This window comes from Odontesthes bonariensis, chromosome 7, assembly GCF_027942865.1.
Source record: "Odontesthes bonariensis isolate fOdoBon6 chromosome 7, fOdoBon6.hap1, whole genome shotgun sequence".
In the NCBI taxonomy this organism is placed as follows: domain Eukaryota; kingdom Metazoa; phylum Chordata; class Actinopteri; order Atheriniformes; family Atherinopsidae; genus Odontesthes; species Odontesthes bonariensis.
Genome location: NC_134512.1, coordinates 2,602,121 through 2,853,321, shown reverse-complemented (window position 1 = coordinate 2,853,321; position 251,201 = coordinate 2,602,121). Strand labels below are relative to the sequence as shown.

At 43.7% G+C, this 251,201-nt stretch overlaps 6 protein-coding genes across 9 annotated transcripts; all 6 read right to left on the bottom strand.

Annotated features, from left to right (window-relative positions):
* Positions 1–21,583: 21,583 nt before the first annotated feature.
* On the bottom strand, positions 21,584–35,708 carry LOC142383634 (troponin I, fast skeletal muscle-like). Of its 2 annotated transcripts, XM_075469253.1 has the most exons (8): positions 35,643–35,692; positions 35,137–35,194; positions 27,864–27,899; positions 26,682–26,718; positions 24,512–24,640; positions 24,166–24,255; positions 22,903–23,079; positions 21,584–22,598 (listed from the first exon to the last, which is right to left on the bottom strand). In XM_075469253.1, exons 3-8 carry the CDS (start codon positions 27,872–27,874, stop codon positions 22,518–22,520), a joined length of 525 nt encoding a protein of 174 aa, XP_075325368.1. In that variant the 5' UTR covers positions 27,875–27,899; positions 35,137–35,194; positions 35,643–35,692; the 3' UTR covers positions 21,584–22,517. The 2 variants fall into 2 exon arrangements, with proteins under 2 accessions (XP_075325368.1, XP_075325367.1); XM_075469252.1 differs by lacking the exon at positions 35,137–35,194 and having other exon boundaries at positions 35,643–35,708.
* An 11,503-nt stretch (positions 35,709–47,211) lies between these two features.
* Positions 47,212–58,624, bottom strand: LOC142383635 (troponin I, fast skeletal muscle-like). Its single transcript, XM_075469254.1, has 6 exons — positions 58,532–58,624; positions 58,348–58,384; positions 58,101–58,229; positions 51,197–51,286; positions 48,487–48,663; positions 47,212–48,306 (listed from the first exon to the last, which is right to left on the bottom strand). Exons 1-6 carry the CDS (start codon positions 58,537–58,539, stop codon positions 48,211–48,213), a joined length of 537 nt encoding a protein of 178 aa, XP_075325369.1. The 5' UTR covers positions 58,540–58,624; the 3' UTR covers positions 47,212–48,210.
* A 2,981-nt stretch (positions 58,625–61,605) lies between these two features.
* LOC142383633 (uncharacterized) lies at positions 61,606–72,296 on the bottom strand. Of its 2 annotated transcripts, XM_075469251.1 has the most exons (5): positions 72,219–72,296; positions 69,982–70,079; positions 69,805–69,885; positions 69,324–69,508; positions 61,606–65,919 (listed from the first exon to the last, which is right to left on the bottom strand). In XM_075469251.1, the coding sequence occupies exons 2-5, from the start codon at positions 70,067–70,069 to the stop codon at positions 65,032–65,034; spliced, it is 1,242 nt and encodes a 413-aa protein (XP_075325366.1). In that variant the 5' UTR covers positions 70,070–70,079; positions 72,219–72,296; the 3' UTR covers positions 61,606–65,031. The 2 variants fall into 2 exon arrangements, with proteins under 2 accessions (XP_075325366.1, XP_075325365.1); XM_075469250.1 differs by lacking the exon at positions 72,219–72,296 and having other exon boundaries at positions 69,982–70,657.
* Positions 72,297–89,009: 16,713 nt separating this feature from the next.
* On the bottom strand, positions 89,010–145,860 carry syt8 (synaptotagmin VIII). Of its 2 annotated transcripts, XM_075469247.1 has the most exons (10): positions 143,669–145,860; positions 141,783–141,861; positions 140,141–140,363; positions 137,708–137,874; positions 135,739–135,834; positions 135,332–135,499; positions 134,653–134,820; positions 133,352–133,469; positions 91,803–91,936; positions 89,010–90,145 (listed from the first exon to the last, which is right to left on the bottom strand). In XM_075469247.1, exons 3-10 carry the CDS (start codon positions 140,271–140,273, stop codon positions 89,879–89,881), a joined length of 1,251 nt encoding a protein of 416 aa, XP_075325362.1. In that variant the 5' UTR covers positions 140,274–140,363; positions 141,783–141,861; positions 143,669–145,860; the 3' UTR covers positions 89,010–89,878. The 2 variants fall into 2 exon arrangements, with proteins under 2 accessions (XP_075325362.1, XP_075325363.1); XM_075469248.1 differs by lacking the exon at positions 140,141–140,363.
* Positions 145,861–145,964: 104 nt separating this feature from the next.
* Positions 145,965–168,895, bottom strand: dld (deltaD). Its single transcript, XM_075469246.1, has 14 exons — positions 168,789–168,895; positions 167,647–167,722; positions 165,946–166,025; positions 165,736–165,804; positions 165,462–165,531; positions 162,542–162,642; positions 162,299–162,442; positions 162,064–162,165; positions 161,537–161,727; positions 161,257–161,427; positions 159,308–159,497; positions 158,345–158,482; positions 157,761–157,850; positions 145,965–146,729 (listed from the first exon to the last, which is right to left on the bottom strand). Exons 1-14 carry the CDS (start codon positions 168,825–168,827, stop codon positions 146,664–146,666), a joined length of 1,527 nt encoding a protein of 508 aa, XP_075325361.1. The 5' UTR covers positions 168,828–168,895; the 3' UTR covers positions 145,965–146,663.
* Positions 168,896–183,673: 14,778 nt separating this feature from the next.
* Positions 183,674–208,519, bottom strand: ska1 (spindle and kinetochore associated complex subunit 1). The gene is made up of 7 exons (XM_075469262.1): positions 208,463–208,519; positions 198,673–198,758; positions 197,566–197,681; positions 195,405–195,499; positions 193,742–193,879; positions 190,470–190,639; positions 183,674–183,954 (listed from the first exon to the last, which is right to left on the bottom strand). Exons 2-7 carry the CDS (start codon positions 198,752–198,754, stop codon positions 183,806–183,808), a joined length of 750 nt encoding a protein of 249 aa, XP_075325377.1. The 5' UTR covers positions 198,755–198,758; positions 208,463–208,519; the 3' UTR covers positions 183,674–183,805.
* Between the last annotated feature and the right edge of the window lie 42,682 nt (positions 208,520–251,201).

Below are 251,201 nucleotides of genomic sequence, written 5' to 3'. Positions count from 1 at the left end.
ATTTTATATTTTTATATTGTTATATTTTATATGTTTGTTTTTTACTTGACATCATTGTAAATGAGGGTCAGGCCCTCAATGATTTTTCGAGTTTAAATAAATAAATCAAATCAAATCAAATAAATCAATGTTGCAAAATGTAGTCCTATACAGCGCAGCACTGAAAATCGCGCGGCAGAAGTAGTGATTGTGGTAGACTGCAGAGATTGTTCGTGGCGTGGAATATACAACCAAAATGAAAAGGCACAAACCCATTTTTGAATATTTCAAAGCAAAAGAAGTAAAAAGCACAGCATCATCTGATGGGACAGCTGTGCCCCAACCTTCAACTGTGGACCAACCAAGCAACAGAAGCCCCTTTCACACTGAGGAATAACCCGCGTTTAATTCGCGAATTTAGCGTGTCCGCTGTTTCTTTCACACTGACAACCCGGGCTGCCGTGTCAACTCGACTCGCCTTTCGACCCGCGTCGGACCCTAGTCTTTTTGCCGAGCCGAGTTTGGTGTGAAAGCAATTGACGCGGGTCGGACGTGGGTGTAGCGTGACGTGAGGAGTTTAAAAGACAGAATGGACAGCTGATTCAGAACAACAGCGACAGGTGAGGACAACTTTCACTCTGTTTTACATCAAGTTCCACGGGTCACCTAACACGCCAAGCTTTCACATTGCTCCACGCGGGTCGAAGTGGCAATTTGGACCCGCTAAGGTAGCGGGTCTCAGTGTGAAAGGGGCTAGTGACGAATGTTCTTCAACTACTACGCTAACCGAACCAAACCTCGCTGAGGCTAGCCATCGGCACTATTCAAGTGAGTGCTGCACGGATCTTACAACGCCTCATCAACCAAGCAATCCCGATGTGCTAAAAAGAACCAGGAGGGTGCAAGGGACAGGTTCTTCACAACGATAGGCGCTTCGACCAGCGTGATTTTGGAGTAGTGGTGGACATTGAGAGGCAGGCAGGCCTTTGGGAAGTTTTAAGGGTAAGTCAATGGTTTTATTAGCACCGCCGTGTGCACTCTTCCGTCCATCATCTTCCGCTTGTCCGGGGGTCGGGTCGCGGGGGCAGCAGCTTGAGCAGAGAAACCCAAATGTCCCTGTCCCTCTTCTTTGTTCAATGTTTTTATACTGCATTGTACTGATACAAGCGAGTTTAAGTTGAGTTAACATCTTACTGAGGTGCTTTTGTTGTGTACTGAGCATTTTATTCTGCACAGTTATGTGCTGGCATGTTGTGGGCAAAAGTCATGACCATTGATTCATCTATGTAGGCTATAGCCTTCTCTGCTGTGTTGACTGTTTTGGCAATTTGCGCACTTCTGTGCTGGCATATTTTGGACTTGGGTTATTGTGTTGTTGGCTGTTTGGACATTTAAAGTAAAATCACCCTGGCAACGTGATGTGCATCCGCATTCTCTCTCTCTCTCTCTCTCACACGCGCGTGCGCCCAGCTCTGATAAAACAGCAAGCATATTCCCATACATTCCTCTGACCAAGCACTACAGAACGTGCACTTCTCTGTGTTCAGTGTTTCTCATAGTGTTTTAGGACTGGTACAAGCAAGCAGCTTCAGTTGCGTTACCACCGACCACCGATGTACCTTTCTTGTGCATTTTATTCTGCGCTGTTCTGTGCTGGCTGACATGACTGATGGCATTACGTGTGTGTCCGTGTATACTGTGCATAGCCTCGGCTATGCATCATGTCCGACCTAAAATTTTGGTGACCCCCTCTTGCGATTGTGGCCCCCCCTTGTTCAAACACGTTCCGCGGTCTATGTAATTTGCCATGGTGGCTATGAAGTCTCCGTGTGCAGCGTTAGCATTTTAGTATTAGGTTAGCCAAGGAAAAGTTAAGCTAGTTATTTGCTTGTTTTTTTTTTAGCAACTCCTGAAAATAACATTCTGTATATGCTCAGTGTCAAATGTAGTTGATGGAAAGGTGGTAGTGAGATAGCCTGGCGACGCCATCCTACGTACTTCCGCCCAAAGATTTTGGCTCCGCACATAGTCTGGCCAAATCCCCCTACCTCGGTTCGCTCAGTGTTTTGCCAATCAGCAAACAGTTGCGAGTGGTGACGCAGAACTCACGCGCGGAGTCCATTGTAGTCCATATGATTGTAGTTCAACCGCAGCGGAAATAAACATGGCGACGGAAGAACGCTAGAAGCTATCCATGAAGTTGTCTCAACCCTGGAGAGCATTACACAATTAAAACAAGAGCAAGAGGAATGCCTCGTCAATTTTGTTAGTGGCAAGGATGTCGAAGCTCTCCTTCCAACTGGCTTTGGGAAAAGTTTGATTTATCAAATGGTACCGGTATAATGAAAGCGGATGTGGGAAGCGTGATTCGCGAGCTAGAGCCTCGCGAGAGTAAGCATGAACCTAAAATCTTACGATTCTGGTATGTTAAATTAATAATCAATATAATAATCAATTAATAATCAGTCTCATATCTCGCTACTTTCGTGAAAGTTCTCGTTTGGTTGGACAGACATTACGTAAAGAAAGCATACGACACAATCTGTGATTATAACATATATATATAGATATATGAACTATTTACTAAAATGATATGACCGAGGACATGAACCTTAAACAAACAGTAGATGCATTGAAAATGGGTGATTATATAAAACACTTAGTGAATGGAAAATAAAATATGGGGAATGGGGAGATACTGGATGTATTCAAATAGTTTGGGTTGGCTGACTATTTGATGCTAAATACTGACATTTTGGATTAATTTATCATTCTGTGAAAGCCTCGAGACATCCATCAAACCCACTTTAAGGTGGAAAACGGGTCGGTCTTACGGTACTGAAGTTCTGTGGAGTCAGCTCGGAACAAGGCAAGTGGGGGCCACGCGGGGTCCGAGGGGATTTCTCTCGGTTCCGCTCTCTGGGCCTTCCTTGTTGTGGTGGCTGGCTCTAGCGGACTTCTCAGCAGCTGCCTGGATGGTCGCTTATCTTCACCGGGAAACGGGAACGCTGGTGCCAAAGACTTCACTGTGCATGATTAAACTCGTCCGAGCGTCAGAGTTGGTCCGTTGCTTCTCTGATGAAGTGAACTTAAGTTCACAGAAGATTAATAAAAGGTTGCTTGAGTTGGCTTTCTTGGTAGGAAAACTTCATTCTGTTCTTATCTTTGTTCGGGTCTTTCTTTCTCGTCTCCGGGGTCTCACTGGGTTCTGGAGGGCTTCCTCCGGTCGTCCTCTGCATCGCTCATCCTCTCGTCTTTCCGCTCTCTCCTGAGATTATGGGAAACTCCCAAACTCTGGTGAGCTCTTCTTTTCTTCTCAAGTCATCTCCAAATCTCTCTGAGCAACTGTGATCTGCGTCCTGTTCTCTGCTCTGCTCTTTGTCTGCTCAAATCTGAGTCTGGTTTCGCGGGTTCCGTGGTATGACTCTCAGAGGCGGGGCATGACGTAAGCTTACACTACTCTTTCAGCCAATGATATGCCTGAACTGTGGTGAATGTCTGCCTGGGTGTCTGTGTAAGGCGATCAGCATTTATATGGGGATTTCTGGATGAGACAAAGAAACTCTTATTTCTCCATTACTCCGTCTCATAGAACATTTGTCTCGGTGATTCTGAAAAAACCACATCTTGTTAAGATATGCAGGTTAAAGATATAACATAGACTTGCAATATAAAGACATCAAAATAACACACAACGTAATTGATGATTATGACTTTCAAAATTCAGATGAATATCTATGAAATCGTGACATATGAATAGTGAACCACACAATGTTAATTTTCTGTGTTAACAATGGGGATACCAAACAAATACCAAATAGATACCGAAGGGACATCGTTAGAAGTTAATTGTTGCATATATCTTGTCCATTTTACTGAGTCCTCTGGGGTTTAAATGTTCAGCTAATCAACACTGCAGACCACTAGGGGGCAATGTGGTTCCATCAGGCAGGTTGGGCATTTTCAACCAAGATCAGTTCTTTGTCAATATTTAAGCCAGAATCGTACAAATTGTCTCTATATGCGTCTTGTGATCAAGCTGGAAACCTGAAAGAAATTGTATACGGTTATCAAACACATTTAATATAGTTTTAAGATTCGACTAAAAGTGAGTCTTAGTGAAGTCTTCTCAGTTCGTGTGTAGCCATCTGGTCTCTTTCTCTGGTGGGAGAGGGTGTTAAAATGTCAACCGCGATTCATGGTGAAGATAAGATGGTAAGTCTCCAACATTTCCAACAGAAAGGTTCTTTGTTCATTCGAGTTTATCCCAATTTATGGAGAGCGTCTGTTGCGAGTTCGACTCCCCAAAAACTCTCAAAAGGGTAGAAGGTTAACGTAAATTGGGCAGTTTCTGTCTCTTTTTCCTTTGTGGAAGGAAAATGAAGATCTGGTTTATATCCACATACGTAAACATCCCCCACAGGAATGTTGGTATCGTCAGAGACTGAAGGCCTCTTAATCCACACGGCACTGTGACTGCTACAAATGCATCTCCTGTTTGTTTTAAAGGTTCATGTTTTGGTCATATCATTTTAATAAATAGTTCATATATCTATATATATGTTATAATCACAGATTGTGTCGTATGCTTTCTTTACGTAATGTCTGTCCAACCAAACGAGAACTTCACGAAAGTAGCGAGATATGAGACTGATTATTAATTGATTATTAATTGATTATTAACTGATTATTAATTTAACATACCAGGATCGTAAGATTTTAACAGTTTTCCTATCTGACTGTAACGTAAAGTTAAGATAACGGTAGGTGGTGCCCTTAATTCGAGGTTTAAGATAAATCCTTATATTTGATACATATATAATTGCCCGAGAACGCTACATATTTTTGGTGCGCCGTGTGAGGCGTTTTACGGTAGACTGACTTACGTGAAGGAAAGCATAAACATGATATTGGCTGGTTCATTATCTGTGTGTGAGCAATGCAAGCAGTGGCTGTGTATGTTGTTATAAAACTTAGAATGACTTAAAAGCACTTTATCAGAGTAATCGTGGACGCATGATAACTCTCCAAATCCGTGGGTGCGCAATATTAATTGCACACCGCAGAAGCAGCGCCAGCCCCGCTGTCGCTGTCTCCTCCCAGAATAAAGATTGCATGCACAGCGCAAGAACGCTGAATTTAAAGGCCTGGCCGTAGTTGCGAGTTTCCAACACGGTTGATTTGATTTTTTTATGAGTATCACAAATTCTGCCGTGAGTCCCGGCGAATTTAGTCAACTCAGAGCCTCCTCAAACACAGGAGTTTTGATCCGCTGTAATCTTGCAGCCGGACCTATAAAAAAAAAAAAAAAAAAGCATCAAGGTGCTATATTGAAACCCCATGAAGTGGGGGAGCGAGTTTAAACGTTGTTTAACGGAGCGTTGTGACGCTTAAAATAAAGTAATACAGATTACTTATTGAAAGTTAAAGCTGCTGAGCTTAACTGAATGAGTCAGAGCCGTCGCACCTGAAAAAAAATAAAATAAATAAAATACACACGGTCACAAAACGTGATCGCATGAATGACTTGAACAGTCAATTGTTTTTGTATTATTAAATAAACGACCGGAACGCCGTGTCTGTTGAACCCAGTTGAAAGAAAAAACTGAGGGTGTGTTTATTTTTAAAATGCTTACAAGCCCTAACTAAAATAATAAACGGCAGTAGTGGACAGACCAATTTTGCTGCAGAAAAATTGAGTTGGTGACTCTATTTGTTGTTATTATCAAAGTTGGTGACTTTTAGAAGAATTCTGAACTGAGACCGCCGTGTCTCAAGCATTGTGAGTTTGGCAAAGCTGTGTTTAAAAGTTTGTGAGCAAACTGCAACATCGCTTGTGCGCTGTCTGTGAGAGAAGTTAACCCTCTCATTCCCCAGGGAAAATGAGGCGAATTCACTGAATCCTTGAAGGACTATTGGTGGGCGGTGCTAGAAATCGTCACCAGTGACGTCACTCCTCACTCCCTTCTCTCAAACCCGCCCACTTGGAGCTTTTGACATGTGAGCCGCTTCGGATCACAGCAGTAAATAGGATCACAAAGAAAGCTGATCATTTTGCTTGGTACTAACGAATACCAGCTATATTTGAATATTCTTTAATGCATTTTAATCAATTGTTTGACATAAACAACAATCCTTATTCCCAACTACCTTCACATTAACCCAACTATTTTTCCTTGTTCCAAACTCAAACTTATTTTCAGAAAGAACCCTTTCTGAGACAAGTGAAAAACCAAGATGATGGACTTAACAAAAAAGTTGATACTGGGTTATGCTTTAAAGAAAAGATGCATTAAAACACCTGAAACAGAGCCAATCAGTTTAAAGCCATCGGCAGAGAAAAAAGCTAAAAAGCCCAAAGAAGAATCTCTGACCAAAATGTTAAGTAGTCTAGCTGTGGTGTTCGTTAAACATGCACACCAAGTGATGGAACAAGCCGCTGACAAACTTAAAACTCGGTCACAGAAAAAGCCACAGTTTCAGGAGGAAACCAAATTCCTCCAACACCAACTTAAAGCCACTGAGAGGGCATCCAGCCAAGCTAATGCCCAAGTAACAGAGTTAACAACACAGGTTGAGAACTCAAACCAACAAATTATTCAACTCAATGAAAACAACAAAAAGCTTGAACAGCTACTTCAAAACTGCCAACAAGAGTTGATTTCAACCCAAGTCCAACTGAAGAAGGTGGACCAAGCACAAAAACAGTCCCAGCAATCTCTACACGTGGTTCTGCAGAAAATGCAGGATTTAACAGTCAAAGTGCCAACTGATGACAAGCATCTTAATGTTGAGCAGGAACAAATGCAGCTGTTGAAAGAACAGCTAAGCAAAGTTAAGGATGAGCAAAACGCCGCTCATCCACAGCAGGAACACCTATCAGATAAACCAGAAGGTGTTGAGATAGACCTACGTCAGTCTTTGGAGACGGGACATGAACAGGAAACACATGGCTTCCCCCAGGAAGACAGAGGGAACCCTTTTCCTGAAGTGAAAACAGCCTACAAGAGCTCAATTATTTCACCCCCGTCTTCAACCACAACAAATTCTTTCAGATCTGAAAAGATCGTTTATGATCCAGGTAAACCGGATCAATCATTTCCCACTCTAAAACCCCAAGTTCCACAAGCTCCTTCTGACGAAGAGCTTGACAAAATTGCTCACCATGTGCCCAGATTTGAACCGACTCTTGGGACGCCACATGACACCCGAGCATATTTGGACGACATTGATTTCTTTCTGCGAAGGTTTCCAAACGCATCAGTTAACAACAAATTCTACTTGATTAAGTTTACATCTAGCCGCGAAGTCAGTAGATTCATTGAACGTCAACCCGATTACATCCGGAACGACTATACACTCCTCTGCCAAACACTCGAACGCGAGTTTTCAGACGAGCTGACCCCATCTGGCTTAACCGCTGCCATGATGGTTAAACAGGGATGGAATGAGCTGCCTCAGCAGTATTATTACCGCCTCCTCAAAGCTTATTTTGGTTTCAGCAACAAGGTAGGAATGGAAGAAGACATGAGTTTCAAAACTCTTTTCCTTCAAAACCTCCATCCGACTACCAGCTACCACTTAGGAGTTATAGCTAACCCTCACACTGCTACCATTCAGCAGCTACGTGAATGGGCCAGTCTAGGTTTCCAAAAACATAGACAAGCTAAACAGCCAGAACCCATCACCACACAGACCCAGAACCCTGGTTCTTGGTCCCCGGAGTTAGAAGTGAGACAAAGTGGCAGACCTCCAGCCGAGGTCCCCCACTGGCCACATTCTCAACGGCCTAAGAAAGGCTCCAAACACAACTGTTCCAAACCCTCATGGCCCAGCCATGAACCAACTCACCGCCACAGTGAAAACCACAGTGTTCATTCAAACCCGCAAAAAGACATGTCTTTTCAAAATCGACATGACCAGCAGTCTGCTCGAAACCGCAACTGCAATTATAGACTTCGGTCTCGCTATAAACCATCACACACTGCATGGTCACAACCATCACCAGATCAGAAAACAACTGAGATGAGCAGAGTCATCGACAAGGACCACATCAAATCTCAGCAATGGTCTAGTGAAATAAGTGCCATCAGTCAAGATGATATCGATAGCCTGAAAAGTCTGCTGCTAAAAGAAAAGAAAAAGTTCAGAACCCTGTAATGGCCAACTGTGCTAACAGAGACTTAGAAATGCTAGCCTGTTCCTGGAGGTAGGACCATACACTCCAACAAACATTCTAGTAACCCCGAATAACAAACCTTTAACCATAGCTAATTCTTAAAGGAAGCAAAGAAGCTTACCCTCAAAATATCACTTACCTAATCACGATAAAACTACTCCGTAGTATCATGATGCCTCAAGATTGAATCCAGGACACCTCAGTGTTCAAAACTTCAATGTTCAAGTCTATCATTATCTGGTGACACACTCAACTTACCTTATTTCACCCATGTGACATCTACAAATGGGGGAAACTGGTCTATAACTGAATTAAAAGCCAAATTAGCAGTGAAATACTGACAACAGCTTTCACCATGGATCCTTTTAGTTAGAATAGCACTCGTTACTGCTGTACAGTGAAGCCCTGTCCAGGACCGCCGCCGCGACAAATATGTTACACATTACTGATCGTATAAAGTCCTGCGAATATGCTCACACTCAGGTAGTAAACGTGCTCATTCCCTAACTATTAAGAAATACCACATCCTAGATCATGACTCTAACAATGAGTAAAATTCTCCCCTAACATTGATTTTTTTTTCCAAAAGAAATCTGCATGCTTTTACTAGGATTTTCCATTTGAAATTATATAGGCTTAGAAACCTTTACTTATGAACATTATCTTTAGCTATTAGACATTTACTACGTAGGTTAAGTAAGCTTAACCAAATTACGTTTATAGCCATTGTAGTTTTATAGCCATTGTTGTGTCAGAATTGTACTAGGCTGTCTCGAGACACCCACCATAACCCTCTTGAGAGTCCTAGCAACCACCAGGCTCGGACACACTGGACTTCTTCACCTGCGATTCGGATCAGCCACGAGTTCAGATCCGATTCGAATGGGGGAATGTAGCAGTCACAGTGCCGTGTGGATTAAGAGTTTTTCAAACTTTGACAAAACCAACATTCCTGTGGGGGATGTTTACGTATGTGGATAAAAAACAGATCTCCATTTTCTTTCCACAAAGGAAAAAGAGACAGAAACTGCCTAATTTACGTTAACCTTCTACCCTTTTGAGAGTTTTTGGGGAGTCGAACTCGCAACAGACGCTCTCCATAAATTGGGATAAATTCGAATGAACAAAGAACCTTTCTGTTGGAGATGTTGGAGACTTACTATCTTATCTTCACCATAAATCGCGGTTGACATTTTAACACCCTTTTTCCACCAGAGAAAGAGACCAGATGGCTACACACGAACTGAGAAGACTTCACTAAGACTCACTTTTAGTCGAACCTTAAAACTATATTAAATGTGTTTGATAACCGTATACAATTTCTTTCAGGTTTCCAGCTTGATCACAAGACGCATATAGAGACAATTTGTACGATTCTGGCTTAAATATTGACAAAGAACTGATTTTGGTGGAAAATGCCCAACCTGCCTGATGGAACCACATTGCCCCCTAGTGGTCTGCAGTGTTGATTAGTTGAACATTTAAATCCCAGAGGACTCAGTAAAATGGACAAGATATATGCAACAATTAACTTCTAACGATGTCCCTTCGGTATCTATTTGGTATTTGTTTGGTATCCCCATTGTTAACACAGAAAATTAACATTGTGTGGTTCACTATTCATATGTCACGATTTCATAGATATTCATCTGAATTTTGAAAGTCATAATCATCAATTACGTTGTGTTATTTTGATGTTTTTATATTGCAAGTCTATGTTATATCTTTAATCTGCATATCTTAACAAGATGTGGTGTTTTCAGAATCACCGAGACAAATGTTCTATGAGACAGAGTAATGGAGAAATAAGAGTTTCTTTGTCTCATCCAGAAATCCCCACATAAAACAGATCACCTTACACAGACACCCAGGCAGACATTCACCACAGTTCAGGCATATCATTGGCTGAAAGAGTAGTGTAAGCTTACGTCACGCCCCGCCTCCGAGAATCAAAACCCGGAGCCCGCGAAAAACACAGGCGTCTGTGCTTCTGGCTTCTTGCTTCTAGTTTTTGTTCCAGAAGAGTTTCAACCCAGAGTTTCAGAAGGAGATTTGAGCAGAGAACAGTTGCTCAGAGAGAGATTTGGAGATGGTTTGAGCAGAAGAGAAGAGCTCACCAGAGTTTGGGAGTTTTCCCATAATCTCAGGAGAGAGGACGTGAGGATGAGCAATGCAGAGGACGACCGGAGGAAGCCCTCCAGAACCCAGTGAGACCCCGGAGACGAGAAAGACCCGAACAAAGATAAGAACAGAATGAAGTTTTCCTACCAAGAAAGCCAACTCCAAGCAACCTTTTATTAATCTTCTGTGAACTTAAGTTCACTTCATCAGAGAAGCAACGGACCAACTTTGACACTCAGAAGATTCGATCATCTAACCACAGCCCTCGGCACCATCGTTCCCGTTTCCCGGTGAAAAGAAGCAACTGAGAAGTCCGCTAAAGTCAGCCACCACAACCAGGAAGGCCCAGAGAGCAGAAGAGAAATCCCCTCGGACCCCGCGTGGCCGCTGCCGTGTTCCGAGCTGACTAAGCAGAACTTCAGCACAGTAAGACCGACCCGTTTTCACCTTAAAGTGGGTTTGATGGATGTCTCGAGGCTTTCACAGAATGATACATTAATCCGAAATGTCAGTATTTAGCGTCAAATAGTAAGCCAACCCAAACTATTTGAATACATCCAGTATCTCCCCATATTTTATTTTCCATTCACTAAGTGTTTTATATAATCACCCATATTCAATGCATCTCCTGTTTGTTTTAAAGGTTCATGTTTTGGTCATATCATTTTAATAAATAGTTCATATATCTATATATATGTTATAATCACAGATTGTGTCGTATACTTTCTTTACGTAATGTCTGTCCAACCAAACGAGAACTTCACGAAAGTAGCGAGATATGAGACTGATTATTAATTGATTATTAACTGATTATTAATTTAACATACCAGGATCGTAAGATTTTAACAGTTTTCCTACCTGACTGTAACGTAAAGTTAAGATAACGGTAGGTGGTGCCCTTAATTCGAGGTTTAAGATAAATCCTTATATTTGATACATATATAATTGCCCGAGAACGCTACACAGCCCAGAGGCCCACGATCACTCTGGATGAACTGCAGAGATCTACAGCTGAGGTGGGAGAGTCTGTCCATAGGACAACAATCAGTCGTACACTGCACAAATCTGGCCTTTATGGAAGAGTGGCAGGAAGAAAGTAATTTCTCAAAGATATGCATAAAAAGTCAGGTTTAAAGTTTGCCACAAGCCACCTGGGAGACGCACCGAACATGTGGAAGAAGGTGCTCTGGTCAGATGAAACCAAAATCGAACTGTTTGGCCACAATGCAAAACGATATGTTTGGCGTAAAAGCAACACAGCTCATAACCCTGAACACATCATCCCCACTGTCAAACATGGTGGTGGCAGCATCATGGTTTGGGCCTGCTTTTCGTCAGCAGGGACAGGGAAGATGGTCAAAATTGATGGGAAGATGGATGGGGCCAAATACAGGACCATTCTGGAAGAAAACCTGTTGGAGTCTGCAAGAGACCTGAGACTGGGACGGAGATTTATCTTCCAACAAGACAATGATCCAAAACATAAAGCCAAATCTACAATGGAAGGGTTCACAAATAAACGTATCCAGGTGTTGGAATGGCCAAGTCAAAGTCCAGACCTGAATCCATTCGAGAATCTGTGGAAAGAGCTGAAGACTGCTGTTCACAAACGCTCTCCATCCAACCTCACTGAGCTCCAGCTGTACAGCAGGAAGAATGGGCAAGAATTTCAGTCTCTGATGTGCAAAACTGATAGAGACATACCCCAAGCCACTTGCAGCTGTAATTGCAGCAAAAGGCGGCGCTACAAAGTATTAACGCAAGGGGGCCGAATAATATTACACGCCCTACTTTTCAGTTTTTTATTTGTTAAAAAAGTTTGACACATCCAATAAATTTCCTTTCACTTCACGATTGTGTCCCACTGTAAAAACTGCACAGGGGTGTGATGTAAAATGTCAATAAAATTTGCAGCCACTTCAGAAGTAATATACCGCTTCCTCACGGTTCTCTCCAGGGCCTCCTGTTGGATAAAACTGGTGATATTAAAAAAACACACAGTAGTGGTCTGACACAGCCAGGTCAACAACAGAGGACAGAGCCGTGGACAGGCCATAGGTTATGACCAAATCCAGGGTGTGTCCTCTGTTGTGAGAAGGTTTTGTGATGTGTTGTTTAAAATCCAACATTTAAACATTTAAATTAGCCATGTTAAGAGTTGAAGATAAGTTCTGTTGTGGGATTATTTTTCTCAGAGGTACTGAGTGTATGGGGCGGAGACCTCTGGAACTAGTGTATGGATGTGACTGGAGGTGTTTGTAATATCTTCTGGTGATGTGAACTGGTATAAGGTGTACTGTAGATGAGGGTTTGGCTTGAGGAGATTGGAGTTTGACTGAGTTGTGGCTGTGTACCGTCAATCTGTAAATGGTTTATTAGAGTGAAGAGTCAGTTTAATGTTCATGGATAAAAGATGAGATTTCTGTTTGATTTGGATGTAAGCCGTTGTGTTTGAAAAGGTATGGTCTATTGTAAAAGGTTGTAAAATTGTCAACATGGAATATTGTTTGAGTTGCAGTATCCTTTGAGCCAGATGTGAAGCTGTTGCAAGCGGCTGAATTTGAAGTCCCCAAACCGAGGGGAGGGAAGTGGGCCGGAGACTATGCATTGTTTCTTAAATTGTTTAATGTTGTGGATTTGGTTGATAAAGTCTTGCTCAAGGGTCTCTGATTGCTGCAGCTTGAGGTCGTTTATGCCTGTGTGAACTACTATTGTGGAAACAGAAGATTTGTGCTGTGAAAGCTCATGGGGGGAGTTGGTGATGTCATTGACGAACGCACCTGGGTAACAGAATGTGCGGCACCTGGTTACCTGGAAATGCCTGACCATGGATGTTTCTACGATGACCGCAGAAATACACACGTGGTCCGAGCCCCCACGAGACCATGCTCCCAGTCCAAACAGCGATGAGTCTCGGTTAGTGGTGCAACGGATCATCATTGATCCGTGATCCGTTCGGATTAATTATTTCGGTTCGGCACACACATGATCCGCGGATTGATTAATGAAAAAAAAAAATTGTGCGCATGTTCAGTCTTCACACAGCTGTTACCATTCATGCTAGTTCCAGGGACAGAGCTACTTTCCACGCTCTGGGTAAAAGTTTGCAACAGTTCTCTCTTCAATAAGCAAACAGTCCTATGGCTCGTTTGTAATTTATTGTCCTCAGCGTACAACATGTAGAACAGTGGGCATGGAAAATAAAAGTAGGCTAGACTTCGGTGACTACTGTAACGATAACTGCTGCCTTTAGTGCTACGTCTGTTTCCATATACTCGCGCTGCCACACAAACCTGTCGCCTAGGTTACCACACAGACATAACACATAGCTGACATAGCGATAGCTAACATAAAGAAAACCCCTAACCTGTGTGAAAGAATTTATATACTTATGTTACAGGTAATCTTATATACCCATGTTGCAGGCAATCTTATATTCATGTAATGTGTGCTGTACCAGACACTGAACTTTTGAACTGCCAGACACTGAACTTTAATTGCACTTTTTCTCTGCTTTGCAAAAACATGATATTAATAGTATAATCTACCCTGCAACTGGCAACCTGCGAACATCTGTGTCCTTATCTGTAAGTTTCAGGATGCGCTAAGCCTTACTGTGAGAAGGTCCTGTTGATTTACGTTAAGCTACGTCATGTACCTCACAAGATCGCGCCTCGCGCGCCAGACAGGAAATAACTCCTTTCTGTGTAACTTGTTTGTACCACTGTATAAAAGCTTGTGTGACGCGCCGCAACGGCAGAGCTCTCCATGTTCTGTATGAGCATGTATTTCGAATAAATCAACTACCAGGGCACATAACGGACTTTGTTCATTTATTTGACTTAAGAAAGATTTTATTCCTCCACACCTGCAACACAGCGTGGTCATGGCGAGCGGAGGAATGCCCCACGTCATTTAAATCCCCTGTTTGGGAGCATTTTGGCTTCCCTGTCAAATTTAATGAAGAAGGAAAGAGGTTGGTGGATGAGGTGTGTAGGCACTGTGGCACAAGAAAGCCACACAACAGTGGAAACACATCGAGCATGGCCACGCATTTGCAGCGACATCACCCCGGTGTTTCACTGACAGGAGTGAAACCGAAAGCGGCTCAACAACCGCTCATCACCGCGGCATTTAAGCAGCCCCTTCCTTCACAATCCGACCGGGCTAAAGCGATCACAAACGCTATCGGTGTGTTTTTATGTTGCACTTTAAGTTGTTTTTCTTTGATTATGTTGAAAAGAAGATGTTAATTGTGCACTTTAAGTTGATTTTATATATTTCAATTTAATAATTTAAAAGTGTGAATAAACAAAAAGACAAAACATGTTTATTTGTCTTGTCTATTTTTATTTTTATTTTTTTTTTTTGCTGATCCGAAAAATGATCCGATCTGTGACTCTGATCCGAGGAACGATCCGAACCGTGAGATTCTTGATCCGTTGCACCCCTAGTCTTGGTGTGTCCACTCACCGCATCTCTGAGGAGCTGCCGACACTTTGCTGAGGATGACAGTGAGCGTCGAGCCTGTCTCTTAGCATGAGGGCGCCCAGCGACCGGCCCTGGTTCTGCTCCCGACAGCTACATAGCTGGGTGGTGGAGCGACCAGGACCCCATCCAACGTGAGCGTCAAAAGAGCCTCGAAGCAGTTGGAGAGGACGAAGTCATCGTGGTTCCACGGTTTCTTCCTGCGGCAGACCACTTCAGACCAAAGTGCGTGTCTTGGTGTTGAGCTCGAGGAAGGCCGGGGTGAGGTGTCAGGGTCCCAAAGAACTGTGTCCTGTAGAGCTGTTTTCAATGAGGCGATATGCATGGACTGCTGATGGGCCAGGTCCAGAAGTGAGTTCAACATTTCATTCTTGGATTTCAGTTCATTGGAAAGTTTACGGATGTCTTCCTTGAGGTTAGTAATATCCTTGTTGGTGCATGTATGCACCAAGTTGTCATCGGTAGACGCCAGGACAGCCGTGTCTTCAAAGTAACAGGGTCCCAAGGACCGCAGGACATAGCAGCTCTTCCACCAAACAAATTTGCTTGGAGTTTTGCAAGGCGCAGACACACAATTAGTCTGGAGATTTGATTGACTGGTATTTGAAGAAGTTTAACTATTGTCAACTTTCCACCATAAACTATGCAAGCAAAGCAAAGCGACAGACCCAGAATTCAATGACGTCACAAGCTCTTAATGACCGAGCTCCATCATATCTTAGAGATCTCATTGTTAGATATTTTTCTCAAAGTAGAATGGGAGGCAGAGCCTTCAGTTATCAGGCCCCTCTCTGTGGAACCAGCTGCCAGTTTGAGTTCAGGAAGCAGACACCCTCTCTACCTTTAAGATTAGGCTTAAAACTTTTCTTTTTGATAAAGCTTTCCATTAGGGATGGCTCAGGTGAGCCTGAAACATCCCATAGTTAAGCTGCTATAGACCTGAATTGGCTCTGTATGTATGAATTGGACTCATTTTGAATTGGATTTGATTGGATTATGATTACAATTAATTGAACTCCAATTGGCTTGAATTGGACTATATTATTTAAGTGCCTTGAGATGACATTTGTTGTAATTTGGCACTATATAAATAAAATTGAATGGAATTGAATTGTACAACATGTAGCATGAATAAGCTGAACGCTTGTACTTTTCAAAGTATGATAATTTGTTTTTGCTTCAGAGGTGTCTTCAAGAAAATGTGTTTTGGTTGCAAGGGCAGATTGACCCTTGTCAGCTTTTTCAGACCCAATAATCTTGAATCAGTGGATATAGTTTCTTTTATCTAGCCAGTATACAGCCCAGCCACACCTGCGATAAGGTTTGGATTTGTTCACTACACTTCAGGCATGACAATATTACGAGCAAGGCCCACTATGACACTTTGCATGGAGACTGAAGCTAAAAGTCTCGCATTAAAAAGGCACAAAATAGAACCACATGTGGGGGCTGAAAGTGGTGTTTTAAATGTCTGTATTGTGATGGCATTAGCTGTGGCGGTTCATCATATTGCACACTTTGATGTTTAGGATCTGATACTGGCTAAAACACGTATGGTTGGAACTCATGTCTTGTTATGCTTTAAAAGTTAGTTAAACTCTTAGTGTTTTCCTGTCAATGTGTTGTAGCTTCCTAGCCAGCAACTGGAGTAGTGCACATTCACGAGTCACCATTATCTACTTCTCTGCACTCTCTTTCTCAGAAGGAGGCTTCCACCAAGAGATTCCTTTCCCTCGTTCTAAGATAATTAGAAACTATTTGGAGTTATGAAGTGGAAAAAGCTAATGTAGAGGCACCCAAGATTAAGAATGAAATAACTGGAAATGATCGCTCAATGTCCACTTTGAAATCAGAAATAATAAAAATATGTTTGTGTGTATGCGTCTGAAAAGTATCTTTCTTTGCATTAAGACACCATTTGTGTAAAGACTGTAATTATTATTAACCAATTATATTCAAATAAATTATTTTTATGTTTTTAATCCAAGTTTTTAAGGTAACAAAGCTAATGGCTGGTTGTGGTTTACAAGAAGCAAAGAATTCATAAACACTTCAGAAATACTAATAAACTGATATATATACCACAGCTGTAGTGATCCAAGATATCCTTGGTTACAAGATGAACAACACAGGGAATAGTAAACAGTATCCCCATGCAGAAGAAGGATAGAGGCCAACATCAAGGAAACAGAGAGAGGTTAGCCAGCTATCAGAGCAGTGGAAAGGCGCAATGAAGTAAGGAGTTCAGAGAAATACAAATTGTCCAAGTCTGAGATGCTGAAAACTGCCTAATAAAGACTCATAGCTCTGGTTGCCCAACTGAAAAGGTACACCAGAAAATTGGAAACCAGGAAAATTAAACAGATTACCTATCCAAAGTGTACTCTGAGTGGCCTGGTAATGAGATAAAAATAGACCCACCGAGGCTGAAAATGAACAGTGCTATAAGAGTTTATTGGAGAAAGAAACATCATATAACAGCAAAGCTCCATGGCTAGTGGATCTGAGAACTGACCACATTAATTTCCCAGAAAAAGAACCAGTGATTATCACTGTGGCAGACTTCCAATAAAGTGTCTCAAGTATGAAGAGATGGACTGCACCAGGCCCTAATGTAATACTATTATACTGGCTATGGAGACCAACTGACTAACTATGTTGATGACTAGCAGCACAAATGTACCAGCTGCTAATGAATGGGACCCACCAAGTCATAACCTGCCTCTGTACGACATGTAAGCTTCTGTTAGGGATCATCGATGATAAAAGGAATAGGTTCCTGGCTCAATGAATGAGCAGGGCATATTGAGGAATTGGGACTAACACCAGAGGAGCTAAACATCAGGTACTGACAAAACTGTCATTTGAGACTGTAAGATCAGACATGTTAATCTGTGCACCGCTGAACTGACTACAAAAAGCCTATGACTCAATGCTGCACATACTGAGACACTTCATCAAGAAGAGCCTTCGTGAATAACACAGTGGAACTCTGGAAGACGCACTGTTCCTGCTGCTATTCTGCATCAGCTAGATCATCACAAAGAGTGGTTTTGGATACTGGTTATGAAGTGGAGCAATCAACAGACACTGCACATGGATGACATCAAATGCTATGCCAAGACTGAGCGAGATATTGATTCAATGATCCGCCTTACCAGGATATACAGCAAGGTCATTGGAATGTTATTATGACTAGGTAAATGTGGTCCAATCTAAGAGAAGCAAGATGATCAACAACCAGAAGACACCATAGCAGATGTTCAGAACAGCTACAAATACCTTGAGGACCTGCGAAAAAATGGTAACCATGAAGAGGCCACAAGGAAGTCAGCCACAACCAAGTAGACAGGTCCTAGAAGTCCAAGCCATCAACGCATATGCCCTTGCCCTATTAGATATCCCACCGACATATTAACCTGGTGAATATCAAATCTATTATCAGGACAAGAAAACTCTTCAACCCAAATCTAGCACCCTGAGACTATACACTGTCAGAGCCACTATCCAGGAAGAAACAACAAAGATCCAGGAATACATCTGAAAGATGCCAATCAGAGATTAACTGCTTGGTGAATGTCTAAAGCATCTGAAACCCAGGGAAGGGGAAGGACGAAGAGGAAGAACAATCATGGAAGGATAAGCCTCAGCATGTCATGTACCACTGACATTTTGAATAAGTGGCTGATATCAAGCAGTTCTGTCAGTGGCGAGAAAAGGATGATTTTGAAATCAAATCAAATCAAATCAAATCAAATTTATTTGTATAGCACATTTCATGTACAAACAGTTCAAAGTGCTTTACATAAAATAAAAGCATTGCAGCAGGGAGTGCAAGAAGCATTAAAAATACATAAAATAATATAAAGAGAAACAAATAAAATCATTTAAATGAATTTAAAATCAGGCAACAGTCTAGATAAGTTAAAAGATATTTCATGCATAGACACATGAGAAAAGAAATGTTTTTAACCTGGATTTAAAAATGTCTACATTTGGTGAAAGTTTAATCTCCACTGGCAGTTTGTTCCACTTGTTTGCAGCAGAACAGCTAAATGCTGCTTCTCCATGTTTAGTCTGGACTCTGGACTGGACCAGCTGACCTGAGTCCTTGGATCTAAGAGCTCTGCTGGCTTTATATTCTCTGAACATATCACAGATGTATTTTGGGCCTAAACCATTCTGGGATTTGTAAACCATCAGCAGGCTTTTAAAATCTATTCTGTGACTGACTGGAAGCCAGAGTAAAGATTTTAAAGCTGCTGTGATGTGTTCAGATCTCTTAGTCCGGGTTTAAACTCCAGCAGCAGCGTTCTGGATGAGCTGCAGATGTTTAATGCTCTTTTTGGGAAGTCCAGTTAAAAGAGCGTTACAGTGATGGAGTCTGCTGGAGATGAATGCATGGATGAGTTTCTCCTGGTCTTTTTGGGAGAGGAAACCTTTAATTCTGTTGATGTTTCTGAGATGGTAAAAAGCTGCCTTGGTGACAGCTTTGATGTGGCTGCTGAAAGTCAGATCTGAGTCTATCAACACTCCGAGGTTACCAACTTGGTCAGTGATTGTAAGGTCCCGAGTCTCAAGATATGTACCAACGCTGACCCTCTTCTCTTTGCTACCAAACAGAATGATCTCAGTTTTGTCTTCATTTAATTGTAGAAAATTCTCTCTCATCCAGGTGTTTACTTCCTCCAGACACTGACACAGAACGTCAGCTGGGCTGCAGTCGTCCGGTGACAGAGACACATAAAGTTGTGTATCGTCTGCATAACTGTGATAATTAACTGCATAACTGTGATAATTAATGTTAGTGCATGGAAGCACTAATCATGGCAGCAAAAGAACAGGTGGTGAGCACAAGAGCAATAGAGGTTGGGATCTACCACACCAAACAGGACCCAAGATATAATGGCCCTCATTTATCAAACTTGCGTAAGACGAAAAACGTGCGTAGGTCGTGTGTACGTTCTTTTCTGCGCAAAGGTTGGCATTTATCAAATCCATCGTGAGCGCAGGAAAGATGAAATCGCCACGACAGGTCTGAAGCCGTGTACGCACTTTTCCATTTTGACTTGCGGTGACTGCAATAGCATACATAAACAGCAGCGTCACTAGTGCGTGCCTCATGAGTCGCAACAAATCCCTTGGTTAAAATTACAGACTTATCACTTCAAAGAAGGCCCATGTTTTATTTGACTTCAACATAAATATAAACATAAACGCAAATTAAATAAATTAAACAAGTACAACTCCGTAATTGGAAGAGTGATGGCTCATTATTCAACCGCGCACCCTCACACCGAACGCATACGCGCACGCACACGCGCACGCGCACGCGTGCCACTGTGGAGAGGTTAGGGCTCCTAAAGGGCAGGTGGATCTGTCTCTCGGCTGCGGGGGGAACCCTTCTATATACGCCCGAAAAGGTATGCAATATTATTATTGCATGCGGGGTTCTCCATACATTGCCCAAAAAAATGGAGTGCCATTTCCAGATGTACATCCAGAGGACCCCGTACCCAGAGATCCCTACCACCAGCCTGCACAGCCAAGAGCGCTCAGGAGGAGAGAGGACCTTATTCAGCGATTCTGACTTTTGGTAAGCATTCTGTTATTCAAGGAAAAAAGACGTAGCTCCGATCAGGCCAGCCACCTGTTATGGTAAATTCGATGTCTGCTAACCTTTTGTCTCTTAAAAGACACCTTGTTGTAGACCCAATGTCTGCAGACCATGTGTCTGTTGATTAACACATTGACAATAATCATTCAAATGACCATTGTCTCCGGATTCTGCATCTCCCCAAAGTGCGAGACTTTCCCCCAGGGGGTGTGGCAAGGAGACAGTTGAAAGAATACACACCTGAAAGAATCAAACCCTTCCCCTTTTCTGTATAAATGCATCGTATTTCCTTTGTTCTGGGTCTCTTCTCACCACGAACGCTGACTGGTGAGGATTGACCTCTTTTGCAGAAGAAAATAAACACGTGGCCGGCCGGCACAAACATTGAAAGTCTATATTTCACTTCTCATCAGATGTAATAGGAAGGTAAGCAAAATCTTAATAGGGAGTTAAGACAATAATTCCATAACACACCCTCTCCTCCAAGGCACTCAAATCCAAACCTGGATCGGAGCCCCCCCCCCTGTTTGTGACATGCTGCGTCGGAGAGCTGCGACCTTCTTTGGTGGCAAATTTCATATCGGAACACTTCTTCCTGATCTTATTGGAGAGAAAGTAAAACATCGTTCAATTTTAGATTTCATTTAATCTGGAGTTTATCACATTTTATTGACCATCACAGTAGGGGAAAATACATAACTCGTCCGGTCTGCGATTTACATCGCCAACGCTGTTGACAGCGTTTCTTTGCCGCCTTTCGTCTATCCATGTCGCAAATTCTAGAGGTGCGGCCTCTCAACCCCTTTTGTAGAAGGCGTGATTAGGATAATTACGATGGATTTCAGCTGCCGGATTTATCAACAGCCGCTCGGTCTTACGATGGGATTGGTGTGGTACGCATGTTCTGTAAATCTCACTTGAGCCTCTGCGTACGACGAGTTCTCCGCTCATGTCAACGATGCTTTCTACGACGGCTTGATAAATGAGGGCCAATGTGACTGAATGCAGGTGACTGCTACTATTAAGAAGAAAGAAATGTCTTAAACAAACACAAGAAAACTGAACGAGAAAACTGCCTAATTATGAATTTGTTATATACTGTGACCTCCCCATTTGGGGTCACACAGCAGCAGTTTGATTCACATCCTGGCACTTTGTACTGATACAACTGTAAAGATTAGATCTGCAATCTTCTGCTGTAAGCTCAAATAAGATTTATTTGTTAACTTTCAATTGAGAAGAGGAATACATTTGGCAAACCACGGCAAATGACATTCGTCATTAAAAATAATTCTTCAAAATTTTTAAGATTTGTTTTTCAAAGATCATAATAAAGCAGCAATTAACTACTATAGCGATTACAGCTCCAGCAAACTAATCACAGTATTTTCAGTCATTTCATGCACAGGTACAACTGGTTACAGTGCAGTACGCAATTCTCATAGCGGACATTCTTGAGTGGCACTTTTATCAGCAATGGGAGTATACTAAGTGTACTTTTAAAAAAAATTTGGAAAAACCTTCCCATTACAAGTGAATGGAGAGGACTGTTCAGACTTTTGACGGTAGATTATAGGTACATCAGTATTTTGATACAGAAGTATATTTAAGCCTATGAAGAGGAAAGGTACAATTAATGCTAACTGACACATATAGTACAAATACATCACAATACATGCAAAAGCAGAGGGCAGCTCAGATTTAACTGAAGAGTTTCCTCCAAAGTGAGATATCAAAGCCCCAACCCGGCGCCATCCACTTAAGTGGATATAACGTTTTTTTCTAAAGTTGAATGTAAATGTCTGAGTACATCAACATCTGCTCTGTATAAAAGTATTTGTGATCTTATTTAGGAGGTAAAAGTCATCTATCACTTACTGTACCGCAGCCAAAGCTTCCAAAGTCCCTAATCTCTTAACACAATTAACTAGAGTTTATCTTCAGTTCCCATTATGATCTAGAATCTACACATTTACACTGTTCATCACAACTTCCATTGCTATCATGTCTTCTCTGTAAAATAAAACTAAAAGGAGATTCACCATTTTGGAGTTAAACTCTTCAGTTACAAAGACACTAAGCCTGATTTTGGCCCTCAAAATCAATCTTAAGGCAAACACTGTCAGCTCACATTTAACTGTCAAACATCTTCTTTCTATCAGACTTGTCTTCAATGTTCTTACGCCAGTCACCCACATCACGCAGCTGCTTGTCCTGCAAACATAAAAACAAAATGTCCCATAGTCCTTTGGCTGATATGAGAAATGAATGTGATATGGAGCAAAATACATCTAAACTAATGTTTTGTCTCATAGTTTTCTTGCTTTTCCAAAGGGGTAAATGCTTCCATATTGAAATTGTTGATGCAACACACAAGTCACATCAGGCTTGAAATGTAAAAGCAGATACTGTATCTGTTGCATCAGATCATAAGAAGTTAAGGGAAATTTGTCTTTGTAATATTTGTGTTCATAATGGATTTCCAATTGAAAAACGGATCGAGCAAGTAGCCCCTCACCTCCTCTTTGACCTCCTTCTTGACTTGCTTCAGGTTGGCTCTTAGGTCCATGTTGACCGTGTGTTTGGAGCCCAGCAGAGCCTTCAGCATGGCGTCAGCAGACATACGCACTTTCTTCAGTCTGGGTCTCTTGAATTTCCCTCTCAGATCCACAATCTTGATGTTAAGATCCTTAACCTGTAGAGTAATTTTTGGACAGAATCATGACAAAAATTTACTGAAATCAAATTATCAGTCATTAAAAGCATTTGATTTGATGCAGATATGACTGCAAAGTTTATTTAAAAAGATTTAAAAAGATTTTCAGCTTGTACTCTTGTATTTTAATATACATGTCAAGTCTTTCTTTTAAATTATGGAGAGTAGTTTTGGTAACAATGTCTTGTAATGTAAAGTATTGATACCATTAAACAATACGAGAATCAATACCAGTAAGAATAAAACCCTAAACTAGACACATGTGTAGAAAGCCCCCATAAGCCCCCGGATAACAACAACACGGCAGCTCTGAGCTAACAGTGCAATAGTACGCGTTCATTCATCCATTGGTCTTAAAGTATTGGTGAAATAAAGACAGATAATAACTTCTTTAGAGGCTGTACTGTCTCTGCCCTGTTCTCTCCCGTTATATGGATATACGCGGATCTCCAGTGATCTAAATATCGTCCAAAGGACGCCGACTTTCACTGAACTGTTATCGGCGAGTAGATGAACATATTTTATGCCAGAAATAAGGTCCATGTTTAAAAAAACCTAACTTCCCCTTTAAAGATGCTCACCATTAGCCTCAGTCAGATATGGTAGAAAAGTTTTTAGGCATGATATACTGTATGTATATAGTGGTAAAGTTTATAGAAGCCAAATCCAAGCAAAGTAAACCGACAGTAGATGAGTTTCTGTCCAATTGTATGATAAATTTTATTCAATAGTTCTTTTCCTGAAGATGAGCTAAAATGTAAATAAATGCATGTCTTCCTTCACTAATATGTCATTATTTAAAGCTGATTCAACAAGATAAGATAAAGAGAATGCTAAATCTGTGAATGTATTAACCTGACTGAAAGACTAGTGAGAGAAGAAAAATAGATTTTTAAACAGCTAATATTACAAAATCCTTATTTCTGGTTTCTTGGTGTGTCAAACCAGCTGTTTTCGTTTGGAAACTTTAAAAAAAATGGGCATAAAACCCATTAAACACAAGAAGTAAGATTACGAGTGGTGTTATTCTGCCATGACCAGAGCCAGGAGAGGGACATGTCTCACCTCATTCAGCACCATGTTGAGTTTAAACTCTGTGCAGTATCTCTCCTCCTCACTTATGCCGATCTGCTCATGAAGTTTCTTGCAAAGTTCCTGAAGACAAACAACTTTATAAACCTTTTTTTGGACATTTTCAACTTTAAACATACAAAATATAGAAAAAACAGCAGAGGCAAATGTGCAAATTTCTCCACGAAGAACTCTGTGAGAGCCCAACACAGCTTGTGAAGACAAATGCAGAAACAGAAATGGGCAGTTGGCTATGTTTTCTATCTTTGAAGCTTCTCTCTTTTTCTCTTTTTTTTTAATGCTGCGTTTGTGTTGTCAAATCTGTGCTACTCATTCTCACCATGAGCTCGTCCCTGGAGTACGGTATATCCAAAGAAGGACATTTCTCAGCCAAGAACTTCTCCCGCTCATCAACCTTTACTACAGCTTCGGCTTCCAACAAAGTATTTGCCACCACAAGCATGCAACTCTGAAGACAGATAAAAGGAAAAAATAGCAGAAACACAACAACAGAAGTGCAGACTAGATTTTTAAAAGTCTCAATGTGCATTTCAAGTAGAACAGTACAGCACAGAAACAAAGAAGTAACCATAGCATCATGAATGCATAAAAGTTGAAAATAAAAGAAAGGGTTCAAGTATATGCTTCTTTATGCAAAAATGTGGATTTTTGTTCAATCCATCTATTATAACAGAATGGCTCACCAGATGTATCCTGAGCATACTGTATCTGTGAAATTCATTGTTAAATAGACTGAAATGCGAATATAAAACTGTTCCTTACGCTTTCCCTTTAAACAAAAATATATGGACCTAACCGAGCCAAGGAAGGAACACCAGATAATTAATCTGACATGTCTTGTGTTATGGCTGTAAACAAGACTGTTCATCTGAAAAAAGGCACAAAAAGGTGCCTTGAAAAGCTTAAGATAAATCCAAAAAAAATTCATTGCACAAAAACACAAATGTGATACTTCTTACGCTAAAGAACTATTTCATTTGGAGATTGATTCATGAGTTGTCAGCAGCAGTTTACATTACAGCTTCGTAATAAGATGCTAATAAGGGGGTGATAGTCTGATAGTGAAGATGTGATGATTAGATAATGATCATGTGGTTATCAAAGTAATAACTAATCAATAATAGCCTATCAATAACACTAGGAACACAGAGGTAGTAGCAGTCAAAAATCAAAGGCTATACTGTAATCAGGGCCCTTAAAGGAATAGCGGGGAAACCCATTTATAAATTAAAAACAAGGCAAGACAATTTGGTAATAGTACTAATAATTTAGTAATAACATGAAAACTTCCCAATGTTAAATTGGTAATCAGTTCAATGTTTTAATTTACATGGTCACATGAAAGTGCTTAATAACCTTATTATTATTATGTAATATAGTATGCTTTCAATTTTTAAATAATAACAATCAGCCAACCTGCTGGGAAATGAGCTGCATTTAGTAATTACCACATTATAGTACTGAAATTCATCCAAAATGGCCAAAAATGATTTTCTTGTAAGTTATTGGTGTATGAATTTGGTATTTTCTACTTCATCCTGTTACATAGAAACACCTATGGTAATTTATGTGGAAAAATCATGGATCAGGACTGCAAACTGACCAATTACCTATTTCCATTTAATTCCATGGCAATATTACATTAAATCCTGTGTTATAATGATTTCCTGGAAACATGTTTGGAAGTTTCCATGTAATAACCATGAAACAGGGCTACAAATTGACCACATAAAAGTGTCCATTTCATTCCATGCTAATAATACACTCGACAAACTTTCAGAGTAGTTGGTATGTAAATAGTTGGTATGTAGTTGTATGTAATTACCATGAATTGAGGCTGAAAGCTGAACAAATACCTCTACCCATATTCTTTCATGGCATTATTATATTAGAACAAACGTCCTACGTTCATACCTAGGATTACTTTTGGGACTTTATATGTTATAACAATGCATCAAGGCTGCAAAGTGATTAAGTCCATGTTTCTTTTGTACTGCAATGGTAATATTACATTAAGCCAACCTTGGAGGCATAATAATTCATTCAGAAACATGCTTTTATTTAACTTTTCAAGTGGATTTCCTTAACCTTAAAAATAATGAAACTGAAAATGACTCAAGATAAATGAATAAATAAAGATGAACTGAACTTAACATGCTACAGGCTGGTAGGGTGTACAGACAACAACAAGACAAAAACATAATTGTGATAAAGAAACTTTGGATCAGTGCTCTTTTCTTAAGCGGAGCTTGACCAAATGTGAAACAATTATGTCCAGAGCTGGATTTTTGCCCCATATTAATGATAAACTTGGTTGAACATCTGTTACACTCGATTAATATGAATAAACCAAATCAAGAATTGAAGGTATTTTACAGAAACCAGCCAGCAGCTATCAGATTATGTCAGGTATTAGGAAGATTGTGTAAAAGAATGTAGCAGAGTATATATTTGTGTCCTATGGATTGTATGGGCATAAAAAGTCTCACCTTCAGAGTGTGCTTACGCCTTGCAGAGAGTCTTTTCCTGCAGAGAGAGGCACAGAATTATAAACAAGACTTGAGGAATTCACAAAGTTGGGCCATTATGTTTCATTTCATTTAGAACTGTGTTAGTGTCCCTTCGCATGAAAATAAACCACATGGTGCACCCCATTGTGTTCATCTGTGTGTAAGTGAATATGTATTTATATTAGGGCTGGGCAACGATTAAAATGTTTAATCTAATTAATCACATGATTTCCCTGATTAATCGCAATTAATCGCATTTGTACGCAAAATCCAAAAATGAATTCAAAAGTAGTGTATAGCTTTTAGCATTTAGCTTTATTTTAAATGTGCTGCCATATGAATGAAAGTGCCATAACATTTGTTGTGCAAACACACTTTTAACATCAGCATCTTTCTGTAGTTTTTATGTAGAAGCCTCGCTCCACTGTCTGTTTCCTTGAATGACTTGCTGCTATCAGTTGTGTGTTTTGCCTTTAAGTGATATTTTAGACTGGAACTACTACGCTGAGAAGACAATTCAACTTGGCAGTGTTTACAGATGACTTTGGTTCTGTCGACTCCGCCGTCTGGAAGAACTTTAACATGAAAATGGCCGAGTAAAAGTTCCGTACCCTTCTCCATGTTTGGTGGATCCGCCGATTACTTTCTTTTCCTGTTCCGCAGCAGACAGCAGCAGACTTTTACAATAATAGAATAAACAATAAAACAGGTGTGGTTTGTGGCATAGTGGGTTGAGCAGGCGCCCCATTTACAATAGGCTACAGTCCTCGCTGCAGCTGGCCCTGGTTCGAGTCCCGCATCAGACGGTCCTGTGCTGTGTGTCGTTCCCCCTCTCTCTGCCCTCTGCTTCCTGTCTATCTGAACTTTCCTATCCATAAAGGCACAAAAGCCATCAAAAATATATATTTTTTTAAAATTTAAAATAAATAAATAAAATGCGCGATAAAATATTTATCGGAGTTAAATAATTAATGTGTTAACGCGATAATAACTAGTTAACTTGCCCAGCCCTAATTTATATATACTAACTGTATATATAGCGTCTGAGGTGGGTCTCAATGAAACTCATTGTAAAGAGCTTTGTATCCACATTATTAAAATATTTGCAGATTAAGACTTTTGCTGGACAATCAATCCCAACATAGTTAATATTATACTCACTCATCGGCCATGTTAGCAGCAGGATCTTGATGTTATCTGTTCAAAAAACAAGACTGGATTAAAAACTAAACCTTTTTTATTTCATAATATGTGTTTCTGAAGCACTTAATACAAATTTCAAGCTTAATCTTAGACAATTGATACACTTGTACAAAAATTAGATCTCACAAGTTGTAACTGACACATAAAACAGTTACTCCTTTTTTTTTTTAGTATCCAGGTGGGTATTGCATCCAATATGTTTTGATAGTATTTGATCATTTGATGATTGATGATTTAACACTTGGACCCCACATGTGACCTCAGTCTGAGCAGAGATATTGAATTCCATGCTTTTCTGCTGACAACGGCATTAAAATATCTTGAAATCTTTGTGATTGTATTTGTGATGTTGTCTGACCACAGCTGTCTACCATCCTGGCCTTAAAATACTCATCCTAGCATGCAGCAATACACAAGCAGATCATGCACTTTATATTTGAAATCACATCTCCTCCCTTTATTCTCTCCTGATGTAGAGACTCCTGTGTCTCATATGTCATGCTTGGGTCTTGTTATTTCGATTTTAAGGGTGCCGTATCTGATCCTCTCTGACTGCACTTTTTGTCTGATTTTTTGACGTTCTCTCCACATTCCAAAAGCTATCAAGAAATTTGCATTTTTAAAAAAGGGAAAAATTAGATGAAAGTAACAGTCATCAAACAGTGCAGAACAGCTTCAAGTGAAAGCCAGCACCCCCCCAAAGAGCAGACTGGTGACAGGATAGGGCTGATGATGAAGATGATGACAGTGCTTTTTTTGGTTGCTTGATTTGAGGCAATATCTGTCCAGGTAGCTAACAGCTAGGAAATTATGAGACACATATGAGAAGGATTCCTGTTTGTTATGTATTAGCCTTAAGAACAATAAGACAGATTTTTTTCAAGGTTTGAGAAAAAAAAAAAAAAGATCACGAGAAACTAAATATGATTACGATTCCATGTCATTGGCATGTCTTATTTTATTTTGGCTTTGGGTGCAGACAGAAAAAGATTGTCACGTACTTTTAAACATAATTTGTATTTAAACGGCCTACAAAGTTCTTTTTGTTGCCCACTGTATACATGCTCAGGAACAAATTCCTGGACCATCTTTTTTCCCAGTCTGCTTCCCAGTGCCATGTCACTTACTTTACTCACTGCTGTATATAAAACATATCCAAGTTGAAACATTATTAAACATGTTCGTTGCTAGATTTATGAAAAACTTTTAGATGTTCAAAACTACGACACCTACATGTCCAAAATCTAGAAAAAGCTAATTTTCCATTTCATTCAAATACAAATACATTCATATTGACATTAATGATGTCCACTTACAGGTCTCAATTTAGACTTCCCACTTTTCACTATACAGAACAGGCTACATTGAAAACTAGTCACTATATTAGTGTAATCTGAACTTTGAAGTGCTGACATGTTAGCCTTAATTTGCTCATAGTATATTTGTTAGCATGTTACAAAAATGGCCGTATGAAAAATACCAAAAAGGGGAAAAAAGCCTCCATTTATGCTATCATATTGCTGCAATCCTCCTAGATAATAGGTCTCCAAGAAGTGAAAATTCAAATTCAATTCAATTCAAATTCAAAAATACTTTATTTATCCCAGAGGGAAATTAAATGTTGATGTAGCTCAATTAAATCAAGGAGTTATTATAGATGCTGATGGCTGTGGGCAGGAAAGATTTCCTGTAGCGGTCCGTTTTGCATCCAAACTGAAGAAGCCTTTGACTGAAGAGACTCTGTTTTCTGATAACAGTCTCATGGAGAGGATGTTCAGGGTTGTCCATAATTCTCTTGATTTTATGCAAAATCCTTCTTTGCATTATTGTCTCCAGAGGTTCCACAGTCGTCCCCAGAACAGAACCAGCCTTCTTTATCAGGTTGTTGAGTCTTTTTAGGTCCCTGGTTCTGATGCTGCTGCCCCAACAGATGACGCCAGAGGAAATGACGCTCTCAACAACAGACTTGTAGAAGATCTGCAACATCTTGTTGCAAACCTTGAAGGACCTTAGCTTCCTCAAGAAGTACAGTCTGCTCTGTCCTTTCTTGTAGATGGCTTCACTGTTGTGTCTCCAGTCCAGTCTGTTGTCCACATGAACACCAAGGTATTTATATTCCTCAACCACCTCCACTTCTTCTCCCATGATGGAAACAGGGTTTGATCTGACCTTGTTTCTCCTGAAATCTACAATCATCTCCTTTGTTTTGTTAACATTCAAGATGAGATGATTGTTCCCACACCATGCCACAAAGCGGTCCACCAGCTCTCTGTACTCAGCTTCTTGTCCATCTCTGATACACCCGACAACTGCAGAGTCATCTGAATATTTCTGTAGATGACAGGAGTCTGACTTGTACTGGAAGTCTGAAGTGTACAGAGTGAAAAGGAATGGTGAGAGTACAGTCCCCTGTGGTGCTCCTGTGCTGCTGATCACCTGGTTAGACACACAATTCTTCAGTCTGACAAACTGTGGTCTGTTTGTCAGGTAGTCATTAATCCAGGTGATTGTTGAGGCCTCCACCTAATTGGGTTGATGACAAACTAGTGGAAGCAGAAGAATCCATGACTGAGGTGGAGGTGGAGATGTTACAGGAAAGCTGTGGGTCAGAGGAGGGTGGGATGTCTCTTTGGCTGGGAACAGGAGGGGAGGATGGTGAGCTTGTTCCTGAACTGAACCTGTTGAAGAATGGGTTCAGCTCATTTGCTCTGTCCAGACTTCCATCCATCCGATCCTCCCTCTGCTTGAGGCCTGTGATCTTCTTCATTCCTGACCACACATCTCTGATATTGTTCCTCTGCAGTTTACTCTCAAGCTTCTTTCTATACACCTCCTTGCTCTCTCTGATCTTGACTTTGAGCTGCTTCTGTATACTCCTCAGTAACTCCCTGTCTCGCTCCCTAAAGGCTCTTTTTTTCCTGTTCAATAGTTCCTTTAGCTCACTGGTGATCCAGGGTTTGTTATTAGGGAAGCATCTCACTGTTCTGGTGGGGATGGTGTTGTCCACACAGAAGTTTATATAGTCAGTCACACACTCAGTCATGGCATTAATGTCCTCTCCATGTGGCTTACAAAGAGAAATCCAATCGGTTGCATCAAAACAACCCTGTAAGGCTTCTTCAGCTTCATGTGACCACTTTCTAACAGTCCTTTTTGTGACAGGTAGTCTCTGGACAAGGGGTTTATATGCTGAACAGAGAAAAACAAGGTTGTGATCTGATTTTCCCAGGGGAGGTCTTGATTTGGAAATGTATGAATCCTTGACATTTGTGTAAAACAAATCCAATGTCTTGTTTTCTCTGGTAGAGCAGCTGACAAACTGTTGAAAAGTTGGCAGTGTAGCAGAGAGTGAGGCATGATTAAAATCACCAGATATTGCCACAAAAGAATTGGGGTGTTGAGTCTGTATCTTAGCAACAACGGAACTGATGACATCACATGCAGTGTCGGCAACAGCTGAGGGTGGAATGTAAACAGCCACCAAAACAACACTGGTGAACTCTCTTGGCAAATAATATGGACGAAAACTTACTGCCAATAGTTCAATGTCAGGACTGCAGAGACGATTCTTCACAGTAACATGTCCTGGGTGACACCATCTGTTGTTGACAAGCACTGCCAATCCACCCCCTTTCCTTTTCCTGCTACTCTTTAAATCTCGATCTGCTCGTACAGTCAGGAAGCCCGGCAGAGAGACGCTGGAGTCGGGGATATGATCCTGTAGCCATGTCTCAGTAAAACACATAATGCTACATTCCCGATATTCTTGCTGAGTCCTTGTCAAGGCTAAAAGTTCATCCAACTTGTTAGCTAACGATCTTACATTTCCCATGATGCAGGATGGCAGAGATGGTTTGAACTTCTTCTTTTTTTCTCTCCTCTTTGCTCCTGCTCTGCATCCACGACGCCTTCTTTTCAATTCCAGTGGGATTTCTGGCTTCAGTTGTCGAATTATTTCTGCTTTTCCAATGTTATTCAGCTGCTCCCTGTTGTAAACCACCTTGTTGCTATGGTTATGCATCATGACAAAAGAGTAAAATATACAAAAGTATTGGGAAAAATTAATCCAGCTGCACAGCATCCAAGGCAGGAAGGAACAGTTGTCCAAAAAATGCAATTTCTTCCAAGAAATAACAGGAATGAAATTTAGAAAAAAAGAAAAATCTGAATGTGAGGTACAGAGCTACTCCAACGTGCTGCCACCCTCAGCAGCGCATTCTAGAACTAGAAATGGCCACCTTGATGACATCAACTGGTTTATGAGCTGCACTTTTGAAGCCAAATTTAACAATGCTGTTGCCATGTTGATCTTTTTGGAGCAAGAAGCTTGGGATCTTAATCTTAAAGAAGTCCAAGTTACTTTAACGATGGTTGGCATAAACCAGTAGCTGCACTTCCTCTTAAAATTTCAAATAACATGAGGGTACAAGGGTCCTATCAGTCCAATAAACTTCAGCTCAAAGGAAGGACTGTCACAAAATCGGATGTGTACTACAAAGTGTCACATGACTGAGCAAGAATGTGCACAACTGATTTACATCAGGGAGGCGGTGCTTTCGAATGTGGGAAAAGGTAAGAGGATCAATCAGGAAAACATACCATTTGTATTCCGTGTGTATAGAATTTTGACCTGTCATGTCCACTATTACAGATTTATTTCCAAATTTATTCAAATCTCATAATCTCATAATCTTGTAAGGTATCATATGGGCCAATGGTAACATTAAGGAGGTGTGCAGCTCTGCAGCAGAGATCGGAGTGTCAGTTTTTAAGATGGGCTTTATGGACGAGTGTCAACTGCTTAAAGAAAAGATAAAAGGAGACTCTAAACAGACAGAGGAAGTTATTCAGATCAAATGAGACTAAAACTAAACTTTATGACCATCAAGGAAAAGCATAGTGGTGGCAGGATCATGATTTGTGGATGTTCTTCATCTACAGTGTCTGGGAAAGTCATATCAAAGCTGTGCCCTTAGTCTCATTGAGAACCAGTGGTGATGTATGAAGTAAAGATTGCTGTAGACCATCAGAACCTGTCAAGCTGTGAGGAGCACAAAGAAAAGGGAAAAAAATCCCAGGGGCTAGATGTGCCAAGTTTAACAAACATGCCGCAAGAGACTGACTGCTGCAATTGCTACAAAGGGGAAAACAATGATCTTGGGGGAAGGGGTTAATACTTATGCACTCATGAGTTTTTTTCCTCCTCTTTCCTTTACAATTAAAATGTATTCTTAATTCAAAGTTGTAGACATGTTGTGTTGAATGATATAAAGCCCCACAAAAATCCTATTTAATTCAAGTAAGTAGGGTAAAAATTAAAATAGGAAAACTGCCGGAGGGCTGAATACATTTTTAAGGCACTGTAGACAGCCCTTAGAGTGGTAGCCTGGAGATACGTCCAGAGGTCCTTGGAGGTTGGATAGTTGCTGTCTGGGCTGCTTGCAACATTTAGAAAGAGCAATGGTGTTGTGGATTAAGATTCTATTCCTGGATCCACAGCTGTTCCAAACGTCGTTATTATGGTGAAAAAAAACGACAGCCAGATCATCTTAAAGGCATGTCACGGGGAGGCCGTGGCTCAGTGGTTAGAGTCGGTCGGCCAATAACCAGAAGGTTGGCAGGTACGATTCCCACTCTCACCACTCAAAAAAAGATTGGTGGAACTGACAGCTGGAGGGGTGGCAGTCCACCTCCTTCTCACGGCTGAGGTGCCCTTGAGCAAGGCACCATACCCCCCATGCTCCCTGGGCGCTGTGAATGGCTGCCCACCGCTCCAGGTTGGCATCTGTCTCTGAGTGTGTGACCCTGTGCATGTGTGTCAACAGGTGCCAACCTGGATGGGTTAAAAGCGGAGGACAGATTTCGTGTGTATGCATGACCAATAAATCTGATATATGTAAAAACACATACGCACATTGTTTGTCTTATCCAAAGAACATGACGAAGAAGGTGTTTAACCTGCTTATGTCCAATTATACTCTGTCGAGTGTAAGTAAAACCTCTGTGAGATAAAGGTTCATATAAATAAGAAAAGTTTCCAGAAATCAGCGCGCTGTCTGACGGAGGCCCTGCGAGGGCTCTGTCACGCCGAGTCCAGCGCTGCTATACTTCACATGTGACCACGAATAAATACTTTGCTTAACTTGAGATTTCTCCGGCTTGTTCTTGGGCTTCCAATGAAAGAATCGGGCTAACAATTTGTGTTGAACCAGTGCAGGCATCCTTAAATACAGCTGGCCCAAAAACAAATGGTAAGGCAAAGGAAAGTGACAGGTGAGAGGGAGCGGATATCTGTAGGGCCAACCGTGTGGTTTAAACGCTCAAAACAAGGAGGACACAGCAGCATGAATCCCTGGAGATGGATTAAGAACAGCGAGGTTTAAATGTGGGCCCCTGATTTTTGTCTTCTGTGTTGGTGTTTTTTAAGGGTATGCTCTTCTCTGAGGGGAGGATGGAAGGATTTACAGTAACCCAACACCACAGAATGTCCGTCAGACAGCTAAGACATTAGAACATGTCACAAAAATAACTTGTCACTAGGCTGACCTCATAAGCGCACAATGTTCATCTGCTTCACACTGAATAGAAAAAAGACAACAGTGTACAAGAAGCACTTCAATCCTTGCAAAAAGGTATTTTGCAGCTCACGATCTTAAATTTTCACTGAGCAAAAGAAGAGTCAAAGATGAAAACTAAATCATCTCAAAATAACCTGTGTTGGATTAATCTCTCTTTTTTTTTTAAGTCCAAATTAGGTTTCAATGTAACTTTAACATCCAAATTACACATCAGGTGGAAGAGAATTGATGTGACACCTGCGTACTGAATACTGATGCCAAACAAGTCTTTTGTTCTAAGAAACTTGATAAAGTAAAGCTTCAGTTTTGATTGAAACATTTAAAAGTAAACAAACAATAAACAATGATAAGACAAAGATAAATCTATTGAAAACACTCTTCTATTGTGGAAGTGAATTAAATCAAACCTTCCCTGTCACCTAAATATTAGAATGCTTGAGGAAAAGCCGGCATGCTTTAAACAGTGATGTAAAATGAACACTAGAGACTGGACGAGTATCTGCAGCCGATTAGACCAGATTTTTCCTGTGAACATCCCCCAGCTCAGTGCTGACAGGAGGGTAAACACTGATGGATTCATTTTCAGGTTCATGCCTTGTAGTGGTGTTGCCTTTCAGCATGCCTCATCATCAGACTGTACATCACCAGTTTACCTGAGCAGCAGACTGAGGATAGGTCAAGCCTCAAAACTATTCCTTTGACGTTTAGAATCTGTTGTGAACATAAAAGTAAATCAAATCAAAACCAAATATTTCCCATCTGGTGTAAAATTTACCACACAAAAAGCATAACCAAATAATATACCTTTTACTTTGTGTGTGAATTGCAAAAATTCTACATCGTTATCAGTTACTTCCTATAATAACTCCCGAAAGACATCCAGCCTCCTGCTTTACTGTCGCCGTACACTTAAGCTCACTGACAATGGGATAAATCACTTGGTAAAATAACAGCAGCTGCCAGTCACAGTCTACATAGTCAGAAACATAAAAGATTCTGCAGACACACCATTATCTGAGCAAATGTGTCTTCCTAACAGCTGCATGCTGACTAAATAAAATCATTTACAAGCTGTCATACAAACGTTTAGGAGATAACATGCTTTGTCACAAGTGAACAGTCTAAAGTCAAGTAAAAAAGTCAAAGAAAAGAGTCTTACTTTAACCAGGCAGAGTCTCAGACACAGACCGAGTCCCAGTCAGACAAAGTGTTAAGAAGGTATATATTGCAATCACAGATAGCCCTCTAAATCCTCCACTTTCTTTTTATGGAAATGGATTACTGAACAAACCAATGAGCTGGCAAGGTCAGGAAATACAGTACAGTGTCATCTGTCCCCTTCATCGGCTCGCCTTATTATAAATAACCCGCCCTTTAAGATTGTTATCCATAATAACTCGTCATTATGTTTCTTTCAAACAAAATCAGGGAAAAGACTAAAGCACAAAGTACATTTTTAATGCACATCTTTCACATGAGTGTAATGTAATGATGGAAGTCACATTTGATACGAAACAGGAAAACACTTAAATCAAAGCGTGGATGGTTGTGTTTCATTTGTCTCTGTGTGGTCCTGTGATGGACTGGCAACAAGTCCAGGGTGCACCCCGCCTCTTGCCCAATGACAGCTGGGATGGCCCCCAGCCCCCTGCAACCCTGAGTTGGAATAAGAGGGAATAGAAAAGGGATGGATGGCTGCTTAATTTCAATTATATAGAGAAAGATTTTCACTTTAAAGCCTATACAAAAAAAAAATTTAGACTTTTGCTTAGAAACGTTCGAATTTCAGCATTTTTGTTTTTGCTACTCTTCACCTTTAAGGGTACCAATGTTCTCCAACAAACTGTGAGAATTATGAATGCTTACATAATGTAATAGAGGGTCAGGCTTTTCATAAACCCAGCTGTTCACATGTTTGATAATGTTTAAAACTGGTTAATTGTTTTCAGTCCAACGTGTTAAGCTTTTAAAAAACAGCTGTTATATTCACTGAAATGGCGCAGGAATTTCTTTAAGGACATCCCAACCTTTATACCAACACTGTAACGAATTGCTGTATATTTACGGTGGATTTACAACAGTATCCGACTGTATTTTACAATAATTGTAAAATACTGTTGAATATTCATCCCTCACATGTAAATTAACAGTTAAATCAGTCATTTAACAATACCAGTAGAAAACTGTAATTTAACAGCATAAAACAGTATTTGTAATGAATTGATGTCCAAATCCAAAATACGTTATTAGACTGTTAAATAAATTATGGTAGATGCGCTGTAAAATGACTAAAACACAGTTATCCTACCGTCATGTACTGTAATCCAAAAAACAGTATTATACTGTTTGATAAATAACAGTAGTTGCACTGTAAAATAACTACAACATCTACCATTATTCTACGGTCATATACTGTAATCCAAAAAGCGGTAATATACTGTTTGTTTTTGCAATAAGAGTCAATAACTATTAAAACACATTTTCGAAACTAGAATGAACTTTTTCAGGTTCACCTCACCAGAACTCTTGAATAGAATACAAAATGTATAGAACAAATAGAAATACAAGAAACAGAACACAAATAGAGGCCAAAGCATAGATAACATATCAACAAGCCCTCCAACTCATACGACAACATAGGTCGTTTGTACATGCCCTCGAATACGCCCCTTGGGAGCGTTTCCTACATCAGCGCCCCAACCGATGACGTTGCGGTTTTACTCGATGACGTTGCGGTTTTACTCGATGACGTTGCGGTTTTACTCGCGCCATCGATTTTCCCTGTTCGTCGGAGTAATAAAGGTAAGTAAAGTAAATAGTGTTTAATAAACATTTGAGAACAGTAGAACATGTTGTCAGAGTGTTTTAATGTTGTTTCACCGTCTAGTATAGTATCTAGAATTACTACTGGGGATAATGTTTACGTTATAAGAGCTAAAGTTAACTTAGCTAGCCAACCTTGAAAAACCTAAGGCCCATGCTAAGATTTTATTTGTGGACTTTTCCTCTGCTTTTAATACCATGCTACCAAAGACTCTTTTAGACATACTTGCCAATGATTTTAATCTCAACACCGGTCTTATTCACTGGATAAAGGACTTCCTAACTGGCAGAGCTCAGCGAGTCAGAGTTGGGTCTCTCCTCTCTGACTCTATTACCACATCTATGGGCTCCCCACAAGGTTGTGTTTTATCTCCCCTGCTATTTATTTTATATACAAATGCATGCACTAGCACCTTCCCCAATAGGCATTTTATTAAATATGCAGATGATACAGCTCTAGTAAGCCTCCTTGAGGATGGAGAAAGTGATCACGGCCCAATTTTAGATTTCTTTTTAGACTAGGGTAAGTGGTCAAATCTGATTTTAAACACAAAAAAGACGAAAGTAATGTCTATTGATTTTAGAAAGTCACAATCACCCTCTGCCACAGTCGTCATGGGAGAGACCATTCAGGCTGTCCCTACCTACAAATATCTCGGTGTTGTGCTTGACAGTAAGCTGAAATGGGACTCATGGACTGACCTACTGCACACCAAGACACAGCAGAGAATGTATTTTTTAAAGAAACTGCTTGCTTTTAATGTAGACAACCGGATGCTTCATATGTTTTATAGTGCTTTTATTGAAAGTGTTTTAACATTTTGTATTATTTGTTGGTTTGGCAATGCCACTGAGGCACAAAAAAAAGTGGTCAGGAGGACAGTCACTACGGCTAGCAAACTACTTGGTGTCACTCTGCCAAGTATGGAGAGTATTTATAGGGAGAGGCTTGTTAAAAAGGCTGACAACATCATCGCTCAATATAAGCATCCACTGTCCTCCTCTTTTAAACTCCTGCCCTCTGGACGTCGTTTTTGTCTCCCCCTCCTGTCCAAAAACAGGTCAAAGTTCTCTTTTATTCCCCAAGCGATAAAGGCACTAAATGAGGTCAGTAGTTTATCCAGCCACCCAATGTAGTGTGTACTAGTAGCTGTTTTGTGTTCTATGTTCAATGTTTGTGTGTTTTTTTTTTTCTTTGATATGCCTGATCGTGTCTCATGTCTGGTGCCAGCGAGTGTAATGCAAGTACAATTGCCCCACGGGGACAAATAAAGCTCTAACTAACTAACTAACTAAAAGTTATGTTACCATTATAAGAGCTAATGTAACTTAGCTCGCCAAAAGTTATTTTTATAACAGCTATGTAAGTGTTACTTTTAGAAGACGAAAATTAATATATGGTGACGGGTCACGTGAGACACCGGAGTGTCGATATTTACTCAACCACTAGAGGTCGCTTAACTATTTCACGTTATTAAAGACACTTCTGGTCCATATAAAAAAGAAAAATGAGGAGATAAACATTAACATCTTTACAAATGTACAAAAAGGCTAAAACGCCAGAGGTTCCACATATTAGAGTAAAACCTGACTGAGCTCCGTGCACGGTTGATCAGTGATAAGATGAAGTTGTTTGTAGAGTCCGCTACTCTACACATACAGTACATCTGTACATAAGATTCTGTAATACAGCATCACAAGTGGAGATGCCAACACCAGCAAACATTTGATTTGTACTGGTCTAAGGAGCATCCTCATTCCATCATTGTATACCACTTTGAGTTTCTGCATACTGCTTTGTCTGTAGCACCTTCACACATGATGGTATACAAAGGGGTATATGCTTTAAATAGTGCAACCTTTACTGAGACAGAACACTTTCTGAACTTGCGCATAAGCATATTAGCTTGTGCATACATTAGGACATAACACTGAACAAAGTACACACTTTCAGAACAATACCAGATAGAGAGATATCAGGAAATGCTAGTTTATGATCCTCCCTGCTTCTTATTCATGTTACTCTTCTTCGCATTGTAATTAATGTCATACGCTCAGCCACATTGTGAGCAGACCCTCAATAACTGTTGAAGACCAGCACTATAAGGACTAAAAATAACTAAATCATCTGCATACATCAGGTGGTAAATTATGGTCCAACCAGCGACACGACCTGCCCCATAATCATTTAGTTGCTTTAATAATTCATCCACATACACATCAAAAAGAAAAGGAGACAAAATGATTACCCATTGCTTATTTTAAAAGGGACAGACGCACAGTTCCTCCATCTCATGTGCATTAACTGGTGAGCAGACCAAAAGGTCAAAATTCTAACTATAGATTTGGTAAACCCCTCTGTTATATAACTTATAAAATAACCTTTCATAATTTACACAATGAAAAGCTTTAGAAGCATCAATAAAACACATACAAATTGTGGAATTGTGGCTATTTGTCAGGATCTGGGTTTTTAGTGATGTTTTTTGTACTTAGTTATTGGTTCTATTTTTGTTCAGTGCTCTTAGTGTTTTCTGTATTTAGATCAGTATTTGTTTCACCTTAGTTCTGTTTCTCAGTATTCAGTTATGTTTTATTACTCCTTGTGTATTCTTTGTAATAGTTAGATTCATTTTCAAGTTAGTGTGCTCTCCCTCGCCCCCTGTGTTTTGCCATCTCTCTCTCTCTCCTCAGTCCATCTCCTGCCCTCTGCTCTCTTCACTCACCTGCAACCTGTTTATAATTAGCCACAAGTTCCTGCTTCAGTAATCACCTCCCCAGTATATGGCTGTGTTCGAAACCGCATACTACATACTTGCAAACTGCATACTTCCATTCTGCATACTGCATACTCATCGATCAGACAGTATGCAGAGCGTTTACCCACAATGCATTTCGCTCCTGCCCGAGCCGAAATCAGCCGGCCTGAAGCTGATTTCTCTTAAGCTCTAAACTCTGTAAACTTTAGCAACATTTGAAACATTTTCAGGCGAGAAAGTAGTCGTTTAGATCCCCAACGTGTTGAAAATCTGACAAAATACCGGCTATTTACAATTTTGTTCTGACAAACTCGGCGCTACTAAAGCTAGCCGCAGTGAGTAACGCACTTCCGGTTATTTTCACAAAATAAAATACCCGTTGCCTTTTATCATAGGGAAAGCCATTACGATACAATTGGTGCTTTTGTTTTGAAAACAGGAAGTGAACCTACCCTCGTTGTAGCTAGCTCGAAATTGCTGTTTTGACCGGAAATGACAATCTGTCACGTCACGTTACGTTGCATCTTGGGTAGTTTGAGTATGAGTAGTAACCTCATGATGCACACTCAACATTTCGTCAAATCTAGTATGCATCCGGGAACTTTTCGCTTACTCAAACTCGTATACTAACTCAAAAAATTAGTATGAGTAGTAGGAGTAGTAGGAGAAGTAGGAGAAGTATGCGGTTTCGAACACAGCCTATGTCTTTCTGGTTTCACCACACCTTGCCGGATCCTCGTCCTATTCCTCGTCTGATTTCCTCATCTTATTCCTCATCTGATTTCCCTCTCTTGTCATACTCGTCTCCTGTCTCCCTTCCCATGAACACCTCTTGCCAGTTTTGAGTCTCCTTACTCTGTTTTGGTTTTTGTTCCTGTGCTCCCTGTATTCCTGGATCTTTGGTATCATCATTTACTTTTAATAAATCATCAAAATCCAGAGATGGGGACTCGAGTCACTGTGACTTGGACTCAAGTCGACTCGAGTCGCTGTTTTGATGACTTGTGACTTGACTTGACAAAAAAGAAAAGACTTGAGACTCGACTCGGACTTGGAAGTTAAAGACTCGGCACTTGACTTGAGACACGATGACTTGAATGACTTGAGTGTTATTCAGTTCATGTTTTCAGTTTGAATATAAAATTAATAATTAGCTAATATTATCCTGTTAGCCTAGTCAGTAGTTAGCTAACGTTAGCTTGATATGATACGGGGTGGACAGGTTGGACACATTGGCCAATGATGTTTACTGACAGTTACTTGTATCTTTGTCTTTTCACTTTATTAAGATCAGATTCTCCAGGTAAAACTGCAATAATAAGGTGACTTGACTTTGACTTGACTTGACCTGTTACAGGACTTGACTTGACTTGACTTGCCCAAGAAAAAATTACTTGGGACTTACTTGAGACTTGAAAGCTAAGACTTGAGACTTACTTGAGACTTGCACATGTGTGACTTGATCCCATCTCTGTCAAAATCAACTCTCCTCATCTACGTTGTCTGCATTTGGGTCCAACTCCTTTATCACATCATGGCAATATACAAATCTAAAATCTAATTTAAGGCAAAAATACACATATCTGTGCCATGTTTAGATTTAAAGCCAAACTGGTTGTCAGAGGTCAAGAGAAAATGTTCCATTTTATTCAGTATCGTCCTCTCCAAGACCTTGGATAAAATACTGGCTAAAGCTATGGCCTATAATTATCCCTGCTATTTATTTTACCAGCTTTATCTTTTATAACAGGCACTAACATAACAGATAGAACTGAGTCCGGCAAATTGCCATGGACTAAAAATCCAGTAAAACACAAGGAAGGTAAAGGGCAGAGTTTTCTGCTTGGAAATCTTAAATGTTCTCATCCATACCACATGCCTTCAGACTCATAACTGCATCATTCATTTCTTGAATAGAAACTCTCATATCTTCATCATTATCAATACTGCACTAGAAATAAGGAACTTTTAACATAGTTAAATAGTTCACAGTAATGTTTCTGCCACAACTGAATAATTTCTTCTGCACCACTCTCACCTTCGGTATTTGCGAGAAATTGTTTGAGGCTAATAAGACAAATTCATCCTGCAACAAGGTTCTCATTTTGACAACAATAAAGTTCAGGAACTCATCCTCCACTATCACTTTTCCGTTAGCACTTTTGTAAATAAAGGTTTCAGATTTTATTTGAGATTTTATTTGCGCACTGGTAGCACCTTCAGCACGCACCGCCACAGCCCCCGCCATCCCTTTCTATATATATGTATATTGGCTGGATTTATCAGTCTGCCAGAATCTGTGCCCCCTGTCATGATTGCACTTGGCTGTGGTGTTTTGGTTTTGTTCTGAGTTCCAGGCGGGGCTGAGCAGGTATCCAGGAAGTCCGGGGCGGAGTCTGCACTGCTCCTGCCAGCACACGTGCTGCTCTTCTTAGCTCATTTCAAGCTGGCTTCTTAAGGATCTGCAGGAGCTCCAGTCTTCGCCAGATTGTCTCAGTCTCTGTGTTAATGAAGGCAAGGCAAGGCATCTTTATTTATATAGCGCATTTCATACCACAGGCAACTCAATGTGCTTTACATAAAGACAAGGCATTTAAAAGCATAAAGCAGCATAAAAACAAGCAATTTAAAGGGGAACTCCGGTATATTTGAAGCGCAATCCCATTGCTAGAGGTTGTCAAATACTGATAGTAGGTCACAGACAGGTGCAAATCGGCGCTCCCTGTGCGGCGATTGCGCTGTTTGCGCAGCCTGTCATGCGAGGCTAATACGTGGTGGCCAATGGGCAATAATAAACCTTCCACGTAAAACAACAACTTGCACACTGCAGAAACGTCACACCACTTTATAAACCATCCGACAATAAAGTCACAAGCCTTACCATCAAAACCATATGCATGGTTCTCACATTACTGGCATGGGGACGTTACAAAACAACTTTATAAACAGCATGTCACTTACCGGTTGTCGGTAGGCGCGCGCATGTGAAAGCCCAAAAGAGTCAATGGACGATACTCCCCTATACAAAGCAATTATCTTCTCTAGAAAAAAACTGCGTTCAAGTATTTAAAACATTACAACAATATTGTTGTAATATATTGTTGTAATGTTTTAAATACTCAGGTCTGAGTCTATCAGCACGCCGAGGTTCCGGACTTGGTCTTTAGTTTCTAGAGACAGTGACTCAAGATGTTTACTGACAGCAAACCTGTCCGACCAGTGTCCCTCAGTGGTCAAACAAAGCTTTCTTTGTCTAACTGTGCCTCTACCTGTGATCCCAGTGCAACCTTGCTTCTCCTGAGATCTTTGGATGTCTCCACTGACTCCATCTCTGTGTCTGGATTGACAACCCTGCATTCCATACAGCCTCCTCACTTTGTACCTGCCTGCTCGCCCCGCTGCAGCCTGCATCACTCCCTTACCCCTCCTGCGTTGGATCCCTCCTGGAAACATAGTAATCCCTCACTGAGCGATATCTCTAATTGAATTGGATTCTCTGTGGACCTACCTTGCACCATTACTACTAATAAACCAGTTTCTCTTTCCATATTCCCCTGTATCAGTCTGCTTGTGGGTCCCACCTTGAGTGTATCGGCTATTTCATATCTGTGACACCCCCATCTTTAACAAACTAAGATTAAACTTTTCAGCATGTTCTAAAGTATTTATGAAATTAAACATCAGATGGCAGGACCTAAGGCAGGCTTTATAGACAGGGGACACAGATTCTAGCAGACTGATAAATCTTGCCCTTTCACATTCTGTATCCCCCTGCAACTTGAAAAAGGAAAGATGAAACTTCCCCACATTTACTGGAACATTTAATGGAATTTTGTCTGACACTTGCAAAATACATCATGTTTTTTTTTTTTTGCAAACTGTATGACCAGAAAAATCTGTCATAACTGTTATTCCTGAGTAACCTTTATGAAGAAGGACCACACCTGTCCATAATCACAAGAGGGATGAAGCATGATCTGACATACCTGTCAGATATGTCACTTCATAAAACACTTCATGTTTGAACACACTGTCCTATAGAAACGGGATACTTTTCCTGACAAATGGAAAATACAGCTGGTAACGTCAGAAACGTCTACTACAGTAATGGAAGATCGTAGATGAAACGTGATGTTAAAAAACATGCTGTGCATCATAGGGAGGGAGATGAATTGTGTCAGACCGTTTAAGGAGGTGGAGTTTGTATCAGAGCTAGCACACGTTTGTCGTTTGCAATGAAAACGTGGAGTAAAGGTATGAAATACTGTTTTTACAGTTCTGTCTTCTTGAATATTTGATATCAAGCGTCCTCGATGAGCAAACCAAAGTGCCATTATGTTGACAGGACAGCAGTGGTTTCTGAATTTCTTCCAACTGATGCTGGACCCTGCTTCTGAACAGTATTTGACTTGATGAAACTAGATCAAATCATTTATAAATCTCAAAGGGAAATTATAATGTCATATAATGATAATATAAGCAGTGGTCCTAAATTGATTCTACAAGTGAGTGTAAGCATGCATGTTTGTATGCCTTGATTGTTTCTGTGTTGGCCCAGGTAAAGACTGGCGAACTGGGTGGACCCTGACTCCCTACCCACATCTTGCCTGATGGCAGCAGGGATAGGCTTCTAGCTGCAATACAACTTGTGCAGCATTAATCTTGAACAATCAGCTATAGAGCAGTCCCCAGCACAGAGCCAGCCGTCCTTATCAGTTTATTTAGTTTCTTTGAGTCTCAAGTTCAACGTAGTCAGACCTAGCAGTGCAGGTCTAGCACTCCACATCCCAAAGATTTTTTACTTACAGCCCACAATTGAATGTAATGCACATCAAGGGGTTTATAAGTGGGATTGAGAAGGTACTCTACATATACCTGCATATAACCTGCACAAAAACAATGACTAGACTTACAGAAAGCTGAGGATCACCACCAAAGCTGACCTCTGTGATGACCATTTTAAGAAGAAGAATGCTGTATATACCCAAGCGTGCTTTCACATACACACTAGTCTGACCTCTGAATTCAACCTCTTTGTAGGTCATAAACACACACTGGGAGGAATGAGCAACTACGCACGCAGTAGAGCTTCATACTTGTTCATAACTAACTGTAATGTAGCTGCACACAGATATTCAACAGTCTTATCTTCAACCAAAAGTTTTTTTTAAATGTAATTCAAATGATCATATCATACTAATCCCATATTTGATAGGTAACTGACCTAAGGAACCAAACCCATCCAAATTGTGGGCATAAATTGTCTGAAATGGTGAGAGGGAACAAGATTTCTCTAACACCACCAACATATTATGAGCTGTCTGCTGATTAAGTGCAGCAGATGGGTCAAGGGTGGTGAGCAGCTACAGCCACACAAAGGGTGGAGAGAGATGGGGGGGCAAATTCAAATAGTCACAATTCAATACATTAAATGAGACAAGGGGTTCACATGTATGCCTTTTTAAGGCATGAGTGGATTATTTTCATATACATATAGATTTTTTCATTATTCTACTCTTAATACCATTGCAAAAATGACAGAGAAACTGCAGGACAGACTCTAGAGCCAAGCTCAGTTTTGATATCATCAAAGTACACTGAAAATTCCAAATGCAGGATGATTGTACTTACATCCTCCCATCCTTGGGACTATGTACTTCCAAGCAGAACTTGTCTAGTTCATATTACCAAGTAGACAAATTGTACAAGGTTTACTTATAATTGTAAACTCCTATGTTTTAATAAAGATATTTGGGATTTTTTATGGATTTGGACTTGTTTTGAAGTAAGCTTATAACCTCTTAAGTCACATCATGATAACAATAGTTACTCAGTTACATCCATAGTTAAGTCAAGCTACAATTAGAGTTTTACCTGGCCATTAATTCAAACCACTGTGCTTGTTCCAGTAAAAATGTGCAGGAGGGTAATTGAGTCATTGACTGAAGTATGTTGGATGCTGCGCTACTGTGGACTGTGAGAAAATGCTCTGCTGCTTCTACCTTTGTGGGAGATCATAGTACATGTAAGTACAGCTGAATTCACAGACATCATCTTCAAGTTACTTGAATATTGATTTTATCAAATGATGATGCAGTTATAAAATCTGGATGTTATTAAAGCTGAGTGACAGTCTGGACATGCTCAAAGGACCACAATGACTAAAGTCTTGATGGGCTGATTTTCAGTCCCATTTTCTGATGCGTTTAGCCGTCTGACAAAAAAAAGCAGAAAAATGCATGAATAAAACAGCTTTATTAAGAATTCGGCTGTATTCATTTCAAATAGATGTAAAAAGATGGAACTTTGGAGAACACAAGGACCACCTTGACCCATTTGAGTTAAAGGAGAAGTTCGGTTTTTTTAACTTGGACCTTATTTCTGGCATAAAATCCCTTCATCTACTCATCGATAACAGTTTGGTGAAAGTCGGCGTCCTTTGGACGATATTTAGATCACTCGAGATCGGCGTATATCCATATAATGGGAGAGAACAGGGCAGAGACAATACAGCCTCTGAATAAGGCATTATCTGTCTTTGTTTCACCAATACTTTAAGACCAATGAATGAACGAACGCGTAGTATTGCACTGTTATCTCAGACCTGCCGTGTTGTTGTTATCCGGGGCTTGTTTACATGCCTTTTAAAAATCCAGTTTATGTGTGATTAACACAATGATTAGATTTTTTTCCTTGTGATTGTCATGTAAACATGCTCAGTCATTTAATAAAAAAGGAGACTGAGAATGAAGAGCACCGCAGCATACCGCAAATGAAGGCAGCAGCTTCAAAGGCTTAAAAATCTTTCAGAAGAAGACACAAAATGTTGACTGATAAGTCTGAATTTTAGATTTCTAGTTTTTTGTTTAGATTTACTCTGAGAACATAGAAAGACTGATCAATTTCTTGGTTTATTTTAACACCAAAACTCACAAGACATAAAAAAAAAGTTTTTCAACACTGACGGAAATGTCTTCCTTTATTAATTAATCTCTTAACTGAAGCAGGAACAGACAGTTAGATGAACTGGTGCTTAAAACGTTCACGATGAAAAAAATCATTGTGAACATCTGAGTCAAACAAAAAACATTCATATACTCCCACCTGGTGTCCTGTTTGAGACTGTGACCAGGTCATGTTTTAAGGCGAGACACGGCGGGCAAAAACAGGGATTTTTCATGCAGTGGTCAATTTTTAGATTTTGGGCCAGTCTACTCCTTCAATATGTGTTATTACAAAACATAAATTAAAATGTTTATTTCATCACATTTTGTATAATTGCGGCAGTTACGTTTCGCCCAAACGTACGTTTTTACCAAAATGAATCCCCCTATTTAAATCTTTAAATGCCGTTTTCTCAAAATCAGGTTTTTGTATTTTTCCAGTATCAATATCTCAGCCTATGGAGCACCTACTAAAACCAAACTTTCCAGTTATACACTTAACAGTATTCTGAAGATATTTACAGAAGGATTTGTTGATAAATCATTCCTGGCCTGATTTATGTGACATTATAATAAAGAAATATGGCAAAAATTGATGTTTTTTAGGTTATGGACAGTATATTTTGATTTCCTAGGAAATAAAAGCAGATATCCTGAAATCCCTCTGTAATTTTCTTTTCATTTTGTGTGTCAACAAAATGAAAAAAGAATTTTGCACCTGGCTTTATCATATGTTCAGATCTAGCTTCTGGAAATATATGCAAATGTGCGCATATTTAATGAGATAATGCCTAATTTGCGTAATTAAACATACAAATTTCTAAAACTTGTAATACATTTTTTTTCATACTTGTATAAGTAATCAACTGAGGAAGTTTCATGGTGATATCTATTATTTTAAAATATTACCCTATTCACCTGTAGTGTCTCGCCTTAATGATAAAAAGATTATGTATTTTTTTCTTAGGTTCTGCAAATATTGATGTTATATGACTGAAACAGAACTACCATGATTTTAGACAAAAAAGCAGGATTCCAATAAGTGAGAGAAAATGACTTCTTAAACAGGGTTAACGCTTCTTTGTTCAGTTTCAGCAGCTGACAAGATGGTTCAGAGGATTAATCTTTGCTTTTAGAATGACAATGTAACCAGGCCATACCCGTCTATTACAAACACATTCTAAAAATACTGTGGCCACTTTTAAGCCTCCGCCTCAAACATCTTCTTCCTTCCATCCATTCCAGATTTGTCCTCAATGTTTTTGCGCCAGTCACCAACATCACGAAGTTCCTTATCCTGAAACAGCAAGAGGTCAGAAAGTCAGAACTGGGATGGATGGTCAATTTCAGAATGAACAAAGCAAATGGAACAAACAAAAAACAAATGGACCGGCTGCATAAGGTCAACACAGAATATGAGTCATCTTCTTTTGGCCACTGTGTTTTCTACTGTATGCACAGTTGTATAGTTTCTCACCTCCTCTTTGACTTCCTTCTTGACCTGCTTCAGGTTGGCCCTCAGTTCCAGGTTGACTGTATGTTTGGAGCCCAGCAGGGCCTTCAGCATGGCGTCGGCAGACAAGCGTACTTTCTTCAGGACAGGCTTCTTGAACTTGCCCATCAGGTCTTGAACTTTGATCTTAAGGTCATCTTTCTGGAAAAGGGTAATGCACACACCATGTCTAAACATTTGATGGAAATTCTTCAGAAAATCATATTTGCAGTTAGGCCTATTGCCAGAGAAAGACGTTGCCATTTTATATTCATAGAAACCACAACATGTGTATTTTAGACTTCAGTATAGATTCTCAGTCACCCATGTCACTTCAATCTTACAGTAGAACATGAAGAAAAGGCAGCAGGACTACATCTCACCTCTCATCTGAAATGCTTTGTGAGCTTTAATTCCTCACCAGTCAGTTAGAAGTCAAGACATTTTTTGGATGAAAGGCAAGATTTACATCTTGTAAATGAGATGCTGGGGACATCTCTGTCCCCAGCAACACTCCAGCTCGTCCTGGCAGATGCCGAGGCGTTCCAAGGCCAGAAGGGATGTATAATCCCTCCAACTAGTTCTGGGTCTGCCCCAAAGCCTCCTCCCAGTAGGATGTGCCAGGAAAGCATCCAAAGGGAGACAACCAGGAAGCATTTTAAGCAGATGTCCGAACCACCTCAGCTGAGTCCTTTCGATGCGGAAGAGTAGGGGCCCTACTCCAAGTTCCCCCTGGATGCCCAAGCTCCTCATCCTATTCCTTTTATATTTGATCAACTTTTCCGTCTTTCTTTGCTTTCGTCCCAGCTGGTTTTGAATGCGATGTTGCATCAAGCTTTAAATTTGTCAATACTTTTATATGCAGGTTGGTCAGTTCGGATAAATTCACAAATGACAGATGTAAGCATTTATTGCATTTTGGAAGTTTCCTAAATCTAGAAATGAGTTTTGTTTCTTAAAAAAAATCTCCTTCCCCCAAAAATTGATGCGAAGGAAACATTGTACAGCTCTGTGATGGACTGGGAACCTGACGAGAGTGTAGCCCACCTCGCGCCAAATAGAAGCGTGGATAGTCTCTAGTCCCCTCCCCCGACCCTGAATTGGATTAAGCGTATAAAATGGATGGATGGAGAGATTATCCGTTAGTCCAGAAACAACGAGGAAACTTTGATTTGAACTGGCACAAGGAGATTTTCTGGTCAACTCTTTAGTTCAGCTATGACCCAGCAAGGAAGAAAGCTATTGTTGTGTTTGCAAGATTCAAATGTACAGCTAACAGTGAATATAACTTTGTTGTGTGCACAAGAAGTCTATCCAGCTATGTCAATGCCGCCACAGCAATATCAAATCTTTCACATCGAATGATCTCTAACTATCGGCTGCAGTCCGAAGTAGCGAGCCGACTGTCAGACAGGATGTGAGTACAATGGGGCTGTGTAGCACTCGCAGTTTGTACATCAAAGAGTTGCCATCCTGTCTTTTCCAAGGATGTGACACTGATGGGAAACATTGAGTTTTGTAAACAGACCACAGTTTGTCAGACTGAAGAATTGTGTGTCTAACCAGGTGATCAGCAGCACAGGAGCACCACAGGGGACTGTACTCTCACCATTCCTTTTCACTCTGTACACTTCAGACTTCCAGTACAAGTCAGACTCCTGTCATCTACAGAAATATTCAGATGACTCTGCAGTTGTCGGGTGTATCAGAGATGGACAAGAAGCTGAGTACAGAGAGCTGGTGGACCGCTTTGTGGCATGGTGTGGGAACAATCATCTCATCTTGAATGTTAACAAAACAAAGGAGATGATTGTAGATTTCAGGAGAAACAAGGTCAGATCAAACCCTGTTTCCATCATGGGAGAAGAAGTGGAGGTGGTTGAGGAATATAAATACCTTGGTGTTCATGTGGACAACAGACTGGACTGGAGACACAACAGTGAAGCCATCTACAAGAAAGGACAGAGCAGACTGTACTTCTTGAGGAAGCTAAGGTCCTTCAAGGTTTGCAACAAGATGTTGCAGATCTTCTACAAGTCTGTTGTTGAGAGCGTCATTTCCTCTTGCGTCATCTGTTGGGGCAGCAGCATCAGAACCAGGGACCTAAAAAGACTCAACAACCTGATAAGGAAGGCTGGTTCTGTTCTGGGGACGACTGTGGAACCTCTGGAGACAATAATGCAAAGAAGGATTTTGCATAAAATCAAGAGAATTATGGACAACCCTGAACATCCTCTCCATGAGACTGTTATCGGAAAACAGAGTCTCTTCAGTCAAAGGCTTCTTCAGTTTGGATGCAAAACGGACCGCTACAGGAAATCTTTCCTGCCCACAGCCATCAGCATCTATAATAACTCCTTGATTTAATTGAGCTACATCAACATTTAATTTCCCTCTGGGATAAATAAAGTATTTTTGAATTTGAATTTGAATTTGAATTGAATGAGACAAACCAGTTTTCATCCCCTTTTATTTCTAATGCCAAGGATGATGAGGCATCCAAAGCCACCTGAAGCAAAAGATTAAAGCTGATACCCCACGTTCATTTAGGACCATGAAGTTTCACTCAAGTTGCTGGGAAGTTGTCCATTATTAGGAAGGACCTATTGCATTCATTTAGAATCATGTTATAAATCTAAATGAAGCTATGTTAGTTTAGTTTTAGTTTTTAGTTTAGAGTGTTTGGTTGATCTACCTCCTTGATGGCTTTGTTGACTTTCATCTCCAGGTCGTACCGCTCCTCATCAGCAGCATCGATATTGTGGTGGATCTCCCTGCACAGCTCCTGGGCACAGAAACAAACATTTGTGTGTCTAACTTTTTACATCTTGTATTATGTATCTGAGCTGTGATCTGACCTGTGCATTACAGGACAAACAGCCTACTTTGACAGTTAAATTCTTATTCTTTCTTTGGATTTTGTGCTTTAGCATAGCTTGAAAAACAAGTTTTGCTATTCAGAGATCAGAACTAAGAGCTGGAGGTATTAGGGTACTTCAGCCAACTTCAACATTAAAAAACATTTGTCTAATATTCTATAGATCATCATTTTCCCAACCAAATAATAATCTGTCAATTTAGGGCTCCACAAGACCTCTGAAGGTGTCCCACTGTATCAGAATTGTCTTCTTCCATTGCTCTATGGCCCAGTTTGACTTTAGTTCCAAAAGTAAATTCTGACAGCAATGGATGAGTACCAGTTGGGCATTCTAACCAGGGTGCACCCATATGCAAAAAGCTGCAATGTGCTCTGTGTTCTCCCATCTTTGTAGGAGAGTCCGTGCAAAGATTCTCAGCTTTCATTTTCCACATGCATCAGTGTGCCTGGGTGCAAAAGGACCAATTAACCCCTTAACGCCTATTGTCGCATATATGCTACAAACCGTTTGACTCAATCAACCAGCTGAGATAGCATCTTTATTCCCCGGTTTTATGCCAGTTAGTCCATATTCACTAAATAAACATTGTTTTTTCACTGTTATATTACTGTGTTGTTGTTATCTTATTATTGACCATTATGCCTGGTGTTGCAAATAAGCAACATACCAAATTACATACCAAACATACCAAATTGACCTGGGGGGTATTCCTAGAAGCTGGCTTAGCGGAAACCCTGGCTTATTTCGCTACTTCTGGCTAAATTTAGCGAGAGTTCCGTTCCATAAAGGTGGCTTATTTGAACGCCCGCTGAGTAACCATGGTAATTTATGCTGCTGAACTAGCCTGGTCTCGGGCAGGCTAAAGTTGAAGCTTAGCTTAGCTGCAACTCAAAAAATGTCCGACCGGCTGAAACGGACTCCGGAAAGAAATGTTCACCAAGAACACTGAAAAACAAGCCCTTAACATTTTACCAAATAAGGTAGATTTGATATGAGACATTCGTGCAGTCAGACCATATCTCTTGGCTTTACGCCTGGACCAGTGGCCTTGAATCTTCTTTAAAAGTAAGGGACTATCTCTCCCCAGGCAGAGAGTTTTTCGATTTGACAACAGGCTCTCCCAGAGGATGCATTTTCTGTAACTGAGACGGACCTGATGACAGAAATAAAGATTTCTTTTGTTCGACTACGTCCGTTTCAGCAGCTTTCTTCATCACTCATTTTTTACACCGGTTTTTGAAGACGACCTCTCTCAGAATTTACTACAAAGCCAATAAAATCATTCCAAAAAACACAAAAATCATTAATTAATTCATTTAAAAGTGAAGAGTGCAGATAAAATACTTTCAGGTGTCATATGGACATCTAAATAGAACTGTTTTCAGTCTGGATTTAAACATTGTCACATTGTCCAGGCTCCTGCTGGACCCGTGGAGGCTCACTATGTAAACCAAACATTTTTCCATATCCTAAATGTTCAGGTACACTTGGGGATAATTGTCCATAGACTCTGAACTGGATTTCTCATTTTGAAAAATACCACATCAACCCCTTTGAGTAATGCTGAGCAATGTTACATTTATGCCCTGTGAAAGCTCATCATTGACTCCTATCCTCCGTGCATACAGATGATCTGTGATGGAGGTCATTTAATTTCCAACATTGAGGCTAAATGGCCGGGATCAGTTCATGATTCTAGGATCTTCCGAGCATCCTCACTGGCACAGAGGTTTGCACAAGGCGCAAGAATTTTACTGACCTGAAGGAGTGTACTTTTGAAGTAAGGTGTAGCATAGGCAGAATTTTGGTAATCTAATGAGAGGTCAGGTGTAGAGGTCATCTTAAGGAATTTAAAGTGCTCATCATACTTTATTATAAATAGCCATATAAGGCACATATTGCATCAAATTGCCAAGTCTTAACACATGTATATCCATCCAACATTTCTCTTATTCTGCAGGAGAGTTCAATGGTGTCCTGCTTGGGGACAGAGGCTATGCATGCTGGCCGTACCTCCTCACGCCATATCCTGATCCAGGAACAAGGGCGGAGAGGGCGTTCCACCATGCACATGCACATGCACATGCACATGCACATGATACAACAAGGGCACAGATAGAAATGACCTTTGGCCAAATTAAATACATGTTCATTGCTTAAACTTCTCAGGCACCATGGCTGACTTCTGACAGAGCCATCTTAAATTAATAGTATACTTCATATTTTATACATTTTGTCTTGTGGACAACTTTTCAGACTCAAGTCTTTTCTTCGTTGAGTCCCCCAAAAAGAGCATTAAACATCTGCAGCTCATCCAGAACGCTGCTGCTGGAGTTTTAACCCGGACTAAGAGATCTGAACACATCACAGCAGCTTTAAAATCTTTACACTGGCTTCCAGTCAGTCACAGAATAGATTTTAAAAGCCTGCTGATGGTTTACAAATCCCAGAACGGTTTAGGCCCAAAATACATCTGTGATATGTTCAGAGAATATAAAGCCAGCAGAGCTCTTAGATCCAAGGCCTCAGGTCAGCTGGTCCAGTCCAGAGTCCAGACTAAACATGGAGAAGCAGCATTTAGCTGTTATGCTGCAAACAAGTGGAACAAACTGCCAGTGGAGATTAAACTTTCACCAAATGTAGACATTTTTAAATCCAGGTTAAAGACATTTCTGTTCTCATGTGTCTATGCATGAAATCTGCACGCTATCTTTTAATTTATCTTGAATGTTGCTTGTTTTTAAATTAATTTAAATGATTTTATTTGTTTCTCTTTAATGCTCGCTAAATGGACAGAGATGATTTATAACTTTCCACACGTTTAGGTCATGGCACCCCACTGTGAATATAAATGTAAAAAACACTTTTCTAACACTTTGCATGAACCGTACAATAATGACAAGTTTGAGTTCAAGTTGTGTTGAATTGTTTAATTATTATTACATGTTTCTCAAGCTGTGGAGAGAAAACAGAATTAAATACAGTTCACAACACGAAATTCTCCTTTATCTGAATTTATACTAACATCCATCTCCAGTTTCATAATCTCTAGCTTGATCTTTTTTATTTTCAGTTTCTTCCATATCTCTCTTTATTGGACAAACACATTTCTTCAAAGGCTACTTACCACTCTGAAATATGTTCCTGTACTTTACCTTCACCTGCTGCCAGGTACGCTTTTGGCTGTTAAGATTGATCCTGTTGAGATGTAACAGTGAAAAATTAATATGTGGGTCACACACAGGATAATATAGTCACAAAGTATGATGATGCGTGTCGATTATTGGGTTATTAATAAACTGAGCAGGGCCAGTATATGTGTGCTGTACATCTCATACAGAGACAATTCAGCATGCTTTATGTAAACACATTATAACACAAAGAGGAGAGCATAAATACATGAGGACAGTAAAATGAATGTCAATGGTATGAAACTTTCATAACTTACGCATTTAGTCTGTCAGCAGTTGCTAGTCATGCCGTTTCTTCGCTTTATTGATCGCAGCTGTATTACCATTTCTGGTGATGACACTTTTAAAATCCTCATACAGCTCCATCAGCATTATTTGTTCAGCTGCCGAAAAAATAACAGCTCTTGTCTCGCTCTCCTTTTCACAGAGATCTCCGTTTTTCCACCATCCACTCGTCAGGGCTTCTTACGTTCCTCGTGCACTCGCACTAAGCTAGGCTATGTAAGCCTCGCTTGGATTAGCCTCACCGAGATGCAGCTGGAATGGCTTTGGGGAACGACTTGAGGCTTTAAAGCCTGATAAAGGCTGATTCTTACTCGGCGCAACCGCGCAACTGTTCTGGCTCGAGAACCATTAATGACGTCATCGAAAGCGCCAGCCCCTTCACAGTTCCTTCAGCTCATAAGCGCAGTTTGCGCCGAGTATGCGTCACATTTGCAGTTCTCTCCAGACCAGCGGGCGTCACTGTTGAGGAAACAACGTACGTGTCGTACAGATGTTTGTAGAGGCGCACCCTCTCGGTCACCGCGGTCTCTGCAGTGTTCATTTTTTTTTTTTCTTGGTCAGCTGTTTCCGGTTGAGCGCATGCGAAGTCAGAAAAAAAGTTGTGTGCGCGACCTTGCGACGCGCGAGGATTTTCTAGCTTGCGACGGGGGGCGTGGCGGAATTTTGGGTCACGTGACCGTTTGCGCCATTTGCGACCAGCTAGTAAGAGCGAGGTTGCGCCGAGTGAGAATCAGCCTTTACTCGGCGCAACCGCGCAACTGTTCTGGCTCGAGAACCATTAATGACGTCATCGAAAGCGCCAGCCCCTTCACAGTTCCTTCAGCTCATAAGCGCAGTTTGCGCCGAGTATGCGTCACATTTGCAGTTCTCTCCAGACCAGCGAGCGTCACTGTTGAGGAAACAAGCTGAAAAGCATACGAAGAAAGCATACACAATGCCACCTGTGGTGTCACGTCAGCAGAGGCTGGCACATCTGATGCGGAATGAATTTACTCTGGGTGTAGAACTGTATATGTATCTCAGAGCTAAGCGGCTGCGGCAAAAACAGAAGAGAAGGTGGAATGTTCGTCCTTTGCAACAAGACGAACTTTGTCAAACGTTGTCAAACGTTGTCCTTTGGGACAACGTTGTCCCAGTGTAACTTCATAGACGTGTCGTACAGATGTTTGTAGAGGCGCACCCTCTCGGTCACCGCGGTCTCTGCAGTGTTCATGTTTCCTTTCTCTTGGTCAGCTGTTTCTCGCGCGAAGTCAGAAAAAAAGTTGTGTGCGCGCCCTTGCGACGCGCGAGGATTTTTTAGCTTGCGACGGGGGGCGTGGCGGAATTTTGGGTCACGTGACCGTTTGCGCCATTTGCGACCAGCTAGTAAGAATGGGTCAAAGCGAGGTTGCGCCGAGTAAGAATCAGGCTTTACCGGCTATAGCATGGCTTTCTTTAGCTACTTTCTAGGAATACCCCCCCAGGATGCCTGTTGTCTCAAATTTGCAAGATACCAAAATTTCTATTTATTTTTTGTGCAAATGTGAAATTAATAATCTCAGCGTTATTTACCATCTACTTAAAGGCTAAAACACACACAAAACATTTTTTTATATACAGCTATATAAATTCAGGCGTTAATGTAGATTCTAAGCACCTCATCTCTCACCACTGCTGAACAGGCCCAGAGTGGTGGAAGGTACTGTACCACAAGCCTTCGAGCAAGAGATTGCTTGTTTGAAAACAAAGGTTTATGCTTAGAGCTAGAATATATGATCGTGGTTATACAGTTACAAAAATTTTAATAGTTTTGACTCTCACAATTTACAACCATAGATTCTGACACTGCTACATTTTTAACTTGTTGACAAACGTACTTTTTTGCCATTTTTTTGGTAAGACTGGACTCTGAATTCAGAGGTATAGGGGAGCATTCCCTAAGCATTCATATAAGCCAAAACTCACAGGGCCATACTGTCATTCAGCAGTACCACTGTGGTCAACATTAGGTTATACACTGGAAAAAAATCAAAGTCTTACCAGTATATTTGTCTCATTTCTAGTCAAAATATCTCATTACACTTAATATGAGACACAACTGCCTAACAAGTACTATTTCAGCCAGATATAGGGACTTGTTTGAAGACAATACATCTGGAATATCTACTTAAAGGTAGGGTAGGAGATCCTGGATTTTGAGTCCAGCGAAGCTGCATTTTGAAAATACACAGGTAAAAAGTCCCAACCCTTTTCTTCACTTTCTTCCCGAAGGCACGCCTCTAGAGTACATGAACGCGCACGAGCACGAAGGTGCACGAGCGCTGTTCTGACAGCAAGCATCGATTGTTGCCGTATTTAGTATTTAGTATTTAGTTTATGCTAACTATACGTTTAATAATGCTAGGTGCTAGCCAAGCTGGCTCTAGTTTAGCTTCCTGCCAAGCTTCGTTCACGGAGCAGGGTACGCGCACAGGGAGAAGGAGGGGGAAGGAGGGGGAGGGGGAGGGGGAGGGGGAGGGAGGAGGGAGGAGCAGATTGCAGTTTGATAGACGGCATCAGAATCCAATCATTGTGAACGGTCCGTTCACAATGATTGGATACTGTTTTTCCTAGATTGTACGTTCTAGAGGCCACTAAAACTTTTCATATTTGTGTCAAAACTTTTAATTAATTGGTTGCAATGAGGGTGTGAAGAGTATTTCAAGCAATATGTAAAAAAATGCTCCAGAAAAAGATCCCCTACCCTGCCTTTAAATGAAAAAGTCTTGAAAACAAATTGTTTTGAGTCACATATCACATGAAACAAGCTTTTTTGACATTTGAAGAGGTTTTTAAGCTAATTTCAAGATCACTTTTATCTCAAAAGTCCTAAATATCACATCTTATTTCAAGAAATCTTGACAAGCCGATTTCCACTAGTTCCATTGGCAGATTTTTTTTGCTTATTTCAAGCGAAAACGTCTTGTATTTGTTGTTTTTTTTACTTATTTTTGGAGGGGCATTTTTTCCAGTGTAGCTATCAGAGTTTCCCAGGATGGGAGGTGGAATATGCTCTGCTGCCCAAGTCTTAATCCAGTGAAGCTGTTTTTCACCTGTGTAAGAGCAACAGAGGTTACACCCTACAGAAAGCTCCAGGAGTTTGACTGAAGGCAGGATCGCTTCAGCATAGAGATACAAACCATCTGCTTTAATGTTGGGAAAACTGAAGTTTTCAGTTTGAAAACGTACATTCTGACATAAATGTCGGCTCTGGTTTGGGACACACCTGCAGCTCTTGCATGGTTCTCGGCATGGACAGAGGAGGGCAGCTCTCAGCCATGTACCTCTCCCTCTCTTCCTCTCGCTCTCTCTCCTCCTCCTCCAGTAAACCTTTAGCGATGGATAGCATCAAACTCTGCCAAAGAAATAGACCCATGACACCAAACTTCAGGGCACAATGAAGACATTCAGACTATTTTGGTTCTTATGTGTGTGTATGTGTATAAAACCTTGAAAAAAAAAGGATCTTTTACCTTTAGATGAAGCTTGCGACTTGAAGACATCTTTTTTCTTAAAGATTTAAGAAAACACCAATTTGTTATGATAGAATTTTAAAGTTAGGGTATATGATTCTTCCAATTACAGCAGTTTTGTTTATTTAAAATGCGTGAATAACTTGGGTTAATATAAAGAAAAATTAGACCCAGAATTACTCACTCCGACATCTTGGTTCGTTTAGCTTCAAAACCCTGGAAGAACCATGAGATGCATTTTAGAGAGACAAAAAGGTGATGATACAAAGACAAAGTGACTCATTTATAGAGGATTATATCTCAGACATTAAAAAGTCAGAGGCTGGCAGAAACCGAGGGAAATGTGACAGTGAGTGCGGGTTTGTCAGCCTACAAACAACCCGAGGATGCATCTGTCCACTCTTTTGGAAATAATACCTCCACTGAGAAGAAACACGATACTGATGTGAGTATCAACAACCTGCCTCAGGGAAAAGCCTCGGGTCTATATTAGGTTAAGATCTGTGTCCAGTCGGCCCCTCTCAACACCCTTGTCATTGCAAAGCCTGTCCTCTGCAAGATCTTTAGGAAACACCTGGTACACTCTGTTGATGGAAACATCTCAGACATGGCCAAGATATTACCCATCGTCTCTGAAAATAGAGGCAGAGCAGAATGATCCAGACAATCGCAGCAACCAAACAGAAAGTGGGGATCTAAATGGGCTTGACTGCATTTGAGAATGTTTATTCATTCAGCAAATGATGATGACCCTAACTCAGACATCACTAGTATACACTACAAACTGCCTCTTTGTTACAATGATGGAAACACAACACATACATCCAAAGGCATAACTGGATCATTTTGCTCTTGTATATAACCACATGTTTATATCTGTGTTGGGCCTGTGATGGACAGGCAGCCTTTCACGGAGTGAGAGCTTGTACATGCTGATGTTCTCTAATTTAATTAAAAAAAGTATCATCAGCATAAAAAGATCTGCGTAAACGTATGTGTAATGCATTCAGTTAACTATTAACAAAAGATCATTGCTGTAATAATAACCGTATATACACATATATGGTTATATAGCAATAAGTCTGCTCATATTATAGAGGATGCACAACAAAATAAAAATAAAGAAACAAAATAAAAAAATTCCACTTGAAGTGAAATTCAGAACTTGATAAATTACATCTCTGAGAGATGATTGATTCCAAATTAAAAATCCAAATCAGCTGAACAAAGCAAACAACCAGGACATGTGACTGTATTTATGCATGTTCTCTGTAAATATGTCACTTAATGTTACACATGTCTGAGGTAAGTGGCATCATGCTAAAAGAATGATATACATTTCTTGTTGTTTGCAGTGGTGCTGCTGCTTTCTTTTTTTTAGTTTAGTAACTCCAATATAGTTGTTTTAAGGTAAATCTGAGCACTCTTAAAGTTTACTTCATCATCTCAAACACAACTGAACTTAGCTGTTTTATTGCATTAGAACTTTATGTCATTTAGATTTCTACAAAACAAATGTTTCCTGAGAGCTGAGAAGTTTGAGCATATCTGTAGGAAACATGAGGATTGTCTCATTACATGATGCCGTCTATCAAAGCACTGGATCACACTCAGCTCTCTCTAAATCTGTGAGAACACAGCACTAAACACTGGGATCCATTAGTTTTTCAGCTCTTCAGTCCATTTACACCAACGAACTTGGTCACGTTGCATTACACACCTGCAGAGTGGACAGCTTTGCTCCCAAAGTATTGACACCCAAGTGGATATCTCCACCTCCCTCATCCTACTGCAGAGGTTTGCCAGTTAAAACATCCAGAGAAACAGATCTGTTGTCATTCAAGCTGAGGTGAAGCCTCCACCTGACAGCCAAAAACCTCATTTCCTGTTTGGAGCTGTATGCCAAATAACTTGTCTGTAAATAGCAGCAGTAGATAAGTTTAATAAACCTTACCTTTTGGCTAAAGATGAACACAAACGAATGGGACAGATTTGGGCAGCGGCTCTGTTTCTGGCGTCAGAAGTTCACATATATATTGCATTCCCAAAAGGTGAAGGAAACCCCGTCTTTCTCTTTATGGGAGTAAGTTTTCAAACTGACCAATGGGTTCATGAGCACTAGAAATTTCATATATCCCCCCCCCCCAGGCTCCTCCCTTTAAGGACATCCTCCGTCCTGATTGCTGTGCTGATTGCAGCATGCGCTTTGGAAATGCTTAATGCTCAGGCTTCTTAACGTTGTTTTGGTTCTTCAAAGCATTTTAAGTGTTTCTTATTAAGTCATTCACATTGAAACTTGTGGCACTTCTTATTATATAATAGAATACTAAAAAAGATCAGCCCTGAGCTTGAAAAAAGAAGGTGGAAGTGCAGAGAAGACTCAATAAACATGATCATAAATCAGACCGGTGCAGCTACTGGGTGGGACGGAGCTGTGGTCCGGGGCAGATTTTCAGTGAGAGGGACCAGGGAGCAGAAGTGATGAAAGTTGAGGGCACAGCAGGTGGGAGACCAGAGATTTCAAAAGGGATCATTCCAGACTAACTTAATGGATGCTCTTAAGAAGGCATTAACAGCTGGTGTCCCTGTAAGCCAGAGAAACTTTCTGATCCCAGGCTACTCAGGCTTTTCAAAGGAAGAGAAATGATGAGCAACAGCAAGATTTTAGCAAAGTTACCGGCTGATTTCATTAAGTGCTAAAGCTAACATATTACCTCAATCTGTTTTCACTTTCCATCCACACATTTTATTTCATACTGTACAATTCATTTGGCGAGTTAACAAAGTAAAGATCAAGTACATCAGCTTCTTTAATATTTCAACATTCAATGACTTAAAAACATGACATGAGAAATACACTGCTTCACATTTCTGAACATCATAATCATCAAGAACATTCTGGGCCACTGAGAAATCACCTGAGCATCAGTTTGATATGACAACATGAGGAATTTACAAGCAAAGAAGCAAAATCTGCTGACACGTCATCGACTACAGAGGCTCATCAGTCTTTCAGTCTCATCAACACCTGTGTCAATAAAACCCAGCTACTGTACACCGGTGAACAGCAAAGATATCACAGCAAAGACCACTTCACATAAATGTCTCGTGCATTCTTTTGCTTTAAATAAACCATCCAAAAATATTCAATATTTTACAATATTTCAACAGGCCAAGTCATACAAGGTGTGCAAATGTCACTATGTGGTCACGAGACAACTCCAAATGAAGGCACCGCACTCCCACCCCCACCCCCACCCCCACCCCCACCCCCACCACACCTCTCACATGAAAACTGAGCTGAGCAGTCAGGACTCAACTCTTCTGTACAGACTCTTCTGACTGAGGACTCCCATGGCTGTAAAAAAGATAAAAGACTAAATCAAACGAGAAATTCAGGAACAAAATACTCAGCGTCTTAAAGTTTTTCTGTAGGCGTAAACTGAAGTGAAACATAAAGAATGAGCTAACAGTCTGGTTAGCATGGTAGCTAACCAGACGCACATCATTACACAGCCAGCCTGCGCTGTGCATTCAAATAGGAATTCTGTTGATTTTCTGATCTAAGCATGGCTCCGGTGGACACATTTCCTGCCTTCTCTCTGTGATTAAGTTTTACAATTTCATTTTGATTGAACTCCGTGTACAGATGGAGGTCCTGCATGCAGCAGGTTAGGGGTCCAGAACTCTGTGGTACTTCCACATACAGTGGGTCATGTCCCTTTCTGTCCATTAACTGCTCTCCCATGGCTGAATAAAGGGGCGCCACTAGCACCCAAAACCCCCCCCAAAACATTCAACTTATCCCAGATTGTTCTCCAACTGCCATCCAAACAAATGCACAGAATGACCCTGATCAGAGGCACGTCCCACTCACGTGGCACCATTAGCCTCAACTCGCCGTGTTGTGGGATCCATTTCCCCCGCGTCTCCACCTGCACAAACTGCCACAGTGGGACCACCTGACGGCTAAGAAAAAGGCCCACCTTGACCTTCTTTGTAGACAGGAAACTTAGGGGGACATTTTCCATCCTCTTCCGGGATCTGAATGACATCAACTAATTTCTGTAAATTCTTTGATTCTAAAAATCAATATTTTGAAAATCAAGCGGTGCATAAAATTTTTTATTTATTTATTTTTTTTAAAAAACATACTTTGCAGTGGTGGCAAATGTGTAAAAAAACACAACTTAAACACAGCTCAGTGGCATTAATTCACTAATACTGAACTTTATACAGAGCCACAGCAGACGGGTGATACAGTGTTCCTCACACACACACACACACACGACAGATCATCCAGTCCTGGCTGAAATGCTCAAACAGAACCGGGTCCATGTGCAACAGAAGGAGATGGGATGGGATCCAGTCAGTGTTAGATCGCAACATCTGAATGCAAATAAAGATTCCAGCAGCAGCAGATTTTCAGGAAGAAAAGCCTAACTCAAACACTCCCTCACTTACATGGCTTCCCCAGCAGATTCACAACTGGCATCAGAAGAACCTTAGAATGAAAGTTTGTTCCAGACTCAACCTTCCAAGTCGAACTGTATAAAGGTGGGGAGGGATGAACCGGGTGTGACAACATGTCAGTCCATGGCACATCTCCATATCATCACTATTAACCGTCTCTTTTCTGCCAAAGACTTTCTCAGGTCGTAATGGACAGGGCAGCAAGAAGGAGCAGCATATAAATCAGTCAGCTTTTGGTTTTTTCTTATCTAAAAGATAATCAATGTGAGCGGACTGTCTCAGAAAATGAAAGATGATTGCAGAGCAGCCAGTTAGTAGAACAATGTGGTGGATTCCGCTTGCAGAGCAGTTTAACTGCAGCAGACGCAACACTGTCAGATAAATGTGTTCCATTTTATCAGACATGTGGTGTAGGGATGGGAATCGAAAACCGGTTCTTGTTGAGAACCGGTTCCCAGTGTTTCAATTCCTTGGAATCGTTTGGCGATTTTGCAAACGATTCCCCAGTGGGCGCGAATGACGTCACCACGCAGTGTTGCGTGGCGAGTCCGGTGCAGCCAGCAGCCAACAAACGCTCGAAAGTTTGGTTCCACATCCCTAAAAAAGACGACAACAGGGCAACTTGCAAAGTGAATATTTCACCAAAGGGAGGAAACACTACCAACATGCAATAACTATGAATGAATGATCAACGTCGGTGAATCTGAACCCAGCAACGTTAGCAACGTTAGCATGTCCTCGGCTAACACTGCAGGTAACTAACTAACAAACACTGCCTATCATGTTAGCGCCATTTGCCTGATTGTAAAACCTGCTGTTAGTAACGGTTAAGGTTAAATGAATGCCTTCTCAGGCATTACATTTAGATGAAATCATGAGAGACAGAGCCTGACTGGCTCAGAGCCAGAGGCTGGTGGTACTACCCCCAGTTCACGTCTACCTCCAGCTTCTCCTTTCACCAGAGCAGGGAAGAGTTAAATTACCCAGGCCAGGATAGACCAATGTGGACCTCATCGATGTTGGGTTTGTGAGGTCATGACTCGTGTTACTTCTGAACTAAACAAAGTTGATGCTAATCGACCGGTTTGTTGTCCTTTTTCTCCAGAAAAAAAACGAATCGTTCAGCAGAATCGAAAATGGAATTGGAATCGTAAAAATCTTATCAATTCCCATCCCTAATGTGGTGGGGGTGTTAGTGTTTCCAAAGTGTCCGTGCCCGCCTAAGGTCCGCACAAAGACCTTTTCACTGCAGAGGCTGTGGAACTTAGATTTGCATACATAAGAAAGTCAGCACACATTTACTGGATAATCAGAAGTCTGTGAGGATGAAGTGCAACCAGCTGCGCTTTCACACAAAGCAGTTGCATGTTTATGGAAGTGCCGGCAATAAAAGAAAATCCTTCACAGAGTGCACCTTTAAGTCTTCAAACAGCCGACGTGCTCCACATCTGCAGACCTGGCAGACATGGATAGCTTAGACAACGACAAGCGCCACAGCCGCAGATGATCAGCATAAAGAAAAAAACAAACATGGATCAACACACTTTCAGATCAAGTCATTCCCAAATGATTAGCTGTGCCCGGAACCTTCTCCCGCCTGAGACACTCCCCACCTGCAGCAGTGTTTTGTGCATGTGGAGTAACCCCTGAAGTCAAGTCTCCACTCCTGTTGTGTCCTCACTGCTTTCAGATAATAAGCGCATCACACATCTTACAGCTTTAGAATGTAAACTGGCAGGACGCGTTTACTTCACATTATGTGCTCTTTGGGATGCAGTGTTCTCCCACGTGTGAATGGAGCTAATCTAAAGACCACTTCCCACGCTGCACAAGTGTGACATCAATAATCTCCTGAGATCACCAGTGAAGGAATTCCCCTGATATAGAAAAACAACACAATGCACAGAACTGAAGCAGGACTATATCCACTGTACACCCAACACTAGAACACTGTTATAAAGAGGTTGCACACATGGCAGTTTAGTCTATTGCATTTCCTAACTGGTAAGGGTGGAGAGGGAAATTACAGCCAAATCACATTTACAGGTCTGAAAGAAAAAAAACTAATTCCTGTTTCTTACAACCACTGAACTGATAGGACCAGTCTACAAAAAGAAGTACAGCTGCCCTTGGTTGTCTTTTGGAAAAGATCCAATACCGTTGGAGGAACAAAGAGTTGGAAGCAGCAGCCGAGCACTCTGGGAGACGGAGTCAGGTCCATGCCACTTTCCGTGAGATGGCCTGTTTGAAGCACTCTGGGTCCATGTTGCCGCCCGGCCGCAGCGCTCCCTCTAAACTCACCAACACATTTTGGTGGCATTCGCGGATGTTGACCGGGTACTTGGCCCTCAGCAGCTCATAGGCAGCGATCAGCCTCATGTTCTGCTTCACCATCAGATACTGGATAATACAGGTGGGCGCCAGAGAGAAGCCGTCCCGACAGTGGACCAGAACACGCTTCCTCTTCTCGGTGGAGGCGTTGATGCACTCGTTGATGTCCTCGAAGCAGCGGTGCTTCAGTCCTGAGCCGCTGCCCAGAGCGTCCGGCACATCTCCGATGTCCACTTTGAGGCGGGACCAGCTGTGGCGGGCGCCGCGGGAGCACGTGCAGGGTATGAGGTTGAGGGAGGGGCCCGGCTCTCCCGGCACGCTGCTCATGTCGATGATACTGTCGATGTTGTTACGACAGAGCGTGCGCCCGTTGTATGCTGCGTTCAGGTTACCGACAAAGATGTAATCGGTCACCTTGGAAATGACAGGTTCGGAGTACTGGAAGTGTTCCGGTCCGCCAGGTTTGGGCTCCGGCACGTCGGGGCCCCTGGCTCCGGCCGGCCCCGTGGCAGCTCTCCTACTGTAGTTCCGCAGTTTCTTGGAGCCGGAGCGGGACGGAGGGTTGGAGTCGGACTCGGAGCTGCTGTTCCATGGAGGAGAGAAGAGGGAGAAGCGACTGGAGGATTTGCTCTTGTTGAGGATCTCCACAGGGCTGGACAGCCCGGAGCCGGAGGCTGCGGTGGAGGCCGAGGCCGAGGCGCAGAACAGAGACGCTCGCTCCAGGGAACCCGTGCTGCTGGCTGCTCCTGCACTGTGAGCCTGCTCCATCTGCAAAAACACACACACAATTCTCACTGGAGTGTTTCTGTCCAAGCCGGAGCCAATAATGAGACATGATGTCAGCTGTTAGCAGGACCAAGTGTCAGGATGCTCATCAGCATGGTCCACCGAACACAGCACAACAGAACAAAGTCTGCCACTGGTCAGCGTGACTGCTGAGAAACACTCAGCACGCCTTCTGACACAACTCTGACACTCATTGGGCAGATGTCAGGTGGTGCCATGAAACTGAAAACATCCGTTAGCTCGGGGAAAACAGTTTGACTTGCGTTTCATTTTCAAAGCTTAACTTTGAATCGATTCAACCGGCTGCGTTAGCTCGTCTATGGCTCCCCCTGCGTGCGGGACATTTTATTGCCCTTTTTAACGAGACGTTAGCAACGCTAACAGTTTCTTTAATGTGCCAGAGCAGCACATGCATCCCACATACAGTGATGGGCACGGTCACGGTGCACTTGATAGTTGTATGACACTCGACAGAATATTGAATGAGGTGGACAAAACACATCATAAAATAACATTTCAGTGCAGCCTGACAAGTGCTGTGGCTGTGCAAATCCTTCCTGCAGTGGATGGAGCAGCTGAGGAAGAAAATAAAATCTCTTTTCTAAAGGCTTCAGAGTTCATTGTCAGCGGTGTGAAGAACTCTGAACGCTTTTTAAAATGCACTTCCATTAATAAAAATAGTTATTAGCTTCATTTTAGACACTGGCTGTGTTCGAAACCGCATACTTCTCCTACTACTCATACTAACTTTAACTTTTTTAAGTTCCCGGATGTATACTAGATGCATATTAGATTTACCGAAATGTTGAGTATTCATCATGAGGTTACTTGTCATACTCAAACTACCCAAGATGCAACGTAACGTGGCCGATCGCCATTTCCTGTCAAAACGGCAGTTTCAAGCTAGCTACAATGAGGGTAGGTTCACTTCCTGTTTTCAAAACTAAAGCACCAATTGTATGGTAATGGCTTTCCCTATGATAAAAGGCAACGGGTATTTTATTTTGTGAAAATAACCGGAAGTGCGTTGCTCACTGCGGCTAGCTTTAGTAGCGCCGAATTCGTGGGAACAAAGTTGTAAATAGCCGGTATTTTGTCAGGTTTTCAACACGTTGGGGATCTAAACGACTACTTTCTCACCTAAAAATGTTTCAAATGTTGCTAAAGTTATATATTTACAGAGTTTATAGCCCGAGCCGAAATCAGCTTCAGGCCGGCCGGGCAGGAGCAAAGTGCACTGTGTGTAAACGCTCTGCATACTGTCTGATCGATCAGTATGCTGTTTGCAAGTATGTAGTAGGCGGTTTCGAACACAGCCAATATTTCTCTTTTCAGTGTGGAAATGGAATTCAACTCTATACCATCTGCGGCGTGTATTTGTAAATCTGACACTCAAACTGTCAGCAAACTACACAGAACTCACCATTCTGAGGATAGATTTGGATTTTAAACACTGCCCTGCTCAGGTAGAAATTGCTCCTAAGTTCATTCAAACGTGCAACTCACTGTGTTAGAGTGTAGCTGCCATGTCCTTCTGCAGATGGCAGCTGCTGAGAAAAGTTTAGAATTCTCCTTTTACTGTCAAGTTAGGCTGCTGATACAGAGGTAACGGTGGAGTTTGGTTGAAAGCTTCGCTGCAATGCTACACACGACGGGGAGCAGACAACGACCACAGCCCTGCGTAGAACATTCAAAATCTCAGAATTAACCACGACTTAAACTGATCAGACTCAAGGGCAAGAAATCAAATACGACTTCAGCAAACTTCAGTGGGTTTTTTTTTTTTAGATGAGAAATTCACAAGATAAGTCATTTCATATCCCTTTTTAACTGAGCTGGTTCCGTTGCAGCCAGAACCCGAGTCAGAAGCAGCTCCAGGTAAACTGGTGCTGCAGCAGCAGCAACTCTCTGCCAGTTCCAATGTTACCACCCGGGATTTATTTAAAAAAAGCCTGCTTAGCATCTAGTGGCCGTAGTCCAAGTGAGAGCTAACTGAGCTTCAACAGAGACGTGAAGTTGAAGGTGAGGGAGCATGTGAGCTCATGGTTCTTCTGCTTTTCATGTTTAACGTTTTCATCTTTTAGGTCAGCGTTTGAACGCCGTGTTCAGGTCATCCTTTAGGACTCAACTTGCATTTGCAACTACTGGAGTGTGTTTTTATTTCACCAGCTGCTCACTCACAAAAGCATTTAGAAATCCTGTTTAAGGTGCCATTAAAACGTAATGGACAGCAGTTCAGAAACACTCATCTGTGGAGATGCACTGTCACCCTGCACCGTGATCCTCTGAAGAAAGGAGGCTCACATTAAAAATCAAACCAGATGTTTTCAGTGACATAATGATGTGCTTCTGCAGTGCCAATCCAGCACCGGCATCTGGTTTGAGATGGCCGAAGAGGGCGATCGTGGTGCTTTAAGGCCTCGGTATGCTACTCCGTAGCTATCGGCCAAGCCGTCTCCGTGGTTACACAGACTGTTAATTCTTTCGAAGTTCTCCGTCGGGCTGTCGGATACGCAAGGCAGTTCACCTCCCGATCAGTAGGCGGCGCTACGCTAGACAACCCAATCTTGCGACGTCTATGGTGAAAGTGGTTGATTGATTGTTCACCTTCCGGCTCCATTCCACTCCTCACAGTGAACGATGGCGAGCGAGAGAGAAAGACTGTTGTTGGAGTTTGTTGATATTAAAATGCAAATAATTTTGACCAAATGTTGACCGGCACACAGTAAACTCTTTCAAAAATGGCGGTGTTGTTGTTCTGAGAGGAAGGAGCTAAACCGGAAAAGTGATTCCGGGAATGATGTTGTTCGCCGACCAATCACAACCCTTGTGGTCTCGGCGAGTCTCCGTCTCCTCGACGGATAGAAAGGAATGTTGGCCGACGCACGCTAGCGACGGAGAGCGACGGAGAGCGTCTCCGACGACGGAGAGCGTCTCCGACGACGGAGAGGGCTCTCCGTGGCCTTTCCCGGACGACTGTAAATCAGGCTTTACTCATAAGAAGGAGCAGTGGTGGGCAGTCCTCAGTGGTCTTCAACACTAAAGTGTGTAGGCCCGATGTTACTCATGAAAGCACACAGTGATCACCTAGTAGCAGCCGGGCTCAGGTGCTACAGTGTCTCATGATGGTTGGATCGATCCCCACCGTCTCCTGAACACATACTGATGTACATCTACAGGCTCCAACAACAATTTATCCACGAAGCACAACACTTTACATCTACTTAGGCAAACAGAGACAACGCTCACAGAACCATGACACATGTGTGACAGATAGCTTTTATTTCTGATGACTCATGCATCTTACAGAAAATATTTGGATTTTGTTCAGGTTCACTCCTGAGTCCCACTCAGGACAAAAACAGATGCGTGTGTGGTGGCAGTACCTGAGCTTTGAGGTTGTTCTTCCACTCCTGGGTCTCCAGTGCCTTGAAGCGCCCACTGCTGTCAGAGGAGACTGACACACAGAGGGGCCGGTGGGCTCTGGGAGGGAGCTGGGGGGTGAGAGCCACAGGGACTGGCCTCGCATTTGCATGCTCACTCCTACTCATCATTAGATTTGGACAGGAACCTAAAACAAACAGGACATTTACAGAAGCCCCTGTTAGTGATGGCACTCAGTGGCCATGTCTGCACATTCACAAACGGCCACTTCAAATGTGCTCATGAAGCTGTTTTTATTGGTAGAGATTGAGTCTACTTTTGCAACTTGAAAGAAATACACAAGCTGAAGCAATCCCAACAGCTAATTATAATACATTAGCTCTTTAGATGAATGAAAACAATGAAAAATATTTGAACCCATCAGATCCTGCAGCATAAGTACTTGAGGGAAAAGGCATTTGGGGCACAGAGGTCTCCACCTACCAGCACATTCTGAACGGGAGATGGACTGAATCTGCAGCGTGTTTTGGGTGTTCACTATGTGGTGAGGAGCTGTCCTTGAACCTGTGGAAGAGAGGTCACCTTGCAGTTAACGTGGCTCAGTGAGGGAGGACCACAATTAACTGTTTAAAGTAGACATTACACAGTAAAGTGTCTTACCGAGCCTCCCATTCTGTTTGCAAAGCACCTTTTGATCCAGCAGCTGGTGTGCAGTCAGCTCTTTGCTCCACTCTTGCTCAGCTTCCATGTTCCGCCTCCTGCTAACAGAGGCACGTTACGGAGGCTCAGGCGGCCCGTCATATCTGGCAGGCCGAGTAACACTTCAGCTCCATGGGACAAACATCACCTCGGCTCTTCCTTAGATGGGCTAACACAGCTTCTAGCGTCAGCAGCTAGGTTAGCCGCTAAACGCAATGTTAGCCAACCATACAGCTAGCTGAGTGTGACTCATGTTGGTAAAGTGGTGGAGGCTCCAATCGCTGGTTAGTGTTGGTGGGGGGCGCAAGGTTGAAATAAGCTAAAGTATGCACATAAGAACCCCGGGCTTACACGAGAAGTGAAGCGTTTCCTTAATAGCAATCGGCCAAAACAGCGAACGATGGTTGGAACGTAAGCGAGCTAACCACCGCTAGTTAGCGAGGGTGCTGCGGGCGACGCAGCTGACTGGGAAAAAAGCGTCAGTTAGAGCCGCGGCATGTCGTGTTGGAACACAGACGGCTAAAGACTGTGTGTCCATTCATACCGAGGTCCAGTGACGAGCTGGCTTGCTCCTAACCAGCTCCACCAGCCCAGCCGCGTCACCGCCGTGCGCGCGAGCATGACCCCCTGCAGTGACTCTACCAGTTCAAATGCAGCTCGTGTATGGAATTTTTTCTGTGCCATCAGAGTTTGAATACGAATTTCTGATATCGAATTTTTACAGCATCAAAATCAGACTCTGAATTTGAAAAACCAACAATGTAAAATAAAAATTCAGTGGAAAAAAAATCAACTTCAAAAAATTCAACTTCAAAAAATTCAGTGGAAAAAAATTCAATGGAAAAAGAACCAGACTTAACATCCAGGTAAACAGGGAGAAGGAATCGATCCCTGTCTCAATCCATCCAACGGTAGCCAATCAAGTTACGCTACATTGGACAAATCAGTCATGTCCACCAACGTGGGTGATGGTGCTTCGGTGAGTGAGTTTACTTTATTTGCCATTTGTGTGAATAAAACTGAGTAATAGATATTACTCAATATCATTGAGCTGATCTGATGAATTGAGACAGGGATCGATTGCTTCTCCCCGTTTACCCGGATATTGAGTCTGGTTCTTTTTCCACTGAATTTTTTGAAGCTTCAATTTTTTTTCCACTGAATTTTTTTTTCCACTGTTGGTTTTTCAAATTCAAAGTCTGATTTTGATGCTGTAAATATGCAATATTAGAAATTCTTATTCAAACTCTGATGGCACAGAAAAACTTCCATACATTCGTGTACCTGGTAATGCTTTGCCCCGAAGCTGGTCTTACAGGACACGTAATACTCAATAACCGCCTTTTAACACCTACATAATGGATTTTGTATGTAATTGAAACACAACATGGGTCATGTTTACGACACTCAACACGTGAAAGACAATCGAGCTCAACGTGTTTGAAAGCAGGGACAGTGCTCCATCCATCTGTGTTTGATTACAGTCCCAGGGCCTCCCTGGTGGGCGGGTTTAATCCATTTACCGATTTTTCATAAATCATAACCAGTTTTATCGACTTAACTGTAGAATACAAATACAAACACTAAGTTTTTATCGTAGAAAACAGATTTCGTATGTCTGTTCTTAATTTTAAAAACAAAGGCTGTAATATTAATCACATACCTACTTGCATATCATGCTTCCTTCATAATGTTGCAAGAAATCTTAAAATTGATCTTGTGACTAGGTGCTCTAATGGACTTTTCTTTTTTTTTTATCCTAATTTAAACTTTAAGCACTGAAAGAGTCAAGTCATAAAAAGCTTAAAATGTTTGTCCTTACACATGAAAGTGGAACCAGAAGCTCCATATTTTTGGTGGGTATTTTATTTTATTTGTGATCTGAAGAGAATGAAAACCTCATTTTCAAACTCCAGTGATATGAAATCCAGAAAGTCATTCCTGTTGAAGACAAAACACCCTCCAATGGAGTCTAATTTGTGAGGCAAAACGGAGATTTAGTCAAGTTTAACAGCCATCAACATCCAAAGAGCTGTCAAGTTAATTTACTTCAGGTTTTTTTATTTGTTCCCTGTAAAAAAAAAATGTTACTTAGGAATACATTATTGAAGACTCAAGTATGATGAAAGTAGACATACATGTTAAGAAGGTTCAAACACTTTAGGGGGGGAAAAACACAATGTAACCAATTGACTTACCGCGTGTGTGTGAAAGGAGTGCTGCTTGTAGATATTTGTCAGTGTGTCAGCAGGTTGATTGGAGCAGCAGCATCTCCGTCTGAAAACAAATGGCCCTGAGCTGATCTGGAGCCCACACTGTTTCTTCTTCTTGTGTTTAATTAGGTGGCCGGGCCTCTTTCCAGGTATCCTGGTAACCCACTGAACTGCTGATGTCACAGCTCTTCATAATGAAGTGTGAGTGTATCTAGCTGCCTTTGTCAATAAGCAGGCAGGGAAATTCACAGGACGTAAGCCTGACAACGAAGGTCTTGTCTGCCATGATGCACTTTAAGATGATCAGAAAACTCTCTCTCTTATGCTTATCATCACTCATAATCACACTTTATAACCTGGAACTATTATCATATTAACCTGTTCATTTTAATTACACACCATTGTTTTCTACAGCTCCTTGAATTAACACATTAACAACGAGGTAGCTATTTTTACTGTTTACTATTTATTCACACACACACACACACACACACACACACACACACACACACACACACACACATCGTCAATCATGAAATTAAAGGAAATACAGCATGTGTGCAGAATACATTTTCACAGTAACGGTAAATCTGAAAGGATCACCCCACAGAAGCTACATGAAGCTTTTGATAGGGGGACCAATAAAGTGGTTATAGGCTAAATATTGTCTGACAACTGAATAATATTAATCAGGGAGACAGAAAATGAATTTCTTTCTAAACAAAAAAAGAGAGAGTGATTTCAGCCTGAAAATCAGAAAAAGTTGTGATGTATGAAAAACGCTAAATGAAAAGGCGCTGTGATTCTTTCATTACCTTTGACTTTTATCACTTTGCAGACAGTATGAAACCAAGATGTTTTGTATTTTCTTAAAGCTGCGGTCGGCAACTTTTTTTTAGTCATATTAGCTTGAACTGTCATGGGATTCTGGAAGTAGAATATTAAATAGGCTGTTTAGAAAAAATAACGAAATCTGTAGCTCCCTCTGAAGCCTGTAATCATGCTTGCAAAAACCGAGCGCTCCCGGCTGTTTTTAACCAATCAAGTTAGGGTGGAGGAATCCTACCTGTCAATCACAGCTTGTGCACACGCTGCTGAGCGTGAGTCTGCCCCAGCTTGTGTGCGCTCACACTGGTGTGAACTTACATGCACAACCTCGTCCACAGAGGGGGAGGGGTTTGGGGGGCGATTCGGAGCTTGTTAGAGGTTGGGGGAGGGACCTGAAAGTTGTATCAGTTCGAATTTTCCGACTTTAGACTCGGAATTTTGAAAACCTGCCGACGGCAGCTTTAACATTGTTGTTAACATTCATTCATTTTTTAGAGGAAGGCATGCAACACATCCCATTCTGTGCAGGCCTTCAGGACGCTGGGGCAGACACCCGATACATCTGCATCCTTGTTCCGGTTCACTCTCTCCAGCTGCCTCTTCACCTGACTTCACCTGGCTGTAGATAGATAGGCAAGAGTGGAAGGTCTCATTATGTTCTGATATGGGGGGAGATGATGGCGAAGATGTGTTAAGATTCATATTCATATAAGTGTTTCCACATCAAAGCAAATGTCGCTCTCAGTTGTTTTCTTTAACAAACCACAAAGTTCTCATAGGAAAGCAGGGCTGGATGCTGCATCTATACTTTCAGTAATTGGTGCTTTTTCAAATGTGGGACTGGATAATAGTGATGGGTCATGCGCACAAGCATCGACTCTGAGAGCCGGCTCTTTGTAGTGAATCAGAAGAGCCGGCTTGCATCAAGTGAGAGCCGACTCCAAGTTTTTTTCTATTCGCTGCTTAGGTTTCACTTTCAGTGCTCAGTCCCAGCTCTGGTTACGACAGAGCTTTGTTATGACTGGCCAGCATGGCGACCAGCATGCGGAATTCACGTGAGAATTAAGGAGTTTGGTTCTGGTTTTGGTTCTGTTCTGTGGATTTGTTTGAATTTTTTTGGTTCATTTGTCCAATAAAAAAGTTTAATTGAGGACATTATTGTTAGCTTGAGTTTGGTTCTGTTCTGTGGATTTGTTTGAAGTTTATTGTTAATTTGTGAAATATCCATTCATCCATCCATCATCTTCCGCTTCTCCGGGGATCGGGTCGCGGGGGCAGCAGCTTGAGCAGAGAAACCCAGACGTCCCTGTCCCCGGCCACTTCCTCCAGCTCTTCTGGGGGGACCCCGAGGCGTTCCCAGGCCAGCCAAGAAACATAAGCCGCTTTCGGACAGACCGCTGTAAGAAAGTAGTTATCAGAACTACCCTCCTCGAATTTCGTTCTGATAACTATCCTTCCCCAGCGGAACTGTTTCAGTCTGCATTCGCACATGAGTCGGGACCTGATAGGGACTGATGCGCCGCGCGCAGCCGTCTGCTTCAGTGACGTGTTAGCCGTTAGCGCTACATTCAAACACAAAACAAAACGGTAAAAGTAAGGAGAGTAGAAAAAACACCACCAAGAAGCTAATATGGAGAGCGGGGAGGCCACTGTGTTTATGGTCTGCATGATGGTGATATTAATCATGGACAATCACATCAGGCGTCTAATATCGAGGCTGGAAAAGCTCACAGAGAGAGTCAGGAGATACTTTTTCATTTCATGAAGGAAGAAAGGAGAGCAGCGCTGCAGACAAATGAGACCAGTGTAAGTTTAACTTATTAAACACCCGCCGGTTGTGTCCGTGTATGAGTAAACATTTCAGCCGTGATAGCATGACATGGGGCGTAGCTAACGACCACCACACACCTCCTCAGATCGTTCTATAGAACCATGAAAAGACCCGACCTCGGAGAAGGAGCTAAATAGTTATAGGAACTAAGGGAGATAGCCCCGAGTTGCTGTATGTCCGAACACGGGAGAAAACGGCCCCGCGGATTAAAAGGTTATTAGAACTGCCAATGGTTCCTACAGTCCGAAAGCGGCTATAGTCTCTCCAACGTGTCCTGGGTCTTCCCCGGGGCCTCCTCCCAGTGGGACGGGCCCGGAACACCTCACCAGGGAGGCGTCCAGGAGGCATCCTAACCAGATGCCCGAGCCACCTCATCTGACTCCTCTGGATGCGGAGGAGCAGCGGTTCTACTCTGAGCCCCTCCCGGATGACCGAGCTTCTCACCCTATCTCTAAGGGAGAGCCCAGACACCCTGCGGAGGAAACTCATTTCGGCCGCTTGTATTCGCCATCTCGTTCTTTCGGTCACTACCCACAGCTCGTGACCATAGGTGAGGGTAGGAACATAGATTGACCGGTAAATCGAGAGCTTCGCCTTCTGGCTCAGCTCCTTCTTCACCACGATTGGCCGGTGCAGAGCCCGCATCACTGCAGACGCCGCACCGATCCGCCTGTCAATCTCCTGCTCCATTCGTCCCTCACTCGTGAACAAGACCCCGAGATACTTGAACTCCTCCACTTGGAGAAGGATCTCATTCCCGACCCGAAGAGGGCATTCCACCCTTTACAGGCCGAGGACCATGGTCTCAGATTTGGAGGTGCTGATTCTCATCCCAGCCGCTTCACACTCGGCTGCGAACCGCTCCAGTGAGAGCTGAAGGTCACGGCCTGACGACGGCAACAGAACCGCATTGTCCGCAAAAAGCAGAGACCCGATTCTGAGGTCGCCAAAACGGACCCCCTCAACGCCCTGGCTATGCCTAGAAATTCTGTCCATAAAAATTATGAACAGAATCGGTGATAAAGGGCAGCCCTGACGGAGTCCAACCCTCACAGGAAACATGTCCGACTTACTGCCGGCAATACGGACCAAACTGACACCGGTCATACAGAGACCGAACAGCCCATATCAAGGAGTCCGGCACTCCATACTCCCGGAGCACCCCCCACAAGAGTCCCCGAGGAACACGGTCGAATGCCTTCTCCAAGTCCACAAAACACATGTAGACCGGTTGGGCGAACTCCCATGCACCCTCCAGGATCCTGCTGAGGGTATAGAGCTGGTCCACTGTTCCACGGCCAGGACGAAAACCACACTGCACCTCCTGAATCCGAGATTCGACTATCCGGCGGATCCTCCTCTCCAGTACCCCCGAATAGACCTTACCAGGGAGGCTGAGGAGTGTGATCCCCCTATAGTTGGAACACACCCTCCGGTCCCCCTTTTTAAAGAGGGGGACCACCACCCCGATCTGCCAGTCCAGAGGCACTGCCCCCGATGTCCACGCGATGCTGCAGAGGCGTGTCAACCAAGACAGCCCTACAACTTACAGAGTCTTGAGGAACTCAGGACGGACCTCATCCACCCCCGGGGCCTTGCCAGCTTTTTGACCACCTCGGCAACCTCAGCCCCAGAAATGGGAGGCCCCACGTCCAAGCCCCAACTCTGCTTCCTCATCGGAAGGCGTGTCGGCAGGATTGAGGAGGAACTCGAAGTATTCCCCCCACCGACTCACGACGTCCCTAGTTGAGGTCAGCAGAGCCCCGCCCTCACCATACATGGTGTTGACGGTGCACCGCTTCCCCCCTCTGAGCCGCCGGATGGTGGACCAGAATCTCCTCGAGGCCGTCCGGAAGTCGTTCTCCATGGCCTCCCCAAACTCCTCCCAAGCCCGAGTTTTTGCCTCGGCAACCGCCGAGGCCGCGTTCCACTTGGCCTGTCGGTACCCATCAGCTGCTTCCAGTGTCCCACTGGCCAAAAAGGCCCGATAGGACTCCTTCTTCAGCTTGATGGCTTCCCTCACCACTGGGGTCCACCAGCGGGTTCGGGGATTGCCGCCACGACAGGCACCAACCACCTTATGGCCACAGCTCCGGTCGGCCGCCTCAACAATGGAGGCACGGAACATGGCCCATTCTGGCTCAATGTCCCCCACCTCCCCCGGGACATGGTTGAAGCTCTGTCGGAGGTGGGAGTTAAAGCTCCTTCTTACAGGGGATTCTGCCAGCCGTTCCCAACAGACCCTCACAATACGTTTGGGCCTGCCAGGTCTGACCGGCTTCCTCCCCCACCAGCGGAGCCAACTCACCACCAGGTGGTGATCAGTTGACAGCTCCGCCCCTCTCTTCACCCGAGTGTCCAGGACATACGGCCGCAAGTCCGACGATACAACCACAAAGTCGATCATCGAGCTGCGGCCTAGGGTATCCTGGTGCCAAGTGCACATATGGACACCCTTATGCCTGACCATGGTGTTCGTTATGGACAGTCCGTGACGAGCACAGAAGTCCAATAACAAAACACCACTCTGATTCAGATCGGGGGGGCCGTTCCTCCCAATCACGCCCCTCCAGGTCTCACTGTTATTGCCCACGTGAGCATTGAAGTCCCCCAGCAGGACGAGGGAGTCTCCCGGAGGAGCACTCTCCAGTGCCTCCTCCAGGGACTCCAAAAAGGGTGGAGTCCCTGGGCCTGGCTCCAGGGGGAGGCCCCGGTGACCCGCGTCCGGGCAAGGGTACACGGTGTCCAATACTTTCTATCATCATAGGGGTTTTTATGTTTTTATTTTATTTGTGCAATAAAAAAGTTTAATTGAAATAAACAAATGTAAAGAATTAGGCAATTATAAGGTCTCTCATAAAAACACTGAAAGCAAAAGGGTTTTCAACACATAAACCATGAGTTTTTTTTGTTGCAAAGTTAAGGTAAAATATAGGCTACAAAAGATCCTAAATAAAGAGCCGTTCGGGAGTCGAAAGAGCTGGCTCTTCTTTGGGAGCCGAGTCAAAAGAGCCGGCTCTCAGAAAAGAGCCAAACTTCCCATCACTACTGGATAACTACGCTTTTCACAGCAATGCTTTACAAAAACACTTGAATTACTGCCTGTTTGAGTTGGCGCAATAACATTATTGGGTTAGAGTTAGGAAAAATCCTGATTTAATTACTTAAAATTCATTGTTTTCAGAATGAGACTAACTCCTCTGGACGCCATTTTCACACATATGCAGTTGCTCTCATGGATACTAGAAACGGCATATTCTTTGAAAGCAACTGTGGGTCGTTTTGGCCTGCACGAGCAAATTTTTAGAAGAAGGGCAGTCTCAATTTAAGGAATAACTTTTATAAATAACTTGTATATATAAATTTTATACAATGTGTGACAAACTGAAATCATCATAGCCACTCCTTGGGATAGCTTGTAAATCTGAGAGAAGTCTGGCCATTTAGTCATTTTTTTTCTTTAAATCCTTTGCATATACAAATGATTGAGTTTGCATGAGTTATTAATTCAGTTGTGCTGATGAACAGAGAGCTCATGCAGTGGATTCACAGAATACCTTTCCAGAAGAAGCTTTAGAGAACCTACTTAATTTCATTAATTAGCTCTGTGTGGTGTAACTATACGAGTGAGCAACCTGTAAACGGGCACATAGCAATGTGATGAAGTAGAAAGAATCTTGTGTGATGTAAACTGCGGTTTGAGTGTGAAACATGGGGCTGCCTTTTGGAGGAAGAACATTTGAATTTCAAAGGGACCCTTAAAGCTCCTTTCGGCTGTGGCAGTCACGTCTGTAGAGCCCTCACTAACCAACCTCTTGCAAATCATCCTTTGTGCCTGTTCAGATTTGGTGATAACAAGCATCCCGGATGATTCGATCACAAGAGGACAGCACTAAATACAGGTGTGAACATACCTGCAGACATTAAAAGTAACATCATCACTATTCACATCAGTTGGATTGAGTTGAATCATAACGAATTTGATTGCTTACAGTTGGACTTGAAAGGTAAAGGGCTACGAGAGGACTTGTGAATTACTGCTGAATAAATAAAAACTGAAATGAGTTTGAATAAACTCATGTATGATCTGCTGAAGTCAATTATAACCAGTTATCGTCTGGAGGGGACATTATCAAGTAGAAGTTACATCAGCGCATTACTGGCATTTTGTTGGCTGCAATTTTTTGACACAGCAATAACAGAAGGAAAAAAAAGCTTGGCTGAAGAAGAATAGCTCAAATTGAGAGAGTAGGACATTTGTACAAGCAGCAGTGACTATAGCCGCTTTCGGACAGAGTAGTTATAAGAACGCAGTTATCAGAACTGTCCTACTCGAATTTCGTTCTGATAACTGTCCTTCCCCAGCGGAACTGTTTCAGTCTGCATTCGCACATGAGTCGGGACCTGATAGGGACTTTGCGCCGCGCGCAGCCGTCTGCGTCAGTGACGTGTTACAACAACAAAACAAAACAAAACAAATCCGGTAAAAGTAGAAATAACACCACAAAGAAGCTAATATGGAGAGCGGGGAGGCCACCGTGTTCATGGTCTGCATGATGGTGATATTAATCATGGAAAATCACATCAGGCGTCTAATATCGAGGAAACATTTCAGCCGTGACAGCATGACAAGGGGCGTAGCTACCGACCACCACACACCTTCGTCAGATGCGTTCTATAGAACCATGAAAAGACCCGACCTCGGAAAAGGAGCTGAAATGGTTATAAGAACTAAGGGAGATAGCCCCGAGTTCCTGTATGTCCGAACACGGGAGAAAACGGCCCCGCGGATTAAAAGGTTATTAGAACTGCCAAAGGTTCCTACAGTCCGAAAGCGGCTTATGAGAGAATAAACACAAATTTGAGGTAAAGGAGAAACGATTGTCACGTAGGGTAGTGTGGCGGTGAAGGAGGACCTGGATGCAGATATTCAAAATAAAACTAGATTTATTTAAAAGAAACAACAAAAAGCACCTCCCTCGTGAGCTGTCACCTTAACCGTGGTGGGGGGGTTTGCGTGCCCCAATGAGTCTGGGAGCTATGTTGCCCGGGGCTTTAAGCCCCTGGTAGGGTCACCCAAGGCAAACAGATCCTAGATGAGGGACTAGACAAAAAACAGCTCACCGGAGGGTGTGTTCCAACTATAGGGGCATCACACTCCTCAGCCTCCCTGGTAAGGTCTATTCGGGGGTACTGGAGAGGAGGATCCGCCGGATAGTCGAATCTCGGTTTCAGGAGGTGCGGTGTTGTTTTCGTCCTGGCCGTGGAACAGTGGACCAGCTCTTTACCCTCGGTAGGATCCTGGAAGGTGCATGGGAGTTCGCCCAACCAGTCTACATGTGTTTTGTGGACTTGGAGAAGGCGTTCGACCGTGTCCCTCAGAGAGTCCTGTGGGGGGTGCTCCGGGAGTATGGAGTGCCAGACTCCTTGATATGGGCTGTTAGGTCTCTGTATGACCGGTGTCAGAGTTTGGTCCGCATTGCCCGCAGTAAGTCGGACATGTTTCCTGTGAGGGTTGGACTCCGTCAGGGCTGCCATTTGTCACTGATTCTGTTCATAATTTTTATGGACAGAATTTCTAGGCGCAGCTAGGGCAATGAGGGGGTCCGTTTTGGCGACCTCAGAATCGGGTCTCTGCTCTTTGCGGACGATGTGGTACTGTTAGCGTCGCCGTGCCGTGACCTTCAGCTCTCACTGGAGCGGTTTGCAGCCGAGTGTGAAGCGGCTGGGATGAGAATCAGCACCTCCAAATCCGAGACCATGGTCTTCGGCCGGAAAAGGGTGGAATGCTCTCTCCGGGTCGGGAATGAGATCCTTCCCCAAGTGGAGGAGTTCAAGTATCTTGGGGTCTTGTTCACGAGTGAGGGACGAATGGAGCAGGAGATTGACAGACGGATCGGTGCGGCGTCTGCAGTGATGCGGGCTCTGCACCGGCCCGTCGTGGTGAAAAAGGAGCTGAGCCAGAAGGCGAAGCTCTCGATTTACCGGTCAATCTATGTTCCTATCCTCACCTGTGGTCACGAGCTGTGGGTAGTGACCGAAAGAACGAGATCACGAATACAAGCGGCTGAAATGAGTTTCCTCCGCAGGGTGTCCGGGCTCTCCCTTAGGGTGAGAAGCTCTGTCATCCGGTAGGGGCTCGGAGTAGAACCGCTGCTCCTCCGCATCGAGAGGAGTCAGATGAGGTGGCTCGGGCATCTGGTTAGGATGCCTCCTGGACGCCTCCCCGGTGAGGTGTTCCGGGCCCGTTCCACTGGGAGGAGGCCCCGGGGAAGACCCAGGACACGTTGGAGAGACTATGTCTCTCGGCTGGCCTGGGAACGCCTCGGGGTCCCCCCAGAAGAGCTGGAGGAAGTGGCCGGGGACAGGGACGTCTGGGTCTCTCTGCTAAAGCTGCTGCCCCCGCGACCCGATCCCCGGAGAAGCGGAAGATGATGGATGGATGGAACAAAAAGCGCAGCTGAGCCGAAATACAAAGACCTAAACTATGGAGGAAAAAAAAAAAAAAAAAAACTTGACCAAATAAAACCTGACTGTGACTATGAAAAGCTGAAGAAACTTGACTTGGTAATACCTGACTTAACATGGATTGCTGTGATATGGCGGTATCTTAGCATCAGGGATGGTGAGGATCTGGCAATTGGCATGAAAAAACATGGAGACTAAATACTGAGGTGGGTGATTGGTGAGTGAAGGCAGCTGAGGGGAAAAGCACAGGTGACGTGAGTGAAGCTGATGGCAGGGCAAGAGTGACTGAGGAAAAACATGGCAAAAATTAAAGACCAGAGAGAAACCTAAAACAATGACAATGATGTCACCAAAGCAGAGACTTTTTGAGTGTGAGGACAGAGTTTTCAGGGGTAATATACCTCATATCAAACCCAGTAAAACTGCAACACACAATGGGAAGTTGGAACATAATACTGATTCATGTGTTTCAAGTGTATGTGTTCATGTGTTAAGCATGAATGCACATGGGGATCTAGTCTTGTCTTTATATTTGACGTTGAAAGTTCTGGCTTTAGGTTAGATATACGGACAAATACAATATACACGTGTACAATACATAAATACATTTAGAAAAGCCATCTATCCATTATCTTACCCTTTATCTGACATCGGGTCATAGAGGCAACCTTGGGGGATCCCAAGGTGTCCCCAGGTCAGATGGGATATATAATCCCTCCAGCAAGTTCTGGATCTGTCCTAGGGCTTCCTCCCAGGTGGACGTGCCCAAAAATACTTTAAAGGTAAGCGACCAGGAGTCATCCTAACCCAATGCCCGAACCACCTCAGCTTTCGATGCAGAGGAGCAGTGGCTCTGCTCTTAGTTCCCTCAATATGGTTGAGTAGGGTGTGGAAGACCCTCATTACTACCGATGAAGCCCCAATCCGTCTGTACATTTCCCTCTTACTTACCACAATTCGTGAACAAAATCCTACTTAAGCTCCCCCGCCTGGGGCACGGACTCATCCCCGACCCAGAGAGAGCACTCCATGGTTTGGCACTCCAACAGCTGACTATCATTCCGGCCACTTCACACTGAGCTGCAAAACAATCCAGTGCGCGCTGAAGGTCGTGGCTTGCAGAAGGTGGTCCTAAACATGGTCCATTCAGATTCCCCATCCCCAAACTCCTCCGCGACATGAGAAATATTCTCCCGAACGTTTGAGTTGAAGATCTCAAAGACAAGGGCCTCCATCAGATGTTCCCAGTTCACTCTCACTGCCCATTTCGGTTCACCAGGTCTGTCTTTTTTTCCACCAACAAATCCAGCTCACCACCAGGTGAAGATCAGTTGACAGTGCTGCCCCTCTCTTCACTCAAGGATTCAAGACATACGACCGCAGGTCTAATGATATGACCACAAAGTTGATCTTCATCCTTTGGCCCAGATGGCCTGGTACCAGGTACACTTTTGGACCACCTTAAGCTCAAACATGGTGTTTGTTAATGACAATCCATGAGGAGCACAGGCATCAAAAATCAAAACACTGCTAAGGTTCAGATCAGGGAGGCTGTACCTCCCAGTCATTCCTTTTCAGGTCAAGCATTGAAATCCCCCAAAAGAACGGATGGAATCCCCAGCTGGCACTCCCTTCAGGACCCCACCCAGAGACTTCAAGAGGGCCTGGTTATCTGAGCTGCTGTTTGGTGCATACAGACAAACCAAACAGTCAGAACCTTCCCTCCTGCAACTTGCAGCCACAGCAAGGCGACCCTCTCTGTACCAGTCATCACTGTGTGATACAGAGGTCAGGTTTCTCACGTGCACCAGGCGGCTGCGAGCGGAATGAGGGCCTAACTCTAGATTTTACCTCTCTGTTTGTAGCAGCAAACATCCTCCCTGGGAAATCACTTTAGAATCCAAAAGCATTGCTCGTACCCGACATTTTATATGAAGGCTCTTTTAACATTTATCTCTTCATGATTTTTGTTTTAACTGATAAACAAAAATAGATTTTGTGGTATTTCATACTTTGATATTTAATTCATTTTGTAATCTTGGAGGAACTCTTCGTCTCTGCCCATTATTCACCACATATTTTAAAAATAACAGATTTGTGGGTTTTTATCTAAAAGTGTTGTAGGACAAACTAGTTTATTATTTAAAAAGGGAGTAAAATACATTAACTTAGGCCTTGTCATGGGCTGGTCACACTCAGGTACTCTGTGTTCCAAGTTCTTTTCTCCTTCATGTTTCTGTTCAGCATATGGGAAGCATGGACAGTCATATTTAGATCAGATGCCTGACCAAGTGCTGATTTCTGAGGCATTTTATTAACTTTAAACATTTGAAGCCAAATATCCCAGACACCATTTTCCACCTCCATACAGCTAAACTGATATCATATTTCGGCCTCAGGTGCTGACAGTGTAAAAAACAAACCAAGCCTTCAGTTCTCTCTTGGTTTGTGATTGCAGTGCTCAGGGACAGTTTAATGAAGATGATCTCTTGAGGCCTGAGGTAGCAGGAAAAGCCACTTACCAGACTCAGCTTGATTGATCTTGGTTCATGTTTTCAGCCCTCTGTCAGGGGAGAGACCGAGCTCTACTTTACTTTACTTTTGGTAATAAACTCCTACCAACACAACCGTAGTCTGCTGCTGGTGCTTCTGAGGCATCAGTAGAGGATCTGACACTTCATTCAATATAAACACAAGAAACTTGTGCTAAAGAAAATAAAAAATAAAATAAATAAAATAAAGGACCAGACTCAGTGAATAATTCCCTACACTCCGTATTATATAGATCAATGAGCAGTGCTGACCAACATATCATTGGGGTCATCAGGTGGGAACCTCCTTTCATCAGTGTTTCGTCTAGTTGGGCCCACGACACCTCCAGGAGGCTAGACAATGACCACTGGCGTCCCAGAGTCACCCCCCTAATGCCAGCCAACACTGCCCCTCACACCACAACAACCATAATCTACCTCAGCCTCTCACTAACTGCACACCAGTCACAGCGGGGTGGGGATGCAAACCCTGGTTCGGGTAGGGGAAGAAATAAAAGAGGTAAGAAAAACAGGACTGGGATTCAAACCCTGGTTCGGGTAGGGGTAATGAAAATATAGAGGGTGCCAGAGGTGGAGGAAGGACAAGACACATTAGCAGATTCAGCAGACAAACTCACCTAAACAGTCCTATAATCACTAACAATGCCAGCAAAAACAAATCCATACAACTCACTCCAAGCCAACTCACCCAAAATGGCCGCCTGGTTTCAAAAGGATCACATGTGCCAAACCCTCCACTTAAATAGCTTGAACTTCTTCTTTGCTTTTTCAAAAGTCTGTTTACCCTAAGTGCCCCCCCTGCTGGGCCCCCAGTCGCTATTGCATCTTCTAATCCAAATCCACTGGCTGGATTTTACTGCTTTATCTGAAACCTCCTTCACTATTTTTCTCACACTCTGTCCACTTACACCCAGCTCCCTCAACAATGAGACAACAGACTTTGCAACAAATCCTCTACATCCTACTTCCACTGGACAGATTCTAACCTTCCATCCTCGCTGCTCTGCTTCTGCCCCCAACTCCACATATCTAAGCTTTTTCCTTTCATATGCTTCCTCTACTAATTCCTCCCAAGGAACAGTCAGCTCTATGAAATAGACTCTCATTCTACTCCTAGACCACAAGACTATATCAGGCCTTAGGTTTGTAGAGGCTATTTCCTGGGGAACAACAAGCTTATTTCCTAAATCTACCTGCATCTCCCAATCACAAGCATCCTCCAAGCTACTGTGCCTCCTTATCGTCTTTTTAACTTTCTCCCCCTCTTGAACAAACTGAATTGCAACTCTCTGTACCTTGGACCCTCCTAAGTTTACCTGCCTTCGTTTATCTTCAATACCTGCAGCTAAACTTCTTAATACTTGGTCATGTCGCCATGTATACCGGCCTTGTGACAGACTAACCTTACAACCTGACAAAATATGCTTTAGAGTTGCAGTACCTGAACATAACGAACATAACGGGTCTCCATTTACCCAGAGTTTTAGGTTCTGGGGAGTTGGCAATACATCATATGTTGCCCCTATCAAAAATCTAATACTCCTTTCCTCCATACTCCACAGTTCTTTCCAACTAAGCTTTTTCTTTTCTACACCTTCCCAATTCACCCACCGTCCCTGCTTAGCCTGAGCCACTGCCTTTGCACCCCTTAACATTTCCTCCTGTCTACGAATCTGCTCAACAACTAGCTTTCTCTTCTCCTTGGGACCTGCTCTACTCCACACTGGTTTGCCTGGGCCAAGCCCCAAGCCTCCCCGGCCTATTTGCACATTACCCACAATCTCTGTATGTCTAAGAGTTGCTTCTACCTCCTGAGCTGCCAATCTTGGTTTCCATTTCCTCCCCTTGGTTGGGTTTGGAACCACCTTACTAACTACCACATCTTTACTCCCAGCTAACAGGAGCTCTGTCCTAACTTTAGTACATTTAAACTCCTCTACTAGACTAGATACTGGGAGCTGGAGTATGCCTTTCCCATACAGTGCCACAGTACTTAAGCATCTAGGAACACCTAGCCACTTCCTAATATAAAAGCTAACTAATCTTTCCATTTTTTCTACAACAGATAATGGAATCTCATACACAGACAGTGGCCACATCAACCTAGGAAACAATCCAAACTGCAGACACCACAGCTTCAACTTTCCTGGAAGCTCTGATTTATCTATTCTATCCAGTCCCTCAACAACATCTTCACGAAACTGCACTGCCTGCTCTCCATCATTCATGTCTGCCTGGTACCACCTGCCTAAACTCTTCACTGCCTTTTCCCTTATTATTGGAATGCTTTCTTCATCTATTACAAACTTTCTATCACTTAATTTCCCTCTACTTATTGAGATACTTCTAGACTTAGTAGGTTTGATTTTCATCCCAGCCCACTTTAGATTTTTATCAAGTCTCTCAAGTATTCTCTTCATACATGGCACTGTTGTAGTCACCAACGTCATATCATCCATGTATGCTCTAATTGGCGTAAGGCGTATGCCATCCTGACGTCTCTCTCCTCCTACAACCCACTTGGAAGCTCTAATAATTATCTCCATGGCCATTGTAAATGCTAATGGAGAAATTGTACACCCTGCCATAATGCCTATTTCTAGCCTCTGCCAACCTGTTGTGAAACCTGCTGTACTTAAGCACAGTCTAATATCCTGAAAATATGCTCTTACTAAGTTAACCACTACTACAGGCACTCTAAAATACTCAAATGCTTCCCAAATAAGGCTATGTGGCACTGAACCAAATGCATTTGCTAGATCTAGAAATATAACATGCAACTCTTTTTTCTCAATCTTGGCTGTCTGAATCTGATGCCAAATCATACTAGTGTGCTCTAAACACCCTGCGAAACCTGGTATTCCTGCCTTCTGCACAGTAGTATCTATTAAGCTATTCTTTTCTAAATAACTAGCTAATCTCTGTGCAACCAAACTAAAGAAAATCTTCCCCTCTACATTTAGGAGAGAGATCATCCGGAACTGACTCAGGTCCGAGGACTCTTTCTCCTTTGGAATAAGAACGCCTCCTGCCCTACGCCATGCTCTAGGAATAACCTGTTTCTCCCAAACTATTCTTAATTGCCTCCACAAAAACTTTAGGATATCAGGTGCACTTTTATAAACCCGGTAGGGGACTCCATTTGGCCCTGGGGCCGACGAAGCCTTTGCACGCCTGACTACCTCCTCAACCTCCTTCCACCTAGGTGGTCTAACGTCCATCTTATGAGCTATCTCTCCTAATGGTGGCATGTCAGGTGGAAGGCCTACTACTCTACGCTGCTCAAGATCTGAATATGTATTTCTTAGATACTCTTCCACCTCTAACTTTGTTGCCTTAAGCTGCCCTCCCTTTTCCTGGTTAAACAATCCTTTAACAAACTTGAACGGGTCCCTATAAAATGCCGTCCTTACATATTCTTTCTTCTTTCTCTTTTTCCTAAGACATTCAGCCCTTCTAAGTATTGCTAGCCTGCCTCTCAGTTCTTCCTGCAAAACATTAATTCCCTCTCTCTCTTCTTCTGTAGCTTTTTTCCACTGCTTTCTTAAATTTCTTCTTTCCTTAACCAATTTCTCCATCTCTTTTTGCCGTCTAGACTTACCTAAATGTACTTTTTCAACCCTCTTTCTATCTTGCACCCCAAATCTCTCTACACCGTAGGAATAAATTATATCTCCCATCTTCTCTAGCCTATCGCTTGCATTTCCTCCTAACCTACCCAATATTATTGACAAATCTTTATTGACTGCCTCCCATTCTTTGTAACTATTTGCCCTAGGCCACTTAACTCTATCTTTCTGCTCCATATTTCTCTCTCTAACTGGCCTGTTCACCTCAGTATCAGCTACATCCCTTCTTAGAACCTCCTCATCCACCTCCATAGCTGTGTTATTGATATCCTTCGGACTGTGGTTTTCTACCTGCCGCTGGACTTCATCCGACTTACTCGATTGACTTCTTAAAAAGTACTGATCGATGCGGCCACACTGCCCTTCTTTTACCACACATCTCTTTCTTCCCTGATGCATTTTAAGGCCTCTTACTGATGTTACTTTCTGCCAGCCACAAGGACAAACCTGAAGCTTACTTCCCTCTAGTCTACCACTTTTATTTACGCTCTCTTTCCTCTGAGAACTATTCTGGTCAGTTCTAGCCCTAGAGAATAGGCCCGTGCCCCTATCCTTCACTGAGTCGCGTATCCACCTCTTAGTCATGTTCGTTCCAGTGTCAGTTGCCATGTAGTCTGCCTGTGAGTCATCTTCCGCCCCTGCTCTCGCTGACTCTAGGGGTATTCTCCTTAATCTTTCTGTAGCTTATGCTGGTTGTAACAAAGCGGCTAGGCCTCGCTACTGCTACCATGGATTGCTAGCCCATGGCAGCACCTTTGGGGTCTTTGCCTCCTGTCAGCTGTCTTTCCAATCTGTCACATGGTCTTTCCCTTGTTGTCAGCTGCCCTATTCACAACAGTCACTAGCTAGGCTAGATTTGGATTCAATATAAACACAAGAAACTTGTGCTAAAGAAAATAAAAAATAAAATAGATAAGCTGGAGGGTCTCACTTTAATTTTCTCAGTTTATTTCAGTTATGTTGTCATGATGTAGAGTCGTCAGCCCTCAATCAAAGGTCATGAGTTCAATCTTCTATTTCCCCAACTAGTCAACGTATCCTCGGGAAAGATACCATTCTGATAACCAAAATACAAGTCTTTTTGAATGAAGCAGCAATCTGCCCTGACTATGGGTGTGTCATTATTGTGGTATTCCACAAAATAGAACAACCAAATGATTATATTATATATTATTTATAACTGTGGACTAATTTGGCACGTGTCAACACACAACAGAGAACTAGATTTGGTTATCTCCGAGGGCAGAAATACAGTATCTTCAAGGCTGTGTGGAGTAATGTTCCAGTCATTCTTCCATCCATTTTCTATTTTAGCTTGATCCAATTCGGGGTTGTGGGTGGGCTGGAGCCTATCGCAGCTGTCAATGTTGGGCGAAATACAGGGTTGTCGGGTGATGTTGCTCTATTCAGTCATTTTGTTTTATTTTTTGATGGAAATATCTGTGTGCACACAATTATTCAGATATCATTTATAAACAGCATATCACTGAAAATACCAATGAAACATTTATTCAGACTTTCTCTTCCACATCTTTCCTTCAATGATTTCAGTTAATGAGCTTGTAAAACTTCTCAGTTCTAAACTAACAACGGTTATGTATGCCAATGCATCCATTAAAGAGAAGGTCATTTGTGGTAAGACCAATATGGTAAGAAAGCAGTGTAGCCAAACATCAGTGGCAAAAATATAATCTCCAGGTTCAGTATGAGCTCTACAAAGAAAAACACATTTATAAGTAAGAAATGTCCTGACATTATCACAAAGTGCAATAATAATGCACACTCCATGATTGCTACTGTTGACAAATTGACAAATCCTCTTGTGGCGGTAGCCTCAGAATTTCTATCTACCAGAGCTTTCAATGACTGCTGCCTTTTTCCACTGGCAAAATCTTGAACATTAGACAAGAAATCAGTTCTCTCTATGACTGCAACAGGAAATGTTGCAGTCATAGAGAACAACAACAAAAAAACAACAACAACAAAAAATAAAAGAATCTTTTGCTTCTGTGTCACGTTAAGTTTTCACAGGCCCTTTAACATCACTCCCAGGAAGCAATACAAGCCCATCCGATACAAAAGCCTCAAACTGCAAAAATTTGTCTTTTTGTTTTTTATCTTATCACTTGGTTATTGATAGCAGATGGAAATCAATTTAACATGATTATATAAGTTAACATATGTAATAAAAGTGTTAAGAACTGAAATCTAATCTAATCTGAAAGAAAATTATAAATGTAAATCTTAATGAAAATGACAAAGTAATCATTTCTATCTCAGATAAACATCAGAATAATGATTCTGAATAATATTTCCAGTTATTGCTGCCAAAGTTGTTTATTTGAAATGTTTTTCAAACATGTGAGTGTTTTCCTTCAGTTTACTGGAGATGGGGATCTTGTTTTTCAGGGCCAGGGTGGAGTTGACCTGCTCAGCTGACAGCAGGCTGTGCCACTGAGCGACTGGCCGTCGTGGGTTGGACAGCATGTCAGCCCAGTGCCTTAACTGATTCCCTGTGGCATCACAGCCCAGGAAGACTTTTCCCATGGCATCGTTTCTGGTCATGGCATCATGGTCCCACACAGAGATGACCAGGTTCACCCTCTGAAGAAAGAGAGAGCAACAGGACCACCATTTTTTTTCTTTGGTTTAGATGTAAAAATATGAAACAAACTAAAAGGACAAGCAAAGGCTGATTTTTTTTTTTTTTTTTTTTTTAAAGCATATACAATTACTGTTGATGACTGAATGTATCTTTTTCAGCATTGTTCCATCAACTGCCACAGCAAGTTATTAGGTAAAGTTGATTTTGCTGGTTCTTTTGAATGACACCTGTATTAGGCTAGGCAAGTTCATTTGTATAGCACAATTCAACAACCAGGCAATTCAAAGTGCTTTACAGAGACATTAAAACAGTAGAAATAAAAAGCATGATTTAAATTTTAAACAAAAAAGAAAGAAATAAGATCAATAGATAAAATCAGTAGTTAAAATGTGATTAAGTTTTGAGCTTTATTCAAATGCAGCTGAAAATAGCTGCGTCTTCAACCTGGACTTAAATACACTGAGTGTTTCAGCTGATCTGAGGCTCTCTGCACTGGAAAAAATGCCCCTCCAAAAATAAGTAAAAAAACAACAAATACAAGATGTTTTTGCTTGAAATAAGCAAAAAAAAAATCTGCCAATGGAACCAGTGAAAATCGGCTTGTCAAGATTTCTTGAAATAAAATGTGATATTTAGGACTTTTGAGCTAAAAGTGATCTTGAAATTAGCTTAAAAACCTCTTCAAATGTAAAAAAAAAGCTTGTTTCATGTGAAATGTGACTCAAAACAATTGGTTTTCAAGACTTTTTCACTTAACAAGATATTCAAGATGTATTCTTTTCAAACAAGTCCCTATATCTGGCTGAAATAGAACTTGTTAGGCAGTTGCGTCTTATATTAAGTTTAATGAAATATTTGGACTAGAAATGAGACAAATATACTTGGTAAGACTTTGATTTTTTCCAGTGTGGGAGTTTGTTCCAGATATGTGGAGCATAGAAGCTGAATACAGCTTCTCTATATCTGGTTCTGATTCTGGGAACTGATAAAAGACCAGATCCAGATGAGCTGAGGGGTCTGGAAGGTTCATACTGGGTCAGGAGGTCACTGATGTATTTTGTATTTTGATGTATTAAAATAATTTGTCTTGGTTTGATCTTTTATTGTTATTAGTTGCTCAAACAAGCTTGTCCAGTCTGACCTCAGTTAGCATGATTACCACAGGTGTCATCAACCATAGCTGAAATCTTAAAGGAGAATTTTTTTTTTGTTTGTTTTTAAACCTGGACCTGATCTCTGGCATAAAATACGTTCACCGATAACAGTTTGGTGAAAGTCGGACGCTATTTAGATTTCTCGAGATCCGCGTATATCCATATATAACGGGAGGGAACAGTGTGCTGCGGTGGGCTAAGACGTGTTGTATGAGTGAGTGAATGTGGCTTGTAATGTAAAACCGCTTTGAGTGGTCAACTAGATGAGAAAAATGCTATATGAGTACAGTCTATTTGCCATTTAACCATTTCACAGAGCTCACTGTTCTACCAACAAAACTGAAAAAACTTGAAAAAAGCATATGCGGGTTGTGTTGCGGAAAATATCTTCTTGAGGTAGTAAAACTCAGAGAGATGGTCAAGATATTGATTTGATATTTTATTAAGACATTGCTATTGCATAAAACTTAAAGCAATATTTCTAATTATTTGTGACACTAACCTGTATTTGATCAAATGAAACATCAAAGGTGAAAGACTCATTGAAATAAGGATTCAGTGTCTTCTTTTTAATAGATGTCTTCCTTTTCTTCCACTTCCTCTTGTCCAGAGCCAGCTGCACCTTCACATATGGATCTACAAACACCACATGGAAGTCTTGCATTAAAGACAACACAGATACAGAAGAAGAATTACCTCAAAAAGATGAAAAATAAGACTTCAGAAAACATTGAAAATTCAAGGTTTCTTTAAAGAAACATTTCTTGGTCCACTGTTTAATGAATGTGAAGTCTGGGAATTTGTTTACTGACAGCTCTTTAAGATATTTAGTTTTTGTTTCTTTGATTGAGGCGATACATGTTATGACAAACTGCTCATTTTTATAATTTTAACTTTTCTTAATTTATTTGTCAGAAATACACAAGTTATAGGGGAAGTTGTCACAAACAAACAAAAAACAAAGACACTTTTCCAGCTGCCATGTCTGTTAGTTTTGTTAGGTTTTAAGTTCCGGCTTAGTCTTCAGTTTTTGCCATGTTTTCCTCCTGCCCTGCCTCCAGCTTCACTCACATCACCTGTGTTTCTCCCCTCAGATGCACTCCCTCACCAATCACCCCTCAGTATTTAGTCTCCAGGTTTTAGTTTTTTTCATATTCAGAGCCAGATCCTCAACGTCCCTCATGCTAAGACACCGTCACTGATGCCATGTCACAGCAATCTTTGTCCCTGTGAGGTTTGTCTCTTTGAGGTTTGTCCATGTGAGGTTTGTCTCTTTGAGGTTTGTCCGTGTGTGAGGTTTGTCCCTGTAAGGTTTGTCCCTGTAAGGTTTGTCCCCGTGAGGTTTGTCCCCGTGAGGTTTGTCCCTGTGAGGTTTGTCCGTGTGTGAGATTTGTCCCCGTGAGGTTTGTCCCTGTGAGGTTTGTCCCCGTCAGGTTTGTCCCCGTGTGAGGTTTGTCCCTGTGAGGTTTGTCCCTGTGAGGTTTGTCCGTGTGTGAGATTTGTCCCCGTGAGGTTTGTCCCTGTAAGGTTTGTCCCCGTGAGGTTTGTCCCTGTGAGGTTTGTCCGTGTGTGAGATTTGTCCCCGTGAGGTTTGTCCCTGTGAGGTTTGTCCCCGTCAGGTTTGTCCCCGTGTGAGGTTTGTCCCTGTGTGAGGTTTGTTCCTGTGAGGTTTGTCCCTGTGATTTTGTCCGTGTGTGAGGTTTGTCCCCGTGAGGTTTGTCCCCGTCAGGTTTGTCCCTGTGTGAAGTTTGTCCCCGTCAGGTTTGTCCCTGTGTGAGGTTTGTCCCTGTGAGGTTTGTCCGTGAGGTTTGTCAGTGAGGTTTGTCCGTGTGAAGTTTGTCTCTTTGAGGTTTGTCTCTGTGTGAGGTTTGTCTATGTAAGGTTTGTCTCTGTAAGGTTTGTCATGTGTGAGGTTTGTCCCTGTAAGGTTTGTCCCTGCAAGGTTTGTCCCCGTGAGGTATGTCCCTGTGAGGTTTATCCGTGTGTGAGGTTTGTCCCTGTAAGGTTTGTCCCCGTGAGGTTTGTCCCTGTGAGGTTTATCCGTGTGTGAGGTTTGTCCCCGTAAGGTTTGTCCGTGTGTGAGGTTTGTCCCCGTGAGGTTTGTCCCTGTGAGGTTTATCCGTGTGTGAGGTTTGTCCCCGTAAGGTTTGTCCGTGTGTGAGGTTTGTCCCCGTGAGGTTTGTCCCCATCAGGTTTGTCCCAGGGGACGTTTGTCCCTGTGTGAGGTTTGTCCCTGTGAGGTTTGTCCCCGTCAGGTTTGTCCCTGTGTGAGTTTTGTCCCTGTGAGGTTTGTCCCCGTGAGGTTTGTCCCTGTGTGAGGTTTGTCCCTGTGAGGTTTGTTTCTGTAAGGTTTGTCTCTGTAAGGTTTGTCATGTGTGAGGTTTGTCTCTGTAAGGTTTGTCCCTGTGAGGTTTGTCCCTGTGTGAGGTTTGTCCCTGTGAGGTTTGTTTCTGTAAGGTTTGTCTCTGTAAGGTTTGTCATGTGTGAGGTTTGTCTCTGTAAGGTTTGTCCCTGTGAGGTTTGTCCGTGTGTGAGGTTTGTCTCTTTGAGGTTTGTCCGTGTATGAGGTTTGTCTCTTTGAGGTTTGTCCGTGTGTGACGTTTGTCCCTGTGAAGTTTGTCTCTTTGAGGTTTGTCCCTTTGAGGTTTGTCCGTGTGAGGTTTGTCTCTTTTAAGGTTTGTCCGTGTGTGAGGTTTGTCCCTGTGAGGTTTGTCTCTGTAAGGTTTGTCCCTGTGAGGTTTGTCTCTTTGAGGTTTGTCCGTGTGTGAGGTTTGTCCGTGTGAGGTTTGTCTGTGTGAAGTTTGTCCCTGTGAGGTTTGTCTCTTTGAGGTTTGTCCTTGTGTGAGGTTTGTCTCTGTAAGGTTTGTCCGTGTGAGGTTTGTCTCTGTAAGGTTTGTCTCTGTGAGGTTTGTCCCTGTGAGGTTTCTCTCTTTGAGGTTTGTCCCTTTGAGGTTTGTCCGTGTGAGGTTTGTCTCTGTGAGGTTTGTCCCTGTGAGGTTTGTCTCTGTAAGGTTTGTCCCTGTGAGGTTTGTCTCTTTGAGGTTTGTCCCTGTGAGGTTTGTCTCTTTGAGGTTTGTCCGTGTGAGGTTTGTCTGTGTGAGGTTTGTCCCTGTGAGGTTTGTCTCTTTGAGGTTTGTCCGTGTGTGAGATTGTCTCTTTAAGGTTTGTCCGTGTCAGGTTTGTTTCTGTAAAGTTTGTCCGTGTGTGAGGTTTGTCTCTGTAAGATTTGTCCCTTTGAGGTTTGTCAGTGTGAGGTTTGTCCCTGTGTGAGGTTTGTCCGTGTGTGAGGTTTGTCCCTGAGGTTTGTCCGTGTGTGAGGTTTGTCTCTGTAAGACTTGTCCCTTTGAGGTTGGTCCCTGTCAGGTTTGTCCGTGTGAGGTTTGTCCCTGTGTGAGGTTTGTCCCTGTGAGGTTTGTCCCTGTGAAGTTTGTCCATGTGTGAGGTTTGTCCGTGTGAGGTTTGTCCGTGTGTGAGGTTTGTCCGTGTGTGAGGTTTGTCCGTGTGTGAGGTTTGTCCCCGTCAGGTTTGTCCCCGTCAGGTTTGTCTCCGTGTGAGGTTTGTCTCTTTGAGGTTTGTCTCTGTGTGAGGTTTGTCTCTGTGTGAGGTTTGTCTATGTAAGGTTTGTCATGTGTGAGGTTTGTCCCTGTAAGGTTTGTCCCTGTAAGGTTTGTCCCCGTGAGGTTTATCCGTGTGTGAGGTTTGTCCCCGTAAGGTTTGTCCGTGTGTGAGGTTTGTCCCCGCGAGGTTTGTCCCCGTATGAGGTTTATCCCCGTCAGGTTTGTCCCAGGGGACATTTGTCCCTGTGTGAGCTTTGTCCCTGTGAGGTTTGTCCCCGTGAGGTTTGTCCCCGTGTGAGGTTTGTCCCTGTGAGGTTTGTTTCTGTAAGGTTTGTCTCTGTAAGGTTTGTCATGTGTGAGGTTTGTCTCTGTAAGGTTTGTCCCTGTGAGGTTTGTCCCCGTGTGAGGTTTGTCCCTGTGAGGTTTGTTTCTGTAAGGTTTGTCTCTGTAAGGTTTGTCATGTATGATATTTGTCTCTGTAAGGTTTGTCTCTGTAAGGTTTGTCTCTCTAAGGTTTGTCCGTGTGTGACGTTTGTCTCTTTGAGGTTTGTCCGTGTGTGACGTTTGTCCCTGTGAAGTTTGTCCGTGTGTGACGTTTGTCCCTGTGAAGTTTGTCTCTTTGAGGTTTGTCCGTGTGTGAGGTTTGTCCCCGTGAGGTTTGTCTCTTTGAGGTTTGTCCGTGTGTGAGGTTTGTCTGTGTGAGGTTTGTCTGTGTAAGGTTTTTCCCTGTGAGGTTTGTCTCTTTGAGGTTTGTCCCTGTGAGGTTTGTCTCTGTAAGGTTTGTCCCTGTGAGGTTTGTCTCTGTAAGGTTTGTCCGTGTGAGGTTTTTCTCTTTGAGGTTTGTCCGTGTGTGACGTTTGTCTCTTTGAGGTTTGTCCGTGTGTGACGTTTGTCTCTTTGAGGTTTGTCCCTTTGAGGTTTGTCACTGTAAGGTTTGTCTCTGTGAGGTTTGTCCCTGTGAAGTTTCTCTCTTTGAGGTTTGTCCCTTTGAGGTTTGTCCCTTTGAGATTTGTCCGTGTGAGGTTTGTCCGTGTGAGGTTTGTCTCTGTGAGGTTTGTCCCTGTGAAGATTGTCTTTTTGAGGTTTGTCCGAGTGTGAGGTTTGTCCCTGTGAGGTTTGTCTCTGTAAGGTTTGACCCTGTGAGGTTTGTCCGTGTGAGGTTTGTTTGTGTGAGGTTTGTCCCTGTGAGGTTTGTCTCTTTGAGGTTTGTCCGTGTGTGAGGTTTGTCTCTGTAAGGTTTGTCTCTGTGAGGTTTGTCTCTTTGAGGTTTGTGTGTGTGAGGTTTGTCCCTTTGAGGTTTGTCTCTTTGAGGTTTGTCCGTGTGTGAGGTTTGTCCGTGTGAGGTTTGTTTCTGTAAGGTTTGTCCGTGTGTCAGGTTTGTCTCTGTAAGGTTTGTCCCTTTGAGGTTTGTAAGTGTGAGGTTTGTCCGTGTGTGAGGTTTGTCTCTGTAAGACTTGTCCCTTTGAGGTTTGTCCCTGTCAGGTTTGTCCCTGTCAGGTTTGTCCGTGTGAGGTTTGTCTCTGTAAGGTTTGTCCGTGTGAGGTTTGTCTCTGTAAGGTTTGTCCCTGTGAGGTTTGTCCCTTTGAGGTTTGTCCCTGTGAGGTTTGTCTCTTTGAGGTTTGTCCGTGTGAGGTTTTGTCTCTGTAAAGTTTGTCCATGTAAGGTTTGTCTCTGTGAGGTTTGTCTCTATGAGGTTTGTCTCTGTAAGGTTTGTCCGTGTGAGGTTTGTCCCTTTGAGGTTTGTCCGTGTGAGGTTTGTCTGTCAGGTTTGTCCCTGTGAGGTTTGTCCCTGACATTTGTCTGTGTATGAGGTTTGTCCGTGTGTGATGTTTGTCTCTGTAAGGTTTGTCCCTTTGAGGTTTGTCCGTGTGAGGTTTGTCTCTGTAAGGTTTGTCTCTTTAAGGTTTGTCCCTGTGAGATTTGTCTCTTTGAGGTTTGTCCCTTTGAGGTTTGTCCGTGTGAGGTTTGTCTCTGTAAGGTTTGTCGCTGTGAGGTTTGTCCCTGTGAGGATTGTCTCTTTGAGGTTTGTCCGTGTGTGAGGTTTGTCCCTGTGAGGTTTGTCTCTTTGAGGTTGGTCCGTGTGTGAGGTTTGTCCTTGTGAGGTTTGTCCCTGTGAGGTTTGTCTCTTTGAGGTTTGTTCCTGTGTGAGGTTTGTCTCTGTAAGGTTTGTCCGTGTGAAATTTTTTTCTGTCAGGTTTGTCCCTGTGAGGTTTGTCCGTGTGTGAGGTTTGTCACTGACATTTGTCCGTGTGTTAGGTCTGTCCGTGTGAGGTTTGTCTCTGTGAGGTTTGTCTCTGTAAGGTTTGTCCGTGTGAGGTTTGTCCCTTTGAGGTTTGTCCGTGTGAGGTTTGTCTGTCAGGTTTGTCCCTGTGAGGTTTGTCCGTGTGTGAGGTTTGTCCCTGTAATTTGTCCGTGTGTGTGGTTTGTCCGTGTATGAGGTTTGTCTCTGTCAGGTTTGTCACTGTCAGGTTTGTCCGTGTGTGAGGTTTGTCCCTGACATTTGTCCGTGTGTGTGGTTTGTCCGTGTATGAGGTTTGTCTCTGTAAGGTTTGTCCATGTAAGGTTTGTCTCTGTGAGGTTCGTCTCTGTGAGGTTTGTCCCTGTGAAGTTTGTCCCTGTGTGAGGTTTGTCCGTGTGTGAAGTTTTTCCCGGTGAGGTTTGTCTCTGTAAGGTTTGTCTCTGTGAGGTTTGTCCCTGTGAGGTTTGTCTCTGTGAGGTTTATCCATGTGAGGTTTGTCCATGTGAGGTTTTTCTCTTTGAGGTTTGTCCGTGTGTGAGGTTTGTCCATGTGAGGTTTGTCCCTGTAAGGTTTGTCTCTTTGAGGTTTGTCCGTGTGTGAGGTTTGTCTCTGTAAGGTTTGTCCGTGTCAGGTTTGTTTCTGTAAGGTTTGTCTCAGTGAGGTTTGTCCTTGACGTTTGTCCCTGTGTGAGATTTGTCCCTGTGTGAGGTTTGTCACTGTGTGAAGTTTGTCCCTGTGTGAGGTTTGTCCTTGACGTTTGTCCCTGTGTGAGATTTGTCCCTGTGTGAGGTTTGTCCCTGTGTGAGGTTTGTCCCTATGTGAGGTTTGTCCCCGTGAGGTTTGTCCGTGTTTGAGGTTTGTCCTTGAGGTTTGTCCTTGAGGTTTGTCCTTGAGGTTTGTCCGTGTGAGGTTTGTCCGTGTGAGGTTTGTCCGTGTGAGGTTTGTGCCTGTGAGGTTCGTCTCTGTAAGGTTTGTCCCTTTGAGGTTTGTCCCTTTGAGGTTTGTCTCTTTGAGGTTTGTCTGTGTGAGGTTTGTCTCTGTAAGGTTTGTCTCTGTAAGGTTTGTCTCTGTGAGGTTTGTCTCTGTATGGTTTGTCCGTGTGAGGTTTGTCTGTCAGGTTTGTCCCTGTGAGGTTTGTCCGTGTGTGAGGTTTGTCCCTGACATTTGTCCGTGTGTGAGGTTTGTCTCTGTAAGGTTTGTCCCTTTGAGGTTTGTCCCTGTGAGGTTTGTCTCTGAGGTTTGTCCGTGTGAGGTTTGTCTCTGTAAGGTTTGTCCGTGTGAGGTTTGTCCCTTTGAGGTTTGTCCGTGTGAGGTTTGTCTGTCAGGTTTGTCCCTGTGAGGTTTGTCCGTGTATGAGGTATGTCCGTGTGTGAGGTTTGTCCGTGTGAGGTTTGTCCCTGACATTTGTCCGTGTATGAGGTATGTCCTTGTGTGAGGTTTGTCCGTGTGAGGTTTGTCTCTGTAAGGTTTGTCCCTTTGAGGATTGTCTCTTTGAGGTTTGTCCGTGTTTGAGGTTTGTCCCTGTGAGGTTTGTCTCTTTGAGGTTTGTCCGTGTGTGAGGTTTGTCCGTGTGAGGTTTGTCCCTGTGAGGTTTGTCTCTTTGAGGTTTGTCCCTGTGTGAGGTTTGTCTCTGTAAGGTTTGTCCGTGTGAGGTATGTTTCTGTAAGGTTTGTCCGTGTGTAAGGTTTGTCTCTGTAGGGGTTGTCCCTTTGAGGTTTGTCAGTGTGAGGTTTGTCCCTGTGTGAGGTTTGTCCGTGTGTGAGGTTTGTCCCTGAGGTTTGTCCGTGTGTGAGGTTTGTCCCTGAGGTTTGTCCGTGTGTGAGGTTTGTCTCTGTAAGGTTTGTCCCTTTGAGGTTTGTCCCTGTGAGGTTTGTCTCTTTGAGGTTTGTCTGTGTGAGGTTTGTCTGTTAGGTTTGTCCCTGTGAGGTTTGTCTGTCAGGTTTGTCCCTGTGAGGTTTGTCTGTCAGGTTTGTACCTGTGAGGTTTGTCTGTCAGGTTTGTACTTGTGAGGTTTGTCCGTGTGTGAGGTTTGTCCCTGACATTTGTCCGTGTGTGAGGTTTGTCTCCGTAAGGTTTGTCCCTTTGAGATTTGTCCGTGTGAGGTTTGTCTCTGTAAGGTTTGTCCGTGTGAGGTTTGTCTCTGTGAGGTTTGTCCTTGTGAGGTTCGTCCGTGTGAGGTTTGTCTCGGTAAGGTTTGTCTCTGTGAGGTTTGTCTCTGTGAGGTTTGTCCGTGTGAGGTTTGTCTCTAAGGTTTGTCTCTGTGAGGTTTGTCCTTGAGGTTTGTCCCTGTGTGAGATTTGTCCCTGTGTTAGGTTTGTCCCTGTGTGAGGTTTGTCCCCGTGAGGTTTGTCCCTGTGAGGTTTGTCCCTGTGAGGTTTGTCTCTGTAAGGTTTGTCCCTTTGAGGTTTGTCCCTTTGAGGTTTGTCCCTGTGAGGTTTGTTTCTTTGAGGTTTGTCGCCGTGAGGTTTGTCCGTGTGTGAGGTTTGTCCCTGTGAAGTTTGTCCCCGTCAGGTTTGTCCCTGTGAGCTTTGTCCCCGTCAGGTTTGTCCCTGTGTGAGGTTTGTCCCCGTGATATTTGTCCCTGTGAGGTTTGTCCGTGTTTGAGGTTTGTCCCTGTGAGGTTTGTCCCTGTGTGAGGTTTGTCTTTTTAAGGTTTGTCCGCGTGAGGTTTGTCCCTTTGAGGTTTGTCCCTGTGAGGTTTGTCCCTGTGTGAGGTTTGTCTCTGTAAGGTTTGTCTCTGTAAGGTTTGTCCGCGTGAGGTTTGTCCCTTTGAGGTTTGTCCCTGTGAGGTTTGTCCCTGTGTGAGGTTTGTCTCTGTAAGGTTTGTCCGTGTGAGGTTTGTCCGTCTTTGAGGTTTGTCCGTGAGGTTTGTCCGTATGAGGTATGTCCCTTTGAGGTTTGTCCGTGTGAGGTTTGTGCCATTGAGGTTTGTCTCTTTGAGGTTTGTCTCATTGAGGTTTGTCCCTGTGAGGTTTGTCCCAGTGAGGTTTGTCCCAGTGAGGTTTGTCTCTGAGGTTTGTCCGTGTGAGGTTTGTCTCTGTAAGGTTTGTCTCTGTGAGGTTTGTCTCTGTGAGGTTTGTCTCTGTAAGGTTTGTCCCTGTGAGGTTTGTCTGTTAGGTTTGTACCTGTGAGGTTTGTCTGTCAGGTTTGTACCTGTGAGGTTTGTCCGTGTGTGAGGTTTGTCCCTGACATTTGTCCGTGTGTGAGGTTTGTCTCTGTAAGGTTTGTCCCTTTGAGATTTGTCCGTGTGAGGTTTGTCTCTGTAAGGTTTGTCCGTGTGAGGTTTGTCTCTGTGAGGTTTGTCCTTGTGAGGTTCGTCCGTGTGAGGTTTGTCTCGGTAAGGTTTGTCTCTGTGAGGTTTGTCTCTGTGAGGTTTGTCTCTGTGAGGTTTGTCCGTGTGAGGTTTGTCTCTAAGGTTTGTCTCTGTGAGGTTTGTCCTTGAGGTTTGTCCCTGTGTGAGATTTGTCCCTGTGAGGTTTGTGCCTGTGAGGTTTGTCTCTGTAAGGTTTGTCCCTTTGAGGTTTGTCCCTTTGAGGTTTGTCCCTGTGAGGTTTGTCTCTTTGAGGTTTGTCCCTGTATGAGGTTTGTCCCTGTATGAGGTTTTTTTCTTTGAGGTTTGTCCCCGTGAGGTTTGTCCGTGTGTGAGGTTTGTCCCTGTGAAGTTTGTCCCCGTCAGGTTTGTCCCTGTGAGGTTTTTCCCTTTGAGGTTTGTGCCTGTGAGGTTTGTCCGTGTGTGAGGTTTGTCCCTTTGAGGTTTGTCCCTTTGATGTTTGTCCGTTTGAGGTTTGTCCCTGTGTGAGGTTTGTCTTTTTAAGGTTTGTCCGCGTGAGGTTTGTCCGCGTGAGGTTTGTCCCTTTGAGGTTTGTCTCTTTGAGGTTTGTCCCTGTGTGAGGTTTGTCTCTGTAAGGTTTGTCCGCGTGAGGTTTGTCCCTTTGAGGTTTGTCCCTGTGAGGTTTGTCCCTGTGTGAGGTTTGTCTCTGTAAGGTTTGTCCGCGTGAGGTTTGTCCCTTTGAGGTTTGTCCCCGTGAGGTTTGTCCGTGTGAGGTTTGTCCGTCTTTGAGGTTTGTCCGTCTTTGAGGTTTGTCCGTGAGGTTTGTCCGTGTGAGGTTTGTGCCTTTGAGGTTTGTCTCTCTGAGGTTTGTCCCTGTGAGGTTTGTCCCAGTGAGGTTTGTCTCTTTGAGGTTTGTCCGTGTGAGGTTTGTCTCTGTAAGGTTTGTCTCTGTGAGGTTTGTCTCTGTGAGGTTTGTCCCTGTGAGTTTTGTCCCTGTGTGAGGTTTGTCTCTTTGAGGTTTGTCCCTGTGTGAGGTTTGTCTCTGTAAGGTTTGTCCGCGTGAGGTTTTTCCCTTTGAGGTTTGTCCCTGTGAGGTTTGTCCCTGTGTGAGGTTTGTCTCTGTAAGGTTTGTCCGCGTGAGGTTTGTCCCTTTGAGGTTTGTCCCCGTGAGGTTTGTCCGTGTGAGGTTTGTCCGTCTTTGAGGTTTGTCCGTGAGGTTTGTCCGTGTGAGGTTTGTCCCTTTGAGGTTTGTCCCTTTGAGGTTTGTCCGTGTGAGGTTTGTGCCTGTGAGGATTGTCTCTGTTAGGTTTGTCCCTTTGAGGTTTGTCCCTGTGAGGTTTGTCTCTGTAAGGTTTGTCTCTGTAAGGTTTGTCCGCGTGAGGTTTGTCCCTTTGAGGTTTGTCCCTGTGAGGTTTGTCCCTGTGAGGTTTGTCCCTGTGTGAGGTTTGTCTCTGTAAGGTTTGTCCGCGTGAGGTTTGTCCCTTTGAGGTTTGTCCCCGTGAGGTTTGTCCGTGTGAGGTCTGTCTGTCTTTGAGGTTTGTCCGTCTTTGAGGTTTGTCCGTGAGGTTTGTCCGTGTGAGGTTTGTGCCTTTGAGGTTTGTCTCTTTGAGGTTTGTCCCTGTGAGGTTTGTCCCTGTGAGGTTTGTCCCAGTGAGGTTTGTCTCTTTGAGGTTTGTCCGTGTGAGGTTTGTCTCTGTAAGGTTTGTCTCTGTAAGGTTTGTCTCTGTGAGGTTTGTCTCTGTGAGGTTTGTCCCTGTGAGGTTTGTCTGTCAGGTTTGTACCTGTGAGGTTTGTCCGTGTGTGAGGTTTGTCCCTGACATTTGTCCGTGTGTGAGGTTCGTCTCTGTAAGGTTTGTCCCTTTGAGATTTGTCCGTGTGAGGTTTGTCTCTGTAAGGTTTGTCCGTGTGAGGTTTGTCTCTGTGAGGTTTGTCCTTGTGAGGTTCGTCCGTATGAGGTTTGTCTTGGTAAGGTTTGTCTCTGTGAGGTTTGTCTCTGTGAGGTTTGTCCGTGTGAGGTTTGTCCGTGTGAGGTTTGTCTCTAAGGTTTGTCTCTGTGAGGTTTGTCCTTGAGGTTTGTCCCTGTGTGAGATTTGTCCCTGTGTTAGGTTTGTCCCTGTGTGAGGTTTGTCCCTGTGAGGTTTGTGCCTGTGAGGTTTGTCTCTGTAAGGTTAGTCCCTTTGAGGTTTGTCCCTTTGAGGTTTGTCCCTGTGAGGTTTGTCTCTTTGAGGTTTGTCCCTGTATGAGGTTTGTCCCTGTATGAGGTTTGTTTCTTTGAGGTTTGTCCCCGTGAGGTTTGTCCCTGTGAGGTTTTTCCCTTTGAGGTTTGTCCCTGTGAGCTTTGTCCCCGTCAGGTTTGTCCCTGTGTGAGGTTTGTCCCCGTGAGATTTGTCCCTTTGAGGTTTGTCCGTGTTTGAGGTTTGTCCCTGTGAGGTTTGTCCGTGTGTGAGGTTTGTCCCTTTGATGTTTGTCCGTGTGAGGTTTGTCCCTGTGTGAGGTTTGTCTTTTTAAGGTTTGTCCGCGTGAGGTTTGTCCCTTTGAGGTTTGTCCCTGTGAGGTTTGTCCCTGTGTGAGGTTTGTCTCTTTGAGGTTTGTCCCTGTGTGAGGTTTGTCTCTGTAAGGTTTGTCCGCGTGAGGTTTGTCCCTTTGAGGTTTGTCCCTGTGAGGTTTGTCCCTGTGTGAGGTTTGTCTCTGTAAGGTTTGTCCGCGTGAGGTTTGTCCCTTTGAGGTTTGTCCCCGTGAGGTTTGTCCGTGTGAGGTTTGTCCGTCTTTGAGGTTTGTTCGTGAGGTTTGTCCGTGTGAGGTTTGTCCCTTTGAGGTTTGTCCCTTTGAGGTTTGTCCGTGTGAGGTTTGTGCCTGTGAGGATTGTCTCTGTTAGGTTTGTCCCTTTGAGGTTTGTCCCTGTGAGGTTTGTCTCTGTAAGGTTTGTCTCTGTAAGGTTTGTCTCTGTAAGGTTTGTCTGTGTGAGGTTTGTCTCTGTAAGGTTTGTCCGTGTGAGGTTTGTCTGTCAGGTTTGTCCCTGTGAGGTTTGTCTGTCAGGTTTGTCCCTGTGAGGTTTGTCCGTGTGTGAGGTTTGTCCCTGACATTTGTCCGTGTGTGAGGTTTGTCTCTGTAAGGTTTGTCCGCGTGAGGTTTGTCCCTTTGAGGTTTGTCCTCGTGAGGTTTGTCCGTGTGAGGTTTGTCTGTCAGGTTTGTCCCTGTGAGGTTTGTCTGTAAGGTTTGTCCCTTTGAGGTTTGTCCGTGTGATGTTTGTCTCTGTAAGGTTTGTCTCTGTGAGGTTTGTCCCTGTGAGGTTTGTCTCTTTGAGGTTTGTCCCTTTGAGGTTTGTCCCTTTGAGGTTTGTGCGTGTGAGGTTTGTCTCTGTAAGGTTTGTCTCTGTGAGGTTTGTCCCTGTGAGGATTGTCTCTTCTAGGTTTGTCCGTGTGTGAGGTTTGTCCCTGTGAGGTTTGTCTCTGTAAGGTTTGTCCCTGTGAGGTTTGTCTCTTTGAGGTTTGTCCGTGTGTGAGGTTTGTCCGTGTGAGGTTTGTCTGTGTGAGGTTTGTCCCTGTGATGTTTGTCCGTGTGTGAGGTTTGTCTCTGTAAGGTTTGTCCCTTTGTGAGGTTTCTCCCTTTGTGAGGTTTGTCCCTGTGTGAGGTTTGTCTCTGTAGTGGTTGTCCATGTGAGGTTTGTCTCTGTAAGGTTTGTCCCTTTTAGGTTTGTCAGTGTGAGGTTTGTCCCTGTGTGAGGTTTGTCCGTGTGTGAGGTTTGTCCCTGAGGTTTGTCCATGTGTGAGGTTTGTCTCTGTAAGGTTTGTCCCTTTGAGGTTTGTCTTTGTCAGGTTTGTCCGTGTGAGGTTTGTCTCTGTAAGGTTTGTCTCTGTGAGGTTTGTCCGTTTGAAGTTTGTCTGTCAGGTTTGTCTCTGTGAGGTTTGTCCCTGTGAGGTTTGTCTCTTTGAGGTTTGTCCCTTTGAGGTTTGTGCGTGTGAGGTTTGTCTCTGTAAGGTTTGTCCCTGTGAGGATTGTCTCTTTGAGGTTTGTCCGTGTGTGAGGTTTGTCCCTGTGAGGTTTGTCTCTGTAAGGTTTGTCCCTGTGAGGTTTGTCTCTTTGAAGTTTGTCCGTGTGTGAGGTTTGTCCGTGTGAGGTTTGTCTGTGTGAGGTTTGTCCCTGTGAGGTTTGTCCGTGTGTGAGGTTTGTCTCTGTAAGGTTTGTCAGAGTGAGGTTTGATTCTGTAAGGTTTGTCCCTGTGTGAGGTTTGTCTCTGTGAGGTTTGTCCCTTTGTGAGGTTTGTCCCTGTGTGGGGTTTGTCTCTGTAGTGGTTGTCCATGTGAGGTTTGTCTCTGTAATGTTTGTCCCTTTGAGGTTTGTCTTTGTCAGGTTTGTCCGTGTGAGGTTTGTCTCTGTAAGGTTTGTCTCTGTGAGGTTTGTCCGTGTGAAGTTTGTCTGTCAGGTTTGTCCCTGTGAGGTTTGTCCGTGTGTGAGGTTTGTCCCTGTGAGGTTTGTCCGTGTGTGAGGTTTGTCCCTTTGAGGTTTGTCCCTTTGATGTTTGTCCGTTTGAGGTTTGTCCCTGTGTGAGGTTTGTCTTTTTAAGGTTTGTCCGCGTGAGGTTTGTCCGCGTGAGGTTTGTCCCTTTGAGGTTTGTCTCTTTGAGGTTTGTCCCTGTGTGAGGTTTGTCTCTGTAAGGTTTGTCCGCGTGAGGTTTGTCCCTTTGAGGTTTGTCCCTGTGAGGTTTGTCCCTGTGTGAGGTTTGTCTCTGTAAGGTTTGTCCGCGTGAGGTTTGTCCCTTTGAGGTTTGTCCCCGTGAGGTTTGTCCGTGTGAGGTTTGTCCGTCTTTGAGGTTTGTCCGTGAGGTTTGTCCGTGTGAGGTTTGTGCCTTTGAGGTTTGTCTCTCTGAAGTTTGTCCCTGTGAGGTTTGTCCCAGTGAGGTTTGTCTCTTTGAGGTTTGTCCGTGTGAGGTTTGTCTCTGTAAGGTTTGTCTCTGTGAGGTTTGTCTCTGTGAGGTTTGTCCCTGTGAGGTTTGTCTGTCAGGTTTGTACCTGTGAGGTTTGTCCGTGTGTGAGGTTTGTCCCTGACATTTTTCCGTGTGTGAGGTTCGTCTCTGTAAGGTTTGTCCCTTTGAGATTTGTCCGTGTGAGGTTTGTCTCTGTAAGGTTTGTCCGTGTGAGGTTTGTCTCTGTGAGGTTTGTCTTTGTCAGGTTTGTCCGTGTGAGGTTTGTCTCTGTAAGGTTTGTCTCTGTGAGGTTTGTCCGTGTGAAGTTTGTCTGTCAGGTTTGTCCCTGTGAGGTTTGTCCGTGTGTGAGGTTTGTCCCTGTGAGGTTTGTCCGTGTGTGAGGTTTGTCCCTTTGAGGTTTGTCCCTTTGATGTTTGTCCGTTTGAGGTTTGTCCCTGTGTGAGGTTTGTCTTTTTAAGGTTTGTCCGCGTGAGGTTTGTCCGCGTGAGGTTTGTCCCTTTGAGGTTTGTCTCTTTGAGGTTTGTCCCTGTGTGAGGTTTGTCTCTGTAAGGTTTGTCCGCGTGAGGTTTGTCCCTTTGAGGTTTGTCCCTGTGAGGTTTGTCCCTGTGTGAGGTTTGTCTCTGTAAGGTTTGTCCGCGTGAGGTTTGTCCCTTTGAGGTTTGTCCCCGTGAGGTTTGTCCGTGTGAGGTTTGTCCGTCTTTGAGGTTTGTCCGTGAGGTTTGTCCGTGTGAGGTTTGTGCCTTTGAGGTTTGTCTCTCTGAAGTTTGTCCGTGTGAGGTTTGTCCGTCTTTGAGGTTTGTCCGTGAGGTTTGTCTCTTTGAGGTTTGTCCCTTTGAGGTTTGTCCCTGTGAGGTTTGTCTCTTTGAGGTTTGTCCCTGTATGAGGTTTGTCCCTGTATGAGGTTTGTTTCTTTGAGGTTTGTCCCCGTGAGGTTTGTCCCTGTGAGGTTTTTCCCTTTGAGGTTTGTCCCTGTGAGCTTTGTCCCCGTCAGGTTTGTCCCTGTGTGAGGTTTGTCCCCGTGAGATTTGTCCCTTTGAGGTTTGTCCGTGTTTGAGGTTTGTCCCTGTGAGGTTTGTCCGTGTGTGAGGTTTGTCCCTTTGATGTTTGTCCGTGTGAGGTTTGTCCCTGTGTGAGGTTTGTCTTTTTAAGGTTTGTCCGCGTGAGGTTTGTCCCTTTGAGGTTTGTCCCTGTGAGGTTTGTCCCTGTGTGAGGTTTGTCTCTTTGAGGTTTGTCCCTGTGTGAGGTTTGTCTCTGTAAGGTTTGTCCGCGTGAGGTTTGTCCCTTTGAGGTTTGTCCCTGTGAGGTTTGTCCCTGTGTGAGGTTTGTCTCTGTAAGGTTTGTCCGCGTGAGGTTTGTCCCTTTGAGGTTTGTCCCCGTGAGGTTTGTCCGTGTGAGGTTTGTCCGTCTTTGAGGTTTGTTCGTGAGGTTTGTCCGTGTGAGGTTTGTCCCTTTGAGGTTTGTCCCTTTGAGGTTTGTCCGTGTGAGGTTTGTGCCTGTGAGGATTGTCTCTGTTAGGTTTGTCCCTTTGAGGTTTGTCCCTGTGAGGTTTGTCTCTGTAAGGTTTGTCTCTGTAAGGTTTGTCTCTGTAAGGTTTGTCTGTGTGAGGTTTGTCTCTGTAAGGTTTGTCCGTGTGAGGTTTGTCTGTCAGGTTTGTCCCTGTGAGGTTTGTCTGTCAGGTTTGTCCCTGTGAGGTTTGTCCGTGTGTGAGGTTTGTCCCTGACATTTGTCCGTGTGTGAGGTTTGTCTCTGTAAGGTTTGTCCGCGTGAGGTTTGTCCCTTTGAGGTTTGTCCTCGTGAGGTTTGTCCGTGTGAGGTTTGTCTGTCAGGTTTGTCCCTGTGAGGTTTGTCTGTAAGGTTTGTCCCTTTGAGGTTTGTCCGTGTGATGTTTGTCTCTGTAAGGTTTGTCTCTGTGAGGTTTGTCCCTGTGAGGTTTGTCTCTTTGAGGTTTGTCCCTTTGAGGTTTGTCCCTTTGAGGTTTGTGCGTGTGAGGTTTGTCTCTGTAAGGTTTGTCTCTGTGAGGTTTGTCCCTGTGAGGATTGTCTCTTCTAGGTTTGTCCGTGTGTGAGGTTTGTCCCTGTGAGGTTTGTCTCTGTAAGGTTTGTCCCTGTGAGGTTTGTCTCTTTGAGGTTTGTCCGTGTGTGAGGTTTGTCCGTGTGAGGTTTGTCTGTGTGAGGTTTGTCCCTGTGATGTTTGTCCGTGTGTGAGGTTTGTCTCTGTAAGGTTTGTCCCTTTGTGAGGTTTCTCCCTTTGTGAGGTTTGTCCCTGTGTGAGGTTTGTCTCTGTAGTGGTTGTCCATGTGAGGTTTGTCTCTGTAAGGTTTGTCCCTTTTAGGTTTGTCAGTGTGAGGTTTGTCCCTGTGTGAGGTTTGTCCGTGTGTGAGGTTTGTCCCTGAGGTTTGTCCATGTGTGAGGTTTGTCTCTGTAAGGTTTGTCCCTTTGAGGTTTGTCTTTGTCAGGTTTGTCCGTGTGAGGTTTGTCTCTGTAAGGTTTGTCTCTGTGAGGTTTGTCCGTTTGAAGTTTGTCTGTCAGGTTTGTCTCTGTGAGGTTTGTCCCTGTGAGGTTTGTCTCTTTGAGGTTTGTCCCTTTGAGGTTTGTGCGTGTGAGGTTTGTCTCTGTAAGGTTTGTCCCTGTGAGGATTGTCTCTTTGAGGTTTGTCCGTGTGTGAGGTTTGTCCCTGTGAGGTTTGTCTCTGTAAGGTTTGTCCCTGTGAGGTTTGTCTCTTTGAAGTTTGTCCGTGTGTGAGGTTTGTCCGTGTGAGGTTTGTCTGTGTGAGGTTTGTCCCTGTGAGGTTTGTCCGTGTGTGAGGTTTGTCTCTGTAAGGTTTGTCAGAGTGAGGTTTGATTCTGTAAGGTTTGTCCCTGTGTGAGGTTTGTCTCTGTGAGGTTTGTCCCTTTGTGAGGTTTGTCCCTGTGTGGGGTTTGTCTCTGTAGTGGTTGTCCATGTGAGGTTTGTCTCTGTAATGTTTGTCCCTTTGAGGTTTGTCTTTGTCAGGTTTGTCCGTGTGAGGTTTGTCTCTGTAAGGTTTGTCTCTGTGAGGTTTGTCCGTGTGAAGTTTGTCTGTCAGGTTTGTCCCTGTGAGGTTTGTCCGTGTGTGAGGTTTGTCCCTGTGAGGTTTGTCCGTGTGTGAGGTTTGTCCCTTTGAGGTTTGTCCCTTTGATGTTTGTCCGTTTGAGGTTTGTCCCTGTGTGAGGTTTGTCTTTTTAAGGTTTGTCCGCGTGAGGTTTGTCCGCGTGAGGTTTGTCCCTTTGAGGTTTGTCTCTTTGAGGTTTGTCCCTGTGTGAGGTTTGTCTCTGTAAGGTTTGTCCGCGTGAGGTTTGTCCCTTTGAGGTTTGTCCCTGTGAGGTTTGTCCCTGTGTGAGGTTTGTCTCTGTAAGGTTTGTCCGCGTGAGGTTTGTCCCTTTGAGGTTTGTCCCCGTGAGGTTTGTCCGTGTGAGGTTTGTCCGTCTTTGAGGTTTGTCCGTGAGGTTTGTCCGTGTGAGGTTTGTGCCTTTGAGGTTTGTCTCTCTGAAGTTTGTCCCTGTGAGGTTTGTCCCAGTGAGGTTTGTCTCTTTGAGGTTTGTCCGTGTGAGGTTTGTCTCTGTAAGGTTTGTCTCTGTGAGGTTTGTCTCTGTGAGGTTTGTCCCTGTGAGGTTTGTCTGTCAGGTTTGTACCTGTGAGGTTTGTCCGTGTGTGAGGTTTGTCCCTGACATTTTTCCGTGTGTGAGGTTCGTCTCTGTAAGGTTTGTCCCTTTGAGATTTGTCCGTGTGAGGTTTGTCTCTGTAAGGTTTGTCCGTGTGAGGTTTGTCTCTGTGAGGTTTGTCTTTGTCAGGTTTGTCCGTGTGAGGTTTGTCTCTGTAAGGTTTGTCTCTGTGAGGTTTGTCCGTGTGAAGTTTGTCTGTCAGGTTTGTCCCTGTGAGGTTTGTCCGTGTGTGAGGTTTGTCCCTGTGAGGTTTGTCCGTGTGTGAGGTTTGTCCCTTTGAGGTTTGTCCCTTTGATGTTTGTCCGTTTGAGGTTTGTCCCTGTGTGAGGTTTGTCTTTTTAAGGTTTGTCCGCGTGAGGTTTGTCCGCGTGAGGTTTGTCCCTTTGAGGTTTGTCTCTTTGAGGTTTGTCCCTGTGTGAGGTTTGTCTCTGTAAGGTTTGTCCGCGTGAGGTTTGTCCCTTTGAGGTTTGTCCCTGTGAGGTTTGTCCCTGTGTGAGGTTTGTCTCTGTAAGGTTTGTCCGCGTGAGGTTTGTCCCTTTGAGGTTTGTCCCCGTGAGGTTTGTCCGTGTGAGGTTTGTCCGTCTTTGAGGTTTGTCCGTGAGGTTTGTCCGTGTGAGGTTTGTGCCTTTGAGGTTTGTCTCTCTGAAGTTTGTCCGTGTGAGGTTTGTCCGTCTTTGAGGTTTGTCCGTGAGGTTTGTCCGTGTGAGGTTTGTGCCTTTGAGGTTTGTCTCTCTGAAGTTTGTCCCTGTGAGGTTTGTCCCAGTGAGGTTTGTCTCTTTGAGGTTTGTCCGTGTGAGGTTTGTCTCTGTAAGGTTTGTCTCTGTGAGGTTTGTCTCTGTGAGGTTTGTCCCTGTGAGGTTTGTCTGTCAGGTTTGTACCTGTGAGGTTTGTCCGTGTGTGAGGTTTGTCCCTGACATTTTTCCGTGTGTGAGGTTCGTCTCTGTAAGGTTTGTCCCTTTGAGATTTGTCCGTGTGAGGTTTGTCTCTGTAAGGTTTGTCCGTGTGAGGTTTGTCTCTGTGAGGTTTGTCCTTGTGAGGTTCGTCCGTATGAGGTTTGTCTTGGTAAGGTTTGTCTCTGTGAGGTTTGTCTCTGTGAGGTTTGTCTCTGTGAGGTTTGTCCGTGTGAGGTTTGTCCGTGTGAGGTTTGTCTCTAAGGTTTGTCTCTGTGAGGTTTGTCCTTGAGGTTTGTCCCTGTGTGAGATTTGTCCCTGTGTTAGGTTTGTCCCTGTGTGAGGTTTGTCCCCGTGAGGTTTGTGCCTGTGAGGTTTGTCTCTGTAAGGTTAGTCCCTTTGAGGTTTGTCCCTTTGAGGTTTGTCCCTGTGAGGTTTGTCTCTTTGAGGTTTGTCCCTGTATGAGGTTTGTCCCTGTATGAGGTTTGTTTCTTTGAGGTTTGTCCCCGTGAGGTTTGTCCGTGTGTGAGGTTTTTCCCTGTGAAGTTTGTCCCCGTCAGGTTTGTCCCTGTGAGGTTTTTCCCTTTGAGGTTTGTCCCTGTTAGCTTTGTCCCTGTGAGCTTTGTCCCCGTCAGGTTTGTCCCTGTGTGAGGTTTGTCCCCGTGAGATTTGTCCCTTTGAGGTTTGTCCGTGTTTGAGGTTTGTCCCTGTGAGGTTTGTCCGTGTGTGAGGTTTGTCCCTTTGATGTTTGTCCGTGTGAGGTTTGTCCCTGTGTGAGGTTTGTCTTTTTAAGGTTTGTCCGCGTGAGGTTTGTCCCTTTGAGGTTTGTCCCTGTGAGGTTTGTCCCTGTGTGAGGTTTGTCTCTTTGAGGTTTGTCCCTGTGTGAGGTTTGTCTCTGTAAGGTTTGTCCGCGTGAGGTTTGTCCCTTTGAGGTTTGTCCCTGTGAGGTTTGTCCCTGTGTGAGGTTTGTCTCTGTAAGGTTTGTCCGCGTGAGGTTTGTCCGTGTGAGGTTTGTCCGTCTTTGAGGTTTGTCCGTGAGGTTTGTCCGTGTGAGGTTTGTCCCTTTGAGGTTTGTCCCTTTGAGGTTTGTCCGTGTGAGGTTTGTGCCTGTGAGGATTGTCTCTGTTAGGTTTGTCCCTTTGAGGTTTGTCCCTGTGAGGTTTGTCTCTGTAAGGTTTGTCTCTGTAAGGTTTGTCCGCGTGAGGTTTGTCCCTTTGAGGTTTGTCCCTGTGAGGTTTGTCCCTGTGTGAGGTTTGTCTCTGTAAGGTTTGTCCGCGTGAGGTTTGTCCCTTTGAGGTTTGTCCCCGTGAGGTTTGTCCGTGTGAGGTTTGTCCGTCTTTGAGGTTTGTCCGTCTTTGAGGTTTGTCCGTCTTTGAGGTTTGTCCGTGTGAGGTTTGTGCCTTTGAGGTTTGTCTCTTTGAGGTTTGTCCCTGTGAGGTTTGTCCGTGTGAGGTTTGTCTCTGTAAGGTTTGTCTCTGTGAGGTTTGTCTCTGTGAGGTTTGTCCCTGTGAGGTTTGTCTGTGAGGTTTGTACCTGTGAGGTTTGTCCCTGACATTTGTCCGTGTGTGAGGTTCGTCTCTGTAAGGTTTGTCCCTTTGAGATTTGTCCGTGTGAGGTTTGTCTCTGTAAGGTTTGTCCGTGTGAGGTTTGTCTCTGTGAGGTTTGTCCTTGTGAGGTTCGTCGGTATGAGGTTTGTCTTGGTAAGGTTTGTCTCTGTGAGGTTTGTCTCTTTGAGGTTTGTCCGTGTGAGGTTTGTCCGTGTGAGGTTTGTCTCTAAGGTTTGTCTCTGTGAGGTTTGTCCTTGAGGTTTGTCCCTGTGTGAGATTTGTCCCTGTGTTAGGTTTGTCCCTGTGTGAGGTTTGTCCCCGTGAGGTTTGTACCTGTGAGGTTTGTCCGTGTGTGAGGTTTGTCCCTTTGAGGTTTGTCCCTTTGATGTTTGTCCGTTTGAGGTTTGTCCCTGTGTGAGGTTTGTCTTTTTAAGGTTTGTCCGCGTGAGGTTTGTCCGCGTGAGGTTTGTCCCTTTGAGGTTTGTCTCTTTGAGGTTTGTCCCTGTGTGAGGTTTGTCTCTGTAAGGTTTGTCCGCGTGAGGTTTGTCCCTTTGAGGTTTGTCCCTGTGAGGTTTGTCCCTGTGTGAGGTTTGTCTCTGTAAGGTTTGTCCGCGTGAGGTTTGTCCCTTTGAGGTTTGTCCCCGTGAGGTTTGTCCGTGTGAGGTTTGTCCGTCTTTGAGGTTTGTCCGTCTTTGAGGTTTGTCCGTGAGGTTTGTCCGTGTGAGGTTTGTGCCTTTGAGGTTTGTCTCTCTGAGGTTTGTCCCAGTGAGGTTTGTCTCTTTGAGGTTTGTCCGTGTGAGGTTTGTCTCTGTAAGGTTTGTCTCTGTAAGGTTTGTCTCTGTGAGGTTTGTCTCTGTGAGGTTTGTCTCTGTGAGGTTTGTCCCTGTGAGGTTTGTCTGTCAGGTTTGTACCTGTGAGGTTTGTCCGTGTGTGAGGTTTGTCCCTGACATTTGTCCGTGTGTGAGGTTCGTCTCTGTAAGGTTTGTCCCTTTGAGATTTGTCCGTGTGAGGTTTGTCTCTGTAAGGTTTGTCCGTGTGAGGTTTGTCTCTGTGAGGTTTGTCCTTGTGAGGTTCGTCCGTATGAGGTTTGTCTTGGTAAGGTTTGTCTCTGTGAGGTTTGTCTCTGTGAGGTTTGTCCGTGTGAGGTTTGTCCGTGTGAGGTTTGTCTCTAAGGTTTGTCTCTGTGAGGTTTGTCCTTGAGGTTTGTCCCTGTGTGAGATTTGTCCCTGTGTTAGGTTTGTCCCTGTGTGAGGTTTGTCCCCGTGAGGTTTGTGCCTGTGAGGTTTGTCTCTGTAAGGTTAGTCCCTTTGAGGTTTGTCCCTTTGAGGTTTGTCCCTGTGAGGTTTGTCTCTTTGAGGTTTGTCCCTGTATGAGGTTTGTCCCTGTATGAGGTTTGTTTCTTTGAGGTTTGTCCCCGTGAGGTTTGTCCGTGTGTGAGGTTTTTCCCTGTGAAGTTTGTCCCCGTCAGGTTTGTCCCTGTGAGGTTTTTCCCTTTGAGGTTTGTCCCTGTGAGCTTTGTCCCCGTCAGGTTTGTCCCTGTGTGAGGTTTGTCCCCGTGAGATTTGTCCCTTTGAGGTTTGTCCGTGTTTGAGGTTTGTCCCTGTGAGGTTTGTCCGTGTGTGAGGTTTGTCCCTTTGATGTTTGTCCGTGTGAGGTTTGTCCCTGTGTGAGGTTTGTCTTTTTAAGGTTTGTCCGCGTGAGGTGTGTCCCTTTGAGGTTTGTCCCTGTGAGGTTTGTCCCTGTGTGAGGTTTGTCTCTTTGAGGTTTGTCCCTGTGTGAGGTTTGTCTCTGTAAGGTTTGTCCGCGTGAGGTTTTTCCCTTTGAGGTTTGTCCCTGTGAGGTTTGTCCCTGTGTGAGGTTTGTCTCTGTAAGGTTTGTCCGCGTGAGGTTTGTCCCTTTGAGGTTTGTCCCCGTGAGGTTTGTCCGTGTGAGGTTTGTCCGTCTTTGAGGTTTGTCCGTGAGGTTTGTCCGTGTGAGGTTTGTCCCTTTGAGGTTTGTCCCTTTGAGGTTTGTCCGTGTGAGGTTTGTGCCTGTGAGGATTGTCTCTGTTAGGTTTGTCCCTTTGAGGTTTGTCCCTGTGAGGTTTGTCTCTGTAAGGTTTGTCTCTGTAAGGTTTGTCCGCGTGAGGTTTGTCCCTTTGAGGTTTGTCCCTGTGAGGTTTGTCCCTGTGTGAGGTTTGTCTCTGTAAGGTTTGTCCGCGTGAGGTTTGTCCCTTTGAGGTTTGTCCCCGTGAGGTTTGTCCGTGTGAGGTTTGTCCGTCTTTGAGGTTTGTCCGTGAGGTTTGTCCGTGTGAGGTTTGTGCCTTTGAGGTTTGTCTCTTTGAGGTTTGTCCCTGTGAGGTTTGTCCCAGTGAGGTTTGTCTCTTTGAGGTTTGTCCGTGTGAGGTTTGTCTCTGTAAGGTTTGTCTCTGTAAGGTTTGTCTCTGTGAGGTTTGTCTCTGTGAGGTTTGTCTCTGTGAGGTTTGTCCCTGTGAGGTTTGTCTGTCAGGTTTGTACCTGTGAGGTTTGTCCGTGTGTGAGGTTTGTCCCTGACATTTGTCCGTGTGTGAGGTTCGTCTCTGTAAGGTTTGTCCCTTTGAGATTTGTCCGTGTGAGTTTTGTCTCTGTAAGGTTTGTCTCTGTGAGGTTTGTCTCTGTGAGGTTTGTCCGTGTGAGGTTTGTCCGTGTGAGGTTTGTCCGTGTGAGGTTTGTCTCTAAGGTTTGTCTCTGTGAGGTTTGTCCTTGAGGTTTGTCCCTGTGTGAGATTTGTCCCTGTGTTAGGTTTGTCCCTGTGTGAGGTTTGTCCCTGTGTGAGGTTTGTCCCCGTGAGGTTTGTGCCTGTGAGGTTTGTCTCTGTAAGGTTAGTCCCTTTGAGGTTTGTCCCTTTGAGGTTTGTCCCTGTGAGGTTTGTCTCTTTGAGGTTTGTCCCTGTATGAGGTTTGTCCCTGTATGAGGTTTGTTTCTTTGACGTTTGTCCCCGTGAGGTTTGTCCGTGTGTGAGGTTTTTCCCTGTGAAGTTTGTCCCCGTCAGGTTTGTCCCTGTGAGCTTTGTCCCCGTCAGGTTTGTCCCTGTGTGAGGTTTGTCCCCGTGAGATTTGTCCCTTTGAGGTTTGTCCGTGTTTGAGGTTTGTCCCTGTGAGGTTTGTCCGTGTGTGAGGTTTGTCCCTTTGATGTTTGTCCGTGTGAGGTTTGTCCCTGTGTGAGGTTTGTCTTTTTAAGGTTTGTCCGCGTGAGGTTTGTCCCTTTGAGGTTTGTCCCTGTGAGGTTTGTCCCTGTGTGAGGTTTGTCTCTTTGAGGTTTGTCCCTGTGTGAGGTTTGTCTCTGTAAGGTTTGTCCGCGTGAGGTTTGTCCCTTTGAGGTTTGTCCCTGTGAGGTTTGTCCCTGTGTGAGGTTTGTCTCTGTAAGGTTTGTCCGCGTGAGGTTTGTCCCTTTGAGGTTTGTCCCCGTGAGGTTTGTCCCCGTGAGGTTTGTCCGTCTTTGAGGTTTGTCCGTGAGGTTTGTCCGTGTGAGGTTTGTCCCTTTGAGGTTTGTCCCTTTGAGGTTTGTCCCTTTGAGGTTTGTCCGTGTGAGGTTTGTGCCTGTGAGGATTGTCTCTGTTAGGTTTGTCCCTTTGAGGTTTGTCCCTGTGAGGTTTGTCTCTGTAAGGTTTGTCTCTGTAAGGTTTGTCCGCGTGAGGTTTGTCCCTTTGAGGTTTGTCCCTGTGAGGTTTGTCCCTGTGTGAGGTTTGTCTCTGTAAGGTTTGTCCGCGTGAGGTTTGTCCCTTTGAGGTTTGTCCCCGTGAGGTTTGTCCGTGTGAGGTTTGTCCGTCTTTGAGGTTTGTCCGTCTTTGAGGTTTGTCCGTGAGGTTTGTCCGTGTGAGGTTTGTGCCTTTGAGGTTTGTCTCTTTGAGGTTTGTCCCTGTGAGGTTTGTCCCAGTGAGGTTTGTCTCTTTGAGGTTTGTCCGTGTGAGGTTTGTCTCTGTAAGGTTTGTCTCTGTAAGGTTTGTCTCTGTGAGGTTTGTCTCTGTGAGGTTTGTCCCTGTGAGGTTTGTCTGTCAGGTTTGTACCTGTGAGGTTTGTCCGTGTGTGAGGTTTGTCCCTGACATTTGTCCGTGTGTGAGGTTCGTCTCTGTAAGGTTTGTCCCTTTGAGATTTGTCCGTGTGAGGTTTGTCTCTGTAAGGTTTGTCCGTGTGAGGTTTGTCTCTGTGAGGTTTGTCCTTGTGAGGTTCGTCGGTATGAGGTTTGTCTTGGTAAGGTTTGTCTCTGTGAGGTTTGTCTCTGTGAGGTTTGTCCGTGTGAGGTTTGTCCGTGTGAGGTTTGTCTCTAAGGTTTGTCTCTGTGAGGTTTGTCCTTGAGGTTTGTCCCTGTGTGAGATTTGTCCCTGTGTTAGGTTTGTCCCTGTGTGAGGTTTGTCCCCGTGAGGTTTGTGCCTGTGAGGTTTGTCTCTGTAAGGTTAGTCCCTTTGAGGTTTGTCCCTTTGAGGTTTGTCCCTGTGAGGTTTGTCTCTTTGAGGTTTGTCCCTGTATGAGGTTTGTCCCTGTATTAGGTTTGTTTCTTTGAGGTTTGTCCCCGTGAGGTTTGTCCGTGTGTGAGGTTTTTCCCTGTGAAGTTTGTCTCCGTCAGGTTTGTCCCTGTGAGGTTTTTCCCTTTGAGGTTTGTCCCTGTGAGCTTTGTCCCCGTCAGGTTTGTCCCTGTGTGAGGTTTGTCCCCGTGAGATTTGTCCCTTTGAGGTTTGTCCGTGTTTGAGGTTTGTCCCTGTGAGGTTTGTCCGTGTGTGAGGTTTGTCCCTTTGAGGTTTGTCCCTGTGTGAGGTTTGTCTTTTTAAGGTTTGTCCGCGTGAGGTTTGTCCCTTTGAGGTTTGTCCCTGTGAGGTTTGTCCCTGTGTGAGGTTTGTCTCTTTGAGGTTTGTCCCTGTGTGAGGTTTGTCTCTGTAAGGTTTGTCCGCGTGAGGTTTGTCCCTTTGAGGTTTGTCCCTGTGAGGTTTGTCCCTGTGTGAGGTTTGTCTCTGTAAGGTTTGTCCGCGTGAGGTTTGTCCCTTTGAGGTTTGTCCCCGTGAGGTTTGTCCGTGTGAGGTTTGTCCGTCTTTGAGGTTTGTCCGTGAGGTTTGTCCGTGTGAGGTTTGTCCCTTTGAGGTTTGTCCCTTTGAGGTTTGTCCCTTTGAGGTTTGTCCGTGTGAGGTTTGTGCCTGTGAGGATTGTCTCTGTTAGGTTTGTCCCTTTGAGGTTTGTCCCTGTGAGGTTTGTCTCTGTAAGGTTTGTCTCTGTAAGGTTTGTCCGCGTGAGGTTTGTCCCTTTGAGGTTTGTCCCTGTGAGGTTTGTCCCTGTGTGAGGTTTGTCTCTGTAAGGTTTGTCCGCGTGAGGTTTGTCCCTTTGAGGTTTGTCCCCGTGAGGTTTGTCCGTGTGAGGTTTGTCCGTCTTTGAGGTTTGTCCGTCTTTGAGGTTTGTCCGTCTTTGAGGTTTGTCCGTGAGGTTTGTCCGTGTGAGGTTTGTGCCTTTGAGGTTTGTCTCTTTGAGGTTTGTCCCTGTGAGGTTTGTCCCAGTGAGGTTTGTCTCTTTGAGGTTTGTCCGTGTGAGGTTTGTCTCTGTAAGGTTTGTCTCTGTAAGGTTTGTCTCTGTAAGGTTTGTCTCTGTGAGGTTTGTCTCTGTGAGGTTTGTCCCTGTGAGGTTTGTCTGTCAGGTTTGTACCTGTGAGGTTTGTCCGTGTGTGAGGTTTGTCCCTGACATTTGTCCGTGTGTGAGGTTCGTCTCTGTAAGGTTTGTCCCTTTGAGATTTGTCCGTGTGAGGTTTGTCTCTGTAAGGTTTGTCCGTGTGAGGTTTGTCTCTGTGAGGTTTGTCCTTGTGAGGTTCGTCGGTATGAGGTTTGTCTTGGTAAGGTTTGTCTCTGTGAGGTTTGTCTCTGTGAGGTTTGTCCGTGTGAGGTTTGTCCGTGTGAGGTTTGTCTCTAAGGTTTGTCTCTGTGAGGTTTGTCCTTGAGGTTTGTCCCTGTGTGAGATTTGTCCCTGTGTTAGGTTTGTCCCTGTGTGAGGTTTGTCCCCGTGAGGTTTGTGCCTGTGAGGTTTGTCTCTGTAAGGTTAGTCCCTTTGAGGTTTGTCCCTTTGAGGTTTGTCCCTGTGAGGTTTGTCTCTTTGAGGTTTGTCCCTGTATGAGGTTTGTGCCTGTATGAGGTTTGTTTCTTTGAGGTTTGTCCCCGTGAGGTTTGTCCGTGTGTGAGGTTTTTCCCTGTGAAGTTTGTCCCCGTCAGGTTTGTCCCTGTGAGGTTTTTCCCTTTGAGGTTTGTTCCTGTGAGCTTTGTCCCCGTCAGGTTTGTCCCTGTGTGAGGTTTGTCCCCGTGAGATTTGTCCCTTTGAGGTTTGTCCGTGTTTGAGGTTTGTCCCTGTGAGGTTTGTCCGTGTGTGAGGTTTGTCCCTTTGATGTTTGTCCGTGTGAGGTTTGTCCCTGTGTGAGGTTTGTCTTTTTAAGGTTTGTCCGCGTGAGGTTTGTCCCTTTGAGGTTTGTCCCTGTGAGGTTTGTCCCTGTGTGAGGTTTGTCTCTTTGAGGTTTGTCCCTGTGTGAGGTTTGTCTCTGTAAGGTTTGTCCGCGTGAGGTTTGTCCCTTTGAGGTTTGTCCCTGTGAGGTTTGTCCCTGTGTGAGGTTTGTCTCTGTAAGGTTTGTCCGCGTGAGGTTTGTCCCTTTGAGGTTTGTCCCCGTGAGGTTTGTCCGTGTGAGGTTTGTCCGTCTTTGAGGTTTGTTCGTGAGGTTTGTCCGTGTGAGGTTTGTCCCTTTGAGGTTTGTCCCTTTGAGGTTTGTCCGTGTGAGGTTTGTGCCTGTGAGGATTGTCTCTGTTAGGTTTGTCCCTTTGAGGTTTGTCCCTGTGAGGTTTGTCTCTGTAAGGTTTGTCTCTGTAAGGTTTGTCTCTGTAAGGTTTGTCTGTGTGAGGTTTGTCTCTGTAAGGTTTGTCCGTGTGAGGTTTGTCTGTCAGGTTTGTCCCTGTGAGGTTTGTCTGTCAGGTTTGTCCCTGTGAGGTTTGTCCGTGTGTGAGGTTTGTCCCTGACATTTGTCCGTGTGTGAGGTTTGTCTCTGTAAGGTTTGTCCGCGTGAGGTTTGTCCCTTTGAGGTTTGTCCTCGTGAGGTTTGTCCGTGTGAGGTTTGTCTGTCAGGTTTGTCCCTGTGAGGTTTGTCTGTAAGGTTTGTCCCTTTGAGGTTTGTCCGTGTGATGTTTGTCTCTGTAAGGTTTGTCTCTGTGAGGTTTGTCCCTGTGAGGTTTGTCTCTTTGAGGTTTGTCCCTTTGAGGTTTGTCCCTTTGAGGTTTGTGCGTGTGAGGTTTGTCTCTGTAAGGTTTGTCTCTGTGAGGTTTGTCCCTGTGAGGATTGTCTCTTCTAGGTTTGTCCGTGTGTGAGGTTTGTCCCTGTGAGGTTTGTCTCTGTAAGGTTTGTCCCTGTGAGGTTTGTCTCTTTGAGGTTTGTCCGTGTGTGAGGTTTGTCCGTGTGAGGTTTGTCTGTGTGAGGTTTGTCCCTGTGATGTTTGTCCGTGTGTGAGGTTTGTCTCTGTAAGGTTTGTCCCTATGTGAGGTTTCTCCCTTTGTGAGGTTTGTCCCTGTGTGAGGTTTGTCTCTGTAGTGGTTGTCCATGTGAGGTTTGTCTCTGTAAGGTTTGTCCCTTTTAGGTTTGTCAGTGTGAGGTTTGTCCCTGTGTGAGGTTTGTCCCTGTGTGAGGTTTGTCCGTGTGTGAGGTTTGTCCCTGAGGTTTGTCCATGTGTGAGGTTTGTCTCTGTAAGGTTTGTCCCTTTGAGGTTTGTCTTTGTCAGGTTTGTCCGTGTGAGGTTTGTCTCTGTAAGGTTTGTCTCTGTGAGGTTTGTCCGTTTGAAGTTTGTCTGTCAGGTTTGTCTCTGTGAGGTTTGTCCCTGTGAGGTTTGTCTCTTTGAGGTTTGTCCCTTTGAGGTTTGTGCGTGTGAGGTTTGTCTCTGTAAGGTTTGTCCCTGTGAGGATTGTCTCTTTGAGGTTTGTCCGTGTGTGAGGTTTGTCCCTGTGAGGTTTGTCTCTGTAAGGTTTGTCCCTGTGAGGTTTGTCTCTTTGAAGTTTGTCCGTGTGTGAGGTTTGTCCGTGTGAGGTTTGTCTGTTTGAGGTTTGTCCCTGTGAGGTTTGTCCGTGTGTGAGGTTTGTCTCTGTAAGGTTTGTCAGAGTGAGGTTTGATTCTGTAAGGTTTGTCCCTGTGTGAGGTTTGTCTCTGTAAGGTTTGTCCCTTTGTGAGGTTTGTCCCTGTGTGGGGTTTGTCTCTGTAGTGGTTGTCCATGTGAGGTTTGTCTCTGTAATGTTTGTCCCTTTGAGGTTTGTCTTTGTCAGGTTTGTCCGTGTGAAGTTTGTCTCTGTAAGGTTTGTCTCTGTGAGGTTTGTCCGTGTGAAGTTTGTCTGTCAGGTTTGTCCCCGTGAGGTTTGTCCGTGTGTGAGGTTTGTCCCTGTGAGGTTTGTCCGTGTGTGAGGTTTGTCCCTTTGAGGTTTGTCCCTTTGATGTTTGTCCGTTTGAGGTTTGTCCCTGTGTGAGGTTTGTCTTTTTAAGGTTTGTCCGCGTGAGGTTTGTCCGCGTGAGGTTTGTCCCTTTGAGGTTTGTCTCTTTGAGGTTTGTCCCTGTGTGAGGTTTGTCTCTGTAAGGTTTGTCCGCGTGAGGTTTGTCCCTTTGAGGTTTGTCCCTTTGAGGTTTGTCCCTGTGTGAGGTTTGTCTCTGTAAGGTTTGTCCGCGTGAGGTTTGTCCCTTTGAGGTTTGTCCCCGTGAGGTTTGTCCGTGTGAGGTTTGTCCGTCTTTGAGGTTTGTCCGTGAGGTTTGTCCGTGTGAGGTTTGTGCCTTTGAGGTTTGTCTCTCTGAGGTTTGTCCCTGTGAGGTTTGTCCCAGTGAGGTTTGTCTCTTTGAGGTTTGTCCGTGTGAGGTTTGTCTCTGTAAGGTTTGTCTCTGTAAGGTTTGTCTCTGTAAGGTTTGTCTCTGTGAGGTTTGTCTCTGTGAGGTTTGTCCCTGTGAGGTTTGTCTGTCAGGTTTGTACCTGTGAGGTTTGTCCGTGTGTGAGGTTTGTCCCTGACATTTTTCCGTGTGTGAGGTTCGTCTCTGTAAGGTTTGTCCCTTTGAGATTTGTCCGTGTGAGGTTTGTCTCTGTAAGGTTTGTCCGTGTGAGGTTTGTCTCTGTGAGGTTTGTCCTTGTGAGGTTCGTCCGTATGAGGTTTGTCTTGGTAAGGTTTGTCTCTGTGAGGTTTGTCTCTGTGAGGTTTGTACGTGTGAGGTTTGTCCGTGTGAGGTTTGTCTCTAAGGTTTGTCTCTGTGAGGTTTGTCCTTGAGGTTTGTCCCTGTGTGAGATTTGTCCCTGTGTTAGGTTTGTCCCTGTGTGAGGTTTGTCCCCGTGAGGTTTGTCCCCGTGAGGTTTGTGCCTGTGAGGTTTGTCTCTGTAAGGTTAGTCCCTTTGAGGTTTGTCCCTTTGAGGTTTGTCCCTGTGAGGTTTGTCTCTTTGAGGTTTGTCCCTGTATGAGGTTTGTCCCTGTATTAGGTTTGTTTCTTTGAGGTTTGTCCCCGTGAGGTTTGTCCGTGTGTGAGGTTTTTCCCTGTGAAGTTTGTCTCCGTCAGGTTTGTCCCTGTGAGGTTTTTCCCTTTGAGGTTTGTCCCTGTGAGCTTTGTCCCCGTCAGGTTTGTCCCTGTGTGAGGTTTGTCCCCGTGAGATTTGTCCCTTTGAGGTTTGTCCGTGTTTGAGGTTTGTCCCTGTGAGGTTTGTCCGTGTGTGAGGTTTGTCCCTTTGAGGTTTGTCCCTGTGTGAGGTTTGTCTTTTTAAGGTTTGTCCGCGTGAGGTTTGTCCCTTTGAGGTTTGTCCCTGTGAGGTTTGTCCCTGTGTGAGGTTTGTCTCTTTGAGGTTTGTCCCTGTGTGAGGTTTGTCTCTGTAAGGTTTGTCCGCGTGAGGTTTGTCCCTTTGAGGTTTGTCCCTGTGAGGTTTGTCCCTGTGTGAGGTTTGTCTCTGTAAGGTTTGTCCGCGTGAGGTTTGTCCCTTTGAGGTTTGTCCCCGTGAGGTTTGTCCGTGTGAGGTTTGTCCGTCTTTGAGGTTTGTCCGTGAGGTTTGTCCGTGTGAGGTTTGTCCCTTTGAGGTTTGTCCCTTTGAGGTTTGTCCGTGTGAGGTTTGTGCCTGTGAGGATTGTCTCTGTTAGGTTTGTCCCTTTGAGGTTTGTCCCTGTGAGGTTTGTCTCTGTAAGGTTTGTCTCTGTAAGGTTTGTCCGCGTGAGGTTTGTCCCTTTGAGGTTTGTCCCTGTGAGGTTTGTCCCTGTGTGAGGTTTGTCTCTGTAAGGTTTGTCCGCGTGAGGTTTGTCCCTTTGAGGTTTGTCCCCGTGAGGTTTGTCCGTGTGAGGTTTGTCCGTCTTTGAGGTTTGTCCGTCTTTGAGGTTTGTCCGTGAGGTTTGTCCGTGTGAGGTTTGTGCCTTTGAGGTTTGTCTCTTTGAGGTTTGTCCCTGTGAGGTTTGTCCCAGTGAGGTTTGTCTCTTTGAGGTTTGTCCGTGTGAGGTTTGTCTCTGTAAGGTTTGTCTCTGTAAGGTTTGTCTCTGTGAGGTTTGTCTCTGTGAGGTTTGTCCCTGTGAGGTTTGTCTGTCAGGTTTGTATCTGTGAGGTTTGTCCGTGTGTGAGGTTTGTCCCTGACATTTGTCCGTGTGTGAGGTTCGTCTCTGTAAGGTTTGTCCCTTTGAGATTTGTCCGTGTGAGGTTTGTCTCTGTAAGGTTTGTCCGTGTGAGGTTTGTCTCTGTGAGGTTTGTCCTTGTGAGGTTCGTCGGTATGAGGTTTGTCTTGGTAAGGTTTGTCTCTGTGAGGTTTGTCTCTGTGAGGTTTGTCCGTGTGAGGTTTGTCCGTGTGAGGTTTGTCTCTAAGGTTTGTCTCTGTGAGGTTTGTCCTTGAGGTTTGTCCCTGTGTGAGATTTGTCCCTGTGTTAGGTTTGTCCCTGTGTGAGGTTTGTCCCCGTGAGGTTTGTGCCTGTGAGGTTTGTCTCTGTAAGGTTAGTCCCTTTGAGGTTTGTCCCTTTGAGGTTTGTCCCTGTGAGGTTTGTCTCTTTGAGGTTTGTCCCTGTATGAGGTTTGTGCCTGTATGAGGTTTGTTTCTTTGAGGTTTGTCCCCGTGAGGTTTGTCCGTGTGTGAGGTTTTTCCCTGTGAAGTTTGTCCCCGTCAGGTTTGTCCCTGTGAGGTTTTTCCCTTTGAGGTTTGTTCCTGTGAGCTTTGTCCCCGTCAGGTTTGTCCCTGTGTGAGGTTTGTCCCCGTGAGATTTGTCCCTTTGAGGTTTGTCCGTGTTTGAGGTTTGTCCCTGTGAGGTTTGTCCGTGTGTGAGGTTTGTCCCTTTGATGTTTGTCCGTGTGAGGTTTGTCCCTGTGTGAGGTTTGTCTTTTTAAGGTTTGTCCGCGTGAGGTTTGTCCCTTTGAGGTTTGTCCCTGTGAGGTTTGTCCCTGTGTGAGGTTTGTCTCTTTGAGGTTTGTCCCTGTGTGAGGTTTGTCTCTGTAAGGTTTGTCCGCGTGAGGTTTGTCCCTTTGAGGTTTGTCCCTGTGAGGTTTGTCCCTGTGTGAGGTTTGTCTCTGTAAGGTTTGTCCGCGTGAGGTTTGTCCCTTTGAGGTTTGTCCCCGTGAGGTTTGTCCGTGTGAGGTTTGTCCGTCTTTGAGGTTTGTTCGTGAGGTTTGTCCGTGTGAGGTTTGTCCCTTTGAGGTTTGTCCCTTTGAGGTTTGTCCCTTTGAGGTTTGTCCGTGTGAGGTTTGTGCCTGTGAGGATTGTCTCTGTTAGGTTTGTCCCTTTGAGGTTTGTCCCTGTGAGGTTTGTCTCTGTAAGGTTTGTCTCTGTAAGGTTTGTCTGTGTGAGGTTTGTCTCTGTAAGGTTTGTCCGTGTGAGGTTTGTCTGTCAGGTTTGTCCCTGTGAGGTTTGTCTGTCAGGTTTGTCCCTGTGAGGTTTGTCCGTGTGTGAGGTTTGTCCCTGACATTTGTCCGTGTGTGAGGTTTGTCTCTGTAAGGTTTGTCCGCGTGAGGTTTGTCCCTTTGATGTTTGTCCTCGTGAGGTTTGTCCGTGTGAGGTTTGTCTGTCAGGTTTGTCCCTGTGAGGTTTGTCTGTAAGGTTTGTCCCTTTGAGGTTTGTCCGTGTGATGTTTGTCTCTGTAAGGTTTGTCTCTGTGAGGTTTGTCCCTGTGAGGTTTGTCTCTTTGAGGTTTGTCCCTTTGAGGTTTGTCCCTTTGAGGTTTGTGCGTGTGAGGTTTGTCTCTGTAAGGTTTGTCTCTGTGAGGTTTGTCCCTGTGAGGATTGTCTCTTCTAGGTTTGTCCGTGTGTGAGGTTTGTCCCTGTGAGGTTTGTCTCTGTAAGGTTTGTCCCTGTGAGGTTTGTCTCTTTGAGGTTTGTCCGTGTGTGAGGTTTGTCCGTGTGAGGTTTGTCTGTGTGAGGTTTGTCCCTGTGATGTTTGTCCGTGTGTGAGGTTTGTCTCTGTAAGGTTTGTCCCTATGTGAGGTTTCTCCCTTTGTGAGGTTTGTCCCTGTGTGAGGTTTGTCTCTGTAGTGGTTGTCCATGTGAGGTTTGTCTCTGTAAGGTTTGTCCCTTTTAGGTTTGTCAGTGTGAGGTTTGTCCCTGTGTGAGGTTTGTCCCTGTGTGAGGTTTGTCCGTGTGTGAGGTTTGTCCCTGAGGTTTGTCCATGTGTGAGGTTTGTCTCTGTAAGGTTTGTCCCTTTGAGGTTTGTCTTTGTCAGGTTTGTCCGTGTGAGGTTTGTCTCTGTAAGGTTTGTCTCTGTGAGGTTTGTCCGTTTGAAGTTTGTCTGTCAGGTTTGTCTCTGTGAGGTTTGTCCCTGTGAGGTTTGTCTCTTTGAGGTTTGTCCCTTTGAGGTTTGTGCGTGTGAGGTTTGTCTCTGTAAGGTTTGTCCCTGTGAGGATTGTCTCTTTGAGGTTTGTCCGTGTGTGAGGTTTGTCCCTGTGAGGTTTGTCTCTGTAAGGTTTGTCCCTGTGAGGTTTGTCTCTTTGAAGTTTGTCCGTGTGTGAGGTTTGTCCGTGTGAGGTTTGTCTGTTTGAGGTTTGTCCCTGTGAGGTTTGTCCGTGTGTGAGGTTTGTCTCTGTAAGGTTTGTCAGAGTGAGGTTTGATTCTGTAAGGTTTGTCCCTGTGTGAGGTTTGTCTCTGTAAGGTTTGTCCCTTTGTGAGGTTTGTCCCTGTGTGGGGTTTGTCTCTGTAGTGGTTGTCCATGTGAGGTTTGTCTCTGTAATGTTTGTCCCTTTGAGGTTTGTCTTTGTCAGGTTTGTCCGTGTGAAGTTTGTCTCTGTAAGGTTTGTCTCTGTGAGGTTTGTCCGTGTGAAGTTTGTCTGTCAGGTTTGTCCCTGTGAGGTTTGTCCGTGTGTGAGGTTTGTCCCTGTGAGGTTTGTCCGTGTGTGAGGTTTGTCCCTTTGAGGTTTGTCCCTTTGATGTTTGTCCGTTTGAGGTTTGTCCCTGTGTGAGGTTTGTCTTTTTAAGGTTTGTCCGCGTGAGGTTTGTCCGCGTGAGGTTTGTCCCTTTGAGGTTTGTCTCTTTGAGGTTTGTCCCTGTGTGAGGTTTGTCTCTGTAAGGTTTGTCCGCGTGAGGTTTGTCCCTTTGAGGTTTGTCCCTTTGAGGTTTGTCCCTGTGTGAGGTTTGTCTCTGTAAGGTTTGTCCGCGTGAGGTTTGTCCCTTTGAGGTTTGTCCCCGTGAGGTTTGTCCGTGTGAGGTTTGTCCGTCTTTGAGGTTTGTCCGTGAGGTTTGTCCGTGTGAGGTTTGTGCCTTTGAGGTTTGTCTCTCTGAGGTTTGTCCCTGTGAGGTTTGTCCCAGTGAGGTTTGTCTCTTTGAGGTTTGTCCGTGTGAGGTTTGTCTCTGTAAGGTTTGTCTCTGTAAGGTTTGTCTCTGTAAGGTTTGTCTCTGTGAGGTTTGTCTCTGTGAGGTTTGTCCCTGTGAGGTTTGTCTGTCAGGTTTGTACCTGTGAGGTTTGTCCGTGTGTGAGGTTTGTCCCTGACATTTTTCCGTGTGTGAGGTTCGTCTCTGTAAGGTTTGTCCCTTTGAGATTTGTCCGTGTGAGGTTTGTCTCTGTAAGGTTTGTCCGTGTGAGGTTTGTCTCTGTGAGGTTTGTCCTTGTGAGGTTCGTCCGTATGAGGTTTGTCTTGGTAAGGTTTGTCTCTGTGAGGTTTGTCTCTGTGAGGTTTGTCCGTGTGAGGTTTGTCCGTGTGAGGTTTGTCTCTAAGGTTTGTCTCTGTGAGGTTTGTCCTTGAGGTTTGTCCCTGTGTGAGATTTGTCCCTGTGTTAGGTTTGTCCCTGTGTGAGGTTTGTCCCCGTGAGGTTTGTGCCTGTGAGGTTTGTCTCTGTAAGGTTAGTCCCTTTGAGGTTTGTCCCTTTGAGGTTTGTCCCTGTGAGGTTTGTCTCTTTGAGGTTTGTCCCTGTATGAGGTTTGTCCCTGTATGAGGTTTGTTTCTTTGAGGTTTGTCCCCGTGAGGTTTGTCCGTGTGTGAGGTTTTTCCCTGTGAAGTTTGTCCCCGTCAGGTTTGTCCCTGTGAGGTTTTTCCCTTTGAGGTTTGTCCCTGTGAGCTTTGTCCCCGTCAGGTTTGTCCCTGTGTGAGGTTTGTCCCCGTGAGATTTGTCCCTTTGAGGTTTGTCCGTGTTTGAGGTTTGTCCCTGTGAGGTTTGTCCGTGTGTGAGGTTTGTCCCTTTGATGTTTGTCCGTGTGAGGTTTGTCCCTGTGTGAGGTTTGTCTTTTTAAGGTTTGTCCGCGTGAGGTTTGTCCCTTTGAGGTTTGTCCCTGTGAGGTTTGTCCCTGTGTGAGGTTTGTCTCTTTGAGGTTTGTCCCTGTGAGAGGTTTGTCTCTGTAAGGTTTGTCCGCGTGAGGTTTGTCCCTTTGAGGTTTGTCCCTGTGAGGTTTGTCCCTGTGTGAGGTTTGTCTCTGTAAGGTTTGTCCACGTGAGGTTTGTCCCTTTGAGGTTTGTCCCCGTGAGGTTTGTCCGTGTGAGGTTTGTCCGTCTTTGAGGTTTGTCCGTGAGGTTTGTCCGTGTGAGGTTTGTCCCTTTGAGGTTTGTCCCTTTGAGGTTTGTCCGTGTGAGGTTTGTGCCTGTGAGGATTGTCTCTGTTAGGTTTGTCCCTTTGAGGTTTGTCCCTGTGAGGTTTGTCTCTGTAAGGTTTGTCTCTGTAAGGTTTGTCCGCGTGAGGTTTGTCCCTTTGAGGTTTGTCCCTGTGAGGTTTGTCCCTGTGTGAGGTTTGTCTCTGTAAGGTTTGTCCGCGTGAGGTTTGTCCCTTTGAGGTTTGTCCCCGTGAGGTTTGTCCGTGTGAGGTTTGTCCGTCTTTGAGGTTTGTCCGTCTTTGAGGTTTGTCCGTGAGGTTTGTCCGTGTGAGGTTTGTGCCTTTGAGGTTTGTCTCTTTGAGGTTTGTCCCTGTGAGGTTTGTCCCAGTGAGGTTTGTCTCTTTGAGGTTTGTCCGTGTGAGGTTTGTCTCTGTAAGGTTTGTCTCTGTGAGGTTTGTCTCTGTGAGGTTTGTCCCTGTGAGGTTTGTCCGTGTGTGAGGTTTGTCCCTGACATTTGTCCGTGTGTGAGGTTCGTCTCTGTAAGGTTTGTCCCTTTGAGGTTTGTCCGTGTGAGGTTTGTCTCTGTAAGGTTTGTCTCTGTAAGGTTTGTCTCTGTGAGGTTTGTCTCTGTGAGGTTTGTCCCTGTGAGGTTTGTCCGTGTGTGAGGTTTGTCCCTGACATTTGTCCGTGTGTGAGGTTCGTCTCTGTAAGGTTTGTCCCTTTGAGATTTGTCCGTGTGAGGTTTGTCTCTGTAAGGTTTGTCCGTGTGAGGTTTGTCTCTGTGAGGTTTGTCCTTGTGAGGTTCGTCGGTATGAGGTTTGTCTTGGTAAGGTTTGTCTCTGTGAGGTTTGTCTCTGTGAGGTTTGTCCGTGTGAGGTTTGTCCGTGTGAGGTTTGTCTCTAAGGTTTGTCTCTGTGAGGTTTGTCCTTGAGGTTTGTCCCTGTGTGAGATTTGTCCCTGTGTTAGGTTTGTCCCTGTGTGAGGTTTGTCCCCGTGAGGTTTGTGCCTGTGAGGTTTGTCTCTGTAAGGTTAGTCCCTTTGAGGTTTGTCCCTTTGAGGTTTGTCCCTGTGAGGTTTGTCTCTTTGAGGTTTGTCCCTGTATGAGGTTTGTCCCTGTATTAGGTTTGTTTCTTTGAGGTTTGTCCCCGTGAGGTTTGTCCGTGTGTGAGGTTTTTCCCTGTGAAGTTTGTCTCCGTCAGGTTTGTCCCTGTGAGGTTTTTCCCTTTGAGGTTTGTCCCTGTGAGCTTTGTCCCCGTCAGGTTTGTCCCTGTGTGAGGTTTGTCCCCGTGAGATTTGTCCCTTTGAGGTTTGTCCCTGTATGAGGTTTGTCCCTGTATGAGGTTTGTCCCTTTGAGGTTTGTCCCCGTGAGGTTTGTCCGTGTGAGGTTTGTCCGTCTTTGAGGTTTGTTCGTGAGGTTTGTCTGTGTGAGGTTTGTCCCTTTGAGGTTTGTCCCTTTGAGGTTTGTCCGTGTGAGGTTTGTGCCTGTGAGGATTGTCTCTGTTAGGTTTGTCCCTTTGAGGTTTGTCCCTGTGAGGTTTGTCTCTGTAAGGTTTGTCTCTGTAAGGTTTGTCTGTGTGAGGTTTGTCTCTGTAAGGTTTGTCTGTCAGGTTTGTCCCTGTGAGGTTTGTCTGTCAGGTTTGTCCCTGTGAGGTTTGTCCGTGTGTGAGGTTTGTCCCTGACATTTGTCCGTGTGTGAGGTTTGTCTCTGTAAGGTTTGTCCGCGTGAGGTTTGTCCCTTTGAGGTTTGTCCTCGTGAGGTTTGTCCGTGTGAGGTTTGTCTGTCAGGTTTGTCCCTGTGAGGTTTGTCTGTAAGGTTTGTCCCTTTGAGGTTTGTCCGTGTGATGTTTGTCTCTGTAAGGTTTGTCTCTGTGAGGTTTGTCCCTGTGAGGTTTGTCTCTTTGAGGTTTGTCCCTTTGAGGTTTGTCCCTTTGAGGTTTGTGCGTGTGAGGTTTGTCTCTGTAAGGTTTGTCTCTGTGAGGTTTGTCCCTGTGAGGATTGTCTCTTCTAGGTTTGTCCGTGTGTGAGGTTTGTCCCTGTGAGGTTTGTCTCTGTAAGGTTTGTCCCTGTGAGGTTTGTCTCTTTGAGGTTTGTCCGTGTGTGAGGTTTGTCCGTGTGAGGTTTGTCTGTGTGAGGTTTGTACCTGTGATGTTTGTCCGTGTGTGAGGTTTGTCTCTGTAAGGTTTGTCCCTTTGTGAGGTTTCTCCCTTTGTGAGGTTTGTCCCTGTGTGAGGTTTGTCTCTGTAGTGGTTGTCCATGTGAGGTTTGTCTCTGTAAGGTTTGTCCCTTTTAGGTTTGTCAGTGTGAGGTTTGTCCCTGTGTGAGGTTTGTCCGTGTGTGAGGTTTGTCCCTGAGGTTTGTCCATGTGTGAGGTTTGTCTCTGTAAGGTTTGTCCCTTTGAGGTTTGTCTTTGTCAGGTTTGTCCGTGTGAGGTTTGTCTCTGTAAGGTTTGTCTCTGTGAGGTTTGTCCGTTTGAAGTTTGTCTGTCAGGTTTGTCTCTGTGAGGTTTGTCCCTGTGAGGTTTGTCTCTTTGAGGTTTGTCCCTTTGAGGTTTGTGCGTGTGAGGTTTGTCTCTGTAAGGTTTGTCCCTGTGAGGATTGTCTCTTTGAGGTTTGTCCGTGTGTGAGGTTTGTCCCTGTGAGGTTTGTCTCTGTAAGGTTTGTCCCTGTGAGGTTTGTCTCTTTGAAGTTTGTCCGTGTGTGAGGTTTGTCCGTGTGAGGTTTGTCTGTGTGAGGTTTGTCCCTGTGAGGTTTGTCCGTGTGTGTGGTTTGTCTCTGTAAGGTTTGTCAGAGTGAGGTTTGATTCTGTAAGGTTTGTCCCTGTGTGAGGTTTGTCTCTGTAAGGTTTGTCCCTTTGTGAGGTTTGTCCCTGTGTGAGGTTTGTCTCTGTAGTGGTTGTCCATGTGAGGTTTGTCTCTGTAATGTTTGTCCCTTTGAGGTTTGTCTTTGTCAGGTTTGTCCGTGTGAGGTTTGTCTCTGTAAGGTTTGTCTCTGTGAGGTTTGTCCGTGTGAAGTTTGTCTGTCAGGTTTGTCCCTGTGAGGTTTGTCCGTGTGTGAGGTTTGTCCCTGACATTTGTCCGTGTGTGAGGTTTGTCTCTGTAAGGTTTGTCCCTTTGAGGTTTGTCCCTGTGTGAGGTTTGTCCGTGTGAGGTTTGTCTCTGTAAGGTTTGTCTCTGTAAGGTTTGTCCCTTTGAGATTTGTCCATGTGAGGTTTCTCTCTGTAAGGTTTGTCTCTGTAAGGTTTGTCCGGGTAAGGTTTGTCCCTGAGGTTTGTCCGTGTGTGAGGTTTGTCTCTGTAAGGTTTGTCTCTGTGAGGTTTGTCCGTGTGAGGTTTGTCTCTGTAAGGTTTGTCCCTTTGAGATTTTTCCGTGTGTGAGGTTTGTCCGTGTGAGGTTTGTCTCTTTGAGGTTTGTTCATGTCAGGTTTGTCTCTGTAAGGTTTGTCCCTTTGAGGTTTGTCCGTGTGTGAGGTTTGTCTCTGTGAGGTTTGTCCGTGTGATGTTTGTCTCTGTAAGGTTTGTCCCTTTGAGATTTGTCCGTGTGAGGTTTGTCTCTGTGAGGTTTGTCCTTGTGAGGTTTGTCCGTGTGAGGTTTGTCTCGGTAAGGTTTGTCTCTGTGAGGTTTGTCTCTGTGAGGTTTGTCCGTGTGAGGTTTGTCCGTGTGAGGTTTGTCTCTAAGGTTTGTCTCTGTGAGGTTTGTCCTTGAGGTTTGTCCCTGTGTGAGATTTTTCCCTGTGTTAGGTTTGTCCCTGTGTGAGGTTTGTCCCCGTGAGGTTTGTCCCTGTGAGGTTTGTGCCTGTGAGGTTTGTCTCTGTAAGGTTTGTCCCTTTGAGGTTTGTTCCTGTGAGGTTTGTCTCTTTGAGGTTTGTCTCTTTGAGGTTTGTCCGTGTGTGAGGTTTGTCCCTGTGAGGTTTGTCCCTGTGAAGTTTGTCCCCGTCAGGTTTGTCCCTGTGAGGTTTGTCCCTGTTAGGTTTGTCCCTGTTAGGTTTGTCCCTGTTAGGTTTGTCCCTGTGAGCTTTGTCCCCGTCAGGTTTGTCCCTGTGTGAGGTTTGTCCCTGTGTGAGGTTTGTCCCCGTGAGATTTGTCCCTGTGAGGTTTGTCCGTGTTTGAGGTTTGTCCCTGTGAGGTTTGTCCGTGTGTGAGGTTTGTCCCTTTGAAGTTTGTCCCTGTGATGTTTGTCCGTGTGAGGTTTGTCTTTTTAAGGTTTGTCCGCGTGAGGTTTGTCCGCGTGAGGTTTGTCCCTCTGAGGTTTGTCCCTGTGAGGTTTGTCTCTTTGAGGTTTGTCCCTGTGTGAGGTTTGTCTCTGTAAGGTTTGTCCGCGTGAGATTTGTCCGTGTGTGAGGTTTGTCCATGTGTGAGGTTTTTCTCTGTAAGGTTTGTCCCTTTGAGGTTTGTCCGTGTGTGAGGTTTGACTGAGGTTTGTCCCTGTAAGGTTTGTCCGTGTGAGGTTTGTCCGTGTGAGGTTTGTCCGTGTGAGGTTTGTCCGTGTGAGGTTTGTCCCTGTGAAGTTTGTCCCTATGAGGTTTGTCCCTTTGAGGTTTGTCCCTTTTGAGTTTTGTCCCTGTGAGGTTTGTCTCTTTCAGGTTTGTCCGTGTGTGAGGTTTGTCTCTGTAAGGTTTGTCTCTGTAAGGTTTGTCCGTGTGAGGTTTGTCCCTTTGAGGTTTGTCTCTGTAAAGTTTGTCCGTGTGAGGTTTGTCCCTTTAAGGTTTGTCCTTTGAGGTTTGTCCGTGTGTGAGGTTTGTCCCTTTGAGGTTTGTCCCTTTGAGGTTTGTCCCTGTGAGGTTTGTCCGTGTGAGGTTTGTCTCTGTAAGGTTTGTCCCTGTGAGGTTTGTCCCTGTGAGGTTTGTCCCTGTGAGGTTTGTCCCTGTGAGGTTTGTCCGTGTGAGGTTTGTCTCTGTAAGGTTTGTCCGTGTGAGTTTTGTCTCTGTGAGGTTTGTCTCTGTGAGGTTTGTCCCTTTGAGATTTGTCCGTGTGATGTTTGTCGTTTGTCTCTGTGAGGTTTGTCCCTTTGAGGTTTGTCCGTGTGTGAGGTTTGTCCGTGTGTGAGGTTTGTCCGTGTGAGGTTTGTCCCTTTGAGGTTTGTCCCTTTGAGGTTTGTCCCTTTGAGATTTGTCCCTGTGAGGTTTGTCTCTGTAAGGTTTGTCTCTGTGAGGTTTGTCCGTGTGAGGTTTGTCCGTGTGAGGTTTGTCCGTGTGAGGTTTGTCCCTTTGAGGTTTGTCCCTTTGAGGTTTGTCCCTTTGAGATTTGTCCCTGTGAGGTTTGTCTCTGTAAGGTTTGTCTCTGTGAGGTTTGTCCGTGTGAGGTTTGTCCGTGTGAGGTTTGTCCGTGTGAGGTTTGTCCCTGTAAGGTTTGTCCGTGTGAGGTTTGTCCGTGTGAGGTTTGTCCCTTTGAGGTTTGTCCCTTTGAGGTTTGTCCATGTGTGAGGTTTGTCCGTGTGTGAAGTTTGTCCGTGTGAGGTTTGTTTGTGTGTGAGGTTTGTCCGTGTGTGAGGTTTGTCCGTGTGTGAGGTTTGTCCATGTGTGAGGTTTGTCCGTGTGTGAGGTTTGTCTCTTTGAGGTTTGTCCGTGTGTGAGGTTTGTCTCTGTAAGGTTTGTCCGTGTGAGGTTTGTCTCTGTAAGGTTTGTCCGTGTGAGGTTTGTCCCTGTGAGGTTTGTCCGTGTGAGGTTTGTCTGTGAGGTTTGTCCGTTTGAGGTTTGTCTGTGAGGTTTGTCCGTGTGTGAGGTTTGTCCGTGTGAGGTTTGTCTCTGTGAGGTTTGTCCGTGTGAGGTTTGTCCATGTGTGAGGTTTGTCTCTTTGAGGTTTTGTCCATGTGTGAGGTTTGTCTCTTTGAGGTTTGTCCGTGTGTGAGGTTTGTCCGTGTGTGAGGTTTGTCCGTGTGAGGTTTGTCCGTGTGTGAGGTTTGTCCGTGTGTGAGGTTTGTCCGTGTGTGAGGTTTGTCCGTGTGTGAGGTTTGTCCGTGTGTGAGGTTTGTCCGTGTGTAAGGTTTGTCCCTGTGAGGTTTGTCTCTTTGAGGTTTTTCCGTGTGTGAGGTTTGTCCGTGTGTGAGGTTTGTCCGTGTGAGGTTTGTCCGTGTGTGAGGTTTGTCCGTGTGTAAGGTTTGTCCCTGTGAGGTTTGTCTCTTTGAGGTTTTTCCGTGTGTGAGGTTTGTCTCTGTAAGGTTTGTCTCTGTAAGGTTTGTCCGCGTGAGGTTTGTCTCTGTAAGGTTTGTCCGTGTGAGGTTTGTCCCTGTGAGGTTTGTCCGTGTGAGGTTTGTCTGTGAGGTTTGTCTCTGTAAGGTTTGTCCGTGTGAGGTTTGTCCATGTGTGAGGTTTGTCTCTTTGAGGTTTGTCCATGTGTGAGGTTTGTCTCTTTGAGGTTTGTCCATGTGTGAGGTTTGTCCCTTTGAGGTTTGTCTCTGTAAGGTTTGTCCGTGTGAGGTTTGTCTCTGTGAGGTTTGTCCGTGTGTGAGGTTTGTCCGTGTGTGAGGTTTGTCCGTGTGAGGTTTGTCCGTGTGAGGTTTGTCCGTGTGTGAGGTTTGTCCGTGTGAGGTTTGTCTCTGTGAGGTTTGTCCGTGTGTGAGGTTTGTCCGTGTGAGGTTTGTCCGTGTGTGAGGTTTGTCTGTGTGAGGTTTGTCTCTGTGAGGTTTGTCCGTGTGTGAGGTTTGTCCGTGTGTGAGGTTTGTCCGTGTGTGAGGTTTGTCCGTGTGTGAGGTTTGTCTCTGTGAGGTTTGTCCGTGTATGAGGTTTGTCCGTGTGTGAGGTTTGTCTCTGTGAGGTTTGTTCGTGTGAGGTTTTTCCAAAAAAGTCATGAAAATCCTGTTTTGCCTGTATTTGGTTTTTACAATTTTCTGCCTTCATCTGTTGTGACAGTGGATCCTCATTGTAGGACAGTTTAATGCAGTACTGCCCTTTAAACATGGCCGCCACTTGGTTTGATATTAAACAAATGTCTTTCTTTTTTAATAGAAGAAATACAGTAGCCCTAAACTAACACTTGTGAAATCATTTGAGTGTTCTTTCTTTCTGTCTGACCTGAGCTTCCTCCAAAGTCCATGCTCCTCAGGTTCTTTGCCTCCAGGATCACCACGCTGAGTTTTCTGGCAGTGGGAACGTAACGCAGGGAGAAGCAGATTTCTCCCAAGTTTTCTTCCTACAACAAACAAATGTCACACTGTAATCTCTGTTAGTTTGCTAATTGGGTTTCTCTTTTTAACAAACTGTCAGCTATCCCAGAGAGTAAATTTGTAAAAATGATTCAATACTGACTTCAGCAAAAGGGGGCAGCTTTTAGTATTGTTGTAGAAAGCACATCAACATGAAGCCCTATTGACTGAAGAAAGACCATTCTACCACCCCAGATGTTCTTATTTACCTGCCCTTAATAACCCAGAATGACACAAGCACAAACATAACTTTTACCAACTGCTCCATCAGATGCCTAAGGTTTGCTTAATAAGTCTTTTATTGTCTATAGAACTTTATTTTGTACACACGTGGTGCACTGAAATGATTGATTGGACACCACACATCTGCATGTAGAGTATAATTCCTATCTTTCAGAACAAGCCATGAAGGCCACACAATGAAAGGCAGAGTTCAGAGTTTAATAAATGAATAAAGCTTTGAGTGATGCCAGAAGCTCCAAAACAGAGATGCTAAAGAGGCTGCCAAATGTATCATTCAAGCAAGAAGAGCCTCGTCGAGGAGGTGACAAACAGCCCAACATGGATGCTAGATGACAGTGGGAAACATGACAAGAAGATTATCTGATCTGCTGAGAACAAAACTGAATTTACGGGACAAAACTCTAAACATTGAAGTTGGATGATGAGGTGAACCATACAGTCAGTCTTCAACATTCTCTATCTAATCATTTAATGGTTTTCCTATATGCTGAGCCATGAGGTTTGTGTCACTCTAATTTCATCATCCTCACAAGTTCACAAGGGTCCAACTGGGTCTAAAACTGTAGTATGCACAATACTTCAATAATGCAAAGATAATGCAGTAATGGAGATGTGGGAATATTGGACCCAACCTTATAACGGATGAATGAAAGTTTACACTGAGCCGAGAACAAAAAGTGCTCATGACAGTACCACGCTTTAAGATGGCCTGAGTGGAAAAAGAGAGCAAGTGGCATATTATTGTGTTCATTTTGTAGTGACATACAAAGGTCAGAGCATTCTGAAAATAGTTTTTTTTTTTTTTTTTTAAAAGTCCAAATCTTAGATTACAATATATTGGACTGCTAACTTAGCTTTTCACTCTTTCCCCTCCTGCCACCACGGCATCATGAAATGGGAAGTTTGTTCAGAGGGAAGAGAGAAAACCTCAAACTTGGCGGGCTCAGCCAGGTCCTGCCACTCCTCGATGACGTGGTTCCAGTCAACGCTGCAGAGCTGCATCCTGAGCTCGCCGATGATTTTGTGTTTCATGAAGCGGTTGAAGTCGAAAACCTTCATCACGACTGTTGACTTGAGGAGGGTTGACTTAGAAAGCTGGAAACACAAAACTTAGGTTAGAAGCAGTATCCTCCCTTGGTTTGGGGGGGTTATACGGAACATAAATGGTAAATCAGTATCAGAAGAATAGCTAAACAGCTGTACAGTCATTCAAACTGAACATCCAATCTCACAATTGTTTCTGCAATATTAAGTTCACACATAATTACCACTTCAGGTATTTGGGAGAGTTTACTCAAAGCAAAAGCCCTCAACAATGATCCATTAATAGAAATAGAAATAGAAAAATACTTTATTCATCTACCAAAGGGGGAAATTCAAATAAGTCAAGTAACTCAAAAAAATTATTAATATTTACATTGATTGTATATTAACAACAACAACAACAATAATACCAATTCTAATAAAAAATACTACTACTAACTAATGATAATAATAATAATAATAATAAATGACTAAATAAATTAAAAAAATAAATAAAATAAATAAAAAAAGTCCCTTTTTAAAAGTTCAGTGAATGTATTAAAGCAGAACAAGCCCCCTCTACCTGGAAGGTGAATTGCTCATTGAAGACAGGGTTCAGTGTGTTTTTGAAAACTTTGGTCTCGTATGTTTCGGCCTTTTCGGGGAGAATGTAGATTTTGACGTATGGATCAGAGCTCCTTCCCATGTCCATGGCCTTCAGGCTGCTTGCTTGTTTAATCCCCACCGTGAGCTGCAGAGACCAAAAAAAACCAGATCGGGCCTGACTTCTACTATTGCTGCACATTTCAGGGACGTTCTTTTCAAAATGTATTTCCCACAGAATAATGAGTACTATGGTGCAGGTAACAGAGACATAAGGCTTTTGACTTGGACTAATCACGCTTTTCTAAAAACTGTGTGAATGCAACGGAGAAATGACATAGGAGTTTTTGAAGAAGCTGCATGGTGAAAAACCATAATTGTAATCACCTTAGACAGAATAGCACTGTATTCCAAAGAGTAGAGCAGCTTTCCTCTCTGCTGCTTGGTGGAGCCATAGTCAACACCCCCCACATCCAGCTGCACCTGTCAGAGGGGTCAGAGGGGACTTCAGCCTGCACCATCCATGCAAACACCGACACCACTCCAAGCTTTTTTTAGTGGACTATAAGCACAATCTGATTTTCCAAACCCCTTTTGAATTTTAAAGATTAGAAAAACTCATTTCAGGTCACTTTGAAGAACAGATCACATGTAAAATGCGAACGATGAGTTCACAGAATACATCATTTACCACCTCAGAAACATCAACAGGATTAAAGGTTTCCTCTCCCAAACAGACCAGGAGAAACTCATCCATGCATTCATCTCCAGTAGACTCCATTACTGTAATGCTCTTTTAACTGGACTTCCCAAAAAGAGCATTAAACATCTGCAGCTCCTCCAGAACGCTGCTGCTGGAGTTTTAACCCGGACTAAGAGATCTGAACACATCACAGCAGCTTTAAAATCTTTCCTCTGGCTTCCAGTCAGTCACAGAATAGATTTTAAAAGCCTGCTGATGGTTTACAATCTGTGATCTGTTCAGAGAATATAAAGCCAGCAGAGCTCTGAGATCCAAGGACTCAGGTCAGCTGGTCCAGTCCAGAGTCCAGACTAAACATGGAGAAGCAGCATTTAGCTGTTATGCTGCAAACAAGTGGAACAAACTGCCAGTGGAGATTAAACTTTCACCAAATGTAGACATTTTTAAATCCAGGTTAAAAACATTTCTGTTCTCACGTGTCTATGAATGAAATATCTTTTAACTTATCTAGACTGTTGCTTGATTTTAAACTCATTTAAATGATTTTATTTGTTTCTCTTTATCTTCTTTTATGTATTTTTAATGCTTCTTGCACTCCCTGCTGCAATGCTTTTATTTTATGTAAAGCACTTTGAACTGTTTGTACATGAAATGTGCTATACAAATAAATTTGATTTTGATTTTTTTTTTTTGATTAAAGATTATAGCATCCCATCATATTCCTATTATCAAGCTTTTGTATCAATGAATAGTTGGAACACCCCCAGCAGAGACAACCATTAAAATGTGCTTACAGTAAAGCACCAGGATGAACAATCTAATGATATCATAGATCAGTGTTTCCCAACCTGGGGTACGCGTAGGGGTACTGCAGGGGGTACGCGTACCCCTACGCGCGCGGGGAGTTTTTTTTTTTTTGTTTGTTTTTTTTTTTAAAAAGCACTTTTATGGAGGACTGTTTATGAAGGAGACTCCAGTTTTGTGATGAATGTTACATGAGTTAGGCCTGTTAAGAGAGAAATGAGTTATGTTCATGTATTCTTAAAAAAAAGAGAAATGTTACTTGTTTAAGTTAGATAACAAAGGAAGATTATTTTGATTTAGTATTTATGCTATTTTGGTTAATTATTTATATTTGAAGAAAATATTTTTTATTCTTATGTTGAATTCAACTGAGGTTAAAAAAAAAGAGAGAAAGCCTGAGAATTTTATGTTCAAGTTAAGGATATTAAATAAAATGATTTTCATGTAATAACCACTGTGTTGCTCTACTTTTGGAGAATCATCGCACGCGTTGTATGTGTGAGGGGGTACTCAGGCCAAAAAAGGTTGGGAAACACTGACATAGATAACCACATACCAGTTGACACACAGTCACAACCTTGCTGTTAGTGTCTGTCTTTGTACTGAAATAGCTAAACATCTCTGAGGAGCAGAGAATATAATGGCCATGCTAAATTGTACCGCCAGTTCAAACTGCCAGATTCCAGAAAATAGCCAGCATCATGATATGAATCCAACGTCGTTTGATGGGGAGCGACAGGACCAGATGATAATGTGGCAGCTGGCCAACGGAAACAGCTCAATGCAACATTTTTCTAAACGTGAAGTTAAAACATATTGATAATGATGTGTTGAGGCTCTGAGTCTCACCAGAGCTGTGGCTGTTTTTCCATCCAACCCCTTCAAATGAATCTGCTCAGCCTTCTGCTTCTTCTTCTTCTTCCCTCTGCAGCAACACTTGATGCAGATGCACACACAACAGAGCAGAATCAGCAGGCCACCAGCCACAAAGATGGTGTAGATCGCCCACCGCGGCACTACGGGACATGACACAGGTGCACAGTTAGCGAGCCTCGTTGTGTTGAGCTGATGCACAGCTGTATCATGTGAACACAGGCGATCTGTACGGACATCTAAGCAGACGCTTTGGATAAACCGAGGGTTAAAACTGGAGTTCAGGCTGGTTCCATCTCATCTCCCCAACACTCACTCAGCACATCCAGGTTTTGTTTGGTTGGTTTTTGGAAGCAGCTGTTTCAGGTGCCTGTGGTTATGGAAGTAGTTTAGTTAGTTATAGATATATCTATATCTGTATATAGATTTAATTCTTTGTTTGATACTTACTGTATCATGTTTAAATGTATTCCTGTGGAAGTTGTCTGATTTACACCATAGTCTGGCAAACCTATAGAATGTGCTGAAAACGTGTTTCTCGGGTCCAAACAAAGCATATTTGTGTGGGGGCTTGATTATGGAGATCTTCTTTAATGTTTTGCCTTCTTTTATGTCAGCCTTTTTGAACGAAGGCCAGATATATCCAGCTGCGAATGCTCACGCTGTCATGCAAAAACAACAAGTACTAAAGTAAAGGGAGGGTTCTAGTTTGATACTTCCTGAGAGGCTTTCATTGTGTCAGTAAGCTTTGATAAGCTCCTGTGTGTGAGCTACCTTTCACTACTCTTTTATCACCGACTGTGTTCCTCTGGTTCTCAGACTTCCACGGATTCTTCTGTGTGCTCTTAGCTCAGTGTGAGTCTCCACAGTTGTATAGCGTACTTTCTTATTACAGTGAGTGTGTCTGCTAACTGGATGGGTGGCTCTACTTTGTGCTGTGTCTCTGACGGCAGGGATTTTTTGCCATGACACCGCTGACACGCAGAGTAGCTCCAGAGTTTTACCTTGTTCAAACCTAGGAATTACAGTGGCCTGAGAACAAGGGCCTCCTCCAGAGGAGACTGTGAGGTCCCCCACAGGAAAACAACTTTTGGACAGAACACTCTCTCTGTGAGGGCCACGGATATTTGGAACAGTCTTCCTCTGCACATACGGGAGAGCCCCACACTGATCAGCTTTAGAGCTCTGCTCAAACTCTGGCTGAAAGCAAACCAGTCATGTGACCATTGGACTCTAAACATTCCCTGTGATGCTTCTATTGTATATTATATTATCTTTCTTATGTATTTTCTTTCTTGTGTATTTGCCTGCCTAGGGACTACGGATGAAAACTAGCTTTGTAGCTATAATCCGGCATATTTACATTTGTTTTTATACTGATGTTCATTAATGTGCAATGTCCCTATTCAAATAAATAAATAAATAAAAAATAAAAATAAAAAAAAAGAGTCACAACTTTGTCAGGGGGAAACAGAGTGAGTCCAGCAGAGCAGACACAAAGAGACGGAGACACAGTAGAGACTCTCACCCTGAGCTGAAATGAATCACCCACACACAGATAGTGTGAGCCTTCAGCTGGAGTTTGAAATGTAAAATCATACCTCATTAGAGATCTCAAAATTTCTTGTTTAGATAGTTATTCTTTGGAAAAGTTCAGAACTTATAAAGTCTGTTATTTAGTCTCTATACCAGGGATGGGCAACTGGCGGCCCGGGGGCCGCACATGGCCCTCGTCCTCACTCAGTACGGCCCGCAAATAGATCAATAACAATTTAATAATTTCAAAAAAAAAAAAATGTAATTATACAGTTGACCGATAGAGGGCGCGCCATACGCAAACAGTAGCGGGGCCCGGGCCGCTTTCTGCAACAGCGAATAGGAAAGTCAAGAGCCATGGCCGCTAGCAGTGGCAAAAAGAGAAAACATGACTGAGAAAATCACATTTTTCAGCCAAAATGGGAAGAAGAGAACCTCTTCAGTTTTGTTCTTTGTTATGAAGGAGTTCAAATTCCTTTTTGCACTTTTTTTTAAGCAAATGTTTTGGCTTTGTTGCTTATTAAGGACGTGTTAAAATGCATTTACATGCAGAAAATAGTTGTATGTTGGTGCAATAAACATACAGATATAAATTCATATAAAATGTGTTCTTATTGAGAATCATTTGTAGCGTCTTTCATATCCAATTATTGGAAGTGCGTGGTCATGTGGCCCTCCAATGATAGTGCTGAAAAAATGTTGGCCCTCTTTATCATGGAAGTTGCCCATCCCTGCTCTATACCATATAAATTTAAATTCCAAAGACAATTTTTCTTCTTCACGACTAATTCTGAACTTTCACATGAAATCAGTGAAGTGAAATCAGTTCGGTATGAAAGCGGTTCAGAGTACAGAAGTGCATGGATGACTTACAGGGGATGTGGCTCAGTAGATGGTCAAAGAAGTTTGCAACTGGGTTGGCGGTGGTGTTAGTGTGGGCAGAGGAGGTGGAGATGATGGTGATGGGGTGACGGGTGGCTGTGAAGTTTGCTGTGCCAGTTCCCATCGAGGCCTGTGAGCTTGGTGCATTCGATGTGGAAACAGAAGAATTTGATGGTTGAAGGAAGATGAGGCAGCATGAGGAGGGTGAAGAGCTCTGGAAGAAAGAGATGTGGAAAGAGGAGCGGTTGGCCATCTGCTGGTAATGGGAGGAATTTGTTTCTGTCTCAACATACAATATGTGAAAAACTTAAGACTTAATTTTTTAAATGGTTGATGGTCTTTATAATATAAAAGTGAAATATAGAGTTTGTGTTTGATTAAAAAGGTTCTTGGGTGAAATGATAATAATACAAGAACAATACAAAATAGTTGCTTCTTTGCTTCCCTGCATACAGCGTGCAGGTGGGCTGAGAGGAGATGAAGAGCAGTGCTCAGTATGACAGTTTCAATGAATCCATCTTTTGTTGACATTTTAACCATCATCATAAAAGTGATTGTTAACGATTTTTGGACTATTCCGTCTCTTTTTCAGCTCAAGCCTAAACAAACCCTTACCGTAGAACCGTCACATCTTTGAACAGTTGCACTGAAAAAAAAGTCTTACCAAGTATATTTGTCTCATTTCTAGTCAAAATATCTCATTACACTTAATATGAGACACAACTGCCTAACAAGCACTATTTCAGCCAGATATAGGGACTTGTTTTAATACAATACATCTGGAATATCTTGTTAAATGAAAAAGTCTTAAAAACAAATTGTTTTGAGGCACATATCACATGAAACAAGCTTTTTTTGACATTTGAAGAGGTTTTTAAGCTCATTTCAAGATCACTTTTATCTCAAAAGTCCCAAATATCACATTTTATTTCAGGAAATCTTGACAAGCCGATTTTCACTAGTTCCATTGGCAGATTTTTTTGCTTATTTCAAGCAAAAACGTCTTTTATTTGTTGTTTTTCTTACTTATTTTTGGAGGGGCATTTTTTCCAGTGTGGTCTGAGGTGTGCCTCCTTTCACTGGGACACAGAGAATGCTGATGACTCCAGAAGAAATCTCTGACCACGTGTCAACATGGAAGCCAGTCATTCAATCACACATTTCTTACACAGAAAGATCCTAAACTCCCCCAACAGGCAGCAAACATTGTGACATCTGAAGTGAACAAACATCAGAGCGTTCAGATGACATGCTTGAGTGACATTCCACCTGCAGGCCTCCACCATGAACAAACAGCAGCAAGTAGCACTCACCGAAAGTCTGATTCCCCCTCTGATAACAGCTGTCTGTACAAAGCTTCAACTTTCTGTGGAACCTGCTTTACAATCCCATTTGTCAACAAGGCTAGAAGTATTACTCACATATTTGTACTTTTATTAGTGAGCTCCTGAATCTAATATCAACCCAATCTTGTTCTAATCGTCACAATCGTTGGTGTTTGATCTGTTTTCGACACGGAAAACCAAACTAGATGTTTGGGGATATGACACCCAGAATCAAAAACTCTAAAGTTTTTGTTGTGATGGAATCAAAATGAAGAAGATTAAATCTGAAAACGAAAAATTCGACTCACTTCTCTGGAGGTTTACAGAAACGCAAACATGTCCGCTCACTGCGATCGGACGAGCAGCTGAGACTGAATTGTTTCTGATCTGTAACACAGAGGAAAACAGATTTGTGTTGGAGCAGTTGGAGAGGAAGGACGTGACGTCTTACGGGGGGGGTTCCAAACCTTTTGATCAAAGAGAGGAAACGTCTCCTCCCTCTGTTTTCAGTGTAATCAGGAAAAACCCAAATCAGACAAAAAGTGTGAAAGTGCTCAGTGACAGCATGGGCTGCAGTCTTTAGTAGGGATGGGAATCGAAAACCGGTTCTCGTTGAGAACCGGTTCCCAGTGTTTCAATTCCTTAGAATCGTTTGGCGATTTTGCAAACGATTCCCTTATCGATTCCAGTGGGCGCAAATGACGCAACGTTGCGTGGCGTGGTGAGTCCAGTGCAGCCAGCAGTCAACAGTAAACATGGCGCCCAAGCGGTACAAACGCTCGAAAGTTTGGTTACACATCCCTAAAAAAGACGACAAGAGGGCAACTTGCAAAATGGATATTTCACTAAAGGGAGGAAATACTACCAACATGCAATAACTATGAATGAATGTCGCGTTTTCGATCTGCTCCGGACTAACGTTGGTGAATCTGAACCCAGCAGCAGCAGCAACGTTAGCAACGTTAGCATGTCCTCGGCTAACACTGCAGGTAACTAACTAACTAACTAACTAACAAACACTGCCTGTCATGTTAGCGCCATTTGCCTGATTGTAAAAGCTGCTGTTAGTAACGGTTAAGGTTAAATGAATGCCTTCTCAGGCATTACATTTAGATGAAATCATGAGAGACAGAGCCTGACTGGCTCAGAGCCAGAGGCTGGTGGTACTACCCCCAGTTCACCTCTACCTCCAGCTTCTCCTTTCACCAGAGCAGGAAGAGTTAAATTACCCAGGCCAGGATAGACCAATGTGGACCTCACCGTTGTTGGGTTTGGAAGGTCATGACTGGTGTTACTTCTAAACTAAACAAAGTTGATGCTAATCGACCGGTTTGTTGTCCTTTTTCTCCAAATGAGAATCGATAAGGGAACCGATAAAGAACTGAATCGTTAAGCAGAATGGAAAATGGAATTGGAATTGTAAAAATCTTATCAATTCCCATCCCTAGTCTTTAGTGATGGATCCACAGTCAATAGGAAGCTTTTATCTGTCAAACAACTGCACCAACAACAACTTCATACGCAGTGCTTAATGAGCTTCAGACTTAAAGTATTAAAAAAAGAACATTTATTGCACTGCAGGGATGGTAACATCTTCACTGGTTGCAAAAGTGGATGAATATTAACAAATGAAATTAAATTGATGAGACAAAGCATGAAATATCTTTGGCTCATACCGTCCCAACCTTCTCAGATTTGAGATTGTAATTCATTTGTTAATCCAAAACAAACAACAAATATAAAACTCACCTTTGGAAATGTCCTAAACCACACCATGTCTTTATATAAGATTTTTGGATTTTTTTTAACTTCAACATAACATGTTCCAGGTCCTAAAAGAAGGACCACTTTGAATTGCCTTGCGTATGAATTGTGTTCTATAAATAAAATTGCTTTGCCTTTGGGTTTGGAGAGAACCAAACTGTCAGAGGATTTACATTTTGATTCAACTCTCAAAGGGTCTTAAGATCTGAAGAGGATTCCTGTTCAAACTTTACAGGGTTCTATCTGGCCTCTTAGACTTGGTTTCTTCAGCGTACAGAGAAGGAGTGGTGAGAGAGATCAAACTGCAGCCAGAGCAAAGATGGCTGAGTGAAAGAAATGAATGAAGTGAAAATATGTTCAAACAACAAGCATTTACTTGTGCATGTAACTCCTCATGCAAAAGATAAAGATACAGAAGCAGCAACAGTACCTGAGTGGAACGATGAAGTTTCTTTTTGCTCGATGTTCGCTTCCTTTCTTCTCCTTTCGTTCAGAAGGCTGTGAAGTGTGACTGTCTATCCTGCTCAGACTCTGTCAGCCATCTTCAACTCTCCAGGCTTTTCCTTCAGCCTCCACCACACCTGCTGAGCACACACACTTACACACCGTCGGTGTTCAAACAGAGGTGGAGCGACTGACAAGCTCCTGATTAACCACAGCGTCATCAGGCAGAATTGTTATGTGTTATGTTATGTGTTGCTGATGCAGGGAAGCCCGGATGCTAATTCTGACAAACTAAGATTAAAATCAGCTGTTTGAGTTTGGAGCTTTGAGAAATACTTGTCTTCAGTCCGTTCGCGGTCATGGAAGTGTTGATGAAGCCGTCTGCTGGTCCAGAACAAAATATCTCAACAGTTTCCCAGATTACTTCATTTTTTTTAAACGTAGGTTTTTCAATTCTTTTTAAAATAGCACAAGTTTAACAATCAAGAGTCTTTCATTTTCCCTTCATTCAACCTGTTTATTATTTTGTCCATTTGATAAGATATAAAAAAAATAAGATCTAAATGATTGGTAGAACAGTTCAATTAGTTTCTCAGACTCACATTCATAACTAAATGAAGGATTCCATCAGGTGCAGCCTGTACAGTTTACAGGTGTGTCACCCTGGAGGGGGTGACAGACTGTGGAAATGGCCCCTGAAGAAATCTCATACTAGAGATAAAAAGCTGTCATTTCGTACTAATCACAAAATGTAATAAATTGCATTCTTTTATTCAAGCTGTGTTTCTACAATGATGGCAGGAAACATACACTCTTTACTTTAGGTCAGTGATACTTTTTCACAAGAGCCACATTGGCAGAGCAAAATCAAGGGAAGAGCCACTTTTACGACAACATACTAAAGTCCCCTTTAGCAAATATGCATTTCTACATATAAAACATCCCACAAAAAAAGAAACAACACAGCCAATACATTTTCAATTAAGACCACATTTACCTTAATACTGGGATGAGCGGAAGCTGGCCTGCATGTCCTTGACTTTCTTCATGTTGTATTTGTAGTTTGTTGTTGTAATCATAGTGAGACACTTTGATTACAACACTTTGGTCAACTGATGTTGTTGTAAAGTGCTTTATAAATAAAATTGGATTGGAGACATTCAGGATGAGCATGGTTTTTGTGCTGGTTTTCGCCCTTTTTTAATTAAAAAACGATCCATTACGCCTGCATCTCGCGGTACATCCGACGTTTGCCCGCTCGTCCCCTCTCTGGCGTCTTCATGCTGATTTTCGTTTGGTTTTTGTGCTGGTTTTTCCCCTTTTTTAATTAAAAACCGATCCATAGTGCCCGCATATAGAAGTTTTTCTGTGACATCAGAGTTTGAATACGAATTTCTAATATTGAATTTTTACAGCATCAAAATTAGACTTTGAATTTGAAAAACCAACAGTGTAAAAAAAAAAATTCAATTTCTAAAAACAAAAATTCAGTGGAAAAAAATTCAACTTCAAAGAATTCAGTGGAAAAAGAACCAGACTCAACATCCGGGTAAACAGGGAGAAGCAATCGATCCCTCAATAGATAAATTTAAAAAAAATCATAAAATCAGCTCAATAGATATTGAGTAATATCTATTACTCATTTTTACTAACACAAATGGCAAATAAAGTAAACTCACTCACCGAAGCACCATCACCCACGTTGGTGGACATGGCTGATCTGTCCAATGGAGCGTAACTTGATTGGCTGCCGTTGGATGAATTGAGACAGGGATCGATTGCTTTACACTGTTGGTTTTTCAAATTCAAAGTCTGATTTTGATGCTGTAAAAATTCAATATTAGAAATTCGTATTCAAACTCTGATGGCACAGAAAAACTTCCATACCCGCATCTCTCGCTGGCTAAAGGAGCTAGCGTGCACTGCGGTCAAGTGTGAGGTGGTTTAAGCGGGCTGCGTTGCCAGGTTTAACAGTGCCCCCTTTAGGAAACACCATTAAGCCTTAATTAATACCTAATAAAAATACTTAATACTGTGCAGTATTCGCTGTGTGTTATTTGAAAAAAATGTATTGTTACCATATTATAAGCTACTATGCGAGTGCGAGCCGCCAATTTAAGCTTGAGGAGCCGCGCAATGAGTATCTCTGGTTTAGGCTAACTGAGGGGAGTGAATCAGGGACATTTAAGTTTGAAGGTTTCAAATATTTCCATTTTAAAAGTAAAAGTATGGTCCCACTGGACCAGATATCAGGACAAAAAAAAAAAAAAAGGACAATGAAATCTTGATTAACTGTATTTATTGTTTCCAATGGAGAGACAAGCAAGAACGGCCCAAAGCAGATGACAGCGAAGCAACCGGAGCAGGAAACTGTTCCCCAGCAGCCATCAACAGCTCCCCTTCAGAACCCAACTGAGAATGATCCAAAACGTGTCCAAACAACAGTTTCATAGAGAACAACTTCCGATATGCTCTTAAAGCTACAGAATAAATAAGAACTGACATTCAGCCATGATGTCACTGATAGCGATGTCAAGTTCAACAGGTTGTGACCACAAAAGAGTAGATTTAACCTTTAAACGTGACGATGTAAAAGCATGAGCAGCTCCAGTTTCCTGCTCCGACTGCCATTTGTTTGCGTGTTGAGTAAAAAACCAAGACACAAACGTCTTCCCTTCCTTCAGAAGACACCACCGCCATAACAATATCAACACCTAAATGTTTTTAATGCAGAATATGCTCCTCTGAGATCTTTTAAACTAGTTGTGGAAAACAAAGAGTGAATGCAGTCAGCGTTCATTAACCAAGCGAACCCATTTTATTATTTCATGGAGAACATTTAAATAAGTTTAAGCTAACTGTGGAACAGTCTGGATGTACAGGGGATCCCGATGGGATGAAGTTGGAGAAAAATTTGACGCAAACACACAACTTGCTGTTTTGTCATGATGTGCACTGATAGTGTGACGGCTGCTGGAAGATCAGAAGTTGATGGCTTTGCCAAAAGAGGCGGCCAGGTTAGCTTCTCTGAAGGCCTCAGACACCGTCTGCAGGAGGGAGCGGGCGGAGACAAACATGTGGTTAAAGTCAGCTTTAAAGTCCTCAAAAAAACTGAGAAAAACAACAACACATCACTTTCAATAAAAAAAGGTGTGGCTTTGTTAAAAACCGTAAATATGTGATCATGGGAAAGGTTTAAATTGCTTTTGAAAATATTAAAAACTAAACACTTTTATTGCCTTTTTGATGTTTCAAAGTTAAATGAAGCCACAGAACTCAAAAACCTGATTAAACTCAGCTGGTAACCAACGAGTTGGACAAGTTAACTGTGGACTGGAGGTCTAAAATATGTTCTGAAACTTTTCATAGCGTCACACAAATCTTCACTATAATACGCGGCAGCAGATATGCTCCGCCGTGTGCGTTTTTAGTGCGGCTGCGGCAGCGGATATGCTCCGCCGTGTGCATTTTTAGTGCTGCTGCGGCAGCGGATATGCTCCGCCGTGTGCATTTTTAGTGCGGCAGCAACAGCGGATATGCTCTGCCGTGTGCGTTTTTAATGCGGCAGCAGCAGCGGATATGCTCTGCCGTGTGCGTTTTTAGTGCTGCTGCGGCAGTGGATATGCTCTGCCGTGTGCGTTTTTAGTGCGGCAGCAGCAGCGGATATGCTCCGCCGTGCGTGTTTTTAGTGTGGCAGCGGCAGCGGATATGCTCTGCCGTGTGCGTTTTTAGTGCAGCAGCGGATATGCTCTGCCGTGTGCGTTTTTAGTGCTGCTGCGGCATTGGATATGCTCTGCCGTCTGCGTTTGTAATGCGGCAGCAGATATGCTCCGCCGTGTGCGTTTTTAATGCGGCAGCGGATATGCTCCGCCGTGTGCGTTTTCAGTGCGGCAGCGTATATGCTCCGCCGTGCGTGTTTTTAGTGTGGCAGCGGCAGCGGATATGCTCTGCGGTGTGCGTTTTTAATGCGGCAGCAGCAGAAGATATGCTCCGCCGTGTGCGTTTTTAATGCGGCAGCGGATATGCTCTGCCGTGTGCGTTTTTAATGCGGCAGCAGCAGCAGATATGCTCCGCCGTGTGCGTTTTTAATGCGGCAGCGGATATGCTCTGCCGTGTGCGTTTGTAATGCGGCAGCAGCAGAAGATATGCTCCGCCGTGTGCGTTTTTAATGCGGCAGCGGATATGCTCTGCCGTGTGCGTTTTTAATGCGGCAGCCGCAGAAGATATGCTCCGCCGTGTGCGTTTTTAATGCGGCAGCGGATATGCTCTGCCGTGTGCGTTTTTAATGCGGCAGCAGCAGAAGATATGCTCCGCCGTGTGCGTTTTTAATGCGGCAGCGGATATGCTCTGCCGTGTGCGTTTTTAATGCGGCAGCAGCAGCAGATATGCTCCGCCGTGTGCGTTTTTAATGCGGCAGCGGATATGCTCTGCCGTGTGCGTTTTTAGTGCGGCAGCAGCAGCGGATATGCTCTGCCGTGTGCATTTTTAGTGCTGCTGCGGCAGCGGATATGCTCTGCCGTGTGCGTTTTAGTGTGGCAGCGTATATGCTCCGCCGTGTGTGTTTTTAGTGTGGCAGCGGCAGCGGATATGCTCTGCCGTATGTGTTTATAGTGCGGCAGCATATATGCTCCGCCGTGTGTGTTTTTAGTGTGGCAGCGGTGGCGGATATGCTCTGCCGTATGTGTTTATAGTGCGGCAGCGTATATGCTCCGCCGTGTGTGTTTTTAGTGTGGCAGCGGCAATGCTCTGCCGTATGTGTTTATAGTGCGGCAGCGGATATGCTCCGCCGTGTGCGTTTTTAATGCGGCAGCGGCAGCAGATAGGCTCTGCCGTGCGTGTTTTTAATGCGGCAGCAGATATGCTCTGCCATGTGCGTTTTTAGTGCGGCAGCGGATATGCTCTGCCGTGTGCGTTTTTAGTGCGGCAGCAGCAGCGGATATGCTCTGCCGTGTGCGTTTTTAGTGCGGCAGCGGCAGCGGATATGCTCTGCCGTGTGCGTTTTTAGTGCTGCTGCGGCAGCGGATATGCTCTGCCGTGTGCCTTTTTAGTGCGGCAGTGGATATGCTCCGCCGTGTGCGTTTTCAGTGCGGCAGCGTATATGCTCCGCCGTGCGTGTTTTTAGTGTGGCAGCGGCAGCGGATATGCTCTGCCGTGTGCGTTTTTAATGCGGCAGCAGCAGAAGATATGCTCCGCCGTGTGCGTTTTTAATGCGGCAGCGGATATGCTCTGCCGTGTGCGTTTTTAATGCGGCAGCCGCAGAAGATATGCTCCGCCGTGTGCGTTTTTAATGCGGCAGCGGATATGCTCTGCCGTGTAAGTTTTTAATGCGGCAGCAGCAGAAGATATGCTCCGCCGTGTGCGTTTTTAATGCGGCAGCGGATATGCTCTGCCGTGTGCGTTTTTAATGCGGCAGCAGCAGCAGATATGCTCCGCCGTGTGCGTTTTTAATGCGGCAGCGGATATGCTCTGCCGTGTGCGTTTTTAGTGCGGCAGCAGCAGCGGATATGCTCTGCCGTGTGCATTTTTAGTGCTGCTGCGGCAGCGGATATGCTCTGCCGTGTGCGTTTTAGTGTGGCAGCGTATATGCTCCGCCGTGTGTGTTTTTAGTGTGGCAGCGGCAGCGGATATGCTCTGCCGTATGTGTTTATAGTGCGGCAGCATATATGCTCCGCCGTGTGTGTTTTTAGTGTGGCAGCGGTGGCGGATATGCTCTGCCGTATGTGTTTATAGTGCGGCAGCGTATATGCTCCGCCGTGTGTGTTTTTAGTGTGGCAGCGGCAATGCTCTGCCGTATGTGTTTATAGTGCGGCAGTGGATATGCTCCGCCGAGTAAGTTTTTAGTGCGGCAGCAGATATGCTCCGCCGTGTGCGTTTTTAATGCGGCAGCGGCAGCAGATAGGCTCTGCCGTGCGTGTTTTTAATGCGGCAGCAGATATGCTCTGCCATGTGCGTTTTTAGTGCGGCAGCGGATATGCTCTGCCGTGTGCGTTTTTAGTGCGGCAGCAGCAGCGGATATGCTCTGCCGTGTGCGTTTTTAGTGCGGCAGCGGCAGCGGATATGCTCTGCCGTGTGCGTTTTTAGTGCTGCTGCGGCAGCGGATATGCTCTGCCGTGTGCCTTTTTAGTGCGGCAGTGGATATGCTCCGCCGTGTGCGTTTTCAGTGCGGCAGCGTATATGCTCCGCCGTGCGTGTTTTTAGTGTGGCAGCGGCAGCGGATATGCTCTGCCGTGTGCGTTTTTAATGCGGCAGCAGCAGAAGATATGCTCCGCCGTGTGCGTTTTTAATGCGGCAGCGGATATGCTCTGCCGTGTGCGTTTTTAATGCGGCAGCAGCAGCAGATATGCTCCGCCGTGTGCGTTTTTAATGCGGCAGCGGATATGCTCTGCCGTGTGCGTTTTTAATGCGGCAGCAGCAGAAGATATGCTCCGCCGTGTGCGTTTTTAATGCGGCAGCGGATATGCTCTGCCGTGTGCGTTTTTAATGCGGCAGCCGCAGAAGATATGCTCCGCCGTGTGCGTTTTTAATGCGGCAGCGGATATGCTCTGCCGTGTAAGTTTTTAATGCGGCAGCAGCAGAAGATATGCTCCGCCGTGTGCGTTTTTAATGCGGCAGCGGATATGCTCTGCCGTGTGCGTTTTTAATGCGGCAGCAGCAGCAGATATGCTCCGCTGTGTGCGTTTTTAATGCGGCAGCGGATATGCTCTGCCGTGTGCGTTTTTAGTGCGGCAGCAGCAGCGGATATGCTCTGCCGTGTGCATTTTTAGTGCTGCTGCGGCAGCGGATATGCTCTGCCGTGTGTGTTTTTAGTGTGGCAGCGGCAGCGGATATGCTCTGCCGTATGTGTTTATAGTGCGGCAGCATATATGCTCCGCCGTGTGTGTTTTTAGTGTGGCAGCGGTGGCGGATATGCTCTGCCGTATGTGTTTATAGTGCGGCAGCGTATATGCTCCGCCGTGTGTGTTTTTAGTGTGGCAGCGGCAATGCTCTGCCGTATGTGTTTATAGTGCGGCAGTGGATATGCTCCGCCGAGTAAGTTTTTAGTGCGGCAGCAGATATGCTCCGCCGTGTGCGTTTTTAATGCGGCAGCGGCAGCAGATAGGCTCTGCCGTGCGTGTTTTTAATGCGGCAGCAGATATGCTCTGCCATGTGCGTTTTTAGTGCGGCAGCGGATATGCTCTGCCGTGTGCGTTTTTAGTGCGGCAGCAGCAGCGGATATGCTCTGCCGTGTGCGTTTTTAGTGCGGCAGCGGCAGCGGATATGCTCTGCCGTGTGCGTTTTTAGTGCTGCTGCGGCAGCGGATATGCTCTGCCGTGTGCCTTTTTAGTGCGGCAGTGGATATGCTCCGCCGTGTGTGTTTTTAGTGCTGCTGCGGCAGCGGATATGCTCTGCCGTGTGCGTTTTTAGTGCGGCAGCAGCAGCGGATATGCTCTGCCGTGTGCGTTTTTAGTGCGGCAGCAGCAGCGGATATGCTCTGCCGTGTGCGTTTTTAATGCGGCCGCAGCAGCAGATATGCTCTGCCGTGTGCGTTTTTAGTGCAGCAGTGGATATGCTCTGCCGTGTGCGTTTTTAGTGCTGCTGCGGCAGTGGATATGCTCTGCCGTGTGCGTTTGTAATGCGGCAGCGGCAGCAGATATGCTCCGCCGTGTGCGTTTTTAGTGCTGCTGCGGCAGCGGATATGCTCTGCCGTGTGCGTTTGTAATGCGGCAGCGGCAGCAGATATGCTCTGCCGTGTGCGTTTTTAATGCGGCAGCGGATATGCTCTGCCGTGTGCGTTTTTAGTGCTGCTGCGGCAGTGGATATGCTCTGCCGTGTGCGTTTGTAATGCGGCAGCGGCAGCAGATATGCTCTGCCGTGTGCGTTTTTAATGCGGCAGCGGATATGCTCTGCCGTGTGCGTTTTTAGTGCGGCAGCGTATATGCTCCGCCGTGCGTGTTTTTAGTGTGGCAGCGGATATGCTCTGCCGTGTGTTTATAGTGCGGCAGCGGATATGCTCCGCCGTGTGTGTTTTTAGTGCGGCTGCGGATATGCTTTGCCGTGTGTTTATAGTGCGGCAGCGGATATGCTCCGCCGTGTGCGCTTTTAGTGCGGCTGCGGCAGCGGATATGCTCTGCCGTGTGCGTTTTTAGTGCTGCTGCGGCAGTGGATATGCTCTGCCGTGTGCGTTTTTAGTGCTGCTGCGGCAGTGGATATGCTCTGCCGTGTGCGTTTTTAGTGCGGCAGCGGCAGCGGATATGCTCTGCCGTGTGCGTTTTTAGTGCTGCTGCGGCAGCGGATATGCTCTGCCGTGTGCCTTTTTAGTGCGGCAGTGGATATGCTCCGCCGTGTGCGTTTTCAGTGCGGCAGCGTATATGCTCCGCCGTGCGTGTTTTTAGTGTGGCAGCGGCAGCGGATATGCTCTGCCGTGTGCGTTTTTAATGCGGCAGCAGCAGAAGATATGCTCCGCCGTGTGCGTTTTTAATGCGGCAGCGGATATGCTCTGCCGTGTGCGTTTTTAATGCGGCAGCCGCAGAAGATATGCTCCGCCGTGTGCGTTTTTAATGCGGCAGCGGATATGCTCTGCCGTGTAAGTTTTTAATGCGGCAGCAGCAGAAGATATGCTCCGCCGTGTGCGTTTTTAATGCGGCAGCGGATATGCTCTGCCGTGTGCGTTTTTAATGCGGCAGCAGCAGCAGATATGCTCCGCCGTGTGCGTTTTTAATGCGGCAGCGGATATGCTCTGCCGTGTGCGTTTTTAGTGCGGCAGCAGCAGCGGATATGCTCTGCCGTGTGCATTTTTAGTGCTGCTGCGGCAGCGGATATGCTCTGCCGTGTGCGTTTTAGTGTGGCAGCGTATATGCTCCGCCGTGTGTGTTTTTAGTGTGGCAGCGGCAGCGGATATGCTCTGCCGTATGTGTTTATAGTGCGGCAGCATATATGCTCCGCCGTGTGTGTTTTTAGTGTGGCAGCGGTGGCGGATATGCTCTGCCGTATGTGTTTATAGTGCGGCAGCGTATATGCTCCGCCGTGTGTGTTTTTAGTGTGGCAGCGGCAATGCTCTGCCGTATGTGTTTATAGTGCGGCAGTGGATATGCTCCGCCGAGTAAGTTTTTAGTGCGGCAGCAGATATGCTCCGCCGTGTGCGTTTTTAATGCGGCAGCGGCAGCAGATAGGCTCTGCCGTGCGTGTTTTTAATGCGGCAGCAGATATGCTCTGCCATGTGCGTTTTTAGTGCGGCAGCGGATATGCTCTGCCGTGTGCGTTTTTAGTGCGGCAGCAGCAGCGGATATGCTCTGCCGTGTGCGTTTTTAGTGCGGCAGCAGCAGCGGATATGCTCTGCCGTGTGCGTTTTTAGTGCTGCTGCGGCAGCGGATATGCTCTGCCGTGTGCCTTTTTAGTGCGGCAGTGGATATGCTCCGCCGTGTGCGTTTTCAGTGCGGCAGCGTATATGCTCCGCCGTGCGTGTTTTTAGTGTGGCAGCGGCAGCGGATATGCTCTGCCGTGTGCGTTTTTAATGCGGCAGCAGCAGAAGATATGCTCCGCCGTGTGCGTTTTTAATGCGGCAGCGGATATGCTCTGCCGTGTGCGTTTTTAATGCGGCAGCAGCAGCAGATATGCTCCGCCGTGTGCGTTTTTAATGCGGCAGCGGATATGCTCTGCCGTGTGCGTTTTTAATGCGGCAGCAGCAGAAGATATGCTCCGCCGTGTGCGTTTTTAATGCGGCAGCGGATATGCTCTGCCGTGTGCGTTTTTAATGCGGCAGCCGCAGAAGATATGCTCCGCCGTGTGCGTTTTTAATGCGGCAGCGGATATGCTCTGCCGTGTAAGTTTTTAATGCGGCAGCAGCAGAAGATATGCTCCGCCGTGTGCGTTTTTAATGCGGCAGCGGATATGCTCTGCCGTGTGCGTTTTTAATGCGGCAGCAGCAGCAGATATGCTCCGCCGTGTGCGTTTTTAATGCGGCAGCGGATATGCTCTGCCGTGTGCGTTTTTAGTGCGGCAGCAGCAGCGGATATGCTCTGCCGTGTGCATTTTTAGTGCTGCTGCGGCAGCGGATATGCTCTGCCGTGTGTGTTTTTAGTGTGGCAGCGGCAGCGGATATGCTCTGCCGTATGTGTTTATAGTGCGGCAGCATATATGCTCCGCCGTGTGTGTTTTTAGTGTGGCAGCGGTGGCGGATATGCTCTGCCGTATGTGTTTATAGTGCGGCAGCGTATATGCTCCGCCGTGCGTGTTTATAGTGCGGCAGCGGATATGCTCCGCCGTGTGTGTTTTTAGTGCGGCTGCGGATATGCTCTGCCGTGTGTTTATAGTGCGGCAGCGGATATGCTCCGCCGTGTGCGCTTTTAGTGCGGCTGCGGCAGCGGATATGCTCTGCCGTGTGCGTTTTTAGTGCTGCTGCGGCAGTGGATATGCTCTGCCGTGTGCGTTTTTAGTGCTGCTGCAGCAGTGGATATGCTCTGCCGTGTGCGTTTTTAGTGCGGCAGCTGCAGCGGATATGCTCTGCCGTGTGCGTTGTTAGTGCTGCTGCGGCAGCGGATATGCTCTGCCGTGTGCGTTTTTAGTGCTGCTGCGGCAGCGTATATGCTCCGCCGTGCGTGTTTTTAGTGTGGCAGCGGCAGCGGATATGCTCTGCCGTGTGCGTTTTTAGTGCTGCTGCGGCAGCGGATATGGTCTGCCGTGTGCGTTTGTAGTGCTGCTGCGGCAGCGGATATGCTCTGCCGTGTGCGTTTTTAGTGCTGCTGCGGCAGCGGATATGCTCTGCCGTGTGCGTTTTTAGTGCTGCTGCGGCAGTGGATATGCTCTGCCGTGTGCGTTTTTAGTGCGGCAGCAGCAGCGGATATGCTCTGCCGTGTGCGTTTTTAATGCGGCAGCAGCAGCGGATATGCTCTGCCGTGTGCGTTTTTAGTGCAGCAGCGGATATGCTCTGCCGTGTGTGTTCTTAGTGCTGCTGCGGCAGCGGATATGCTCTGCCGTGTGCGTTTTTAGTGCTGCTGCGGCAGTGGATATGCTCTGCCGTGTGCGTTTGTAATGCGGCAGCGGCAGCAGATAGGCTCCGCCGTGTGCGTTTTTAATGCGGCAGCGGATATGCTCTGCCGTGTGCGTTTTTAGTGCGGCAGCGTATATGCTCCGCCGTGCGTGTTTTTAGTGTGGCAGCGGCAGCGGATATGCTCTGCCGTGTGTTTATAGTGCGGCAGCGGATATGCTCCGCCGTGTGCGTTTTTAGTCCGGCTGCGGCAGCGGATATGCTCTGCCGTGTGCGTTTTTAGTGCTGCTGCGGCAGTGGATATGCTCTGCCGTGTGCGTTTTTAGTGCGGCAGCAGCAGCGGATATGCTCTGCCGTGTGTGTTTTTAATGCGGCAGCAGCAGCGGATATGCTCTGTCGTGTGCGTTTTTTAGTGCTGCTGCGGCAGCGTATATGCTCCGCCGTGCGTGTTTTTAGTGTGGCAGCGGCAGCGGATATGCTCTGCCGTGTGTTTATAGTGCGGCAGCGGATATGCTCCGCCGTGTGCGTTTTTAGTGCGGCTGCGGCAGCGGATATGCTCTGCCGTGTGCGTTTTTAATGCGGCAGCAGCAGAAGATATGCTCCGCCGTGTGCGTTTTTAATGCGGCAGCGGATATGCTCTGCCGTGTGCGTTTTTAATGCGGCAGCAGCAGAAGATATGCTCCGCCGTGTGCGTTTTTAATGCGGCAGCGGATATGCTCTGCCGTGTGCGTTTTTAATGCGGCAGCAGCAGAAGATATGCACCGCCGTGTGCGTTTTTAATGCGGCAGCGGATATGCTCTGCCGTGTGCGTTTTTAATGCGGCAGCAGCAGCAGATATGCTCCGCCGTGTGCGTTTTTAATGCGGCAGCGGATATGCTCTGCCGTGTGCGTTTTTAATGCGGCATCAGCAGAAGATATGCTCCGCCGTGTGCGTTTTTAATGCGGCAGCGGATATGCTCTGCCGTGTGCATTTTTAATGCGGCAGCAGCAGCAGATATGCTCCACCGTGTGCGTTTTTAATGCGGCAGCGGATATGCTCTGCCGTGTGCATTTTTAGTGCGGCAGCAGCAGCGGATATGCTCTGCCGTGTGCATTTTTAGTGCTGCTGCAGCAGCGGATATGCTCTGCCGTGTGCATCTGTAGTGCTGCTGCGGCAGCGGATATGCTCTGCCGTGTGCGTTTTAGTGCGGCAGCGTATATGCTCCGCCGTGTGTGTTTTTAGTGTGGCAGCGGCAGCGGATATGCTCTGCCGTATGTGTTTATAGTGCGGCAGCATATATGCTCCGCCGTGTGTGTTTTTAGTGTGGCAGCGGCAGCGGATATGCTCTGCCGTATGTGTTTATAGTGCGGCAGCGTATGTGCTCCGCCGTGTGCACTTTTAGTGCTGCTGCGGCAGCAGATATGCTCTGCCGTGTGCCTTTTTAGTGCGGCAGTGGATATGCTCCGCCGTGTGTGTTTTTAGTGCTGCTGCGGCAGCGGATATGCTCTGCCGTGTGCGTTTTTAGTGCGGCTGCGGCAGCGGATATGCTCTGCCGTGTGCCTTTTTAGTGCGGCAGCGGATATGCTCTGCCGTGTGCGTTTTTAATGCGGCAGCAGCAGAAGATATGCTCCGCCGTGTGCGTTTTTAATGCGGCAGCGGATATGCTCTGCCGTGTGCGTTTTTAATGCGGCATCAGCAGAAGATATGCTCCGCCGTGTGCGTTTTTAATGCGGCAGCGGATATGCTCTGCCGTGTGCGTTTTTAATGCGGCAGCAGCAGCAGATGTGCTCCACCGTGTGCGTTTTTAATGCGGCAGCGGATATGCTCTGCCGTGTGCATTTTTAGTGCGGCAGCAGCAGCGGATATGCACTGCCGTGTGCATTTTTAGTGCTGCTGCGGCAGCGGATATGCTCTGCCGTGTGCATCTTTAGTGCTGCTGCGGCAGCGGATATGCTCTGCCGTGTGCGTTGTAGTGCGGCAGCGTATGTGCTCCGCCGTGTGTGTTTTTAGTGTGGCAGCGGCAGCGGATATGCTCTGCCGTATGTGTTTATAGTGCGGCAGCATATATGCTCCGCCGTGTGTGTTTTTAGTGTGGCAGCGGCAGCGGATATGCTCTGCCGTATGTGTTTATAGTGCGGCAGCGTATATGCTCCGCCGTGTGCATTTTTAGTGCTGCTGCGGCAGCGGATATGCTCTGCCGTGTGCGTTTTTAATGCGGCAGCAGCAGAAGATATGCTCCGCCGTGTGCGTTTTTAATGCGGCAGCGGATATGCTCTGCCGTGTGCGTTTTTAATGCGGCATCAGCAGAAGATATGCTCCGCCGTGTGCGTTTTTAATGCGGCAGCGGATATGCTCTGCCGTGTGCGTTTTTAATGCGGCAGCAGCAGCAGATGTGCTCCACCGTGTGCGTTTTTAATGCGGCAGCGGATATGCTCTGCCGTGTGCATTTTTAGTGCGGCAGCAGCAGCGGATATGCACTGCCGTGTGCATTTTTAGTGCTGCTGCGGCAGCGGATATGCTCTGCCGTGTGCATCTTTAGTGCTGCTGCGGCAGCGGATATGCTCTGCCGTGTGCGTTTTAGTGCGGCAGCGTATGTGCTCCGCCGTGTGTGTTTTTAGTGTGGCAGCGGCAGCGGATATGCTCTGCCGTATGTGTTTATAGTGCGGCAGCATATATGCTCCGCCGTGTGTGTTTTTAGTGTGGCAGCGGCAGCGGATATGCTCTGCCGTATGTGTTTATAGTGCGGCAGCGTATATGCTCCGCCGTGTGCATTTGTAGTGCTGCTGCGGCAGCGGATATGCTCTGCCGTGTGCCTTTTTAGTGCGGCAGTGGATATGCTCCGCCGTGTGCGTTTTTAGTGCGACAGCGGATATGCTCTGCCGTGTGCGTTTTTAGTGCGGCAGCGTATATGCTCCGCCGTGTGCGTTTTTAGTGCGGCAGCGGATATGCTCTGCCGTGTGCGTTTTTAGTGCGGCAGCGTATATGCTCCGCCGTGTGCGTTTTTAGTGCGGCAGCGGATATGCTCCGCCGTGTGCGTTTTTAGTGCGGCTGCGGATATGCTCCGCTGTGTGCGTTTTTAGTGCGGCTGCGGATATGCTCCGCTGTGTGTGTTTTTAATGTGGCAGCGGCACGTACAGGATGGGCGTGGCAGACCCGGGCGACGTCCTCACAGGAGGCGCCATACTCCATGGCCAGAGTAGCTTCATTGATCATTTCTCCTGCGCCCTGCAGGGAGACAAACATGTTCAGCTCAACATCTGTTTTTTCCCTCAGTTCTTGTGATCATGCAAAGCTGAGACTAACATGTCCTTTAAAGGCCACTGTGCACAATGCACCCTGTTGACTTGGTTAACAACAGTAACTACTTAGACATTTCTGTACTTTCAGGTGGTTAAACATTTGCCCAATCTCTGGATCTGATTTACTGCGTTTTAAGCGCAATAAACAGTTTATTGAAACATTGATGTGAATAGTCAATGAAATGATCATTCCTGATTAAAAGAAAAATAATAATCTCCTAACAGCAGACATTGAGCCATGAGAGCAGGGAAAGCTCAGATCTTACTCATCATCAGGTCTTAATGCCTGAAGATGAATCTGAGAGAAACTGTCTGCATTTATGTTCTCACAGAGTAAACAGCACTGACATCAACAAACTTTCATCATTAATCAGCCGCACACAAGCTAACAGCTACAGGAGATGACTGCTCTGTTCTTACAGTTCCAAGGATGTGGGCTCCGAGCATCCTGTCCGTCTCCTTGTGACTGAGGATCTTCACCAAACCATCAGTGTCGGCGTTGGTCTTGGCTCGGCTGTTGGCTGCGAAAGGGAACTTGCCAACTTTGTATGGGACGCCCTGAGGAGGGGAGATGGAGACTATAAAACACAGCAGGGCTTTGAGCAAGGAATGCAACTCTGTGAAAATGTTTTGCTCATGCTGGAATACTCAAGCATTAGCAAAGCTAACAGGATGATGAAGCTTCAAATGTTGCTCATCATCACAAACACATGATGAACATTGTGATGATTTATAACGAGGAAACATCACCATCATGTGGACAATGTTAACTCCAAACCTAGTGAGTCTGAGTTAAACAAAAAAAAGATAATTATATAACAGAAATCTAAAAACTATAGCAGTAAGGATATTGTAGACACCAACAGCTACAGTATGTGATTACTGAAGCCGACACTGCAGCTGGTGAGGTGATGTCTGGACATAAAAGCCACTTCAACATCCAGACTTCCCTGCAGATTCTTTAAAACAAATACACAGCAGGTGGTTTTCTGTGTGAGGGAGAGTGGAGGAACCTCCATCTGCAGGGGGCAGGATGTGGTGCAGAAACTAACTCTGGACATCAGATGAGGCTCCTTATTGTGCTGATACGACCCTGCGTGCATCTGTATGTATCCAGAATGGCGATGAGCGAGTGCAAATCAGCATACAGGTCAGCAGATAAGAGCAGAATCTCCTCAGCACACACAATGCTCCAGAATATTTGGTCAACTTTCATCACAGGGAAAATCTCTGCAGGAGGTCAGGCATTCGTGTTCACACAAGCTCCAGAACGTCTTTTCAACATTTCAGGACTTCGGTCTATGTTTGAAGGCTGCAGTGAACAATGGGATTACTCGTCTTAGTGGTTTTTTAGGTGAAGTAAACCCAAGGACCAGAGCTTACCTCGTCTTTGAGCTGCTCCTCCGTCTTACCCACCCAGGCACACTCGGGGTGTGTGTAGATGACAGAGGGCACACAATTGTAGTCTATGTGAACAGCGCCGCCGGCCATTCCCTCCACACATATGATTCCCTCGTCTTCTGCTTTGTGAGCCAACATCGGTCCAGCGACCACATCACCGATTGCATAAATACTGAAGGGGCGGGAGAAGAAGAGGGGAAAAGGGTCACTGAAATGTCTTCTTTAAAGAGGCGACAGTCAATCATTACTACACTGCCTTAAAAAAAAACTAACTGTCACACACTAATATTGTGCTGGACCACGTTTATCTGTGATGAGGGCAGTCGCACTGTCTGATGCACTCTCAACATTCATTTCCTTCAGAGTTGCATTCAACTTTCCTCTTCCATTGATAAAGGAGAGTCTGCTACAGCACATAGAAGATGCCTGATGAATCCTGACATTGTCATCGTGGAATATGTTCGTGCCATCAGGGATAGGGATGGGAATTGATAAGATTTTTACGATTCCAATTCCATTTTCCATTCTGCTTAACGATTCGGTTCTTTATCGGTTCCCTTATTGATTCTCATTTGGAGAAAAAGGACAACAAACCGGTCGATTAGCATCAACTTTGTTTAGTTCAGAAGTAACACGAGTCATGACATTACAAACCCAACAACGGTGAGGTCCACATTGGTCTATCATGGCCTGGGTAATTTAACTCTTCCCTGCTCTGGTGAAAGGAGAAGCTGGAGGTAGAGGTGAACTGGGGGTAGTACCACCAGCCTCTGGCTCTGAGCCAGTCAGGCTCTGTCTCTCATGATTTCATCTAAATGTAATGCCTGAGAAGGCATTCATTTAACCTTAACCGTTACTAACAGCAGCTTTTACAATGAGGCAAATGGCGCTAACATGATAGGCAGTGTTTGTTAGTTAGTGACCCGCAGTGTTAGCCGAGGACATGCTAACGTTGCTAACGTTGCTGGGTTCAGATTCACCAACGTTAGTCCGGAGCAGATCGAAAACGCGACATTCATTCATAGTTATTGCATGTTGGTAGTATTTCCTCCCTTTGGTGAAATATTCACTTTGCAAGTTGCCCTGTTGTCGTCTTTTTTAGGGATGTGTAACCAAACTTTCGAGCGTTTGTACCGCTTGGGCACCATGTTTACTGTTGGCTGCTGGCTGCACTGGACTCGCCACGCAACGTCATTCGCGCCCACTGGAATCGATAAGGGAATCGTTTGCAAAATCGCCAAACGATTCCAAGGAATTGAAACACTGGGAACCGGTTCTCAACAAGAACCGGTTCTCGATTCCCATCCCTAATCAGGGAGGGAAAAATAAATAAATATATTGATGGAAAAACGTCGTCATTCCGTGTATTCAGGTAGTCAGTTGACCTCATTTATGACCAAATGTTGCTGAACCTCAACCCCAGGTCACTTCTTTAGTTAAACCTAGCTGGTGATTTATTCCTGGGCAGGGAAAATGATATTCCGAAGCGCAACTTTACATTCCAATCCTTGCATGTGGATGAGGAATTATATGATTAGAATAACGTATTAGTCAAGTACACAACAACCTAACATAAATACCCAAAGAATCCCCTTCCATAAAAATCCCTGTGCAAGGTGTGCCAGACTAAGAGTTCTTCTACAGCCGGCCAACAATCAGCTGTTGGGAGTGTCTTTCATCCGGGGCCTCGCAGGGAAGCTCGGTGGTCTCAGATAGAAGATGACCAACATGAAATAATGCTGGTGATCATTTTGACTGTGGATGAAAATGGCTCTCACACCAGACAACGTTCAGAGGCCCCCGTTGGCACAGTCTTGCAAAGAAAAAGGTGGAGATCGATTTCTCCTACTGCAGTGTGATGGATGCCAAAATTTGTGGAATTCAAAGAAAGAGAGAAACGCCAGCTCATCACAGCCTGGACTCGGTGGTACCTGGGCACTTTGGTCTGGAAGCGGCTGTTGACGGGTATGCGACCCCTGTTGTCCAGCTCAATGCCGGCAGCTTCCAGACCCAGATTCTGGGTGAACGGTCGTCTGCCGATGCATACCAGCAGCACATCACAGGTCAGAGTTTCATTCTTCCCTCCAGCTGCCGCCTCCACTCTGAAACATTAAACAAACTGCATGACACACTTGAGATTTCAAAATGGGAGACTTTCACCACGGGTGCCAGAAATGCCAGAAATGGCTGAACCAGGCGAGTTAAACTCACGCCACATCAATTTTGCCGTCCGGCCTCTTGGTGGCTCCCATGACTTTGGTACCGAGCTTGAACTTGAGGCCCTGCTTCTGAAGGATGCGCTGGAAGTTCTTGGAAATTTCCATATCGATGCCCAAGCCGCCCACGTGGCCCAGGAACTCCACTGCTGTGACCTTACAACCCAGACGCTGCCACACTGACCCCTGAAGGACATAGGGACAAACACGACTCACACAAGCGGAATGTGAGCTTCAGAACAGAGATTATGGGTCAGAGCAAATAGTCTTTTCTGTCACACCGAATGAAAGGAGACTGTGAAAGTATCTAAGTAACTAAGGGAAAGGAACTTCATTACTGCATTCATCATTTCTGTAACACCATGACACTTTCCAATGATGCCAGGGAAAATGAAGGCGAAAGGAAGTCTCTTATTTTTTTTCTTCCTTTCAACCCTGCTCAGTGAGGCAGGAAATATTGGTGCGATGAAGACCAGTTGGGCTCAGCTAATGATGTGTTTAAGTGAGTAAAGTGATGCTGACCAGCTCCACCCCAATGACTCCAGCTCCAATCACAATCAGCTCCCCAGGCACTTTCTTCAGGGACAGAGCTCCTGTCGAAGACACAATGGTGTCCTCGTCGATCTAGAGAGACATGACTGCAGGTGAGCAGTGCGGAAAATAACACCAGGGGCAGTTTGACTGAATGAGCCACAGTTCTGGGTTCAGCTTTAAGGATTGAAATGCAAACAGCAGCAGGTAATGAATGAAGCTGTACCTGAATACCAGGGAAAGGTGTGACCTCAGAGCCTGTGGCGATAAGGATGTTCTTCGTGTTGATGACCTGCTCGCTACCATCAGCTGTTATTGCCGTCACCTGATTCTTACCGGTCACTTTCCCAAAACCGTTGACGTGGGTTACCTGAAGAAAAGTGTTGCCATGGTTAAAATGCTCTTACCTGTGGTTCTGACAAGCAGTGTGACAGTTCAAACCACAACAAGACAAAGAGACGGGCCAGACTTTGTTCTGTTTGAACAGATGGGCGATTCCTCCAGTGAGCGCTTTGACTGCCCCGCTCTTCTGAGCCATCATCTTCTCCAGGTTCAACGAGAGGCCTGAGACTGAGAGGGAGAGAGGTTATTCAGCATCCGTCTGCTAACATGATTGCTGTTGTTGTTCTGTTTCATCTCTGCTAGGTTTTAAATGTAAAGGTAAGAGGCCATATTCCATCTGTAATGATCTATCAGACTAACGTTTAGTGCTGCGAAATTAGAACACTGTCGGATCTGACATTAGGGACAACAAAGAGTCACCAGAGAAACATCAACAGAAGAGGCTAATTAACACCTGCCTCTGCAGTGAGGAGGCAAACAGAAGCTAAAGTAACCACTGATCCGTCCCAATACGGAACAGCAAAGCCACAGCATCACTGAAATGGCCAGTGGCATCGTGCTCACCGAGACCATGGTCCTCAGCCGGAAAAGGGTGGAATGCCCTCTCCGGGTCGGGAATGAGATCCTTCTCCAAGTGGAGGAGTTCAAGTATCTCGGGGTCTTGTTCACGAGTAAGGGACGAATGGAACAGGAGATTGACAGACGGATCGGTGCGGCGTCTGCAGTGATGCGGGCTCTGCACCGGCCCGTCGTGGTGAAGAAGGAGCTGAACCAGAAGGCCAAGCTCGATTTACCGGTCAATCTATGTTCCTACCCTCACCTATGGTCACGAGCTGTGGGTAGTGACCGAAAGAACGAGGTCGCGAATACAAGCGGCCAAAATGAGTTTCCTCCGCAGGGTGTCTGGGCTCTCCCTTAGAGATAGGGTGAGAAGCTCGGTCATCCGGGAGGGGCTCAGAGTAGAACCGCTGCTCCTCCACATTCAGAGGAGTCAGATGAGGTGGCTCGGGCATCTGGTTAGGATGCCTCCTGGACGCCTCCCTGGTGAGGTGTTCCGGGCCCGTCCCACTGGGAGGAGGCCCCGGGGAAGACCCAGGACACGTTGGAGAGACTATGTCTCTCGGCTGGCCTGGGAACGCCTCGGGGTCCCCCCCAGAAGAGCTGGAGGAAGTGGCCGGGGACAGGGACGTCTGGGTTTCTCTGCTCAAGCTGCTGCCCCCGCGACCCGACCCCCGGAGAAGCGGAAGATAATGGATGGATGGATGGATGGATGGATGGATGGATGGATGGATGGATGGATGGATGGATCGTGCTCACCCTCCAATAGCCCAACCACTGAAATCTGGACTCTCTTGAACCGTTGTGGATGTTAATGTGCATTTACCATTTAAAGGATAAATATCACAATAGATAGCAAAGCCAGCTCTCTGATCTTCCTCCTACAATTCAGTTGTAGTCTTAGCTTACCCCTGAGGAGTCTGAAATGTAAATGTCCGAGAAGGCGGTGCGTGCTGCCTTTGCGGACAGATAATAAGCTCGGTAAATCTCAGAACCCAACACATACACTGCAGACGTCTCTTAAACCAAAATACTATGTAGATTGATATAAAAAAATAAATTCTGACCATGATTCAACTGCTGAAAAATAAAAATAAAAACATGCAACACCCACACTGGCGTGGGTGCAGTCTCCAAAGGGCTAAAGATGGAGATGGAAGGTTATGGCCGTGCAGAAAACTTAATCACAAGTGATAAAGCAATTATTTGATAAGATAAGTAATCCGTCCTTTTACTTGACATTTTAAAACAATCAGCACTTGCTGTTTTTTTTGTTTTTTTTAACAGAATCTAACATGGACATCTAACTGGACGACAGAGAGAGGAGAGGAGAGGAGAGGAGAGGAGAGGAGAGGAGAGGAGAGGAGAGGAGAGGAGAGGAGAGGAGAGGAGAGGAGAGGAGAGGAGAGGAGAGGAGAGGAGAGGAGAGGAGAGGAGAGGTCTCACTCATAGAAAGTACAATTACTTTGGCTCCATTAAAATAAGACTCAAAAATGTTGATTGCAGCTTTCAAAGGTAAGATTCTTCTTTGTCACAACATGATAAGTGCAATGTAGTTTGGCATTTTTGACTGTCATTTTGGGGGGTTTTGCACCAAAGCGGAGCCAGAGTAACTCAGAACCAGATCTTTCCGTTTCAACCACCACAACTACTGGCTGCAGCACTGAAAAAGTGGTCCAACAGTACAAACTGTGGCTGTCCAGAGTAAAGCTCTGCTTACCCTACCTAGGATAGGAGCAGGGTCATGGTGACCAACCTGACTGACTAACATGTTGCGAGCGCCACGTTTTAAATCTGAAACATGTTGTCATCTCCTGCACTGTGGCCCTCTGCAGTATCAAATCAAATCAAATTTACTTGTATAGCACATTTCATGTATAAACAATTCAAAGTAATTTACATAAAATAAAAGCATTGCAGTGGGGAGTGGAAGAAGCATTAAAAATACATAAAAGAATATAAAGAGAAAGAAATAAAATCATTTAAATGAATTTAAAAACAAGCAACAGTCTAGATAAGTTCAAAGATATCGTGCAGATTTCATGCATAGACACATGAGAACAGAAATGTTTTTAACCTGGATTTAAAAATGTCTCCATTTGGTGAAAGTTTAATCTCCACTGGCAGTTTGTTCCACTTGTTTGCAGCATAACAGCTAAATGCTGCTTCTCCATGTTTAGTCTGGACTCTGGACTGGACCAGCTGACCTGAGTCCTTGGATCTAAGAGCTCATCATTTTTTTTAAGCTCTGCTCTGCTAGTAACGTGACATAATTATGTAGATCTCTTAGAACTGAATCTAGCCTCAACATGAACGAGTACTGGAAGTGCTTTGGTTATTGAGTAACAGTTGATGCAAATTAACTGCACTAAACTTTGGAGATTTATCATAAAACTCTCAATCTGAAAACCCCTTTGGTGTCTTGTCCGGCTTACTGTGCTCCAAATAAATGTGCAAAAACGTCTAGGAAGTCAACAGAAGCATCTTACATTCAATGCCTCTGCTTTCAAAGTCCTTGCCATGAGCCATGTGGTACAGATGGGAGTTGTTGAGCAGAGCCTGCAGGAACAAAGATGTGAACTCAGTTGGAAGAGCGATGCAAGTTCAGCAATCTTAACTTTAGATTTTTATTCTAAAGATAATAATGACAACAACCACAATAGACAGAGAACAAAAGAATCTCAGCAAGCTGGCAATTTTACTGCAAAACATTTTCAAAATGAGCAGTAAACATTCTGAAAAGGACCAAACCCAGTTTGTTACCTTTGAGGGGATGCAGCCAACGTTGAGACAGGTCCCTCCCAGCGTGGCATTTTTCTCCACACAAACTGTCTGTGACAGGAAATCAGTGCATTAGAGACAGCAGTGTATTTGTTTGAAAGGAAAGAATTGTGTAGTTCATCTCAGACAGGTTTCAAAGTTTCCTTCCATAAAAATGAAACGAGCCAAAGAGGCACATGAACGGTGGGGCACCTTGAAGCCGAGCTGTGCAGCTTTGATGGCAGCAACGTAGCCACCTGGACCGGAACCCACCACTGTGACATCTGCATCAACTACAGAAAGGCAACACAGCAGCTTTTAATCACTATTCAAACCCACAGGAAGTAGAAACAAAAAGTTAAATACTTCAACCAATCTACAACAAAATGTATATGAGGTGTTTTTTCTGGTTTAAAGACTGGATTCACATTAGAAAAAGTGGAATCAACATTTGGGAATCTAGTCGGCCCTCACAGAGATTAAAATGATGAGACTTATCTGCATTTTTGTTCTGTTCTGAACGAAAAATAAACACACGACTGACAGCATGCTTCCCGGATATAACTGTCAACTGCTCCACCAGTAAAAATAAATGAGTTAAAGTTATGTAAAAGAAGCAGACAGCTCCGCTGCCCATCCTCCATAAGGGCCACATTCTGGTTCTCCTCAGCTCCAGCTCTACAACCATTGTTTAAAGTGTGTATGAACCTGTGATCATACACACTTTAGAGAAGCTGAAAAAAAAATCTGAGGGGATGCTTTGAGTCCACAGACTGGAATGCACTCGGTGAGCCATATGGAGATGACATAAATGCCATGAATGAGAGTCTGACCAACTTCATTAACTTCTGTGTGCAGAGTGTTATTCCCATGAGGACTGTGAGGTGCTTCTCCCATAACAAACCTGGATCACCAGTGATCTGAAGAAGGTGCTAAATATGAAAAAGAAAAGTCTGCAGGGATACTGTGTGTGTGTGTGTGTGTGTGTGTGTGTGTGTGTGTGTGTGTGTGTGTGTGTGTGTGTGTGTGTGTGTGTGTGTACACATCCATAATAAATCTTTGAGAGCCTTTTTACAAAAAACAATAGGTAAAAATAGAACACGCGTAGATTTAAAAGATAATAAAGTGTGTACATTGTGACTCTTGAACCATGATTATTGGTTAATGTTCAGATTCTCGACTTCACATGGCTATGTTGTTGTGAAAGTGTCACAAATGTGAAGAGACTGTGTGCGGCATGTTAAGTTATCCATTTGTTTTCTGTCGTCATTGCCACCTCCCCTCTTGTACACTCATTCAGTAAATCAGAGTGAGGTCTCTCATGATGATTTTAACTGTTGCATCAGTTGGAAAAAAAAATTAATGAATTAATTTAAATGGAAACCATGCAAACACAAGAAAGACAGTCAACGCACGAGACATGTCCAAGGGCTGATTGTTGGCTTGGTGTAGAGGTAAGTCCCTTCACACACAACCTACAGCTTTTTGTTTTAATTACAATAAATAAAGTTTTCTGTCGTCTGTATATTCAATTCAATTCAATTCATTTTTATTTATATAGCGCCAAATACAACAAATATCATCTCAAGGCACTTAGATAATAAAGTCCAATTCAAGCCAATTGGAATTCAATTAATTGTAATCATAATTATTCATAAAATAATCCAATTCGTTCATATAGAGCCAATTCAAAAACAATTTCCTAGCTAAGGAAACCAACAGATTGCACTGAAAGTGTATATGTGTGGGACAATTAAATTGCATTTGTATCAAATAATAAAGGGATAAACTCGTAACATATCTGACTTATTGATGCCACATGATGAACAACAAAAAAAAAAAAAAAAAAAGCCAACAACAGGGCTCAAAGTCCATGTGATTAATAAAGACTGATAAGATGTAGGGTCCTCTTACTTGCAGCTTTGTCAGCGTAGGTTCTGACAGGCACTGCTGCAGCTCCATGCAGTTTGCAGGGGAGATGGTGGCCCCGCTGTGAAGCAAATTTAAAAAAAGCTTTAAATCACAACCACGAATAAGGTGAGCCAATCTAGTTTCACAATTCAAATGTTAAACATTTTCAAAGAAAGGGGTGGGTCATGATTGAAGATTAGAAACAAACGCCCAGCTACCTTTTTCACTGTAGTGTTAAACTATTAATTCTATATCCGTAAGAGAGTAAAAAGCACTACAAAAACATATTTAGGGAGATGCAACATCTCTATCGGAATATCAAATGGCATAATAAGTTCTGAATAATAAAGAAATTATCAAAAAGTATGTTTAAACTTTTATACTGCACAAAATATAACCTAACAATTTATTCTAACCTTTCAATTTAGGCACACCACTCTGACAACTGGGTAAAAGTGTTGAAGTAATAATAGATAATGCTTCTCTAAAACGAGGTATAAAGAAGAGTAATTAGCTGTTTGACTCCATAATGAAACAGGGAAGGCTAAAAAATTATGTTCCATGCTTACGACATAAATTACATCAAGAGTTAGGTAACCAATGCTAACACAGTTAGCATGCTAATATGACTTGCGATGAGAGAACAGTCAAATGACCACGTTGTAAACCTCTTACACCTCAGCACAATACAAATATCAAATAAGAACTACATTTTCAGTTGATCTGCCGTAAGTGGTAAATCTAACATTTTTTCAGAATACGTTTCCCAAAACATTACACAAACGTACAATAACAAAACTCGTAACTCTATTTTATGGACATATTTGTCATTTCTATTTATGCCGATATAACAACAAAATTATACACATTTTAAAAACATACGAAATACATGTTTAATGATGTATTTTGTCTCTGACAAAGAGAAAATGTCTCCATGTTAAGCTTTTCCTGTGGAGTCTGGTGCTACATACGTACGACATCAGCGGACATAAGCTGTTAGCTGATCCGCTTGCTAACCCTGGGCGGCTGGTCTTAAAGTACTTGGATCCCCGGGACCAGCAGCAAATAAGACCATTTCGGAACCTACCAGGACAACACGTGGAGCTCACTGGTAAAAAAAATAAATAAAAATGTACCACTCTTACCGTGGCCAGAGATCGGTAAAGCTGTGTCCAACTCTGCATTCTGTTTGTGTCTCTCACAGGGTAAGTAACCTACAAGAGGCCGGCCAGCCAAGGACTCCTATCATTGCGCACGCGCAGTACCAGCCAGAAAAACACGACTACGTCGCATCTATGTGACGTCAAATGATTATTAAGGCTCATCAAAAGTTTGTCTTTTAATAATAGTTCAATTAAATTAAAGAATGGCTCATCCCCCAGGTTTGAACAAAAATGTGGCATTCGGCAGGGGTGCCCGATTTCCCCTTACTTATTTTTGCTATGTACCCAATTATTGGCTAATCATATAAAGAACAGTGGTCTAAAGGGAATGTCTGTGCTAGATAGAGAGATCATTATAAGTCAACTGGCTGATGACACTACACTGTTTTTAAATGACTCATCACAGGTCTCTGTTGCATTGGACATTATTCAGGTTTTTTCTTTAGCATCAGGTCTACATTTGAATGTGAACAAATGTGAACTGATGGCAGTCAAAGGTTGTAATATTGCTTCTATTTCCAATATACCAGTAAAAGAGCAAGTTAACTACTTGGGTATAGTTATAACTAAGGATCAGAATCTCAGGTGTTGCGTCAACTTTAACCCTGTAATTGATAAAACAAAAAAAAAGTTTATTATATGCTCCAAAGAGATTTGTCAGTGAAGGGTAGGACTCTACTTTCAAAAGCTGAAGGCATATCAAGATTGACATATGCTGCAATACCATTGGGTGTGGATACAAAAATGTGTAAAAGCATTGACCAGTTACTATTGAATTTTATTTGGAAAAACAGAACACATTATGTTAAAAAATCTGTTATGATGAATGACTACAACAAGGGTGGGCTCAAATTTATTGACTTCAGTACGCTAAATAACACTTTTAAAGTTAACTGGATTAAAAACCATTTAAAAGAACCTGCTTCAATATGGAATTTTATCTCTAGTCATGTGTTTTCTCAGTTGGGTGGTTTAAAGTTTATTCTGCTTTGTAATTATAATATTGACAGGCTTCCTGTTTCTCTTTCAAACTTTCATAAGCAAGCTCTTTTGTCTTGGTCTCTTCTTTACAAGCACAATTTTTCTCCAAATACTTACTTTATCTGGAATAATAGGGATATATGTTACAAAACGAAATCTATATTTTTTGATAACTGGTTTAGGAATGGTATTGTTTCAGTAATTCAACTTCTTAATGAACAGGGTAACCTTTTCAGTTACCAAGAATTTCTTCAGCGTGTAAAAATACCTGTTACTCCTAAGCAATTTGCCATTGTTTTTGATGCAATTCCACTGGGAGTGATCATGCTCCTGAAAGGTTGTTCTTATGATACTCCTCAGCTTGATCCTCTTCTGACACATGTAGGTAGAATATGCTTGATGTCCACTACCCGTAATAATAACCGGACTGTGCGCAATCTATTTCTAAAGGACATTATTTCTGTACCTTGTGCAATCTCAGCTTGGAGTGGATATGCCAACGATATATGCTGGACCAAGGCTTGGAAACTACCCAACAGATTCTTACTGGTCAATAAAGTAAAAGAAGTGTCCTTTAAAATCATTTACCGTTTTTACCCAGTTAAATCCTTTTTAGCTAAATTCAGTAAAGATATTGATACTAATTGTACTCTTTGTAATACACATCCAGAATCACTTATTCATCTTTTTTGGTTTTGTGAGTTTTCAAGAGACTTGTGGCGAAAGATTTGTCGTTTTATAATTGACCATATTTGTGAAACTTTTGAGTTACGTTTGCAAGATGTTTTATTTGGTTTTACCAATTTTAGTAAGGAGCTGGATGAGGAATATTTTCTTTGTAATTTAATTGTTCTTCTGGCAAAATTCCATATACATAAGTGTAAAGTACTTAAAATGAGGCCTTCTTTTGTTTATTTTCGTAGGGACGTGAACATTTATCTCAAAAACATTTATGCCTCAAAGAACAAAAAAGCAATGAAAACTGTGAATTTATGTACAAAATTTAATATTGTTTTATAGATGTGTGTCTGCTTTGTTTGTGTCTGCATTATCTAACCCCTGGCGTATAGTTATTGTATCTGTCTTTGTTTCTGTACTTGTCTGTTTTATATTTAATAAAAAAAAAAAAAACAAAAAAAAAAAGTTTGTCTTTTAAATGCATTCAACATAAAGTTATTCTTGCTTTGGGTCTCTGTGTCAGTCTTTTTTTTATTTAGTTTCATTTAATTTGGATTCAATGAACATATCTCTGTTGGCAAGTGAAATAACTAACTTTATTGATAAACATCCAGGGGAATCACTCTTACATATACAAACTTACATTTGTGTGTCACAAACCAAAGTGCATACTCATGGCAGAGTGGTCAGTTAGACTAGAAAAGCGCTATACAAGTACAGTCCATTTACCATTGGTAACATAAAATTAACGAGCAGCTTACTTGTAACTAAAATTAACAAAACAATTAGTGACGCAAGGCATGCTGGGAAACACAACCCAACAGAACCCAACAGAACCCAACAGAACCCACCAGGACATGACATTGCCCCCACCTGGATGGTTAACTAAATCAAATCAAATTTATTTATATAGCACATTTCATGTACAAACAATTCAAAGTGATTTACATAAAATAAAAGCATTGCAGCAGGGAGTGGAAGAAGCATTAAAAATACATAAAAGAATATAAAGAGAAACAAATAAAATCATTTAAATTAATTTAAAAACAAGCAACAGTCAAGATAAGTTCAAAGATATTTCATGCATAGACACATGAGAACAGAAATGTCTTTAACCTGGATTTAAAAATGTCTCCATTTGGTGAAAGTTTAATCTCCACTGGCAGTTTGTTCCACTTGTTTGCAGCATAACAGCTAAATGCTGCTTCTCCATGTTTAGTCTGGACTCTGGACTGGACCAGCTGACCTGAGTCCTTGGATCTAAGAGCTCTGCTGGCTTTATATTCTCTGAACAGATCACAGATGTATTTTGGGCCTAAACCATTCTGGGATTTGTAAACCATCAACAGGCTTTTAAAATCTATTCTGTGACTGACTGGAAGCCAGAGTAAAGATTTTAAAACTGCTGTGATGTGTTCAGATCTCTTAGTCCGGGTTAAAACTCCAGCAGCAGCGTTCTGGATGAGCTGCAGATGTTTAATGCTCTTTTTGGGAAGTCCAGTTAAAAGAGCGTTACAGTAATGGAGTCTGCTGGAGATGAATGCATGGATGAGTTTCTCCTGGTCTGTTTGGGAGAGGAAACCTTTAATTCTGTTGATGTTTCTGAGGTGGTAAAAAGCTGCCTTGGTGACAGCTTTGATGTGGCTGCTGAAAGTCAGATCTGAGTCTATCAACACTCCGAGGTTACCAACTTGGTCAGTGATTGTAAGGTCCCGAGTCTCAAGATATTTACCAACGCTGACCCTCTTCTCTTTGCTACCAAACAGAATGATCTCAGTTTTGTCTTCATTTGTTCTAGAATGCGCCGCTGAGGTTGGCAGCTCGTTGGAGTAGCTCTGTACCTCACATTGAGATTTTTTTCTTTTTTCTAAACTTCATTCCTGTTTTTTCTTGGAAGAAATTGCATTTTTTGGACAACTGTTCCTTCCTGCCTTGGATGCTGTGCAGCTGGATTGATTTTTCACAATACTTTTGTATATTTTTCTCTTTTGTTATGATGCATAACCATAGCAACAGGGTGGTTTACAACAGGGAGCAGCTGATTAACATTGGAAAAGCAGAAATAATTCGACAACTGAAGCCAGAAATCCCACTGGAATTGAAAAGGAGGCGTCGTGGATGCAGAGCAGGAGCAAAGAGGAGAGAAAGAAAGAAGAAGTTCAAACCATCTCGTTAGCTAACAAGTTGGATGAACTTCTAGCCTTGACAAGGACTCAGCAAGAATATCGGGAATGTAGCATTATGTGTTTTACTGAGACATGGCTGCAGGATCATTTCCCCGACTCCAGCGTCTCTCTGCCGGGCTTCCTGACTGTACGAGCAGATCGAGATTTAAAGAGTAGCAGGAAAAGGAAAGGGGGTGGATTGGCAGTGCTTGTCAACAACAGATGGTGTCACCCAGGACATGTTACTGTGAAGAGTCGTCTCTGCAGTCCTGACATTGAACTATTGGCAGTAAGTTTTCGTCCATATTATTTGCCAAGAGAGTTCACCAGTGTTGTTTTGGTGGCTGTTTACATTCCACCCTCAGCTGTTGCCGACACTGCATGTGATGTCATCAGTTCCGTTGTTGCTAATGCCCCTTTTCCACCGAACATTTTTGTACCAACACAGCTCTACACGGTCCCACTCTACCCTGGTTGGGAGCTTTTCCACCGCGGGTTGAAGGTGGGACCCGTTACAATTTTGAGCCCCGGCAAGTACCTGCTTCAGAGGTGGGTCTAGTAGGTACTAGTCGGTGCTAAAACGTCACGTGATCAGTGCTGTCCACTGATTGGTCAGGTGAAATTACGTCATACACGCAACAAAGCTCGGGGAGCTTTATATAATCACCCGCCATGTATGAAAACACACCTGCGAGAGCAACAGAGAATAAACAGAATTGCAAAGATGGAAGACCAGGGAAGGAAAGCCAACCCATGGACAATGAGCGAGGTGCAGACCTTTCTGTGTGTGGTGGCCGAGGACCGCATACAGAAGGAACTGGACGGAGCAACACGAAATGAGAAGGTGTTCCAGGATATAGCCAAGCTGATGGCTAGCCATGCTATCACCGAAATTCTCAGCAGTACCGAGACAAGCTGAAGAGTGATACCGGCAGATAAAGGACCACAACAGCCGGAGTGGGTCAAACCGAAAGACATGGAAGTGGTTCGACCAAATGGACGGCATTTACGGTCACCGCCCGGCGAACGGCGTGGATACGGCGACGTCTTTGTTGGAGGCGATGGGAAATCATAAGTTGTTCTTATCCCCTTGGTGCAACGCTTATATCTTAACAAATGCATGTTTTATATCGTAAAAAATACATGTTCAGTCTTTAACTTGTGTAAAAAGTTACACAGGTGTCTCATGTAAGTTGTTCTGAGTGAGCTAGCAAACAACGCTGTTTTGGAAGGCTAGCACAGTGTCTCACCTATGCGGTTACGTGTATGCGTTTCGTATGTTCACACTTTTTTTTTTTTTTCCCTCAGACTTGGTTTGTGCAACCGATGAGTGTTCGGTTGCTGAGGTCAGCGAAGATCCTCCAATCCCGCAGGCTTCAGAACCGACACTGGCATCGCAATCTGCAGCTGAGGCAACAGCTGCTGCTATCTGCATTCCACCGGCACCAACACTGGCGTCGACGCCTGTATCTGAGACAACTCCTGCTGTTTACTTTTGTACTGTCTTTTTTAATAAAGAGCTTGGTTTAACTAAACAATATGGATTGTCAACTGCATTACACATTACACTCCATCGTTGTTTACTTTTGACTAACCGCGGCGTGACACTTTGTAATCACCTCAAACCGACGTCACGTTAGTGGTGAACGGGCCGACTCCGCCCACTTCCAGGCCACAGTTTGGGTGGAAAAGAAAATGTTACTGGTGCCATGTCGTGTAGTGTCGGGCTATATCAAACCCGGTAGAGTAGGGCTAGCTTGGCGGTGGAAAAGGGGCATTAGATACAGACACAACACCCCAATTCTTTTGTGGCAATATCTGGTGATTTTAATCATGCCTCACTCTCTGCTACACTGCCAACTTTTCAAGAGTTTGTCAGCTGCTCTACCAGAGAAAACAAGACATTGGATTTGTTTTACACAAATGTCAAGGATTCATACATTTCCAAATCAAGACCTCCCCTGGGTAAATCAGATCACAACCTTGTTTTTCTCTGTTCAGCATATAAACCCCTTGTCCAGAGACTACCTGTCACAAAAAGGACTGTTAGAAAGTGGTCACAGGAAGCTGAAGAAGCCTTACAGGGTTGTTTTGATGCAACCGATTGGATTTCTCTTTGTAAGCCACATGGAGAGGACATTAATGCCATGACTGAGTGTGTGACTGACTATATAAACTTCTGTGTGGACAACACCATCCCCACCAGAACAGTGAGATGCTTCCCTAATAACAAACCCTGGATCACCAGTGAGCTAAAGGAACTATTGAACAAGAAAAAAAGAGCCTTTAGGGAGCGAGACAGGGAGTTACTGAGGAGTATACAGAAGCAGCTCAAAGTCAAGATCAGAGAGAGCAAGGAGGTGTATAGAAAGAAGCTTGAGAGTAAACTGCAGAGGAACAATATCAGAGATGTGTGGTCAGGAATGAAGAAGATCACAGGCCTCAAGCAGAGGGAGGATCGGATGGATGGAAGTCTGGACAGAGCAAATGAGCTGAACACATTCTTCAACAGGTTCAGTTCAGGAACAAGCTCACCATCCTCCCCTCCTGTTCCCAGCCAAAGAGACATCCCACCCTCCTGTAGCATTAAGCACGTTATTAATTAATTCGGGGCACCACCTCGTTTGTTGTTTAACTTGTTTTAAATTACAGTCCAACGAGGAAAACTGTTAAGACAATAAAATGAGCAATCTCACTGAAACGTAAGTTCTGATTGAAGTGACAACCGGCTTAATAAACTGCCCGTGACGCTCTGATGAGTTACTTACACATATTTATTCAACATTCCATAAGTATAATTGTATGAGCAGTTGTTGAGAGACAGAAAATAGAATTATTTGCAGTATTCAGAGGCATACGGAGGGAAGGAAAAAGCAGTTTAACTACCAGGGCTAACTATCAAAATGTGGCTAAATCTAGTTCGTAACACGGGTATTGTACCAACTATCTTCTGCCGGCGGATGCCTGCTCATTCGTCGCTTTCAGAGGAAGTATTCATCATATCCACGGCTTCGAAAGATCTCAAATTTAGCACCTTACTTTTGTGGTAGAGTGGAGAGATCGCGTGATACTGCTCGGCTGAGCGTCGTTGAGGAGGCCCCGTTTCCTTGGTGACCAGCGAAGTGACGTTGAGTCGCCTGCTCCCTTATTCTTCCTGGATGGAGAGTGGTTGCTTGGGCCGTGGCTGTATGAGTTAGCAAACACTCGCGTGTATCGGAACCAGACTTAAAAAAAAAAGGAAAGTGGGAATTAATAGTTACGGAGTAAACAAAGAGAGGTGGCTGGGAGCTGCGGGTTTGAAGACAAGAGAGCGATTTCAATGCGCGCTTCTGCATTTAAGGCTGAGGTCACGTGTCAGCTTTCGTCCAATCAGCGTTCAGCTGGCTTTTGACCCAAAGGTAAAAAGGGAGGAGGGAACCGCTGAATTCATGAGACGAAAGGGAAGAATCACTGCTTTTTCCTTATAGCCGCATTTAACTCATATTGCATTAAAAATAAAAAGATACACGGTTCATAGCAATTGATAATGTTTGCATGAAATCAGCATAAACACAAATATGAGCATGGAACAGTTATCAGCATACAATACTTCATTTTATCAGGATAAAAATGGTATGACAACATTTTGGGGAACCTTGTTAATGAGAGTAACTACAGCTCCTTTGATTAATACTTGTAGAATTAACACCATTGGGTTATGCATTGCACATAATGAGAACATTATAACATACAGGGTAAAAGTAATTCCTAATTACTTGGCTGACATAGTGAAAAGTGTCCGTCATCCATGTCCTCTGGGTGGCGCTGTGGCTCCACCGGAGAATTTCTATAAAAATAATGTTTTTATAACTTTTCACATAACCCTCGTAGAAAGATATGGAAAGTCTTAAAATGACCTGTGGATTTGTCCAGTCCCGAATTTCATACTTTTAATCCAAGAAAACTGTGGTTTCTAGTGGATTTTTCATTCTTCTGGGAAATATAGAGGTGAAACATTCCTTTGGTAAAATGAGAAAAGGAGGTAGACGCAGCTGTTTCCTTATCAGGATGTGTCCTGCATAATTTATTTATGTAAGAGTTATTTCTAGGTTCTAGACACAGATTAGTTTTTGTTGTTTGTCTGTGTTGCGTCAATGTTTTGTCTAATTGTTTTGATTTTTTGGCTAAAAAAGTTGGCAAACATTCTTCTTCTCTCTCTCCCTGAGAGCACGCTACACTCCTCCTGTAACATCTCCACCTCCACCTCAGTCATGGATTCTTCTGCTTCCACTAGTTTGTCTTCAACCCAATCAGGAGATGCTGCTGTCCCCTTTGACTCCCCCTCCCACTTTTCTGTTTCTAGAAGTCAGGTGAAGAGGCAGTTGGAGAGACTGAACCGGAACAAGGCTGCAGGTCCAGATGGTGTCAGCCCCCGAGTCCTGAAGGCCTGTGCAGAGCAGCTCTGTGGGATTCTGCAACACCTTTTCAACCTTAGCTTGACCCAAGAGAAGGTACCACTGTTGTGGAAGACATCCTGTCTGGTTCCGGTACCAAAGAAAACTCATCCTTCAGATATCAATGACTACAGACCTGTTGGCCTGACATCCCACATCATGAAGGTCCTGGAGAGACTCCTGTTGACCCACCTGTGTAAGCAAACCAGCACATATCAGGACCCCCTGCAGTTTGCTTATCGCCATGGAGTTAGAGTTGAAGACGCTATCATACACCTGCTTCAACAAACCCACTGTCATCTGGACAAAGCAGGCAGCACTGTGAGGGTCATGTTCTTTGATTTCTCCAGTGCATTTAACACAATTCAGCCTGATCTGCTTTGTCTGAAACTCCAGAAGACTCAGGTGGAGGCCTCAACAATCACCTGGATTAATGACTACCTGACAAACAGACCACAGTTTGTCAGACTGAAGAATTGTGTGTCTAACCAGGTGATCAGCAGCACAGGAGCACCACAGGGGACTGTACTCTCACCATTCCTTTTCACTCTGTACACTTCAGACTTCCAGTACAAGTCAGACTCCTGTCATCTACAGAAATATTCAGATGACTCTGCAGTTGTCGGGTGTATCAGAGATGGACAAGAAGCTGAGTACAGAGAGCTGGTGGACCGCTTTGTGGCATGGTGTGGGAACAATCATCTCATCTTGAATGTTAACAAAACAAAGGAGATGATTGTAGATTTCAGGAGAAACAGGGTCAGATCGAACCCTGTTTCCATCATGGGAGAAGAAGTGGAGGTGGTTGAGGAATATAAATACCTTGGTGTTCATGTGGACAACAGACTGGACTGGAGACACAACAGTGAAGCCATCTACAAGAAAGGACAGAGCAGACTGTACTTCTTGAGGAAGCTAAGGTCCTTCAAGGTTTGCAACAAGATGTTGCAGATCTTCTACAAGTCTGTTGTTGAGAGCGTCATTTCCTCTTGCGTCATCTGTTGGGGCAGCAGCATCAGAACCAGGGACCTAAAAAGACTCAACAACCTGATAAGGAAGGCTGGTTCTGTTCTGGGGACGACTGTGGAACCTCTGGAGACAATAATGCAAAGAAGGATTTTGCATAAAATCAAGAGAACAACAGAGTCTCTTCAGTCAAAGGCTTCTTCAGTTTGGATGCAAAACGGACCGCTACAGGAAATCTTTCCTGCCCACAGCCATCAGCATCTATAATAACTCCTTGATTTAATTGAGTTACATCAACATTTAATTTCCCTCTGGGATAAATAAAGTATTTTTGAATTGAATTGAATTTAACTGTAGAAAATTCTGTCTCATCCAGGTGTTTACTTCCTCCAGACACTGACACAATACGTCTGCTGGGCTGCAGTCGTCCGGTGACAGAGACACATAAAGTTGTGTATCGTCTGCATAACTGTGATAATTGATCTTAAAGTTCTGCAATATCTGACCCAAAGGGAGCATATACAAGTTAAACAAAAGAGGTCCAAGAATTGACCCCTGGGGGACTCCACAAGTCATGGCCACTCGCTCAGATTCATAGCTGCCAATTGTAACAAAATAACTCCGGCCTTCTAAGTAGGACCTGAACCAGTTAAGGACCGCTCCAGAAAGTCCAACCCAGTTTTCCAGCCTGTGCAACAGGATTCTGTGATCTACAGTATCAAACGCAGCGCTGAGGTCCAACAGAACCAGGACTGAAACATTATCAGAATCAGTATTCAACCTCATGTCGTTTAACACTTTTACCAGAGCTGTTTCAGTGCTGTGATGACGTCTGAAGCCTGATTGAAAGTTATCAAGACTTCCACTTTCATTCAGAAAGTCGTTGAGCTGGTTAAATACAACTTTCTCAATAATCTTAGATATAAAAGAGAGATTAGAGACAGGTCTGTAGTTGTTCATCATAGAGGCGTCTAGAGTTCTCTTCTTTAGGAGTGGCTTAATGGTAGCTGTCTTTAGTGACTTGGGAAAAATGCCTGATGCCAGTGAGCTGTTAACTATTTGTAGGAGATCACTTTGTACTGAGGTAAAAACAGTTTTTAAAAAGTCGGATGGTATTATGTCCAGAGTGCAAGTTGTCGATTTCAAATGCCGAACTGTTTTCTCTAGGATTTTTAAATCAACAATATTAAATTGTGACATAATGTCAGAGTTATTTCTAGGTTCTAGACACAGATTAGTTTTAGTTGTTTGTCTGTGTTGCGTCAATGTTTTGTCTAATTGTTTTGATTTTTTGGCTAAAAAAGTTGGCAAATTCGTTGCATTTCTCAGTGGAGAGGAGGTCTGGGTTTGACTGTTTAGGAGGATTTGTGAGTTTTTCAACCATAGCAAACAGAGTTCGAGAATTGTTGACATTCTTATTAATCATTTCAGATAAATGCAGCTGTTTGGCCTTGCACAGCTTGTGAAGGCCTTTACTGACTGGAGCAAAAATAATTGTTTGCTCCTGAACACCACCAAGACCAAAGAGCTGGTGGTGGACTTCAGGAGTTCTAAAGCCCCATACCAGTCAGTCTGCATTGATGGAGGGGAGATAGAGACTTTTCAGACCTGCAAATACCTGGGGGTGGTGCTGGATAATAAACTGGAGTGGTCTGCCAACACAGAAGCAGTGTACAGGAGGGGCCAGAGCCGTCTCTTCTTGCTGAGACGGCTCAGGTCCTTCAATGTCTGCAGTGATATGATGTGCATGTTTTATCACACTATCATTGAGAGTGCACTGTTCTATGCTGCTGTCTGCTGGGGGAGTTGCACTACAGACAGAAACTGTAGGCGCCTGGACAAACTTGTGAAAAAGGCTGGTTCTGTTGTAGGCAGAAGGCTGGACCCTCTCTGTGCTGTGGTGGCGCAACGGATGAGGAGGAAATTGTATTCTATTTTGGAGAATAATAGACATCCTCTCCGCAGCATCCTGCAGGACAGAGGAGCAGCTGCAGTGAGAGGCTGCACGACTGAGAGCTTCAGGAGGTCCTTTGTTCCCACAGCCAGAAGGCTTTATAACAGTGACTGCTGAGTTCTTCTCAAATCGATTGATTTTTCTTAATTTATTTAGTCATTTATTATTATCATTATTATTTTTATTAGAATTGCTATTATTATTGTTGTTGTTCAAATGCAATCATTGTAAATATTTATAATTTTTTGAGCTACTTGAGTAATTTGAATTTCCCCCATTGGGGGATGAATAAAGTATTTTTCTATTCTATTCTATTCTATTCTATTCTATTCTACTCCATTAATCATCTTTGATAGAAGAGAATAAGAATAATCCCAGGTTTCTTTTCAGCACTGTAGCCAGACTGATGAGAAGTCGAAGCTCTGTTGAGCCAGGTATTCCTTTAACTCTTAGTACTGATGATGTCATGAACTTCTTTACCAGTAAAATTGTTTCTATCACAGAGAGGATTAATGGAATCCTTTATCCTTCATTATCACTGATGTATCATCAAGTACAGCAGCTTTAGAAATATCTAGAGAAGCTGATTTAGATCAATCCCAACCAAACTGTTCATTGAGGTTTTCCCCTTAATCAATACTTCAATCTGTGTTTGTTGATAGGATATGTACCTCAGACTTTTAAGGTTGCTGTAATTCAACCTTTACTTAAAAAACCTACTCTTGATTCAGAAGTGTTCATTAATAAGTGCTCATTATAGACCTATATCCAATCTCCCTTTTATGTCTAAAGTTCTTGAAAAAATGGTTGCAGCTGAACTTTTTGATTATTGACACAGAAAAAATCTGTTTGAAGAGTTTCAGTCAGGATTCAGAGTGCATCATAGCACAGAAACTGCACTGCTGAAAGTTACCAATGATCTCCTCTTAGCTGCCGTGTTGTTGTTATTGACGGTTATGGGGGGCTTATAGGAAGCTTTCTGCACACGCGTCTACTGGGATTACATCATCGATGCGCCGCTGCAGCACAGATCATTCACTCCGTGCTCTGTGACAGTTGGCTAACTTCACACAGAGTTTGCTACTGCTAGTTTTGTGCAATAATGCAGGATATTTATCCAATTTTGACGATGTGGACGACAACTTTGAGCACGATGGACGACCTTACCGGAGGGGAGATAGAGACTGTTCAGACCTGCAAATACCCAGGGGTGGTGCTATTATAAGTTAATTATGCTGCTTCTTCTAATGTTCTTTCAGCACCAGGGTGTCAACACCTAGCTGACACTCCATCATACTAGGAGACGATATTGCACCTAAAACTGCTGTTACAGAGGATGTGGTGGGCGCTGTGCTTTAATTCTAAACCCATCCATGTTTATGTGCTGGGGGGGATGTACTAAAACAAGTTCAGTTCTAACAATGTTTGCCGTACCCTTAATACAACTCAGGGAAGAACGAAGATACGATAAATAGCTATGTGATAGCCTTAGTTAACTACTACAATTTGGCAAAAAGAATGTGTATGAGCCAAGGTGTGATTTTGGAATTGAACTACATCAAATTAAATTCATTTCAATTCAATGTTTTATCAATCCTAAAACGAAAATTACATTGCTGCAGTATGTATAACTTGTTTTAAATACGTGTTTGTTATAGATGAAATTAAATAAAAACAAGTTGACAAACTTTTGGAAAGATGATTTGAAGTTGCTTGGACTCAGCGCTGCTGCTGTTTAGTAGAGATGTAAGCATAACTTTTTTTTACATATGAGGAAGCTAGATACTATAAATGTAATAAAGTAAACAACCAAGATCACCATTTACTGTGACCTCATAGTGAAAAATCAGCATTATCACCTTTTCATTAATATGAACAAAACTCAAATGCAGTAGAAATAAGAGACAGAGCTGCAGTTCGATTGTAATTTATTTAATAGGTTTAACAGAGTTGCCTCAGATTACAAACCTGTATATACATCCCACTGCTGGTGGGAAATACTTCCACATCTGAGGTTAAATCAATTAATGTTTGGGTATTCATAACTATTCTGAAAGAGGCCTTATATGTGTTGTACAGGACTGTCTCAGAAAATTAGAATATTGTGATAAAGTTCTTTATTTTCTGTAATGCAATTGAAAAAACAAAAATGTCATACATTCTGGATTCATTACAAATCAACTGAAATATTGCAAGCCTTTTATTATTTTAATATTGCTGATTATGGCATACAGCTTAAGAAAACTCAAATATCCTATCTCTAAATCTTAGAATATCATGAAAAAGTATACTAGTAGGGTGTTCAACGAATCACTTGAATCCTCTAATTAACTCGAAACACCTGCAAGGGTTTCCTGAGCCTTGAAAAACACTCAGCTTGGTTCAGTAAACTAAATCACAAGTATGGGGAAGACTGCTGATCTGACTGCTATCCAGAGGACCATCATTGACACCCTCCATCAGGAGGGTAAGACACAAAAAGAAATTTCTCAAAGAGCAAGCTGTTCACAGAGTGCAGTTTCAAAGCACATCCACAAAAAGTCTGTTGGAAGGGGGAAATGTGGCAGGAAACGCTGCACAACCAAGAGAGATGACCGCAGCCTTAACAGCATTGTGAAGAAGAGTCGCTTCCAGAATTTGGGGGAGCTTCAAAGACAGTGGACTGAAGCTGGAGTCCAGGTATCAAAAGCCACTGTTCACAGACGTGTCCGGGAAATGGGCTACAATAGCCGTATACCCATGGTCAAGCCACTTCTGAACTCAAGACAACAGAAGAAGCGTCTGACTTGGGCTATGGAAAAGAAGCACTGGACAGTTGCAGAGTGGTCCAAAGTCCTCTTTTCAGACGAAAGCAAGTTTTGTATTTCATTTGGAAGTCAAGGCGCCAGAGTCTGGAGAAAGGCTGGAGAGGAGCAAAATCCAAGTTGCTTGAAATCCAGTGTGAAGTTCCCCCAGTCAGCGACGGTTTGGGGAGCCATGTCAGCTGCTGGTGTTGGTCCACTGTGTTTCATCAAGCCCAGAGTAAATGCAGCTGTGTACCTAGAGATTTTAGAGCACTACATGCTTCCGTCTGCTGAAAAGCTCTATGGAGATGAGGAATTCATTTTCCAGCATGATCTGGCACCTGCCCACAGTGCCAAAACCACCAGTAACTGGTGTACTGACCATGGCATTACTGTCCTCGATTGGCCTGCCAATTCCCCTGACCTGAACCCCATCGAGAATATGTGGGGTATTGTAAAGAAGAAGCTGAAAGACGCCAGACCCAACAATGCTAATGAGCTAAAGGCCGCTATTGAAGCATCCTGGGCATCCATCACACCTCAGCAATGCCACAGGCTGATTGCCTCCATGCCACGCCGCATTGATGCAGTAATCCGTGCAAAAGGATTCCCAACCAAGTACTGAGTGCATTAATGGACATTTTCAAATGTTTGATTTTGTTTTGCTGTTATAAATCTTTTTTTTTTACTTGGTCTGAGGAACTATTCTAATTTTTTGAGATAGGATATTTGAGTTTTCTTAAGCTGTAAGCCATAATCAGCAATATTAAAATAATAAAAGGCTTGCAATATTTCAGTTGATTTGTAATGAATCCAGAATGTATGGCATTTGTTTTTTTTTTTATTGCATTACAGAAAATCAACAACTTTATCACAATATTCTAATTTTCTGAGACAGTCCTGTATAACAATGTTCACAGCACAGTCTTCGAAAATGTAAAGGCATCTGCCTGACACTGTCTACCAGTAAGTAACACACTTACAAATATCCAAGGCTATTTTGCTATCACTGAAGAAAAAGTATAGCTCATCTTGTTTTTCATAACAACATATAGCGAATGAATCCACCCCCCCTAAGCTCTCGAAGGCGCTGGCAGTGTCGAAGCATATTCAAAATCCCCTGAAAGCGTTTGTCCACCTTCATCTGGGTAAATTCACGAATGTCATCCTCCACAACAAAATACTGACCTGCAAGACATTTAAACACAACATTGTAAAGACTTTAATCTCTTGTGTGCTCATCTGTGTAAAAAACACCAGTTATATTCAAATGAGAGCAGCTCAAGATCCAAAAAGGCACAGGACAAACAACCTAGGGAAAATACAGAGTGCATTATTTAATTCTGTGAAATTACAATTCACCAACATTTTGGATGCAGTAATGTTACCTTATGCATGGCAGAATATTGTCCAGTGCTGCAAAAGATTGCAGATAGAGGGAGAGTGCAGACCAGCCAGTATTTGTATTTGTTGAGGCAAAAAAAGTATTTGTATTCCAATGAAATGCAAAATAGGCTTAAAACTTCAGTTTTTATCTTAATCATACTTCAAATTTAGGAAATACAAGGGTCCTTCAAGAAACTAAGAATTTTGAACAGTTAAATGTAATGTTGCTTCATGTTTTTCAAAAACATGTATTATTTCCAGTCTCGTATTTACAACCCATAACAAACAGCAGATGACCCAGGAATTTGTTTCTTCTTCTTCTTAAAAAAAAAAACTTCTTACAGGCTTACTTCTTAAATTCTGCATGAGACCTTTCTAGTGTAGCTGACCACTCAAAGTGCTCCTACAGAATGAGTTCAGCTCAGAGGCAATGTAGTTTTATGTCCTGACAAAGGAATCTTTGACATGTGGTCTGAGGAAGCTGGGCATCAAACTGCTGACATTCTGATTAGCAGATGGTTGCTCTTCTGATCCAAGTATAATCTAAGCATCGATTATGTGTAGGTGTAAATATGGCTGTACAGGCCTCATAATACAAGACTTCACCTTTAGGCAAAGTAGGAAGAAGAGTACAAAGAAATACATACACATATGAGTCGTCTGTTTTTTTTAATCAAATATGTTGTAGTTGAGGCTAACCTAACAAAAACAGGAAGCCATTTTATTCATGTTGCATAGATCCCCATCTGTTAGCTACCTCAACAGATATCACCTAAGACCAATCAAGGGGGATGATGGCTTCCATTCTGGGCTGTTCTGCTTTGATGCCTTTTGCTTTAATCTCTGCTCTGTCTCACATATTTCAGTGGCGGAGCTAGAAGGGAGGCCGGGGTAGCACTGGACCCCCCCTGAAATCTGATTGGACCCCCAGGTGCCACCCCAGATGATTGAAAGTAACGGCACCGCATGTCTTGTCGATAGGAGCACATTGTCGGCCGCTCCACATTAACATCTACATTTAATTTGGGTTTCCGCTTATATTTACGTGTTTCTTCAATGATTTTAGAGGAATTAAACTAGCAGACAATCAGCCAGCTAGCTTTTTCATGCTTTGTTGGCTTAAATGAAATGTAACGTGAAGATGCTAAACAGTCAACTACTTCTTTGTCAAAAGAAGAAAATTAGGAAAAGATCAGACAGACAGTCAAAACTCAGCTCATCATTACCAGGTCAGAGCATCTACAGAAGCAGTCACACGCTCAGTTCAGTCATTTTAAGTTAAGTTTTAGATATTTTGAAATGTTAGTAACTGATAATGTATGTTGTTGTTTTTTTTAACGGGGCTTGCATTTTGATTTTGATTACACTTTTATTTTTATACAATGCAGTGGCATCGAGGGAGGACACAGAGACCTCTGCTTCTGACGAGGATGATGGTGAGCCAGAGCCAGCTGTATCCAGAACTGCTTTTGCTTTCCAAAGAGATCCCTTTTTTTTGAGTGAGTACCTGTTTGTGTGTGTGTGTGTGTGTGTGTGTGTGTGTGTGTGTGTGTGTGTGTGAGTAACTGTGTGAATGAGTAACTGGGTGTGAGTGAATATGTATGCGTTTTCATTCATGTAAAAATGGTTGTTTGTTGAAAAAAGTTGTTTTACATTTTGTATATTGTTAATAAACTGCAAACTACATACACAAATCTCAACCAGTGTTTCCCACAGATGTGAAGGCAATGTGTGGTGGTGGGCCGGGGGGGTTGGTTGGGTGTAAAAAATTAAAATTCTTCAAAATAACTCCTTCGTTAATAATTGGTCACACAGAACTTTATTGTATTAACCCTTAAGAACCCAGACCCATTTCTACTTAAATGAAAATTAAGGGGGTTATAACAGACTAAATAGACCACATAGAACCCATTTCAGAATTTTTTTCCAGAATACCACCCCCCACTGTCAGAGATCTGTAATGTGACATATATGTCACATTGGGAGTTAAGAACCTGGATAATTTCTCCATCAAGGAAAATTATGGGGGACGTAAGGATGTGTGACACCTGTGTCACGGTGGGTAACACAGGTGCGGCTTATCTGCAGATATTCACATCTTCATTGTAAACAAATTAAAACATAGCTAATTACACTGGTCGGACTGTTCAGCTGTTTCAGACTGATACCTCCGGTTCAGGCTGCTCCTCATCCTCAACACGCACGTCTCTTTTTCAATCGCGGAAAATATTTTTCAATACTCATCTGGATTGAAGCAGCAAACATTCAGTGTAAGAGTTTAAAAAACTACTTTATTTGATTCGCAGCTGCTAGTGTTTAGACCTCGACAACCCAACTACATTTTTTTTTTACGGCAAACTTTTGACTAGTTAACTTTATAAAGAAGGCGTAATCGCTTGCTATGGGTCGGGTCGGGACGGGACAACATTGTATTCAAAATATAAAATATTTTTATAGGACTTTTTAATGTGTGATTTTATAAAGGTGCACGTGATACCAACCTTTCATGAATTCTTTCGGTTGAGCTAATCTACGCGACGCTGAAGCTAGCAAGCTTCCACGCTTCCAGGGAAACACGGAGGGGAGGGGCTGTGTGTGTGAGTAGGCTATGCGACAGAGACGCGAGGGACAGAGAGACGGAGGTAGAGCAGCAAGGAAATGCAGCTTAACGAATACGAGTATTTTTTTAAATAGCGTTAAAAAAAAATAATAATAACGAAACGCAATATGTGGCGGCCGGTGTTGAATCTGTGGCGCACCGCCACGAATTAGTCTATGTGTGGGAAACACTGTCAACTCCTGTGTGCTTAATATGTACTTAAATATATTTCAACATTTAGACTCCGATTGCAATTGATTGTTCGAGAAACAAATTTATTGTCATAGTCTGTGGCCCCCCTGAAATAACCTCCGCCACCCCGAGGATAAAAGTCTAGCTCCGCCACTGATACCCACACGTATAAACACACATACAAATGCGCAAGTGATAGCAATTCACCCTTTTAAAATGCGTGTTAATTTTGCCATAATGTTCTTTTGCAATGTAATGAAATAATTACCATCACACGAAATGTGTCATACATCATGATACTTGTCCCAAACCGTTTCATCCATCAGCTGTATGCATGAAAAATAAGGGCACGGACTGCTTTGCTCTCAATTCGACCAAATCGAACATACCTCTCTATTTAAAAAAAACTTGCAGGGATGAATTTTGGTGAAAGTTTCATTCATTATATCAAAACACTTTTTAAAGCTCCTGAAGCGCAAATATTAACTCGCCTTCTCACTTTCTGGAGGGACCCAACAAGGCCGTTGTGTCTCCCCGTTGTTATTCTCGCTCGCCCTCGCTATCCGAGCTAACGCTGCCAAATTTGGTGCTTCCGAGCATAAAATCTCTCTCTACACGGACGACACTGTGATCCACTTAATTGATCCTGCTGACTCAGTCCCTCCACTCTTTAAGGTCTTCAAGAGTATAGCACAGTGAGGTCTTGTATTTAAACAGACAGGACTTGGATATTAGAACACTTCTTGAAGCACTTAAGGAATGTCGTCATGGGATTAAATATTTGTGCAGAAAATATTAGAAAACAACACGACAAAAGTACTTAAAGACAACTTCTTGAATCTCAGAGAAAACAAGGGAGACACTCAAAGATGGATTGATCTGCCTCTATCCCTAATTGGCAGAGTAGATGCAATTAAAATAAATGTGTTGCCAAAACTTATTTATTCATTCCAATGTATCCCTCTGCATGTCCCAAAGAGCTTTTTCAAGAAGACCAACCAAATTACCTCCTCCTTTTTATGGCTAAATAAAAACCTTAGAGTGGAACGTCCTACTCTCCAAGCCCCTTATACTAAAGAAAGCTTTAATCTTCTCATTTCAAATGCTACTATTTGGCATCTCAGTTTCGTCCAATATAGACTTCATTACATGCTGAGAGTAGCGACATCAGATGGCTCTCTAATGAACAGCATGTGATGAAAACCACCCCATTTGGGTACAAAGAAAAACCTTTCCTCAATTACAAAAAAAACTAATTTTGAGCACCTTTCAGACACGCAAGGAATCTCATGCATTGCTGGGATTAGATATCTCATTGTTTAGATAGACTCCTTTGTGGAATAATCCCAACATCCCTTACCCTATTGCAGTTGGAACTTATAAGAAAGGGGTCAGTAAAGGGATTGAAACAGTTGATGACTTATATTCTAACAACATACTGTCTAACTTCCAACAGTCATCTTTCAGACCTGTTGCCCTGACATCCCACATCATGAAGGTCCTGGAGAGACTCCTGTTGACCCACCTGTGTAAGCAAACCAGCACATATCAGGACCCCCTGCAGTTTGCTTATCGCCATGGAGTTGGAGTTGAAGACGCTATCATACACCTGCTTCAACAAACCCACTGTCATCTGGATAAAGCAGGCAGCACTGTGAGGATTATGTTCTTTGATTTCTCCAGTGCATTTAACACAATCCAGCCTGATCTGCTTCGTCTGAAACTCCAGAAGACTCAGGTGGAGGCCTCAACAATCACCTGGATTAATGACTACCTGACAAACAGACCACAGTTTGTCAGACTGAAGAATTGTGTGTCTAACCAGGTGATCAGCAGCACAGGAGCACCACAGGGGACTGTACTCTCACCATTCCTTTTCACTCTGTACACTTCAGACTTCCAGTACAAGTCAGACTCCTGTCATCTACAGAAATATTCAGATGACTCTGCAGTGGTCGGGTGTATCAGTGATGGACAAGAAGCTGAGTACAGAGAGCTGGTGGACCGCTTTGTGGCATGGTGTGGGAACAATCATCTCATCTTGAATGTTAACAAAACAAAGGAGATGATTGTAGATTTCAGAAGAAACAAGGTCAGATCAAACCCTGTTTCCATCATGGGAGAAGAAGTGGAGGTGGTTGAGGAATATAAATACCTTGGTGTTCATGTGGACAACAGACTGGACTGGAGACACAACAGTGAAGCCATCTACAAGAAAGGACAGAGCAGACTGTACTTCTTGAGGAAGCTAAGGTCCTTCAAGGTTTGCAACAAGATGTTGCAGATCTTCTACAAGTCTGTTGTTGAGAGCGTCATTTCCTCTTGCGTCATCTGTTGGGGCAGCAGCATCAGAACCAGGGACCTAAAAAGACTCAACAACCTGATAAGGAAGGCTGGTTCTGTTCTGGGGACGACTGTGGAACCTCTGGAGACAATAATGCAAAGAAGGATTTTGCATAAAATCAAGAGAATTATGGACAACCCTGAACATCCTCTCCATGAGACTGTTATCAGAAAACAGAGTCTCTTCAGTCAAAGGCTTCTTCAGTTTGGATGCAAAACGGACCGCTACAGGAAATCTTTCCTGCCCACAGCCATCAGCATCTATAATAACTCCTTGATTTAATTGAGCTACATCAACATTTAATTTCCCTCTGGGATAAATAAAGTATTTTTGAATTTGAATTTGTATTTGAATATTCAATCTATCACCGAACAACCACTTTAAATTCCTTCAAATGAACTCTGCTGACTTCCCACGTATACCCAATAAATCAAGCATCTGCTTGATATGCGAGTCTCCACCGTGGAAGAACTGATATCCTCTATGTATCATATTCTAAGCAGAAATTAGTCAATTTAAGATAGGCTGTGGATTAAAAACAAGTGTGAGACAGAGCTATGTTGTAATTATGATGTCGACTGGCAAAATATTTTGGAAAGATCCCAAACAGTTCTGGTCTTTTTCACAGAACCTATTTCACATAAGATCAGTGGGAATATCTCCCATGTGCTAAAGATGTAAGATAACTGAAGACAAACTGCTACATATGCTCTGGGCTTGTTCTTACCTAGAAGAATTTTGGAAGTTCATTATAGCCACCATTTCAAACTTTCCAGAGTCCGAAATTCCACGAGATTCTAACCCGAAGATTTGGCCTTTGGGAAATATCAATTTTGGGAATGTAAAAAATATTTTGTCTTTAGCCAGCACAGCTGGGAAAATAAATATTCTTGTAAACTGGAAATCAGAACACCGGCCATTGCAAAAGCAATGGGTCAAATTTAAAAACTTCTATTCTTTTATTTAGTGTTTTTTTTCTATCTTTTGCATTAGCTGATCAGAACATTTCCCCAAAACTGTGTGCTGTGATAAAAGGTAAAGGGAGCTCACAGTTTGCTTCTACTCTAACTGCACAGTTTAGTTCTGTGGCACACAAATTACAACTTGACAAGTTTGCAAACAAAATGGATTTCGTGAGCTGACAGTTTATACCATCCACAAAATATTGTAAGAGTAAACCACCTTTTGTATCTTTGGTCTGCTGGTCCTTAAAGCGCTGGTGAAGCTTGCGAGCATGATTGTTGAGAGTTTTCACTGACTGATGGAGGATCTTGTACTTGGCTGTCACAGCAATGTTAATGCAGTGCACTGCTGCGTTAAGCTGGTCATATGATACACGTCCTTTCATGTACCTGGGGAACACAGGTGAACGTACAAACACAAACAGAATACATCATCTCCTGACATTGGACAAAAAGGCTGCCCATAGAACAAAGAACAGGCGAAAGAAAATTTGTGAAATGTAACATTATCGATCTTTACGTATATATTTTTCCAAATTACATCAAACATTCCTTAAAGGTAGGGTAGGAGATCCTGGATTTTGAGTCCAGCGAAGCTGCATTTTGAAAATACACCGGTAAAAAGTCCCAACCCTTTTCTTCACTTTCCCCCCGAAGGCACGCCTCTAGAGTACATGAACGTGCAGGAGCACAAAGGTGCACGAGCGCTGTTCTGACAGCAAGCATCGATCGCTGCCGTATTTAGTATATGCTAACTATACGTTTAATAATGCTAGGTGCTAGCCAAGCTGGCTCTGGTTTAGCTTCCTGCCAAGCTTCTGGGCACGTAATTTGTTCACGAAGAAGGGTACACGCACAGGGGGAAGGAGGGGGAGAGAGGAGCAGATTGCAGTTTGATAGACGCATCAGAATCCAATCATCGTTATGATGATCATCAGTATGATTGGATAGTGTTTTTCTTAGATTGTACGTTCTAGAGGCCAGTAAAACTTTTCATTTTTGTGTCAAAACTTTTAATTAATTGGTTGCAATGGGGGTGTGAAGAGTATTTCAAGCAATATGTAAAAAAATGCTCCAGAAAAAGAACCCCAACCCCACCTTTAAGTGAACATAAATATACCTTGTTCCTCCTTTTCGATTGGTGCTAAACCTTTGGCCTTTTTATTTGTCCTTATTCAACTTAGAACCAAACTTTGTCCTTTTCTTTGTCATTGTCCAATGTTCCGTTAAACTACAATTACTTCGTTTCATGTCCTTCAAAATAAAATACTTCCGGTTCTACAGGAAATTATAAAATTAACGCGCCAAAAAATTAAAGTAAATTCCCTTAAAGGTAGGGTAGGAGATCCTGGATTTTGAGTCCAGCGAAGCTGCATTTTGAAAATACACAAGTAAAAAGTCCCAACCCTTTTCTTCACTTTCCCCCCGAAGGCACGCCTCTAGAGTACATGAACGCGCACGAGCACGAAGGTGCACAAAGGTGCACGAGCGCTGTTCTGACAGCAAGCATCAATCGCTGCCGTATTTAGTATTTAGTATTTAGTTTATGCTAACTATACGTTTAATAATGCTAGGTGCTAGCCAAGCTGGCTCTAGTTTAGCTTCCTGCCAAGCTTCGTTCACGGAGCAGGGTACGCGCACAGGGAGAAGGAGGGGGAGGGAGGAGCAGATTGCAGTTTGATAGACGCATCAGAATCCAATCATTGTGAACGGTCCGTTCAGTATGATTGGATACTGTTTTTCCTAGATTGTACGTTCTAGAGGCCACTAAAACGTTTCATATTTGTGTCAAAACTTTTAATTAATTGGTTGCAATGAGGGTGTGAAGAGTATTTCAAGCAATACGTAAAAAAATGTTCCAGAAAAAGATCCCCTACCCCGCCTTTAATTACTGGCCTTTACAATTTATATAAAAGTATTGGCTCATCTGGCTTTACACACATATGAACTTCAGTGACATCCCATTCTTAATCCTTAGGGTTTAATATGACGTCGGCCCACCCTTTGCAGCTATACAGCTTCAACTCTTCTGGGCAAGCTTTCCACAATAGGAGTGTTTATGGGAGATTTATTTAATTTTTTTTTTTTTAAAGTATTTTTTTGGGCTTTTTATGCCTTTAATGTTAGGACAGTTGGAGAGAGACAGGAAGCAGGGGGCAGAGAGAGGGGAAAGACACGCAGCACAGGGCCGCTCGGTGCGGGAGTCGAACCGGGGCCAGCTGCAGCAAGGACTGTAGCCTCTGTACATGGGGCGGCTGCTTAACCCACTACGGCACCGACCGCCCCAGTTTATGGGAGATTTTGACCATTCTTCCAGAAGCACATTTGTGAGGTCAGACACTGATGTCGGACAGAAGGCCTGGCTCACAGTCTCTGCTCTAATTCATCCAAAGGTGTTCTATCGGGTTGAGGTCAGGACTCTGTGCAGGCCAGTCAGGTTCTTCCACACCAAACTGGCTCCTCCATGTCTTTATGGAGCTTGCTTTGTGCACTGGTGCGCAGTCATGTTGGAACAGGAAGGGGCCATCCCCAAACTGTTTCCACAAAGTTGGGAGCATGAAATGGTCCAAAATCTTTTGGTATGCTGAAGCATTCAGAGTTCCTTTCACTGAAACTAAGGGGCCAAGCCCAGCTCCTGAACAACAACCCCACACCATGATCCCCCCTCCACCAAACTTTACACAGTCAGACCAGTACCGTTCCCCTGGCAACCGCCAAACCCCGACTCCTCCATCAGATGCCAGATGGAGAAGCGTGACTGGTCCCTCCAGAGAAGGCGTCTCCACTGCTCTGAGTCCAGTGGCGGCGTGCTTTACACCGCTGCATCCAACGCTTTGCATTGCACTTGGTGATGTATGGCTTGGATGCAGTTGCCATGGAAACCCATTCCATGAAGCTCTCTACGCACTGTTCTTGAGCTAATCTGAAGGCCACATGAAGCTTGGAGGTCTGTAGTGACTGACTCTACAGAAAGTTGGCGACCTCTGCGCACTATGAGCCTCAGCATCCTCTGACCCGCTCTGTCATTTTACGTGGGCGAACACTTCGTCGTTCCCAATCGCCTCCACTTTGTTATAACACCACTGACAGCTGACTGTGGAATGTTTAATAGAGAGGATATTTCACCACTGGACTTGTTGCACAGGTGGCATCCTATCATGGTACCATGCTGGAATTCACTGAGCTCCTGAGAGCGAGCCATTCTTTCACAGATGTTTGTAGAAGTAGTCTGCATGCCGAGGTGCTTGAATTTATACACCTGTGGCCATGGAAGTGATTGGAACATATATAGATATACATCTATATATATATATATACACACACATATGTTTGTGTGTGTGTAAAGAAAGATAATGTTACATTTTATATATAGATATTGCTAAACTGATTGCTTGCCTCCTTAGATTAGAATCAAGATAAATGTAGCAAGTATGTCTGAGTATGTCTCAGATACATCATATATGTTGAATGTCAGTGAAGAATGATACTTACTGAGGGATGCTCTCAAACTCAGGCATAGTGATGAACTCCATCTCTTTGACAAAGGTCTTGCTCGTTTGCTTAATATCGTCTGCTTGAGCAGGCTGCCGATCTGTTGCTTCATTCTGGTTTCTTACAGTTTCTTTTCCACTGAAAGATTTAACATAATTCAGTCATTCATAGCTGAAGAATGTTTTCGCAAGCTGGACTACAGTTCTACTTCTCCTTTAAAATTAGGCTTAAAACTTTCCTTTTTAATGTTGTGATTTGGCGCTATAGAAATAATTGAATTGAAATCACACAGAAGTCCCATATTTACCAGCAGGTGTCCATTTCCTTCTACAATTTCCCTCGAGAGTGTTGAATAAATTTAACTTTTCTAGCAAATTATTGGTCCAAGACTGCATTATGCGTCATGAAATTGGATAAATGACTCGGGGATAGACTAACAAACTGATACCTTGACAAGCTGAGACCACACAATTATCATTTCCTGTGCAGTATCAAATCAAAATCCCTTATGAATTTAATTGGACAGAAACACTTTTGTTCTTAGCAGCACTGTCATTGTGAAGCTGTCAAGATGTGCACACATGCATTATTCAACAGTTTACCAGACTAATCTGGAGTAGTTTATCTCACCTTCCCCTGCTACATATTTTACACGTTGTTCTGCTGGAGCTCGCTTTCTTGCTCGTTTCTGTACACCTTCTTTCTCAGCTGTTTTTGAACAGTTCTCAATAATTGGGGAAGTGCCTCACTGTCCTTGTGGGAATAATAATCTCCACACAGAAATTAACATAATCTGTCGCACACAGCATTCATATAATCTCCATGTGTATGACAGAGCGCATTCCAGTCTGTGGATTCAAAGCCTCTCCACAGCTCTTCTTCTGTCTCCTGAGATCATTTCTTTAAAGTCCAAACAGTGACAGGTTAGCGCTTAACAATGAGTTCATAATTGGAAACGAGGAAAACCAGATCAGGTCAGGTAAGGTCAGCTTACTTTATTTGTACCTGAAGGTAGAATTGTTTTGCAGCTAGATAGATAACATTGTTATAACAGATTGTGGCCTATTTTGCCTTTTGGAGGATGGGGAGAGGAACTTTTACATTTGCATTGAATAAAACCAATTTTTTTTTATTTTGTGAGGTGGAGCAGTCGACAAACTGTTGAAAGATTTTAAGTGTAGCTGGAGACTTGTGTTTATATTTGGGGAACGACTGAGCTGATGAAGTGACAGACTGTGTCAGGTAATATTTACACTTCTGGCAGAATAACAGGTAAACTCACAGGTAGCATTCCAATGTCCTGGGTACAGATCCTCTCCTTTTACAGTATTACAGTATACGTACAGATTTTCACCACAGTAGCCAAATTCTTGCTAAAAGTAAATAGTCTTTCTATCTACAGTTGTCTGACATAACACTTGTTGTGAATTAGTACCGTATTGTGTAAATAAAATTGGATTGATTGATTGATTGACGCCCCCCTTGTGTGAAGTGTAATGGACGACAGCGGTACTCTGCCTTCACAACCTATAATGAGGTCAGTGTGTAGTCTTACAATACTGTTAGAACTGACTCACTATCATGTTCTTATTTTGAAAAATAATCGTATCTGTGACAATGATAACACAAAAAGTAAATCAAGCATCAAATACAGCAACTTCACCTGACTGGGTCCTTCTTCCTGGGAATATGAGAAGGTATGTTGTCCTTAATGTGCTGTACATCCTCCAGAGCCTTTTGGAAGTACTCCTCAAGTGCCTGAAACCCATACAAATGTGCCTTACAATCAACATACATTTGAGGTCATTTTGTGAGCTCCCACAACCCTGCTTTGACATTTTAAAGCCCCTCAACTTTGAGGATTCACAGGATAGTTCAGTCAAAGTGAGTAAAATTTAAGAAAAGTACTAACAAGGTTTCAAATAATTAATGCAGCTGTTACAACATTAAATATAATAAACCTCCTCTACAGAATTGCCACCTTATCATTGTGGAGGAGTTTTAGTACTACATGACCCTGAGAGCTGTGTTGTTGGGCAATTTAGCTCGTCTTAGGTAGGGCTGAGCAATTTTATCAATACTGCGATATATATAGATATTTAGTTTCTTGATAAAGTATAGATTTTTTATTTTTTTATTTAAATTTTTTTTTTAAAGCAAACTTTATTGAAAAGTCATACGTCACAATTAGTGAAAACACAGAACATTAAGGTAATACACTACAATGCCAGGGGCTCACATTATACAAAACAGTGATAAATTAGTTCATAAAAATGTTGTATAAAGTGCACAGCTCTCACATTTGTGACATGTCCGTTTGTTTCTGTTTGTCTAGCTGTGTTTTCCTTCCGGTTCAAAGGTTGGACCACCGGTCCAATCAGCAATGATTCATGTCAAATCACACTGTCCCCCCCCCCCCCCCCCCAGAAAATGATGTAAGTGTATAGAATCGAATCGTATCGTATCGAATCGCATCAAACCATATCGTTGGCTGAATATCGTGTATTGTATCGTATCGTGAGATTAGTGTATCGCTACAGCCCTAGTCTTAGGGTCTCCCAATACAAATTGGGTCCTGGGGCATGGTCAGCCACGTCTGTGTGGCGTCCTGTGGCTGGCTCTTGGGATGTGGAATATCACCTTGCTGGCAGAGAGGAAGCCTGTGCTGGTGTGTGAGGTCCAATTGTACCAACTAAATATAGCTGGGCTCACCTCCACGCACAGCATGACCTCTGGAACCTAACTCCTGGAGAGAGGCTGGACTCTCATACTCTCATACTCCGCTCTTCAATGTTGGAGTTCTCCCTGGTGAATGAGATGTCGAACAAAAGCTCAGATTACCTGGCCTTCTTGGATGTGTTGTTTTTGGACTTCTGTGCAAGTGATGGACTGGCTACAACAAACACCGTGTTAGAGCATAAGGTGGTTCATAGTTCAAGGTGGTACCAGGCCACCTTAGGCTAAAGGATGATGATCAGTCCAGTATCAGTCCAGTATTTTCCAGTCAATCCAGTCATCTTGTTCTCCATTCAATGCCAGAAAAAGGCTTGTTGCTGCCATCTTTTTTACCTCTTTCTGATTATGGTGACACCACTTACATGAATGCCTCTGTCAGCTCTCCACAGATGACGCACCCTGCTTAAAAGGAAACACTAAGGTTCACAACAGGCTGTAAACCCCTTACTCACCATGGCACTTTGCAGCCTCTGGTTAACTGATCATCAGTATCCAAACACTTTTGCATTGGTTGATTTTCATTTGAAAATCTATCCTTAGTCTATTTCATGTCAATTTCTGTGAATTTGAATATCTTGTAACAGGATCTGAAGCTGTCTAGTTTGATACCATTAAGAAATGTGATGCTTAACTTGAGGAAAATAGAACAAGCATTCATAAGTGCTGAACTAAGACTATGTTTGTTTGTTACTAATTTGTTACATTGTCTGTTGCCTGAAATGGGTTTCTATTGAGAATGAGAACCCCATGTCTCAATGAGATTATCTGTATAAATAAAGGTTAAATACGAATCCAAATTATTATTCCAGTGTGTGTTAGTGCATCGAGGAGGTAGGATCAATGTAATGTGTGTGTGAGAGTGAGAAAAAGAGTGGTAGTGGGCTGAATAAAAGCGCTGCTAGCAGAATGTTAGAAGTTAAAGGTACAGCAAATAGTCAGCTATTTGCTGTACCTTGAGACTTCACATATAGCAGGAAGTTTTAGTTGTGGCATCCCAACAGAAAACAGAATAAAATTAGTGGCTGCTGCATTATTGTTTTCACTGTAAACCAGCTATATGAGGTACTGATGTATGCCAAATCTTTTACCTTGAGATGGTAAAGTTGCTTTTTCTGTTGATCCACGCATCTTTCTAATTCTTCCAGCAGTTTCTCGAGTGAAAAGAGTTCCTGTCCCAGCTTCTTTATCTTGTGTTGAGGCAGTTCTAAATGGAGAGAAAAAAAGACACTCACATGTTATCCTACACACTACTTTAGTTTTGCATATATGGACTGAGGGAAACCCAGTCTTAAGCTAAATTGACACCATAAGATTGTTTTAGTTATGGCAGAACTTTGTATTATTCACACCATGACATGCCTCGCTTTAATCTGGAGATATGAAGTCATCGAAGGTTCACACTACAAGTGATCTGTTTCAGGCTAATGATGAAAGGCATATCATTCTCTGATCATTATCATTACACTGAAATACAAGGTGTACCTGGTGAATCAATATGTTTTGCTCTCCTGGTTGTTGAGGAGAAGTGTCGGTGTTACTCCACAGCTTCTTTCTCAAGTCTGTCAAATCGCTGGAAATGTTGTTCTCACCAGCATTCCAGTGTTTCTCAATTCCGGTCCTCGGGACCCACTGCCCTGCATGTTTTCGATGTTTCCCTCCTCCAGCACACCTGATTCAAATGATCAACTCGTTATCAAGCTCTGCAGTGGCCTGATCAGGAGCCATTTATTTGAATCAGGTGTGCTGGAGGAGGGAAACATCAAAAACATGCAGGGCAGTGGGTCCCGAGGACCGGAATTGAGAAACTGATTTAACCAAATTCTGCTCAGTGTCATAAGCAGACTATACGATGCTCTCTATCATGTTTGTTGTATTTTCCTTTGCAAGGATTCTCCCTTTCATGGCCCAAGGTCCCATCTCTTCCACTCTAATTGGCTGTACCTCCCACTCACCAAATCCTCCTCCTGACCTCCCAGAATATCAAGCATACCACATATTTGGTTCAACATTAGGACATGTCCACAAGCCTCACAAACACTTCAAGCATTCACATGCAATAGGTGACCATCTATCACATCGGATTTCCCCAGGTGTGGACAATTCATCTGCAACCTCGAAAATTTGTTTGAAATTTTAAAATCAGGCTTCAGATCTTGTAGTGTGAACGAGGCTTTTTATAGATCACTGTGTCATACCGATAACTGACAGATCCAGCATGTGTTGTAAGGATGATATTTTGTCATGAACGTGTTGGCTGATATCTTCTAGGTCACTCATGTTCCTGAAAGAGAGCACGAAAAAAAGCATAGAAGGCACGAAATGTTAAAGTGAACATAGAGACGTTAATGGAAGCAATGAAACGAGCAAAGTCAAGTTATAAAAACATACCTCTGATTACACATGGTAAGAATAAACTGAACCTGAATCCTTAAATGTGTCACGCCATGGGACTATGTTTTTAGTTTTATGTTTTAGGTCATGTTTGGTTTTTAGATCATGTCCTAGTTTAGTTTTTAGTTTTCCCATGTTTTAGTTTCCCTGCACTTAGTTCATTCACTGCACCTGTGTTTTCCCCATCAGCTGCACTCTATCCCTAATCCCCATCCACAGTATTTAGTTTCCAGGTTCCCTCATTGTTTTGTCAGATCCTTACCCGTCAACATCCTCCATGCCATGCCACGACCCAGTTAAGTGGTTTTTCTCCATGCTATGCCAAGTGTTTTGTTTTGTTAAATAATTATTCCACAGTTTAGGGTTTTTTTTTTAATCCGGCTCAGCCGCGCTTTTTGTTTGAACTTTCCGCATCCTTTCTCACCCACCCCAACTGACAAAATGTTACACTTAGAAAGTCATTATTTATCATATTGTCCAAACATATACCTGGATATTTATCCTAATAATAATATAATATTTACCATATCAGCTAGCATATCAAAAACAAAGGAATGCTGTATTCATTATAATGGATGTCAATGGGAGCCATTTCTGTAATCTGCCATTGCAGAAAAACTAAAAAGCTATAAAAACTGATGTTGTAGCTCATCAATGACTTATCCAGACCTAATCCCCCATAGAATATTTCACTTTGCATTGCATACATTGAAAATACAGCAGTTTTTGTGTGTGTGTTTTAACAGAAATTGGTGTTTACCTCATATACATTGGTATTTAAAGGATTAATTTTTTGAAAATAATGGAAAACTTGGTGGTTATGATCAGAACTGAAGTGGAAGAAAAGATTTCTGAAAAAAATATTAACATATGGTATTTTGGGGATCATTTTAGAAGGGGACAAAAATGTCCCTTTTCAGAAATTAAGGAGGTTTTTTTCTACACAATGAAAAATTGCATTGTATATGATGTGTGTTTGAAATTCGAAAAAAATAGTCAAAAATGCACAACTGGACCAAATATGATGAGTATCACTATTTCCATTGTGAAATTAGAGGAGAAAGTACACCCCCAAGTGGACAAAAATGTCCCCTATCAGGGATTAGGGTTAAAGAGGTTATTCTCAGATTTAAAACTAGTACTTCACTCAACCTATTCCAAAAGTCAGTCAAATTTTAGATCAGAATTTCTATCAGTGTAAGAAGTTTCTGCAGAAAGGATTTCACATTGACAAAACATTGTTTTGTGACTGTGGGTAAACTGTTGGAACATCTTTTTTTTTTTCTCTATAAGTCCTTTGGTTCTGTGAAAGAATCACCCGCTGTAGAATATAACTATATAAAATTCACACTTAAAATAGATGATAAGAAACAGCATGATGTACAACAGCTTGACTATTATGGCCAAACAACTCTGGGTGAGTTAGGCAGATCTAAAGACTAACCAACCCTTGGTTCCGCCTGCCGTTCCTGGAAAAGTAGTCATGCCCAAAGAAAGCACCCTATCTAGCCTAAATTCCCACATCAGCCACTGTTTGAGCTTACTTTAACCTAGAGATGCACCATAAATGGCCCAAAAAAGCATTTTTACACCGAAACATGGCCGACATATGATGTTGTGACGCAGGCAAACCCCGCGGTAGTGTGCGTCTGCCTGGGTTGGAGCCAACATGTCTGCGGTGTGGGCAGAATTACAGATTTCAGAGAAAGACCCACGGATAGCCGTCTGTAAAGCATGCGATGCTAAAGTCTCAAAAGGGGGTGCATCTGCAAAGCATTTCTCAACATTGGGTGAAATGTACCATTAAGAATCAAAGCATCCCGATCCACATGCTGATTTTCAGAAGAACACCATTTTGTAGTAAGCCTACAGCGAAAATGCACTTGACTTTAATGCGCTTTGTGTGTTATGAGAGAAGATATCTCATTTTACTATCTCTCAGCAGTCACTTATTGGCCTGCAGGCTATTCAGGAGTGGGGCCTGGTAAAAGATTTGATTGAGAATTTTATTTGATATTGTGCATTGTTGGAATGTGAGCACTTAGTGCTAAATCAATATTCTCATAGTTTTTAACCGATTTATTCTTTAAAACACGAATATTCATTTTTGTAGCAATGCCTTGGCTTCAGTGAGGTAAGCACACACAGTCCCAGCCTTAACAGTGATGGTACAAAAACTGGCAGAATGATTTCTTTCTGTTGGGGTTTTCAGGAGGTGGTGTGGTTCAACCTTTTCTTACAGCAGATGGCGCCAGGGAGTACGGTGGGCTGAGCCATCCATCAAATTACACACGCCTGTAATCCATTATCCCTCATCTGGGTAGGAGCATATAAGGAGCACGCTGCCAGTCCTTCAGCGCCTGAGTGTTAGCCATTCGTGGGAACACCCGTACCAAGCCTGATCCTGCCTGGCCACTAGTGTGGCGAAGATTACTTCTCACAGTTCCCGTTGAAACCCTGTTCCAGTCTCTGACTGGCAGCCCTGTCTCCTATCTTTGTTCCGTGGCTGAGGCCGAACCCTGTCCGCTCTCCACCGTGCTCCCTAGGGAAAAGACGCCAAAGATTTCCTGAAACCCTCGCACCTCCCGGATCACCCCATCAACTCCCCAGCCGAAAGTCACCGAGATTCCTGTAAGCTGAACGTTTTACAGCTGATCTACATCCAACCTCAAAACCCATACTAACCTGTGTTTCCCTCAGAGTTCCAGTTCCCGTCCGGATTCCTGACCAAGCAAACCTTGACAGATAGACGCAACTAAGCTCACCTTTATTCGTACAATAAACCTCCTAAAAACATTCTTTGGTCTCCTGGAAGTTCTCTGCGTGTGGGTCACACAAATCTGGAAAAACCATGACACTTTCAGTCTTTTGGGGTTTCGGTTTTTGGCAAGTGTTCAGTTTTTGGTTTCAGACTGGGGCTGTGTTCGAAACCGCCTACTTCTCCTACTACTCCCACTACTCCTACTAACTTTAACTTTTTTTTAATCCAATCCAATTTTATTTATAAAGCACTTTACAACAACCTCAGTTGACCAAAGAGCTGTACAAAAAATAAAAACAAAGAAATTTAAAAGAATAAAATACAAGAATAAATTCAAAGGCACAAAACAGCTATATAATTTAAAACAATAATAATACTAAAAATAGCAATTTCACATTTCAACATCTCACATCGTGTCAAAAGCCAGGGAGAAGAGATGTGTTTTAAGATGGGATTTAAAAACAGAGAGGAAGCCTGTCTGACATAGAGAGGCAGATTGTTCCACAGGTTAGGAGCCGCCACAGCAAAGGCATGGTCACCTCTGAGCTTGCGCTTGGTTTTTGGTACACTCAGGAGCAGCTGATCAGCTGACCTGAGAGAGCGGGAGGGTTTATAGGGCTGTAGCAGCTCAGAGAGGTAAGTTTTAAGTTCCCGGATGCATACTAGATTCTCCTAAATGTTGGGTATGCATCATGAGGTTACTACTCATACTCAAACTACCCAAGATGCAACGTAACGTGACGTCGCCGATCGTCATTTCCTGTCAAAACGGCAGTTTCAAGCTAGCTATAACGAGGGTAGGTTCACTTCCTGTTTTCAAAACAAAAGCACCAATTGTATCGTATTGGCTTTCCCTATGATAAAAGGCAACGGGTATTTTATTTTGTGAAAATAACCGGAAGTGCGTTGCTCACTGCGGCTAGCTTTAGTAGCGCCGAATTCGTGGGAACAAAATTGTAAACAGCCGGTATTTTGTCAGATTTTCAACACGTTGGGGATCTAAACGACTACTTTCTCACCTGAAAATGTTTCAAATGTTGCAAAAGTTTACAGAGTTTGAGCTTAAGCTAAATCAGCTTCAGGCCGGCTGATTTCGGCTCGTGCAGGAGCGAAATGCATTCTGCATATACTGCACGATACTGTCTGATCGATGAGTATGCAGTATGCAAGTATGTAGTAGGCGGTTTCGAACACAGCCCAAATCTTTCATTTCGGTGCTTTCCTACTTGAATCCAATGTCCTTTTAGACTTGACTGCAGTCTTTTTACACTCCTCCTCTCATGTTGCTGATGTTTTGCCGAGAGTTAAACCTCATAGGAAGTGTGTCTGATTTTCTGGGACATGATTGGCTCATACCCTGCTGTGAGCTTCCAACCGCTGTTTTACCTCTGCAGGGTCCGTCCCCTGCAATGGAAACATTTTTATGGCGCTTTTCAACTAGCTCGGCACGGCTCAGTTTGGTTGTGTTTCCATTACAAACGAGTATACTTCATGCCTCCTCGACGTGGGCGGGGTCGTCGTAACACGGCTGCGCGACCAGAACAACAACAACAACATACGAGGAGGATAGCATGGAGGACATGGAGGCGCTCGTGTTGCTGCTCACCCTGTGGCTTTTTGTCGCACAGAAGGCAAGAGAAGAGAGCCAGAGAAGACTCCTGGCCGCCAGACAAAACAGTATTGAAAAGTACCGGAGAGTTTTGTTACAAGCTCCAAAAAGACGACGTTTGGTGGTAAGCTAACGGTTGCTAACGCTAGCTTTTATTATCCGCGTTATGACGCTTCCAGTGACGACACTTATCGCCCAATCAGTGGAAGGCAGTCGGATGACGTCACGTTTTAGTAACGCTTCGGCCCGCTTGGGACCAGGGCTGAGGTGATACGGAAAATCGTCCCGGTTGCAGGTACGGCGTGCTAGCGGAAACACGCAATAGCGTGCCGAGCCGAAGCGAGCTAGTGGAAAAGCGCCATTTATTCTGTTTGTGATTCCAGAACTGAGATCCTGAATAAAGAGTTTTTTTATCCTGTTCTTCAGTTTTACATTCAGTAAATTTGTACTTCTTCTTTGTCGTTGCTTTGTTACATCTATTTAATTGTGGTGTAGTTTTCATTTCTATATGAAAATAATTTATTAGAGGAGTGTCTGCATCAGCAAAAAATAGGCTTGCGCATTTCTTTTCACCATAAGTGAGATTTATAAAAGACAACCATACGTTCACACAGTTTTAGTGTTGTTTGAACACATACTGTGCATTATAGAGGGGGGGTGCAGCAGTCTGGATGTGCTGCATGCTACTGTAAACGCGCTGTCAGTACAATGCATTAGGTTGTCATCATGATTAGGATTTTTTTTTTTCCTTTAAGTAGAGTTCTGTGTCAGTGATAGCACCTAAAGGTAGGATCTGTTTTTTATTGTAATTGTGGAAAAATACATGGGTACCAGTGACGTCACGTCGACGAGATCGCCGCCATATTTGTGTCCAATTTGTATTTGTATATTTGTTACAAATTAACATTATTGGTTGAGACCCATATCTATTACCCTCAACAGTTTTTTGTCCACTAACCTCTGCTAAACGCCTGACCCAACTCATGTTCCCGGATATTTATTTTTATTTGATCCACAATCCCTCCCCTTATACCCAGACAGCCTGAAGGGTTTTAACAGCACGGATGCCGACCAGTATGCTGTTGCTGGATGGGTGAAGGAATCACGGATATGGCACCTGGAGCCAAAGAAATTAAATTTTTAACGTGTGGTTTTGGTAGTAGTTTACCGTTAACGTTACCCTGATTGTGTTAGCTAGTTGTTAGCTCCTGCGCTAAACTAGTTTGTTTAAATTCCCACTTTAGCTCGCTGCCAGCTGACATCCATGGATCTCACTTTAGAACAGTGTTTACTGTGTAATCACCTACATTTCATCACTGTTAAATCATCATTTAAACTGTTTGCTACAGCAGAGGGGAAAAAGGCTAATACTTAGCTGCTTCTACGTTTCCTGAAACTATTTCAGTATGACAAAAAGATATGAAAGCCTGTATTTTACAATGAGCCAAAAGTTACATTGCAGAACAACATGATAAAAGAGGAATTCTTAAAAAACAAAATCGAATTATCTATAAGTTGGTATTTTTTTGTCTATTCAGCTAAGAATGAGAAACAGAGCATACTGTTCTGCTTTATCTTTATTTACTATGTTTGGTCTGTCTGACCTTCATCGAGCCATAACACTTTACTGTAGGCCTATATGTAAAAATATGGCTGTTTTCTTGATAAATGTCTTATACGTTTTGAACTAGAATCTACTCTTCTGATTAGGATGATTGAATGTGCGAGTCTGTGTGCATGTATAGATAGGAAGTAGGGGTGGGCGATATGTATCGTTTGCGAAATTATCGTGAATGTTGTTTTGACGATGAGTAATTTTGCAATATCGAGATATAGGCAAAAAAAAAATATATATATATTTTTTTTTTTTTTTTCCCCCAATCGCCAAAAAGTGCGGCGCCAGTGGTCCTCTGCCCTTACCACAGCGCCACGCCCTGCTTTGAACGCTCTAATTTTTTCAAAGTAAACGCTTCGGACCCCGCGGGACACTCAGCTAAGAGCATCGAGGGGGCGCCGAGAGGCAGGGGCTGGGACAGACGGCAGCTCGCCTCGCGGCGGACCGTCAGCTCGATCCCGAGATCCAATGACGACGAGCTTTTTAACTGCAGCAACTTTAAGATACACTATTGGAGCTGGAATTACCGCGGCTGCTGGCACCAGACTTGCCCTTCAATTGATCCCCGTTAAAGGATTTAAAGTGTCCTGTATTGTTATTTTTCGTCACTACCTCCCCGAGTCGGGAGAGGGTAATTTGCGCGCCTGCTGCCTTCCTTGGATGTGGTAGCCATTTCTCAGGCTCCCTCTCCGGAGGGAGAAGTAGCCTGAGAAACGGCTCAAGGTTATCAGTCACCAAAGCGGCCGGGGCACCCCGAGAGGTACCCCGCATGGGTTTTGGGTCTAATAAATGCACGCATCCCCGAAGGTCAGCGCTCGTTTTGCATGTATTAGCTCTAGAATTGCCACAGTTATCCAAGTAACGGTAGAGCGATCAAAGGAACCATAACTGATTTAATGAGCCATTCGCAGTTTCACTGTACCGGCCGTGTGTGCTTAGACTTGCATGCTTGTGTTCATTTTATTGTGATCTTAACGCAAGTTTTAATTTTTTTTTTAAATATCTTTATTGTGAAAATCCTAAAAAATATCGAGATATTTTTTTTTGCCCATATCGCCCACCCCTAATAGGAAGATGTTCTAAGCTCATATACCTAATGAAGGTCAGACAGTCCAAAACGTTGAAATTAACATTCAGCAAGTGAGCGCTTCAGAGTGCGCGAGCTCTTTGGCCATATTTCAGATGTGCAAAGGTATATTTCTCACAAATTCCGTTCACGTGGGTGAAATTAAAGCATAGTAAAATGCAGGGGCGAGGCTAGGGTATTTTTAGTGGTGCCAAGGCACCAGCGTGAGATAGCTCGGCACCCCCTGGCTCAGTACATTTTTAAAAATATTTTACAAATAGACTCCATCATTTGGCTGTGATGTCAATTGAAAAAGAGCTTCTCGACAGCATTAGCCATGACACTGTGATTGATAGATTTGCCAACCTTAAAGTGAGGCGACACCGCTTGGTTCTTCTGAAATAGGTTGCTTAGTTAGTAGTCACTTAGTTGTTACCGTATGTTTTTGTGTGAAGTGAATGGGATGTGAGTGGAGAGATCTTTATTCCCCCCCTGTCAGGTGTTAAAATCTTTCAGTTTGTCCACCTGACCACTAGAGACCCCCTGTCCGTGTTCTGTTTAGGGCCCTTCTTAATCCACACAGAAAGAGACCTTATTTATTTATTTATTTAAAGGTAGGGTAGGAGATCGTGGATTTTGAGTCCAGCGAAGCTGCATTTTGAAAATACACAGGTCAAAAGTCACAACCCCTTTCTTCAGACTTCCCCCCGAAGCCACGCCTCTAGAGTACATGAACGCGCAATGCTTGTTCACGAGCACGAAGGTGCACGAGCGCTGTTCTGACAGCAAGCATAAATTGGCTAACTTTTGCTAACTTTTTCTCATGGCGGATTCACAGGTAAGAAAATATCTTTCAACATCATAATGAACCGTTTAATAATGCTAGGTGCTAGCCAAGCTGGCTCTAGTTTAGCTTCCTGCCAAGCTTCTGGGCACACGTAATTCGTTCACGAAGAAGGGTACGCGCACAGGGGGAGGGAGGAGCAGATTGCAGTTTGATAGACGCATCAGAATCCAATCATCGTTAACAGTCTGTTCAGTATGATTTGATAGTGTTTTTCCTGGATTGTTCGTTCTAGAAGCGACTAAAGGCTGAGTTATACTTCTTTTAACTGCCCTTGCGCTTGCGTCTTGCGCGTATGTTAATGGCTCGAGACGTTTATACTTCATTTTCCTTTGTCGGCGGTTGCGTGTGCTGCGTGGCGATTCACCGCCAGGACAGTAGGTTGAGTAGCGGGTTTTTTCAATGACAAGTCTACTACGATGAAAGGAAATTCACCGCCAGGACCTCTTCAGCAAGTCTCTCTTCCATAGATCTCTTCGACTGGATCCATGCTTCTTCTTCTTCTTGTAAATAGCCGGTATTTTGTCAGATTTTCAACACCTTGGGGGTCTAAACGACTACTTTCTTGCCTGAAAATGTTTCAAATGTTGCTAAAGTTATATATTTACAGAGTTTAGCCTATAGCTTAAGGGAAATCAGCTTTTCAGGCCGGCTGATTTCGGCTCGGGCAGGAGTGAAGTGCACTGTGTGTAAACGCTCTGCATACTGTCAGATCGATCAAGTAGTAGGCGGTTTCGACCACAGCCAGTGGCTTGCGCTTGCGTTAAGTTTAGAAAATTGAGGTGACACACGCAAGCACGCAAGGGGGGGCTTGCAACCGCGCAAGGGCTTGCGTTGCGTCTTGCGTTACCGACTATAAACCAGGCTTAAAACTTTTCATTTTTGTGTCAAAACTTTTAATTAATTGGTTGCAATGGGGGTGTGAAGAGTATTTCAAGCAATATGTAAAAAAAAATGCTCCAGAAAAAGAACCCCTACCCCACCTTTAATTTATTTATTTTTGTGTGTTTTATTTATTTATTTATTTTCAAAAGGCATTCTTGATATTATTAGCCTTGGGTGATTACAAAGTGTGGGGTTTTTTGTTTTTGCTCAAGGATGCATTATTTTAGTGACCATTTTATTTATTTTCTAGCATTTGTTTTTGTTTTAACTCTACTCCGAAAATAAATGTTGAGTTATCTTCAATATTTGTCTCAGGGAAATATTTGTCTTATCCCTGTCAAGCCACAGTCTTTTGAAATGAAGAGGTCAAAATTGAATGTTGTAGGGGAAAACACTACTCAAAGCAAAACTAATACGGCTCCAAAATTTTTAAATGTACTAGTTCGCCTCAATTAGTGAGAAATAATGTGCCTCTGTGAGCACTGGGGGCTGGGCACCCCTAAAGACCAGATCCTAAAATCGCCCCTGGTAATATGGATTTGCCTCTACTCAATAAGTGCGCGCTCCCGAAAATAGGGAACACACTTCCGATCTGGGATAATTACGTTGGCATGACACCGGCACGTTCACGTTCAGTCAGCCGCTGGCAGATGAAGGCACATCCTCGCGCGCCAGTTCATACACGACAGACATACATATTAGGTTGAACTGAATTGGGAAGTAATTTGTATGTGAACGAGCCGGACCTCCCTGTCTGCGTGTGAATGTATTACAGACCTAAACCTAACAGGAATTTAGATAAAAGCTGACTTACTCTGACTGGAAGCCTTTTCCTGAGCGCCCGTGCTGTTGCCTTCCCGGCTCTTTTGAAATGTAACGATACGTCAGATTAGCGCATGCGCTTTGTCATTGCTGCCTTCACGGACCGTAGAAACAATCATAATTCCATTGCCATCAACAAAATAAACATTTCAGCTTTTAACAGAGCTGCATTAACAGGAAATGAGAATATGGATTCACGTAGTTGTGTATCTGGATTTCTAAGGAAGAGTATTAGGGCCAGGCATAAGAAAAAATAATAATATTTTGCCTGTTGAGAATAAAGTCGACATGTCGAGAATAAAGTCGAATTTTCGAGAAAAAAGTCAACTCCTCTGGTCCATCATCTAATTACTTTATTTTCGACATTTCGACTTTATTCTCGACATTTTATTCTCGACAGGCAAAATATAAATATTTTTTCTTATGCCTGGCCCTAATACTCTTCCGTAGGATTTCACCACATACTAAAAGTGCACAAATAAAAAATAAAAAATGACCAAGAACTACCTTGTGAGAAGTAAGTTATTCAGCTCCACAAACAAGATCAATATCAGACAAAATGTTTTTTCTTTTCTTTTCTTTCTTTACGAAATGGTATAATTTGTATTGTTTTATTCAAACTACAAGGAGTATATTAGGTCTAAGACATCTACTGGGCTTATATAGTGCATGTGTTTATAGAAAACCAAACACTAGATGGCACCTTCTACAAGGGGGACGATAGAGAGCGTCTTGTCAAGCTGCATCACAGTGTGGTAGCCTACTATAATATATATATATATCACTGCGCCTGCTCCGCATCCTGCCGCAGGTCCCTCCAGCGCATCGTGAGAGCAGCGGAGAAGATCACAGACGCTGAACACTCAACCCCCCACCGCTTTCCAAGGACTGTCTATGCATCATGCACTTTAACCAGTTCAGAATCAGAATCAGAATCAAGTTTATTGCCAAGTAGGTTTGCACTTACAAGGACTTTGACTTGGTGTAGCTGGTGCAGACAATATTTCAATTCTGAATATGTCTGAGTATGTATTAGAGAATTGACTATAAAGCTGACTTTGACTTTGACTTTGACAAAGAGTTATAAAAGTAGGAGCCCCAAAAGTAGTTTTCAATTTGTTATCATCCACAAAAGGTGACTAAAAACACCTTTTTATTTTTGAAGTTGTATATCTTTGAATTAGCTGTGAGGACCAGCTAAAGTTATCTACATTTCCCAGGTGTACTGCCTTAAGCTACGAGAGGCGATGCGGTATCATTTGTTCAGTCCACTCCAGTCCACTTTGATATCAACACTTTGTTCTTTCTTAGAATACGACCACTCTTTCATCCGACCCACATCCACCTCATTGAGCAAATGTTCCAGGTCTTCATATTTATCAAATCAAATCAAATTTATTTATATAGCACATTTCATGTACAAACAGTTCAAAGTGCTTTACATAAAATAAAAGCATTGCAGCAGGGAGTGGAAGAAGCATTAAAATACAAAAAAGAATATAAAGAGAAACAAATAAAATCATTTAGGATTAAAGGAACTGCATTAGGCTGGTTTAAATCATATTTATCTGATAGATTTCAGTTTGTTCTTGTAAATGAAGAATCTTCCTCACACACCAGAGTAAGTCATGGAGTTCCCCAGGGTTCTGTGCTTGGACCGATTCTTTTTACTTTATACATGCTTCCATTAGGTAACATTATTAGACAGCATGGCATAAATTTCCATTGCTATGCTGATGATACTCAGCTGTACTTATCTATAAAACCAGATGAACCCAATAGGTTGGTCAGACTACAAGCATGTCTTAAAGACATAAAGACCTGGATGACTCAGAACTGTCTGCTGCTAAATTCAGACAAAACTGAAGTCGTTATCTTTGGACCTGAGCGTTTCAGGGAGAAATTGTCTAGCTATATAGTTACTCTAGATGGTATTTCCTTGGCTTCTAGTTCTACAGCGAGGAACCTTGGAGTTATTTTTGACCAGAACTTATCATTTGACTCGCATATAAAACAGGTTTCTAGGACTGCCTTCTTTCACCTTCGTAATATTGTTAAAATCAGGAACATCTTGTCTCAGAGTGATGCAGAAAAACCAGTCCATGCATTTGTTACTTCAAGATTGGACTACTGTAATTCTTTATTTATGGGCTGTCCCACATATTCTCTGAAAAGCCTCCAGCTGATCCAAAATGCTGCAGCCAGAGTTTTGATGAGAACTAACAGGAGAGATCATATTTCTCCAGTTTTAGCTTCTCTTCATTGGCTCCCTGTTAAATTCAGAATAGAATTTAAGATTCTTCTCCTCACATATAAAGCTCTTAATGACCGAGCTCCATCATATCTTAAAGATCTCATTGTAAGATATTTTCCTAACAGAGCACTTCGTTCCCAAACTGCAGGTTTACTTGAGGTTCCCAGAGTTTCTAAAAGTAGAATGGGAGGCAGAGCCTTCAGTTATCAGGCCCCTCTATTGTGGAATAAGCTGCCAGTAAATGTCCGGGAAGCAGACACCCTTTCCACTTTTAAGACCAGGCTTAAAACTTTCCTTTTTGATAAAGCTTATAGTTAGGGATGTCTCAGGTGATCCTGAAACATCCCATAGTTAAGCTGCTATAGGCCCAGACTGCTGGGGGGCCTCATCTGTCACACCTTTCCTCACTTTACTCTCTTTATGTATATGTGATATTATTATGGTCATTAACTCGTGTTTCCCTGTTCCAACAGATATCCTTTGAATGGTGTTACAGTGCCGCCGTCGCGGCGGCCCCCTGCCCCCCCCTTTCTGTCTTCTCAAACCCCAGCTGGTCGAGGCGGATGGCCACCCTTCCTGAGTCTGGTTCTGCCAGAGGTTTCTTCCTGTTCAAAGGGAGTCGTTTCTCTCCACAGTCGCCTCAGGCACGCTCAGGACGGGAGATTGGACCGAAAAACAAAAAGTTTTCAGTGCAATCTGTTGGTTTTCTTAGCTAGGAAATTGTTTTTGAATTGGCTCTATATGAACGATTTGGATTATTTTATGAATTATGATTATTATTAATTAATTGAATTCCAATTGGCTTGAATTGGACTTACTATCTAAGTGCCTTGAGATGACATTTGTTGTATTTGGTGCTATATAAATAAAAATGAATTGAATTGAATTGAATTTAAATTAATTTAAAAACAAGCAACAGTCAAGATAAGTTTCAAGATAAGTTCAAAGATATCGTGCAGATTTCATGCATAGACACATGAGAACAGAAATGTCTTTAACCTGGATTTAAAAATGTCTCCATTTGGTGAAAGTTTAATCTCCACTGGCAGTTTGTTCCACTTGTTTGCAGCATAACAGCTAAATGCTGCTTCTCCATGTTTAGTCTGGACTCTGGACTGGACCAGCTGACCTGAGTCCTTGGATCTAAGAGCTCTGCTACACAGATGTATTTTGGGCCTAAACCGTTCTGGGATTTGTAAACCATCAGCAGGCTTTTAAAATCTATTCTGTGACTGACTGGAAGCCAGTGTAAAGATTTTACAAGGTATATGATTGCAGAATTAGATTTTAAAGTTGACATAATGCAAAAATCACATCTTTCTGTTCTTGGGAGCATATGTTAGGGTGTCTGAAGTCACTTACAAGTGTAAAACAGCTTCTGTGGAAATGTTCTGTTTTCAGCTGCACTGAGGAGCATGCATCTTACATCTAACACCAGATATAAGAACCCAGTGGATAAACTATGTTTGAGGCTAATGTTCCAGCAGAGTTAGCTAAAGACTGTGTATGTGCAGCAGCCACTTTTCATCCCACTGTTTTAACAACTTGGTCCAGTTCAACGCTGGACTGAAGAAACTGAGCCACAAAGAGGGATCAGTTCCAATTCTCAGAGCCTGAACTTTTTTCATTTAGCACTAACTTATGCTAACAGCTTAGGTCATGAAGATGATGCACACCCACTTCCAAGGAGTTATTCCTGTTACCTTTTGATTAATATAAGATCATTTATATGATATTACTTTGCTAACTGAATGCTTTCTAGTTTCATGGTTGCATTTTTTAATTCAGACAACCTGCAGCTGTGTGGATAAGGTGTGTTTTCAACACAACACCGGTCCTCTCCTCACTCTCGTTGCTATATTGAATGCCACGGGGAGAACATGCAAACTCCACACAGAAAGCCAGGATTCAAACCTGGAACCCTCTTGCTGTGAGGCGACGGCGCTAACCAACACACCACCTTGCAGAATGCAACTGGTTTCAATTGCTGCTGCTAGAATCCTAACCCGCACTAAAACGAGAGAACACATCACACCTGTTCTAGCTTCACTACCCTGGCTCCCTGTGTATTTTAGAATAGATTTTAAGATTCTCTTATTGGTTTTTAAATCTCTGAATAGATTAGCACCTCCGTACATTTCAGAACTACTCACAGAATATGGTCCAAATCGAGCTCTAAGATCATCAGGTGCTACTTTATTAAGTGTTCCTAGGATGAAATATAAAAAGACGGGTGAAGCTGATTTCTGTTTTTATGCACCACAAATCTGGAACTTTCTACCAGTGTACATTCGTCAGTCAACAGATATTACAAACTTTAAAAAGCAGCTAAAAACACATCTATACACCCTCGCCTTCTACTAGTTTTATGGATTCTATTATTATTATTATTATTACTATTTGTATATTGCATTTGTTGTTTCTCTATTGTGCTCTATTTTGTTGTTCTTGTGGTTGTTTTACTTTATTTACTTTGTATATTGATCTTATTTGTAAAGCACTTTGAGCTACATTTTATGTATGAAAGGTGCTATATAAATAAATTTATTATTATTATTAATATTATTATTATTATTAATTCAATTCAATTCAGTTCAATAACACTTTTAATCCTCAAAGAAAAAATATGTTACTGCAGTAATGAAATATTATTAAACATATGCTATTGTTTTGGATAGATAGCAAAAAAGAAACTATAAATCAGCTGACAAATATCTAGAAAGTGGAAGTGTAGCAGAGAGGAAGACATGGCTCAGACGTGACCATCTGGTGTTTTTTTTAGCATGTCAGCAACTTAGCACATGATGTCACACACAGTATTGGCAGGTAGCACAAGTGACCTCTGTCTGTAGACAACATGGACAGGAACCCACAGCCAACAATTTAACATCTCTGCAGTCTGCAGTCTCCACCCACCCAGCTGAGTAGAGAGGTGCCAGAGCTGCTCCTGTAGCCACGTCTCAATGAACAAAAATGATATGTCCGTCTGATATTTCTGCTGTGCCCTCATCAGGGGTCCAAGCTTGTACATTACATCTGCCAGTGATCCCACACATCCCATGATGATCATTGGAAGGAATGGTTTATTTCAGGCATTACATACACTTTGGAAAGCTCAGTTCCTGCTCTAACAGGTAAATAACTTTTCTGTTACCATGTTTGTGTAATGGCTATTCGTCCTTGGTGTCAATAACCAAAACTAAAAAATGTCAAAACCATAATAAACTAAATCAAATCAAACGGCCACTGAGACACCTAGGTAGTGAATTTACGCAGGAAAAATGAATCCATTGTCCAGGCAAAAAAATTGGTTTCTTTAGGTTTATTGCTCCAACCAAGCAAAGAAACAAAGAACAATGGGCCTTTGCCGCCTCTCTTGCCCGGTAAAAAACCATTAGCCCTCCCAGGTGCCTGCTCACCTGTGTCTGCCTGCCATCTAAGTAAAGTAAACTCTCCCAGTGCGCCCCAGCTAACCAGTGCTTTCAAAATAAAAGCATAATTAAATACCCAAATTAACTCAAACAATACTAAATATCATAAACAACCAAAAGAAGTGTATTCCCCAAACTAAACCCCCAAAAGATAACTAAATAATAAGTGAGCCAAATATTACAAAATAACATAGCTCCTACAGTTATGCATCATAATGGATGCAAAAAATTGGCAGTTATCAGAGTTCCTTGCAGAAATCATTCCAGCAGCACAGCATCCAAACCAACCACGAAAAATTCTCCAGAATTCCATTTTTTTTTCACTGAATAAAGCTCAGAAGAAAATCTTGAGAAGATGCAAAGAAACACAACATGTTCTGAGCTACTGCAGCAAGCTGCCTGCCTTTAGGCAGCCTACACCATTCAAGAGTAATTCTACACTTTATGTATCAGTACATAACGAAAAAAATTAATCAGAGACTGATAACATTATACAGAAATGGATTGCTTTGAATCATCCATCCATTATCTTCCGCTTCTCCGGGGATCGGGTCGCGGGGGCAGCAGCTTTAGCAGAGAGACCCAGACGTCCCTGTCCCCGGCCACTTCCTCCAGCTCTTCTGGGGGGACCCCGAGGCGTTCCCAGGCCAGCCGAGAAACATAGTCTCTCCAACGTGTCCTGGGTCTTCCCCGGGGCCTCCTCCCAGTGGGACGGGCCCGGTACACCTCACCAGGGAGGCGTCCAGGAGGCATCCTAACCAGATGCCCGAGCCACCTCATCTGACTCCTCTGGATGCGGAGGAGCAGCGGTTCTACTCTGAGCCCCTCCCGGATGACCGAGCTTCTCACCCTATCTCTAAGGGAGAGCCCAGACACCCTGCGGAGGAAACTCATTTCGGCCGCTTGTATTCGCCATCTCGTTCTTTCGGTCACTACCCACAGCTCGTGACCATAGGTGAGGGTAGGAACATAGATTGACCGGTAAATCGAGAGCTTGGCCTTCTGGCTCAGCTCCTTCTTCACCACGACGGGCCGGTGCAGAGCCCGCATCACTGCAGACGCCGCACCGATCCGCCTGTCAACCTCCTGCTCCATTCGTCCCTCACTCGTGAACAAGACCCCGAGATACTTGAACTCCTCCACTTGGGGAAGGAACTCATTCCCGACCCGGAGAGAGCATTCCACCCTTTTCCGGCCGAGGACCATGGTCTCAGATTTGGAGGTACTGATTCTCATCCCAGCCGCTTCACACTCGGCTGCGAACCGCTCCAGTGAGAGCTGAAGGTCACGGCCCGACGACGCCAACAGAACCACATCGTCCGCAAAAAGCAGAGACCCGATTCTGAGGTCGCCAAACCGGACCCCCTCAACGCCCTGGCTGCGCCTAGAAATTCTGTCCATAAAAATTATGAACAAAATTGGTGATAAAGGGCAGCCCTGACGGAGTCCAACCCTCACAGGAAACATTTCCGACTTACTGCCGGCAATGCGGACCAAACTCTGACACCGGTCATACAGAGACCGAACAGCCCATATCAAGGAGTCCGGCACTCCATACTCCCGGAGCACCCCCCACAAGAGTCCCCGAGGGACACGGTCGAACGCCTTCTCCAAGTCCACAAAACACATGTAGACCGGTTGGGCGAACTCCCATGCACCCTCCAGGATCCTGCTGAGGGTATAGAGCTGGTCCACTGTTCCACGGCCAGGACGAAAACCACACTGCACCTCCTGAATCCGAGATTCGACTATCCGGCGGATCCTCCTCTCCAGTACCCCCAAAAAGACCTTACCAGGGAGGCTGAGGAGTGTGATCCCCCTATAGTTGGAACACACCCTCCGGTCCCCCTTTTTAAAGAGGGGGACCACCACCCCGATCTGCCAGTCCAGAGGCACTGCCCCCGATGTCCACGCGATGCTGCAGAGGCGTGTCAACCAAGACAGCCCCACAACATCCAGAGCCTTGAGGAACTCAGGACGGACCTCATCCACCCCCGGGGCCTTGCCACCGAGGAGTTTTTTGACCACCTCGGCAACCTCAGCCCCAGAAATGGGAGGCCCCACGTCAGAGCTCCCCAACTTTGCTTCCTCATTGGAAGGCGTGTCGGTAGGATTGAGGAGGCCCTCGAAGTATTCCCCCCACCGACTCACGACGTCCCTAGTTGAAGTCAGCAGAGCCCCGCCCTCACCATACACGGTGTTGACGGTGCACCGCTTCCCCCCTCTGAGCCGCCGGATGGTGGACCAGAATCTCCTCGAGGCCGTCCGGAAGTCGTTCTCCATGGCCTCCCCGAACTCCTCCCAAGCCCGAGTTTTTGCCTCAGCCACCGCCGAGGCTGCGTTCCGCTTGGCCTGTCGGTACCTATCAGCTGCTTCCAGAGTCCCACTGGCCAAAAAGGCCCGATAGGACTCCTTCTTCAACTTGACGGCTTCCCTCACCACTGGGGTCCACCAGCGGGTTCGGGGATTGCCGCCACGACAGGCCCCGACCACCTTACGGCCACAGCTCCGGTCGGCCGCCTCAACGATGGAGGCACGGAACATGGCCCATTCGGGCTCAATGTCCCCCACCTCCCCCGGGACATGGTTGAAGCTCTGCCGGAGGTGGGAGTTGAAACTCCTCCTTACAGGGGATTCCGCCAGCCGTTCCCAACAGACCCTCACAATACGTTTGGGCCTGCCAGGTCTGACCGGCTTCCTCCCCCACCAGCGGAGCCAACTCACCACCAGGTGATGCTTTGAATCATTGTTACAAAAATTGGTTTCTACAAGCTGGGGTGCATTTAGATTTTCCATACACTGCCTTTGCATATTTGTCTTAGTTTTTGTTAAATAAATAATGACACAGTGTAATATGTCATTAGGCAAGGCAAGGCAAGGCATCTTTATTTATATAGCGCATTTCATACCACAGGCAGCTCAATGTGCTTTACATAAAGACAAGGCATTTAAAAGATAAAAATTAAAACACAGTTAAAAGCAATCAAAGAAGGGGAAAAATAAAAATATAAAAAATAATCATTAATTAATTAATTTAAAAGTGAAGAGTGCAGATAAAATACTTTCAGGTGTCATGCACAGCTAAATAGAAATGTTTTCAGCCTGGATTTAAACATTGTCAGAGTTGAGGCCTGTCTCACATCTTCTGGAAGACTGTTCCAGATTTTAGGAGCATTGCATGAAGTTCGCTGACTCGTGTACTTGAATACACTGCTTTATTGGGTTCTACTAGCATAATCGAACAGGCACTATCATCTTAACTCAACTCCAGGTAGGTGTGTTGTATTTCCTAATTCTACGCCTGTGTCAACTGTTAACACACTCCCTCATAGACATTGTTTAGAATACAGCGACTCCTAGTGACCAGAACAGAACAGCAGGTAAATCCTATCATCACAGTCATGTGTTGTTGTTCATCTTTGGCTGTATTTACTTACTTTTAAGACCTGGGGGGTATTCCTAGAAAGTAGCTAAAGTAAGCCAGGCTATAGCCGGTAAGCGTCGCTTGAACTAGCGCCATCTCCCATTTAAGTCTTAAGTCGTTCCTTGAAGATATTTTAGCTGCATCTCGGTGAGGCTAATCCAAGCGAGGCTTACATAGCCTAGCTTAGTGCGAGTGCACGAGGAACGTAAAAAGCCCTGACGAGTGGATGGTGGAAAAACGGAGATCTGTGTGAAAATGAGAGCGAGACAAGCGCTGTTATTTTTTCGGCTGCTGAACAAATAATGCTGATGGAGCTGTATGAGGATTTTAAAAGTGTCATCACCAGAAATGGTAATACAGCTGCGATCAATAAAGCGAAGAAACGGCATGGCAAACAACTGCAGACAGACTAAATGCGTAAGTTATGAAAGTTTCATACCATTGACATTCATTTTACTGTCCTCATGTATTTATGCTCTCCTCTTTGTGTTATAATTTGTTTACATAAAGCATGCTGAATTGTCTCTGTATGAGATGTACTGCACTCATATACTGGCCCTGCTAAGTTTATTAATAACCCAATAATTGACACGCATCATCATACTTTGTGACTATCCTGTGTGTGTGACCCACATATTAATTTTTCACTGTTACATCTCAACAGGAGCAATCTTAACAGCCAAAAGCGTACCTGGCAGCAAGTGAAGGTAAAGTACAGGAAAATATTTCAGAGTGGTAAGTAGCCTTTGAAGAAATGTGTTTGTCCAATAAATAGAGCGCCAAACTAGATACAAGAAACTGAAAATAAAAAAGATCAAGCTAGAGATAATGAAACTGGAGATGGATGTAGTATAAATTCAGATAAAGGAGAATTTCTTGTTGTGAACTGTATTTAATTCTGTTTTCTCTCCACAGCTTGAGAAACATGTAATAATAATTAAACAATTCAACACAACTTGAACTCAAACCTGTCATTATTGTACGGTTCATGCAAAGTGTTAGAAATTTGTTTATACAGTACATTTATATTCACAGTGGGGTGCCATGACCTAAACGTGTGGAAAGTTATAAATCATCTCTGTCCATTTGGCCTTCTTATACTTGCTCTGACTTAAACTGCTACTGTGTCAATGCTAAATTATGAAAAGACGTTCTAACTCAAAGGTCACAACAATAAGGATCAATGGAAATATGTGTCCCTGTAAAGGTCCCTCACTGTGTCAGGAGAAACTGAGTCCTTTCAGGCACTGGAACTCAACGAAGAAAAGACTTGAGCCTGAAAAGTTGTCCACAAGACAAAATGTATAAAATATGAAGTATACTATTAATTTAAGATGGCTCTGTCAGAAGTCAGCCATGGTGCCTGAGAAGTTTAAGCAATGAACTGGTATTTAATTTGGCCAAAGGTCATTTCTATCCGTGCCCTTGTTGTAGCATGTGCATGTGCATGTGCATGTGCATGTGCATGTGCATGTGCATGTGCATGTGCATGTGCATGTGCATGTGCATGCCCTTGTTCCTGGATCAGGATATGGCGTGAGGAGGTACGGCCAGCATGCATAGCCTCTGTCCCCAAGCAGGACACCATTGAACTCTCCTGCAGAATAAGAGAAATGTTGGATGGATATACATGTGTTAAGACTTGGCAATTTGATGCAATATGTGCCTTATATGGCCATCTATAATAAAGTATGATGAGCACTTTAAATTCCTTAAGATGACCTCTACACCTGACCTCTCATTAGATTACCAAAATTCTGCCTATGCTACACCTTACTTCAAAAGTACACTCCTTCAGGTCAGTAAAATTCTTGCGCCTTGTGCAAACCTCTGTGCCAGTGAGGATGCTCGGAACATCCTAGAATCATGAACTGATCCCGGCCATTTAGCCTCAATGTTGGAAATAAAATGACCTCCATCACAGATCATCTGTATGCACGGAGGATAGGAGTCAATGATGAGCTTTCACAGGGCATAAATGTAACATTGCTCAGCATTACTCAAAGGGGTTGATGTGGTATTTTTCAAAATGAGAAATCCAGTTCAGAGTCTATGGACAATTATCCCCAAGTGTGCCTGTACATTTAGGATATGGAAAAATGTTTGGTTTACATAGTGAGCCTCCACGGGTCCAGCAGGGGCCTGGACAATGTGACAATGTTTAAATCCAGACTGAAAACAGTTCTATTTAGATGTGCATATGACACCTGAAAGTATTTTATCTGCACTCTTCACTTTTAAATGAATTAATTAATGATTTTTTTTGTTTTTTGGAATGATTTTATTGCCTTCTTGTGATTTTATGTAGCTGTAAAGCACTTTGAATTGCCTTGTGTACGAATTGTGCTCTACAAATTGCCTTGCCTTGGATGCGTACATGGGTACAGTGTAGTGCACCGATAACATTAGGGAAGCCTGAGGGAGATGATGAACTTAATGCAAATACTTCAGCCAGTAGGTTGTTTTACATTTTCGGCTACTGTAAATGTGGAGCAGCAGCCTGAAAGGACAGAGGTCATATTTTTAATATGGTAAGATGTTTTAATTCCTGCGTTTTATCTAATATCTTGTTTGTACAGTCCTTGACTGTACAAATAATTTGTATCATTAACATTATTACCTGTCCCCCATTTTTCTGAGTCGGGTCCTACGTGGGTGTAGATCGGATGTTTGTTAGGTATTGATTAGTTTTAATGAATACCATGTTCTCTCTCATTTCATTTCATGTTCAATACGTGTGTATAGTTGCGTTTCTTTAGTTGCACTGGCACCGACTGATTGATTTTTCGAGACAGTGAAAGTGGTGATATGATAACCACAGTTTTTGTTTCGTTTTTTAGACAAGACATGAGTTGCGGCACCGCAGAATTCTTGGTGAACATTTCTTTCCGGAGTCCGTTTCAGCCGGTCGGACATTTTTTGAGTTGCAGCTAAGCTAAGCATCAACTTTAGCCTGCCCGAGACCAGGCTAGTTCAGCAGCATAAATTACCATGGTTACTCAGCGGGCGTTCAAATAAGCCATGTTTATGGAACGGAACTCTCGCTAAATTTATCCAGAAGTAGCGAAATAAGCCAGGTTTTCCGCTAAGCCAGCTTCTAGGATTACCCCCCTGGTAAGTCCAGATGATTGTTTTATAATGTCCTGATATATGAAAACCTTACAATTGAAAAATATTTCTGAATCACTTGTGCTTTTCCACAATGTAAAAAAAATTCTTTCCACATCACTGTTGTCAGACTTCATTGTGTACATGTTGTAATTCCAACTCATTTTGCGTTCAAACTGTTTTGCATAAAATCCTCCTAGTTCCCACTGTAATGACAAAGATGACACTTTGTGTTTTTCAGTTTTCTCTTATTTGTAGCTACTTCTGCGCACTGGCTCCTGTACTGTCTGAAACAGTGGAAACTCAATTAATCTGCATCAAGACAGTGTTCAGGCAGTATAAATGTCTTCTATTTCTGTAGTTTTCCTTCACTGTCAAATCTTGATGTCAGAACAGTCCATTGTAAGATCTTAGCCTGAATAAGCACAAAAAAGTAAAGTGTCAGCTTTCTGATCTCACTTTATTAATCTCCCAAGTGTGTGCTTTAATTTCCACGATACCATCTCTGATTCTCCAGGGCGTCTCAACCATCTCCTTATTTTACAACCACAGGGGATCTTATTCTTATCTCTAGGCATGAATCATCTCATATGATGCGGTTGGAGTCTAACAACCAAAAATCCTGTATTGCACATGACTGTGTTAAAATGAAAATATTTACTTCAATTCTTCTGAACTTAATTGAATGATAGGTTTTTAAATGCCTTTTTGTTTGGAATAGCCACAATCAATCATATTGTTACTATTTGTTATGAACCAATATGACACTACATAGCCTAATCAAGATTATTGGGATTTGTCATGGGTGCTACATCAAAATTACACTGTAAAACCTTACAGCCCAATTGGGTTATATGCACTTATTTTATATCTTAAACTCCACTTGATATAATGAGTTTTTAATACAGAACTTAAGTTTGTGTGTTTACAAACTCATAGTTGTAAATTGTCCTGACTGTTCTTAAAGGGGAATTTAGTTTTTTTTAAACCTGGACCTTATTCATCGATAACATACATTGTGTAGTATGAGCAGAGTGGACAAGTACAAGATAGGAACATAGATTGTTCAGAATAATACAGAATATGAATACAGCTCCCCATGAGCTGTCACCTTACCGTGGTGGGGGGGTTTGTGTGCCCCAATGAGTCTGGGAGCACACTTATTGCCCCCCGGCTGTGCCCCTGTACATTGGGGTTCACCCCGGTAGACGAGAGGGTAGCCTCCCTCCGCCTTAGGGTGGGGGGACGGGTCCTGACTGATGTTTGTGCTTATGCACCGAACAGCAGTTCAGAGTACCCACCCTTTTTGGAGTCCCTGGAGGAGGCACTGGAGAGTGCTCCTCCGGTAGACTCCCTCGTCCTGCTGGGGGACTTCAATGCTCACGTGGGCAATGACAGTGAGACCTGGAGGGGCGTGATTGGGAGGAACGGCCCCCCCGATCTGAATCAGAGTGGTGTTTTGTTGTTGGACTTCTGTGCTCGTCACGGACTGTCCATGACGAACACCATGTTCAGGCATAAGGGTGTCCATATGTGCACTTGGCACCAGGACACCCTAGGCCGCAGCTCAATGATCGACTTTGTGGTTGTATCGTCGGACTTGCTGCCGTATGTCGTGGACACTCGGGTGAAGAGAGGGGCGGAGCTGTCAACTGATCACCACCTGGTGGTGAGTTGGCTCCGCTGGTGGGGGAGAAAGCCGGTCAGACCTGGCAGGCCCAAACGTATTGTGAGGGTCTGTTGGGAACGGCTGGCGGAATCCCCTGTAAGGAGGAGTTTCAACTCCCACCTCCGGCAGAGCTTCAACCATGTCCCGGGGGAGGTGGGGGACATTGAGCCCAAATGGGCCATGTTCAATGCCTCCATCGTTGAGGCGGCCGACCGGAGCTGTGGCCGTAAGGTGGTCGGTGCCTGTCGTGGCGGCAATCCCCGAACCCGCTGGTGGACCCCAGTGGTGAGGGAAGCCGTCAAGTTGAAGAAGGAGTCCTATCGGGCCTTTTTGGCCAGTGGGACTCTGGAAGCAGCTGATGGGTACTGACAGGCCAAGCGGAACGCAGCCTCGGCGGTTGCTGAGGCAAAAACTCGGGCTTGGGAGGAGTTCGGGGAGGCCATGGAGAATGATTTCCGGACAGCCTCGAGGAGTTTCTGGTCCACCACCCGGCGGCTCAGTGGGGGAAAGCGGTGCACCGTCAACACCGTGTATGGTGAGGGCGGGGCTCTGCTGACTTCAACTAGGGAGGTCGTGAGTCGGTGGGGGGAATACTTCGAGGGCCTCCTCAATCCTACCGACACGCCTTCCGATGAGGAAGCAAAGTTGGGGAGCTCGGACGTGGGGCCTCCCATTTCTGGGGCTGAGGTTGCCGAGGTGGTCAAAAAACTCCTCGGTGGCAAGGCCCCGGGGGTGGATGAGGTCCGTCCTGAGTTCCTCAAGGCTCTGGATGTTGTGGGGCTGTCTTGGTTGACACGCCTCTGCAGCATCGCGTGGACATCGGGGGCAGTGCCTCTGGACTGGCAGATCGGGGTGGTGGTCCCCCTCTTTAAAAAGGGGGACCGGAGGGTGTGTTCCAACTATAGGGGGATCACACTCCTCAGCCTCCCTGGTAAGGTCTTTTCGGGGGTACTGGAGAGGAGGATCCGCCGGATAGTCGAATCTCGGATTCAGGAGGTGCAGTGTGGTTTTCGTCCTGGCCGTGGAACAGTGGACCAGCTCTATACCCTCGGTAGGATCCTGGAGGGTGCATGGGAGTTCGCCCAACCGGTCTACATTTGTTTTGTGGACTTGGAGAAGGCGTTCGACCGTTTCCCTCGGGGACTCTTGTGGGGGGTGCTCCGGGAGTATGGAGTGCCGGACTCCTTGATATGGGCTGTTCGGTCTCTGTATGACCGGTGTCAGAGTTTGGTCCGCATTGCCGGCAGTAAGTCGGACATGTTTCCTGTGAGGGTTGGACTCTGTCAGGGCTGCCCTTAATTTGCCCTTAATGCCCATAATTTTTATGGACAGAATTTCTAGGCGCAGCCAGGGCGTTGAGGGGGTCCGGTTTGGCGACCTCAGAATCGGGTCTCTGCTTTTGCGGATGATGTGGTTCTCTTGGCGTCGTCGGGCCGTGACCTTCAGCTCTCACTGGAGCGGTTCGCAGCCGAGTGTGAAGCGGCTGGGATGAGAATCAGCACCTCCAAATCTGAGACCATGGTCTTCGGCCGGAAAAGGGTGGAATGCTCTTTCCGGGTCGGGAATGAGTTCCTTCCCCAAGTGGAGGAGTTCAAGTATCTTGGGGTCTTGTTCACGAGTGAGGGACGAATGGAGCAGGAGATTGACAGACGGATCGGTGCGGCGTCTGCAGTGATGCGGGCTCTGCACCGGCCCGTCGTGGTGAAGAAGGAGCTGAGCCAGAAGGCGAAGCTCTCAATTTACCGGTCTATGTTCCTACCCTCACCTATGGTCACGAGCTGTGGGTAGTGACCGAAAGAACGAGATGGCGAATACAAGCGGCCGAAATGAGTTTCCTCCGCAGGGTGTCTGGGCTCTGTCTTAGAGATAGGGTGAGAAGCTCGGTCATCCGGGAGGGGCTCGGAGTAGAACCGCTGCTCCTCCGCATCCAGAGGAGTCAGATGAGGTGGCTCGGGCATCTGGTTAGGATGCCTCCTGGACGCCTCCCCGGTGAGGTGTTCCGGGCCCGTCCCACTGGGAAGAAGCCCCGGGGAAGACCCAGGACACGTTGGAGAGACTATGTTTCTCGGCTGGCCTGGGAACACCTCGGGGTCACCCCAGAAGAGCTGGATTAAGTGGCCGGGGACAGGGACGTCTGGGTCTCTTTGCTCAAGCTGCTGCCCCCGCGGCCCGATCCCCGGAGCAGCGGAAGATAATGGATGGATGGAATACATAATGTGTAAGAACAAAGCCAATTACAACAAAACTTTTTAATTTCATTGCTTATAACCCTGAAATTACTGATATTTAAATTTTTGTTTTTGCCTTTATTGATCCCCAGCACTCAGATATATTGGCACTTAATTATGCCACATATACTGGATAGTGTAGTGGTAAGATTGCCACCTTTCGTGTAGGTGAACTGGGTTCATATCTCCTGCATGAAAGGTACTACCTCCAGTAGGTAGACCCCCTTACCCTACCTGCCTACCTGTAAGTTGCTTTGGATAAAAGCGTCTGCCAAATACATAAACATAAACAACATAGTTCCTTTGAAAGCCATCGTTAGCTATTAGCTAACGTGCTAGCTAAGGGTTAGCATGTTTGCTAGGTATGTCTGAGCTAAGGAGGCTGGGACATGGATGTATTATGTTAACTGGATAACGGACTGCAAAATGGCCGCCGTTGATTTCAATGGAGTTGCTCGCCTGGCGCATACGCTGAAAAAGTTTCTGATTTCCGGGTTTACTTCTGCATTATGCGGCCCAAAAATCACCTCCGAGTTATTGACCTTTGCCTTCTTCTGTTCCCAGCTGTTTACCTCGTTGTTCTCCGGTCTCTGGCTTCCAAAACTAACTATTCAGCATTCTTTGTGGACTCAAAGACAACCAACTTGCATCATCTACCTGCCGTATCCACCTGCCTACATGCCCCACCGCTGACTCAGAGCCACTGCACCACAGCCAGCAATCCTCCCCTCCACACTGGAACCCCTCCTGGACTCGGTAAGAACAAACCAGTACTATTACCTGGATTAATCTCACTCTCGGACCATAACTAATCATCTCCATCTCCTCTCAGAGTCTCCCATTCACCTGGATTCCCCCTCTGGTTCCCCACATAATAATAATAATAATAATAAAAATAAATTTAATTTTAGAAGGCGCCTTTCTGGACACTCAAGGTCACAGTACATAAAGTAGACAAAAACACATTAATATCACAAATAGTAAAAAACAAAAACATAACAATATCACAAATAGACAGAATATGGATTGTTAAGTTGATATTAAACAGAATAAGTTATTTTGAACAGATGGGTTTTTAGTTGAGATTTGAAATGGGGGAGTGAGTCAGTGTTTCTAAGTAGGGGTGGTAGAGAGTTCCAGAGGCTAGGGGCAGAGCGGCTGAATGCTCTGCTCCCCATGGTGGTGAGGCGGGCGGAGGGGACAGACAGGTGTATGGCAGAGGAGGATCTGAGAGAGCGGGAGGGGGTGGGAACATGGAGGAGGTCTGACAGATATGAGGGGGGCGAGATTGTGAAGAGCCTTGAATGTTACCAGGAGAACTTTGTACTGAAAGCGAAACTGAACCGGGAGCCAGTGGAGCTGTTGAAGAATAGGGGTGATGTGGTGGATAGAGGGTTTTTTTGTTATAATGCAGGCAGCTGAATTCTGGACCAGTTGAAGTTTGCGGAGTGATTTTTGAGGGAGGCCAAAAAGGAGAGAGTTGCAATAGTACAGGCGGGAGGTGACGAGGCTGTGGACAAGGATGGCGGCAGTGTGGGGGGTAAGGGAGGGACGGAGGCAGTTGATCCTTCTTAAGTGGAAGTAGGCGGACCGGGTAATGTTATTGATATGGGATTGAAAGGATAGTGTGCTATCGAGGATGACACCCAGACTCTTAACCTATGGGGAGGGCAAGTTGGTTGGGAAGCTGTTGGGTTTTGATAGAGTGGATTTTGTGCCAATGAGGAGAACCTGTTTTACTACTGTTTAATTGAAGGACGTTTTGAGTGAACCAGGCTTTTATTTCAAAGATGCAATCTGTGAGGAAGGTGGGCGGGAGAGAGGATGAAGGTTTAGTGGTGAGGTAGAGCTGGGTGTCATCGGCATAGCAGTGGAAGTGGATGTTGAATTTGCGTAAGATATTGCCAAGGGGAAGGAGGTTGATTATGAAGAGGAGGGGCCCCAGGACAGAGCCCTGGGGCACACCTGAGGTGACGGGGGAGGGGGTGGATTTGAGGGCCTTGAGTTGAGTATGAACTGAGTGTGGCCAGAAAAGTACGATGTAAACCAGTCCAGGGGAGTGTGGGTGATGCCAATGGAAGAAAGCCTGCTGAGGAGGGTGGTGTGACAGATGGTATCAAAAGCTGCACTCAGGTCAAGGAGGATGAGGATGGTGAGTAGTCCAGAGTCAGATGCCATTAGGAGATCATTGGTAATTTTACCAATTAAACCGGACTGGAACTGTTCATACAGATTGTTGGGGGATAGGTGAGAATGGAGCTGGGAGGCAACTGTTTTTTGAAGGATTTTGGAAATGAAGGGTAGATTGGAGATAGGACGGAGGTTGTTAAAGTTGGAGGGGTCAGCACCAGGTTTTTTCGTAATTGGAGAAATGGCAGCAGTTTTGAAAGGTGTAGGAACAGTTCCAATAGTGAGGAAGGTGTGGATGATAGCGGAAATGAGGGGAACCAGAGAGGGGAGGCAGGTTTTGACAAGTTGGGTCGGTAGGGTGTCCAATTGACAGGTGTATGGTTTGGAATTCCGGATGAGCTCTGTGATTTCTGAGAGAGTGGGGAGATGGAAGGAGGAGAATGAGTGTATAGGTGGGGGAAGGTCAGCTGAGGTGCTGAGGTGAGGCATTGATCCAAGGTTCTGATGGATGTTCTTGATCTTTCCTGAGAAAAATGACATGATGGCATTGCAGAAGGAGGTTGTGTAGAGGTGAGGGGGGAGAGAGTCCTGGGGTTTGATGGTATTGTTGAGTAAATAGAAAAATGACTTAGAGTTACCTTGATTGGCAGTGATTAAGCTGGAGTAGTAGTGAGTTTTGGTGCTGGCAATGGAGTCCTTATAGTGTAGGATGTGTTTATTGTACATTTCTTTGTGTATAGTGAGACCAGTTTTTCTATAGAGTTGTTCAAGTTGTCGTCCTTTGGCTTTCATGAGTCGGAGATCGGGGTTGAACCAGGGGGCGGAGACGGTGAAGGAGACAGCTCTTTTTTTTAGTGGAGCCAGGGAATCAAAAATTTTATGGAGACCAGTGTTGTAATGAGAGACCAGGTCATCGGGGGTGGACAGATTATTAATGTCAAGGAGGCAGGAAGAGTGGATACTTGAAGTGAGAGTGGAGGGATTAATATTCTTTTTGTTCCGGAAAGAAATGAGACGTGGTGTTTTTAAGATGGAGAGAGTGAGTTTCACTGCAAATGAGAGGAGAAAATGGTCAGTTATGGGGAGTTCATCAGCTGTTATGTTGAGAGGGGTGACGCCAGAGCAGCAGATTAAATCTAGAGTGTGTCCTTTGGAGTGTGTGGGAATAGTGGTATGTTGCTGACATCCAAAACTCTCTAGGCAGGAGGTGAAGTCTTTGGTGAGAGGCAGATTGGTATTGTCCATGTGGATATTGAAATCACCAAGCAGTATTATGTTTGGTGAGAGAGAGGATAGATGGGTGAGAAAATCAGCAAAGTCAGTTAAAAAGTCACTATTCGGTTTTGGGGGACGGTAGACAGCAGCAATGATGGTTGGAGTGGGACCAGATAGCTCACAGACAAAAGACTCAAACGTGCTAGAGACAGGCACAGATACCGGTGAGACTTTCCACTTCTCGCGGTGAATTATCGCGAGACCTCCCCCGCGACCAGAGCCACGGGGTTAACAGATGTAAACAAACTCATCAGGAGTGGATTCATTCAGCTGAGAGTAGTCTTGGGGCTGTTGCCAGGTCTCGGTTAAGCAAAGAAAGTCTAGCTTACGGTTGGTGATGAGGTCCTGGATGAGATATCCCTTGCCTGTCAGTGAGCGGATGTTGAGCAGAGCAAAGTTGAGTGAGGTGTTGTCGCAGCTGATGGTGGTGCTAGCCGACCGAACCAGGCGGGCTAACACGCTGTGGTCGACAGCCCGGCTGGTGGAGCATGGAGGGCGACGAGTCCGCCGTCGAGAGCTGGACCAGATGGATTTTATTGTTGTTGAGCTGTTATGGTGGAAATTCCGGCGGGACCCTCGGTGGATGTATCTCCGGCGAGGCTGGAAGATGATGTCCGGGTGAAGGTGGAGTGCCTCTGGCGCAGGTCCAGGCGAGCAATAGCGGAGCCTGAGCAAGTCTGCGGCTGAGTACTGCAGCAAAGCCGCCACTTGCAGGTGAATGGGCAGTAGAAGGAGCCAGACGCAGACAAGTAAGATGTATGTCCTACCGGTCCACATTGTTGACGAGGACTCGGACAGCATAGACGGCCGGCGGGCAGCGGCAACAAGGCAGCGGGTACCGGCGAGCAGCGGCAGCAAGTTGTGCCAGCGTTCACTCGTCCGCCATTTTTGCAGCACAGGTGAGCACAGGTCAGTAATATCACCTTCATATTAATAAACTTTGTCTTTCACTCAAGTTCCTTGTGTCTGCTTCTGATCTTGGGTCCTTCTGTGAGTCAGCTAGGCAACTAGCTGTGACAGTTTCATTCCCATGTCTCTGCCACTAGTGTTCTTCCATGTTCTCTGTGTTTCTTTTTAGCTAATGTTCAATTTTTTTAAATTGAAACTTTATGGATTATCTGCCAGCTCCAGTCTCACCTTTGTCTACAATTTGGTCCACTATCTCCACCATTCGTGACAAAGTGTGGCATAAACTCAGGACGAAGGCCCCAGATACTGGACTAAGAATTCCAAGATGGTGCCAGTGTGTTTGGCGGGCCGTCGGTCTTTCACCGTTGTGTTTGTGTTTCTTTTGTTTTTATGTTTTGTAATTGTAATAACGTGCCACTTAGTCAACTTCACAGGCTCCACTTTATTGAACACTCGCTGCATGGATCACTCATTACATACTAGTAGCATACCTGCTATCTATTTATACTTGACCCCGAGGACCCCTGGTGGCCTAATCTAACTGCCTGAATGAACACAGTAACACATTCACATTACAACAGTAATGTGCATTAAGTCTGCTCGAGTATGATCGCCAATCTCTCCTGGATATTCAATTTCAAGTCAAAAGTCTCGGTGTGGTTGACTATGGTGGGCATAAAACTTTGCCCACACATCTATTGAGAGTCCCAACTCATTTTTTCCGGCCACTGGCTTTACCCTCTTGGCGAAAACGCTGCCGTCACCGCGGTAAGCGCGGTGGGTGGCTGGTGAAACTTAAAATTTGCCTGGCACGATCCACTTCCATTTCCCTGGTAAGAAATGGATTATCGCTTTCCTCTGTGCCACGGCGTCTTCTGGATCCCATCGACCCCTGTTTGATGTTTGTCTCCGGCATGGATGCGTGCCCTCGGTCACGCCTCCCTCGCTTCTCTGGGCTCCGTCAGCTCCGTCAGCGCAGAGCTAACCCGCAGAGTTTGAGGACGCTACCTCGGGTTCCTCGGTCTGCCGAACCGCAGGCCGCGGCTCCCGCCAGGAAACAAAACTTTCATCCTGAGAGACTTCATCACTTCCAGGAGCCTGGATTTCCTGTGTATAATGGAGACCTGGATTGAGGATGGTGATTCCAGCGTTTTTGTGGAACCTTTACCGCCTGGGTGTTCCTATTTAAGCTCCCCTCGGACATCCAGACGCGGAGGAGGAATGGCGGTTGTTTACAAGAAGCATTTTAAATGTAAGCCACGCACTGCACCACTTTCACCGTCAAGTTTCGAGGGGACTTTATTTGAGCTAAACCGTTCTGGTGCTGTGCCGTTGTCTACCGTCCTCCGAAATATAACAAGGACTTTTTGAGTGACTTTTCTGATTTCTTGTCAGGAATAATGATCAATTATGATCGTGTCCTTATACTTGGGGACTTTAATATTCATGTATGTTGTCCTGTGAAGCCACTGGTGAAGGACTTTTTTAGCCTCAATAGCCGCATTCGGACAGAGCAGTTCTAAGAACGGCGTTCTTAGAACGGTCCAACGCGAATTCGGTTCTTATAACTGTCCTTCCCCAGGGGAACTGTTTCAGTCTGCATTCTCACATGAATCGGGACCCTGATAGAGACTGATGCGACGCAACCGTCTGCGACAGCGACGTGTTACTTTAGCGCCACATTCAACAACAAAACAAAACAAAACCCGGTAAAAGTAAGCAGAGAAGAAAACACCCCCAAGAAGCTAAGATGGAGAGCGGGGAGGCCACCGTGTTCATGGTCTGCATGATGGTGATATTAATCATGGACGATCACATCGGGCGTCTAACATGGAGGCTGGAAGAGCTCACAGAGAGAGTCAGGAGACGAAGGATGGAGCGTAGGCCATACTTCTTGGTTTCATGAAGGAAGGCGAGCAGAGCGCCGCAGACAAAGGAGACCACGTGGAGGTTTAACTTATTAAACAAGTGCAGGTTGTGTCCGAGTCGTATGAGGAAACATTTCAGCCTGACAGCATGACAAGGGGCGGAGCTACCGACCACCAATCACCTCTGTCAGATGTGTTCCTATAGAACCCAGAACAGACCCAGCTAAGGAGAAGGAGCTGAAATGGTTATAGGAACTGAGGGCCGTGGTCCCGAGTTCCTGTATGTCCGAATGAGGGAAAAAACGGCCCCGTTCCTGAAAGGGTTATAGGAACTGCAAAAGGTTCCTACAGTGGAAATGCGGCTATTGACTCTTTTAACCTGGTGCAGTGGGTGACTGGCCCCACACACGAACATGGACACACATTGGACCTTGTCCTCTCTCATGGCTTGTCTGTGACTGATCTTGGAAAAGGTGAAAATATTATCTCTGATCATATGCCTGTTTTATTTAATGTTGTTCTATCTTGTGCCACAATTAAACCTTGCGCTCCTGCTTGTCACCGTCGAGTTTTTAACCCTTTTACTGCTAGTCAGTTTTCTGTTTCTTTTGAGCAGCTCAGTGTTCCCTTTGACTCGGATACAGAGCAATTATGTTCCTGGTTGGACGTAAACTGCAAGGTTATTCTGGATACTGTGGCCCCTATGAAAATCATGCAGCCTAAGGCCAAAGCTGAGCCATGGTTTAATGATAAAACTCGTGCTGTCAGACGGGAATGCCGCAGAGCTGAACGGAGATGGAAAAAGGATAAATTGCAGGTTTCATTCCAGATCCTCAAAAGCTGCTGGCATCATTATCAAAGCACAGTTAAAGACACTAAAAGGGAATATCTGTCCAACATTATTGTGTCCCATCAAAATAACTCTCGTGTGCTGTTTAAATTGATAGACTCTGTTCTTAATGCCCCACAACCTGTCTACCTGGAAGCTTCTTCTGAAACAAGTAATGATTTTATTCACTTTTTCATAGATAAGGTTGTTGCGGCAAGAGTAGGGATGGGAATTGATAAGATTTTTATGATTCCAATTCCATTTTCGATTCTGCTTAACGATTCGGTTCTTTATCGGTTCCCTTATCGATTCTCATTTGGAGAAAAAGGACAACAAACCAGTCGATTAGCATCAACTTTGTTGAGTTTAGAAGTAACACGAGTCATGACCTTACAAACCCAACAACGGTGAGGTCCACATTGGTCTATCATGGCCTGGGTAATTTAACTCTTCCTGCTCTGGTGAAAGGAGAAGCTGGAGGTAGAGGTGAACTGGGGGTAGTACCACCAGCCTCTGGCTCTGAGCCAGTCAGGCTCTGTCTCTAATGATTTCATCTAAATGTAATGCCTGAGAAGGCATTCATTTAACCTTAACCGTTACTAACAGCAGGTTTTACAATGAGGCAAATGGCGCTAACATGACAGGCAGTGTTTGTTAGTTAGTTAGTTACCTGCAGTGTTAGCCAAGGACATCCTAACGTTGCTAACGTTGCTAACGTTGCTGCTGCTGCTGGGTTCAGATTCACCAACGTTAGTTCAGAGCGGATCGAAAACGCGACATTCATTCATAGTTATTGCATGTTGGTAGTATTTCCTCCCTTTGGTGAAATATTCACTTTGCAAGTTGCCCTGTTGTCGTCTTTTTTAGGGATGTGTAATCAAACTTTCGAGCGTTTGTACCGCTTGGGCGCCATGTTTACTGTTGACTGCTGGCTGCACTGGACTCGCCACGCAACGTTGCGTGGTGACGTCATTCGCGCCCACTGGAATCGATAAGGGAATCGTTTGCAAAATTGCCAAACGATTCCAATGAATTGAAACACTGGGAACCGGTTCTCAACAAGAACCGGTTTTCGATTCCCATCCCTAGGCAAGAGCCCTCATTTCTCCACCTGCTTGTGACCCTTCTAGTTTGGTCCCCTGTCCAGCTGTGTTTAATCAATTTGAACAAGTGAATCTGACCTTTCTAAAGGATATTGTTGAACATATTAAGCCATCGGGTTCTCCTTGTGATCCTGCTCCCCCCAGTTCTTTAAGGAGGCTTTCCCCAACATAGGGCAGGTCATCCTTGCTATTGTAAACAGCAGCTTGATGTCAGGTGTTGTCCCTGTAAGTTTTAAGCATGCTGTGGTACAGCCTCTACTGAAGAAGCCTGGCCTTGATCAGACTCTTTTAGCTAATTTTAGGCCTATCTCTAAGTTGCCTTTTATCTCAAAAGTTTTAGAGAAAATTGTTCTTTCTCAGGTCATGCCCTTTTTAGATGAACACAACATTATGTAGTCAGGTTATAAAACTCAGCACAGCACAGATTCTGCTTTGGTGAGAGTTTTAATGACATATTCAGGGCAAATGACTGAATATGTTGTTCTTGTTCTGCTCGACCTAACCGCTGCTTTCGATACAGTGGACCACAATATTTTACTATCTCGTTTACAGACCCAACTTGGTTTTAGTGGTACCGCATTAAAATGGTTTAGGTCTTATTTGTCAGACAGAACCATGTCTGTAAACTTAGCTGATTCTGAATCTTCCACTGCTCCTCTACTTTATGGGGTTTCACAGGGCTCAATCCTCGGTCCTCTGCTTTTTTCTCTTTATTTGCTTCCTTTGGGTTCAATACTCAGAAAGCATGGGATCTCCTTCCATTGTTATGCTGACGACAGTCAAATATACATGCCACTAAAAAAAGGAGCCTTATCGATCAAGCCCCTACTTCTATGTCTTGAAGAAATTAAAGCCTGGATGGCTTTAAATTACCTAAATTTTAACGACAAGAAAACAGAAGTGATGGGGTTTTGTCCCAGCAGCCCCTATGAAACATCCATTATTGATCTGGGCCCCTTGACGTCTTATTTGAAGCACACAATTTCCAATTTGGGTTTTATAATAGACAGAGATCTTAAATTAGATCGCCAGGTTGGAGCAGTGGTCAAGTCCTGTTTCTATCATCTTAGGCAGCTGGCAAAGATTAAGCAAATTCTTTTAAGTCAAGATTTTGAAACAGTAATTCATGCCTTCATTACAACTCGGCTCGATTACTGTAATGCTCTTTACTTTGGAGTTAGCCAGTCTTCCCTCAGGGGTCTCCAGTCGGTCCAGAACGCTGCTGCTCGGCTTTTAACCGGAGTCGGGAAGAGGGAGCACATCACCCCTATCCTGGCTTCTCTCCACTGGCTGCCTGTGCATTTTAGGGTTCATTTTAAGATTCTTTTATTTGTTTTTAAAAGTTTACATGGTCTTGCCCCATCTTACCTCTCTGAGCTGCTTCACCCATATTCTCCTGCTCGTTGCCTCAAGTCAGCAGATCAGCTGCTCCTGGAGGTACCGAGGTCTAAACTAAAGCTTAGAGGAGACGGAGCTTTTAGTGTTGCCGCTCCCAAACTATGGAACGATCTGCCGTTACATATTAGAAGTGCCCCTTTATTTTCCACTTTTAAAACTCATCTTAAGACACATTTTTATTCTTTGGCTTTTAACACATGTTGAGACTTTTGCTCTTACTTCTGTTATCGTGTTATATTGTTTCTGTTGTCTTTTCCATATTTTTGCACGTTTATTGATTTTCATCTGTACAGCACTTTGTCAAAGCTACTGTTGTTTTAAAGTGCTTTATAAATAAAGTAGTAGTAAGAAGATGTCAAAGTCCAAATATCCAAAATGTAATAAATATATTTAGTTCATTGACATCGATACAATCTGTATGGAAAACAGACACAGACAAGGAACAGGGAAATATTCAAAAGACAGTCTGTAAGCAGAGCCCATCCAAAAATCAATAATAAAGTAATACAAAAATGGCAATAGAAACTATGAAAACAAAATAACCAACAAAAACAAAGTAAAGATAAAAGAGGTAGCTTTGCATGCAAACACAACAAAAGAGATGATTGGGAAGTTTAGGAGGACCAGGAATAAGTCAAACGCTGTTTCCATCCCAGGTGAAGAAGTGGAGGAGGTTGAGGAATGGAGCATGAGAAACAGAGACTCAAAGAAACTGAACAAACAGATAAAGATGGCTGGCTCTGTGCTCGGGACTGTTCTGGAACCCCTAGAGCGGATTATGAAAAGAAGAGTGCTGCACAAGGTAATGAATATAAAGAGCAACACTGACCATCCCCTCAATAACATCGTGTTGAAGCAACAGAGTGCGATCAGTGCGAGGCTTCTTCAGCTCCGCTGTAACACAGGGATGCAGGAGGTCCTTCCTGCCAGTAGCAATAACTGTCCACAATGAAAGCTTCGGATTGTTTATTTGAACAAAGAAGAATCCTGCAACAATATAATTTCCCTTTCGTATAAAAAAATACTTAATTTAATTAATTTTATAACGAATTCAGCGACAACATGCTGCACTGATGAGCAGATAGAATGCAAGAGTGAGATTTGTGTTTACTAGCTGAACACAAATGTGAAGAAAAACAAAGAGGCAAACTTCATATTCAAACCTCATAACCATCATAAATATACAAGGACAACCCATCTCAAAATAAAACAGAAAACGATCCATAAAAAGCCAAATTCATGACTATAAGACATCAATTAATTCATAATTCACATCTGAAATATCCACTTTTTCCATGGCATTGAAAACAATGATGTTTCATTTCGGTTTAATACAGGAAGCTGCAGTCCATGGTGTGCACTCACAACCGACCTACTGTAGCATTTACCTATTTTCAAAAGAAGCTTTGGATCATTTCACCGTACTATGGACGCATTATTTATACCCTACAAATAAGTCTACAAGAAGCAGTTTTAAATTTACTTTGGGTGGTGGCAAACAGTCCAGTATTCTCTGAGCATCACATTTCATTGGCAGAGTCTGTAGAAAAAGGATCGTGGGAGGGAAATTAAAGGCAGGACAACAGAAAGACAGACAGCAGTGAGACATAGGAGGCAGCTCCTCGGAGACCATATATAATCTATATCAAGTTTTTACAAAACAAAATATGAAACTTGAGTATCTAGTATGAAATCGGTTCTATGATTTGTGAATAGTGAATTATTTAGTAGTCTGAAAGCCTTTCTAACTATGATAAAACCAAGGGGGCATTGTGAGTCATGTAAACGTAATACAGCCTTACTCTAGTGAGAGACACTGATACAAAGGGTTATCTGAAGTCACATTTTCTGGCATACTTATTATTCATTTCCAGGGAATATGTGTGGTAGGACCACATGAAGTTCTCATCCTAAAATGACAATGATATTAACAGTGAGGGATTTTAATATGCAGATGTGCATGCAATTCATGTCATGATTACAGGCCGGATTCTACAGTGTGGGGGGCCACCCGTCACCCATGGGCCTTGCTTTGGGAATCTATTTTTAGCATTTCACTGCAGTTTCTTTAAAAATGGAATTTAAGAAGGAAACAAACCTTGAGAAACTAAAATAACTGCATGAATCAACAAAAAGCAGTGACATGAACACACTAACAGGCAGAAATTTGAACCAGATGGAACCAGTCTGCAATCTGTGGTACTGCATGGATCATTAAAGCACCTGCACAGCACCACTAAACAACGGATTAACCAATACAGTACTGACCTTATAATCACTGCATGTGGAGTGGATGACAACTGTAGAACCTGTTGGAAAGGTGTTCTACTATATAGCACATTTCATGTACAAACAGTTCAAAGTGCTTTACATAAAATAAAAGCATTGCAGCAGGGAGTGTAAGAAGCATTAAAAATACATAAAAGAATATAAAGAGAAACAAATAAAATAATTAAAATGAATTTAAAAACAAGCAACAGTCTAGATAAGTTAAAAGTTATTTCATGCATAGACACATGAGAACAGAAATGTCTTTAACCTGGATTTAAAAATGTCTCCATTTGGTGAAAGTTTAATCTCCACTGGCAGTTTGTTCCACTTGTTTGCAGCATAACAGCTAAATGCTGCTTCTCCATGTTTAGTCTGGACTCTGGACTGGACCAGCTGACCTGAGTCCTTGGATCTAAGAGCTCTGCTGGGTTTATATTCTCTGAACATATCACAGATGTATTTTGGGCCTAAACCGTTCTGGGATTTGTAAACCATCAGCAGGCTTTTAAAATCGATTCTGTGACTGACTGGAAGCCAGAGTAAAGATTTTAAAACTGCTGTGATGTGTTCAGATCTCTTAGTCCGGGTTAAAACTCCAGCAGCAGCGTTCTGGATGAGCTGCAGATGTTTAATGCTCTTTTTGGGAAGTCCAGTTAAAAGAGCATTACAGTAATGGAGTCTACTGGAGATGAATGCATGGATGAGTTTCTCCTGGTCTATTTGGGAGAGGAAACCTTTAATTCTGTTGATATTTCTGAGGTGGTAAAAAGCTGCCTTGGTGACAGCTTTGATGTGGCTGCTGAAAGTCAGATCTGAGTCTATCAACACTCCGAGGTTACCAACTTGGTCAGTGATTGTAAGGTCCCGAGTCTCAAGATATTTACCAACGCTGACCCTCTTCTCTTTGCTACCAAACAGAATTATCTCAGTTTTGTCTTCATTTAATTGTAGAAAATTCTGTCTCATCCAGGTGTTTACTTTCTCCAGACACTGACACAGTACGTCTGCTGGGCTGCAGTCGTCTGGTGACAGAGACACCTAAAGTTGTGTATCGTCTGCATAACTGTGATAATTGATGTTAAAATTCTGCAATATCTGACCCAAAGGGAGCATATACAAGTTAAAAAGCAGATGTCCAAGAATTGACCCCTGGGGGACTCCACAAGTCATGGCCACTCGCTCAGATTCATAGCTGCCAATTGTAACAAAATAACTCCGGCCTTCTAAGTAGGACCTGAACCAGTTAAGGACCGCTCCAGAAAGTCCAACCCAGTTTTCCAGCCTGTGCAACAGGATTCTGTGATCTACAGCATCAAACGCAGCACTGAGGTCCAACAGAACCAGGACTGAAACATTACCAGAATCAGTATTCAACCTAATGTCGTTTAACACTTTTACCAGAGCTGTTTCAGTGCTGTGATGACGTCTGAAGCCTGATTGAAAGTTATCAAGACTTCCACTTTCATTCAGAAAGTCGTTGAGCTGGTTAAATACAACTTTCTCAATAATCTTAGATATAAAAGAGAAATTAGAGACAGGTCTGTAGTTGTTCATCATAGAGGCGTCTAGAGTTCTCTTCTTTAGGAGTGGCTTAATGGCAGCTGTCTTTAGTGACTTGGGAAAAATGCCTGATGCCAGTGAGCTGTTAACTATTCGTAGGAGATCACTTTCTACTGAGGTAAAAACAGTTTTTAAAAAGTCGGATGGTATTATGTCCAGAGAACAAGTTGTTGATTTCAGATGCCGAACTGTTTCCTCTAGGATTTTTAAATTAACAATATTAAATTGTGACATAACGTCAGAGTTATTTCTTGGTTTTAGACACAGATTAGTTTTCTTGTTTGTCTGTGTTGCGTTAATGTTTTGTCTAATTGTTTTGATTTTTTGGCTAAAAAAGTTGGCAAATTCGTTGCATTTCTCAGTGGAGAGGAGGTCTGGGTTTGACTGTTTAGGAGGATTTGTGAGTTTTTCAACCATAGCAAACAGAGTTCGAGACTTGTTGACATTCTTATTAATCATTTCAGATAAATGCAGCTGTCTGGCCTTGCACAGCTCATTGTTATAACTACGCAGGCTTTCTTTGTACAGCTCATAGTGAATCTGAAGCTTAGTTTTCCTCCATTTACGTTCAGCTTTCCTGCATTCTCTTTTCAGATTTTTGACCGTAGTGGTGTTTCTCCATGGGGTTTTCTGTTTGATCAAGGTGCTCTTGATTCTTATCGGTGCAACAGCTTCCATTACATTAAAAATTTTCAAGTTAAAATGATCCAGCATTCCTTCAACCGACTCTGCGCTCATTGTTGGTAACATAACTATGGCCTCCCTAAACTGAGCACTTGTTTTCTCATTAATGTACCTCTTCTTAACTGAGAAGCTCGTTGTTTGAACAGTAATATGTAAATCAAATATAATACAAAAATGGTCAGACAAGGCCAAATCAATAACCACAACAGAAGAAATATCAACACCTTTAGAAATGAGCAGGTCCAGAATGTGACCTCGAAGGTGGGTAGGTTCTGTTACATGTTGCCACAAACCAAACATGTCCAGCACAGAAGAAAATTCTTTGGCATTACCATCCGTCATATTATCTATGTGAATGTTAAAATCCTCGGTCAAGATAAAATGGTTAAAATCAGTCGAAATAACAGACAATAATTCAGAAAATTCATCAATAAAACTTGCACAGTATCCTGGAGATCTGTAAATGATTAAGAACAGGATTTTAGGAACACCCTTTAAAACAAAACTAAGATATTCAAAAGAAGTGAATTCACCAAATGAGATCTCTTTACACTGGAATGGATCTTTATATAAGGCAGCCTCCCCCCCACCTTTCCTCCCATTTCGGCATTTATCCATAAAACTAAAGTTTGGGGGGGCTGCTTCATTAAGAACAGTAGCACTTGTGCTCTCTGTTAACCATGTTTCTGTCAGAAAAAGAAAATCTAAATTGTGTGAAATTATGAAGTCATTAACTAACAGTGACTTATTGGACAGAGATCTAATATTAAGTAAGGCTAGCTTTGTGGAGTTTACACTGGTCTCTGTTGTATTCTGAGTTGTACGTGGTACCGTTAACAGATTAGATAGATTCACCCAGCAAGATGGCTGTTTTCGATTCCTTCTTTTACTAACTAATACAGGAATCCTATTGGGCCCCAGCTTCTTCTCAGAACAGCTGTCAGTAGTAGGACTACTATAGCAGGGACCCTGAACGCATCATGGCATGGTATCTTTGTTTTGAACTCTGGATGTTGTGCTGCTCCTTGAACATCCTGCACATCCCCCTGTGTCCTGCTCTGCCAGGACAGATGATGTAGGGGGGGGGGGGGGGGGGGGGGGGGGTAACACTTTAGGTAACACTTTCTGCTAGAACTAATTTGAAGTTACATTGGCCTCTTGCCAAAGTCTTGTATGTGTGGTTTGAGGAACTTTTAATGCTTATGTGTTGTAGCTGATCAAAAAAAATTCACACGAGACAACACTTTGGGAGATAAGGTGTATGAGAGGAAGGATAAGCACCAGATTGGATTTCACTGCTGGAGATCGCTCAGAGAAGATAAAAGGATGACAGACAGATGCAGGGTTATCTACATTGTTGCTGTCAGTAAGTAATAACTGGCCAGCTCTCTGTTCTGTCCCGTTTGCTTTGCTTGGCTCTGTCAGTGAAGTTGCCGACATGCAGGTTTAAAATCATTAAAAAAAGAATATAATCCTGATCATTTCTCCCTCTGCTCTGTGTAGGCTTTAAATCAGAGGAGATTGAAGCTGTGGTTGATTCCTGTAATAAAACTAATAGAACATGTTTATATTCTCCAGATATTTACTTTAGTGCACCACAGCAGCATGTTCATCTGCGTTGTTATTTGTTATAAATTGACTGTTATAAGCTATAACCTTATCTATCATCTCTGTCTCACAGATCAAGCCTCAGTTAGCACCTCAGTTCTGTTTCAGACTAACATGGAAATAGGTTGGATATGGGCGCAGGTCTGATGAAACGACTGCAAAGTCGATCATCAACCCTTGGCCTAAGGTGGCCTGGTACCAGACACTTATGAACCACCTTGTGCTCAAATATGGGGTATGTAATGGACAATCCATGACTTCCACAGAAGTCCAAAAACAAAACATTGTTCGGGTGCAACTCAGGGGGCAGTTCCTCCCAACAGAACTTCAGAACTCTGGCTGCAGCATCAGCTGGAGGCTTCTCAGAGAGTTTGTGGGACAGCCAAATAATAAACAATTACAGCAGTCCAATCTTTAAGTAACGAATGCATGGAGCAGTTTTTCTGCATCACTCTTAGACAGGATGTTCCTGATTTTAACAATATTACGAAGGTGGAAGAAGGCAGTCCTAAGCCCTATTCGGACGGGACTAGTTTAATGGGGGGACCTGGGGTAAAGTAATAATAACCGGGAGATCTAGTCCCGTCCGAACGCGCCATGTCAGTAAAGATAGCGGAGCATTTCGGTAAACTTTGCCGAGAATTCTACCTCCTGTGAAACGGTCCGGAGTATCTACCATAGGTAATACTAATCCCGTGCGAATGCGACCTTCGGTAATAAGTACGGAATATGTCGTCACATCCTTTTAAAGAGAGAAACAATTAGGTGTAAAATAGAAAATGACACTTAAGTTTCGTTGTGCAATCCTTTTTTTAAACTATACTTTACATTCAGGTAAAATAAGTATCCTGAGCAAAACTTTTGGTGAACAGTACTTTACATTAAGGTCAAAAATGAATAAATCTTCTGTTCTGTTATACTGTACAATACATTTTAGTAATACTTATCATTCAGGTAAACAAACAAAAAAGTCTTCTGCGTTTGTATACAATAATTTTGGAGCAGAGTGCTTTATATTCAAGAAAACTCCTCCCATGTTAGATGAATATTACAGGGATTTCTTGTCCCGTCCGAATTGGTCATTTCTTCTCCCTGGCATCGTCTGGTTAACCAACATTACCATACGTCCCCCCATTGAACTAGTCCCGTCCGAATAGGGCTTTAGAAACCTGTTTTATATCTCTGAAAATTTGCATCATATTTTGCCAAACCCTGTGATGGACTAGCAACCTTTCAGCTAGGATAGGCTCCAGCAACCCTAAATTGGATTAAGCCGGTATAGTGAACTTTTGGCTGGATGGATGGATTTTGCCAAACCACCAAAATTCAGGAAACACATTGATATAATCAATTCAGATATTTAAACAACAACTCTAACAACTCTACACGTACATCAATAACCTCACCAGTCTTTAGCCAGAGGCTGTCACATACAAATAAACATTTCTTACCAGCACATCTAAACCTGGTTTGGGTCTAGACTAGAAAAGTGCTGTACAAGTACAGTCCATTTACCATGTACTATTTACAGTCTTTGGTGGTGCTGGTACAACACAAGAACAAATTGTAATGACCTTTGAGGAAGTCCTGCAGAAGATCTGGAAATGAAATGAAAACTCATGGCAAGACACATTACTATTTTGAAAAGTCTGGATTTGTCAAGCACTTGCTGATTCGACAAGATAACAGAAAAGAATAGAATAGATTTTTATTGTCACTGTTACAAGAACAGTGAAAAACAGTTCTCTACAGTAATATTTAGCTCTCTGTATAGCAGCATAGATTAAAAGAAGTACAAAAAGTACACGGAGGCCAGCCGGTTTGCAATTTACATTGTAAATTTCCACGTAAATACACAGAGTGAGTACAGCGTGCAATCAGCCTATTTACGTGCAAATGATAGTCTATATACAAAAAGTACCAAAGATTCTGTGGAATATTTACAAAATAAGGGGCAAAAAAATTGTGTCAATGGTACGTAATGCTTGAGTCATGCTCTAGCCTAGTATTGCACAGTTGAAAATTCAAAGCGAATTGTGTGTTGTTTGGGGGGTGAGGTGGGGAGCGGGAACCTTTGATGGTCTGTGGGCAGTAGCTATTATTCAGTCTGTTTGCTTTGTCCTGAGTGACCTGTATCATTTACCAGAGGGGAGGGGTAGATGAGGGGGTGTCCAGGGTGCGAGGGGTACTTGATAATATTGCAGATTTTCTGCTGGAGTGACAATCCTCGGCTACGCTATCTTATGATCACATATCCAGCGATGGAGGAGCAGGAACCGGTCTGGTGGATGATCACATGTCCAGCGACGGATGAGCAGGAGCCGTTCTGGTGGATGATCACACGTCCAGCGATGGAGGAGCAGGAACCGGTCTGGTGGATGATCACATGTCCAGCGACGGATGAGCAGGAGCCGTTCTGGTGGATGATCATACGTCCAGCGATGGAGGAGCAGGAACCGGTCTGGTGGATGATCACATGTCCAGCGACGGATGAGCAGGAGCCGTTCTGGTGGATGATCACACGTCCAGCGATGGAGGAGCAGGAACCGGTCTGGTGGATGATCACATGTCCAGCGACGGATGAGCAGGAGCCGTTCTGGTGGATGATCATACGTCCAGCGATGGAGGAGCAGGAACCGGTCTGGTGGATGATCACACGTCCAGCGATGGAGGAGCAGGAACCGGTCTGGTGGATGATCACACATGTTTTTTTATTAAATATTTTTCCACAGTTTAGGTTTTTTCTGAATCCGGCTCAGCCGCGCTTTTGTTTTGAACTTTGTGTTTTTTGTTAATAAATCAAGTTTGCTTTTTGAATATCTGCATCCGTGTCCTTCTCCCTGCACCTCACTGACAGAAGGATCTCACCACCATGGACGCGGCAGATTATGCAGCCTTCTGGGAGCTGGTGGAGGACTTCTGGAGCCGCTCGGGACCGAGCAGCACCTCCTGGAAAAAGCTGGAAGCTGCTAATAGACTTCTTTTATAGACTTTTTTTAGAAGCAGGTCCTCCAGCACATACCAGGGGTGTCAGCTATCTGGGAGGAGGTCAGGACTGTGCAGCGCACTGCCTCACTGGAAATTTTCGGCTTGGAGCCAGAAGAGGTAGCTGCGCTGTACAGCTCCTCCTATCCTACACCACAGCCCCAGGACCCAGCTGCCACAATGCAGGCCCCTGCCACAGAGCAGGCCCCTGCCACAATGCAGGCCCCTGCCACAGAGCAGACCACAGCCACAGAGGCCGTGGGGCCCGACTCGACCACGACCACAGAGGCCGCGGGGCCCGACACGACCACGACCACAGAGGCCGCGGGGCCCGACACAACCACGACCACAGAGGCCGCGGGACCCGATCAAGAGGCCACAGGGCCAGACCAAGCCTCAGAGCCCATGGGGCCCCGGCCCATGGACTCATGTTTTCGAGCCCCTCCCTCCCACCCCCAGATATTGGGGATGTCTGGGATCCATCCCTTAAGGGGGGGGGGGGGCTCCCCCCTCGCCGTCGGAGGTCTGGGCGCCCACCAGACCACCGCCTTCTCCTGCCACGTCGCCGGATGTCCGGCCTCCTGCCGGAGAGTCTCCGGCTTCTCCTGGCACGTTGTCGGATGTCTGGCCGCCTGCTGGACGGTCTCCGGCTCCTCCTGCTGCCACGTCGTCGGGGGTCTGGGTGCCAACCAGACCACCGCCTCCTGCTGCCACGTCGTCGGGGGTCTGGGTGTCAACCAGACCATCGTCTCCTGCCGCCACGCCGATGGAAGTCTGGGCGTCCGCCAGACCACCGCCTCGTCCTGCCACGCCGTCAGAGGTCTGGGCGTCCGCCAGACCACCGCCTCCTGCTGCCCGAAGCCGGTACTTCAGCCGCATGCCTTCGGCCACCGCAACCACGCCGCCGGGTTTCTGGTCCCCTGCCTGACCGGCTTCGAGCCCCTTCCTCCCACCCTCAGACTTTTAGGGTCGTCTGGGATCCGCCCCTTGAGGGGGGGGCTCTGTCATGGGACTATGTTTTAGATCATGTTTGGTTTTTAGATCATGTCTTTAGTTCTTAGTTTTCTCATGTTTTAGGTTCAGGTCTTGTGTTTAGTTTTTTTTTCATGTCATGCCACACATCCCTCACCTGTGTTTTCCCCATCAGCTGCACTCAATCCCTAATCACCCTCCACAGTATTTTAGTTTTCAGGTCCCCTCATTGCCTTGTGAGAGCCTTCCCCGTCAACACCCTCCATGCCATGCCACGCCACGACCCAGTTAAGTGTTTTTCCATGTTATGCCAAGTGTTTTGTTTTGTTAAATATTTTTCCACAGTTTAGGTTTTTTCTGAATCCGGCTCAGCCGCGCTTTTGTTTTTGAACTTTGTGTTTTTTGTTAATAAATCAAGTTTGCTTTCTGAATATCCGTGTCCTTCTCCCTACACCTCACTGACAATATCTCCAAATGGTGTAAATTTTGTCCACTAGATCAGTGTTTCACAACCCTGGTCCTCAAGGCACACTGCCCTGCATGTTTTCCATGTTTCCCTGCTCCAGCACACCTGCACTAGATGAACCATTTTGCTTCAAACTTGCCATTTATTAGCTCAAATATCAAGCATAATGAGTGTTCAAAAGCCTTAACATCAGTTCCCCCTGACAGCGTGGTGGGAATTAGTTTTTTATAAATGGTAAATGGACTGTACTTGTGTAGCGCTTTTCTAGTCTAGCTGACCACTCAAAGCGCTTCTAACACTACGTGCCACATTCACACACACTCATACAGCATGTTTTAAGTTTGTACTTAACTACATGCTTTCTAACTATTCATACACCGATGGATGCATCGTGGGGTTCATTGTCTTGCCATAAGACACTTCGACATGTAGCCCGGGATAGCCGGAGTCAAACCATCAACCTTCCGATTGCTGGGCGACTGCTCTTCCTCCTGAGCTACAGCCGCTGCCATGTCCGATCCAGCATTATGGCAAGATGAATTGTTATCCGAAAACTGTGTTGTGCCAAACACATTTGCTTTGCCAAGGGAAGCTTTATGAATCTAAAGCTCCCCTTGATTCCCAAGTACTGCTTATTTATTTACGTTTATGTTACAATACTTTATACATATTAATGCCGAACCTGACAAGGAAAAGAGGGAGAGCAGAGAAAAATAAAGGGAAATGAGGAAACGAGACAGAGATACAAAGAAATGATAGGAGAAGACAATGAGAAAAACAAGACAAAACAGAAAAACAAAACAGACAACTAGCTGCTACATCTGCAGAAAGACTCAACAAAAAATATCCTACGGCCTCTGTGGGGAAACCAGGCGAAGAACCATCAGGAGCACCTGCAGGAAGACAAAAAAAAAACAAGAAACCCAAACACTGCCAACACATTTCAGAAATCTATGTACGAGCTGGCATTCCTCACATGACAAGCATGCAGTCCCTGGAGTTCAGTCAGGTGATAAGAGATATATTGTTCATTTTAAAAGTTTTTCCCAAGGTAATTAAAAAAACTGCGTACTCTGAGTATCTGCTTCTCCAAGTTTTACTGGAGAGGTGCTGGCAGAAGAAAAGATAAGCAAATACACACGAAGAAAGAGGGTGAAATGGTTGCTTTAATGAGCTTTAATGAGTCAGAATCATACAAAGAGTGACCTGAGAAGTTAAAGATGGAAATAGATATATATAACACATTATAGAGACAGAGAGAGAAGGAAAGATTGATTCAACATCAGGTAACAATGACACTAATTCGTTTAATTACATGTCTGGGAAACAGGATGTAAAGTGCACCAACAAAATTAATTGAATGAAAAACATAAACAGAGTGTGGAGTATGCAGCAAAAGAAAAAAAACATATTGTATGAAGAGCCAACAAAGAACCATGACTTTTACTTAATGGCAACATAAGTATATACAACTCATGTTACGGCATCAGGCAGGGATCATACAGGGTGTGATGTAGCAGTGTGATTTCTGGGGTCGAATTCTCCTTCACAGGACATTTTTGGGTATCTCGATGTGAAGTGTCCTGACATTTGTTGTTAAGTAATGTTATACAAATAAATCTGAATGAAGTTTGAAGTATTTTGTCCTATCTCTGCATGGTTATAGTATTTCACAATGCAGATCACTAGCTGTGTTAGTCACAATGTCAGTTCTGATGAATTGGACTGAACTGGCCCATAATTGAATTCTAATGAACTGGATTATGGTTGAGTTGGATTGCACGTAACTGAAGATGTGTTTCTCTTTCGTTTTCTGCAGTTTGACCTGAGCCCAGAAGCAGGGAATAATGCTGATCTGAAGGAGAACTCTGCAGGTTATTTTGTTTAGTACCCTGAGGATTGGGTTGGATGGGGCTCATTGGTGTCAGATGTGATATTTTGCAGATCATTGTCATAAGCTATCCTCTTCTAATTCCCTTAAAGCGATACAATGTAACTTCTCAAAAAGCCCATTATGGAGCTCCCCCTACAGGCTTGGAGGTAATGTACGGTTACACTGTCGTAAATACAACACCCTTTCACTTTCACTTTTCACGTTTGTTGACCAACCCGCGAGGAGTCAGAAGGTGCAAGCTATGTCAACCGAGATGGTAAGAGTAATCAAATGTACCTGGGAGCGTGAGAGGGGTCTATTTGTTTTTGCGGTAGGTGTGCCAGAAAGCAAGTCGAAGTACTTCTGCTCAGCTCCCGGGCCGCTCCAGCAAAGTTACATAGCGCATAGTGTAAATTAATTAATCCCAGAGGAAAAATTACATAATTTCCAGCTAATTCAATCTAGAATCTAATATAAAAAGACAAACAATAGAGAGGAATTCACTGAATGGTCCAGTTGTTGTTTTTTTTATCCTAGATATCTTAGAAATGTAACAGAGAAATACACAAGTACAGACATTCTGAGACAGGTGTCAGAGTATGAGAAGAACACAAGGAAAACTAATACAGTGACTAGACTAAAACAAATGAAGTTACTTCTAAAGCTCTAAATGACAACAGGACCAGAACTGCAGTGCTTGACACAGGCTCAGTTTCAGATGAACAGTTTATTATCTGTCATATAGATGGATGCTAGTGAGAGCCAAAGGATTTGCGAGGGGGAAAGATGCAACTGATTGTTTCTTTTTTTTAATTTTCCAAGAGAACAAAGTAGTTGTAGTAGTCAGCAGTTCATTTACACACATATTCTTTCCTATTTGCAGATGCAATCTGCTCTGCAGCTCGTACTGTATCCAACATGAGTTACCATGGTAATGTAAACCAACAAATAATGAACCACTTTTGTGACACCAAAGTTTTGAGGTTTACCCCCTCAAAGCAACAAAGGTTGATTCATAATAAAGGCCCCAGGACATCAGGGCTATTTATGATAGCTTTGCAGATGCAAACAGTGAAATGTGTTTACATTGATCTTACACTGAAAATTAGAGTAGCTGCTGCCCATAATGTTTGACTTGTGCATGTTCTTGTTTAAGTGCTTCCACTCTGTTCGTCATGCAATAAAATATGATCACACACATGAATAGTAGATTTAAGCCTTAACTTTAAGCCAGAGCTACTGAGCTTTTAAAGAATGTGGAGTTTCTTTTTTTCTCTGGTATTTGTATCAAATGTGGCCACGACCACAAAACTGATGCCAGTTTGAGAAGTGATCAAGGCTAAGAAAATTGCCAAAGCCAAATAATACAGCATTTCAGTTCCTGTACTCATAGTTTTTACTTAGAACCACTTAAAAGATTGTGATCATCATTTGGTAAGAAAACTTCCCATCAGATGCAGTTCATTAAACTGAAAGTGGTTGGAAAATCTTGGCAATAAGCCCAGCGTGGATGTTGGAACAATTGCCTTCTGACATGCCACCGCTCTGGAACATCTCTAGAACATTTCAAGACTCCGGTTAGAATTTGTACACTGCTTCTGTTTTCAAACCAAGTTCGGAAAAAAATGGCATTAAATACATAATTTACATTAAATGCATGTTCCTCTAAAAGCCCAGTGGTACTGGGTACCTTTGGCTGTCATATAAAAAAAAGAAATTGTACAAAAAAAAAAAAATCGGTACACATGAAATGTTGTCATAAGTAAGTAATAAAGGTTTCCAAAAATGTAACATAAAAAAAACCCAAACTGTTCTGCTCTTTTTCTCTACTGTTCTAAAACTGCTGAACTTCTTCTTATTCATGTTTAAAATCTACTCAATATTTATGTCACCATCACTTATATTATTATAGGCGATTGTTGCTGCTTCTTGGGAGTTCAGCAGGAACAAATCAACCAACTAGCAGACTGTCAATGGAGGACTCGTGGCATTTACTGTAAAATAGGTTGACTACACTGATTAGTTCATATTTTTGAAAGGTCAACATTTTTCCTTTGAAGAATTCTGAAAAACGCAACCTAATAAGTGTGCACAAATCGTGATCTGTAACAGTAAACACAAAACTTATAGCATTAATACTGTTTACTCCTCGTAATCCACTGATTTATTTATTTATTTCCCCATTGACAAGCTTTTTCATGATCCACCTCCCGAACCACCAGTAAAACCTTCAGCTCCACAAACTGTTTCTTCAGTATATACGCACAGGCTGCTGTTTCCACATTTCAAATGTCATTCCTCACTTACATGCTATCTTTGTTATTAGTCTGGTTGGCATGTTAACATTTTTGATATGGTGACTTCAAAATATATCCAAACCTTAGTTTATGTTTGGCACATAACTGAGACTATAGAAGCTCTTATCTCTCGTCCAACAGCTACAATGGCAAATAAGTCTGCGTTGCAACAAAGTGCATGACTGCTCTCTGTTGCATACATGCTGAGCCAGCAGTAAATTAGCTTGGTGAGAATGGATGCAGCAAATAAACAGTGAAATTCTGAAAAAAAGGTGTTTTTATGTGTAAATTTAAATGTCCAATGAGAAACGTTCTGTGTAAAGGAGCAACTTATCTGTGCATTCTCTGTTTACACTCAATAAGAAGTATGAACTGTTTCCTGGGTATTTCAGTTTCTGAAGAAAAAATATGGCAATACAGACACCAAAACTAAAACTACACTTCAAGACATTGTGGAAACATGCAGTCATCATAACAGTGGCAAGTGTGGAAATATAAGACTAAAAAACATTTCTGTGGACTGTGTTAAGCTGTATTTTGAGACCTCTTGACATACCTAAGTGTTTGAAAATGTTCACTTTTTGTGCTGTTGAATTAAATTCGAACTAAGACTCTCTGAGGCATCAGATTGTGGTCTGATTTTCTTGTAGTCATCTACATGAATGGGTTTCCAAAAACAGTGGCTTCACGAGTCGGAAATGTTAAACTGTATTTCTCTGCACTCAGGAAAAATGCAGATGAAAATGTGGATGATGATAATCCCACAGAATTTACGGTGTGTTCATGGAAACAAAAGCTGATGAAAATAAAGTAAAAACAAAGCAAGATCTGCTAAACGTTTTGGTGGAGTGGGCGTTGCATGACTTCTTTTAGAGATTTCAGGGGGTACATGTAGCACTCAGTGGGGTCACATGGCACTGTGAAAATCGGATTATTGGCTAAATTACAATCAGACTGAGTTATTAAGTGCATGTAGACACCTTAACCTGACTAAGAATTGGATCGGATCGGATTCAGAGCCCGAGATAACTGGGTTGATAGTTGTACTAAACCTGCTGGTAGACGCTGAAGCACGTGGTGAATCAGACTTTGCGTTCTGCGCATGCTCCAGATGTTTTCCCGGGGCCGTGACCCGGAAGTCAAAGGAGACGATATTCCTGTTGTTGTCGCCGTCAGAAAGAAACAAACAATGCGATGGAGAATGCTCCGTTGGGCATCGCGTTTGTGCAACAAGCAGCTCATCACAGAGCAAATGTAGAGGGACGTAGCTTCATCTGGCTCTGCGTTCTCCATCTTTCTCCAATGCCTGAGTTTGTTGTTGTTGTTGTTGGTGGTGAAGAGGTCAACAGGAAGTGGCTCTATTAGCAACAGCTGGAATGGGTACAGCGCCACCTATCATACCGGGGTATGACACGCTTTGTGCCTCTGATCCCATTCATTCACCGCCATATATCTAAGGAGCAGAACCCAACTATAGCTATAATCTCATCATGTAGACCCACTGAGTGTCACCTCACAGAGAGAGGATTCAAATCCCTGCTGAGCTTTTCTATGTGGAGTTTGCCTCCTGTGCATGCATGGGTTCTCTGGCTTCTATCCATCGTCCAACATGCATGTTACGTTAATGGTGATACTAGATTGACTGTAAATATGCCTCGTTTGTCTCCTTGTCCCTGTGTGGCTCTGCAATGAACTGTGATGTCGAGGGTGTACCCTGCTAGAGGCATCCAATGGTTGCTGGGATAGGCTCCAACAGACACTCCCAGGATTTGTCATGTACATATTAAGACAATGATTACACTACAACTAAACATAACAAAAGCAACAAAATTGAAAAAGCACAGTTTTACCAAAAACAAAACTGAGACACTGTTCAGTAAAGATTTCAGTTCTGTGATTACTAACAGAACAAAAACTTGCAAATGAATATGTAACAGGCTGTGCGAGTTTAGAGCAAACAACCCTGCAGAGGTAAAAAAAGAAATGGTTGGATTATAAACCAGCAGCCCAAACATTCAAGCTCGCACATCACATCAGAACCACAGCAGAGGACCAACAACTCCAGTTTTATCTGCAGCAGATAAACAGTCTGAACAGAAAACAGTCTGTGAGCAGATGATGAGGAAGGAGACACAGATGCACAGAGGGACCATGGGATGTTTGCCGTTTTCTCAAACACACCCGTGGAAATCTATCAGACTGAAACGATCCCCAAATATTTATTAATTTGTTCTTAATCACTCACTGGAGAAGTCTGCCACAGCCTTTACATCCGATGCATTGCTGCAGTTACTTTTAGCATGCAAATGAACTATATATCCGACTATATAGTGAAATATGATGAGGAGAAACAAAATCAGAACAAAAAAAGTTCTTCCATGTTGAGCAA

Bases quoted from the DNA above. Each gene is read 5' to 3' on its own strand.
- LOC142383634 (XM_075469252.1), bottom strand. The intron at 24,641-26,681 runs GTGAGACTTTTT...ATCTGTCTTCAG, and splicing joins GGCGTAAGCACACTCTGAAG to AGTTGCATGCTTGTGGTGGC. The intron at 23,080-24,165 runs GTGAGACATGTC...ATTACTCTACAG, and splicing joins TCAACATGGTGCTGAATGAG to GTTAAGGATCTTAACATCAA.
- LOC142383635 (XM_075469254.1), bottom strand. The intron at 58,230-58,347 runs GTAAAAGATCCT...TTTCTTTGGCAG, and splicing joins GTCGCAAGCTTCATCTAAAG to AGTTTGATGCTATCCATCGC. The intron at 51,287-58,100 runs GTGTGTCCCAAA...TTCTGTGCCCAG, and splicing joins GAACCATGCAAGAGCTGCAG to GAGCTGTGCAGGGAGATCCA.
- LOC142383633 (XM_075469251.1), bottom strand. From the start codon at position 70,069: ATGGAAGCTGAGCAAGAGTGGAGCAAAGAGCTGACTGCACACCAGCTG. The intron at 69,886-69,981 runs GTAAGACACTTT...TCTCTTCCACAG, and splicing joins CAAACAGAATGGGAGGCTCG to GTTCAAGGACAGCTCCTCAC. The intron at 65,920-69,323 runs GTACTGCCACCA...GTGTTTTTGCAG, and splicing joins AGAACAACCTCAAAGCTCAG to ATGGAGCAGGCTCACAGTGC.
- syt8 (XM_075469247.1), bottom strand. From the start codon at position 140,273: ATGGGAACTGGCACAGCAAACTTCACAGCCACCCGTCACCCCATCACC. The intron at 134,821-135,331 runs GTAGAGGGGGCT...TTGTGTTTCCAG, and splicing joins ATGAGCAATTCACCTTCCAG to CTTTCTAAGTCAACCCTCCT. The intron at 90,146-91,802 runs GTTAGTGTCACA...CTCTTTCTTCAG, and splicing joins TTTCATTTGATCAAATACAG to AGGGTGAACCTGGTCATCTC.
- dld (XM_075469246.1), bottom strand. From the start codon at position 168,827: ATGCAGAGTTGGACACAGCTTTACCGATCTCTGGCCACG. The intron at 162,443-162,541 runs GTCTGGCCCGTC...ACTTTTCTTCAG, and splicing joins ATCTGTTCAAACAGAACAAA to GTAACCCACGTCAACGGTTT. The intron at 161,428-161,536 runs GTGAGTTTAACT...TTAATGTTTCAG, and splicing joins GACGGCAAAATTGATGTGGC to AGTGGAGGCGGCAGCTGGAG.
- ska1 (XM_075469262.1), bottom strand. From the start codon at position 198,754: ATGAGTGACCTAGAAGATATCAGCCAACACGTTCATGACAAAATATCA. The intron at 193,880-195,404 runs GTGAAGTTGCTG...TAAATCTTTCAG, and splicing joins AGGAAGAAGGACCCAGTCAG to TGGAAAAGAAACTGTAAGAA. The intron at 183,955-190,469 runs GTGGTTTACTCT...AATGTCTTGCAG, and splicing joins GCAGACCAAAGATACAAAAG to GTCAGTATTTTGTTGTGGAG.